This window comes from Pseudophryne corroboree, chromosome 10 (assembly GCF_028390025.1).
Source record: "Pseudophryne corroboree isolate aPseCor3 chromosome 10, aPseCor3.hap2, whole genome shotgun sequence".
Lineage (NCBI taxonomy): Eukaryota > Metazoa > Chordata > Amphibia > Anura > Myobatrachidae > Pseudophryne > Pseudophryne corroboree.
Window position 1 is genome coordinate 51,191,375 of NC_086453.1, and position 288,358 is coordinate 51,479,732.

A 288,358-nucleotide genomic window follows, 5' to 3' on the forward strand; every position below is an offset into this window, starting at 1 on the left:
TCTTGTGCTGCATCAGTCCAGTGGTGGTGTCCTGTGCTGCCATTAGTCCAATGGTGGTGTCCTTTGCTGCCATAAGTCCAGTCGTGCTGCCGTATAAGTCCAGTACTGTGGTACTGCCGTATAAGGCCAGACCAGCGGTACTGCCGTATAAGTCTAGCGGTACTGCCGTATAAGTCTAGCGGTACTGCCGTATAAGTCCAGCGGTACAGCCGTATAAGTCCAGCGGTACAGCCGTATAAGTCCAGCGGTACAGCCGTATAAGTCCAGCGGTACAGCCGTATAAGTCCAGCGGTACAGCCGTATAAGTCCAGCGGTACTGCCGTATAAGTCCAGTGGTGCTGTCCTGTGCTGTATATTATTTACGCCAAATAAAGGGGTTATTAATATTTAATCCAAATAATTTTTACAGGGTTTGCCCTGTGTGGAGTAGGGGTACGCTCTCCTGTGCTGCATATTATTATAATAACTGCAAATAAAAGGGTTATTATCCAAATAATCTTTCCAGGCTTTGCCATGTTTGGTGTAGGGGTACGCTATCCTGTGCCGCATATTGTTATATAACTCCAGAAAAATAATGGAGAACCAAAATTTGGAGGATAAAATAGGGAAAGATCAAGAACCACTTCCTTGTAGTGCTGAAGCTGCTGCCACTAGTCATGATATAGACGATGAAATGCCATCAACGTCCTCTGCCAAGGCCGATGCCCAATGTGATAGTAGAGGGCATGTAAAATCCAAAAAGCCAAGTTCAATAAAATAACCCAAAAAATTAATTTAAATCTTCTGAGGAGAACCGTAAACTTGCCAATATGCCATTTACGACACAGAGTGGCAAGGAACGGCTAAGACCCTGGCCTATGTTCATGACTAGTGGTTCAGCTTCACATGACGATGGAAGCCCTCATCCTCCCGCTAAAAAAATGAAAAAAGTTAGGCTGGCAAAAGCAAATAACTGTGCATTCTAAGATGGTATCACAAATCCCCAAGGAGAGTCCAAGTGTGTCGGCGGTTGCGATGCCTGAACTTCTCAACACTGGACGGAAAGAGGTGGCTCCTTCCACCATTTGCACGCCCTCTGCATGTGCTGGAAGGAGCACTCACAGTCCAGTTTCTGATATTTAAATTGAAGATGTCACTGTTGAAGTACACCAGGATGAGGATATGGTTTTGCTGGCGCTGCGGAGGAAGTTGACGAGGAGGATTCTGATGGTGATGTGGTTTGTTTAAATCAGGACCCGGGGAGACAGTTGTTGTCCGTGGGATGAATAAGCCCAATGTCATGCCTGCTAAGAAATTGGGTCCAGCCAATTGCCTGGGCCTAAAAAGGGGGACTCGTCAGTGTCAATCTCTCCCTCTAAGTAAGGCTCCATACCACTGTGATCTACAGTATCTCCCACAAACATGTTTCATTTTACAGACCAGCTGAGCTAATCAGTAAGCCCAGCACTGTGCTAGAGTAGGCTTCTTCTTGTTTACAGTCTGTGTGAAGCTCAGGGGTGGGAACTGAGCTCTGAGATTCGGACTGTCCCAGAAAGCAACAGTAAGTCTGAATAAGAAGATCTCCACTTAAAATTAAATGTCCTGCATTAGGAAGTATCCCCCTCAAGTAGGAGCTGGTTGTTCCTCGCCCCCTGCGTGGCATAATGTGTACTGCTAGCACTACAATGTGGCATATTGTGAACTCTGGAGAATACAGTATGGCATTATATGAACTGGTGGTACTGTGTGGTATATTATGAATTAGGTCACTTCTACGGGGGATTAAATGAACTACGTAGTTCACTACTATGGGCCATAAAATTAACTAGGTCACTACTATATGGTATAAAATTAACTAGGGCCCTATTACTGTAGCATACCTCCCAACTGTCCCGATTTTGGCAGGATAGTCCCATTTTTTTGGGACTGTCCTGCTGTCCAACCCGCAGTTTGCAGTGGGGAGATCCTCTCACCCCTACAGTGGTAAATAGTCGCATGCCCCCTCCCCCCAACGGTGGTGAAAATGGGGCGTGGCCCAAGATTGCTACACTTTCCACGAAGCTACCCCACCTACTGCATGGCCACAACCCCTAATTTTGGGTGCGCACCTTCAGGGTACACTTGTGTTCCTCCTCCCAACTCTAGAAAGTTGGGAGGTATGCATATATATGTTGCATAAAATGAACTAAAGGCAATACTATGGGGTACAAAATGAGCAACCACTGTGAAGAGAGGTCTTTCTAGAGGCTTTAGAGAGGGGCCCCCTTCAAAATGTTGCTATGGGGCGAACCAAGTTCTGGTTACGCCCCTGCCCAGAATGTCTGCATATGACTCTGGAAGATAGGGTAATAAAACAGATTTGTCCATTATAAAAAAACAAACAAACATTATTTAGATTTATATAATACTATTTACCAGCCTGTCAAAACGACGGAACAACATAACAGTAATGTCAGCTGCAGTGTGCGCCTGAACGGAGCAACACTCACCGCCGGCGCACAAAACTCTTGAATTCCACCCATAGAGGTGAGAACCAGCGTTAGCCTTTTATTATATAAGATTCATGTTGACTAAGATTACTAAGCATAGAGGTGGTCATTCCGAGTTGATCGCACATAGCAACTTTTTGCTGCTCATGTGATCAACTAGACGCCGCCTATGGGGGAGTGTATTTTAGCTTAGCAGGGCTGCGATCGCTTGTGCAGCCCTGCTATGCTAAAAAAGTTTCCTGCAAAACAAGACCAGGGTCAGACCTACTTACACACAAGTCACATGCCCCTCCCCCCCCCCCCCCCAACGGTGGTGAAAATGGGGCATGGCCCAAGATTGCTACACTTCCGCGAAGCCACCCCTCCTACTGCCAAAGGACAAAGCTGCCCCTTGTGACAGCGAAACGCGTCAGAATTTAAACCTTGGACCCCAAAAGGACTTCCATTGCGACATCCAGAAAATTGGACAGTGGACCTATAGAGCCTGGGACTTTTTGGTGTGACATCCTTGTTAAATATCCACTTCTACACTCCCTCAATTGTGCACTGGAGCCTGTGCCATCTGAACCACTGCTAAAGGAATAATCCATCTTGAAGAGTGGTAACTATTGTGGAAAATATAGTCCCATCTATAAAAGGCAAAACATCTTTCAGGTCCACCTACCACTGGATAATATTGCTACTGTCCTCATATGTCCAAGCTTACCAGAGACTGTTTTTTTCTTCTTTTTTAAAATAGCTCCATTTTTTAATGTCTCAGTTGTTTTATAACCTATTGAGAAATACTGAGTATTATTAAATGCATAAATAAACTTTATACGATTTCATCACATACACCTGTCTGCTCATACCATTTTTAGCGCTGTATATTTTCTTTGTGCGTATCTATTGTTTGGATTGACTATCCAATTGTCTGCAGCTGCTGAGAGAACCTACTCGTATTAAGCGCGTGGTAACCCACTTTTTAAGTGAGGTTAGTTTCCATTTTTTTCTCAGACCTACTTACCCTGTGCGACGGATCCAGCGATGAAGGTCCCGGTATTGACGTCAGACATCCGCCCTCCAAACGCCTGGACACGCCTACGTTTGCCTCACTACGCCTGGAATACGGTGAGTAGACAACCCGGAACGCCTTCCCGCCGTCAATCTTCTAGTGATCGGCGCTGCGATCACTTTCAGCGCTGGCGGCGTCGCTGCCCGGCGATGACCGGCGCCAGGCAACAACGCGCATGCGCATTGCAGGCGCCGCACAGCCACAGTCCCGACCTGTTCGCACCACAGTGAAGAGCCGCTGCATGCGAACGGGTCGGAATGATCCCCAGAGTCTCTAGGGGTAAGCAAACTCTAGCTATCTAATTGTTGTTGAAGTAGAAACGCAAGTATGATGGGGCTTCCTGGAACTTGTAGTTTGTATAGCGGTTGGATAACCTCTAATTTAAAAAACCTAGAAACTAATGAACAGTTACAGAGAAACCCAAAGCTGCTGACATTTTACTTGCAAATCAGTTTATTTCTATAATCCTTTGTTAAATACTTTCCGCACATTCAGAAGCCTGTAATTTATTGGCCTGTACGTGTCCTTCTGAAAGTCTCACTCCGTTTATAGCTTCCTATTATTTTTCAGCCATTTATTTGTATAATTAAACTCAGTTTTTATGTTTGCTGTCCTGGCTGGGATCAAGCTGCTGTCCAGACAATGCCGTATTCAATTTCTAACCAGAGGGTACTTTGAACTAACAAAGCAAGGAGTTTGATGTATTATACAGAATACTCTGTAATATTGCCTGATTTGAATTGAAAAAGACAACACTATATTTTGCAAAGCGATTGGTATTACACAAAACAATGCACATAAAAGAGAGTGATTTGTATTATAAAGAGCACTTTTGTTTCTGTGACTTTCATTTTAGAGATTGTTACATATATCACAGAGAAATTGTACATAATATAGGGAATGGTATATCTATTACCACGAACCAGATGGTATAAACTACAGATAAAGGTACTGATACTAAGTTGGAAGTAAACCAAAAGTATATATGCACCTTGGTAAAACCATGCATGACACTGCAGAGGAGGGGGGTGGGGGGAGAGCAGATGTAGCGTGCACAGAGAGTTATGGGGGGTACACACCTAGAGATGTCTGCTGAGCGATCTATCACAGACCGCTCAGCACACATCTCTCCCCCCGTTCAGCACTCAGCGTGATGTGTGCTGAGGAGGGGGGGCAGGGGGCCGCTCACTTCACATAGTGCTGAAGTGAGCGACCTGCTAGATTGAGCCTGCATGCAGGCTCAATTTAGCGCCGGCAATATCGACGCACGGGGCCGCGCATCGCTATCGCTATGGGGCATACACACAAGAGATCTGTGCTTAATTTCTAAGCAATCTAGTCAGATTGCTTAGATTTTAAGCACGGATCTCTCCATGTGAGATGTGAGAGAGGCTTGTCCAATGCTGGATTTTGCCTATGGGCTGCAGCCTGCAGCCAACCCCCCTCTCCTCACCCAGTAAACTCTGCCACCCCTCTCAGTGTCACTGAAGCCAGAGGCAGTCCGTGACTCCACTGGCTTCACAGTGACTTCCTGGAAGTCCTACCTGCCAGTCACAGACACACAAGGCGATCCCATTAGGAGGTGTTTCCTTCCTCCAGGACTGGCAGAACGGGCTGCGATAGGCAGGGAGCTGGCTTTCTATAGGAGGCCACTTCCTGCTTTTCACACAGCCCAATACGGCCTCTATGTGCTGCAGCTGATGCAGTCCATTGAAGTCAGGGGTTTGTGCATTCACCTGTCCCGGCACCTGCTGGATCCATTATACAGGTGCAGGGACCCAGGGCTCCATGTCTAATCTCCTCTCTGGGCTGGGGGTAATGGCAGCCCCCTACTTAAAGTAGGAGCCACCGCTGGGCAAGTTCAAACTAAAACTTAGATTGCAGTATAATAATAAAGCTGCTTAGCATTTGTGGGTTACATGCAAAAGCAGCCAGTATTTACCCTGCATGCAAACACAATAATGTATTTGCCCCCTTGCATTGCACCATATTTTGTCCAGGTGCAAAGTTACTGCTTTTTTTGCTTTGCTCTCAAAGGGTGTATTTCACATATAAATGGTATGCATTACATAAAAATGCTATGTATAGAGAGAATTTGTATCAAATACAGAGATGGTATCAGTTGGAGAGAATGTGTGGAGGTGTAACCGACACTCACTGGTATAAGGAGGCTTGGCAGAGAGTGGAGATAGAGAGGAGTAGACGCTGACTTGGGGTGGTTTTACGTAGCCTACTACTGTACATCCCTCTTGATGTTCAGAAATATAAAAGCAATCTGCTAACTAAGAGCGATTTGGTATACATGAGGATGTGTACAGAAGTGTGGCCAAGAAAGTAAATGCAGCAATTACTGTGAGGACAGCAGAGATAGAAGGTGCTTCCATTGTCTAGAGAGCCACTTTAGAATGAGAAGGTAAGCCAGATCAGGGGACATGAGTAGGCTTTCCATACTTTCCTTTTAAACCGGGACACTCATGAATGACACAGGTTCTGTGGCTGGCTGACTTCAAGCCTGCATTTCACCTGGTTTTAATCAGCCACGGAACCTGTGTAATTCATGAGTATCCTGGTTTAAAGGGATAGTATGGTAAGCCTAGACATGAGCCTACTACAGTGGAGAGTGAGTACAGAGACAGAACATTGGGAGGAATAAATGTGTTTGGTAGTGAACAAGCTGCCATTATGAAATGGAGAGCTGCCATCACAATAAAGAGAGCTGTCAGAGAGAGAGAAAGATCTGTCACCCTGCTAGGGAGAGGTGCTAGAGCAGAGGTTCCCAAACTGTGTGCCGTGGCTCCCTGGGGTGCCTCGGGACACTTGCAGGGGGGTTGGTGGTCCAGGACCAATTAAAATTATTCATGGTCAATATAATAGGCAAAACCAGTGCTGGTGGCTGCCAGTCATAAATTATGTGGACAAACAGAAGCAAATCTTGTCCCTCACCACATAACTGACCCTAAGGATGACATATAATTATAAACGCAATCTACTTAATGTAATATTTCTTTCTAAATTTCTCAATAAGAAATTTTTGGCCTAGGGGTGCCGTGAAAAAAATTCTGATATTCTATTTCTAGGGCGCCGTGATTCAAAAAAGTTTGGAAACCACTGTGCTAGAGAGAACCCACCTGCAGTACACATGGTTTTGCCCATTAGGGGAAAATTTTATTTTGCAATCAACCTTGAATTAGGTCCATTGTGTAGGACATTGTTATTAAACTGGAGTTACGGGACTGCCCATTGTATCTACTTATAGAGACGCCCAGCCAATGCTGAGCCTCCTAATTTACAGTTAACTTTTGCCCCCACCTTTGTGTGCACTGACGCAAGAGCTGGCCAGTGAAGAACATAAGGCAAACCTGTTCTATACCAGGACCTGCTAGATATTCTTACGGGACCTGCACTTGCAGATTTATTGTATATTTTGTTTGCCTTCCAGTGCATTATTTTCTGTGAACGTTAATTATGATATTTTGCAAATGTTTTTGAATTATTGCACTCTCAGCTATTTAAGGCCTCTTATTTAAGGCCTACAGAAATGACCAAGGTTCAGAGTGCTACATTGTATTAGTAATTGTTTCCAACACTGATTTCAGCAGTTGAAAACTAATTTTATATTATATGTGTTACTGATCCTTTTACATTTGAAAAGATTAATTAATTCAAATGTCCCTTTGCTTTTTGGTGTCATCTTTGTATTGAGGATTTGGGGGTTCTCTGTTCCTCTGCCGTGCCATGACAGGAAGAAGATCCTTCAAGTACGATCCAGACTACACATGAATACCCATCATTAGGGGTGTCACAAAATAAGTCCTGTATATTCCCTACTATAAACGATAGTAAAATAAATAATTTAGAAATAATCTGTCGTTATCGAGACATTCTTCAAAAGCACAATATAAGGCAACTGGTTTATCACCTTGGGGCATATATACTTGGAAAAGCAACAATTGTCGGCGGATTTGCAAGCAGGATTCAAAGGTCAATAATATTAACTGCAAAATCAGGCGTGTTGTGTATTTAATATTATTGTCATATTACATTTTGCGGGCAAACAGTTGAAGTCAGCAGCTTTGAGTCGCCGCCATTCAGAAAATGCGCCTTTGAGTTTATTCCTAAATTCCAAAGTTCTCTATAGCGATTTTAATATAGTTGTGTGATGTGTCTGGAAAAGTTTTCATTCTAAAGAGTCAATAGTTTTTGAAAACTACATAATAAACTGCACTTGGGGGGTCATTCCGAGTTGTTCGCTCGTTGCCGATTTTTGCAACGGAGCGATTCAGGCTAAAATGCGCATGCGCATGGTACACAGTGCGCATGTGCTAAGTATTTTAACTCAAAACTTAGTAGATTTACTCACGTCCGAATGAAGATTTTTCATCGTTGAAGTGATCGGAGTGTGATTGACAGGAAGTGGGTGTTTCTGGGTGGAAACTGACCGTTTTCTGGGAGTGTGCGAAAAAACGCAGGCGTGTCAGGGAAAAACGCGGGAGTGTCTGGAGAAACGGGGGAGTGGCTGGCCGAACGCAGGGCGTGTTTGTGACGTCAAACCAGGGACGAAACGGCCTGAGCTGATCGCAATCTGTGAGTAGGTCTGGAGCTACTCAGAAACTGCTAAGAATTTTCTATTCGCAATTCTGCTAATCTTTCGTTTGTTATTCTGCTAAGCTAAGATTCACTCCCAGAGGGCGGCAGCCTAGCGTGTGCAATGCTGCTAAAATCTGCTAGCGAGCGAACAACTCGGAATCACCCCCCTGGTGCAGAATTAAGACTGGGGCGCTGGAGTGATTTATTTTACTGCATAGACATTGTTCTCTGTGGCACCTGGTGAGTATTTGAAAAGTGTACGTACAGTATATGCTGATCACAGCTGTTTGGTTGTCACAGAAGGTGTCCCAAGAAGAGTACTGGCTGACATCTGATTACTGGCACCTGAGGGAACACGTGAAATCAGGTCACTCTGCTGGGGAAAGAGGCTCTACAGCCATCTGTTAAACATGGAACGCTCTACAAAATATGGAACCTACAGTCCCTGATGCTCATTAAAATAATTTTTTGCATGAATATACAGCCAGGGCACACCTTCAGCAGATATGACCTGATCCATTCATCTCCTCCATTCAAATAAAGCAGCAGTATACACTCCCGCAGCTGCAGTTGTGCAGAATTTATTGTGTCATAGACAGTGCAGTGTATTGTAGCGCAAGGAGTTACAGATGTTACACTGAGTTAAGTGCAGTGTACGTCATTTATTGTGTTACATAGGGAAATGCTGTATTTATCACAATTTTAATGCAGATGTGATAAATATTTATTGCCTAAATTTACAATGTGAAAATTAATAAAATTAATAATACACACATTGGCATCCACAGGAAAAAAGCTAAACACATTGGCCCCCACAGTAGAAAAATAAACATAGCACTAAACACATTTTCTCCTGTACATAACCCCCCCCCAAAAAAAAAAAAAAAAAAATGCCCCAACTCCTTTCTGCTCTCACCAGTCATGTAGGCTCACACAGTGGCACAGGAGTTTCACCCCCCCCGCCCTTTCAAAAAAACATCAAGTCCCATACAGTGGTGGCACAGTTCAACCCTCCCTTTCCCCTCCCCTCTCCTTTTCTTTCAAAATGAAGAAGCGACTATCTGGCCCACAGTGGCAGATGACAGTCCCAGAATTAGATGATAAACCTCACCTGGCTGCTGTTTCCTTATACTCACACTCACAGTGGCATCTGGCATGGCAGGCGCTGACTTAGTCACCCAGCTGGCCCAATCAGGTAGTGGCACACTGCTGGCTGGCACAGTAGGACTCAGAGCCAGAAGGAGATGGTTAATCGCCTGCAGACAGGCCCGGTCTGTGACTAAAGTCAAAGTGCTGCCTGCCTTCTTCCCCAAAATGCCAGCATCACCCTTCAGTTCCCACCTTACCCCTCAAAGATGGCACCCACTCCTCATTAGCGTCCCAGTGGACCTTCAATACCGCGTGGCTCCATAACGTGACATCATTATGGCCCGACGCAGCTGTGTCATTCTGGGCAACTCCGCCCACTGACTGTAGCACTGGGAGGTGGTTCTGTATGCGGTTGCACAGCCCATTTAGTGAGGTCTGCGTGATTGCACAGCTCACCCATCCCTAGAAACGCCCCTGGGTAAGAGCCTGTCCTGCGCTGGGAGCAGTGTGGCAGCTTCCAGGTTCAGGTCCTCAGTGCATGCATCACTGGTGGGTGAGAGAAATCGGAGCAGGAGACTCCCTCTCTTAGTAGCCCATAGGCTACTATAGGGTAATGCTATCTGGAGATGGCAGATTCCTATTAGGGCCAGGCTCCAGAATGTGAAGGTAAATCCGGCAGCACAGCAGCCCCCATAGGTTTCTATGGGGACTGTATTTGCAGATGAAAATGGAGGATCACAGTACTTTCTTGCGCGTGAAAAATGTATAGGGGCGTGGCTTCACGGGGAAGGGGTGTGGCCACAAAATAATAGCAATTCATACTACGGTGCACAGTAGTCTACATTATTCAAATTACGCTGCACAGTAGCGCCACTACACCAGGTAGAGCCCCTTTTATACATTACAGCAGACAGCGTCCCCCTTTTTACACATTACAGCAGACAGTCTCCCTTTTAACACATTGCGGCAGCCAGTCCCCCTTTTTACACATTGCGGCAGACAGCGTCCCCTTTTTTACACATTACAGCAGACAGCGTCCCCTTTTTTAACATTACGGCAGACAGCGTCTCCTTTTTACACATTACAGCAGACAGCGTCCCCGTTTTTACACATTACGGCAGACGGTGTCCCCCTTTATACACATTGCGGCAGCCAGTCCCCCTTTTTACACATTACGGCAGCCAGTCCCCCTTTTTACACATTGCGGCAGCCAGTCCCCCTTTTTACACATTGTGGCAGCCAGTCCCCCTTTTTACACATTGCGGCAGACGGTGTCCCCCTGAGAGAGAGAGAGAGAAAGAGAAAGAGAGATATACTTACCATCTCCCCGTTGGCAGTCAGGCTCCTCGTGCAGCTCCCTCGGTGCAGGCAGGTGAGAAGGAGGAGGAGGGAGGGGGAGCAGGGAACCGCAGCAGCGCTATGTCATTGGTAGTAAGCGCCGCTGCAGCATCCCCCTCTCCTTCCGTATTGGCTGCCCGGCGCTGCTGTGGATGCTGGGATGGAGGAACCGCATCCCAGCATCCACAGCAGCGCCGGGCAGCCAATACGGAAGGAGAGGGGGATGCTGCAGCGGCGCTTACTACCAATGAAATAGCGCTGCTGCGGCTCCCTGCTCCCCCTCCCTCCTCCTCCTTCTCCGCTGCCCGGCGCTGCAGACTTCTCCCTCCACACAGCGCGGCGCACGGCGTACACAGCAGAGGCGGCATGTAATGAGTCAATTTGACTCATTACATGCCGCTGGCCTTGCGCCCTCAGGGCAACTGCGCTGTGTGCCAAGCCCACTTGGCACACACGTAGTTACGGCCCTGGGTCTGATTACAAGCTGAGAAAAGAACTTTCAGACAATTTATCCATTTATCAAATGGATAACACTTGAGAAATCAGGTGAAATGCATTGATCCCTGCAGAGTGAAACTACAGTACTATGCCCAGTGTCGGACTGGGGCAAGAAGGGGCCACCGGGGTAATGCAGTGGTATGGGCCCGTGCTTAAGGGTGAGGCCAGGCAATAGTGGAGGTGTGGCCAACCACAACAGAGGCCTCGCTAACTGTAAGAGAGTGCATGGTCTGGGCCCATAGTCCTGTACAGTATAAGGTAACATATGTATAATGTATAATTAAAGTGCACTAGGATACAGTTTGGAACCTAATACCTAGAGGAGGAGGTGGGCCCACAGGCAGTGGGGCCCACCAGTGGTTTCCCCTGTGGGCCAGTCCATCCCTGACTATGCCATGCATGTGCAATGTGTTGTGACCCTTCACCACCAGGAGCAGGGATTTTGCCTGGGCTTCAAAGTAGCTCTAGAGTCATAAATTGCTGACTCGTGTGTACAGGCTGGAAACGTGTGTACAGGCTTAAGGATGTGGCAGAGTGTCTGTGCACACCAGCGGATGGATTACATCTGCCAACAGCCCAGTTGTACTCACTGTTATACACACTGGTAGATGGAGCGGAGCTTGAATGGAGCATGGTGCCATACAGCTCACCAGCCGCTGAGTGTATATACAGTAGGTACCAGGTAGCAGTACAGGGTGCCGGAACAGTGGTTACATCAGCAGGGAATCACAGGTCTAATTAGTACTAAGTGGAAGACTCCACTGTGATACTCTCACACAGGGCGGGATGTATTAACATACATCGCCGCCCCTCGCCACCCATCGCAGCGATGTTGATTGCATATGTACTTACATATGCGATCAACATCGCAATGCGGTGACGGGCCCTCCCCCCCCGCGATACCTGTAAGGTGGTCTCCATCACCTCCCTGTGCTCTCCTTCACCTCAGCTGCCGGGAACAAGGCACGAAGGCAGCAGGCTGTCCCCGGCGCCTTCTCCTCCCCCCTGCAGCCAGAAGGACCTCCAGCTGCATTGCTAGAGGGAGGAGGAGATTTCCTTCCGGGACCAGGGCTGCCTGGAGGAAGGTATGCCGGGAGGGGGGTCAGCGTCTACAGCAGAGGCGGCGGGTTGCGGCGGCCGGCGATAAGAAGCCCATAGACTTCTATAGGGTATCGCCATCCAGAGATGGCGATAGTCTGGGTGGTGAAAAACCGGCGGTGGGGTCTGGTTGCAGTATATTCCCAATTGTTCCCCTGTGATTAAAGAAGCGTTACGTAAATGTTTCCAATTTACTACATGGTATAACTTAGAGGTTACTGATAATGGTGCCCCATTTTAACTTGTATCCATGTTTTCATGCGCTTATAGGGTCTTGCATAGTCTATACTTCTCCAAGTCACTAGTCCCGACTACTTTTCCTCTATTCATTGCTTCCATTTTGAAGCTTTGGTAGAGTGAAACATAATGCTTCAACTTACTCTTCTTAGTGGATTTTAACAATTGGAGGAGAATTTGAGGAATATGTAATGTTCCACGGTGGACGCTAGACTGGAATGTTTTTACTTCATATGTGACTGTGACTTTTGTTATGCTGTACTTTCTGTTTTTCTTGTGTGCATTGTGTATATATGTATACTGGCTGCTTTAATAAAAATTATATTGAAAAGAAAAATGAATGTGGTATAAAAAGGATGGTCTACAAATGTGTGTGTAATAAATAAATATATATATATATATATATATATATATATATATATATATATATACACTGCTCAAAAAAATAAAGGGAACACTAAAATAACACATCCTAGATCTGAATGAATGAAATATTCTTATTAAATACTTTGTTCTTTACATAGTTGAATGTGCTGACAACAAAATCACACAAAAATGATCAATGGAAATCAAATGTATTAACCCATGGAGGTCTGGATTTGGAGTCACACTCAAAATTAAAGTGGAAAAACACACTACAGGCTGATCCAACTCTGATGTAATGTCCTTAAAACAAGGCTCAGTAGTGTGTGTGGACTCCACGTGCCTGTATGACCTCCCTACAACGCCTGGGCATGCTCCTGATGAGGTGGCGGATGTTCTCCTGAGGGATCTCCTCCCAGATCTGGACTAAAGCATCCGCCAACTCCTGGACAGTCTGTGGTGCAATGTGGTGTTGGTGGATGGAGCGAGACATGATGTCCCAGATGTGCTCAATTGGATTCAGGTCTGGGGAACGGGCGGGCCAGTCCATAGCATCAATGCCTTCGTCTTGCAGGAACTGCTGACACACTCCATCCACATGAGGTCTAGCATTGTCTTGAATTAGGAGGAACCAAGGGCCAACTGCACCAGCATATGGTCTCACAAGGGGTCTGAGGATCTCATCTCGGTACCTAATGGCAGTCAGGCTACCTCTGGCGAGCACATGGAGGGCTGTGCGGCCCCCCAAAGAAATGCCACCCCACACCATTACTGACCAACTGCCAAACCGGTCATGCTGGAGGATGTTGCAGGCAGCAGAACATTCTCCGTGGCGTCTCCAGACTCTGTCACGTCTCTCACATGTGCTCAGTGAGAACCTGCTTTCATCTGTGAAGAGCACAGGGCGCCAGTGGCGAATTTGCCAATCTTGGTGTTCTCTGGCAAATGCCAAACGTCCTGCACGGTGTTGGGCTGTTAGCACAACCCCCACCTGTGGACGTCGGGCCCTCATACCACCCTCATGGAGTCTGTTTCTGATAGTTTGAGTAGAAACATGCACATTTGTGGCTTGCTGGAGGTCATTTTGCAGGGCTCGGGCAGTGCTCCTCCTGTTCCTCCTTGCACAAAGGCGGAGGTAGCGGTCCTACTGCTGGGTTGTTGCCCTCCTACGGCCTCCTCCACGTCTCCTGATGTACTGGCCTGTCTCCTGGTAGCGCCTCCATGCTCTGGACACTACGCTGACAGACACAGCAAACCTTCTTGCCACAGTTCGCATTGATGTGCCATCCTGGATGAGCTGCACTACCTGAGCCACTTGTGTGGGTTGTAGACTCTGTCTCATGCTACCACTAGAGTGAAAGCACTGCCAGCTTTCAAAAGTGACCAAAACATCAGCCAGAAAGCATAGGAGCTGAGAAGTGGTCTGTGGTCTCCACCTGCAGAACAACTCCTTTATTGGGGGTGTCTTGCTAATTGCCTATAATTTCCACCTGTTGTCTATTCCATTTGCACGACAGCATGTGAAATTGATTGTCAATCAGTGTTGCTTCCTAAGTGGACAGTTTATTTCACAGAAGTGTGATTGACTTGGAGTTACATTGTGTTGTTTAAGTGTTCCCTTTATTTTTTTGAGCAGTATATCCTATATAATAGCCCAGATCTGTGACTTTGTGACTCATTTGCTAACGCTGGGCGGAGTCACAACACTGGGCGGAGTTAGTCAAATGAGTCACAGATCTGGGCAAATCTATAGGAGACTAGGTGCAGAAGCAGATAGTATGGGCATGGCACAGGCAGGGGTGCATACCTCCCAGCTTTCTTCGGGCAGACAGGGGTGCATACCTCCCAGCTTTCTTTGGGCAGACAGGGGTGCATACCTCCCAGCTTTCTTCAGGCAGAAGGAGGGACACACGCTCGGCAAAAAGGGGGCGTGGCTCTGTGAGCTGCTGGCATGCCTCCAGGGGCGGATTATGAGTCCGGGGGGCCCAGGGCACTTGAGACAGGGGAGCCCTATCTCATTGCTGTGCCTGCTGTGGAGGCCTAATCGCGCCCGTGTGGCCACGCCCCCTTATGCAAATTCCTATTATTATTTTTTTATATGGAATTTTGGCCCCTCAGCTAGGGCTAAATCCAGAGGAGGTGGTCGCTCCCCCCTACACACCCGCACAGGCAGAAGAAAGCAGGGAGACTGCTGCCTCCCTGCAACACCACAGACCTGCCAACACGCAGCAGCGTGTGCTGACTGTAGCACAATGCTGCCGCTGTTGCTGGCAGGACGGGGGAGCTTCTGAGCTGGGACAGAGCTACTCCAGCCGGGGGCCCCCTAAAACTGTGGGGCCCACGGTACGTACCCCCTGGCCCCCCCCATTAATCCAGCTCTGCTGCCGGAACCCCGGGACAGTTGGGAGGTATGGGGGTGTGTGAGGGGGTATGCCATACAGACAGACGGGCACCGGCTCACTGTGTGCTTGACCCCCACATCAGCATACTCAGCAGGGTCTCTCTGGCGCGGAGGAGCGTCACTTTCTAGCACACTCCACGCTTCTTAGCTGCAGTTTTGTGGGGCACCTGCTGCTGTGCAGGTTCCGTACTGCCTCTGTTATCTCCAGCCCCGGCAACCCCACCGCTAGCTGCAGCGCTGCCGCCCGCAGTGAGGTGCGCCCAGCTCCTTCACACACTTTAGCCAGCGGGTAGCGCTGCAGAAGTCTGAGCTGCTTGCAGGCTCCGACCCCCTCCTTCCTCCAGCCGCAGCGTCTCCTGGAAGCTAACCAGTCACTCCCAGTCTCCCCTTACCACAGTGCCCAGCAGCCGCGAGGTCCGCGCCGTGTGCATGCTATGATCCCCTCTTCCCTCCAGTCGCAGCGTCTCCTGGGGGCTAACCAGTCACTCCCAGTCTCCCCTTACCACAGTGCCCGGCAGCCGCGCGAGGTCCGCGGTGTGTGACTGAGGAGTGGGGGGGGGGGGCGAGATGCAGACGGGCAGAGGAAGCAGGACTCCGGCCTGACAGAGTCAGCCATGCCAAGTCTCCACCAGCAGCAGATCCCAACAGGTTGGAGTGGAACAGCAGCAGCCAGCATCAGTGACTACGGTAAGACACATCTGTCTGTCACCACTGTTTTGTCCCTAATACCAATCTCTCCCGTGCCCTCTGTTCTGTCATGTCCCTGTCACCCCTGGCCTTGCCCTGTCACCCTTATCCTGGCCCTTTCACCCTTATGCTGGCCCTGTTACCCCTATCCTGGCCCTGTCACCCCTGTGCTTGCCCTGTCAACCCTATACTGGCCCTGTCACCCCTGTCCTGGTCCTGCCGCCCCTACCCTGGCCCTGTCACCCCTATCCTGTCCCTGTCATTTCTGTCCTAGCCCCGTCGCCCCTGCCCTGGCCCCGTCACCCCTGTCCTTGCCCCCTCACCCCTGTCCTGGCCCCATCACCCCTGTCCTGGCCCCGTCACCCCTGTTCTGACCCTGTCACCCCTGTCCTGGCCCCGTCACCCCTGTTCTGACCCTGTCACTCCTGTCCTGGCCCTGTTACTGCATGCCCTCCAACTACCTTTTTGGCAGGTACAGTACCCGCAGCGCCTCCAGACCCCTCCTCAATGCACCACACCTCCGCACCTTCCCCTCCACCACATGCGGCACTCCACCTCTCCCCCACACGCTGTGCCTCCAGACCCCCTACACCACCCGTGGCTCCCACTCCTCCGCCCCTCCACCACCCACAGCACCTCCAGACCCCCTCCACCATCCACCCCCCATATATGTCTTCCCCGACACCTGCCCCCCTCCACACGCAGCATCTGCAGACACCCTCCTCCATCTGCGGTCCCCCCCGCACCCGCTACATTCTGTACATCGTGCCCTGCAGATGCTGTTCACGCCGTCGCAAGGTGCTGCGCCTCCTTCACCATCGCACACCCTTTCATTGTGCAATATTTAACCACTAACAAAGGAATGCAGGTAATACTCCATATAATACAAATATTGAACCCCAGAAAGGCATGCAAGGGTTAAGGGGGCATAGCCCCTTGCGACGGTGTGAAGAGCGCCCGTAGGGCGTGATGAAGCACCTAGTATATATATATATATATATATATATATAGTCGCAATACACCCTTTTGTTTTGAAAACTGTGCAGGAAATGGGAAGACTGAATACTCCAGTAAGGTATGGGTGAGGTGAGCTATCTTTTAGGGTATGTACCGAACATGGGCGCCATCTTGATATGTGTGTGTGTGCGTGTGTGTGCGTGTGTGTGTGTGTGTGTGCGTGTGTGTGTGCGTGTGTGTGTGTGTGTGTGTGTGGGAAGGGGCATCATAGCATGACTTTCTTTGGTGGAATCAATCTTGTCATGCCCCTTCCCCACAAGGCGTGTGCCTTATGTCCCTATTAGAAAAAATGGTGGGGACGGGGGGGGGCAGTTCTCTCTCTGGCCCAGGGCACCAAAAAGTCTAGTTATGGCTCTGCTACCAGCACAATACTACTCTCAGTGTAATACAAAATTATCCCAGCACAATACTGTCCTCTCTGTAATACTAGATATTTACAACACAACACTGCCCCCTCCGGAGGCGTCACCAGGTCTGGTGACACTCGGTGAGTACTCTGTTACCTCCCTCGCTTGCCTCTGGTGTGGCCTTGGTGGGAGTCCCAATATATCCGCAATCAATTGGGGCAATTTGGCTTTTTGAAGATTATTATGCAAATAAATCTGCAATGTATGGCGTTCACAGATTGCAGATTCAGACAAAAAAAAATCGATTGGGATTGTTAAATCAGGTTGTCCACCATGTTTGATTTCACAGAGCAATTGGGGCTGTAGATTGCTAGTGTATCGTAACAGTCAGCAGATTTGCAGACCGTTTCTGCTAAACTAAGGAGCCTTTCAAGGTTGGCAGATCTGTATTTGCGAAAATGATCTGTAAATCACTGAAACATATCTGTAGTGTATGGGTGCAGATTGGTGGATTGGAAAAATAAGATTTTAAACCTACCGGTAAATCTATTTCTCCTAGTCCGTAGAGGATGCTGGGGACTCCGTAAGGACCATGGGGTATAGATGGGCTCCGCAGGAAATAGGGCACCTAAAAAGAACTTTTACTATGGGTGTGCACTGGCTCCTCCCTCTATGCCCCTCCTCCAGACCTGAGTTAGAGAACTGTGCCCAGAGGAGATGGACAATACAAGGCAGGATTTAGCAATCCAAGGGCAAGATTCATACCAGCCCACACCAATCATACCATGTAACCTGGAACATACATAACCAGTTAACAGTATGAACAAAACAACAGTAACGGTCCAAGACCGATTCCAACTGTAACATAACCCTTATGTAAGCAACAACTATATACAAGTCTTGCAGAGTTTCCGCACTGGGACGGGCGCCCAGCATCCTCTACGGACTAGGAGAAATAGATTTACCGGTAGGTTTAAAATCTTATTTTCTCTTACGTCCTAGAGGATGCTGGGGACTCCGTAAGGACCATGGGGTTTATACCAAAGCATCCAATCGGGCGGGAGAGTGCGTACGACTCTGCAGCACCGACTGAGCAAACGCTAGGTCCTCATCAGCCAGGGTATCAAACTTGTAGAATTTAGCAAAAGTGTTTGACCCCGACCAAGTCGCCGCTCGGCAAAGCTGTAATGCCGAGACGCCTTGGGCAGCCGCCCAAGAAGATCCCACCTTCCTAGTGGAATGGGCTTTAACCGAATTTGGTACCGGCAATCCAGCCGTAGAATGAGCCTGCTGAATCGTATTACAGATCCAGCGAGCAATAGTCTGCTTCGAAGCAGGTGCGCCAATCTTATTTGCAGCATACAGGACAAACAGAGCCTCTGTTTTCCTAATTTTAGCCGTTCTGGCTACATAAATTTTTAAGGCCCTGACTACATCCAGGGATCTGGAATCCTCCAGGTCACTTGTAGCCACAGGCACCACAATAGGTTGATTCATATGGAATGAAGAAACCACTTTAGGCAAAAATTGCGGACGTGTCCTCAATTCAGCTCGATCCACATGAAAAATCAAGTAGGGGCTCTTGTGTGACAAAGCCGCCAATTCAGACAGTCGCCTTGCTGATGCCAAGGCCAACAGCATGACCACCTTCCAGGTAAAAAATTTCAACTCAACCTTGTTAAGCGGTTCAAACCAGTGTGATTTTAGGAACTGCAACACCACGTTCAGGTCCCATGGTGCCACTGGAGGCACAAAAGGGGGCTGGGTATGCAGCACTCCCTTTACAAACGTCTGGACTTCTGGAAGAGAAGCCAATTCCTTCTGAAAGAAAATCGAGAGGGCCGAAATCTGTACCTTAACAGAGCCTAATTTCAGGCCCATATCCACTCCTGTCTGTAGGAAGTGGAGAAAACGACCCAGATGAAAATCTTCCGTAGGTGCATTCTTGGTCTCACACCAAGACACATACTTTCGCCAGATACGGTGATAATGCTTAAATGTCACCTCCTTCCTAGCCTTTATTAAAGTAGGGATGACCTCTTCCGGAATCCCCTTTTTCGCTAGGATTCGGCGTTCAACCGCCATGCCGTCAACGTAACCGCGGTAAGTCTTGAAATACACAGGGCCCCTGTTGCAACAGGTCTTCCCTCAGAGGAAGAGGCCAGGGATCTCCTGTGAGCATCTCTTGTAGATCTGAGTACCAGGCCCTTCGAGGCCAGTCTGGGACAATGAGTATTGTCTGTACATTTCTTTGCCTTATGATCCTCAACACTTTTGTGATGAGAGGAAGAGGAGGAAACACGTAGACCGATTTGAACAGCCACGGTGTTATCAGAGCATCTACTGCCACTGCCTGAGGTTCAGAGACCTGGCACAATACCTCCGAAGCTTTTTGTTGAGGCGTGACGCCATCATGTCTATATTTGAGGAGTTCCCCAAAGACATGTTATGTCTGCAAAGACTTCTTGATGAAGTCCCCACTCTCCTGGATGGAGATCGTGTCTGCTGAGCAAGTCTGCTTCCCAGTTGTCCACTCCCGGAATGAAGACAGCCGACAGAGAGCTTACATGATTTTCCGCCCAGCGAAGAATCCTTGTGGCTTCCGCCATCGCGACTCTGCTTCTTGTCCCCTCTTGGTGGTTCACATGAGCCACTGCTGTGACATTGTCTGATTGAATCAGAACCGGTAGTTTTCGAAGAAGACTCTCCGCTTGTCGAAGGCCGTTGTAAATGGCCCTGAGTTCCAACACATTGATGTGTAGACAGGACTCCTGGTCTGACCAAAGACCCTGAAAATGTTTTCCCTGTGTGACCGCTCCCCATCCTCGGAGGCTCGCGTCCGTGGTAACGAGGATCCAATCCTGAATTTCGAACCTGCGACCCTCCAGCAGGTGAGCACTTTGTAACCACCACAGGAGAGACACTCTGGCCCCTGGGGACAGAGTTATTTTCCGATGTAAGTGCAGATGGGACCCGGACCACTTGTCCAGAAGGTCCCATTGAAAAGTCCTTGCATGGAACCTTCCAAAGGGAATGGCCTCGTAGGCCGCCACCATTTTTCCCAGAACTCGAGTGCATTGGTGAACTGACACCCTTTTCGGTTTTAGCAGGTCTCTGACCATGTTCTGAATGTCCTGGGCTTTCTCTATTGGGAGCAAGACCTTCGTTTGTTCCGTATCCAGTATCATACCTAGGAACGGTAGTCGAGTTGTCGGAATCAACTGTGACTTCGGTAGATTTAGAATCTAACCGTGTTGCTGAAGCACTCTCAGAGAGAGCGCCACACTGCTCAGCAATTTCTCCCTTGATCTCGCTTTTATCAGGAGATCGTCCGAGTATGGGATAATTACCTTCAAACACCAGGTGTGCTACAGGGAGGCTCCTTTGAGCTGCCCGTGAGAGGACAGTCCAGCCGTTCCCGGTAAGAGCGCAGTTACATCGTGCCGCACAGGTTACATCCAGCCTCCTGGGACTCACAGCCATCTCACAGCCGGTGCACGCCTGCATTCCATCTCAGCCCGGCGGCGGGTGCGTCCCCGGCGTGGGAGTGAGCGGCTGGTAACTTCTACATCACTCCGGGCTCTCCCTGTCAGAATCATTTAATCTTTCTGGCTTCTCAACACCTAGTTCTTCCGATACTACTGTGTCCATTTGAGGAGTATAATTTATCCTAAAGACTCCATCCACACCAGGATTATCGGAATTGATACGGGTTTATATGGAATAAGGACAATTTGGGACTTTCATGGACCAAGTGAGTCATTTACTGGCACATAGACTTATCAGTCTATATTAACAGTTCATAATTATTGTTGGTACCTTATTTACAACAACATTTTTGGGACTAGATGCTGTAGAATAATAGGAAGTGTCTAATAAGAATTATATTACCTGGGAATAGGTATTTTATATATCTTTTACATTTTATGCTACATTGATTCAATTTGAATGGCACTCCCGGGAGTATTGTTGTACTAATTTTATAAATAAATGTTTGTTCATTTTGATTGTTGAGCGCAACTTGGTTTTTTATTTCCTTTAGAGTCTCTTATAGACATTGCTCCAGGTAGAGCATATATATATATATATATATATATATATATATATATAATAGAGAGAGAGAGAGAGAGAGAGAGAGATGCTCTATATATAGTTGTGCTCTACCTGGAACAATGTGTATATATATATATAGTATATACACGTATATAATTATATATATATAGAGTTTATGTATGTATGTATATGTGTGTGTGTCTGCATGTGCCGTCCGCTCTGTTGCCTATGTCCCTGTAACTAACCATTTGGCTGCAGCAGTAGGTCCCCCGGCTCCCGCTCTCTTACCCACACACTAGACGGAAGGAGGCAGCCAGCACGGTGCGGGCAGCATGTGCACACAATTCAGATGGCGATGGCGAGGTAACTGCAGCCACACACTCAGGCAGCAGCACCCCGGGGTCCCCTTCCTGCTAGCCCGGACCTAACACCACCTTTATGCATCTATTAGAAGTCTGTACAGGGTAGGTTAGAACTCTGTACACATCAGTAAGTCGGCCCTCCAGTGGCCAGGCTGCTATATTATTATATTTAGATCTTGAGTCATTTGCATCCAGAATATTCCTGGGCAGCTTTGCCCTTTTACATTGCTGAATTATTACAAAGCAAGCCTCTCAATGATACCTACCTCACACCACTGCAATCTGCCCCCACCATCCCAGGAAGCAAGCCAACCCGAGAACAGCCTCCCTCAACTCTCACATCATCCACACCCTCCTCTTTCCTGTGGCTGGATGCTAACGATGCAGAGGCGTTTTAACAGAGAAGGAGGGCCCATGTGCAGACTCTGGGTGGGCCCCCTGCTCTTCACGGCATAGTAGACTCTGGTATTGTGTGCCAATGCGGTGATAGATACATGGATGGCGCAGCAGCTCAGCAGCCAGTGCTGCATGAAAAGAGACTGAGCATTGGAGCAGAGGTCAGCAGTGCTGCGTAAGGGGAAGGTCCAGTCAGGCAGCGGAAGGAAAATGTCCCACTTCGTGGAGGTAGAAGATAGGTGCTATACACTCAGTGGCGTCCAGAGAGCGGGGGAGAGGGTACAAATTACCTGGGCCCAGATCCTCACCTCCTTTGATTAGGCCATGCCCCCTAAAAAGTATCTGGGCCCATCCAGGCTCTCTTCTGCCCTGGCTGGGAGGCATGCCATGCTTCTGTGAGTGGGTGCTTCTGATGTGCTAGACAAGCCCCCAAAGTGAAGTGGCCATGCCCTCAGCATGCTGAGGTCACACCCCTTCCTGCGGGGGCAGGGGGGCCGAGGAAGTTGTTGTAGCGGGGCCCAGATTTTCTCTTGGCAGCCCTGCATACACTATCGCAATAGCGGCATGGCCCCTGCTGTGAAAACAGCAACTGGATGATGAAAAGGAGGGATTAAGCTGGCACCTTGATCACTCCCGGCATTTAAATTAGGACCAGCTCACGGGCATGTACCCACCCACCCCCATCCCTCCTCCCCAACAAAGCCTTCCCCTCTCTGTAATACTATATAACTTATCAGGGGCGTAAGGTCATATCAGGCACCTGGAGGCAATATAGATGATGGGGCCTGTAGATGTGTAACAAAATCAGGATGTCACTTGCAACATCAGTGTAATACAGGTCTTTTTTCAGCATGAGCCAGACACCAAGTAGAAGTAACAGGAGACAAACAGGAAGTGATATCATCTCCCATGATGCACAGCATGCATTTACATCACCCCCTTTCAAACTGGAAGGATGCAGAACATAGATGAAACAAATGCAACAATGTGACAATGTTAGGTGTGAACAGAAAAGACATTATATATTAAAGTCTTGGAACTTTGGGTTGGGTTCGGACACACGGCCTGATCTGGTAATTGGTACACTGGGAACCTATAGGCATGTCCGCTGTGACACCATCGGGCTCTATTACTTCAGAAGTGGTCTCTGAGGAAGGACTGTCCATGCAATGCGAATCATCACTGACATTGGTTGCAGCTGTGGTAGAAACTGATGAGTCAGGCTGTCTAGAGCTTTTTCAGGTACACTTAACAGATGGCGGCGGTTGCGTTCATAGAGGACATTATCAGACTGTACCACATAGCTATTTGGGCGACCTGCAGGATGCTGAACCACTGCCATTCTGTCAAATCCTTGCTCGGTTTGCATGCGGACAGGCTGGCCTGGAGACAGTGGTGGCAGGCAGTATGCTGATCTGTCATAAGGAGCTTTGGCAGCCATTCTGTGCTTGCTGATGTTCTTCCGTACCTGTGGCTCTACTCTGGGTTGCAGGAGCAGCCTTGCCATTGGGATGCCTGTGCGGGTGCGCCGTGCTAATAGGCACTGTGCAGGGGATGGAAGTCCATCTCGGCGTGTTTCTCAAGTTTAACAGTGCCAAGTATAGGTCCTATCCATCTTGTGCACACTTCTCCATTAGGTGCTTTGCAGGGCGGACTGCACGCTCTGCCAATCCATTTGACTGTGGGTAGTGTGGACTACTAGTGATGTGCTGAAAGTCCCATATATTCGCAAAGTCCTCTCTACTCTTGAATTGCATGGCATTATCAGTGATCAGCTGCTGTGGGGTGCCATGTGCTGCAAAGTGTCTCTTCAGCTTTGCAATGACCATGTGACTTGTGGTGCTGGGCAAGTAGTTTATCTCGAACCATCCTGAATAGGAGTCAACTAGTACCAGGTACTCCTTCCCCCTCCATTCGAATAGATCAGCTGCAAGAATGGACCACGGAAGATCAGGTATGTCATGGAGCAGCATGGGCTCCCGTGGCAGGTGTGGACGCAAGGCATTGCAGGGTGCACAAAACGAGACAGCACGGTCAATGTCAACATGGAGGGCAAGAACATGGTTTCACATGCCCTACGCTTGGTAGCCTCCAGGCCGGGATGACCCTGGTGCATCTGCTGGGTGTAGAGCGTCTGAAGGGCAACCGGAGTCACGAAGTGATTACCCCGCAGGATGACACCATCAGACACGGTGAGTTCATCTCTCATACAGTAGAAGGAGCGAAGGCAGTGCGGCAGTTCCTTGGAAGAGGATGGCCAGCTGTTGAGAATTAAAGCAGAGAGACGCTGGCAAAGATCATCTGCAAGTGTAGTAGCACGCAGCTCTTCCAGCCGCTTGGTAGGGAGCACCTCCACAGCCATGACCTCATAGTCATCCTCAGCAGTGTTCATGTCCGCAGTCGAAAGGAAGGCTCGAGACAGAGCATCAGCAACATACATTTCTTTGCCTCGCTTAAATATGACATCCAGGTTGTACCGCTGCAGCTTGAGCATCATGCCCTGAATACAGGAAGAAGCAGAGTGGATGGGCTTCTTTAGTATGGTGATGAGAGGCTGATGGTCGATTTCCACCGTGACAGGATGGCCATAGATGAAGTCATGGAAACAGTTGCAGGTGAACACCAGTGCCAACAGTTCTTTCTCAATTTGTGCATACCTGGTTTCAGTGTCAGTGAGAGCCCTGGAAGCAAAAGCGACCAGTCTGCGGTGTTGGAAGCACACGGACCCTAGACCACTCTGTGAAACGTTGGAAGAGAGGACTACCGGATCATGCACGTTGAAGTATTGCAGGACCGGTGGATTTGTCAGCATGGTCTTCAATCGATCAACAGCAGCCGTGTGTGCGTCCAGCCAGCCCCATTCTGAGTCCTGGTGGAGTAGCTGCCGCAAAGGTGCCGTGGTTTCACTGTATTGCGGAACAAATTTAGACAGGTAGTTGGTCATCCCCAGGAAGCGCTGCAGTGCCTGTTGGTCAGCCGGAAGCGGCATTTGCTGGATGGCAGTGATTTTATTCGGATCCGGTTTGACGCCTTGACTAGTGAGCACCTGGCCCACGTACGCCACTTCTGTAATTCTAAACTTGCATTTGTCCGGGTTGAGCTTGAGGTTCAAAGCACGGACCCGTTCAAGTACCTGACAGTAGGTACAATGGAGTCATCCAGCCTCATATGGTACACAACAGGAAGCTTGCCAAGTGTACCTCAGGCCCCAATTTGAGAAGGCCTAGCTTCATTCTGTCAGGGAGGCCTAGCAGTGGTTTAACCTTTTGATCCACAATGTGGAATAGCAAATCAGCACGGGTAAACCTTAGCTTTGTGGTACCCAGTGTGGTGATAATCTGGCCGCCATAAACTATCAAGTTGATCTTGTCTCGTGGGTTTATCTGTGCAGTTGGATCTATTTCACGTAGTTGTTTGTAGGATATGACATTGCACTTCGCTCCTGAGTCTATTTTGACTATGACCACCTTGATCGTATGCTTTGTTCTCAGTTAGATAAATATTTTGCCCTTTTCATCCAAGTGGTCTACACTATCTCAAACTGTCATGCGAACCGTTTCACACCCTGGCTCCGTTTCAACCTGGTTAATCCGCCGGGGTGAGCGGCTATAGCGCGACTCAGACTGTCGCTTTATGGAAGTTTGATCTTTGGAGCGGCAGCACCTTGCAAAATGATTCCTTTTGCCACATGCATTACATTGTTTATCATATGCGGGGCAGCTTTGTTTGTCAGGAGGGTGCTGGTGCCGCGCAGTTCCCACATGTGGAGGATCGGCGCGGAATGGCCGCCATGACACACACCTCAGTGTCCTTTCTTAGTTCCCTTGTGCCCTTTTCAGACTGCTCATTTAACATACAGATATTTATGGCAGTTTCTAATGTGAGGCCTTTCTCCAGCAGCAGCTGTGCACGTACCTTGTCGCTGCATATGCTGCATACGATTCTGTCACGGATGAGCTCCTCTGTGAGGATATCAGAATTGCACTTCTTTGCCAGCAGCTTTAGCGTGGAGACGTAGGACTGTATAGTGTCATCACCCTTTTGGTTTGTGCTGTTGAAAACATGCCTGTCTATAATTACATTATTTACTGGCATGCAAATCTCTTCAAACATTGCAATTAGGATGTCAGGATCCTCTTTGTCTTCTCCGTCAGCGTATACAAAAGCATCTGATTTGTCCACAGCATCGGTGCCTGCAAGGTTCAACAGCGTGTATGCCTGGACTTTTTTTGACTTGTCTGAAAGGCCTACTATGGAGTATATGTGCCATTCCCTTTTAAACCTCAGCCAGTTGTCAGCCACGTTTTCATCAAATATCAGTGGATCTATTCTCTTGAGACCTTGTGCCACGGCAACCCAGTTCTGATACAATGTAGATGTGTAACAACAAAATCAGGACGACACTTTCAGCTTCAGTGTAATACAGGTCTTTACTCAGCATGAGCCACACAGTGGAAGTAACAGGAGACAAACAGGAAGTGAGTCACCTCGGCATGACATCACCTCCCATGATGCACAGCATGCATTTACAGTGCCCCCCTATTTTCGCCACAAACACCCCAGCAGCCAGGGCCAAGTTAAAGATCACCTACGCCTTGGGCAGAAAATGATCAAGGGTCTATTGTGTGGCCAGTGCTGTTTTCGTGTAACCAGTGTTGTGTGGGTGTGGCCAGTGCTCTGAGGTGTGACCAGTACTGTGTGAATGTGACCAGTCCTGTGTGAGTGTGGTCATTGCTGTGTAGGTGTGGCCAGTGCTGTTTGGGTGTGGCCAGTGCTGTGTGGGTGTGGTCAGTGCTGTGTAGGTGTGTACTGATTATTGAGGCATAATAACCTCCAGGTATAAATTATTTGAAAAGAGTATTGGTCAGGCAGTAGCTGTAGTAGTTTTCTTAAAGCCAGTGGATAACCATGCTAATGCTGTGTGAGTTGCACCATTTATACTTTGCGCCAGTTTTCAGAAATGTCCCCAATGATGTAATGCCCAGAGGCCCACCTCTGAGGTCCACCCGCCACTGGCTCCTACTACCACCAGCTCCAGTCCTACCACTCGCCACGCCCACCTCTGCTGGCTTCTGCCATTATTGTGCTTTTTTTTTATTGCGTCCTGGCGTGCATTACGATATGGTGTCACACCATGCCGCTGAAAGAGAATGGAGCCACAGCATGTAAGAAGGTGCCAAAAGAAGGTAAGTGGTGCGTCATGTGGTGGCTGGCTGGAGCTGAAGGTGAGAGGCAAAACACGTCTGAAGAAACAAAAGGAAGCTGATGAGACCGAAAGAAAGGATGGAGCTAGAGTAACAAGGGAGAGATAGAAGTGTGTTGGCTGGTGAGGCCCACACAGCACACATTGCACCCATATTTTATTACATCTCTCTGGAGTCCTGCGTTGGGTGCTGCAGCCTCGGCGAAAAGTTCTTCCAAAATGGCCACTGCGCATGCGCAGTAGTGAAATTGGTCTCCGGAACATGGAAGGCACCATGTTTCCAGAGAACCTTGCATGTACAGTAGACTCTGGCACAATGCTGGCGACAACTGCGCCGGGCAGAGGAGGGGGCCCATCTAGAGTCTGCACTGGGGTCTCCTCCTCTGTTAAAACACCCCTGAGAAGAGAGTCTGGCAGGAGAGACAGACGGGGCTGGCTGAAGAGACAGAAGGGGTGGCTGGCTGGAGAGACAGAAAGGATGCTGGCTGAAGCTGGAGAGACACTAGGGATGACTGATACATTACTAACTCATTTGCCCTCCCTAGCTGTGCTACTGCGCATGCGCCATCGGGGGAGTGGGATAGGGGGAGCACCAAAGTCTATTTCGCTTGAGGGGAGTGGTGATGCCTCTTCAGTCCTGGGCCCCACAATTTCTGATGTCAGCTCTGAGTCCATGGGTAATACTAGGCTACATGAATTTTGTCTTACAGGAATGTCTTGGGAGTATCTAGTTTTGCAAAGTAAGTTTAATTTTCCTTGAAGTATCTTATATTACAAAAAAGGAAAGCCATAATATACTAGGAGAATTGCATATTAAAGACAGGACATTGCTGTGCTGGGAATATATTTATTATTATGATCCTTTATTTATAGACCCTCAAGGGTTCCGCAGCACCATAGAAAGTACAGTACAAAACATAATAAAAACAATATGTACATAGCAGTCAATAAATGCACATTGATGCAAATACAGTCATTATAACTAGAAAACCCCAGTTGATGGGCACCAGGTTGAGAGCCACTGACAGCAAGAACAAAACCAAGAGAGAGGAGATAATAGCATACGGTAGGTAAGGATAGAAAAAGCACACAAGGCCCATGAGAGCTTACAATTAATAGGAATGGGGCAATCAAACATGGGTGACACAGGGGGATGAGCCAGTGTGAGGGGAGCAAGTGGAGAGTTAAGAGGAGAGCTGTTAGGCTTTGACAAATGACCTTTTCTTCAGAGAAGTGAAGAGTCTGAGAGGCAGAGGGAGTGAGTTCCAGTGATGAGGAGTAGCAAGTCCTGAAGGTCAACTGAGAAGAATGGTGGCAGTCATTTGCAGAAAGTGGTCAGGTGGGAGTATGTAGGGAGGGAGATTATTTAAGAGATGTAGGGGAGAGGTTTGGGTGAAGACTTCATAGGTAAGTCTCAGGAGCTGGAATTGGACTCTGACTGGAAAGAAAAATTAGCTGAGCAGCAACATTTTGGATAGAATGGAATGGAGAGAGGCAGATGTAGCAAAAGGCCAGTTCGAAGGAGGTTGCAATAGACCAGTCAAGAGATAACCAGTGAGAGGCTGGGAGCCTTAGTTGCTGTCAAGTTATTGCAAAAATAGAAGCATGGAAGAGGGCGTGAAGGTGATGGTGGTGAGAGGGAAGGTGGGTGGGTGTCGGGGGTCGATAGAGAGAAAGAGAGAGAGTAGTTGAGAATATCTCATAGGCAGCATTCTTGTGAGACAGAAGAGGGTGGCATTGTCAGAACATAGTGACAAGGTGGGAGATGAGGGGACATTTTTAGTTTTAGAAAGCAATGGGACATCCAGGAGGTAAAAGCAGAAAGTGAGCAGGAGACACAAGATGAGAGGTCAGGGTGAAAGGTAGATTTGAGTATCACCAGCATAAAGACTGTTTTTATGAAGAGCTGATGAGTTATATTACAAAGGGGGCAGTTGAACGTATTCCAGAAAAGGTAGTGTTTGCTGGGAGTATCTTCATTTATTGACAGTGCTTGCGGTATTGTACTGGGAGTAGGGAGTATCTGTTATCACAGAGCGTGCAGGCAGTATTGTGCTGGGGTTATCTTTTATTACAGATACTGCAGTATTGTGCAGGGAGTAACTTTTATTACATATACTGCAGTATTGTGCAGGGAGCAACATTTATTACAGATACTGCAGTATTGTGCAGGGAGTAACTTTTATTACGGATACTGCAGTATTGTGCAGGGAGTAACTTTTATTATGGATACTGCAGTATTGTGCAGAGAGTAACTTTTATTACGGATACTGCAGTATTGTGCAGGGAGTAACCTTTATTACAGACACTGCAGTATTGTGCAGGGAGTAACTTTTATTAAGGATGCTGCAGTATTGTGCAGGGAGTAACTTTTATTAAGGATACTGCAGTATTGTGCAGGGAGTAACTTTTATTAAGGGTACTACAGTATCGTGCAGGGAGTAACTTTTATTAAGGATACTGCAGTATTGTGCAGGGAGTAACCTTTATTACAGACACTGCAGTATTGTGCTGGGAATGTTTTATTACAATCACTGCAGTATTGTACAGGGATTATCATTTATTACAGATACTGCAGTATTGTATATCTTTTTATTACAAAAAGTGCAGTTATTGTGCTAGGAGTATCTTTTAGTACAGAAAGTGCAGTATTGTGCAGGGAGTATCTTTTAATACAGAAAGTGCAGTACTTTGCAGGCAGAGGCGTAACTAGGGTTTTTGGAGCCCAGGGCAAGATGTAAAATGGTGCGCCCCCCCCCCCCCAAAAAAAAATAAATAAATAAATAAAACCATAGCAAAAGAAAAATGGGCGTGGCCACACACCAGAAGGGGTGTGGCCATGCTCCAGAAGGGGTGTGGCCATTGAAAATGGCCCACAGTGCCAGTTACATTGCCCCACAGTGCCAGATACAATGCCCCACAGTGCCAGATACAATGCCCCACAGTGCCAGTTACATTGCCCCACAGTGCCAGATACAATGCCCCACAGTGCCAGTTACATTGCCCCCCAGTGCCAGATACAATGCCCCACAGTGCCGGATACAATGCCCCACAGTGCCAGATACATGCCCCACAGTGCCAGTTACATTGCCCCACAGTGCCAGTTACATTGCCCCACAGTGCCAGATACAATGCCCCACAGTGCCAGTTACATGCCCCACAGTGCCAGATACATTGCCCCACAGTGCCAGATACAATGCCCCACAGTGCCAGATACATGCCCCACAGTGCCAGTTACATTGCCCCACAGTGCCAGTTACATTGCCCCACAGTGCCGGATACATGCCCCACAGTGCCAATTGCATTGCCCTCCAGTGCCAGATACAATGCCCCACAGTGCCGGATACATGCCCCACAGTGCCAGTTACATTGCCCCACAGTGCCAGATACAATGCCCCACGGTGCCAGTTACATTGCCCCACAGTGCCAGTTACATTGCCCCACAGTGCCAGATACAGGCCCCACAGTGCCAGATACATGCCCCACAGTGCCAGTTACATGCCACACAGTGCCAGTTACATGCCCCACAATGCCAGTTACATTGCCCCACAGTGCCAGTTACATGCCCCACGGTGCCAGTTACATGCCTCACAATGCCAGTTACATTGCCCCACAGTGCCAGTTACATGCCCCACAGTGCCAGTCCCCACTCAGTGCCAGTTACATATGCCCCATTTGGTGCCAGATACATGCCCCACTGTGCCGCCAAGCCCGCCGCCCCCCCGCCCCCTCCCCCGTCACTCTACGCTTGCTCTATGTGAGGGGAGGAGAGCGCAGCGCCTCTCCTTCCCCTCACCGCTCCAGGTCTCCGGCGGCTGTCTGGCGCCGGTTCACTAGCCAATCAGAGCTCGCGGACCGGCAGCCAATCAGGAGCCGGTCCGCAAGCTCTGATTGGCTAGCGCCAGAGACCGGACACAGCAGCGCGTGGCTATGTCGGGCAGCGGCGGCGTGTAGGATCTCAAAACCAGCCGCCGGTTTGTGAGCCGTTCTGTGAGCTCTGATTGGCTGATTTGAGGTCCTACCCGCCGCTGCCGCCGGACATATAGCTGCACTCTCCTCCCTTCCCTGACAGCTGAGACACGCCGCCACCGGACTGAGCGGCGGCGTGTCTCGCTGACACACAAGCGGGTGATCTGGAACAAACGGCTTTGCGGGCCTTATACGGCCTGCGGGCCAGAGGTTCCCCACCCCTGTCATATATAAACAGCCATTTAGGAGATTTCAGTACAAATCATCCTCTGAGGAATAATCCTATCCATTAATAGCTGAAACGCCACAGTTACCTACCAATGCATTCAGTATAGAACCAAAAGCTCCCTGGGTTCCTTGTAATGTGTTATCCAGGGCCCTTCTTGTCTCCTGTCTGCTTGTTCCTATTCCTCCTAACGGATCCCATCATGCCTTTCTCCTTTTCATCTGACCATTCTTGTTTTCCCCCTTGTTACCTGAAACCCTCTTGCATTTTCCCTTTGGTTATCTAGCTTGCTCTTATGTTTCCCTTCTTGCATGTCTCCTCTTGTTATGTGACCTTATTTTTCCTGTCCCCTCTTGTTTGTCTCTTTTTTCTGTCTACAATTTACCAGTACCCACCGCCACCGGGTATGTTGCAGTTCTTGCCTATTCCCACATATCTGGAACCTTAGGTTTCTAGCCGTGCCTCTGCAAATCTCCCTTTGTCCTCTACTTTCACTAAACCCCACCCCATTACCTGACCATCCTGTTCTCCTTGCCATCAGCTCCTATGCCCTGCTGAAGTTTAACTGCTCCTGTGCAATAAAATCATCATTGCACATTGCCCTAACTTTATTGCACAGGTCTCAGTGGTGTTCTGACTGTCACCATCCCATGGAAGGAAAAAGAAAGATAAAGGATATAGGGTTCTATTTACTAAGCTTTGGATGGAGATAAAGTGGACAGAGATAAAGTACCAGCCAATCAGCATCTAACTGCCATGCACAGGCTGGGTTTGAAAAAGGAAGTTAGAAGCTGATTGGTTGGTACTTTATCTCCCTCCACTTTATCTCCATCCAAAGCTTAGTAAATAGACCCCCTTAGTATTTTGAGGCTTGGTCCCATATAGTCTGTATTGGCCATAGCGTGTGTCCCCCCCATTATCTTCCCACTGTTCCTTTTTTAATATGATCAAATGTTTCCTCTTTTGGTTATTTGACTTTTGCATATTTTCCTTTTTTATGGAACCTGCAGCTTCCAGCCTTGTTTGGTTATCTACCACCTATGCCCCTTGTGATGTAATCCCCCTTGCATGTTCCTTCTGATGTCTTTTATCTCATGATTGATGCTTCCCCTTAGTATGTTCATGCTTGTCTCCATCTTCATATAATGACTGTGCCTCCCTATTTGTCAGTCCATCATTTCTACCCCATCTCCAGCTTGTATGTCTGGCTGATAATCCAGTAGCCTTCCTTCCTTTGGAGCCTGGACCAGACCTTCAAGTCCATCAATGCAGTTTATGAAACAATGATCAGAGTTTTAATTGCATATTACCCCTATCGCAGTCTTCTATATCTGTCACATTGTTGCTCCTGCAGTCACCACCCCAAGTAAAGAAGACAGTTGACTGAAACTACTATTTGAACCATGATCCCACATACCATATAGAAGTCATAGCTGTTTCTTCATGACCTCTGGAACCCTTGCTCGATTGAGTCTGTTGTGGACCGCATCATCATGCCACTGATTGCATCCCTTCATATAGTTATAAAACTAAGTGATGCTACTGTATCATGGGACATTTACTCTCTTGCCACTTGTTCAAAATGTGCCAGCTTTACTCTATGAATTAGATCAGGGAACAGGGTTCAATTCGGATACTCATGTAGGTGACTAAATTAGATGAGGTTTGTGGTTGGGCGGTTGAATTGTAGAGCTTGCTTAACTCATTGAGGCTTGTAAGTGTAGTCATATCAAGGTTCAGCGACGGACTGGGCCTCCATTTCAGCCAGGGCATTTGTGGGCGCGCGTGCCTTCACGTCACGGGGAAGGGGCGCGTACGTCACTGTGGGTGCGCTTCCACGATGTACAGGAGCATGCTGTGAGTCAAGGGGGCGTGGACTCATGGCACCCCCCCATTTCTATGACGACGCTTGCTGGGGGGGGGGCATGGACTCACTGAATGCCTCCATTTTCATTAAGACCGGGGCGGGGACCGGGGGGGGGCTAAACTAGAGAGCCGGAGGCTGCGCTGTGCATGGCCTTCCCGGCTCTCTGGGGGACCAGGTGGCCAGTCCGGCCCTGCCAAGGTATCACCCACAGGCTCAGAGCATTCATTACAACAGGATTCATGGGTAATGATTCATGGTATTAGATCATTGTGCTCTATTCTTGCCTTTACGTGAAAAGATATAAGCTAAAACAGCAATATATTGCAGCATTTGTGGCACCTTACGCAACATTCTCCACTTTATCCACCTCCTATTAAATTAAAATGCAGACAAACCACTGTTAATATAAGATAACCATATAGGACCTCATCCATAACTTGAGGCAGTTGCACCTAAGCACAAGTGTAGAATACGTCAGCCTCAAATGTAAGATTCGGCTAACTCTGCATATGCGCCTCTCTTCCTGTGGAAGTATATGGAGCAGATGTGCCAGGAATACCAAACAAGGTATGGCATCACCGTAAGCACAAAAGATGATTTATAAACAAAGTACACAATTCACAGACAGCACAGTAATTGGCCGGAAAGTGTAGCTAAAAAGTGCCCAAGTCACATGGACGCCGTTAAGTGCAAATCGAACTAGATGTAAATATAAAATGATACGTTTTTTAAAGTCCGCACATATCACTAGCCTTCCCCTTCCCAAACAGAGTAGAAAACATACTTTGATTTGTTTTTAAAGAGTATTCAGTACTCTGTAATCCTGCAATTAGGTTGCAGCCTCATCAGATATATAATATATTTGCATAACTGGGTGTGCCTTAAACTGGCCGTACACCTAAAGATTGATTGTCCAATCTGGCTGGTTGGAATGAAAACCTGGTAATGTATGGGCTCAAATGACAATTGCCAATCTGCTCCAAAATGCCATAAAACTGACAAATATGGTCATTCAGACACATTGGTTAAATCAAATGGATTTAACCAATTTGTCTAATGGGCCATTTTTGTCTGCTTTTCAGTGTTTGGCAGCAAATGGGCAATTGTCAATTGCTTCCATACATTTACAGATTTTCGTTCCAAAGAGCCAGATTGGACAATAAATCTTTAGGACCCCTTTAGATGCATTCAGTGACTCACACATACAGCGACTTTCATCATCGGCGGCAGTGTGCACCTTGCACTAGAGTTTGAGAAACCACCATACAGGTGCATTTGCGCCTTTTAGGTGGCCCACTTGAGTGAACTGTGCTTCAACATGTCCTAACTTTACTTTGGCCATGTCTACGAGACCCATCCAACACCCATCCAGGTCACCCTGGTGTAGGCAGACGTAAGACATAAGTGCAACTTGCGGCTGGGTTACCAGGGAAAGAAGACACACAGCACAAAAAGACAAGCTAGTACTGGACACTAAAAAAAAAGAGCAAGCTGTGGCCAAAAAAGCCACAACTTGCATTTACGTCCAATTGTGAGGGAACTCTACAATGTGTCACTAGGAATAAAGTCCTGATGCCTTAAAGTCACCAGTTATTAAAAAATGTATGGAATGAATACTCTGATGATAAGAGCAAAAATATAATAATTAAGGGAGAGGTCTTCTTGTAAAAACACCTTAAAGGGGGAGGCTTAATTTAGCTTATATGCACTCTCTTCTTACAGATAAAGAAAAATGCAGACAGGGAAATTAAAGCGGAATGAAGATAATAGGGCCTAATTCTGACCCGATCGCTGGTACAATAGCAATCGCAGTCCTAAGCCCTTGCTGAGACCCCAGTGAGATGCAAAAGCATCTTAGGGCTGCGATCGCCTCTGCCTGATTGACAGGCAGAGGCGGTTACTTGGTGGGAGGAGGCGTGCCAACGTCGTTAGAACGCCGTTGGTGGGGCGCGGTCCGGACAATGCAGGCGTGTCCGGACCGTTCCAGGGGCGGGCCGTGGCGGCTGCATGACGTCACAAGCAGCTGCTGCGACCCTTAACGGGGCGTCCTGTGCTGGGCGTCCCCCCCCATGTCAGAGAAACTGATAGTCTACGGTCAGGTCTGAATCACCCCCATGGTCCAATATATGTGTGTAGCGGGCAAAAGCTGTGCTGTTCCTCTGCTGCTTTTCAGTTTTTAGATGAGCCTTTTGTCATTTACATTGTTTCATGTACAGGTCTATGCATACTGCAGTATACTTTCAACTAAACATACAGTATATAATATGATTATACTTCAAGCTGGTTATTTTGTTATTTGCAAACTTTTTTTTCTGCAATCTATGGATGGTAAACTTTTTGCTGGATTTCTGCAGCCTTAAGGGTTAACTCTAGTGCAGAGTGCAGTAATATACAGTAAAATGAATGAATTAGTATTTCTGTCTGACAAGTTCAAGTTGAACTGAATCTGTTAAGGAATAGGTTATGACGAGTTCTGAATATATTCTTTTAACATCGAATTGATATATGACAACTACAATCTGAAGTTCTCTGGAAGGCTGCTTAGAAAACACTATAATAAATGCATAGAAGGCAGCAAAGTTGATATGCTATGTTAGCAGTCACCATGTTGATATACATAATGTTGACAGCATAATGTCATACTTGCCTACCCTCCCCGAATGGCCGGGAGGCTCCCAAAAATCGGGTTGCCCTCCCGCAGGGCCGAAACTAGGGTTTCTGTCACCCGGGCCAAGACAGTCCAACACACGTACACACAGGGTTACACTGCACTGCTCCAACACACATACACACAGGGTTACACTGAACTGCTCCAGCACACATACCCACAGGGTTACACTGAACTGCTCCAACACACATACACACAGGGTTACACTGCACTGCTTCAACATACACACACAGGGTTACACTGCACTGCTCCAACACATGCACACACACACACACACACACACACACACACACACACAGGGTTACACTGCACTGCTCCAACACACAGGGTTACACTGAACTGCTCCAGCACACACGCACACACACAGGGTTACACTTCACTGTTCCAACACACATACACACAGGGTTACACTGAACTGCTCCAACACACATACACACAGGGTTACACTGCACTGCTCCAACACACATACACACAGGCAGAGTCGGCCTTAGGCATAGGCAAACTAGGCAAATGCCTAGGGCATTTGGTATGCTTAGGGGCACCAGCAGCTTCTGCTGATTAAAACGATATGCGGCATGCCTATATTCTGTGTGTATTCCTGGAAATCACTGTAATGTAGCATTTCGTACACAGATACAGCTGCATTTTCACACAGAATATAAGCATGCTGCATATCATTTTAATCAGCAGAAGCTGCTTGTGCATCCTAGCCACATAGTAAAGCACATAAGATGCATTTTCATAAACAAAAGGCGCCCAATGTTAGCAGAGCTGCCAGCTGACTCATGCCAGGCATCTCTAGCAGAATTAGCGGCGGTGCTAGGGGGCACCAGACAAAATCTTGCCTAGGGCATCAAATTGGTTAGGGCCGGCTCTGCACACAGGGTTACACTGCACTGCTTCAACACACACACACACACACACACACACACACACACACACACACTCAGGGTTACACTGCACTGCTCACACACACTAGGTTAAAGTACACTGCACACACACATATTGTACATATATAGCTGCCCGCCTCTCCCTACCTACTTTTAGTGCTGATCTGCTGTGTCAGTCAGGGCCCCCTCCTCTCCATTTCTGAAGTGCGCTGTCACAGTGACAGTCACACACACAGCGCTGGCAGAAGCGACGGCTGTGTTTCCGGGAAGCAGCTGTAGCCTCTACGGAAGCGTCCTGGCGCAGCGGAGCGGGACGGCGTCTCTTCAACCCTGCGCCATCCTGCACTGGTTGTTCCCGCTTACTGCCTCGCGCCGAAGCGTCCTGTCGCAGCGGAGCGGGACGGCGCATCATCAACCCTGCGCCATCCTGCACTGGTCGTTCCCGCTTACTGCCTCGCGCCGGTGCCCTCTACTTTTCCGCGCCCAGGCCGCGTGCCCCCCTAGCCCCCCCCTAGTTGCGGCCCTGCCTCCCGGTTCCCAAGGAGAGGTGGGCAAGCCTCCTGCTTACCCTACAGCCCCTCCACACCCCTCCTCGGCCGCCCACAGCAGAAAACAAGTGGGCGGTCCAAGGGGATCTGATAACGCAATTTGCGCTGAATCGCGTCATCATAGCTCCGCCTCCCACTATACGGCAAATATTTTCTTGGCACTGCATAGCAGGGGCAGAGCCATGATGACACCATCCTGATGCCACGCCTCCGGACTGCCTACTTTCCGGTCGGTCATGCCCCCGGACAGCAGACATTGCCTCTTGTCACGCCCCCGGACCACCCATCTTGCTGCCAGCCACGCCCCCATGCACCTACAAAGCTGCCTCCTCCCGAAGGAGGGGGCAGCAAAGTATGTAAGTGCATAATGTTCAGATAGTCAGCATGTCAACATGCACAAGATCAACTTGCAGCAGTTGGACACTGACAAAATATCGATATGGTGACATGCCGACTTGTAATTTTGGTCCTAATGCTAACCCTAACATTTCTATTATCTGCATTTGCATTTTGACATTTTCACCATGTCAACTGTCCAAAAATGTCAACATGTTAGATGTCGACAACATAATCCACATTCTAGTGTCGATCTCATCAATGTCGACATACTGTACTGAATGTCAACTTGGTGACCGCATACCAGTCAATCATAATAGTGTACAAATCATGGTATAATAAATAGGATTTTAATTACCTACTGGTAAATCCTTTTCTCGTAGTCCGTAGGGGATACTGGGAATCCATTTAGTACCATGGGGTATAGATGGGTCCACTAGGAGCCATGGGCACTTTAAGAAATGTATAGTGTGTGCTGGCTCCTCCCTCTATGCCTGGAGGAGACGGACATACTTTGAGAGAAGGAAACAGATAAGAACAGTGGTGAGATTTCGAACCAGCAAACCCATAACAAGAGGATAGCCATGTTAACCAGAACGTGAAAACAAGAACAGCAACAGCTGAACCAAACGACAGTTAACAGTTAACTTAGCAGGGAAAATGAAGCACAGGGCAGGCGCCCAGTATCCCCTACGGACTACGAGAAAAGGATTTACCGTGATGTAATTAAAATCCTATTTTCTCTTACGTCCTAGGGGATACTGGGAATCCATTTAGTACCAAAGCTCCCAAAAACAGGTGGGAGAGTGCTGAGGTTCCTGTAAAACTGATTGACCAAACTGAAGGTCCTCAGAGGCCAAGGTATCGAACTTGCAAAACTTTGCAAACGTGTTCGAACCAGACCAAGTAGCTGCTCGGCATATCTGTAATGCCGAAACCCCCCGGGTAGCCGCACAGGAGGCACCCACTGACCTAGTAGAGTGGGCCTGAATAGATTTTGGAATCACCAAACCTGCCGTGGAATAAGCATGTTGGATAGTAAGCCTGTTCCATCTTCCAACTGACTACTTTGAAGCAGGACACCCAATCTTGTTGGCATCACAGAGAACGAACAGTGAATCCGATTTCCTGGTACAAGCCGTTCTCTTCGCATATATCTTCAAAGCCCGAACCACATCCAAGGACTTTGAAACAGTGGAGGTGTCAGTAACAACTGGAACCACAATCGACTGGTTGATGTGAAATGCCGACACCACCTTAGGAAGGAATTGCTGATGAGTCATGAGTTCAGCTCTGTCCACGTGGAAAATCAAGTAGGGACTCTTGTGCAACAATGCCCCCAGTTCCGAGATGCGCCTTGCCGAGTCCAAGGCCAAAAGTGTGACAGTCTTCCACGTAAGATGTTTTTCTTCCACTTCCTTTAACGGTTTGAACCAGTCCGATTGGAGGAACCGCAGAACCAACTGGAGATCCCAATGTGCCGTGGGAGGCACAAAGGGAGGTTGGATATGAAGGACGCCCTTCAAGAATGTCTGTACTTCTGGTAGAGAAGCCAATTGTTTCTGAAAGAAAATCGACAAGGCTGAAATCTGAACCTTTAAGGAGCCTAGGCGTAGGCTCACATCCACACCCAACTGCAGGAACAGCAGGAAACGTCCCAGATGAAATTCCACCGTAGAATATCATCTACTTTCACACCAAGAGACATATTTCTTCCAGATATGATAGTAATGTTTCAACGTTACCCCCTTCCTGGCTTGGATCATAGTCTGGATGACCTTGTCGAGAATCCCTTTCTGGGCTAGAATCAGCCGCTCAACTTCCATGCCGTCAAACATAGCCATGGTAAATCTTGATAGACGAATGGGCCCTGTTGCAGAAGATCCTCTCGAAGAGGCAGAGGCCACGAATCTTCGCTTAGCATCTTTAGAAGGTCCGCATACCAGGCCCTTCTCGGCCAGTCCAGAGCAATCAGGATTGCATGAACCCTTTTCTTTCTTATTCTTTTGAGAACCCTTGGAATCAGAGGAATTGGAGGAAACAAGTATACTGCCTGTGGGTTCCTCGACCCGGAACAATACCGCTTGAGCTTCTTGTTCAGGCAAGAGGCCATCGTGTCGATTTGTGGACAACCCCACCGACATGTCAGGTGCTGGAGCACCTACGGGTGGAGGCCCCATTCTCCCTGGTGCAGGTCGTTTCTGCTGAGAAAATCTGCTTCCCAGTTGTCTGCTCCCAGAATGAAGATTGCTGACAATGCCACTGCTAAGCTCAATTAGCACATGTGAGAGAGGTAGAGCTGTATTACACATGTGCTAATTGAGCTGGACAACTATGAAATAATTAATTCCGGTACGGAGTTATTAATATGTTTTTAGATTAAATTGATACTGGCCAGTATCGTAGTGTGATATCTATGTTGTGATATTTGTGCATATAGGTGAATCGGTATATGTATTTTTTATGATATATAATGAAAAAAGTTTTTATACAAAGTGAAAAGCGCTGTCTTAGTTTCTGTTTGGTAATGCCACCGCGTGTCTTTCCGCCCAGAGGAGAATTCTTGACACCTCTGACATTGCGGCTCTGCTTTTCATTCCGCCTTGTTGGTTTATGTACGTCACTGCCATCACATTGTCCGACTGAACCTGAATGGCCTGATTCTGAAGAAGAGAAGAGGCCTACAGAAGGGCATTGTAGATTGCCCTGAGTTCCAGGATGTTTATGGGAAGTGTGGCTTCCAGACTTGACCATCCTCCTTGGAATTGTACCCCTTGGGTGACTGCTCCCCAACCTCTGAGGCTTGCATCGGTGGTTTACAGAATCCAATTTTGAATCCCGAACCATCGACCCTTCACTAGGTGAGAAGTCTGTAACCACCACAGGAGGGAAATCCTGGTCTTCGGCGACAGACAAATCCTCTGATGCATGCGATTGTGTAGATGTGATCCGGACCATTTGTCCAACAGATCCAGCTGGAAGGGCCTTGCATGAAACCTTATGTACTGAATTGCCTCGTAAGAGTGTCAAAGTCGAAAAATATCCTGATACATATGCCTTGTACTAACCCCTCATGCACATGCCCGCTGCACGTGCGCACGCTCTGCTGTGCGTGCACATATCCGCAATTTGCGTAAGATCGCTCCGGCGATCACGCGTGGCGTATGCGCATTTACGGTAGAGTTTGTAAGCATCTAGCGTGCGACTCGATCATAACATATTTAATCCACATAGTGTGTTCTATACACAAAGTATATTTAATCCACATAGTGTGTTTTATACACAAAGTATGTTTAGTTTAAAACGGTTCTTGGACAGAGAAATTCCTCTTTGCATGATGGGAAGGGTCAGATAAAGGTTGAATGGTGGTGTCTAGTATCCAGCTGTAGAGTATTTTAATAGTAACATTTCGGTGTTGGTTTGGAAGAGAATGCTCGCTCCTGCTCATAGTTATGTACAAAAGTAGTTTATAGACATTTACTATATTTGCTGTTCATTATCCATGCGGGGGGAATCCAGAGGATACCACCCACTACAGCAGTTGGGGAGAGACACAGCCCACCTGTTCGAACCCACCTATGACCTTTTGTTATAATGCAGAGACACATTCCTGTGTGCAATGAACCATGAGATTATAGGGATCATTGTATTGTTACTGTATGCTGTGTATATAAGGACCACCATTGCTGGGCCAGTCACTCACTCTCTCTGCAAGGTTTTCACATTGAAGGCTGAGGGCTGGAATCCAGGACGCGCTTGCGAATCATCCCCATGTATGTAAGTTTCTCTGTAGCCATTTTGTTATCCCCTGTGTTTGCCATTTGTTCTCATTGTGTACTCATTCTGTTTGCTTGTGTTTGCGATCGTTCGCTATTGTTCATATTATTCCTTGTTATTCTGTTTAGATTTTGATGTTAGTTTGTAGTGTATGATATGTATTGTTTAACCTTTTATTAGAATCTATCCACAGTGGCCTTAGAACCATGTGGTTTTCAAATATAAATCAGTGCTGTGTTGTCACTTTCCTGCCAGGGCTTTCAAAGTGGTTTAATCTGTTTAAGCATTGTTAAGGTGTATAAGCATTGTTAAGGTGTATGCACTGCTGATACTTTGTATCTCCAGCGCTACTTAAAGTTTAAAGGTATAGTGCTTTGCTGCTAAGGTTTAAAGTATAAGCATATCCTTACACTGTTTCATTACTTAAGGTTTACTGTATATCATTCTGTGAGCGTCTGTGCCGCTCGTGTCTCGCGCCCACGGCCTAGCGTCTGCTACGCTAGGTGCGTACCCTTACGGTACTCAGTGCGCCAATAGCGTACTTAGTCCGTAATAGAATATAGCTTAATGTTTAAAGGTAATAACTGACTTTATCAATTGGGGGACTCATCCGGGCCTCCTCATATCCGCAACCTAGCGGAACCAGGCAGACTTTATCCATCAGCAAAGGGCGGGAAGGTAGTATCCCCTGTTAGCCGTTTGGTGGTTGGGGATACAGTAGTGCTGATCAGATAAGCGTCTGCTCTGCTTGGTTTGTAGGGATGCTGGTGGGATCCGGAAACCAAAAGGTAAGAACGTTAAGCTATTGTCTTTTAAATCTGTTTTAATTTCTGTTTAGTGCCAACTGCACACGCAACACATGTAACACACGCACACGCCTGTACTCTGCATATCTGACCATATTGTTGCAAAACAAGGTTCAAATGAGTCATATTGTGTTTGATTCAGATTGGATTGCTTATCTGTTTAAGTAGGTTTAAAAGTATATTTAAAAGTTGCTGCAAAAGCCTTGATACAGTGTTGTTTTTTTTAACTCAGGCCTAAAATAACTTCAGGGGCTTGCATGGTGATTTTTTTTGTGACAAAGGAAGCCGCATGGTCTGTCCTCCATTTTGTGTAACCCTCATGGATGTGGAAGGGGGAGGAGCAGTGGCCATTTTTGGAAGGTCAATTTTTTTTTCTAAATAGCTGATTTTCAGTCTGCTCAGGAATAATCAGCCGTCCTTGGTCAAAAAGAAATCACCATTTATGAGTTACCAATGCATTTATTTAACCCATGCCATAGACAATTACAAATAGATTCAGATGGGGTTTAATAAAAGTTAATAGATGAATATTTGATGTAAGAACGACACACAGATATAAAACAAAGTTGTTGTTTTTCTTTCTTCTTCTTTACCTCCACGATTCTGTTAAACTCTGCTTGTTGTAAGATAAGCCATTGAAATGCAAATTAACCTGTGCAACAGCTTTTTTTCCTGGCAGTGAAAGGCCACCTTTACAGACAGTCAAAGGCACATTCATATGCAAATTAGAGGAGTGAATGGGTCTCGGGAGACCAGTGAATAGAACATAGATATAATATTATAATTATGTGTGTGTGTTTATATCAATGTATGTTCTGCAAGATAGCTATCCAATATGAATCATACTATTGGAAGCATTGATTAGTAGATTAATTTAGACCTGCATTTTGTGTATTTTCACATATCTACCTTTCTGTTTGCCATTAGCATTGATCACGTGCTGAGAAAATTTGTTGCTATTTAGTTAAAAGTAAAAGTAATACTTAAGGGAGTAATTGTAAAACACGCACGCAGCCTGACCCAGTTATAAAGGTTTATACAGGAGATACTGTGTGGTGCTTGGTAAACGATTATAGTTAAATATCGTTTGCATTTATAGAAGCGTGTTATTTGTGTTACTGCGGACGTATCCGGCCTGTGTGCACGTGTCTCTGACCAAGTGCGAGACAGCGTACGCAATGCAAAGGCCTACACACGTGGCGTAAATTACGCAACGTGCGTACAGATACGCCCACTAAATACAAATCACACGATAGCATTGTTTTAATAGAAAATACGGAAGCCACGAGATAATAGCACAAATTTGTTCAGTTTCCAAAATTTAGTTTAAAAAGATCCTCCTCTCGTTGCATTACCTCTGGGATTAGCCTGTGTTACCTGAATGAAAGAAATTTTCTGTACAGAAAAATCAAAGCATATATGAAGTGAAAGAGCGTGTGTATGCAAGTAAAGTTTTTTTTGGTGTGAACCCTGGAATTCGAGATCTCGTAGAAGGATACCTGTGAAGTGAACACGTGGTGGCGTGGGAGAAGGCCATCTCACGTTTAAAGTGAATAAGGTAAGAGGAGCAATTAGTGTTACAGCACACCAAAAGGTCCGCGAAAGTCAGAAAGCCGTTAAAAGTACCTATACGAAGTTTCTGAAGACCCTGACTTAAGAAAGGTCATAGGTAGAGAGCGCAACCCCGGGGGTTGGCGCAGTACCCATATAGGCCCGTTTTGAGAATATGCTCCGGCTGAAGGTTTCGCAGCCTAAACAACCGATTCCGCTGGTCGTTCTGCGGATAAGTAATAGTTACTTATACGCATTGCGACTGTACCGCATGTAATTGTGTGCATTAGTTGGTTACCTTGATACCCATTACGCAATTTGCGTACGCTTTGCGGGATCATAAACACTATTTGTACATTCTAACGTGATTTGTGTAGGTTTTTTTTATTTTAAGGGAGGTTCGCTGTTCACTCAGGAATTCTCCAGCAACTGATACTTACTGGGGAGGGTAGCATACTCCCACACGCCCCAGTAAATAGAGGTCACATAGGGGCCCTGGGTTGAGTACGCCAGCGCTGAAGCAGTGTGTGGGCATATTGGTCGACGTGGGCGAGAGTGGGTGAAGGCACTCGTTGGACTTTCACCGTCGCCTTACCTCTGGGAACGTGGTTTTTGTAGGAAATCGCTGAGAAGGCAATACCTGCAAAGAATGGGGGCCAGTTGCTCAAGTAAGGGACGATCAACCAAGGTTCAGGTTGATATTATTCCGCGGCAAGCCGGGTCGGCGAGGTACATAATGTGTGAAAAATATGGATCACACGCAGAGGTTTTATGCAATGAGTGGGAACGTATGACTGTGAACGATGGGGAGAAGTTTCCCAGGGTAGGCAGTTTTAATTCTGAGGTTTTGCAAAATTTAAGGAGAAGGATATGTCTGATAAAATCTCAAAAACAGAGGATCAGACACACAATCTGTTTACATTTATGGCAACAGGAAGGGGAGATACAAAGGGGATTAGCTCAAGCAGCTGGTTCCCATCTTAGCAGGAAACTGATGGCACAGGAGATAAAGTGGCTACAGAGAATGGCATACTGGTATATGATAATAGTGCACTTAATAAATGTATTAGTGATGATAATAGTAAGCGTAATAAATGTGTTAATAACGATAGAAGTAAAACTGATAAATGTACAAATTCTAACCCGTGCAAGTTGCACCCCATGTTAAACTTCCCTCAGGATTACAAGCAAGAAAGTGAGCCCAGCACGATGTCGGCACTTTTTCCAGCAGCCATCCTATGAGACACCCAGGTGGGCACGGCCCAATCGGTAAAGGCAGTAGTCAAGCCCCCTTACAGAGGGTCAGGTGAGGTCGTGTCCACAGGTAAGTACGGTATTGTATATTATGCACAGACAATTGCACCTCACATTGTAGAGTATAGAGAGGTAGCGGTTTCTGTATTAATGGATGGTTTAAAGGAAGTGTTGAGAACAAGGGTACAGACCACTCAACCTAATTGGAAAGGTATGTCGATGGCTGCTTTGAGAGAGACCGCTATTGAGCATGATCGGAACATCGTAAGACACAGGGAGTCACAGGGCGGTAAGCAAATGACAATAAGTAGACAGGCCCTGACAACGAAGCCACATCAGCTTAAGCCCCAGACCCCTGTGGGTAAGTCAAATGTGATAAAATGTTATAACTGCCAGAGGGAAGGTCATTATGCACGGAATTGTATGTTTAGAGACCCACATAAGGCATATAAACCCCCTAGACAACGACATAACGCACGTAATTGTAATCAGGGATCATATAGGAAAAATTTTGGGCCGCACCTGTAATTTGCAGCCAGTGAAGTTGATTATTAGCCTTGATAGTAAGCTTGAGGTTACAGTCAATGTAATTGGTAGGTCATTCCTTGTAGACACAAGGGCGGCCAGGTAAACTCTGTGATTTATCTTTAAATATTTCCTTTTCATCTCTGACGTTCACCAGACAGCTCAAACGTCACATGACTACTTGGTCTTTTCAGAGGTCTACCCAACCCCAGTATGTCTTACCAGCATCGTTGTGTCTGGCCAAACGCAAAGGGTGGAGAGTGGAAATACTGGTGGGGAAGACTGTGCAGAGATACCGATGGACATGTTGGTGTGACAGCCTGATGGTGAACGGAAATCTGACAATGTTTTTTTTTTTTCTATTGTTCTCTCTCTTTGTTCTTTCATGTTTTACGGATGGTATGTCACACAACAGTTAGACAAATGGTAATGCAAGATTTATGCTCCTTACAGAAAGATCGCTGAGTCGGAAAGAATATCGTATCACTGGAGTGTTCGTTTTGGGAAGACTGAGAGACAGCACTGTTGAGACGACATCTGAGCAAGAAGAACAACAAGACTATAGGACAATTATCGTAACATTTTTCTTTCCCTTCAATTATTTTCGGTACCCCCATTACAACTTTCTCTTTCTCCTCCTGTAAGATGGACTCGCCCCAAGAGACTGTAGTCCGTGTTTTCCTGTTGACCCTGTTGTTGACCAGAGCAGTCTGTTTCGGTGAGAGTACCAGTGAGGTCGAGAAAGGATCTGGAATGGGTTCTGATGATCAGGATGGATTCGTAGAATTCCAAGAGCAACACAATCACCGAGCAAAGGCGAGTATCAGAAAACGATCTGGTAGCCATGACACATACAGACATTGTGAAGGATTGTTAGCTGAAGAGAATTGTATATGTGGGAATTGTGACAACATAGTTGAGGACGGGTGCATCCAGAGATGTCAGTCCAGCATTAATATCAATATGGACCGTCATCCATTGAGTGACTATCACTCATTAGTGGGTAAGGTTTTAAACCAAACGGAATGCTGGGTGTGCTCACAAGTACCTCAAGGTCATAGAAAGTCAGGACTAGTGCCATACTCTTTAACGATAGATGAGGTACTTGAATTAAGGGGTGGGAGACCGGTGGACAAGAAATTTAATATTTCTAGGCCTCCTAGTTTGAAGCTCCACCAATACCATGTGGATAGGTCCCTAATATGTTTTAACATTTCCAATCCCCGAAAGCCGGGAAATTGGGAGGTGACATGGAACAACCAAACCATGACATTCTCACACAGAGCCGATAGAATGCCTGTAGACTCAGAGCTTATACGCCAAATAGCCAACAGTGGAAGATATTTCCAATATAGGTACACTCTAGGAAGTAGGCCCATGCGAGTTGGAGAAGTATCACCAGGATACTGTGCGCATATCATACAACCTGATAAGTGTACTAGTCAGATGAGAGAGTTAGGGATAGGATTTTTCACCTGGAAGGTTTGTAATATGGTGATGTCATATTCTGTCCCATATGTCCTCCCCGATGATGCATATTTCATATGTGGGAGGAAGGCGTATAAGTGGCTTGCCCCAAACTCAGAGGGATTGTGTTACATTGGAAGAGTGTTACCGGAAGTAATGACCATTACCCATAATAGAATGAAAGACGTTCACCGCAATGCTCAAGCTCCTTACACTCACACCCATTACGAACACATTGTAAAGAGACACCTTATAGATAGGACAGAGCATGCAGCCTCTGATTTGATCCACGAATCCACCGGGAATTCAACTCCTGCTCGCGCTAGATATCACCCGTACCGCCAGAGGAGTTATAAATTTTAGGTATATTACCGCGCTAGCGAACCTGATAGACAATATCACCGAGATGTATGATGACACCTTCAGGTATACTGGGAGAGAATTGCAAGCTTACAAAACGGAACTGATCCAGCACAGGATGGTTCTAAATTACATCACAGCGGTGACAGGCGGGTATTGTGTCACCCTAGCAACTCAGTATGGTGTAAAGTGTTGTACGTATATCACAAACAGCACTGAGAACCAAACCGAGGTCATAGATCAAAAGATGGACGATATCTTGCAATTGAAGTGGGAGTTCCGAAGTAGACACAACCTTACCCTTGCTTCTGTGGGTAATGAACTGACCGGCTGGGTATCATGGTTGAACCCACGCAATTGGTTCTCAGGTTTAGGAGAATGGGCTCAAAATGTTATCGTTGCTGTAGGGAAATTTCTCTTATGTATCCTAGGAGTTGTCATAATGATTGGTTTGATATTCAGATGTGTTCGAATTTTAATGAATTGCAAGCGTAGTACCAAATTGATGAGTTTGAGGAGCGAGGGCATTGTAACAACAACTAGTTTAATTTATGACCCAGCAATCGAGACAATGTAGTGATAAAACGTGATTCCACGGTCCGTCTCTTTCACCCGTTTCTCCTTTGTTTTTCTCCAAGGTAAAAAGACACCGACTCGGAAGAAGATTTTGATGACCCATTATACAGACCATTGATGAACTTTGTCACAGCCATTTGATGAACTGTTAGAGACTTTAATTTTTATGGACACTTGAAGAGCTTTGCTTGCCACTCAGCAAAGATACAGCAATCCGGACAAGACTTCAACAAGACATCAACAAGACTCCAACAGACGCCCAAGGACGACCACATATATATATATTCATACGAATGCATTTATAACGCATGTTTCTTATTTTCATCTCTTCTATCTTCAGGTAGTGGCACACATAGTCGACAGGTAATATAGACACATATATTAGCACTCACATATTTTCCCCCTTCATGTATCATCAACTAATGTGCACCCCATTTGTTGGAACTAAAAGCCGAAAAGAGCTCGGTAGAGTTTGTTAGCCCACTTACAGACCCTTAATACGGGATAAGAAGGATTCAATGTATACTTCGCAATACCTCGAAGCTTATTTTTAGAACATGTACGGCACGATGATACATGACCCCTCAGACATGGATTTCATACATACATGCTTTTTACTATCTCACTAGGTCATACATTTCCCACCTTCTCCTCTCCTCCCTACTCCCAATCATAATAAGGTATTTCATGGTAATATATATTTTTCTGCTTAATTGTTTAGATAGTGGCAGTTATTGTTGACTGCCAAAGCGTGGACTGTCAAAGTCGAAAAAAATATCCTGATACATATGCCTTGTACTAACCCCTCATGCACATGCCCGCTGCATGTGCGCACGCTCTGCTGTGCGTGCACATATCCGCAATTTGCGTAAGATCGCTCCGGCGATCACGCGCGGTGTATGCGCATTTATGGTAGAGTTTGTAAGCGTCTAGCGTGCGACTCGATCATAACATATTTAATCCACATAGTGTGTTTTATAGTGAATATTTCCCTTAACAATGTCAGAAAGTATGTTTAGTTTAAAACGGTTCTTGGACAGAGAAATTCCTCTTTGCATGATGGGAAGGGTCAGATAAAGGTTGAATGGTGGTGTCTAGTATCCAGCTGTAGAGTATTTTAATAGTAACATTTCGGTGTTGGTTTGGAAGAGAATGCTCGCTCCTGCTCATAGTTATGTACAAAAGTAGTTTATAGACATTTACTATATTTGCTGTTCATTATCCATGCGGGGGGAATCCAGAGGATACCACCCACTACAGCAGTTGGGGAGAGACACAGCCCACCTGTTCGAACCCACCTATGACCTTTTGTTATAATGCAGAGACACATTCCTGTGTGCAATGAACCATGAGATTATAGGGATCATTGTATTGTTACTGTATGCTGTGTATATAAGGACCACCATTGCTGGGCCAGTCACTCACTCTCTCTGCAAGGTTTTCACATTGAAGGCTGAGGGCTGGAATCCAGGACGCGCTTGCGAATCATCCCCATGTATGTAAGTTTCTCTGTAGCCATTTTGTTATCCCCTGTGTTTGCCATTTGTTCTCATTGTGTACTCATTCTGTTTGCTTGTGTTTGCGATCGTTCGCTATTGTTCATATTATTCCTTGTTATTCTGTTTAGATTTTGATGTTAGTTTGTAGTGTATGATATGTATTGTTTAACCTTTTATTAGAATCTATCCACAGTGGCCTTAGAACCATGTGGTTTTCAAATATAAATCAGTGCTGTGTTGTCACTTTCCTGCCAGGGCTTTCAAAGTGGTTTAATCTGTTTAAGCATTGTTAAGGTGTATAAGCATTGTTAAGGTGTATGCACTGCTGATACTTTGTATCTCCAGCGCTACTTAAAGTTTAAAGGTATAGTGCTTTGCTGCTAAGGTTTAAAGTATAAGCATATCCTTACACTGTTTCATTACTTAAGGTTTACTGTTTATCATTCTGTGAGCGTCTGTGCCGCTCGTGTCTCGCGCCCACGGCCTAGCGTCTGCTACGCCGGGTGCGTACCCTTACGGTACTCAGTGCGCCAATAGCGTACTTAGTCCGTAATAGAATATAGCTTAATGTTTAAAGGTAATAACTGACTTTATCATGAGGACACCATTTTTCCCAGAAGACGGATGCACTGGTGTACTGAGATCTCGGTTGGCTTCAAGACAGCCGCACCATCGACTGGATTACTGTTGCCTTTTCCAAGGGAAGGAACACTTTCTGAGACTCTGTGTCCAAGATCATTCCCAGGAAATGAAGCTTCTGCGTTGGTTCTAGGTGAGATTTTGGCATGTTCAGAATCCACCTATGATCCAGGAGCAATCTGGTTGTGAAACCAATGTTCACAAACAGCTGTTTCCTGGATGCAGCCTTTATCAGAAGATGATCCAGGTAAGGAATAATGTTCATTCCTTGTTTTCGGAGTAACATCATCATCTCTGCCATCACTTTGGTGAACACCCTCGGTGCCGTGGAGAGACCAAAAGGTAGGGCCTGAAACTGGTAGTGACAGTCCTGCAGTGCAAACCACAGGTAAGCCTGATGAGGCGGCCAGATCGGAATGTGAAGGTACGCATCCTTGATAACCAGAGATACCATGAATTGTACCTCTTCCAGACCTGAGATCACCGCTCTCAGAGACTCCATCTTGAACTTGAACACTCGTAAGTATGGGTTCAATGACTAGAGATTTAGAATCGGTCTGACAAAACCGTCCCGTTTCGGAACTACAAACAAGCTGGAATAGTATCCCCTGTTTTGTAGATGAGGTGGAACTGAAACAATGACCTGAGTCAGTAACAGTTTTTGAATAGCTTCTTGTAAGGTTATTCTTGCTTCCTGTAAAGCTGGTAAGCCTGCTTTGAAGAATCTGTGAGGTGTGAGATCCTGGAACTCTAGCCTGTAGTCCTAGGAAATAAGGTCTATGACCCAGGGGTCCTGGCAAGACCTCATCCAGGCGTGACTGAAGAACTTTAGCTGGGTTCCCACCTGCCTTTCTTCCTGCCATTTTGCCCCATCCCCCCCCCCCCCCCCATCTTGCGGAAGGCTTTGAGGCAACAGAGCTGGAACTCTGTTCCTGAGAACCAACAGAGGTTGGCTTGCGTGATTTTTCTCTAGTACCTCTAGCGGCGGTAGAGGAACCTCTGGCTCTGCCCCGAAATGTCGCGGTCCGAAAGGACTGTAAGTTGGGACTGAGTAGGTCTTCCTAGCAGGTGGAGCTGCAGAAGGCAGATAGGTGCATTTACCCGCAGTAGCTCTTGAAATCCACTTATCCATTTCATTGCCAAATATGGCCTCACCTGAGAAAGAAAGGCCTTCCACACCTTTCTTGGAGTCCGCGTTGGCAGTCCACTGGCGTAACCAGAAACCCCTGCATGCTGACACCGCCATAGCTGTCGTGCGCGCATTTAGCATTTAGGTGTCAAAACCCTCTATGACAGGCATGTCCAAACTGCAGCCCTCCAGCTGTTGTGAAACTACATATCCCAGCATGCCCTGACAGTTTTGCTATCAGAGAATGCTAAAGCTGTGTCAGGGCATGCTGGAATGTGTAGTTTCTCAACAGCTGGAGGGCCGCAGTTTGGACATGCCTCCTCTATGACATTACCAGACCACTTTGCAATGGCTTTTGTAATCCATCCACATGCTATAGTGGGTCTCTGAGCCACCCCTGCAGCTGTATACGAAGATGTGAGGGTAGTCTCAATCTTACGATCAGCTGTGTCCTTTAGGAAGGCTGCACCAGGAGACTGATGTATCCCATGCTTTCCTATCCTCAGGGGGCAAGGGAAAAGTTGACAGTAACCGCTTAGGGATCTGAAACTTTTTTCTGGATTAACCCATGGTTGTTTAAACGGGGTATTTAGTTCTTTTGACACAGGAAAAGCGGCTGAGGATTTTTTCTGTACATTAAAGTAAGATTCCTCACTCTCCTCTGTCACCTTGTCAGGAATATTGAGGACTTCCCTGATAGCATCTATGAGCACCTGCGACAGATTACCCTCCCCTACCATGTCCACCTCACCTTTCTCCACTTCTGACCCTTCTTGATCACAGTCAGAATGCAGGATCTGGACTAAAGTACGTTTTTGTGAACAAACGGCAGAGGACAGAGACGCTGGTCTGAGTACTGGGTCCTTTTGCATAAACTCAGTCATAGACTTTCTTAAGGATTGCGTCTCTTTCTCATTTCGAGATAATTTAGTAGAGATGGTGGAGATCATCCCCCTAATGAAGTCTAGCCATGCTGGCTCTGCTTCTTTTGTTTGAGAAGGGACACTACACTGAGTACACACTGGTGAACCCCCAGGAGAAGAGGAACACTGGCCCTCATTCCGAGTCGTTCGCTCTGTATTTTTCTTCGCATCGCAGTGAAATTCCGCATAGTGCGCATGCGCAATATTCGCACTGCGACTGCGCCAAGTATCTTTGCTATGAAGATAGTATTTTTACTCACGGCTTTTTCCTCGCTCCGGCGATCGTAATGTGATTGACAGGAAATGGGTGTTACTGGGCGGAAACACGGCGTTTTATGGGCGTGTGGCTGAAAACGCTACCGTTTCCGGAAAAAACGCAGGAGTGGCCGGAGAAACGGGGGAGTGGTTGGGCGAACGCTGGGTGTGTTTGTGACGTCAAACCAGGAACGACAAGCACTGAACTGATCGCACAGGCAGAGTAAGTGTGGAGCTACTCTAAAACTGCTAAGTAGTTTGTGATCGCAATATTGCGAATACATCGGTCGCAATTTTAAGATGCTAAGATACACTCCCAGTAGGCGTAGGCTTAGCGTGTGTAACTCTGCTAAATTCGCCTTGCGACCGATCAACTCGGAATGAGGGCCACTGTGCCTTAGATGTAACACACTCCTAGCTTTCTGACATCCTTGCAGCAGAATGGCATACACATAGGAAATAGTTAACAGCACAATTAACCCACAAAGAGCCCTTCAGGAGAGACACAAATGTAAAGAAACCAGCACACGGCGCTCTTATCGCTAAAGTAAGCTTAGCCGGGTCGCAGACTAAGTGCCCTAATTGGGGACTTAGTATACTATGTATCGCTCCCTCCCTACTAACCCCCTGGTACCGCTGAGGTAAACTGTATGCTGTTCGAGGAGCTGTGCGTCCCTTTAGTCCGCGTATGTGTTGATGCAGTGTATAAAATGGCGCCAGGGAGCTGCTGGATCCGCTCATAGTGAAGCCTCTGCAATAGCACGCAGTCTTCCCGCTTATTTTTATACTGGCTGAGGTGATTTTGTGCCTAAAATGGAGTCAGCCCCCTTTTAAGTCTGTAATGTCAAGCTGGGTACTGTGTACACATATAGGTGGTCATTCTGAGTAGTTCACTCGCTAGCAGTTTTTAGCAGCCGTGCAAACGCTATGCTGCCGCCCACTGGGAGTGTATTTTAGCTTAGCAGAAGTGCGAACGAAAGGATCTCAGAGCGGCTACAAAATGATTTTGTGCAGTTTCAGAGTAGCTTTAGACCTACTCAGCGCTTGCGATCACTTCAGACTAATCAGTTCCTATTTTGACGTCACGAACACGCCCTGCGTTCGCCCAGCCACGCCTGCATTTTTCCTGGCACGCCTGCATTTTTCCTGGCACGCCTGCGTTGTTACGAACACTCCCTTAAAACGGTCAGTTGACACCCAGAAATGCCGACTTCATGTCAATCACTCTGCGGCCAGCAGTGCGACTGAAAAGCTTAGCTAGACCTTGTGTGAAACTACATCGTATCGTGCCGATATTTGGCCAGATCGCTGCGCAGTGAACGAAAGCTGCCAGCGATCAACTCGGAATGACCCCCATAGTGTACTGAGACTCAGTTTGCCCCCTCAGAAGCCGTGCATCCGCACTGTGTACTAAGTCTCGAGACTCAGTCGCCCCATGTAAAAGCCATGCGTCTCCATACCTCAGCCCACCATAAGGGCCGGCAACCCGCTAGTCGGGACGCCGGCTTAGTACTCACCACTCTTCATTCTTCTGGCTCTGTTAGGGGTGGCGGCGTGCTGTGGGAAAGTATGCTCGCCGTGGTGGGGTTTGTGAACAGTTCCCTCAGGAGCTAAAGTCCTGTCAGCGTGGAACGGGACCATTAACCCTTTGGGAGGTTGGGCCGTTCCCCCCCCCCCTTCCCCCAGTCCCATGAAGCCATCCAGTCCTGCCTGAAAATAACAAACATTAAAATTAAATGCAAAAATCTCTTCAGGAGCTTCCAGAAAGATGACCGGCTCCTCCAGGCACATTTTCTAAACTGAGTCTGGTGGGAGGGGTATAGAGGGAGGAGCCAGCACACACTATAATTTTTTTAAAGTGCCCATGGCTCAGAGTGAACCCGTCTATACCCCATGGTACTAAATGGGTTCCCAGTATCCCTTAGGACGTAAGAGAAAAGTCATTTACAAGGCATCAGCATTGAGTTCTCTGGTATGGCTATAATGGCATACTGTGCATTACACCAATAATTCTGGAAAATGTTACAATGTTGGTTGGGGGTTGATTGTTCAAACTGAAGCATCCACTACAAAGTTGTACTATATCTACTTGTTTTAGATCATTTGTCTTGGTTAGCCATATTCTATATTATTTAGCACACATCAACACATCCAGTTACTTACACACACGCAATATCCTTACATTGTTGCACAAACACATACTTTGCAGTTGACAAAATCCATGCAGTAATTGTGCAGAGCAATACAGAATGCACTAAACTTCCTTATACACCTACAATGACACACACAGACAAAATCCCGTTCGGGTAACACTGTCACACCTGCAGGCACAGGAACTGACTTGCAGTCTCGCCTCCACACCCTCCTAACACTTGCCCACACAATCTCTTACTTGCTCACACAGAGCCCAGTCTGCCCACACACACATTCCGTCAATTGTGCACAGAGATAACTCACTTGTCCACCTGCCCTGTGCACTCACTACCACACTTCCACTCACCTTCAAGAAAGTAACAGCTGCAATAAAAGGGGAGGGAGCAGGAGGGTGAGAAGTGGGGAGGATGGAATGCAGGCTGTGATTGGCTGAGAGGCTCCGAAGGGTGGGGCCTATGTGACTGCAGCATATGAGGGACCAACTGTGTGAGAGGGGGAGAGATAGAGAGCAGGAGGGATGTGAGAGAGCAGCAGCCTCCCTGAGCACAGAGCTGAGTCCGCTTCATCCTCAGCTGCCTCTACCTCTCCTCTCTCTCTTTCTCTCTTTCTCTCTCTCTCTTCCCCTCTTTCTTTTCTCTCTGTCTCCTTCCCTCCTCTCTGGAGCTCAGGTCTCTGTCCCCCCTTCCCTGTGTTGGATTCCGGCCACAACTGCTCCCCACCTGAGATAAGGACATGGGGGTGAGTATAGATCCTTTGGGTCACTTATATAAGCCTATACGTTAATTGGGATCATGGGTGTTAGACCTGTATTGCTCTGAATATCTCTGATGAGGCTGACAATAGCTGTCCTTGCTTCTGAACTTCTACATGCGTCCCATACAGTATAATGTTCGGCACTCACCTTGTTCACATAAAAAGTAGAAAGAGTATAGGAGCTGTCCATAGTGCTGAGCAGGTCTATCCCTTTGTCAGCCAACATTACTGCTATTCAAGGCATCGATCAGACCGATGCCATTGTCATTCAGTGTTACTGCTGTCCAAGGTGCTGATCAGGAACACTCCATTGTCTGTCAGTGTTGCTGCTGTCCAAGGTGCTGATCAGGTACACTCCATTGTCTGTCAGTGTTGCTGCTGTCCAAGGTTCTGCAAAATATATTTCCACACCCTGTCTAATGGTCTGTAGTTCTCAAACGCCCTGAATGAATTCACCATCCCTTGTTTGTCCCTTAACTCCTTGTGGCTTTGAATAGATTCCCCCCTTCAGTATCTTTCGAATGTACTTGACACAATTTTGCAGGGCTCTGATCTGTGTAATTATGTGTAGTCCTGGCTGCCTTCAGATTGATTCATGAGTGATGTCATTGTGGTCTGACTGGCAGCAGAAGGGTTAATGCCCGGCACACTGTGCACTGGGTTGTAGATAATTGTGTGCACAGCGCAATGCGGTGTCTGTCTGTCTGTCAGCACTCAAGAGAAGGAGGGAAGGAAAGTGAGAGAGAGAGAGAGAAAGAGGGAGAGAGAAGCCTTGGGAAATGAGATGAGGTAATTTGCCATAGAGAGGAAAAAGATGGAGAAGGTGGTGGAGGGAGTAGAGAGAGAAGGAAGGTGAGAGATAGGAGGGGACAGAGATAAGGCAGGTGGGAGAATAGTGAAGGTAGGCACAATGGTGTATATATAAAAAAGAATTGGGTGCTGCATAAGGCTATTGAAAATGAAATCCCTTGACTCAAGCATAGAGAGGAAATAAAAAAAGCTGGTTTTATAGATATGAATGGGTTAAGAAGATCAGGCTATAAATTAGGATCCTGAAGGAGAACCCACATGCCAAAGACATAACAGTACTGGGATGTTATCCATTTATAATGTGAGAAGGGCACTTGAAGGTCAGAGAGGAGCTTGGTGCATTGAAAATGTACATGCAATCATACTGATTTCTAAACTCTACAACATTAGTCCTCTATCCTCACCTCCTTAAGTATCATCTGTATATCATATCATTTGTTTAATTGCATTCAGCTGGTTTTATTTTTTAAGGTGACGCAAAGGCCTACATTTTATCATTCTGATGCCAATGGCAATAAAGAGGCTCACTTTTTCTAGGGACATATCTAGATATTATTCTTTTCAATCAATCAATCAATCAATCATATTATAATGGTAGATGATAACTGGGAATGCACAACTGATCTTTGAATGCCAGAGGCCTGTTACCTTTTGCATAATAACTTACCTGCAGGCCACACTGTTATTTATTGGGTTAAAATGATCAGTGAAAGGGAAATTGAGAAGATGTGGCAGTCGAGAATGGATAAAACCTTTTATTGTCAGGTGCTTTGCATAGTAAAACAAGAAAATCTGTGGGCTAGATGACGTTACTTCAGTAGGCCATTTTTGCTTGGTATGTTCTGTGGAAAAGCTGCCTGTTCATGCTGCATTGTATAAGAAACGGTAACGACAATACAGCATAGCTGGTTGTAAGCATTTTAAGATGAGTTGACAGTACGTCTGTATTGAACAGTGATTACCTGTAAAGACTATACATTTCTAAATGAGTTGCATAAGGCCATGGCGTGCTGTATGTCATTGATCAAGGTCATAGTGCCTAGACACTCATTCTCCTACAAGTTTATCACACACACATGCATGACACGGTACATGGTTGACATGCTATGCACACATGGCACACACACATTCACGTATAAAATAAATGTACAACAATTCACATAACCATAACACATCCTATGTGAACACAGATATTTGGAAGCATACACACAATGACATAGTTTAGCATATAGCAAGTGACCCATCTGTGATTGTGGTACGTGGAGGTTTTATGTAAGGCTTTGACATGTTCTGTTCATGGTGTTATATCCCTATGCTTTCCTCCCAGGAGACAGCGCTTGGGGGCTGGGTGGAGTGACATATGGCATGGAAGTGAGTGCGGATAATCCCCCACTAGAGTGGATTGGGGAGGGGTACAATTCTGTGTTTCCTATATAAAATGAAAGAGGGATATGGCAGCTATAACCTTGATATCAGAGGCTGATATATACACAGAACCATAAGAGAAGAATAACATATGTGAAGAGGGAGGTAGTAAAGCAGTGATTTATAGTAATGAAGGGGCCATGGGTGTGTTGTAATTTGATCATGAATAGGAAAAGCTGCTAGAACAGCAGAGCATGTTAAATACAGGGTGAAATTATGGAAAGATACAGTAGCTTTCAGTTCTGACCTTAAATTACACAAGGTGGCTATAGATAACAGGTCACTGATAACAGTGAAGCTGATATGTATATTGCACAGCTATAAAAAAATATGTCTTGTCACGGGATGCAGAATACTGACAATTATGAGAGGAAATTTGACTAAATATGTGAAGCATCGTAAACCTCACAGGAATCAAAATGGAGGTTTAAAGATGAAGAATGGTATTGTAAAAATATATGAAAATCCATTGATCGATGTGAACATTTAATTACAGCTAGATCAGGATAGAGGTTTGTAAGTTAAGTGAAAGAGCAGAAGCTGTTGTCTAAAGAGACTTGATTATTAAATATCAATTTGAATGAGAAAATCCCAAGATGGCCGCTCGTCACCTGAACAAGGCTCTGTTGCGTTTGTATAACTGGGATTTAGGCTTAACCCCTCTGTGGCTAAATTTGACATTAATGCTAAGCAGAGATGTACACTAGAGGTCCCTCTTCCTGCAGGAAGGCAATGTATCACACAAATGTTGCACTGTGGCATATGGGAAGCTCAGAACACTATATCATCCAGTTTGCTTGCTCAGCAGATTGCCTATCTCATTTCATACAGTGCATCCATCCGATTCAGCAGAATAAATGGATATGTTAGTTATTAAACCACTGTATTTGTTTTCTATGTATTAAAGAGACAAAGAGCAGCAGTGACATAGAGGTACTGGTTTTAAATCCAGATAAAAAGAGATAAAAATAGCACATGAAAAAATATAAAAATATTTTTTAGCCTTCAATTGTAACATTATGTTATCTACCTGGGGTGGTCAAGTGTTTTCTCTGCACCCCTCGTCACTGCTGGGCAGGTTCCGCCACTGAGTTTTCTTGCAACATGGCTTCCTATCTGAGTGTCTGGTCATACAGGTTATGTCAACCTTTGTGCTTACACGTTTGGGAATGTTCTGTGTTATAAGTAGGAGATGCCATTTTTGGTATAGTAGTTACACTTTTATTTCTCTTACGTCCTAGGGGATACTGGGAATCCATTTAGTACCATGGGGTATAGACGGGTCCACTAGGAGCCATGGGCACTTTAAAAAGTTTAACTACGTGTGCTGGCTCCTCCCTCTATGCACCTCCTACCAGACTCAGTTTAGAAAATGTCCCCGGAGGAGCCGGTCATGTCTCTGGAAGCTCCTGAAGAGTTTTCTGCATTTATTTTTAAAAGTTTATTATGTTCAGGCAGGACTGGATGACACCAGCCTGCCTGCTTCGTGGGACTTAGGTGGGCGGGGCAACCTCACCAAGGTTTGATGGTCCCGTTCCCCGCTGACAGGACATTAGCTCTTGAGGGAACTATTCGCAAGCCCCACCACGGCGAGCGTACATTCCCGCAGCACGCCGCAACCCCTAACAGAAGAATGAAGAGCGGTGAGTACTAAGCCGGCGTCCTGACTAGCGGGTCGCCGGCCATTATGGTGGCATGAGGTACGGAGACGCACGGTTTCTACATGGGGTGGCTGAGTCTTGAGACTTAGTACACAGTGCGGACGCACGGCTTCTGAGGGGGCAAACTGAGTCTCAGTACACTATATGTGTACCCAGTACCCAGACTGGTATTACAGACTTAAAAGGGGGCTGACTCCATTTTAGGCACAAAATCACCTCAGCCAGTATAAAAATAAGCTGGAAGACCGCGCGGCATTGCAGGGGCGGGGCTTCACTATGAGCAGATCCAGAAGCTCACTGGCCCCATTTTATACACTGCTTCAATACATAAGCTGACTAAAGGGACGCGCAGCTCCTCCGGACAGCCTCCAGTTTACTTCAGCGGTACCAGAGGGTTATAGCAGGGAGGAAGCGATATATAGTATACTAAGTCCCCAATCTGGGTACTTAGTCTGCGACCTGGCTAAGCTTGCTTTAGCAATAAGGGCGCATGTGCTGGTTTATCTATATCTCATGAAGGACTCTGTGTGGGTTAATTGTGTTGTTAACCATTTCATGTGTGTATGCCATTCTGCTGCAAGGATGTCAGACAAAGAATGTGTTACATGTAAGGCACAGTGTTCCTCCTCTCCAGGGGGGTTCACTAGTATGTACTCAGTGTAGTGTCCCTTCTCAGACAAATGGCGCGGAGCCAGCATGGCTGGACTCCATCAGGGGGATGATCTCCATCATCTCTACTAAAATATCTTGGAACGAGAAAGAGACACAATACTTAAGAAAGTCTATGGCTGAGTTTACGTAAAAGGACTCAGTGCTCAGACCAGCATCTCAGTCCTGTGCCATTTGTCCGCAAGTACGTACTTTGGCCCAGATCCTGCATTCTGACTCTGATAATGCTGGCTCAGAAGTGGAGGAAGGTGAAGTGGACATAGACGCAGGGGAGGGTATTCTGTCCCAAGGTATTGAGGCGATCATAGACACCATCAGGGAAGTCCTAAATATTCCTGATAAGGTGACAGAGTATGTGAGGAATCTTACTTTAATGTACAGCAAAAATCCTCAGCCACTTTTCCTGTGTAGAAGGAATGAAATACCCTGTTTGAACAAACATGGGTTAATCCAGAAAAAAAAATGTCAAATTCCCAAGCGGTTATTGTCATCTCTCCCTCTGAGGATAGGAAAAAAATGGGAAAATCCACCAATAGTGGATACATCAGTCTCCAGGCTCTCACGTAAAATTGTTTTACCTGTTCCTGGTGCAGCCTCCCTAAAGGACACTGCTGATCATAAGATTGAGGCTACACTCAAATCTTTATATCCAGCTACAGTGGCTCAGAGACCCACTATAGCCTGTGGGTGGATTACACGAGTCATTGCAAAATGGTCTGGTAATTTAATGGAGGGTTTAGACACCTTACCTCGAGAGGAAATGATTTTACTCCTGCAACACATACAAGACTCTGCGAACTTTATGGTTGAAGCCATTAAGGAGATAGGTTTGCTGAAAGCAAGTACAACGGCTATGGCAGTGTCAGCACGCAGGGGCTTATGGCTACGTCTGTGGACTACTGACGTGGCCTTAAAAAAAAAAAGGTGTGGAAGGCCTGCCTTTATCAGGTGAGGCCTTATTTGGCGATGAACTGGATAAGTGAATTTCCAAGGCTACTGCAGGTAAATCTACCTATCTTCCTTCTGCACCATCGCAGCCTAGAAAGGCCTACTCAAGACCCAATTTACAATCCTTTCGGATTGCAAAGTTTTGGGCCAGGGCCAGAGGTTCCTCTTACGTTGCCAGAGGTGCTGGAGGAAAACCACGCATACCAACCTCTGTTGGTTCTCAAGTACATAGCTCCAGCTCTGTTGCCTCAAAGTCTTCCGCATGATTGGGGACCAACATGCCTGGAAGAAAGGCATGTGGGAGCCCGGCTAAAATTCTTAAGTCACGTCTGGATGAGATCCTGCCAGGACTCCGGGGTCCTAGACCTTATATCCCAGGGCTACATGCTGGAGTTCCAGGATCTCCTACCTCACAGATTCTTCAAATCAGGCTTACCAGCTTCACAGGACGCAAGTCTAACTTTACAAGAAGCTATTCAGAAACTGTTACTGACTCAGGTCATTGTTCCAGTTCCACCTCATCTACAAAACAGGGGATACTATTCCAGCCTGTTTGTAGTTCCGAAACCAGATGGTTCGGTAAGACCGATTCTAAATCTCAAGTCTTTGAACCCGTACTTACGAGTGTTCAAGTTCAAGATGGAGTCTCTGAGAGCGGTGATCTCAGGTCTCGAAGAGGGAGAATTCATGGTATCTCTGGATATCAAGGATGCGTACCTTCACATTCCAGTCTGGCCGCCTCATCAGGCTTACCTACGGTTTGCGCTGCAGGACTGTCACTACCAGTTTCAGGCCCTTCCTTTTGATCTCTCCATGGCACCGAGGGTATTCACCAAGGTGATGGCAGAAATGATGATGCGACTCCGCAAACAAGGAGTGAACATTATTCCTTACCTGGACGATCTTCTGATAAAGGCTCGTCCAGGGAGCAGTTGTTGTAGAACATTGGTCTTACATCCAGATTGCTCCTGGATCATGGGTGGATTCTGAACCTGCCAAAATCTCACCTAGATCTAATGCAGAAGCTCCATTTCCTGGGAATAATCCTGGACGCAGAGTCTCAGAAAGTGTTCCTTCCCTTGGAAAAGGCAACGGAAATCCAGTCGATGGTTCGGGCTGTCTTGAAACCGACCGGAATCTCAGTACATCAGTGCATCCGTCTTCTGAGAAAAATGGTGGCCTCTTACGAGGAAATTCAGTACAGAAGGTTTCATGCGAGGTCAGCTGGATCTATTTGACAAATGGTCCGGATCGCATCAGGATCGCATCAACACATGCATCAGAGGATTCGTCTGTCGCCAAAGGCCAGGATCTCCCTCCTATGGTGGTTGCAAACTTCTCACCTGGTGAAGGATCAAAGGTTCGGGATTCAGAATTGGATTCTGTTAACCACCAACGCAAGCCTCAGAAGTTGGGGAGCAGTCACCCAAGTGGTGCAGTTTCAGGGAAGGTAGTCAAGTCAGGAAGTAGTCCTTACCATAAACATCCTGGTGGTCAGGGCAATCTACAATGCCTTCTACAGGCCTCTTTTTCAGAATCAGGCCATGCAGGTTCAGTCGGACAATGTGTCGGCGGTGACATACATAAACCGACAAGGTGGAACTTAAAGCAGTGCGGCAATGTCAGAAGTGTCAAGAATCCTCGTCTGGGTGGAAAAACACGCTGTGGCATTGTCAGCAATCTTCATTCTGGGAGTAGACAACTGGGAAGCAGATTTCCACAGCAGACACGACCTGCACCCGGGGGAATGGGGCCTTTACCCGGAGGTGTTCCAGGACCTGACACATCGGTGAGGTTATCCACAAATCGACATGATTGCCTCTCATCTAAACAAGAAGCTGAGGTGGTATTATTCCTGGTCGAGAGATCCACCGGCTGTGGCGGTCGACGCCATGACAACTCCGTGAGTATACCAACTGGTATACTTATTTCCTCCAATTCCTCTGTTCCCAAGAGTACTCAAAAGAATAGAAAGGGAAAGAGTTCAAGCAATCCTGATTGCTCCGGACTGGCCAAGAAGGGCTTGGTATGCGGATCTTCTAAAGATGCTAAGCGAAGATCCGTGGCCTCTACCTCTTCGAGGGGACCTTCTGCAACAGGGCCCGTTCGTTTATCAAGACTTACCATGGCTGCGTTTGACGGCATGGGAGTTGAGTGGCTGATTCTAGCCCAGAAAGGGATTCCCAACAAGGTCATCCTGACTATGATTCAAGCCAGGAAGGGGGTAATGTCAAAACATTACCATTGTATCTGGAAGAAATATGTCTCCTGGTGTGAAAGCAGACGATATTCTATGGTGGAATTTCATCTGGGACGTTTCCTGCTGTTCCTGCAGTTGGGTGTGGATGTGGGCCTACGCCTAGGCTCCATAAAAGTTCAGATTTCGGCTTTGTCTATTTTCTTTCAGAAACAATTGACTTCTCTACCAGAAGTACAGATGTTCTTGAAGGGTGTCCTTCTGTCCTTCATATCCAACCTCCCTTTGTGCCTCCTACGGCACCTTAGGATCTCCAGTTGGTTCTGCGGTTTCTTCTATCGAACTGGTTTGAACCGTTACTGGAGGTAGAAGAAAAGTATCTTACGTGGAAGACCGTCACGCTTTTGGCCTTGGCCTCGGCAATGTACGTCTCTGTACTGGGGGCGTTGTCTCACAAGAGTCCCTACTTGATTTTCCATAAGGACAGAGCTGAGCTCAGGACTTGTCAGCAATTCCTTCCTAAGATGGTGTCCGCGTTTCACATCAACCAGCCAATTGTAGTTCCGGTTGTTACCGACACACCTACTGTTTCAAAGTTCTTGGATGTGGTACGAACTTTGAAGATATATGTGAAGAAAACGGCTCGTACCAGGAAATCTGATTCACTGTTCGTTCTCTATTATGCCAACAAGATTGAGCGTCTTGCTTCTCAGCAGTCAATTGCAAGATGGATCAGGCTTACTATCCAACATGCTTATTCCACGGCAGGTTTGGCGATTCCAAAATCTGTTCAGGCCCACTCTACTAGGTCAGTGGGTTCCTCCTGGGCGGCTGCCCGGGGGGGGGGGGGGTGTCTCGGCTTTACAGCTTTGCTGAGCTGCTACTTGGTTGGGTTCGAACACGTTTGCAAAGTTCTGCAAGTTCGATACCTTGGCCTCTGAGGACCTTCAGTTTGATCAATCAGTTCTGCAGCACTCTCCCACCCAGTTAGGGAGCCTTGGTACTTCCCCATAGTACTAAATGGATTCCCCTAGGACGTAAGAGAAAATAGGATTTTAAATACCTACCAGTAAATACTTTTCTCATAGTCCGTATGGGATACTGGGCACCAGAGGCGGAATGGCCATAGGGCTCATATGGAAGATTCCCGGTGGGCCGACGCACCTGTGGGGCCTGTTTTGTTTGAGGACATGTGGTCCTATTTATAGACATAATGAATAAGATGCAAAATAATTTGCATATATGAAAATTACTTTGCCACTTAGCCTGTGATTGCAGATGATCTAGTATATGCTCTGTCTGCCTGCTTGGCTGACATATAAGATTGAGTGAATAGTGATTGGGATACGGTTGGTGTAATGAGCAAGACAAAATATATCTTTCTAAAGAATTATACAGTTTCCTAAATTCTAAAGGTGTATCATATAATGTGCTCATAACTTTTAATTTTATTTCCTTTTAACTTACCCCTTGATGCTAGACATGCCCACTATCTGGAAAGTCTTGGGGGGAGGGTGCTGCTGCCATGGCCCATGGCTAGGGGTGTGGTATGGTATGCCGGCGGCCGGGCTCCCGGCGACCAGCATACCGGCGCCGGAATAATAAATAGAAAGTGCATTTAATTTACTATAAAGATATATTTGATGATAATATTAATAATTTAGTTTTGTCTGGAAAATTGTTGTCTATATTTTTATTCCTTATAAATTTAATGTTGTTATTTTCAAAGAAATGGGTGTAATTCAATTTCTACATTCAGGCCCTTTGGAGTCATGGTTTTTAGATCAAAGATCCATTTTGTTTCTGCCATTTTTAGTTCTTCCGAAATGTTGCCACCTCTCCAGTTAGGTTGAATTTTTTTGATCACCATGAATTTTGTTCCAGTAGGATTTTTATTGTGGACTTCTGAGTAATGTTTTGAAACGTTATGTGTAATCAGTCCTTTTTTGATATTGTTGATATGTTCTGCAAATCTGACCTTTGCTTTTCTTTTTGTTTGTCTGACATATTGAAGGTTGCACGGACATTGTAGGAGGTAGATAACTCCTTCTGTATCGCAGCTTAGCACTTGATTGATATGATTTTCCAGTTGCTGTGGATGAGAAGTTGGTGATATTTTTCGTTGTTCTATTACTTATTCCGCATGCTTTACAATTTAGACATTGTCTGTATCCTTTGTTAGTGAGATCATGATCTTTTTTTCCCTGTTGATGTAAATGGCTTTTTACAATTGTCTGTTTGATGGATTTAGCTCGACGGTAAATGATCTTCGGTTGTTCTGGTATTATATGTTTGAGTGTCTCATCTAATTGTAGGATGTGCCAATGTTTGCGTATCATCTTCTCCACTGCTGTTGTGTTGCTGCTGTATTGGGTGATGAATGGCAGTTCAAGTGAATTTTCTTTTTTATCTTTATATTTGATCAGTTCTTTTCTGTCCATTTGTTTCAACCTATCGATGTGTTTTTGAATTTCAAAGTCAGAATATCCTTTTTCTACGAAGTTCTTTTTCATAAGTTCACTTTGTTCTAGAAAGGTGTTGTCATCCGTGCAGTTTCTTCGTAGTCTTTGTAATTGGCCTCCAGGACTGTTTTTGATTCATTGTCTATGATGGTTACTATGAGTGAGTAGTGTGTTGTTACCGTTAACCTCTTTAAAATGTGTCTTAGTTTTTATTTTTTGATGTTCAATGAAAATTTCGAGATCTAGAAAAATGACTTGTTCTTTACTGATTGTTGTAGTGAATTCCAAATTTATTGAATTGCTATTGATATACATAATGAATTGTGTACAGCAAGAAACATCAGAGCCGCAGCGGCTCAGGAACATCAAAGCACAGGGAAAGGTAGGGCAATCACCTGCAAACCAGGACTAATCAAACGTAGTGTTGCTGGCTACTCCATAACATATTCACTCACAGGAGTGTAAACATTTCCTATTAACCAAATATCTTTTTTACAGGTACCGCATTTTTTAAATAACATTTATATTTACTCATACGCCCATATATATTCATATAGCTTACATAGCGATTTCTATTTATTATTACAAATACTATTCTTTAAGAAAGCAGCTTTTCATCCAATAAGCGCAGTAAATTAATTTTTATTATTGATACCGGCGCCGGAAGCCCGACCGCCGGCATACTGACAGTTTGGCGAGCGCAAATTAGCCCCTTGCGGGCTGGCTGTGCTCGCCGCGCTGCGGGCACAGTGGCGCGCTACACGCGCCACGCTATTTATTCTCCCTCCAGGGGGGTCGTGGACCCCCACAAGGGAGAAAACTGTCGGTATGCCGGCTGTCGGGATTCCGGCGCCGGTATACTGTGCGCCAGGATCCAGACAGTCGGCAACCTGAAGACCAGCCATGGCTAGACCTTACACCTCTGGTGCTGCCCATGTGGGGCCACTAGTACAAATTTTTCCATGGCCGCTTTTTGTTCCCAATCCACCCCTGCTGGGCACCTGCCCGGTGCTGCGTTTTTCCTGCAAAGTTCTTTGTTAACTGTTGTTTGGATCAGCTGTTGCCGTTCCTGTTTCAAGTTGTAGTTAGCATGGCTATCCTCTTGTTATGGGTGTGCTGGTTCGAAATCTCACCACTTTGCTATTCTATTTTCCTTCTCTCGAAGTATGTCCGTCTCCACCGGGCACAGTTTCCTAGACTGAGTCTGGTGAGAGGGGCATAGAGGGAGGAGCCAGCACACATAGTTAAACTTCTTAAAGTGCCCATGGCTCCTAGTGGACCCATCTATACCCCATGGTACTAAATGGATTCCCAGTATCCCCTACAGACTATGAGAAAAGGATTTACCGGTAGGTATTTAAAATCCTATTTCCCTAATTTCACAGCCATTAAAATACGTTTTATGATTTCTGATTTTTTTCAGGGATTTTTTTTTTTTATTAAATATAAAAGTTCTTGAAATAGTTATCAATTTTTCTCTGTCATTTAACTGATGTGAAGTGATTTCTTTGACAGTTTCTTGTGACAGGTGAAAACTAAACAGCATAATATTCATGTGCATATACACTGCAATTTAGATTACAGCTTGAACACACCACACCCAAATCTAACTCTCTCTGCACATGTTACATCTGCTCCACCTACAGTGCAGCATGGTTTTAGTGTGCTTTTTTTGTTTGTTAACAAACATGTATTGGGGGTATACCGCACTGGAAAGTAGTAACGTATCTGATGGATAAATATTTAGACCAAAATGTAATAAGTAAAAGGAAAAAACTAAGTCTTCTAATTAATCTTATATTTGGTGGTGCACCCTGAGTCAGTAATGAAACATGCAACAAGAAAAGAGAAAAGAAGACTCTTTTGTGGGCGCACTCTTGTATGTATATGTATAGACGTCTCAGAAGAAACAATTTACACTGTCAATATTTGTTCTGTGTTTCCCCACCCTCTTTCTCCTTTTTCCTCCCACCCTCTTGCAATATTTTGACAAGATATCCTACTACTATTTTATCGAATTGTGTCAATAAAATATATATATTTTTATCATTGTTTCTTCTGAGACGTCTATACATATACATACAAGAGTGCGCCCACAAAAGAGTCTTCTTTTCTCTTTTCTTGTTTGTTAACAAACCTGAATAAGGCCTATGGGGGTCATTCTGACCCGATCGCACACTGCAGTTTATCGCAGCAGTGCGGTCGGGTCAGTACTGCGTATGCGTCGGCGCCGCAGTGCACCGGCGCATGACAGACGGCCGAAGGCCGTCATTGCCTAGCGCTCGCCTCTGCCTGACTGACAGGCAGAGGTGGTCGCTGGGCGGGAGGGGGCTGAACGGCGGCGTTAAGCCGCCATTTAGGGGGTGCGGTCCAGCCAATGCAAGTGTTGCCGGACCACACAGCCACTGCGACCCGGGCAGCATAGAGGTTCTCCCGGCCCGCCACAGAAGCTGCGCTGGCCGGGAGTTACTCCTCAAATGCTAAAGCATCACCGCTGTGCGATGCTTTTGCATTTCTGCAGGAGGGGGGGGCAACACTGACATGCGGGGCGGACTAGCCCTGTGCTGGGCGTCCCCCCACATGTCTGAGTGCCTGATCGTAGCTGTGCTAAATTTAGCACAGCTACGATCAACTCGGAATGACCCCCTTATATTCATGTGATTCTGTCCATTTGTATAGAAAACAGAGGAAACGCCCATGTGTCATATGACTTATCTTTGACTATGATATTGACATCCTAGAAAAGCATAAAGGGTCACAGGAAACATGAATCTCTTTCTAGTTTTATGTTTAACTAGCGAAAGGTCCTTCATATTAGTCATAGTCACTCAATCATTTCCCAGAGGTAGGTGAGAGGTTTCCTGCAAAGACTTAATTAAATAATTGTGATTATAATTGTTAATATTATTGCTGTTCTTTTTTTTTTCATCAGGAGCTTAGCTATGAAATGCTACAATAAAGCATTAAACCGTATTGCAACCACATGTGTAAAAAACACTTCACATGTAATACTGGTTAATAAAATGTAATACAAGTACAAAACACATAGCATGAGGGTGTGGTCAGAATATAAACCAAACTGTATAATAAAAACTTCATTTCGGAATTCAGGTAGCCAGAAAATAATCATATGATACATACCTTTAAGCATTGATGATTTGGTACGGGGTATGGATCTAGAAAGGGCAGCTTTTACCAATAATTTGGTCAAAATAAAGGAAGTGGGAAGTTCTAGAGGACACAACGGTGTAAGAATAACAGTTATACTAGTACTGACATACTATTGATGCATTCAGTGGAACTTTATCTATCCAAAGGATTATATGTAGACTAGATATATCCCTCCCAAACTTAACCCTATTTATCTCTTGCAAACTCTGTTGGGTGTCATAGTTTTTTAATAGTGTATGTCCCAAGAGCACTATGAATGTTATGGTAGTTATTTAGAGGTAGGTCTATCATTTCACCAGCACTACCCCCTTCCTTAAGTAACCTGTTACAGACTTAGGGGGACATCTACTAAGCAGTGATAAGCGCAGAGAAGTGAGCCAGTGGAGAAGTGCCCATGGTAACCAATCAGCAGTGAAGTAACATCTACAATTTGCATGCTATAAAATGATACAGAGCTGCTGATTGGTTGATGGGGTAATATCTCCACTGGCTCACTTTTCCGCTCTTATCACTGCTTAGTAAATGTCCCCCTTAATCTTACCCACAATTTGTGACATGGATTGTTGAGCACATGAAATACTGACACAATTAGGCCCTATAGCAATGCCATGATGTTGGTTTATGGACAATACTACAGTATAGTGTACATAAGTGTGTTTTTATAGTAGTAGTAGTAGTAGTAGTAGTAGGTGTAGTAGTAGTAGTAGTAGTAGTAGTAGTAGTAGTAGTAGTGGTTAAGTGCCGTCACATCGATTCCAACTTATGGCGCTCCTGTGGATAGCTGTCATGAACAAATCTTTTTTTTTTTAATTCAAACTGTTTTTATTGATTTTTTCATGGTCAAACTTGTACATATTATTACAATAAATTGTTACATGTTACAAGAATAAAGCGTATTAGAGCCTTTATTGAGCAAGTATAAGCGATATCTTCAAAGAGGTGACAGAAAGTCTAACCGGTGACAACTTCCTCATTAAATAAAGTGTGCAAACACAGAGTACAGTATATGACGCTTACCATGAACAAATCTTGATCTGTTATTATTTTGGCAGAATATGTATTTTGTAATCATGTGATATATTTGTCCTGGCGTGTGTACAATAGATAGATTTCTGCACATGTGTTGAACACCAGCAAAATAGCATTTTCTATAAATGTTTTGTAGGGCACAACAGTAAGTAATCTTATATATGTCAATTTCCATTGCTGGATAGAATCTCTCCATGTACAATAATAGCTCAAGGCTCGTAAACACTTTTATCATCATTCTAATTAAACTATCCGTATATAATACTGTCACTTACTGTATATACACTTCTATCGTCTAATTAATTTGATGGATAAGTGAAAAATGTCATCATGGCAGTTTAACCAGTCTGTATGACTGAGCCATTATAAAGATCCTACAATGTACTAATTCATATGTAAAATAATGCTTGTGTTACATTTATGGGATAGTTACCTTGCTATCTGATACTCTTGTAGCGCCCCCATGTGTGCCAAGTAGTGTGCCTATGTAGTATCTCAAGATGGCTGCCTCGCCTGGTACTCTCACGGGCAGGATGAATACTTGGAATTTTGGCCCAAAATAGCTGCATCGACTGTGTATTATATAATGGTTTTCTGTATTTTCTGGAGAGCTAAACCGCTGTTTTATGTTCATGAATTCTGTAAAAAGTTTTGAGTACATGTGGAGAAAGCACTATATAAATACTATTATTATTATTACTAGGTGCTTCATCGCGCCCTACGGGCGCTCTTCACACCGTCGCAAGGGGCTACGCCCCCTTAACCCTTGCATGCCTTTCTGGGGTTTAATATTTGTATTATATGGAGTATTACCTGCATTCCTTTGTTAGTGGTTAAATATTGCACAATGAAAGGGCGTGCGATGGTGAAGGAGGCGCAGCCCCTTGCGACGGTGTGAACAGCACCTGCAGGGCACGATGTACAGAATGTAGCGGGTGCGGGGGGGACTGCGGATGGTGTCTGTAGATGCTGCGGGTGGAGGGGAGGCAGAAGTGGGGGTGGGGCCCGGATGGGGAAGGTTCGGGAGGTGCTGCGCGTGGGGGAGGGGCAGAGGAGTGGGGGATGCAGATGGGGGAGGGGTCCGGAGGCACCGCAGGTGGGGGAGGGGCAGGGGTGCCACGGGTGGGAGAGGGGCAGGTGTGGGGATGTTGTGGATGGGTGAAGGGTTCCGGAGGTGCTGTGGGATGTGAAGGGACGGGTGTGCCGGGGGTTGGGTAGGGGACCGCAGGCACCATGGGTAGGGTAGGGGCAGGTACGGGTGTTGCGGCGGATGGGAAAGGAGGTCCGGAGGTGCTGCAGGTGGTGGAGGGGCAGGTGCAGGGGTGCCATTGGTGGGGGAGGGGTGGGTGAGGGGGGGACCGCTGATGGAGGAGGGTGTCTGCAGATGCTGCGGGTGGAGGGGGGCAGGTGTGGGGGGAGACGTATAAGGGGGGTGAATGGTGGAAGGGGCCTGGAGGTGCTGTGGGTGGTGAAGGGGTGCAGGAGTGGGAGCCACGGGTGGTGTAGGGGGTCTGGAGGCACAGCATGTGGGGGAGGGGTGGAGTGCCGCATGTGGTGGAGGGGAAGGTGCGGAGGTGTGGTGCATTGGGGAGAGGTCTGGAGGCGCTGCGGGTACTGTACATGCCATCAAAGGTAGTTGGAGGGTATGCAGTAACAGGGCCAGGACAGGGGTGACAGGGTCAGTACAGGGTTGACGGGGCCAGGACAGGGGTGACGGTGCCAGGATAGGGGTGACGGGGCCAGGACAGGGGTGACGGGGCCAGGACAGGGGTGACGGGGCCAGGACAGGGGTGACAGGGCCAGGACAGAAATGATAGGGACAGGATAGGGGTGACAGGGCCAGGGTAGGGGCGGCAGGACCAGGACAGGGGTGACGGGGCCAGTATAGGGTTCACAGGGCAAGCACAGGGGTGACAGGGCCAGGATAGAGGTAACAGGGCCAGCATAAGGGTGACAGGGCCAGGATAAGGGTGAAAGGGCCAGAATAAGGGTGGCAGGGCAAGGCCAGGGACATGACAGAACACAGGGCACGGGAGAGATTGGTATTAGGGACAAAACAGTGGTGACAGACAGATGTGTCTTACCGGAGTCACTGCTGCTGGCTGCTGCTGTTCCATTCCAACCTGTTGGGATCTGCTGCTGCTGGAGACTTGGCATGGCTGACTCTCTCAGGCTGGAGTCCTGCTTTCTCTGCCAGTCCGCATCCCTCCCCCCCCTCCTCAGTCACACACCGCAGACCTCGCGCAGCTGCCGGGCACTGTGGTAAGGTGAGACTGGAAATTACTGGTTAGCCCCCAGGAGATGCTGCGGCTGGAGGGAGGAGGGGGTCATAGCATGCACGTGGCGCGGACCTCACGGCTTCCGGGCACTGTGGTAAGGGGAGACTGGGAGTGACTGGTTAGCTCCCAGGAGACGCTGCGGCTGGAGGGAGGAGTGGGTCAGAGCCTGCAAGCAGCTCGGATTTCTGCAGCGCTACCCGCCAGCTAAAGTGTGTGAATGAGCTGGGCGCACTCCACTGCGGGCGGCAGCGCTACAGCTAGCGGTGGGGTTGCCGGGGCTGGAGATAACAGAGGCAGTATGGAACCTGCACAGCGGCAGGTGCCCCACTAAACTGCAGCTAAGAAGCGTGGAGTGTGTCAGAAAGTGACGCTCCTCCGCACCAGAGAGACCCTGCTGAGTATGCCGATGTGAGGGGTCAAGCACACAGTGAGCCGGTGCCCGTCTGTCTGTATGACATACCCCTCACACACCCCCATACCTCCCAAATGTCCCGATTTTCGCGGGACAGTCCCATTTTTTGGGGTCTGTCCCGCTGTCCCACCCGCGGGTCGCAGTGTCCTGCGGTGGGGGGGGGGGCAGTTGGAAAGCTCCTGTACTCGCTGTTCTGCTTAGCAGAGCAGCGGTGAATAGTGGAGACAGAGGGAGAGGGGGCATCAGGGGGTACGGATTAATGGGGGGGTTCCAGCAGCAGAGCCGGATTAAGGGGGGGGGGGGGGGGGATACGTACCGTTGGCCCCACAGTTTTAGAGGCCCCCCCCGGCTGGAGTAGCTCTGTCCCAGCTCAGAAGCTCCCCCCCCCCCGTCCTGCCAGCAACAGTGGCAGCATTGTGCTACAGTCAGCACACGCTGCTGCATATTGGCAGGTCTGTGGTGTTGCAGGGAGGCAGCAGTCTCCCTGCTTTCTTCTCCCTGTGCGGGTGTGTAGGGGGGAGCGACCACCTCCTCTGGATTTAGCCCTAGCTGAGGGGCCAAAATCCCATAAAAAAAATAAAAACAAAAATCGAAATTTGCATAAGGGGGCGTGGTCACGCGGGCCGCGATTAGGCCACGCCCCCAACCCCCAGCAGGCACAGCAATGAGATAGGGCTCCCCTGTCTCAAGTGCCCTGGGCCCCCCGGACTCATAATCAGCCCCTGGGGGCATGCCAGCAGCTCACAGAGCGCTGGGCATGCCCCCTCACTGACGAAAACGGGGACCCTCCCGTGAAGCCACGCCCCTTTTTCGCCGAGTGTTTCCCTCCTTCTGGCTGGAGAAAGCTCCTGCAGAAAGCTGGGAGGTATGCAGCCCTGTCTGTGACATGCCCAATGTCCATGCTATCTGCTTCTGCTCCTAGTCTCCTGTAGATTTGGCCAGATCTCTGTGACTCATTTGAATAACTCCGCCCACTGTTGTGACTCCGCCCAGCGTTAGCAAATGAATCACAAGGTCACAGAATAGGGCTATTATATAGGAGATTATTAATAATGTAATATATAAGGATACTAACAGTGAGGGGTCCAATAGTAACCACATAATAGCAGGAGATTGCCTGGTGCATTATTTCATACAGTATCTTTCCTTATAATATATAATTGCCATAAATATGAATTAAGTGATACTATTTGTGACGTTTTATCATCACAAGGCGCCCATTACAGTACAGATTGAGTCTCCCTTATCCAAAATGCTTGGGACCAGAAGTATTTTATATTTTGTATTTATCCGTATGTTGGAATAATTGCATACCCTAATGAGATATCTTGGGGATGGGACCCAAGTCTAACACAGAATGCATTTATGTTTCATATACACCTTATACCAGAGGTTCTCAAACTCGGTCCTCGGGGGCACACACAGTGCATGTTTTGCAGGTAACCCAGCAGGTGCACAGGTGTATTAATTACTCACTGACACATTTTAAAAGGTCCACAGGTGGAGCTAATTATTTCACTTGCGATTCTGTAAAAAGACCTGCAAAACATGCACTGTGTGTGCCCCCGAGGACCGAGTTTGAGAACCTCTGCCTTATACACATAGAATGAAAAGGTAATTTTATACAACAGTTTTGTGCATGAAACAAACTTTGTGTCCATTTAACCATCAGAAAGCAAAGGTGCCACATCTCAGTTGCACTGATTACCTGGTCATGGGCCTGTTGGAAGAGCCCGATGGGGACCGGACCAGACGGGAGCTTGGGCCAGCTGCTGAGGGGGACAAATGTCGCCCTATGGAGCGCACTGTGCTGCGAGAGGACATGGCCACGCTTCCCAGAGTTGGCCATCCACCCCGGTACCCGAGTCCAATGACTCTCTCAACAGCCCTAGTTATGGGTCAGGCACTGAGGATTTGCAGAGTAATATACAGTAGACAAGAGATTCATAGTAATGTAAGGTGGGCAGAGTTGAACATAAACTGGCTAAAATAGAAAATATGTAGAGTTTTGTTATACTTCCAGAGACTCAACGTGCACAGAAGCAAAGCGGGGGGGGGGGGGGGGGGGGGGGGTTCGATGCCAGGTTTCATAGCAATGCACACTTTTATTCTCATTCAGCAATGAAGAAATGTTCTGGGGTAATAATATATGGGGTTTAGTCATCCATATCATTATTTGTATTACAGAAATGTCACCTAGGGAGAACCATTTGGCATACTAGTCTCCAAAGCTTATGGTGCTAGACCAGCAATAGAAGGGAGTAACTGTTCCAAGTACTTTTACAATAATGAAAGCGGATAAACCTTGAAAAACTCAATGGTAGAAAGAAATTTGGGGAAGAATATAATGTGCGTCATTGAATATGAGCAGAATGCTAGTTCAGAGATTATGGGGTACATTTACTAAGCAATGATAAGAGTGGAGAAGTGAGCCAGTGGAGAAGTTGTCCATGGCAACCAATCAGCACTGAAGTAACATCTATAATTTGCATACTATAAAATGATACAGAGCTGCCGATTGGTTACTATAAAATGATACAGAGCTGCCGATTGGTTACTATAAAATGATACAGAGCTGCCGATTGGTTGATGGGAAAATGTCTCCACTGGCTCACTTCTCCATTCTTATCACTGCTTAGTAAATGTACCCCTATGTTGGATGTGAAAGGGAAATCAATATTCAGATTAAGTCTAATAATAAGTACTTTTGTAAAGTTGACTTTTCTCTCAACGGGGTCTATGTACTAAACCTTGGAAAGAGATAAAGTGGGGAGAGATAAAGTACCAGCTAGTCAGCTCCCAACTGCCATGTTACAGGCTGTGTTTGAAAAATGGGAGATAGGAGCTGGTTTGGTTAGTGGTTTATCTCTCTTCACTTTAGCTTTCTCCAAGGCTTAGAACACAGACTCCATGCGCTGATGTGATGCATCTTTGCGTATATCTGTACTATTCTGAGATGGATAAATTGGTAGTTTCAGGGTGCCTATGGAGCGACAACAATGTGATCACACAGAACTGCTCTGACTTGTGGCATGGGAGTGCGTGGGTGTGTATCTTAAGCTCCATGCGATTCTGAGTCGTGCGTGTGTGGAAGGGAGGGGGGGGGGGGGGTTCTGATGGATCAAATACACCTAGAATGGGATGATGCACGTGCTGATATAAAATGACGACAGTTGCAGGGGTTGGAGTAAAACCAGTGGGCGGAGTTGTTTCCCATTTGCAGACGCTCAGATCCTCACAGCAACTGAGTGGAATCTCGCATTACCAGAAGGTAGTAAATCTAGCTTCCGCGGCCTCTCCTAAACACCCATTCATGATAAGTGGGAACTAATTACAAAAATTCATAACATGCCCTAAGCAGTCCTTGCCCTCCCTCTACATGCTTTTGTACAGTGAATGGCTGTCAGGACTGTGATAGGTGGATAGCACCAGTCATCCACCAATCAGCATGCTGCCAGTCACTCACTGTCTGGCTGCAGGCTGGGAGGCAGGTAGAGAATGCTAGCTGGCCACTCTGATTGTTTGACCACCAACCACCCGTGCTCGAAGACTTCTAAAATTGTGCAGCCCCAGGCAGCTGCCCAGTGTGCTTGTTCATTAAGATGGCCCTTCCCACAGTCTGCATCTGGTTATTGCCTGACGTTACAGGGTTAAGGTATCGTTGTGCCATTTTCTGGGGAGTTATATAAAACAGTTCTGAAGTGCGGTTGTGTTCGTCATACCCTGCATCACACATTGTTTGGCCTTGAGATACGTGCAGTTTCTGAGAACAGAACATTTTGTTTTTCCTGACTAATTATAATCTCTCACCTTCCTTACTTGTGTTATCGATCATCCAAGCCAATGCATCATTGACACAAGCTCCACTTTAAAATTAAAGGGCCAAGTCCCCTTTTCTCTCTTGGTTCCTTGATTTGCAATCGCTGAGGTTCTGGTTAGAGTTATGAGTCTACCTTGGTGAAACCATGCTGCACCGCAGATGGGGGAGATGTAACATGTGATATGACAGGGGCATGTCCTAGCACAATTCTAAAATTGCAGTGTAAAAAAAAAAGCTGCCCAGCATATTTGGGCTACATGCAAAAGCAGTCAGTATTTACCCTGCATGCAAAAATAATACATGTATTTGTACCCCTTACAATTGCAACATGGCTTGTTCCAAATGCAAAGTTACAGTACTTGGAGTTTTTTTTTCTCCCAACTCTGAATGAGCCCCTGATTGTGTAGGCCCATTGTGTCTCTACAAGAGTCTTGCACAGCAGTAAGGTCTCACTTGGTGATAGCTCTTCTTGCAGCACTCACTCTTTGTCCTGGGTTTAAATACCTCTCAACTTTTTGGATCAGCATGGGGATATGGCAACCTTGCAGTTGGGGTGTGCTTGTGTCATAATGGGCATGGCCTTATTAAGATGAGGGGTGACATTTAATGGCCTGGTTTTGCCGTGTAAATGATTGTCACTTTAAATTAAATACGGGCAGTCTTGCACAAAGTCCAGCACAGCCTGCAACTCGCAGGCTATTCAATTTCACACCAGATGCTATTTCCCACCGTTCCTTTCCTTCCCTATAAAATACCCAAACACCCCATAATTGTCCTACACACCAGAACGAGATGCATAAGGCACTGCCCGGCATGGCCAGGGCACTAAAGAGACTTGGAGGTAAATTTACTAAGATGGGAGTTCTATTTAAGATGGGATGTTGCCCATAGCAACCAATCAGATTCTACTTTTCATTTATCTAGCACCTTCTAGAAGATAATACCTAGAACCTGATTGGTTGCTATGGGCAACATCCCATCTCAAACATAACTCACATCTTAGTAAATTTACCCCCTGGTATGGCCCTGGTTGGACGGTCCCCCAAATCAGGGCTGTCTAGCTTAAATTGGTACAGTTGGGAGGTATCGTATGGGCAGTACTGTCATCTAATTACTCCTAATAAAACGATTTTTTTTTAGCAGCAAAGTGGTAAATGAGAAATAATTGACAAGTCAGGAAGAAATCTACAATGTATATGAGCTCCATATGGAAATAGTGTGTCTGTGCGCGCATGTGTGAGGTGGGGGAATATTGTAGAATAGAGGATGATTTAGTATGAAGATCACACTTCTGACTTATTCCTGAGTTTAATAGTAAAGTGGATGGACACACCCCTGGTCGTATTGCAAGTAGGATTGGTGGGGCTGCTCTGCAGCAGAGGGGTGTGTCTGGCCGAAGTGGGTGTCCTAGGATTACGTGATGGGCACACACCTTAACCTGGGATGCCCTCTTCTATGCTACTGCTATTGCCCATTTACAATAAGCACAGCAATGTGGTCTGGGGGTCTACATACTAGTGTACAGGAGTAATGTTGTTGTGAGTCATTCTTTATTTATTATTACCAGTTATTTATTTAGCGCACACATATTCCGCAGCGCTTTACAGAGAATATTTGGCCATTCACATCAGTCCCTGCCCCAGTGGAGCTTACAATCTATGGCCCTCATTCCGAGTTGTTCGCTCGTTCTTTTTCATCGCATCGCAGTGAAAATCCGCTTAGTACGCATGCGCAAAGTTCGCACTGCGACTGCGCCAAGTAACTTTACTATGAAGAAAGTATTTTTACTCACGGCTTTTTCTTCGCTCCGGCGATCGTAATGTGATTGACAGGAAATGGGTGTTACTGGGCGGAAACACGGCGTTTCAGGGGCGTGTGGCTGAAAACGCTACCGTTTCCGGAAAAAACGCAGGAGTGGCCGGAGAAACGGTGGGAGTGCCTGGGCGAACGCTGGGTGTGTTTGTGACGTCAACCAGGAACGACAAGCACTGAAATGATCGCACAGGCAGAGTAAGTCTGGAGCTACTCAGAAACTGCTAAGTAGTTAGTAATCGCAATATTGCGAATACATCGGTCGCAATTTTAAGAAGCTAAGATTCACTCCCAGTAGGCGGCGGCTTAGCGTGTGTAACTCTGCTAAATTCGCCTTGCGACCGATCAACTCGGAATGAGGGCCCATATTCGCTACCACATGTACATGCACACATTCACGATAGGGTTAATTTTGTTGGGAGCCAAATAACCTACCAGTATATTTTTGGATCGTGGGAGGAAACCGGAGTACCCAGAGAAAATCCACGCAAGTACGGGGAGAATATACAAACTGCATACCATTAGGAAGCTTAGCATAAGCCCATCAATTAGAGTATACTAGGTATATTATTTAGCTATTATTATTATTATTACTAGGCTGTATACAGGGGGCCTGATTCAGGGGTGAATGCAGCTGTTGGTATTGTGGGTGCGATAATATGCATATACTAATGTCCGCCTTCCCCTAGTACTAGTGCGCGCCGGAAGGTGCAAGCACTAAGGCGCCCATTTTCTGTGTCCCTGTACACAGAAACACCGCTAGTGGTTCCAGGCAGTCATCACTTTCACCATTGAAACTTGCACCTGTCTATGGCAGGCAAAGGGCCTCCTTCTGATCATGGGTTCTAGAAGCAGCGATGCGTTTGAGAACATATCCCACTTGTAATGCCATGCCCAATGCACGCCCATGGCACTCCCATTACACGCCCATGAGATGGTCTATTTTTGCACTCCCTACACGGCACCTCCCAGACACCGCCCAGGAACGCCCATTGTATGATATTAGCGACCCGATGGTTTGCAGTCCCCCGTCAGCTGCAGCATGATTGACATGCAGCGGTGTTTGGGGGGGCGGCACCCGGCACCATTCTTCAAAACAGAGGCATGTCGCCACCATTTTGAAAGCGTGATGGGACCAGAGTTTTCATCATTGGACTTCCTGTACCCAGGCGGCCAGCTTACACAGGCTTGCCGGTGCCTAAAACCATTGGGAATCGCAATCGATGGTGATCCTCAGATGCAGCACTCGGATCTTCGCTAATGCAAACAGGAAGCGTCTATCTCCGACAGGCACCTCCTGCTGCATTAGAATTTTAATCAGACAGAATTGCGCAGCCGCTTTCTTGCACTTCCTTCCGGCTGTGCAGTTCCTACCAAACATGAATCAGACCCTCTGTACGCCACAGTGCCTATGTCAGAGTGACTCATGTGCCATAAGTATTTTCAGAATAATTTGTGCATGTCAGAGCCGGCCCTAACCAATATGATGCCCTAGGCAAGATTTTGGCTGGTGCCCCCTAGCACCACCGCTAGTTCTGCAGGAGATGCCTGGCATGAGTCAGCTGGCAGCTCTGCTAACGTCGGGCACCTTTTGTTTATGAAAATGCATATTATTTGCATTACTATATGGCTAGAAAGCACAATCAGCTTCTGCTGATTAAAATTATATGCAGCATGCATGTGCAACTGCGGCTGTATCTGCATACGAAATGCTACATTACAGTGATTTCCAGGGATACATGCAACGTAGCATTTCGTATCCAGATACAGCCGCAGTTACACACAGAATATAGGCATGCCGCATATCATTTTAATCAGCAGGAGCTGCTGGTGCCCCTAAGCATACCAAATGCCCTAGGCACTTGCCTAGTTTGCCTATGCCTAAGGCCGGCTCTGGTGCATGTGCAGTAGCAAATAGCATTCAAATGTGCAATATCGACATTGCACCCAGAATCTCATACTCTTAAACAAGAACAGCATTTGTAGATGCTCTTAGGAAATTACCATTGCTGCACTGGGTGTTCCCACCAGGGGGTAAATTTACTAAGATGGTAGTTCTATTTAATATGGGATGTTGCCCATAGCAACCAATCAGATTCCAGGTATTATCTTCTAGAAGGTGCTAGATAAATGAGAAGTAGAATCTGATTGGTTGCTATGGGCAACATCCCATCTTAGTAAATTTACCCCCAGGACTTGTACTGCAGCAGGTTTGTGTTTTTATTTGAATATCATCCCATTTACCACTTACCTATTACCAGTTGTTAACTTAAATGACTGGAAATATCTCCCCAATGAAAAGCCTAATATTTTGCAGAAAAATAGATTGTATGTTTCTTTTGGAGGCTTTTGCAGATTATTACTATTAAGGTAAATTTACAAATCTTGTCCTCTGTGTGAACAGTGAAGGAATATGTCCTGGAAATTGAGCAGTATTTATCATGCGACTGTAGGCCTGGTACTTTGTGGCTGTGGATGTAACATTTCACATAGTCCTGCTTTATATTTCCCATCTGATATGTTTTAGGCTTAGAAACAACTAGGGTGTCTACTTATTTCAATTGTCATGCTAGAACTGCAGTGTGTTTTTGCAGCACACGTCTACTGGGGTTAGGTCAGGTATCGGCAACCTTCTGCTTATCAGTGTGCTGGCTGAAATCTAGGTAAGCTCAATATGCCAGTCCTATGTATATATAGATATATACCTTAGCCATTTCTCAAGGTTCATATCTGAATGTGTAGAGAGAAGAAAACAGGTGGGTGCACAATGGTGGAGCGTGTAAGGTTCAAACTTTTACTCAAAGATCATAAAACAAAAGAACAATATCAAACTGGCACATTGGATAAACAAGCCTGGTAATGGCATGCCCTGCAGTCTATCGTTCTCTATGAACTAAGCCACTATTAGCATGGATCGGTGAATGACATCCGGGTCTCTGTGAACAAAATGTGCTTCATAACCACTGACGAAGTCACTCTGGTGACAAAACGTGTTTGGACAGTTCACAGAGATGTGGAGGTAGCCATTGTGTGTTTTCTTCTCTCTTTCTCTCTGATCTGTACTTCTTACCATTACTGGATGGTTAAAGCTCCTATACTTAGGCCATACTTGCCTACTCTCCCGGAATGGCCGGGAGGCTCCCGAAAATGGGGTGACCCTCCCGGCCCCACGGAAGAGCAGGCAAGTCTCCCGGAACGAGCTGTCACCCTACCCGTCAGCCCACTTACTGTGTAAAGTGGGCGGTCCGGGCAGTTGATGACGCGATTCTTGCTGAATCGCGTCATCATAGCCACGCCCCCTGCAGTGTAATGCCGGGGATCGCGGCATTACAGAGCGGGGGTGTGGCTTAAGCGATGTGCCGTTCAACTCCGCCCCTGGCCTGCCCCTGCTCCGCCTCCGCCCCGCCTCCGGTCCACCTCCTCCCCACGTCAGAGCCTGCCCCTGCCCCCCTGCTGAGCCGACCTGGCTGCTCTCTCCCGCAGAGAGCAGCCAGAATATCGGCAAGTATGACTTAGGCCAAGCATGATTTTCCTGCAATGGCCCTCATGACGGGGGCTGCAGATCATATGGGTCCTGAAATGATCTATTATGCATTAATGGGCCCTACACACCCGGCGATGTGCCGCCGAGGTGCCCAGACAGCTCTTCGTTCATCGTTGGTGCCTACATGCTGAACTATATGAATGAGTTCTCGTTCATTAATGAACGAGAACGCTCATATCGTTCAGTTAGATCTTTAAGTGTGTAGGGCCTACTAGTGTATGTTTCCTGGCAGAGTTTTGTTTTTTTGTTACATCAGACCATACTTGCCTACCTTTGAAAAAAACATTTCAGGGAGATTGTGAAAGTAACACCCATCAGCGCGGACATGTACCGCTACATCTGAGAGGCGTGTCATGAAAATTGCTTACATCCAAACGTAAATGAGCCCCAAAGTTAGTATACTGTATACACATATACTGCAAGTGGCCATGAAAAAAATTATTTTAAATGCATGTAGCCATAGGGTTCATTGTGCCTTATAACCAATACAGGAATATGCCACTGATGATCCCATTTCAATGGATATATCTCTGATTTATTGCCCCCCACCTCCCCCCCAAGAATGTAACAGCTACATCAGGCTTTTTCAACCAGTGTGCCGTGGCACAACCAGTTGCAAGGTGTGCCGCGGAGCCAGAACAGCTTCCTGCACCTTCAGAGTGAACTGTTGTCCCGGGCTCTTCTTAGAGGATCAGTCGTGCTCCGGCCGTGACCTATGCCTTGAAGACGCGGCGGTGTGATATCATAGGTCACATCCGCCGCGTCTCACCACCCAGCCAGCCCACCCACCTGCATACACATCTTCCAGTTCCCTCATGCATTTTCCCTCATGCATACATAGCTTTCCTTGCCCACCCACATCCACCTGCCTGACCGCCCGCTGCTCAGTATTCGCAGCACTCCACTATAAACAACTCCCGCCACTGAGGGACAGGGAGGAGGACAGCTGACCGGTAGGGGCTAATATTTGTTATTTTATTTCTCCTGTGGGGAAAAATAGGATTTCAATAGGATTTATGTGGGGAGAATAAGGATTTACATGGATTTATGGAGGGAACAATGTGAATAATTAATGTGGGGAGCAATGTGATTGATTTATGTGGGGAGGAACATGATTTATGTGGGGAGCAATGTGATTGTTTTTTCTGTGTAGGCCAATGTATGTGTGGATTTTTTTTTTACTGTGAGGGCCAATGTGTGTTTTTTATTTTTTGTTTTTTTTTTGCTGTGGGGAACTGATGGTGTGCCTTGGGAACTTTAAAATATCGTTTGGTATGCCGCAAGTAAAAAAAGGTTGATAATCACTGAGCTACATAATGGGGGTAAGATACAATGAGGGAGATTGCTGGACTATTCAGGGAGATAGGGAGATTGCTGCTATTTCAGGGAGTCTCCTGCAGAATGAGGGAGGGTAGGCAACTGTGCATCAGACATTACACAGAACTGCACTGTGGCTAAAACCTTAACCAAATGGAGCTGCTCTACGCTGTGAGAAGTAAACAACTCTGCCAGGATAATATAAAGGCCCAAGTGCAAAGCATAGCAAACAGACAGGTACAATATTTAAAGCAAGGACTTTTAGGCCTGATTCCTTGTTGGATGCTGTCAGCCCTGCTGCAGTTTCTTTGGATTCGGCAGGAGGCATCTATGTACTGGGTAACTAGGTGCCTCCTGGCTGCTCCTGTGATCTGCTGTTACGTCCGAGGATGCAGCATCGGATGGCTCTGCGGGACCATCGTTCATCTGAGTGACCTTCAGGTTACTGACAATAACTGCCGCAGCGGAGGACAGGAAATCTGGCATCAGCACTCCCACAAAACGGATGCGGCACGTCTCCATTTTGTGAAACTGAGCCCATCTCCCAGCCATCAAACAGCTGCAGACTATCACTAACCCATAGTTACCGACATTCTGGCTGCTCTCTGCGGGAGAGAGCAGCCAGCTCAGAGGGCGGGCAGGGGAGGCTGTGACGAAGAGGAGGGGGTGGGCCGGAGGCTGGACGGGAGCGGAGCAAGGGCGGGCGGGGGCGGAGCAAGGGTGGGGTCACGATGACACCTCCTTTAAGCCACGCCCCCGCTCTGTAATGCCTCGATCGCCGCCATTACACTGCAGGGGGCGTGGCTATGATGACGCGATTCTGCAAGAATCGCATCATCGACTGCCTGGACCGCCCACTTTACACACTAAGTGGGCGGACGGGCAGGGGGGACCCCGCGAATCGGGAGACTTGCCTGCTCTTCCGTGGCGCCGGGAGGGTCAACCAATTTTCGGGAGCCTCCCGGCCATTCCGGGAGAGTAGGCAAGTATGCACTAACCTGATGTCTGCAGATGCAATGCCTTCGAGGACCGGGCACCTGATATGCACATGCACAGTATGGGTCCTGTGCAAAAAAAATTATACTGCGTCCAGCCCCTAGAAATAGGTGCTGGAAAGTATAAGCAAACAATAAATTTTAATTGTTAGAAGGCAAACAACCCTGTATATAGAGAATAATAAGGATTGCAGCGTTGATAAGTGTAACTACAGTCACTGATGAGCATTCACCTGTAAGCAGCACGCTGCCAGACTTACTGATCTGCCGTGACAGTAACCCTGAAACAGTTCTACGTGACATCATGCACCCTCCCTATTCTATCACCCATAGGCCCTCATTCCGAGTTGTTCGCTCGTTGCCGAATTTCGCTATATTGCGATTAGTCGCTTACTGCGCATGCGCAATGTTCGCAGAACGCATGCGCTTAGTTATTTTACTCAAAAGTTAGGTATTTTACTCACGGCACAACGAGGATTTTTCTTCGTTCTGGTGATCGGAGTGTGATTGACAGGAAGTGGGTGTGGCTGTGCTGCGCGGCCGACGCGATACGTCTGTGAACGACGGAGTTCACAGACGTATCGGCCGTACACACTGGCCGACGGTCCCGCGATATATCGGCCGTTCAAGAGAACGGCCGATATATCGACCAGTGTGTATGGGCCTTTAGATTTGTGTGGGGTGTGTTAAAACCAAATTGCAGTGTAAAAATAAAGCAGCCAGTATTTACCCTGCACAGAAACAATATAACCCACCCAAATCTAACTCTGTCTGCACATGTTATATCTGCCCCACCTGCAGTGCACATGGTTTTGCCCAACTGCTAACAAATTTGCTGCTACGATCAGGTCAGTGTTAGGCCCCTAAATAAATGGTATTCGTTCAGATGGTCAACAATGTTAAGGTCGACAGTCATTAGATCGACCACTATTGGTCGACATTGACATGGTCGACATGGACTAATAGCATGGACATATTAGCATGCAGTGCTATGGAGCTGGGTGACAGGGGGAGTGAAGAGACTTCACTTCCCCCATCACCACCCCTCCGCCGCCGGGTCGCCAGTCTGCCGTATCGTAGGACCCATTACCTGCCACCCAGCCTTCAGCCAGACAGTGAGCTATCCATCAGTCAGGGTGCTGACCGGCATTCCCTGTATGGAAGCATGTGGAGAGACGGCACAGGACTGCAGGAGGGGCATGTTAGGATCTATTATAATTGGTCCCCGTGAATGGCTGTGTGGGGGCCCTAGTGCATTGCTATACCCAGCGCCTACTATGCTGTCAGTATGGCCCTGCTTGGTACATACTGTAGGTTAGACTGCAGTCTGTATTGATAAAATGTGGACTGCGGTCTACAGCGCTAATTTGCCTTTTGCAGAATTGTATGATGGCTCCTGCATTAGACTTTTGCACATGCTCTTATACATAAAATCATGTATAAAAGGGGTGTAGTATGAGTGGCCGGCGGCCGGGATCCTGACCGCCAGCATACCGACAGCTGGGTGAGCGCTAATGAGCCCCTTACGAGCTTGCTGCGCTCACCACGCTGCGGGCATGGTGGCGCACTACGTGCTATTTATTCTCCCTCCAGGGGGGTCATGGACCCCCAAGAGGGAGAATATGTGTCGGCATGCCGGCAGTCGGGATCCTGGCGCCAGTATGCTGGTCGCTGGGATCCCGGCCGGCGGCATACTGTATAAAAGGGATGTAGTTATGTGACCGGCAGTCACAACACCTCCACCTTACATCCGCCCCCTGAGAATCCCGACTTTCAGCATGCTGACTAGCAGGGGCTATTCCAACGCGTGGGTGTCCACGACACCCAAAGAGCGGGAATAGAACCTGTGGCGAGCGCAGATCGCCACCTAGCCCACAGCATGGTGACCGCAGCAAGCCCGCAAGGGACTTTTTGCACTTGCGACCCTGCCGGCATTCCGCTGCCAAGATACCGGTGGAGGTTTGCTGGAGACCGCTGGTCACGTATAAACAGCAGAAATTCAGTCTCCTAATGATTTAAGTAAAAAGTATATTGTTAAAAAGCCCTAAAGGTCATCAACAAATAATCACGCATGCCATCTGTGCCCAGTTGCAAACCCAGGATTTCTGCAGGGGGGGGGGGGGGGGGGGGGGGTTCCCAAATGTTTGATTTTAGGGCGATTGTCGCCAGTCCATGATGGATGCATAATTAGCATGTAACAAGCAATAGTCTCCCCCAATGTGCAGTTTAAGTAATACAATACTTCAGAATTATGCAGGCCCAATGATCTGGGTAAGGCACTTACTAGATTCTCTCTCTGGTGACTGATCACTCAGATCCACAGACACACACGGACATCAGACTCATACTTGCCAATACTGCTGCCCCCTCTTCCGGGAGGGGGCAGCCTGGTCGGTGAACAGGGGGACGTGTCCGGTAGTGAGGGGGCGTGCCGGCATAAAACATGTCATTGTGCTCCACCCGCCCCCCCCCCCCCCGCTATCCAGTGGCGAGGAAACAGGCGCTGGGGAGAGTGGGGGGTGGAGCTATGATGACGCTATTGTGCGCAAATCCCGTCATTGTCGCATCATCAGGTCCCCCTCGGACTGCCCACTGGTGCTCCATGGTGGGCGGCCAAGGGGGGGGTGCAGGAGCTGGTGGCAGATGCGGGTCACTTGCCTACCTTTCCGGGGGGCCGGGAGCGCCACCCGATTTCGGGAGCCTCCCGGCCGTCCCGGGATGGTAGGCAAGTATGGTCAGACTTATAGGAAAATCTGCCGCCACTCGCATGTGCAGCCAACTGCATTTCACCCTTTATAATGCATGTAGTGGCCTCTGGACAGGCTGGGGGGAAGGGAGGTTTCCATGCAACTGGAAACCCCCCACACCCTGCATTTGTCTGTGGTGCCAATGCTTCTTGTAAAATGGAATCAGCGTATGCATCTTGGCACCCAGTAGCCTAATTTGCTCCCAAATGATGCCTGGCATGTTCACGCCTTAAAAAGTGATAAAGTGGAGAGTGATAAAGTACCAAAACAAATAAGCTCCTAACTGTCATTTTTCTATCACATCCTGTAATATGGCAGTTAGGAAACTGATTGGCTGGTACTTTATCACTCTTTATCATTCTCCACTCTCCATAAAAGACCCCATGGGGCCCTAGACTATACACTGATTGGGTCTTTTCCTTCCCATCTCTTTGTATAAGAAAAACAACAACACTTAATAACAGGCTGAGAGATCTGGGCAACTCAGTGTCCACTGGTCCATAGGAGCCTAGGTTGCCTTATGGAGGACCCGTCTCCTGTAAGGATGTTTGAAAAAAAGCAGCGCCACGCCTAAAATTCAGGGACAGATGGCAACTGCGGAAAAATCCTGTCACTGTGAGTCCATTTAAGGCCGGTCACGTAGAATTATTTTGTGGGGAGTCCTGGTCAGAGTATCTGTCTGACCCAGTGATCACCACAACGCACAGATGATGATGCTGCAATTGCTGCAGTGTTGGCGCCGAGCCAGTAGGACTTTCCTCTACTATCTCTCCCTGTGACTTCAGTCAGCAGCGGCTTCTCCCGCAGTGCTGCATAGACAAGGTCATCGAGGGATTATAATGAGCAAGGTTATATACAATATATGTGTGAGCGTGCTGCAGCGGGGGGACAAGCACACACACACACACACACACACACACACACACACACACACACACACACACACACACACACACACACACACACACACACACACACACACACACACACACACACACACACACACACACACACACTGGCAGAAAAAGAAAGAAGGTTGCTTTTCTCATTATCATGACATTAGACATGATGTATTCTGGGAAGGGTTAAGTAAAGGGGTAATTGCTTGGCAAACAGGGATGGAGGGAAGCTCTCAGTCTGAATAGACAGATAAAGGCTGAGGGATGATGACACTGTAATTGGTGCACTGGATGAGAGGCAGATGCATTCTGGGAGATGTAAGATGGGGTAGGATGAAAGGAGAGGGGGGCTGCCACTGCGTCTCTGCTGTCCAGCCATCCGTGGCTGGGATTTTCTTGCAGCGCCATTTTAGCAGGTTTGATTTTACTGCCATATTCTGGGCTATTATTAACCTATTTAAGCCTGATCACTGTTATGCATCACATTAGACAAGTAAGACTGTAATCATTCATGATCTGAGAATGAGTCATTGTTGCTGCAGGAACATACCACATATATAGCGGGGTGCTTTGCTACAGAGACGCCTCAGGGATGTTAATGTGCCTGCCCGGATACTCTATATAAAGCTGGATTATGCAACATACTGTAGCATAAAATGTCCACTGCATGCATCTCCCCGGTTTAGCACCTGTTGCGTGTAAATTAGCTAAAAAGGGTGCTTATGTTCAAGGGATGGCTAAAAAACTGGCACCCTTATTATAGATTTGTATAAAAAAAATTGTACAAACCAATTAACCACTTGCCTGGCTTGGTCGCATGTGGGGGGTAATTCTGAGTTGATCGCAGCAGAAACTTTGTTAGCAGTTGGGCAAAACCATGTGCACTGCAGGGGAGGCAGATATAACATGTGCAGAGAGAGTTAGATTTGGGTGTGGTATGTTCAATCTGCAATCTAAATTACATAGTAACATAGTAACATAGGGGGTCATTCCGAGTTGTTCGCTCGCAAGGTGCTTTTAGCAGCTTTGCACACGCTAAGCCGCCGCCTACTGGGAGTGAATCTTAGCATATCAAAATTGCGAACGAAAGATTAGCAGAATTGCGAATAGACACTTCTTAGCAGTTTCTGAGTAGCTCCAGACTTACTCGGCATCTGCGATCAGTTCAGTCAGTGTCGTTCCTGGTTTGACGTCACAAACACACCCAGCGTTCGCCCAGACTCTCCTCCGTTTCTCCAGCCACTCCCGCGTTTTTCCCAGAAACGGTAGCGTTTTTTCGCACACACCCATAAAACGTCCAGTTTCCGCCCAGAAACACCCACTTCTTGTCAATCACATTACAATCACCAGAACGAAGAAAAAACCTCGTAATGCCGTGAGTAACATTCCTAACTGCATAGCAAATTTACTTGGCGCAGTCGCACTGCGGACATTGCGCATGCGCATTAGCGACTAATCGCTCCGTTGCGAGAAAAAAATAACGAGCGAACAACTCGGAATGACCCCCATAGTATCTGAGGTTGAAAAAAGACAATTGTCCATCGAGTTCAACCTATTTGTGGTCTCCTATGCATGATGATTTGACTAAAATTTTTGACTGATGCTGCTGTCAGCCGTTGCATTTTATCCCTATTTATAGTAACTATAATGCATGACTATGCACCATACCCCTGGATATCCTTATCCATTAGGAATTTATCTAACCCATTCTTAAAGGTGTTGACAGATTCCGCCATTACAACTCCCTCGGGCAGGGAATTCCAAACACGTATTGTCCTTACCGTGAAAAAGCCTTTACGCCGTATTGTGCGGAATCTCCTCTCCTCTAACCTGAGCGAGTGTCCACGAGTCCTCTGTGTTGATCTAACCAAAAACAGGTCCCGCGCAAGCTCTGTGTATTGTCCCCTTATATATTTGTAGATGTTGATCATATCCCCTCTTAGTCTCTGCTTTTCCAATGTAAACATGCCTAGTCTTTCAAGCCTTTCCTTGTATTCCATCGTCTCCATGCCCTTAATGAGTTTGGTCGCCCTCCTCTGTACCTTTTCTAGCTCCAGGATATCCTTTTTGTAGTACGGTGCCCAGAATTGTACACAGTATTCAAGGTGTGGCCTCACTAGTGATTTATATAACGGGAGTATAATACTCTCGTCCTTAGCATCACTACCCCGTTTTATGCATGCTAATATCTTATTAGCCTTCTTTGCCTTCTTTGCTGCAGTCCTACTTTGGGTACTACTGCTTAGCTTGCTATCTATGAGGACACCTAAGTCCTTTTCCAGTACAGAATAAATTGCAGTGTAAAAATAAAGCAGCCAGTATTTACTCTGCACAGAAACAAAATAACCCACCCAAATCTAACTCTCTCTGCACATGTTATATCTGCCTCCCCTGCAGTGCACATGGTTTTGCCCAACTGCTAACAAAGTTCCTGCTGCAATCAACTCAGAATTACCCCCCTAATGCGGCCGGAGCCAGGTGTACCTTACCTGGCCAGGTCGCATTACATGCGACGCGCAGTTCCCGATGTGCGCTGCCCCCACTGTCAGGAGTCCGTATTGTGCGTTGCCCCCCTCTAGTGCCTCGGAACCAGTGGTGACGTGGAAGTCTCTGACCGTTGACATCACTGCCGTAAATAATCACGCCACAGAATGCCCTGCGGCCGGCATTCTTGAGCACATGCACCGGGGAATCTCAGTTGCGGGGAGGGGAACCTCACACATCTGCGTGTGCAGAGATCAGCTGCAGCAGGGGGGACTGATTATCAGCCCCTCCGACACGCACTGCGCTCTGCATGTGGGTAGAGTTGGGGGTGGAGTATGCCTATGGGGATGGGAAATACAAAAAATTCTGGGTGGTTTTGTGTGGGGGGGGGGGGGGATTATCAATTTAGTGGTTAAAAGTTAAAAAAAACAAAAACATAGGGGGTAATTCCAAGTTGATCGCAGCAGGAAATTTTTTAGCAGTTAGGCAAAACCATGTGCACTGCAGGGGAGGCAGATATAACATGTGCAGAGAGAGATAGATTTGGGTTTGGTGAGTTCAATCTGCAATCTAAATTGCATCGTAAAAATAAAGCAGCCAGTATTTACCCTGCACAGAAACAAAATAACCCACCCAAATCTAACTCTCTCTGCAAATGTTATATCTGCCCCCCCTGCAGTGCACATGGTTTTGCCCAACTGCTAAAAAATATCCTGCTGCGATCAACTTGGAATTACCCCCATAGTATGTTAATCCTCACTTCCATTATGGTTACACTTATTCTATATACTGTATAAATTACTATTTAAACTACCTTTTACTGTTTTCTTAAGTACCTAAAAAAGTCTTTAACAAGAATTTAACACTACTATTTACAATATAAACACATGTTTGGGGCTGATGTAGTGTTGGGAGTAATGTGGGGTATACACTTGAACGATGTATCTGTCAACCAATCGACGTGACAAACGAGATCGCTCATACACCATACCTCACAAGTGCCGTGGCCCACCGAGTCTCTGCTCCAGGTTTCTCCCAGAGTGGAGAAATTAATAGTAGGTAAGTATGGTGCATATCCAGCAAAACTTTACACAAACCATGTGGTACTGTAGGTGGTGCAGATGTAACATGTGCAGAGAGAGATGTGAGAGGGGCGTGTCCTACCTCAAATCTAAATTGCAGTGTAAAAAAAAAGCTATGCAACATTTGTGGGCTATACGCAGCATCAGCCAGTATTTACCCTGCACGCAAATCTATTAAATGTATTTACACCCCTTGCATTGAACATGGTTTGTCCAGGTACACCGTTACCTGCAGTTTTCCCCTTTGCTTCCAACTCTGAATCAGACCTTTATTTTTAATCTATATTTGTATGCAGACATAAGATTTAAGACAAAATTGGATTGGTTTTGTCTTTAAACTGTTTTCTGCTTTCCATTTATCAGCCTGAGTCAGAGATGGTCACAGTGCTGAGGATGCTTAGAGCAGCTGCACAGGTCTTACAGCTCCTCACATGGCACTGTGGGAGCCGTCAGGCTGTCTCTCTGCACACAGTGCAGTGCAGGAGTCTGGAGGCGGAGGAGGGCAGGTTACGGTGGTTAGTGAATATGGGGGGTCATTCCGGGTTTTTCGCTCGCTAGCAGATTTTAGCAGCATTGCACACACTAGGCCGCCGCCCTCTGGGAGTGTATCTTAGCTTAGCAGAATAGCCAACGAAAGATTAGCAGAGTTGCAAATAGAAATTTCTTAGCAAATTCTGAGTAGCTCCAGACCTACTCACAGATTGCGAGCAGCTCAGGCCGTTTCGTTCCTGGTTTGACTTCACAAACACGCCCTGCGTTCGACCAGCCACTCCCCCGTTTCTCCAGACACTCCCGCGTTTTTTCCTGGCACGCCTGCGTTTTTCCGCACACTCCCAGAAAACGGTCAGTTACCACCCAGAAACACCCACTTCCTGTCAATCACACTCCGATCACTTCAACGATTAAATTTCTTCGTTCGGACGTGAGTAAATTTACTAAGTTTTGTGCTAAAATACTTACTGCGTACCTTGCGCATGCGCATTTTTGCCTAAATCGCTCCGTTGCGAAAATCGGCAACGAGCGAACAACTCGGAATGACCCCCATGATGGATGTCTCCCCTAGGGCCTTCCCGCCCTGTGCAATGGCACCGGATGCCCCACCCTCTTTATGGTTCTGCAGCGATGACAGCTCGTATGTATTTAAAGTCTTTTAAACCTGTCTTCACAACAATAGTCTAAAAAAAAAACTAGTCAACTTTTCCTGACAACTGTTTGCTTCTTAAGCCGTGTACACACTAGCTGATGTGTGTACCCAGTGATATTAGCTGCGGGGTGCCGGCATACACACTAGCTGATGTGTGTACCCAGTGATATTAGCTGCGGGGTGCCGGCATACACACTTGCTGATGCCTGCGTGAAGGGAGCGATGAGGGGAGCGGGGGCCATGCTGCAGTTGCAGCATGGCCCTCGTTAACGATGTTCTCCCTCGCCTGGACTGTTTACACGTGGGAGGGGGTCATTAACGATGCACGGGAGTGCGCATCGTTAACGATATTGAGTGTACACACTAGACGACTGGCCCTTCTGAGCGATATCTTTAACTTTCTCTCTCTGGGCAGGATGTATTAAGATACATCGCCGCCCCTCGCCACTTACCGCAGTGATGTTGATCGCATATGTACTAACATATGCGATCAATATCGCGATACGGTGACGGAAGCCCTCCCGCGATACCTGTTAGGTGATCTGCGGGGGGTCTCCATCACCTCCCAGGGGTCTCCACATTGCCTACACGCCGGGAAGCAGCAGCAGGCTGCCCCCGGCGCCTCCTCCTCCCCCCTGCAGCCGGAAGGACCTCCGTCTGCGTTGCTAGGGGGAGGAGGAGATTACCTTCCGATACCAGGGCTGCCTGGAGGAAGGTATGGGATGCAGCGGGTTGCGGCGATCGGCGATAAGCCCATAGGCTTCTATAGGGTATCGTCATCCAGAATGGCGATACCCTGGACGGCGAAAAACCGGCGGTAGAGTTTTAGTACATTTGAAAATGCGTTTTTGGGGGTTTTACCACATTTTTCCTTTAGTACATCCCGCCCCTAGTGTGTATTGGGCTTTAGTTTTGATGTTGCTGCGGCACTCATGACTGTAAGTACTGGGTCATGAGACACTACGGAAGCCCTTATTAAGTGCATAGTGCAACCACGTTGAAGGGAAGCTTTGAAAACATACTTTGGAAGCACTCTTAGAAGGAAAATGTCCACGGTATGGTGTATGTCTATAACAAGCGTTGTACTGCAATACCATACCTCCCAACACTGTGCAGTCAGCAATCAGGACTCTGCACGTGGTCTAGCGAGAAGGGGGAATAGCCTAGCGGCACACCTCCGTGTTGTCACCCTGGGGGCGTTCCCAGCACTCCCGAAGATGCTGGGCTTGCGTTAGGCTCTCCTACACTTTCACTAAATGGCGTGCGCATCTATTCAGCACCGTGATTGTGTGCTCCCACCGTCACCTGTGGGACACTGCTTTGTGTCCGAAAAATGGGCTGAAATCTGGAAATAGGGAGGTATGAAATACCCATGTCTACAGCTTCATGAAATCGGGTGATGTATCTACACCCCAGTAATATTTATAGAGTAACTCCCATTGAGTCTGTTGTGACTACTTACTATATTGGCTAATATATAAAAATAGAGTAGTGATACAATAGAGGAAAATTGTGATTTTTCAAAGATAAATTCTACTGGATAATTCTTTATTAAATAACAGTTTACACGTATGAACAGTGGGGGTCATTCTGACCCGTTCGCTCGCTGCTTTTTAGCGCAGGAGAGCGAACGGGTCCCTACTGTGCATGCGCCAGCGGCGTAGTGCGCCGGCGGATGCCAGACGGCCGAAGGCCGTAGCAGGCATGCGATTGCCTCTGCCTGATTGACAGGCAGAGGTGATCGCTGGGCGGGAGGGGGCGGAACAGCGGAGTTTGACCGCCGTTTCGTGGGTGCGGTCTGGCCAACGCAGGCGTGGCCGGACCGAACGGGGGCGGGCCGCAGCGGCTGCGTGACGTCACATGCAGCCGCTGCGGGCCGGGGAGCGATGAGTAACTCCCGGCCAGCACGCTAAAGCTGCGCTGGCCGGGAGCTACTCTTGAAGTGCAAAGGCATCGCCGCTGTGCGATGCCTTTGCACTTCTGCGGGGGGGATGACGACAACACACATGCTGGGCGTCCCCCGCATGTCAGGGAAGATGATCGTAGCTGTGCTAAATTTAGCACAGCTACGATCAACTCGGAATGACGCTCTATGTGCGGTATGGTATGTAATTTTTGTGTCAACATTCTGAATATGAACAGTCTGGATGTCGACATGGACATAATGTTGACACTACACATTGTCGGCATTACAGGGATAGGTTTAGAGTTAGGCTGCAGTTAGGTTTAGGGTTAAGGTAGGGTTAGGACTCTAACATTAACATTATGTCATATATTATGAACGTGTCAGTATTGTGCATATTGACATGTCACATGCCGACATAACATCCATGTTGACATCCTGAATGCCGGCTTTCTGAATATCGACAGCTTCATCATTTCCATGCTATTTGAAACGTATATGAACATAGGGGGTGAGTCAGACCTGATCGCTGCTGTGGGTTTATGCACAGCGGGCGATCAGGTCCAAACTGCGCATGAGTATTCACCGCAATGCGCAGGCACATGGCACGGGTACAGTGGATCGCCACTCAGCGATGGGTTTGTGCAACGGATCCATTCGCACGGGCGATCGCAAGGGGATTGACGGGAAGAGGGTGTTTGTGGGTAGCAACTGACCGTTTTCTGGGAGTGGTTGAAAAAAAGGCAGGCGTGTCCATGCGTTTGCAGGGAGGGTTCCTGACGTCAATTCCGGTCCCGGACAGGCTGATGTGATCGCAGCGGCTGAGTAAGTCCTGGGCTGCGTAGAGACTGCACAACATCTGTTTGTACAGCTCTGCTACACATGCGTTCACACACTTGCACAGCTAAAATACACTACATAGAGGCCCTCATTCCGAGTTGTTCGCTCGCAAGCGGATTTTAGCAGATTCGCTCATGCTAAGCCGCCGCCTACTGGGAGTGAATCTTAGCATCTTAAAATTGCGAACGATGTATTCGCAATATTGCGATTACACACCTCGTAGCAGTTTCTGAGTAGCTCCAGACTTACTCGGCATCTGCGATCAGTTCAGTGCTTGTCGTTCCTGGTTTGATGTCACAAACACACCCAGCGTTCGCCCAGACACTCCCCCGTTTCTCCGGCCACTCCTGCGTTTTTTCCGGAAACGGTAGCGTTTTTTCCCACACGCCCATAAAACGGCCAGTTTCCGCCCAGTAACACCCACTTCCTGTCAATCACATTACGATCGCCAGAACGATGAAAAAGCCGTGAGTAAAATTACTAAGTGCATAGCAAATTTACTTGGCGCAGTCGCAGTGCGAACATTGCGCATGCGCATTAAGCGGAAAATCGCTGCGATGCGAAGATTTTTACTGAGCGAACAACTCGGAATGACCCCCAGAGTGTTCTGTATTACTTTTGTTACGCGGCCCAGTGGTGCCCGTTGACACTACGGGGCTGATTCTGAGTTACACGGAATTGTGCTCACGAATGCAAATGGCGAGTGTTTGCGCACAGCGCAGGCTCAGATGGGAATTTTATGTATATGTGCATATCTCCGGGTTGGGCTGGATCTGTCTTTCTGTGACGTATCTGGGCTTGAACTGGGCGAAGGCAAAGCAATCGTCTGGTACCACCTTAGCTTTTGGGAGTGTCATAGGATTATCAGGTGAATGTCATGGGCCTACATTAGTGAACTGTATGCTGGCATTAGCATAAGGTAGTAAATCCACAGCTGCAGGGCTATCTTAACATATAGGTACACTGGGTAGCTGCCTAGGGCCCACAATTCTATGGGCCTCTGAGCAGGGGTGGGTGGTGGTCACACAATCAGAGCAGTAAAACAGCATTTTCTACCTGCCTCCCAGCCTGCAGCTACACAGTGGATGGCTGTCAGCATGCTGATTGGTAGATGTCTGGAGCTATCCACCAATTAGAGTGCAGCATTCTCTACCTGCCTCCAAGCCTGCAGCCAGACAGTGAATGGCTGTCAGCATGATGATTGGTGGATGGCTTGAGCTATTCACCAATCAGAGTGCAGCATTATCTACCTGCTTCCAAGCCTGCAGCCAGACAATGAATGGCTGTCAGCGTGATGATTGGTGGATGGCTGGAGCTATCCACCAATTATTGCTAAAAGCCATTCACTGTATAGAAGCTTGTGGAGAGACTGCACCAGACCGCAGGAGAGGTACAGTATGTTATAATTCTTATTGGTTTCTGTGAATGGGTGGTCTTCTGTATGCCGGCGGTCGGGCTCCCGGCGCTCAGTATACAGGCGCCGGGAGCCCGACAGCCGGCATACCAACACTTATTTTCCCTCGTGGGGGTCCACGACCCCAATAGAGGGAGAATAAAATAGTGTGGCGCGCGTAGCGCGCCACCGTGCCCGTAGCGTGGCAAGCGCAGCGAGCCCACAAGGGGCTCATTTGCGCTCGCCACGCTGTCGGTAAGCCGGCGGTCGGGCTCCCGGTGCCGGGATGCTGGTCGCCGGGAGCCCGACCGCCGGCCAGCCGTAGTGAACCCCTGTGAATGGGTGTACTACAGTCACTTTGCCTGTTACTCAGAATCAGCCCCTAAATATGCACAATATGCTCCTTTCCAGTATTACAGATTGCCGAGTACTTAAATCGTGTATTACTATACAGTTATGCTTACAGTCTCTGTTAATATAACACACAATGCTGAAAAATACTTTTCTCTATCATATTCACATATAAAATTATTTAAAAAAAATGAACAATAGCATAAAAGATTAAAGACTCTGTTTTTATTTCCATGACTTAATAATACAGCGGTTCCCAAGCTTTTTTCAATCACAACACGCTAGAGCAGGCATGTCCAAGCTGCGGCCCTCCAGCTGTTGTGAAACTACATATCCCAGCATGCCCTGACACAGTTTTGCTGTCAGAGAATGCTAAAGCTGTGTCAGGGCATGCTGGGATGTGTAGTTTCTCAACAGCTGGAGGGCCGCAGTTTGGACAAGCCTGCCCTAGAGTATTAGAATTGTTTTCACGGCACCCATAGGCCAGACATTTCTTATTGAAAAATTCAGAAACAAATATTAAAGTAAGTAGTGTTAGTGGTGTGTAGAGTGACAGGAGTCACTTCTGTTTGTCCGCTGGGTATGGGTCATAAGGTCGACATGCATTAGGTCGACAGTCATTAGGTCGACAGTCATTAGGTCGACTACTATTGGTCAACAGTGAATAGGTCGACACCTGAAATAGGTCGACACAGTTGTTAGGTCTCCATGAACAAGATCGACATGGGAAAAAGGTCGACATGAGTTTTTTAACTCTTTTGGTGTCGTTTTCATCGTAAAGTGACGGGGAATCCCAATTAGTACACTGTGTCCCCTCGCATGGCGAGCGAAGGCAAGGTGCCTTGCTCTGCTGCGCTTGGCACAGGTTACTATTCCCAATCGTAGTTCACGTGGATCGGAAAGTATGAAAAAGTAAAAAAAAATGGTGGAAAAATGTGAAAAACGCATGTCAACCTTTTCCCATGTCGACATAGTACATGTCGACTTAGTGACCGTGTCGACCTAATGACTGTTGACCTAAGTGTTGTCGACCTAATGACTGTATCCCGTCCACATATTCTGTGATTGGAAGCCACAAGCACTGGTCACGCCTATTACACTGACCATAAATAATTTGAGTTATTTGACCACCAATCCAGGGCATCTCGGTTTGGGAACCACTGCCATAATGTATTTTTATTAGAACACAGACAATATATATTTATAACTCCGCAAAAAAACCAAAACCTAAATACGTTGTAGTGTAGAATGAACCATATAGTCCGGCTTGTCCTGACATTCTAAAACCGCTTTGGTTATCAAAGAGTGAATCAGAAGTTGCTCATGGCATGCTGCTGAGTGCTGACATGTTTTTACACATATGACTATATGCATGCAAGATCATTAATAACACAGGTTTTCAGTATTTCACATAAAAAAGACAGAACTTCCTGGAAGCTTGAAGATCAGGGCTCAAGGTCAGGATTTAGGACAGCGGCCTTTAAATTTAAAGGAATAGCAGGATTAGCAATATTATAGGGACATATGAATGCCACATGACGATATATGATATGCATAGCATACATAAGCAGACAAGTATGGCATAATGACTCTCGCTCAGGTGTGGTCTTCAGTATAACAAATATAAATTTGGAAGAAATTACTCTATTTTGTGAACTGGCACTCATGGTACTGCAGAAGGTATGATCAGGGTCTTCTCTACCATCCGGCAACATAGGGGGTGATTCAGATCTGATAGCTGCTGTGCGTTTTTGCACAGCGGGCGAACAACGATAGACTACGCATGCATATGCACCGCAATGTGCACGTGCGTCGGCAAACAACAACAGGCATCGCCGGACAACCACAGGATGGTGCAAAATTTTCAGTCGCACAGCTATTTGCATGCTGATTGACAGGAAGAGGCCATTTGTGGGTGGTAACTGACCGTTTTCTGGGAGTGTCAGGGAAAATGCAGGCGTTCCCAAGCGTTTTCTGGGCGGGTGTATGGCATCACCTCCGGCCCCGATCAGCCTGTTCTCATCGCACTGTAGGAGTAAGTCCTGGGCTGCGCACAGAGGGGGTAATTCCAAGTTGATCGCAGCAGGACATTTTTTAGCAGTTGGGCAAAACCATGTGGACCGCAGGGGAGGCAGATATAACATGTGCAGAGAGAGATAGATTTGGGTGGGGTGAGTTCAATCTGCATTCTAAATTGCAGTGTAAAAATAAAGCAGCCAGTATTTACCCTGCATAGAAACAAAATAACCCACCCAAATCTAACTCTCTCTGCACATGTTACATCTGCCCCCCCTGCAGTGCACATGGTTTTGCCCAACTGCTAAAAAATTTCCTGCTGCGATCAACTTGGAATTACCCCCAGAATGCACACAGTGGTAAAATCATTTGAAGCTGAGTGAGGTGTGAACGGATCTGTCCGCTGACTGAGGGATTTTTAGCAGCTCGGCGTACACATGCGATCGCACACTTGCACGGCGAATATACACTCCCATTGGGCGGCGACTAAATGCAGCACTACAAATCTAGCAGCACAGCGATCAGGTCTGCATCACCCCCTTAGTACCATAATTTTGAGGCACCCAGGGTTGCCGATGGGGGGACGGACTGGATACCAATTACCCGGGCCCAAGCTTGTTGGAAGGGCCTGGCGGGGGCCTGGGTCAACTATAGAGTGGGAATAGAACCCGTGGCGACTGCAGGTCGCCACTGAGCCCGTAGCGTGGCGAGCGCAGCGAGCCTGCAAGGGGCTTGCTGCACTGGCCGCTCCCCGCCGGTATGCTGACCTCCGGTCAGCCATACTACACCCCTAAATAGAATATATCTCCTTTCCTCATTCACTGAAAATATAACCATGTGTATAACAATGTCAGTTAAATGGAGCAACCTGCGTATTTCTTGCCTGTAGTGTTGCTGCCTGCACCTCTGTGTCATTTACTGAGTGTTCCCTCACCTCAGCCTGCAGGAAGAAACGGTAGGGGTGGGAGCACAGCATCTCAGGGGGAGGGACATTTGTCTTTGGGGATGCCAGGCTCCGCCCACCCAGCAGGTGCCATGGCTTTCTGCTATCAGTGGTTCCCTGGGTATAGGTCATTGTTCATTCTTGGTGATATCATCAGTACAGTATGTTACATAGAGATATTAAGGGGCTGATGAAACATGTACACCCATTTGTGGCGCATATCTTGCAGGAATTCACACTGCGCTGTGCGCACGCAAGAATTGGTGGTGCAGAGTTGAACTCCTTATGATCACACATCTACACTTACAAGCAAAGAGGCAGAACTAGGTTGTTGGTGGACAGTCTCACATGGGGAAAGGTCAGAGCGGGTGTGTTCACACAGATGATCACCCAGAAATGAGAATACTCCAGGCAGGAGGTATCTTTTGCAGCTAGTATATGAGAGGTGCAAGTCTGCACTGATGAAGATGATGAAATGTTGGGGAATGCATGACCTGCCAGGATAGATAAACAGATGTGTAGAATGGTAATGATCAGCAATTTTTGAAACAGTGTATCTCACATCGTCATACAGAGGAGTGGTGGTGACAGCCTGCCAAGTGCTACATAATTTATTTATGCCCAGACATGAGATACAACAAGATGTGTTTGTTCTGGGTGCTTAATCTGGAGATCGACTCACTTTCCCCAACTGTAGCAGAAGCGCTTGTATTGGGTGCCATAAAGCATATATGAATAAATATATACAATATACACATAGGCGGCACTCTGGACGACTTGAAAGCATACATAACAAGTCCAGTATATTTTAGCAACATTTCAGAACCTTTAATGTTCTTTCATCAGGTACCCTGACAACAGAACATTAAAGGTTCTGAAATGTTGATCAAATATACCGAACCTGTATTGTATGCTTTCAAGTTGGCCAGAGTGCCGCCCGTGAGTATATTATGTGTTATTATCCAGAATTCAGCTGAGTAGTCCATTAGGAAGGCACAAGGACGCATGAGACTTATTGAAACATTGGAGTGCCAGCTTCACACGCTGTATAGATACTGCATATATTAAAATGATTTCTTTTCATTTGTATAGATGTATATTTTTATATCTGTTGGTGTCATTATCCGCTGTCTGCTCTGATGGGATTTCTCTCTGGTCATGCTGAGAAATAGGTTACGGTATCAATAGAAATGATTGATCGGGGAGCACTGGGACTGCTAGAGCTAAAATAACTGGTCTGACAGAACACATGACATGGATCCTAGACTGGGATTTACTTATACTCTAGTAAACAGGCCATTCTCTTACTATAGATAGTATGTCATTCAAATTATGTTAAGATGGCAGAAATCCAAACCAATTAAAAATATAATTATCTAATGAAGACAATTGTCAGGTCAGGCTGTAATGTAGTAATGGGCTTGAGCGGAAGTGGCAGAGACCACTGACGGCAGAAGATGTGGAGGCCGGATATAGTTTCTTCTCATATACTCCCAGGGTAGAAGGATTAGCTCACTGTGACTACTGGATATAAGATAACTGGGAATGTGGCAACTGTGACTAGAAGATAGTAATTGCGAAGACTGGTAACTTGATAACTGTGACATGGAGATAATAATTGCGAAGACTGAGAATTTGTTAACTGTGGCTTGAAGACAATAACTGTAAAGACTGGGAATTGGATAACTGCGACTTCAAGACAATTACTATGAACACTGGGAATCTAATAGCTGCGACTCGAAGACAAAAACTGTGAAGACTGGATACTTGATAACTGTGACTTGGTTGGAGATAATAACTGTGAAGACTGGGAATTGGATAACTGACTTGAAGACAATAACTGTGAAGACTAGGAATTGGATAACTGCAACTTGGAGACAATAACTGTGAAGACTGGGAATTGGATAACTGCGACTTGGAGACAATAACGGTGAAGACTGGGAATTGGATAACTGTGACTTGAAGACAATTACTGTGAAGACTGGGAATTGGATAACTGCTACTTGGAGACAATAACTGTGAAGACTGGGAATTGGATATCTGCAACTTGGAGACAATAACTGTGAAGACTGGGAATTTGATAACTGCGACTTGGAGACAATAACGGTGAAGACTGGGAATTGGATAACTGCGACTTGAAGACAATTACTGTGAAGACTGGGAATTGGATAACTGCGACTTGGAGACAATAACTGTGAAGACTGGGAATTGGATAACTGCGACTTGGAGACAATAACTGTGAAGACTGGGAATTGGATAACTGCTACTTGGAGACAATAACTGTGAAGACTGGGAATTGGATATCTGCAACTTGAAGACAATAACTGTGAAGACTGGGAATTGGATAAATGTGACTTTAAGACAATAACTGTGAAGACTGAGAACTTGATAGCTGCGGCTCAAAGACAATAACTGTGAAGACTTTTTTACTTTTTTCTCTTTTCTTTCTCATCCGATACACTGTCTCTCTCATGCCAATGTGCTTTCTTACACCTCCTCTGTTTGTCCCTCTCTCATTTTCCCTGTTTCTCGCGTCCCGTCCCCCCCCCCCCTCTCTTTTTTTAGACTTCAGTACCCCCTCCTCCTCCACAGGCCCAAATATACAGTCATAATTTGCAGGTGCGTGCACCCTCTGTGATAGTGCGGAGTCTGACGGATTTATCTTTCTGGATTGACCTGTACCAAAGAATTCACTTCTTCCGGAGAATATTCATAATAATCACTAATCCACTTCTTTCCCTCCAAAAGAATAAAGATGGAGGGATGTATATAGTGAAGTACTTTTTTATTTCATACATAAAAACACTACAATAAAAATTCACCAAATTATTGGGGCAAGTGTGCCTGTAATGTGGACTAAATATAGACGTGGGTGAGACCACTCCAGCAGATGCTGCAGCACCATTGATATGGAGTGCTGGCTTGATAATTCTTTTTATTTCATAGGCCCAAATATAGTCCTTCCACTAGCTGTAGTGCTGACCAGACACTGGTCAGCACTAACACAGAGGTACAGGGGAAAGCCTGGCAGGCCCCATTGCTTGACGGCCTATCCCCTCCTCTGGGGATTAGGTTCCAGACTGTGTTCTTGAATTATACACATTATACATATGTTACATTATACTGCACAGGACTATGGTGTATTTTAAGCTTGGGTAAATTTCTGATTGGTCAGGATTGTTAGGAGTGGCTATGTGTATGCTTTATAAGGCTTGTGGTCAGCTTGGCATCTATCTTGCGCTTCCCATTTTCTCTCTTTGTTTATGTTTTACTAAACTCTTAGTTTATAGAGTGCTGTTGGGTGTGAAGGTGCTACAAACCAGCACCCACGTAGTTTAGAATCATATGACTGGAGCTGAGTGTTTGTAGTGTAGCTCCCCAAAAAGTAAGTAAAAGCTCAGGGTGCAGTACGCCCCCATTTTGAAGAACGGTGCTGGGTGCCGCCCCTGCTCAACTCCCCAAATGTCGCAGCATCTCAATCATGCTGCAACTGACAAAAGGTTGCAAGAGACATTGCAAGGCGCATTCTGCACATGCACAGACACCCACACTATCGGATCTGCTTGCAAATATAAATTAGGGGTGTAGTATGGTATGCCGGCGGCCGGGCTCCCGGCGACCAGAATACCGGCGCCGGAAGCCCGACCGCCGGCATACCGACAGCGTGGCGAGCGCAAATGAGCCCCTTGCGGGCTTGCTGCGCTCGCCACGCTGCGAACACGGTGGCGCAATTTATTCTCCCTCCGGGGAGGTCGTGGACCCCCACAAGGGAGAAAAAGTGTCGGTATTTCGGCTGCCGGTATGCCGGCGCCAGTATATTGTGCGCCGGGATCCGGACAGCCGGCAACATGAAGACCACCCATAAATTAGGCCCTTAGTCCGGGGTTCTGATTAGCACTCCCAGAGCATGTGAACGTGCATCTGAATTGCATATGTGCTGCTAATAATAATTGACATCCTTTTTACGTTCCTTTTTGTGTTCAGCCAGTATACATTATAAGACCTGCTGAACATATATAAATGCAGACACTGGTCTTAATTCAGGTTGGATCGCAACTAGCGATCCAACCACAAACATTACTAAAATAATGCGGGCACATGCCCTCCATTTCCTAGGCGAAGACGGGGCGTTGCAGGGGGCAGCGGCAGTGAAACGGGTGGCGTGAACGTGATTGGGGTTGCTGTGTGACATCACATGCAGCCGCTCTGATCAGAAAGATGGCGGTGCGACCGCAATTTCAGCATGGTCACCGGGGAAGGGGGTGGTGGGTAGCATGCTGGGCGACCTTGCCCTGCGATGGGCGGCTCCCAGCATGCGATCAAAAAGATTGCAAATTCTGCTAAAAAGCAGAGTTTGCAATCCTTACTGAATAGAGGGGGTCATTCTGACCTGATCGCTCGCTGCAGTTTATTGCAGCACAGCAATCGGGTTGGAAATGCGCCGGTGCTGCAGTGCACGGCGCATGCCAGACGGCCGAAGGCCGTCATTGCCTAGCGATCGCCTCTGCCTGATTGACAGGCAGAGGCGATCGCTGGGCGGGAGGGGGCTGTACGGTGGCGCAGTCCGGCCAACGCAGGCGTGGCCGGACCGCTGGGGGTGTGGTGGGCCGCGGCGGCTGCGTGATGTCACATGCAACCGCTGCAACCCGAGCAGTGAAGATGTTCTCCCGGCCAGCTGCAGGAGCTGCGCTGGCCGGGAGTTACTCCTTAAATGCAAAAGCATCGCCGCTGTGCGATGCTTTTGCGTTTCTGCAGGGGGGATGGGGGGCCGACACTGACATGCGGGGTGGACTAACCCTGTGCTGGGCGTCCCCCCACATGTCTGAGTGCCTGATCGTAGCTGTGCTAAATTTAGCACAGCTACGATCAACTCGGAATGACCCCCTGGGTCCACTGACATATGTGCACATTTACATTTGATGTTTATTTAATGCATTTTAGATGTGCTGCTCTGGACTCCATTATTTGAATTAGAGGGAGGTCTGTGCCCACCTCACTTACTTTAAATTAGAGGCAGGTTTCTATATGAAATAATAGTCATAGCTTTTTATTATTATTATTATTATTATTATTCTTATTATTTAGATTTTTTATTTACAAGGTGTCATAAAGTGTCCTCAGTGCCATATAGGGGCCTAAATATAAAACTAATGTACAGTAACAGAGCATAGGTACAATACGTACCAGCAGGTGACTTTCACAAAGTAAAAAAATCTCTGGGAAAATGGCCAGCGTGCATGCGCACTATACTCTGGGACAGCGCTAGGGTCCCCTAGTGACCCTAGTTCCCAGAGTCTACAGTGCTGCCGGCAAGAGGGGGCCCAAGAGAGATACCTCACACTGGCCTCCTCCTCTCGTGATATGCCCCTGATTATAACCCCACAGGGCAGGTGAGTGACAGCGCTGTACAAGATGACAAAATGACATACAGTTAGGTCCATATATATCTGGACACTGACATTTTTGTATTTGCTTCCAATTGGAGAAAGGGTTTAGAAATTACAGCTGTTTAATATGTAGTCCCCTCTTTTCAAGGGACCAAAAGTAAGTGGACAGTTGACCTAAAAAACTGTTTCATGGACATGTATTTTCTATTCCTTTGTTATTTCTTCATCAATTATTTCTTCATGAATTAAGCCGGCAAAAGGTCTGGAGTTGATTCTAAGTGTGGCATGTGCATTTGGAAGCTGTTGCTCTAAACCCACAACGTGCGGTTACAGGAGCTCTCATTGCAATTAAACCAGGCTATCATTAAGCTGCAAAAACAAAAAAATCCATCAGGGAGGTATATGGACCGGTACATTATAATTACAAGTATGAATGGATACAATATCAATCAACTCACATTGCAGAAAGAAGACATGGAAGACAGGCGTGACAGGCATGAACATATCAGTCATGAAGAATAAGACGAAAAGATGCAGACTGAACAAAACACATACAGAATCAATTCAGCTTAAGGCATGACAGAGCCACGAAAGGGAGAGTGGACACACGTGAGATGTGAGATAGAGGGCACTGCCTGTGAGAGCTTACATTTCATGCTTACCGACAAACTGAGGTCTGCAGGACGCTGCTATAATGGCGCTGAGGCTAGGCTGGGCAGTTGTCTGGGTGATGCTGAGGCTTGGATGATGCTGAAATCTGAGATGTGCAGGTAGCTGGGTGATGCTGAATACTGGGAGGTGCAGGGAGCCGGGTGAAGCTGAATCCTGGGAGGTGCAGGGAGACGGGTGATGCTGAATCCTGGGAGGTGCAGGGAACCGGGTGATGCTGAATCCTGGGAGGTGTAGAGATCTGATGGATGCTGAATCCTGGGAGGTGCAGGGAGCCGGGTGATGCTGAATCCTTAGAGGTGCAGTGAGACGGGTGATGCTGAATCCTGGGAGGTGCAGGGAGCCGGGTGATGCTGAATCCTGGGAGGTGCAGGGAGCCGGGTGATGCTGAATCCTGGGAGGTGCAGAGATCTGATGAATGCTGAATCCTGGGAGATGCAGGGAGCCAGGTGATGCTGACTCCTGGGAGGTGCAGGGAGCTGGGTGATGCTGAATCCTGGGAGCAGGGAGCCGGGTGGTGCTGAATCCTGGGAGGTGCAGGGAGCCGGGTGAGGCTGAATCCTGGGAGGTGCAGGGCGCCGGGTGATGCTGAAGCCTGGGAGGTGCAGGGAGCCGGGTGATGCTGAATCCTGGGAGGTGCAGAGATCTGATGGATGCTGAATCCTGGGAGGTGCAGGGAGCCGGGTGATGCTGAATCCTGGGAGGTGCAGAGATCTGATGGATGCTGAATCCTGGGAGGTGCAGGGAGCTGGGTGATGCTGAAGCCTGGGAGGTGCAAGGAGCCGGGTGATGCTGAATCCTGGGAGGTGCGGGGAGCCGGGTGATGCTGAATCCTGGGAGGTGCAGAGATCTGATGAATGCTGAATCCTGGGAGGTGCAGGGAGCTGGGTGATGCTGAAGCCTGGGAGGTGCAGTGAGCCGGGTGATGCTGAATCCTGGGAGGTGCAGGGAGCCGGGTGATGCTGAATCCTGGGAGGTGCAGGGAGCCGGCTGATGCGGAATCCTGGGAGGTGCAGAGATCTGATGGATGCTGAATCATGGGAGGTGCAGGGAGCTGGGTGATGCTGAAGCCTGGGAGGTGCAAGGAGCCGGGTGATGCTGAATCCTGCAAGGTGCAGTGAGCCGGGTGATGCTGAATCCTGGGAGCAGGGAGCCAGGTGGTGCTGAATCCTGGGAGGTGCAGGGAGCCGGGTGAGGCTGAATCCTGGGAGGTGCAGGGAGCCGGGTGATGCTGAAGCCTGGGAGGTGCAGGGAGCCGGGTGATGCTGAATCCTGGGAGGTGCAGAGATCTGATGGATGCTGAATCCTGGGAGATGCAGGGAGCCGGGTGATGCTGAATCCTGGGAGGTGCAGAGATCTGATGGATGCTGAATCCTGGGAGGTGCAGAAAGCTGGGTGATGCTGAAGCATGGGAGGTGCAAGGAGCCGGGTGATGCTGAATCCTGGGAGGTGCAGGGAGCCGGGTGATGCTGAATCCTGGGAGGTGCAGAGATCTGATGAATGCTGAATCCTGGGAGGTGCAGGGAGCTGGGTGATGCTGAAGCCTGGGAGGTGCAGTGAGCCGGGTGATGCTGAATCCTGGGAGGTGCAGGGAGGCGGGTGATGCTGAATCCTGGGTGGTGCAGGGAGCCGGGTGATGCTGAATCCTGGCAGGTGCAGAGATCTGATGGATGCTGAATCCTGGGAGGTGCAGGGAGCTGGGTGATGCTGAAGCCTGGGAGGTGCAAGGAGCCGAGTGATGCTGAATCCTGCAAGGTGCAGTGAGCCAGGTGATGCTGAATCCTGGGAGGTGCAGGGAGCCGGGTGATGCTGAATCCTGGGAGGTGCAGGGAGCCGGGTGATGCTAAATCCTGGGAGGTGCAGAGATCTGATGAATGCTGAGTCCTGGGAGATGCAGGGAGCCAGGTGATGCTGACTCCTGGGAGGTGCAGGGAGCCGGGTGGTGCTGAATTTTGGGAGGTGCAGGGAGCCGGGTGATGCTGAATCCTGGGAGGTGCAGGGAGCCGGGTGATGCTGAAGCCTGGGAGGTGCAGGGAGCCGGGTGATGCTGAATCCTTGGAGATGCAGTGAGCCGGGTGATGCTGAATCCTGGGAGGTGCAGAGATCTGATGGATGCTGAATCCTGGGAGGTGCAGAGATCTGATGGATGCTGAATCCTGGGAGGTGCAGGGAGCCGGGTGATGCTGAATCCTGGGAGGTGCAGAGATCTGATGGATGCTGAATCCTGGGAGGTGCAGGGAGCCGGGTGATGCTGAATCCTGGGAGGTGCAGGGAGCCGGGTGATGCTGAAGCCTGGGAGGTGCAGGGAGCCGGGTGATGCTGAATCCTTGGAGATGCAGGGAGCCGGGTGATGCTGAATCCTGGGAGGTGCAGAGATCTGATGGATGCTGAATCCTGGGAGGTGCAGAGATCTGATGGATGCTGAATCCTGGGAGGTGCAGGGAGCCGGGTGATGCTGAATCCTGGGAGGTGCAGAGATCTGATGGATGCTGAATCCTGGGAGGTGCAGGGAGCCGGGTGATGCTCTATCCTGGGAGGTGCAGGGAGCCGGGTGATGCTGAATCCTGGGAGGTGCAGAGATCTGATGAATGCTGAATCCTGGGAGATGCAGGGAGCCAGGTGATGCTGACTCCTGGGAGGTGCAGGGAGCTTGGTGGTGCTGAATCCTGGGAGGTGCAGGGAGCCGGGTGATGCTGAATCCTGGGAGGTGCAGGGAGCCGGGTGATGCTGAAGCCTGGGAGGTGCAGGGAGCCGGGTGATGCTGAATCCTTGGAGATGCAGTGAGCCGGGTGATGCTGAATCCTGGGAGGTGCAGGGAGCCGGGTGATGCTGAATCCTGGGAGCAGGGAGCCGGGTGATGCTGAATCCTGGGAGCAGGGAGCCGGGTGATGCTGAATCCTGGGAGGTGCAGGGAGCCGGGTGGTGCTGAATCCTGGGAGGTGCAGGGAGCCGGGTGATGCTGAATCCTGGGAGGTGCAGGGAGCCGGGTGATGCTGAATCCTGGGAGGTGCAGTGAGCCGGGTGATGCTGAATCCTGGGAGGTGCAGGGAGCCGGGTGATGCTGAATCCTGGGAGGTGCAGGGAGCCGGCTGATGCTGAATCCTGGGAGGTGCAGAGATCTGATGGATGCTGAATCATGGGAGGTGCAGGGAGCTGGGTGATGCTGAAGCCTGGGAGGTGCAAGGAGCCGGGTGATGCTGAATCCTGGGAGGTGCAGTGAGCCGGGTGATGCTGAATCCTGGGAGGTGCAGGGAGCCGGGTGATGCTGAATCCTGGGAGCAGGGAGCCGGGTGATGCTGAATCCTGGGAGGTGCAGGGAGCCGGGTGATGCTGAATCCTGGGAGGTGCAGGGAGCCGAGTGATGCTGAATCCTGGGAGGTGCAGGGAGCCGGGTGATGCTGAATCCTGGGAGGTGCAGGGAGCCGGGTGATGCTGAAGCCTGGGAGGTGCAGGGAGCCGGGTGATGCTGAATCCTTGGAGATGCAGTGAGCCGGGTGATGCTGAATCCTGGGAGGTGCAGAGATCTGATGGATGCTGAATCCTGGGAGGTGCAGAGATCTGATGGATGCTGAATCCTGGGAGGTGCAGGGAGCCGGGTGATGCTGAATCCTGGGAGGTGCAGAGATCTGATGGATGCTGAATCCTGGGAGGTGCAGGGAGCCGGGTGATGCTGAATCCTGGGAGGTGCAGGGAGCCGGGTGATGCTGAAGCCTGGGAGGTGCAGGGAGCCGGGTGATGCTGAATCCTTGGAGATGCAGGGAGCCGGGTGATGCTGAATCCTGGGAGGTGCAGAGATCTGATGGATGCTGAATCCTGGGAGGTGCAGAGATCTGATGGATGCTGAATCCTGGGAGGTGCAGGGAGCCGGGTGATGCTGAATCCTGGGAGGTGCAGAGATCTGATGGATGCTGAATCCTGGGAGGTGCAGGGAGCCGGGTGATGCTCTATCCTGGGAGGTGCAGGGAGCCGGGTGATGCTGAATCCTGGGAGGTGCAGAGATCTGATGAATGCTGAATCCTGGGAGATGCAGGGAGCCAGGTGATGCTGACTCCTGGGAGGTGCAGGGAGCTTGGTGGTGCTGAATCCTGGGAGGTGCAGGGAGCCGGGTGATGCTGAATCCTGGGAGGTGCAGGGAGCCGGGTGATGCTGAAGCCTGGGAGGTGCAGGGAGCCGGGTGATGCTGAATCCTTGGAGATGCAGTGAGCCGGGTGATGCTGAATCCTGGGAGGTGCAGGGAGCCGGGTGATGCTGAATCCTGGGAGCAGGGAGCCGGGTGATGCTGAATCCTGGGAGCAGGGAGCCGGGTGATGCTGAATCCTGGGAGGTGCAGGGAGCCGGGTGGTGCTGAATCCTGGGAGGTGCAGGGAGCCGGGTGATGCTGAATCCTGGGAGGTGCAGGGAGCCGGGTGATGCTGAATCCTGGGAGGTGCAGTGAGCCGGGTGATGCTGAATCCTGGGAGGTGCAGGGAGCCGGGTGATGCTGAATCCTGGGAGGTGCAGGGAGCCGGCTGATGCTGAATCCTGGGAGGTGCAGAGATCTGATGGATGCTGAATCATGGGAGGTGCAGGGAGCTGGGTGATGCTGAAGCCTGGGAGGTGCAAGGAGCCGGGTGATGCTGAATCCTGGGAGGTGCAGTGAGCCGGGTGATGCTGAATCCTGGGAGGTGCAGGGAGCCGGGTGATGCTGAATCCTGGGAGCAGGGAGCCGGGTGATGCTGAATCCTGGGAGGTGCAGGGAGCCGGGTGATGCTGAATCCTGGGAGGTGCAGGGAGCCGAGTGATGCTGAATCCTGGGAGGTGCAGGGAGCCGGGTGATGCTGAATCCTGGGAGCAGGGAGTCGGGTGATGCTGAATCCTGGGAGGTGCAGTGAGCCGGGTGATGCTGAATCCTGGGAGGTGCAGGGAGCCGGGTGATGCTGAATCCTGGGAGGTGCAGTGAGCCGCGTGATGCTGAATCCTGAGAGGTGCAGGGAGCCGGGTGATGCTGAATCCTGGGAGGTGCAGGGAGCCGGGTGATGCTGAATCCTGGGAGGTGCAGGGAGCCGGGTGATGCTGAATCCTGGGAGGTGCAGGGAGCCGGGTGATGCTGAAGCCTGGGAGGTGCAGGGAGCCGGGTGATGCTGAATCCTGGGAGGTGCAGGGAGCCGGGTGATGCTGAATCCTGGGAGTTGCAGGGAGCTCGAAACATCTGGTATTCTGCAGAAATTACAGTTTACAGTTCACTTTTTCTACTACTTTTTAGTAGGATAATGGAATACATTACAGATATTCTTATTTTCCTTATGTGATTCTGGCTCTTTACAAACTAGCCCAAAGGTAGGAGCCACTTCCTGTGGACATAAATCTAACATTCCATGGCCCTCATTCCGAGTTGATCGCTCGGTATTTTTCATCGCATCGCAGTGAAATTCCGCTTAGTATGCATGCGCAATATTCGCACTGCGACTGCGCCAAGTAATTTTACAATGGAGATAGTATTTTTACTCACGGCATTTTCATCGCTCCGGCGATCGTAATGTGATTGACAGGAAATGGGTGTTACTGGGCGGAAACAGGCCGTTTTATGGGCGTGCGGGAAAAAACGCTACAGTTTCCGGAAAAAACGCAGGAGTGGCCGGGGAAACGGGGGAGTGTCTGGGCGAACGCTGGGTGTGTTTGTGACGTCAAAACAGGAACGACAAGCACTGAACTGATCGCACAGGCAGAGTAAGTCTGAAGCTACTCTGAAACTGCTAAGTAGTTAGTAATCGCAATATTGCGAATACATCGGTCGCAATTTTAAGAAGCTAAGATTCACTCCCAGTAGGCGGCGGCTTAGCGTGTGTAACTCTGCTAAAATCGCCTTGCGAGCGATCAACTCGGAATGAGGGCCCATATTCCAAAAGTTACTACCTTGACCACATGTGATGAATATAGGAGATGAGTATCTCTTCTTTATCTCACAAGCACGCTATCTAAAATATCTCTATATCTATATTTCAAACAATTGAAAATTATCTATTTCAGTTATGATTTCTTCCTACACATCTCGCCCCAGTTATAAATAATAATCGTTATCTTGGTGCAATCAAGCTGTGGACTTTACACAGAGAACAGACGACAAAAGGACAAACAGATGTACTTGACTTACATGCTTTAGAACGGCTATCTACATAGGTTGGAAAAGGAGCAAGAAGGCAATTGTGCCCTGATTGATGAAGGGCAACCATGATTTCACTGCAGAAAGACTGCCAGCTTACTATGTCTACATTTTTCCCCATAATTCCTTGTTTATGGAAACGTGTGTAAAGTGGTTTGTGTGCAAATCGGCGCAGGATTCTGAAGAGCCGCAAAGGCATAATTGAAAACCAATTGAATCTATGTATTGGAAACCTTGTGCATCACAGCGAGGCTTCCTACACCATGTAAAGTCGTCTGTGTGCAAATCATCAAAGGATTCTGGAGAGCTGTAGAAGTGTGTCTTTACTAGCTGCAGTCATGCTGAATAATGGCTCTAGATGTACTTCCTGTATAGCAAACACTTCCTGTATAATAAGAGGATGACAATGATGCAACTTCCACCTACAGCATACATCTACATCCCCATATTCAACATAAAGAACAATAAACAGGTGTGTGGGTGAAACAGAGTGTAACAGGTGGTGTTTGTGGGGAAAGTGTGCAACAAAGAACAAACATAAACTAAAAAATGGGAGGTTAAGTAACGTAGTCCTGGAATTTTGGATTAGGAAAGGATATTCTCCCAGTCCTGCTGACAAAGGGGGCTTATGGTGTGCCTGCTGTCTGAATAGGCTCACTTAAGCGCTTTGAGTCCTATTGGAGAAAGAGCAATAAATAAATAAAAGTATTATTATTACTGTTGGTCAAGGGCACAGAACTGTGCTGCACCCCAAATGGAGCTTCTTTAGTGGAGTCATTGTCCATGATGAGGGGTGAGGAGAGGTATTAACCCCAGTCTTATGCTAACTGGAAAACCTATGAGCGGTTCAACATTACCGTCCAATATATAAAACTGCAAAGGGAAATTTGTGGATTGGAGCATGGTCACGCCCATGGTCACCCTTGGTACTAGTGTGAATTATTATTTTGATGGCATTATTTATCTCCTTATCTATTATGGTAGTAAATATTTCACTCTTTTCAGCCCTGAGGTCAATACTTTTGCACCGGAGACTTGTGTCTGGGGTGTTTTATGGCCGACTGTTCACAATGTGAAGTCGGTGCAGTGGGCTGCTGTAACGTGGAGTGTAAGGTTAGCTGTGATCAGCTTTAGGCTTGGACCTGCACAAGTGTGCTAAATTATTTTGTTTCCACAAAACTTGTAGTGTTTATTGAAAACAGGACATTTGTGGCATTCATAAGACAGCCACATTTCACACATGTAAAGTTGTCTGTGTGCAAATCATCAAAGGATTCTGGAGAGCTGTAGAAGTGTGTCTTTACTAGCTGCAGTCATGTTGAACAGTGGCTGCAGAGACACTTCCTGCATAACAAACACTTCCTGTATAACAAGTGGATAGCAATAATGCAACGTCCACCCTGCACATACAGCATACATCTACAAGATGCTTTGTTGTGTTGTTGTACCATTGCTAGTCCTGTAACTAAGGGGGAGATAAAGTTGAGATGATGCATATAGTAACCAATCAGATTCTAGCTATCAGTTATCTAGCACAGCAGGTTGCAATGAGCAACTTCTCCACTTTATCTCTCTTGAAGATTTGATACATCTCCTCCTCAATATTGTCATTCCTCCACTGTCAGCTGAACATCAGGGCATCTAGCTGATGATGTGCAAACTCCATGAGCATTTGGAGTAGAATTTCAGCAGCTATTGGCTGTAATTCAGCTGACATACAGTACCTGGCAATGCATCTCTTTTACACGTAAAGATTCCGAATTCAGAACATTACCAATGCAAGATGTATAATAGAATTTTGGCCTTTTGTTCTGCTGTTGACCTATTAAAAAAAAACAAATTAAACTAAATAATGTTTAATGAGAAATGAATGAGCAGCCACCTCGATGACAAATGACTTTTGATGAAGATCAGAGATTTTTGACTGAAACAGAACGTGCCTGCTGCCTAGTCCATTTAAAGTTGCAGGCAATATTCCAGTTTATCCCCCCTGAAGTCATTATAATAGGTTATTCCTTCATCCTCTATCTCCGAGGTTTGTCTTTCTTCACTTTCACCCCACGTCTTTGTATCATTTTGCCACGCTTCCCCTGATTTGTGTTGTGTGAACTGAGATCTACTGTATGTATGTAATCGCCATTTCTATAATCGCCACTGATTATTATTAAATTACCTTAATTTATATTTTAAGCAATTAGCAAATAGTTTTTGGAATATTATTAAATTAATCTGTTTTATGGCCCTCATTCCGAGTTGATCGGTCGCAAGGCGAATTTAGCAGAGTTACACACGCTAAGCCGCCGCCTACTGGGAGTGAATCTTAGCTTCTTAAAATTGCGAACGATGTATTCGCAATATTGCGATTACTAACTACTTAGCAGTTTCAGAGTAGCTCCAGACTTACTCTGCCTGTGCGATCAGTTCAGTGCTTGTCGTTCCTGGTTGACGTCAAAAACACACCCAGCGTTCGCCCAGGCACTCCCACCGTTTCTCCGGCCACTCCTGCGTTTTTTCCGGAAACGGTAGCGTTTTCAGCCACACGCCCCTGAAACGCCGTGTTTCCGCCCACTAACACCCATTTCCTGTCAATCACATTACGATCGCCGGAGCGAAGAAAAAGCCGTGAGTAAAAATACTTTCTTCATAGTAAAGTTACTTGGCGCAGTCGCAGTGCGAACATTGCGCATGCGTACTAAGCGGATTTTCACTGCGATGCGATGAAAAATACCGAGCGAACAACTCGGAATGAGGGCCTATGTTTCTTACATAGGGGTCTATTTACTAAGCCTTGGGTGGAGATAAAATGGACGGAGATAAAGTACCAGCCAATCAGCTTCTAACTGTCATTTTTCAAACCCAGCCTGTGACATGGCAGTTAGGAGCTGATTGGCTAGTCATTTAACTCCGTCCACTTTATCTCCATCCAAGGCTTAGTAAATAAACCCCATAGTCTGATAAATCTATATAAAAACTAGACACTCCACTCTCTATACAACTCCAAGCGAGCTCTCTAGACCCACTCCTTCTTTAAACCCAGCCATCTGTCATCCTAACCCTCTGTTCCAGATTTACTACCCAGTCTGTGTCACCCATGTCTGTCTGCCCCTCTCTTTAATAGGCCCATTTATTAACATTATTTTTACTAAAATAATGTGAAAAAGCGTTTTTTCACACCCTTTTCACATTATTTTAGTATCACGCCAATGTATTAAAGGGCATTTGGAGCAGTTTTCATGAAATCACTTTTTTTTAGTAATCCACATCACATTCCCCATACTTATAATGGGAAATGCGATATGGGCAAATTTACTAAAAACTTTTTTTTGAATAAAACACATCTCAGATAATCTCAATGTCCTGTGATAAAGCTCAGGCTGGCGAGATCACAGGATAGCACTGCGATAGGCAGGCATTTGCCCAGCTTTCTCTGCCCCTGGCAGAGAAAGCTGAACGGAGACCTAGCTCCAGTGATCAGCTATGTGTGTCCGATGAACACACAAGCTGATCAAAGTGTAAAAAGAAGAGAGAAAAAAGAAAAAAGACCCCACCATACTTACCAGTCCAGGGAGCCGTTGTCCGCTGCTCCGGTGAGCGCTGCTGGGCGCCAAGTCCCCCATATGCTGTGCTGTGATCCCGGTGCGGTAAAGTGATGCTGCAAAGCAGCAGCGCACTTTACAGCATCGGGGGTTACCGCAGCACACAGGATCTGGCGCCCGGTGGCCCAGCAAGAGCAGCGTGGACTGGCAAGTATATTATCATGTGGGGGGTCCACGGTGTGGGGGGTAGTCGCGACATGGGGGAGTCAACCGGACGGCGGCGGGGGCGGCACATGCTCTCTCCCTGCATGCGATAATTGATACATCCCTGCAAGTTTGGGCGATGTTATCACACCATCCAAGGATGCGGATGGTGATAAATAGGCCCCTTAGAATGAAAGTTCTCACAAACAGGGCCCTCTCCCCTCATGTGCTTTTCCTTCTCTTAAACTGGGAATACACTATACGGTTATATGGCAGATCATCTGCTGTATTGTAACTTGACACATGCGCAGTGCACACATGCTCAGATTACTGTTAATTGCTCAACTGCTAAATCATCGGCATAGCGTACAGCGCTGAACCAGGCACATAGTACAGTCACAGTTTTCCCACTTTCACAGAACTTTGTGACCTGTGGCACTGTCCATCAATGAGATTACAGACGGAAAAACCTGTATTTTAGGCGGTATCCGGTCTTTAGATTGACAGCACTTAGGTCGATACTCATTAGGTCGACCACTATTGGTCAACATGCATTAGATCGACATGGTCACTAGGTCAATATGGCAAAGGTCGACACGTGAAAAGGTCAACATGAGTTTTTCACTTTTTTTTCTTCATTTTTTGAACTTTTTCATACTTTACGGACCACTTAGATGATGACTGGGAAAGGTAACCTTTGCCGAGCGCAGCAGTAGTGGAGCGAGGCACCTTGCCCGAAGCATGGCGAGCACAGTGAGCCATGTGAGGGGACACGGTGCACTAATTGGGGTTCACGGTCACTCTACGAAGAAAACGACACCAAAAAAATATTAAAAAACTCATGTCAACCTTTTTCCTTGTCGACCTTTTCCATGTCAACCTATCTGATGTGTCGACCTAGTCACTCTTGACCAATAGTGGTCGACCTAGTGACTGTGGACCTAGTTACTGTCAACCCAATGATCCACACCCATTTTAGGCAGTTATTTGATTCCAGGGGTGACCCAACCTCTATGTTTTTGTAGGGCATTACCAAATTTAGGGTTCCCAAATCCCTGATTACCTGGTTCAGAAGGACATATCTCATTTTACTTGAAAGCAATGCCTGCTTTTACTGTTACTCTTGTCTGTTTTATGTCATTCTTTATGATTGCTGGGTAATCCTGTTGCTTTTGGAGTCACCTTATTCAACGTTATCTTCTACATTTATAATGGTGTCTTGTGCCCAGGAATCGTGTATAATTTAGTTGTGCTGGAAGTTATTATATTTCCTAAAGAAGAAAGATTAAATAATAAGTAAAGCAGCTCTAGGAAGAAAAACTTGACTTCCAGCAAGAAAAGGGTGTTGCCCAATCCTCCAAAAGAGAAGGAAATTGAAATATTGTAATATATATTGGTAAATTGTTTAATGATAATTTCTTGTTTGCTTCTTACAGTACGGCCGGTCAGACAGTTATCGTGTGGCCACCACGCAGGACAATAAAGATGACGAATCCCCTCACAAGGGGAAAGGGCCAACCAAGAAAGAAATGGATGAACTCAAGAAAGAGGTGGCCATGGTGAGTCAGGGGTCCGAGATGGTCATGGAGGAGAGATGATAGTAGAGGGAAGCTGGTCATCTATGCTCGTACTGTACATGCCACACCAAGGTTTAGCACTTCCTGGCTTACACTGACTGAGTTTTGGACCCCTGTATTCTCTAAGAGTGCTGTGTGGCTTCACGTGAGCATAATATGATCACTTTATGGTGTACCTCATATTTCAGTGATGTCACTGGTTCCTAGTGATTCCATAGGCCGCATTCTCAGGAATATGGCTGCTTCCACTGTGTGTGGGCAACGGGTAAGTTTTAAGCCAGCAATTTGTTTTAAACAAAGCCACTGCCAGCTATGGGAGAACCCTTATTTTATATACCCCCCGGTTTATAAAATAATAGCAGATCAAATCCAGTCTCCCCCACAATAACAAATTCACCCCGTATATTTATACTTTGATATGCAGCATGGTGGAGAGATAACATTAGGGGGCACAAACCAATTTCCACTCCTGTACACCCGTCCCCAGCCTCTCTTAGTTTTAGACTTAGGTTTTTTGACAAACAGAACTGGAGGGTTGTGGGGACCTGTGGGGAGGGGGGCAGGGCAAACCATTATGTTTCCTAGGGTTTTCGATGTGAGAATATTGTGTGAGCTGCCTACTGGGTTTTACTAACTTGGTTTTGTTTCCTCTGCCCATAGACAGAGCACAAGATGTCAATAGAAGAAGTGTGCCGGAAATACAACACAGACTGCGTGCAGGTCAGTGGTATTGCCACACATCCTTGCAGGCTGGCCATTGATTTTAAAGTGTAACCGAACATGGGGCTAAATGTAATACTGTAGCTGTGAGCTGCCGGAGGGGCGGGACTTTGTGCGAATCTGCCCGTATTTTTAAAGTGCCAATCAATTACAAAGTTAATTTATCAAAATAAATTACAAAAGTTAATGACTTTACGCCATTTATTACCAGGATTTTTGTCCATTTCTAAAAACGGTAAGAATATGGTATGAGTTTGATCACCCCCTTCTTTTTGTGATCTATTATTTCAGGAAATGAGTTAATTAAAAAGACAAAAAAAAATTATATTTACGGATTCTTTATCTTTTGTGTCAAGTAATTTCAAATTACTTTAACTTGATTTTCTGTATGTAACCCCATGCAGCTTTTACTATCCACTTTGCTTTATCATTTGGTCTTTATCCTGTGCTAGCCAGAGCCAAGCTTTGTGCCGTAACCACAAGCAACAAAAATAACGCTGCCTAAGTATAGAATGTGTTTCATAAAAGTTGCACCAGGGTGCACATAGGTCAGCAAATTAAAGTTGGTGGAAAACGCCAATATATAGCTGATTTGTGATAGGAAAGTAACACCGATTTCTCTCTCTCTCCTCTAAGTGTTCTGGCTTATAATGTTTGTCTTCTGTCTCTACAGGGGTTGACGCTTAGTAAAGCAGCAGAGATTTTGGCCCGGGATGGCCCCAATGCCCTCACTCCCCCACCCACCACACCCGAGTGGATAAAGTTTTGCCGCCAGCTGTTCGGTGGATTCTCTATCCTGCTCTGGCTTGGAGCCATTCTCTGCTTTTTGGCATATGGGATCCAAGCGGGTATGGAGGATGATCCCGCAGGTGACAATGTGAGCAGACCAGTTCAAAGCTATCTCTCTGTATCTCTATGTTGTATCTCTGCCCGGCTCTGATACTCTCTGTGGTTTATGTGTGCCCGGCTCTGATACTCTCTCTGTGGTTTGTGTGTGCCCGGCTCTGATATTCTCTGTGGTTTGTGTGTGCCCGGCTCTGATGCTATCTCTGGTTTGTGTGTGCCCGGCTCTGATGCTATCTCTGTGGTTTGTGTGTGCCCGGCTCTGATGCTATCTCTGTGGTTTCTGTGTGCCCGACTTTGAGGGTATCTCTCTGTGGTTTGTGTGTGTCCAGCTCTGTGGGCATCTCTCTGTGGTTTGTGTGTGCCCAGCTCTGAGGGTATTTCTGTGGTTTGTGTGTGCCCGACTCTGAGGGTATCTCTGTGGTTTGTGTGTGCCCAACTCTGAGGGTATCTATGTGGTTTGTGTGTGCCCAGCTCTGAGGGTATTTCTGTGGTTTGTGTGTGCTCGGCTCTGAGGGTATCTCTGGGGTTTGTGTGTGCCCGAATCTGATGCTATCTCTGTGGTTTATGTGTGCCCGGCTCTGATGCCATCTCTGTGGTTTGTGTGTGCCCGGCTCTGATGCCAGAGTCTACGCGGGACATGAGCCAATGAGAGAGGACGGGGGACCGACACGTAGACTGCACACGGGCATCCTGCTCTATTAAATTGAACCTGCAAGTACTGGAAGTAGCAGGAGTGCAATTTAGAGAAAATGGGGGGAATTCAATTGTTTCTCCCCCTGGCTGCCACTAGATGGCGTCCAATGGATCAATTCAATTGTTGCTCCGTTCAGGAGCTCTGAGCCGCAGGGAGACACATTTCAGCCCCCCTGTGCTAGAGAGATGAAATGTGTGAAAAGTGACCCACACTTTTCACGATGACGCCCATTAGTTTAGTTGGGTTTAGCTGCTTTATGCGGCTAAGGGGTCTATTCAATTCTTGTCGGAATGGCCGACAAGTCGGAAAAACAGCATTTTCCGACTTTTTTAGGTCGAAAGTCCAGTGCCGTTTTTCCGACGGAAAACATGTGGATCGGCAGATTAGCAGCGGATCCACGTCTTTTGTCGAATTTGCTGGTGTTTCCAACAGGGTTTTGGCCCATTTTCGACAATGCCGATTTGACTTAAAAAAAAAAAAAAATCGGATCGGCAGTGTCGCAAATTGAATTTTCGGAACTGTCGGATCCTGTCCGTCGGAGAGCATCCGACAAGAATTAAATAGACCCCTAAACCCGACACTAACAGGCACGATCGGTCTGATAACGGGCATCAATTGAATATCCCCTGAAATCTCCCATCACTTTAGATGAGAGATAGGGCGGCGATATCAATTGCTTACATTTATGTGAAATTGAGATGGCCAAACATGGAGCATGCCACCCTGGAGATGGTTGATGGCGCGACCGATTGTTGCGATGGTGATTCGATGCTGTATCTTTGAATGGAGAACATAAATCTGCAATGCTGGCATCTTTTGTCCTCAGACAACTCCTGCGGTATTAACATATTTTCACCAGGAACGCAGCAAATAGTGTGCACGTCTGAATCGGGCCCAATGTTTGCTACATGCAAACACAGCCAGTATTTTACCTGCATGCAAAAAATAAATGCATTTGCACTCCTTGCATGGCAGAATGGTTAGTCTCAGGAGCAAATTGCTCCTTCTTGACTCCTTTTTATTTGCTCCTATCTCTGTGGCGATTCCTAATGGTTTTTGGCACCGGCCAACCTGCATAAACTGAAGGTTACTCAGGCTGGACCGCCAGATTAGGACATCCGGGTTCAGGAAGTCTGCATTCGGCAACACACCCACAGAACAAGACCTCTTCTGCACATGTACAGACCTCCAAACATCGTATTTGTACTCAGACCAAAGGGTTTGCAAATAAATATGAATTAGGCCCTAATTACAACATTCTGTAAAGATAAAACAAGAACATAGATTACAGATATGTAAAAAAATACATTTTCGACTCAGATTTTATTGCCTTTACAGTATTTGCAGCCATATTTCATAATTACAATGTAAGTGATGTCGCTTTTTATTAGTAGTATATGTTGTCAATACAATACAAAATATAGTACGGTGTCAAATATTGAATGTGTATAAATAAATGTGGGTAAATTTCATATACAGAAATGTATGCAAGTTTTGTTATTTGAATCCTGTCCCAGCTGTGCCCCGGCCTGTCCTTGCCGCCAACCGTAGTTACGCCTCTGATGACATCACTGTGCATGATCAAAGTATAAAATATCAACAATGACAGGGATTAGAATTCTCATCCTCTCTCTGCCTTTTTTCCTTTTAGCTGTACCTCGGTATCGTTTTGGCTGCAGTAGTCATCATCACCGGCTGCTTCTCTTACTACCAGGAGGCCAAAAGCTCTAAAATCATGGAGTCCTTCAAGAACATGGTGCCCCAGGTGCGTAAGGGAAACTCTGTGTGGTTACACCCCATTCCCAGCTCTCCGCTTCCCTCAAGTAGATGTTGTATAACTCATATAATATGAGCGGTGTAACCAGGGCTGGCAACAGAAATCTTGGGGCCCGGTACAGTGATATCTCTGGGGCCCCCCTCACATTTTTATATATTTCCCAGCTCCCCCATCCTAAAGCCCTGTATCCCCTCACCAATCCACTCTTACTCCAGGGAGTGACTCACCTGCACTGCACTCCCCAGTATCCAGACCCAAACATCACATGGCAGGTACCATGCGGCCCTCATACCCCACCAGAAGAGGCCAGCTCCTGTCACTCTGAGGCTGTGCCCACACCGCCTACTTCTCGCTGCCCTATTTGGACAAGACTGCTCACATCCCTGCCAGGCAGGAAGTGGCATATTCTTGGGGCCCCTTTGACCCTTGAGGCCCGGTACAAGTGTCCCCTTTGACCCCCCATGTCGCCGGCCCTGGGTGTAACCAGCTTGATGGTGAGCAAAGAAGAATATAAACATCTAAATACATTACTGTAGCACCCTGGAGGAAAAGAGTTCTACGATGCCAGGACTTCCTTTTCTTCAACGCTATGCTTCCTTCTTCCTCGCAATTTAGATTCGGGTTGGTATGAGAATATGGGTGACAGAGGGGCAATGGTAATGGCAAGGCTTACTCACCTACAGCTCAATAAACAATAGAACCTTTAACATTTTATTTTCTGGATTGAGAGGTTAAGGTAAGAAAAGGTAACTCAGAAATAATGCATTTGATCAGAGGCGACACCAGGTGTGGGTACACCCGGTGCGCACTCTGCATTACTACCCAACGTGCACCGTGTCCCCTCGCATGGCTCGCTTTGCTCATTACCGTTCCCAATTGTAGTCCACGTGGATCGTAAAGTATGAAAAAGTAAAAAAAAAAAAATAATAATAATTAAAACTCATGTCGACTTTTTTCCATGTCGACCTAGTGCATGCCAACCTATTGACCATGTCGACCTATTGACCATGTCGACCTACTGCATGTCGACCAATAGTGGTCGACCTAATGACTGTCGACCTAATGACCATAACCCCGTCACTGTGGTGTAGCCTTCCACACAGTAGTAATATAGTTCCTCATAGTATTTCAGTATTTTACATGACATTAAAGTGAAGTGGTGTCAGACGGGATGTAGTTATGTGACCGGCGGTCAGGAGACTGCCGTTCACAATACCGACGCCTACATCCTGCCGCCTCAAAATCCCAACAGTCGGCATGCCGACTAATAGGGACTATTCCCAGAGTGGGAATAGAACCTGTGGTGAGCGCAGCTCGCCACCGAGCCCCCAAAGGGCTTCATTGCGCTCGCATCCCCCCCTGCCGGCATTCTAATCCCCAGGATCCTGGTGTCGGTATGGTGACCGGTGGGATCCCATGCGCCGGTCGCCCATACCCAACCTGGGTCAGACAATGGTTCCTTTAAAAAATGGGCGGGGGAAAAGCAGATTCCGTAAAAACTTATTGTTTCCAGAAATTATGCTCCTTTATTAGCACAATAGTTGCCCAGACTAATACGTGCCGGCAATAGCGGTGTAGCTTCATACTCTTGTGTTATTTAAAATAACATTCCAGGGCTGGCTGGGATCTGTGGTTCCACAGAACAGTATCTAATAGTCTCAAAGTTTCCTTAATAGATTTATTGTTTGGGTAGGAAACAGGGCTCTCCTTTGTTCGGGGACAGGCTGTATACTGTATATGCACACTCTGCTGCTTTGTGGAAACATGGTAATGCAGGCTGAGTTCTGCAATTCCACACATCACAATAAGATTCTGACACACTCTTCAATTCCTGCATCAAACAAAATGGCTGATTCTTGGTGCATTCACTTGTCTCAAAATGGTTGTGTCTAACAAAACAATTCATTTAACTGTTGGCAGCTCTGGAACAATTCTTTCTTCTAGTGTGGTTGTTTCTTTTGTAATATGTACAACCTTTAATCACTATGTGCTTCTATGTCTTGACACTGGCTGGGGCTTGTAGTGCCATGCTGTTGCACAGTCTCAAACATCTTTTAGTATATTGGAGAAAGACTCACTCCCAATACCACTGTGCTGCTTATGCCTCTCTTTCTGCCTTTTTACCAAGGGAAATCTTGCCAGCTCACTGCTCTTAAAACTCCAATTAGCCTCCTGCTTGTCTATTCCTCAGCGGTAGCTTCTAGTTTCCCTTTGTGGAAAGGACCTTCCCGTAATCTACTGCGTCCAAGTCACCAACTATTTGGAATAGTAACCTGTGGCGGGCGAAGCGAGACACCGAGCCCGAAGCGTTGCAAGCGAAGCAAGCTTGCGAGGGTACAATGGTGCATAGACAAAACTAAATACCCTAAAACAAACTAAGAATGTATAAAACAGTAACGTGCTGTAAGGGCAATAGAGAACTTCCGCCCTCTCCTGCTGTCACTTCCTGGTTCTTGCCACGAAGCTAAAATAGACACAACCATTCCTCTTCTACTATTTCTGCAAACACCTCCTCCTAGGGTTAGCCATCAACCATGAATGATTCCAAATCATCAATGGTTTATGGCCGATGTAGAATTCTTTTGCCATTGATGGGGTAGACCCAGATGGTTTCCCTCCATTGATGGCAAGGTATGACCGAATATATATATATATATATATATATATTTATTTTTTAAGAGGTGGCGGCACACTGAGTATAGCACCGCCCCCTGACACACATGAAGCCCCACCCTGTGTTCTGATTGGGCCACGGGCCAGTCAATGAAAGAACAGGGATGACCATCGGTTGTGGAAACCATTGACGGCAACCACACTGATGGCCATCTCTACCTCCTACCCAAACTTTCCTTGCGCTCCGGCCAGCAATACTGTTTGGGGAGTGTCCTCCAGATCTCACAAGATTTGGTCTGAGATGTCTCTCTCAGTCTGGCCTTCTTTGACTGACAGCTGCATGAACCAATGACCAAACAGGAGCTGGAAAACCCCTGTGTACAATGCTTCCTGAACATGCATGATCTTTTAAAGGGGCCCATAGAGCCAGAACTCAGTAATCGCCATACAGTAAACAGAGCATCCCAGGGACCGCCATAAAGTTAACACAGCCTCCAGTGACCACCATACAGTACACACAGCATCACAGTGACCATCATAGAGAACGTTTTGTGACTACAAAGCACATCTGTATTTTTATATTGTTCTATCTCTGACATGTTTGTAACATGCTCTCAACCATGCTAATGGTTGCAACTATGGTGGTCATTCCGAGTTGTTCGCTCGCAAGCTGCTTTTAGCAGCTTTGCACACGCTAAGCCGCTGCCTACTGGGAGTGAATCTTAGCTTATCAAAATTGCGAACGAAAGTTTCGCAATATTGCGAAAAGACTTCTCTGTGCAGTTTCTGAGTAGCTCGAAACTTACTCTGCCAGTGCGATCAGTTCAGTGCTTGTCGTTCCTGGTTTGACGTCACAAACACACCCAGCGTTCGGCCAGACACTCCTCCGTTTCTCCAGCCACTCCCGCGTTTTTCCCAGAAACGGTAGCGTTTTTTCGCACACACCCATAAAACGGCCAGTTTCCGCCCAGAAACACCCACTTCCTGTCAATCACATTACGAACACCAGAACGAAGAAAAAACCTCATAATGCCGTGAGTAAAATTCCTAACTGCATAGCAAATTTACTTGGCGCAGTCGCACTGCGGACATTGCGCATGCGCATTAGCGACTGATCGCTCCGTTGCAAGAAAAAAATAACGAACGAACAACTCAGAATGACCCCCAATGTTTCTTGGGAATCGGATCTTGATTTGCTTTGTAAAATAATAATAATAATTATCTATACTATGTCTCAAATACATTAAAACATTGTAAGTTTGTTTTACCCATTTTATTCTATGTTCTTTATTTTCTCAGCAAGCTTTAGTAATCCGGGAAGGTGAGAAGATGCAGCTGAATGCTGAGGAAGTTGTGGTTGGAGATCTGGTGGAGGTTAAAGGTGGAGACAGAGTCCCAGCTGACCTTAGGATCATTTCCGCCCATGGCTGCAAAGTGAGTTCAGTTACATTAAGGAGCACAATTGCAATATCATGCCTGCCAGGAAAAAGATTGAAACCCCAAAATCAAATGTCCTCCTTAACTACTTTTAATCTGTGTTTAGGGGCAAGTGAGACAAGTTAAGCCAAGCGGATCAAATTGGACATAGTTAATAACAGCTGTTAGGTGGTGTTGCCAGCGCCAACCAATGAATTATTTGCTTTCATTTTTTAAGATGTTTTTGAAAATATGAGAAATCAAAATCTCATTGCTTGTTTTGTGAAACAACTCTTGTCCTAAACAGTTACAGTTTCCAATTTCCATAAACGTTCCTCAATATTAGAGTTCATTAAAGTCGCTTTGAATTTTTGCTTGAGTTTCAATGATACAGCCTTTGAGTTCCGCTTTTGCTCTGCGTTTTGCAGTATTTATAGCGTACAGATACAGTATGCCCGGTTTTGTGGTTTTGGTATAATAAGGTAGAAGCAGGGATAGAACAAAAGTAACTTGTCAATTCTGAATTCAACACTTAATACCAAGGGGGTAATTCAGAGTTGACTGCAGCAGCAAATTTGTTTGCAGTTGGCCAAAACCATGTGCACTGCAGGGAGGCAGATATAACATGTGCAGAGAGAATTAGATTTGAATGGGGTGTGTTCAAATTGTGTGTTCAAATTGTAATCTAAATTGCAGTGTAAAAATAAAGCAGCCAGTATTTACCCTGCACAGAAACAATATAACCCACCCAAATCTAATTCTCTCTGCAAATGTTATATCGGCTCCACCTGCAGTGCACATGGGTGGTCATTCCGAGTTGTTCGCTCGGTAAAAATCTTCGCATCGCAGCGATTTTCCGCTTACTGCGCATGCGCAATGTTCGCACTGCGACTGCGCCAAGTAAATTTGCTATGCAATTAGGAATTTTACTCACGGCTTTTTCATCGTTCTGGAGATCATAATGTGATTGACAGGAAATGGGTGTTACTGGGCGGAAACAGGCCGTTTTATGGGCGTGTGGGAAAAAACGCTACCGTTTCCGGAAAAAACGCAGGAGTGGCCGGAGAAACGGGGGAGTGTCTGGGCGAACGCTGTGTGTGTTTGTGACGTCAACCCAGGAACGACAAGCACTGAAATGATCGCAGATGCCGAGTAAGTCTGGAGCTACTCAGAAACTGCTACGAGGTGTGTAATCGCAATTTTGAGAATCTTTCGTTCGCAAATTTAAGATGCTAAGATTCACTCCCAGTAGGCGGCGGCTTAGCGTGAGCAAATCTGCTAAAATCAGCTTGCGAGCGAACAACTCGGAATGACCCCCATGGTTTTGCCCAACTGCTAACAAATTTGCTGCTGCGATCAACTCTGAATTACCCCTCAAATTCCATGGAGAAATGTGCAACATTCCGCAACCACCTGTTGAAAGAGGCAAATGGTTAATATATCATGTCATTTATGGTCGTCTTTGTTTTCTCTCTAGACTTCCATTGCTTCTGCAAATCTCCTTGTTCATACCTTCCCGTTTCTCTTATTTCTCCTCTTCCTTCCACCTCTATACTCTTACAGGTAGATAACTCCTCCCTGACAGGTGAATCAGAACCACAGACCAGGTCACCTGACTGTACGCATGACAACCCCCTCGAGACACGAAACATCACTTTCTTCTCCACCAACTGTGTAGAAGGTAACATTGCACTGTTCTTCAGACTTCATATGATCATTGAACCGTGGGTGGGTAATACATGTAACACTACTACTTATGGGGAGGAATTCAGAGTCAGCCACTCAAGCTATGCGCTGATAGTCTGTTATCGAGGAATGTTTATATGTGTACCATGTATGGTATATCTATAATAGGTGCAGCCAAGGCCGGACTGGCCCACAGTGGTGCAGGGAAAATCCCTGGTGGGTCAATCTGTCTGAGAGCCCCACAACTTCCTCTAATGTCAGGTTTCATAGAGTGAACTCAAATTCTACATTGTTACTCTACTAGAGGGTCAGCAACAGTACATAGTCTCTAATGGCTGGCCACACCTCTGTGCGGGCTGGTCTCACCCCATGGTAATTGGCCACACCCCTTTAAGCGTGGGCCCCTACCACTGCATTCCCCCGGTGGGCCCTTCATGCCCTACCCCAATACTGAGTGCACTCATTAAATTCACTTACCTTGCAGGCGCCACCATATTTACTAAAGAAATCACTGGGAAAATGGCACCAGCCGAGATACAGTATTGCGTTTAAGGGGACTGCGCAGCGATTGCAGACAGGCCCCCTCCTCTGATAAAGTGCCCTTGTGCACTGTGGACACTTTGTGCGGCCTCATCAATAAAACTTAATAGTAATATGGGATAGTAATGACACGTATGTCCTTTAGAGCCAGTTGTATGCAGTAGACAACACACACAAATATAGGTTCTGATATTACAGACTATCCACTGCTGAAAGGACCCCAATCATCAAAGCTTTAGAGCAGGACTGGCCAACCTGTGGCTCTCCAGCTGTTGTGAAACTACAAGTCCCAGCATGCCCTTTTCACAGTTTTGCTATTAGGGAATGCTATAACTGTGGCAGGGCATGCTAGGTTGTGTAGTTTCATAACAGCTGGAGATCTGCAGGTTGGCCAGGCCTGCAGTAGAGCATCCTCTCAGTATTGATAAGGTGGAGTAACATAAGAGGCACACCTCCCAGAACTGCTGTTAACCACTATCAAAAACAAAATGAATATACCATTGAGGTACAGTGCCATCACCACATCTGTGGACGTATATAATGTATATACAGTTCTAGGCCTGCACACCCTGCGCACTACACGTTATGATGAAATACAGCACTGGATGCCTCCAGCCACTTTCTGCTACTATCCATGCAGCAGGATGCCTCTGCAGGGTGCCGTTGGGGTAGCATTCATGTCACCCACTAGGCCCTGCTTCCCTGCTTACAGTACCAGACGCTCACCTTTTGTTATGGCTCTGTGTGCCGCTTTCTGCCTATGGGCTTGTACCTGGGCGTAGCTACACAATATCTTGATAAAAGCAGTAGCCTGGAGCGCACAGTGGAAAGTGCACTCTTTATGCTGCTGCGCTATGCATATTAGCAGACTGGGTTTACCTAAAGAGTGTCTGAGATTGGCAACAAAGTTGTAGTTAGACTATTGACAATGTTAATGCAAAATTTACAGGGACTGCCCGTGGAGTGGTAGTGGCCACAGGAGACAGAACAGTGATGGGCCGCATTGCCACCCTGGCTTCTGGTCTGGAAGTTGGGAAGACTCCAATTGCCAAGGAAATTGAGCACTTTATCCATCTTATCACTGGTGTGGCCGTGTTCCTGGGAGTCTCCTTCTTCGTCCTCTCACTCATTTTGGGGTACTCCTGGCTGGAAGCCGTCATCTTCCTCATCGGAATCATTGTGGCCAATGTACCAGAGGGGCTTCTGGCCACCGTCACTGTAAGTACTGGAGAAGTGTTCCATCTACCATATAGTGCAAGTGTATTTGTATCTCAAAATAAGCAAGTCTATTCTAGTGGGTCCATATTATGAAACATTCCAGTAACTGTCCTTATAAGTACGTTCATTATGTGTTATCTCAAAATAACAGTATATCATCTCATACCATTGTAAGCATGTGGCATTTTAGAGATGCTCTATACATGGTAACCTTTGTAGTATGCCCAAAATGGCTGTCTCACCTGGTACGCCTTTAGATGGGATGAAAAATACATGTGTCCAATGGTTTTGTGAGGGCCCTGGTGTCTAGTCTTAGTACACTGCAACTTCCCCATTTTGTGTCATCTCTTCCCTGGCTGTCTATTCCACCCAGGGCAACCTATGAAGCGCGCCCAAAATGGCTGCCTCATCTGTTAACTTTTGGTGGAGGAATATATAATCTGTGTAAGTTATTACCCAATGTTTGCTTAGATCTTCTCAGACCTCTTACTTGTATGGATTATTGATTTTGGAAGAAAAGTATTATAGTCTGTGTCTGTTTGGTGTTGAATTTAGATTGTAAGCACCACTGGGTCCGTGGCTGATGTAAACGGTGAACAGTCTCTAAAAAGTGATATCATATTGGCACTACACAAATAAATGTTAAGTTAATGACAATAATTCCGAGTTGCACCTACATCTTTTTTTGGCCAAAAACAGTCGTTATGTTTAAAAAAAATCTGCAGGAAGCACAGACAACACTCAACATGTTCAGGGTTATCTGAAAACTTTACCTCTAAAGAAAGGACATAAAATGCATCAGTGTAGATGGCGCGTCCTACAGCTGTTCTACGCGCAATTTGGCGTTACAGTAATTACACGCATATTGCGTACACTGAACTAAATGTGGATATTCGCCTGTATGCAAGTTGTATGCGTCTTCACATAGGCTTTGTGTAATAACCATAATTATTACACAGCCCAACAAAAATAAAAAATAGTTTAGTTGCCATATAGTTTAGTTGGATATTTGAACGCATTTAGGGTATTTTGGGGTTGTTGAATTAAAAAATGAAAGTAGTTTTTTTCGACTTGGCTCTAGTTCTTGAGATAACGGCTACCCTCAATTAATAGGGAATTTAGGTATAACACAGGAATATGGAAATCTACCGGAACATTCTAGGCGGTGAGACACGTGAATATTCTAGGTGTTCACTGCGATCAATATTCCTCCTGCGTATATGAGTTGACGGTTGAGCGGTTCACGTTGTCTATTGTGTTTGCTTGTTTCTCATCCATGTATTTAAAAAATTAGATCCAATCTAGAAAATCTGATGTCATATTCGGAATCACCACAAATTTACACTAAAATCGCTTTAATATGATGGCCAATAAAATGAGTGTTATCAAAGTGCACTTCTATCGGGATCCGGTCTCTAGGTCGACACTATCTAGGTCGATCACTATTGGTTGACAGTAAATAGGTCGACAGGGTTTCTAGGTCGACAGGGTCTCTAGGTCGACATGTTCTAGGTTGACAGGTCAAAAGGTCGACACGAGTTTTTCACAATTTTTTTCTTTTTTTGAACCTTTTCATACTTAACGATCCACGTGGACTACGATTGGAACGGAAATCTGTGCCGAGCGAAGCGGTAGCGGAGTGAGGCACCTTGCCCGAAGCATGGCGAGTGAAGCGAGCCATGCGAGGGGACGCGGTGCACTAACTGAGGTTCCCGGTCACTCTATGAAGAAAATGACACCAAAAAAACATAAAAAACTCATGTTGACCTGTCGACCTAGAACATGTCGACCTAAAGACCCTGTTGAAATGGAGACCCTGTCGACCTAGTTACTGTCGACCAATAGTGATCGACCTAGACACTGTCGACCTAGTTACTATCTACCTTCCATACCACACCCCTTCTATCAGCCCTGCCCTTGGTGCAAGATCTGAGCCTGGAATTAGACGTCTTTCATGTCAAAGTTCATTATTTCAGATTATTTTGAAACGACTGCATATGGTGCAGAAGTGGTATATCAAATGCAGGATTAACTCACATGTCACTATGTATAAACATCTCTTTAAACAGAGTGATTTTTAATTTGTATACATTTTTATCATGCATAAATTTTGATATTCACCGTTTCAAGGTGAGAAACAAATTTCCCACCTTTCCAGTTTCCCAAGGACACACAGTATATGAGTATAATCATGCTTGAGGATAATGCATAGATTCCTTTAATGTACTGTAACTCTTAGTAAATCTGCCAACTTATCCTAACTTGTATCTTTTCTCCATACGGCGCAGAAATTTGTGGCACCTTATAAATAGATGCTCCTACTATTAATAATGAGAATTTGTATGGATTTTACATATATATATATATATATATATATATATATATATATGTGGCAATGGTGCACGGCACTCCTGGTCCTGCAGCTTTAAGTTGCCTGGGTGCCCTCCGAGCTGGCTTGAATACGCATTCAGAAAAAAACGGCGTCACTCCAGGTCTCAGGGTGTTAATGGTGTATTTCAAATTTTTATCACGGAAACCAACGTTTCGGGGCTACGGGCCCCGAAACGTTGGTTTCCGTGATGAAAATTTGAAATACACCATTAACACCCTAAGACCTGGAGTGATGCCGTTTTTTTCTGAATGTATATATATATATATATATATATATACTGGTTTTAATATAAAAGTACAAAAATTACAAAATCTATAAATTTGAGTATACATATTTTGCTTATTGAGTTACTATTTTTGCCAATAAACTTCATAGTAAGTGCACCAATAATCAACAGACTTCCTTTTCTTCGTGCTGTATGTATCTAGGGGGAAATGTATAAAATCCCAGAGAAAGATATATGGAGAGAGATAAAGCACCAACCAATCAGCTTCTAGCTGTCATATTACATGCTTGCTAGAAAAAGTGACAGGAGCTGATTGGTTTGTGCTTTATCTCTTTACACTTTATCTCTCTCTCCACGCCTTAATAACTTTGCCAAGTTCTCAGAGGAGACAGCGCTGTAGCCGGGCTCAGAGGCACCCTGTCTTGGCACATGTGATGTCATGATGTCGCACAGTAAGTGCCAGGGTAGCAGAAAGATGGGCACTTTCTATGTAACTATGTACCTCTCATGATACACCACATTCTGCAAACAGATGCCATCTGGACAGCGACTATACCACCACCCCCCTCGGTCTTTGTGCCCTGGACAACCCTTGCTACAGCCATGAGAATAGACTACGGAGATTATATAATAACTTTTGTGTTGTCATGTGTGTATGTGTGTTTTCATTTCGTATGTCATATGTGTATAATGCTAAATGATAACTAGTAGGAAGTCAGCTACAGAATATTAATAAAACCATATTAATAGTTTCATAATTAACCTTTAGTATAAAACCAAAGTCTTGTGATTGCACTATAAACAGCATGTTGGCTTCATGGCTTATTTTATGCATATATATATATATATATAACAGAAAAAACTTAAGACCCCTTAATTGCGCTATAGTCTAATAGCTCAAACCACTGAGAGGTACCCCCTGTCAGAAGGAGTACTGCACATAGAATGGACAAAAACAAAAGTTCTCTTGGGGAGCTTTACCACCACAGATATACTTATATAATTATAAAATCATTTATTAAAAAACATGTATACTTTTATAACATGAATCACAAGATCACATATGTCATATGAGCAATACATTCATTTCTGATTGTCTGTTATACATGATGTTTTCAATCATTAGATGAAATACTTATTCCTCAGCATGAGAAAGTATGAATGATCAGTTCACTGTTTTTACGGAAAACGCACAATCGTTGAAACCCAACGCGTTTCGTCCCTTAGGACTTCATCAGGGGTGCAAATCAAAGAATGGGTTCACCAAAGGGAATACAAACAGAGCATGAATTCACTGAGAGTGTATTCCTGTGGAAACTTAACAAACCATCAAATTATGGGTGTTGGCTGAAGTACATCAATAGTACATCCATGTATTTCCAGAAACTTCTATTTAGATTTCACAAACTGGCAATTCGGATGAGATCAGGAGATATTATCCGATCAGACCCTGGCGTGTTGTCTCAAGGTCCACCTCACAGCTATGATAGCTGTGAGGTGGACCTTGAGACAACACGCCAGGGTCTGATCGGATAATATCTCCTGATCTCATCCGAATTGCCAGTTTGTGAAATCTAAATAGAAGTTTCTGGAAATACATGGATGTACTATTGATGTACTTCAGCCAACACCCATAATTTGATGGTTTGTTAAGTTTCCACAGGAATACACTCTCAGTGAATTCATGCTCTGTTTGTATTCCCTTTGGTGAACCCATTCTTTGATTTGCACCCCTGATGAAGTCCTAAGGGACGAAACGCGTTGGGTTTCAACGATTGTGCGTTTTCCGTAAAAACAGTGAACTGATCATTCATACTTTCTCATGCTGAGGAATAAGTATTTCATCTAATGATTGAAAACATCATGTATAACAGACAATCAGAAATGAATGTATTGCTCATATGACATATGTGATCTTGTGATTCATGTTATAAAAGTATACATGTTTTTTAATAAATGATTTTATAATTATATAAGTATATCTGTGGTGGTAAAGCTCCCCAAGAGAACTTTTGTTTTTGTCCATATATATATATATATATATATATATATATATATATAGACAAGAATAAATAAAGTAGGTAGCAGCACTCGGGGTCTTTACGGCAGGCAAAATGTATTAGAAGAAATCACAGCATAAAGTCCAATGTTTTGGGACTAACACGTCCCTTTGTCAAGGTGAATTCACCTTGACAAAGGGACGTGTCAGTCCCAAAACGTTGGAACTTATGCTGTGATTTTTTCTAATACACTTTGCCTGCCGTAAAGACCCCGAGTGCTGCTACCTACTTTATTTATTCTAGTCTATCCTATCTACATCAAAGGGCACCGGGGCCCATAAGTCTTTATATGTAGGAGTGCCGTCCATGTAATCTCCTTTTATATATATATATATATATATATATATACATATGTTACAGACATGCCTAGTTTGTAAATTAGATACACAAGATATTTCATCACCTTCATTCTGTGACCTTGTTTTGCAGGTTTGTCTGACTCTGACTGCCAAACGTATGGCTCGAAAGAATTGCCTGGTGAAGAACTTGGAAGCTGTAGAAACTCTGGGGTCTACATCTACCATCTGCTCAGACAAGACCGGGACCCTCACACAGAACCGCATGACTGTAGCGCATATGTGGTTTGATAACCAGATCCATGAGGCTGACACCACAGAGGACCAGTCAGGTGTGGGAGTAACGCACAGCGCACAACTAGAGATTTCTCCGGCATGTCCTCTCACCATCATCTCATCCGCTCCCTCTCTTGTCTCCTCCTGTTTGTGCTTCCTCAGGTGCATCATTTGATAAGAGTTCTCCTACCTGGGTGGCCTTGGCCCGGATCGCTGCCTTGTGCAACCGCGCTGTCTTCAAAGCTTTCAATGACAACATTCCTGTACTGAAGGTGTGTGACGTTAGCGACTCGGATGGAGCTGTGTATCATTGTGTCACTGTGTGTGGATGCTCATCTTTGCGTATGTCACGCTAACTGTGTATGTGTCACTGTATATCAGCCTCACCCTCTGTTACTGTATGAGGGGATGCTGGTTCTGGCCAGTAACATGGTGATTGTCTTCTTCTCAGAGGGACGTGGCAGGTGATGCCTCTGAATCTGCCCTCCTGAAGTGTATTGAGCTGTCCTGTGGGTCCGTGAAGCTGATGAGGGAGAAGAACAAGAAGGTAGCAGAGATTCCATTCAACTCCACCAACAAGTACCAGGTGAGTTGCTGGTGGACGTCACCCTGCGTGCACCAAAAACAATGACTCTCTAAGCACCGTAGTATTGGACTTCTCAGTTGTTCTCACTGTAGGTTTGTTTCTCCCAGTATGCAGTCATCAATGTTGACAATCTGGTGTCAACATTGTATGAATGTCAACATGGTCAAAAAGACGACACAGACACAATGTCAATAGTACGTGTTAGGTTTAGAGTTAGGTTGCAGTTAGAATTAGGGGTAAACTGCAATTAGGGTTAGGATTAGACTGAGGTTATGGTTGAGGTTAGGCTGCAGGTAGGGTTAGGATTGGACTGCAGGTAGGGTTAGGGTTAGGATTAGACTGAGGATATTGTTAGGCTGTAGTTAGGGTTAGGGTTAGGCTGCAGTTATGATTAGGACTCGAATTAGATTTAGTCAGCAGTTAGGTTTAGAATTAGACTGTGGTTAGGGTTAGGCTGCAGTTAGGATTAGGGTTAGGATTAATGGGGGTACACATGTGGAGATTTCTCCCAGAGATGTGTGCTAAGCGATCTAGCACAGATCGCTCAGCACAAATCTCGGGACTCGCAGCACACAGCGCAATGTGTGCTGAGCAAGGACGGGGGGTAATGGTCAGCGGTGACATGAGCGATCTACCTAGATTTGGCATGCATGCATGCAAAATGGTGAGCTGGCGATAACGACGCGTGGGACCGCGCATCGCTGTCGCTGGCACCGTACACACGGAGTGATGTGTGCTTAATTTCTAAGCAATCTAGTCAGATTGCTTAGAAATTAAGCACACATTGCTACATGTGTCCCCCCCTTTAGTTTGCAGTTAGGGTTAGACTGTGGTTAGGGTTAGGATTAAACTGCGGTTAGTATTAGGCTGCAGTTAGGGTTAGAGTTAGACTTGAGTTAGGGATACGATTAGGCTTTGGGTAGAGTTAGGCTGCGGTTAGGGTTAGGATTAGACTGCGGTGAGGGTTAGGCTGCAGTTACGGTTAGGATAAGACTGCGGTGAGGGTTAGGGTTAGTCTGCAGTTAGGGTTAGATTGCAGTTAGAATTAGACTGTGGTTAGGGTTAGGCTGCAGTTACGGTTAGGATTAGAATTAGACTGTGATGAGGGTTAGGCTGCAGTTACGGTTAGGATAAGACTGCGGTGAGGGTTAGGGTTAGTCTGCAGTTAGGGTTAGATTGCAGTTAGGATTAGACTGCGGTGAGGGTTAGGCTGCAGTTACGGTTAGGATTAGAATTAGACTGTGATGAGGGTTAGGCTGCAGTTACGGTTAGGATAAGACTGCGGTGAGGGTTAGGGTTAGTCTGCAGTTAGGGTTAGATTGCAGTTAGGATTAGACTGCGGTGAGGGTTAGGCTGCAGTTAGGGTTAGGGTTAGACTGCGGTGAGGGTTAGGCTGCAGTTACGGTTAGGATAAGACTGCGGTGAGGGTTAGGGTTAGTCTGCAGTTAGGGTTAGATTGCAGTTAGGATTAGACTGCGGTGAGGGTTAGGCTGCAGTTAGGGTTAGGATTAGAATTAGACTGTGATGAGGGTTAGTCTGCAGTTAGGGTTAGATTGCAGTTAGGATTAGACTGCGGTGAGGGTTAGGCTGCAGTTAGGGTTAGAATTAGAATTAGACTGTGGTTAGGGTTAGGCTGCAGTTAGGGTTAGGATTAGAATTAGACTGTGATGAGGGTTAGGCTGCAGTTAGGGTTAGGATAAGACTGCGGTTAGAGTTAGGAGTAGGTTGCAATTAGGATTAGAGTTAGACTTGAGTTAGGGATATGATTAGGCTTCATTTAAGATTAGGCTGCGGTTAGGTTTAAGGTAAGGTTAGGGCTCAAATACCCTAAAAACACTATGTCGACATGCACAATGTCAACATTATGGCCATGTCAACATTAAGACTGTGTTGAAATTGGGAATGTTGACAAATCACATATCATTCGGAATGAAGCGTAAAGTCACAGACATGCGCTACGGCAAGAAATGCTGACGCAGTTGCAGCAGAATACGGCTGGATATGTGCTGTTGCAACAGGCATAAAATCATAGCATTAGCTGTCACTTTATTTCTCTTTCTAAACAAAGCTCATATGGTGACTGCTGAATAACATTCCACATCACTGCAATATGCCCCAATAAAGAATTTTCATCTTCAGAGCTCCACCATCAATTTTGATCGATAGGGGGGTAATCTCTCCCCTAGGGGGAGATGTACTAAGCCTTGAAAAGTTATAAATTTCACGGTGATAAAGTACCAGCTAATCAGCTCCTAACTGCCATGTTACAGGCTGGGTTTGAAAAATGACAGGAGATGATTGTTTGGTACTTTATCATCGTGCAATTTATCACTTGTCAATGCTTAGTACATCTGGCTCCTTGTTTATAAATGAGATCATTACAGACCTTAGTGGCTCAGTGCACAAACTCAGTTACTCTCAGGATTATGTACTCAGAGGCAGAACTCTGGGAGGCAACGGAGTCATCTGCCGCCGGGCTCCTGCTCTGAAGGGGGCACCTCTCCTCCCATTCTGTCACACCACTGAATTACGTTAATTGATAGCTGTCGCTGTCTTTTCAGTGGCCGACTTCCTCATTGGTCCCTGCACCTTACAAATCACACCCTCTTTATTATACTGAATATACACCTTTTACAAGTATCACACCGAGGATAAGAAACCGCAACCTATTACACTGGAAGCAGACACCTTACTGATGAAGCTGTATAGGAAATATGAGAATTTTAACTATATGAAGCTACTTCTCTGACAATTACACGTAACTTCATATAGTTAGCATTCTCATGCTTCCTCTACAGGAGCAAATAGCTCAATCAGTAAAGTGTCTGCTGTTAGTGTAACAGGTCATGGGTTCTAATGCTGGGTATGACTGCTGAGAAATGTGTGATTTAAAATAAAAGATAAATACAGTATATACATTTTTTTCAGAACACTCCATACACACACGCACACACACACACGCACACACACATGCATACATATATTTATCTTAATATAGGAAATAGGGGGGCACCAATATTTATCTTGCCTCCGGGCAACTGTGACGAACTTACGCCACTTATGTACTGTATGTGCGCATCCCTCCTTATAACACGCCAGCATTATATAGATAACATAGAATGTTTTAAATGCTGTGCCTAGGATGTGTAATTGTCTCTCTCTAATACTTTCATTTAATACATACGTTTCATTGCATGGGTCTCTGAAGACCTATATTTTCATGTAATGCTGGATCACAGTACGGGTCCAGAGCTAGCGCCATTGTATGTATGCCTGCAGTACTTGCTGCCTCTGACCTCCTCCCCCGCATCTGTCATTCTCTTTCTCTCTCTCTCTCTCCCTCCCCCCCCCCCTCTCTCTCTCTCCCTCACCCCCACCCTCTCTCTCTCTCTCCCTCACCCCCACCCTCTCTCTCTCTCTCTCTCTCTCTCTCTCTCTCCCTCACCCCACCCCCCTCTCTCTCTCTCTCTCTCTCTCTCTCTCACTCTCACTCTCTCTTTCACCCACCCCCTCTCTCTCTCTCTCTCACCCCCCCCCCCTCTCTCTCTCACTCTCACTCTCTCTCTCCTTCTCCCTCTCCCCCTCTCTCCCTCTTTCTACAACGATTAGTCCCAGCTGCTACAGGATCCCAGTCTGATCCTTCTTAACATTCAATTCATATTAGTGTAAAAGCTTTTAAACTCTACTTCTCTGCACTGCTCCCTCCGCATTACTGCACATTGCCTAGTGACGTTGGCCCTCATTCCGAGTTGATCGCTAGCTGCCGTTGTTCGCTGTGTAGCGATCATTAAAAAAAAACAGCAAAACTGCACATGCGTATGCACCGCAATGCGCACGTGTGGCGAACGGGTACAAAGAGCATCGTGGTTTTGCACAGGTTCTAGCGACGCTTTCAGTCGCGCAGCCGATCGCAAGGAGATTGACAGGAAGTGGGAGTTTCTGGGTGGCAACTGACTGTTTTTTGGGAGTGTTTGGAAAAACGCAGGCGTGGCCGGGCGTTTGCTGGGCGGGTATCTGACGTCATTACCGCGTCATTCGTCGCAGCAATCATCGCACAGAATAAGTAACTACAGGGCTGGTCTTATTCTGAACATAATGTGTTTGTAGCCGCTCTGCTGCACAGGCGTTCGCACTCTTGCAAAGCGAAAATACATTCGACCGTGGGCGGCGACTATGCGTTTGCACGGCTGCTAAAAGTAGCTAGCGAGCGATCAACTCAGAATGAGGGCCATTGTCCTTGTTAGACTGTGCAGCACAAAGGGTCTTCTTCAGTTGCCAGCTTCAGTTGCAGTTTTGCTATTTTAGCAAAACTGCAACTGCTTGCGATCGCATCTCACTGTGTGCGCACCCGTGGTACAGCTCCTGCGCATGGGCACTGAGCATAAATTTGTTTGCGATCTATACTGAATAAGGCCCAAAGAGCGAGATGCGTGTTCCCTCGCACCCAATTTCTGGATGTACTTACCAGATAGTCAAACAATGTTTATTTTTATTATTTTTGAAATAAAAAGGTTGATAAATGTTTCTAGGATAATTGGTTAATATACATATATATATAGTCATACCTATACATTTACTTATTTATTGCACCTGATAAATGACTCTTAATTGACGACTGTCGGCGTGATTCCGCCGACTGGTATCCCGTACGCAGAAAACATGGCGTCAGCATCTCAGTTCCTGTTCTACTGTGCGCAACCATAGGTTTACTCAAATTATCGAAGCACCTATGAACAACACTGAGGGGCTGATGTATTAAGCCTGGAGACAGCATAAGGAAATGATAAACCAGTGATAAGTGCAAGGTGATAAACGCACCAGCCAATCAGCTCCTAACTGTTCATTTACATATTGCAGCTGATTGGCTGGTGCATTATCACCTTGCACTTATCACTTCCTTATGCCTTCTCCAGGTTAATACATCTACCCGAGTCTCAATTATACAACTACCGACATTTGCACACTTTTGCGCAGTAGCTGTGTACAAAGCGCATCTACGGCAGCATTAGGGCACATCTCTGCATCAGGCTCATAGTTAATACACTTTGTCCAGTGGATTCATTCAGCGCAGGCAGTTGTCATGTGGGATTAAGTGGGAGTCAGAGCTGAATGTAATTGTTCCAGCATTGGCACTTTTGACAACTAGCACGCTATAGCAGTGGCCCTTTATGTAAAATGTTACATATTCTATTGGCTACAACATTTAAGGGGGAATTCAGTTGCCAATGAATGCCTTCACTTAGCCAAATATGCATGGCAGCCACCGCACTTTATAGCAGTGAGAACTCGCACATAAGGGGTGGCTACCCCTCCATAGGATAGCCAACATTTTTGTGTGAATCGTGCTGCAAATCGTCCAGGGGGAGTGCCAGCGTTTAAACACCACGGCAGCCGCAATTCTCACCATTCGCCGGCAATTGAATTCCCCCCTTATACTGGTTTATTGCAGAATAATAACCAGCACAACTTTCTGGAACAAGTTCTCTCTTTGTGGGATCATTCCATATATTAGGCCAGATGTAGAGGTGCCTGGGAAAAATCAGTATATTTACCGATATGCAGACATTGCTACCAGTCCTAATCACCAGCGCACTCATACCAGCTTGTCTGTGGTGCAGAAAATCCATTTGGAGATAGGTGTATTTAGGCTTCCGGCCTACTCTAGGTAGCCAGCAGTACCATTGAGTAACAGCAGTATCTGAGACCATCGCCCATGTACAGGCCAGTTACACCCCTTCAGTCACACATGCATTGTGCAATACTTGCCTATGCTTGCATAGGCAAACGCAGGGGGGGTTTCTGGTTGACTGGAACCCCCCCTCCTCTTGGCAAGTGGCTCAAATTATGACAATTGCAATGGTATATAATACAATTACTAGAGCTGCGCCACATCATGAGGTTTAAGCTGCTGCACATGCCTAGGGATAGAAACTTCTTCTGCTTCTGAGGCATCAATCAGTGCACTGGACCAGAGCTACCAAGAAGAAGAGACAGGAGCCTTACAATGAGGTGGGAGAATGTGTGCTTAGAAAGTGCAGTACTGGTTCTATTATATTTGTGTATTTATTTATTATGGTATGTTTAACCTTTTCCTGACCACTTACATTATCTTAATTATATAAAATATGTTTGATACAGCCAATACTATAGACCTTCTATAGTGTTAAATATTAATATTGTATTCCATGCTCCGCAGAGTGGGATATTGTGTATTGTATATGGAAACCCCCCTCTAGAAATCCTGCGTTTGCCACTGGCTTGGTTCTAGATCACACAAACAGGGAGCATCGGCTCCACAAACTGGCGTTCAACTCTGCATCTTCCTTTAGCTTCAATTTAACTTTAACTTCTGTGAATATAGTGTAATACAGGTTTTTTTTACTTGTCAGCTGAAGCCTATAAGGTCTGTTTATCATAAATCACATACTCAATGCATCTGGGTGTGATAGTAGTACCCGGGATCGTATTGCAGTATGGGCCTAATTCAGACCCGATTGCTGCTGTGCGTTTTCGCACAGCGGGCGATCAGGTCTGAACTGCGCATGCGCCGACGCACTGCGGCACCGGCTCATGCCAAAGATACGATCAGCATCTCTGCAGAGCGATCGCCTGATTGACAGGCAGAGGCGGTCGCTGGGCGGGCTGGCGGTGTTGGGCCGCCGTTTTGGGGGCGCGGTCCGGGCAACGCAGGCGTGCCCGGACCGTGTGGGGGGTAGGCTGCAGCGGCTGCATGAAGTCACACGCAGCCGCTGTGACTTGGAGAGCGACGGGTAGCTCCCTGCCAGCGTGCAGGAGCTGCGCAGGTAGGGAGCTACTCTTCAGGTACAAAAGCATCGCCGCCGTGCGATGCTTTTATACCTGTGCGGGGGGTAGTGGGGGGGTTAGACATGCGGGGTGGACTAGCCCTGTGCTGGGCGTCCCCCCGCATGTCAGGGTGGCTGATCGTAGCCATGCAAAAGTTTGCGCGGCTACGATCAGGTCTGAATTAGGCCCTAAGTCATTATATCAGGTAAATGTATGAAAAAGAATGGCGCCCATTGCCGGGGAGTATTCCGGGGGAACCCTCTGCTTGCTAAATCTGCAGTGTGTAGCCCATAGGTGTTAGCTCCGGGAGCCAGTCTCTGCAATGCTTTGCATTCCGGATATTGGTAAATCTTACAGCATTGCATCCCCCATAGAAACCTATAGAGCTGCTGTCGGGAATGGAGGAATCACAACCGATATTGGAGATATATCTGCTGCGGTCCCTCCTACTTACAAACCGGAGATACTAAATATTTGCAGCTAACCCCCGAAAACACCTAGCTGCAAATAATTTTTGATAAATGATCTCTGATAAGTGAATAGAAAAGTGAATCAAGTTCACTTTGTAGAGAGGAGAGTTTTAAACAGATAGGGTAATACAAGCTTGCTATCTCAGACACCACTGGAAGGTATTCACATGACTGAGGAGCTCCCTCTAGTGACTGACACTGCTACAAAGTGTATGATATGTCTTCAAGGATGTGCATATTTTAAACTGCGTTAAAAAACCAAACTTGTTAAGGAAACGTTAATTGTGCTAATACTATACATGGAAATCTGCATACTTTCCCAGAACATTGTGGGGATCCTGGAATTTTTGGGGCATGCCATTGACATCCTTGAAGAGTAGGTCACCCTCCCACATCCAATGGACTTCTTACTGAACTGTGTCTTCTTGTCCATGCCCTGTTTATGGATCTACTATTAGCAGCAGTATGCATTGAGAGTATGGGGCCTAATGATGAGAAGCTCCTAGCCTCAACGCTCTACAGTGACCCGCTGCTTCTCCCCTGTGGGAGAGTAACGGAGGAGAGAAGTGTGGCAAGTGTGGCACTATGTAATATGGCGGTGTTATGCAATTAAACAATAATAATAATGATGAAGAGAAATTCCTGCAGTATGCCAGGTACAGTATGGGATACACCTACAATATTACAGTAAGAACATGGGCCCTCATTCCGAGTTGTTCGCTCGGTATTTTTCATCGCATCGCAGTGAAAATCCGCTTAGTACGCATGCGCAATGTTCGCACTGCGACTGCGCCAAGTAACTTTACTATGATGAAAGTAATTTTACTCACGGCTTTTTCTTCGCTCCGGCGATCGTAATGTGATTGACAGGAAATGGGTGTTACTGGGCGGAAACACGGCGTTTCAGGGGCGTGTGGCTGAAAACGCTACCGTTTCCGGAAAAAACGCAGGAGTGGCCGGGGAAACGGTGGGAGTGCCTGGGCGAACGCTGGGTGTGTTTGTGACGTCAACCAGGAACGACAAGCACTGAAATGATCGCACAGGCAGAGTAAGTCTGGAGCTACTCTGAAACTGCTAAGTAGTTAGTAATCGCAATATTGCGAATACATCGGTCGCAATTTTAAGAAGCTAAGATTCACTCCCAGTAGGCGGCGGCTTAGCGTGTGTAACTCTGCTAAAATCGCCTTGCGACCGATCAACTCGGAATGAGGGCCATGGTGAGCAGGTCAGATTAGAAAGAGCCACCTGTTTAACTCAGTATATATTGTTACAATATAATGATCTGTTGGTTTTAACTGAGCACCTGAATTGCTTCCCATCTTCTCTCTTTTTCCCAGCTGTCCATCCACGAGACAGAAGACCCCAATGACAACCGCTTCATGCTTGTAATGAAAGGAGCACCAGAGAGGATTCTGGATGTCTGTTCCACCATCCTAATCCAGGGCAAGGAGCAACCACTGGATGAGGAGTTAAAAGAATCTTTCCAGAATGCATATCTGGAGCTGGGAGGACTGGGAGAGAGAGTACTGGGTGAGCCGAGAGAAAATGCTGGAAGAGAGTGGGAGAGGATAACACTTGGAGCTGGGAGGACTCAGAAAGAGAGTTCTGGGAGAGTAGGGAGAAAATGCTGGGAAGACAGTGGGAGAGAGACAACACCTGGAGCTGGGAGGACTCAGAAAGAGAGTACTGGGAGAGTAGGGAGAAAATGCTGGGAAGAGAGTGGGAGAGGATAACACCTGTTGCTGGGAGGACTCAGAAAGAGAGTACTGGGGAAGAGAGTACTGGGAGAGTAGGGAGAAAATGCTGGGAAGAGAGTGGGAAAGGATAACACCTGTTGCTGGGAGGACTCAGAAAGAGAGTACTGGGAGAGTGGGGAGAAAATGCTGGGAAGAGAGTGGGAGAGTATAACACCTGTTGCTGGGAGGACTCAGAAAGAGAGTACTGGGAGAGTGGGGAGAAAATGCTGGGAAGAGAGTGGGAGAGTATAACACCTGTTGCTGGGAGGACTCAGAAAGAGAGTACTGGGAGAGTAGAGAGAAAATGCTGGGAAGAGTGTGGGAGAGGGACATCTGGAGCTGGGAGGACACATAAAGAGGGTACAGGGAGAGTGGGGGAACAATGATGAGAAGAGAGTGGGAGAGAGACAACACCTGGAGCTGGGAGAACATGGAGAGAGAGTACTGGGTGAGCATAGAGAAAATGCTGGGAAGTGTGTTGGGAGAGGGGCAACCGCTGGAGCTAGGAAGACACGGAAAGAGGGTAGTGGGAGAGTAGGGGGACAAAGATGAGAAGAGAGTGGGAGAGGGACAACATCTGGAGCTGGGAGGATCGGGGAGAGAGAGTACTGTTTGTGCAGAAACAAATTACTCTACAATGAAACATCAGGGGATATCTATGAGCTAAGATCGTGCTTATGATGTATGCAGGATTTTTTTCCAGTATCTTTTATCTGTAATGCTAATGGATGTAGTTTATTGAAGGGTCAGGCTTTACCAAATTAAGGTCTCCAGGCTTGGCAAGGATTGACCATGCATTGCTTGATGTATAATTTTTGTGTTGTTTTCTTATAGCTGTGGGTAGGGTTGTATTCACATTATAAATGCCTATTGGTAATCCCCGGTTAGCAGCCTGTTAATTTCCAAACACGCACTCTGGGTGGGTCTAGATAGAAAGGTTATTGTTGTAGGCAGGTGTAATATTTAGGTAAGGTATAAATGGGTGGAGCTTATAATGAAGCAGGTTAGGTTGTAGTTGAGACACCATTGTCCTACAACTGATCATACACATGTCCTAATGTAACACTCACCAGTGGCTTTAGGTCTCTTAGAAGAGATAGTAGCAGAGTGTGTATAAATTATATGGGAAGAAAAGCGACAGTGTAATGGTTGTATGGATCCCATGAAGTGTATTAGCCTTAGTAGCTGTCAACTGTAGATATAGATTAGAATGGTTCTTAGTAATATTTTCCAGGGTGTCTATGCCTCATGGCAAATATGGAACAAAGACTGGCACATTACCACTATGTCTACTGCTCAGTGGTCCATCTGGGGCCGTGGCTAGAGAAAGGTCAGGGTGGAGTGAGGGCTGTCATGCATAGTAATAATACTAATTATAACCATGTGTCCTCCCTTCTGAGGTGTGAGGTTAGCTGTGCTCTGATTTGTAGCTGCTATATGTGTTGTGTTGTGTTATATAAGATGGGCAGAGTAATGCGAGTGGGGAATCTCTTTCTCACAATGTTTCCTCTCTCTATCTCCCACATCTCTCCAGGATTCTGCCACTATTACTTCCCAGAGGAACTGCACCCTAAGGGCTTTGCTTTTGATACTGAGGACCTTAATTTCAGTTGTGAGAACCTGTGCTTTGTAGGACTGATGTCCATGATTGATCCACCCAGGGCAGCTGTTCCAGATGCTGTGGGCAAATGCAGAAGTGCAGGTATCAAGGTGAGAGAGACCAGTTCATATATCTATACCTGGTATGAAATGCCGGCAGTCACTATACCGACGGTCAGGATGCCGACAGCAGCATCCTGATTGCAAAAATCCAGACTTATCCCTGTAAGTAACCATATTCCTTCCTCTAACCCACCCCTCCCACAGCCTAACCCTAAGCCACACCCCTCCCCCGAAACCTAACCCTAACTATGTCTCCCTGCAGCCTAACCCTAACCTCCCCCCTAGTTTCTTAGCTTCTAACCCTAACCCCTGTACTTACCTTTGGGATACGTCCACATTTAACTCCAAATAATGGCTTCATAATTGAGGCCACATTTAAACAGAGATGGATATGTTTGCAGATGACTGTTGTAGATGATAACACAAAGTTGAGAAACCCTGATCTATGGCAGTAACACGCTGACTAGACATCCCTTATTGTGTCCTACAGGTCATCATGGTGACTGGTGATCATCCAATCACAGCCAAGGCCATCGCCAAGGGTGTAGGCATCATCTCTGAGGGGAATGAGACTGTGGAGGACATTGCGGCCAGACTCAACATCCCTGTCTCCCAGGTTAATCCCAGGTATGGATAGTACGTTATAACCAGCGACAGTGAAAAGGGGGAATTGTGCGGGGAAAATGGCGGAATGTGGGGGACAAAAATTATATTTAAGAGAAACAGAAATGAAGAAACATACGGCTATATACAGGTGAGGACCAGGATTTAGGAATATGAATGCCATTATTAGCCATATTACCTAACTACAGTGCGGTCATTGCACTACAATCTTAATCAATCATTCAGTATATAATCTTCCTTATTGCTGTCTCACTCACTTTTAAGGAACTACAGGGAACACTGATTAATTTGCACTCTCCTGTTTGCTACATCTGTTATTAGCTATTAGTATATTGGGCACAGACGCTGGGTTGAGGGGTCTCTCTTCTCCCTCTCCCTCACCACATCCCACCCTTACCCAGGCCAAGGTCTCCGATTCCCTTCTATCTCTCCCCTGAAGTGGGAGCTGTTAGCAGGTGTTACAGTAATCTCGAATTCTGTAGTAGATGGACCCCACAACTGCATGAATAAGGTCCCAAATTTGACAACTGGTTTCTCATCCAACTGATCTCCAGGTACCACAATTCACCCTCTGTTTTATGCCTCCAACAAATAAGAATACTTCAGTCGCAGCATCTGCTAGTCCAGCAAGGAAATTGTTTTAATTCCCAGTTTATGTTCTCAAGTTATGGTCTCTAAGACACCTCCGTGGCACTGCTCTATTTTGCCAATCACTATCGCCTCTACAATCACTGTATTCCATCAGTAATGAAACGGTATGAATCATTAAGTCAACTGAAATTAGGTAGACAGTCAATAGGTCAACCCCATATGGTCAACCGGGTCATTTAGTCGATAGGTAAAAGGTGGATGCTGGAAAAGGTCAACAGATGCTAAAGGTCAACATGAAAAATGGTTGACACAAAAAAAGTAGTGACAAAGCCAAATATTTGTCTTATATAAAACCCTTTGTGAGGTCTAAGAACACTGTACGCTATTTACGTATGTAGTACCGTAAGGGTACGCTCGATGCGTAACGATCGCTTAGCCGTGGTCGAGACGCTCAAGCGTCACGTTCGCTCACGGCCGAGAGATCACAGGCAGGCACGCTATTGGCTGCCGACTAACGTAATGATTCGCTATAGCGTAACGGACGCTGTATCGGGAGCGGGCTGCTCGAGCGATACAGACGCTCACGAGAATACGCTGTTGGTATCGGGCACACTTATAGGTGAGCGACTACCGTAATGCTACGCTATCAGCGTAGCGGACGCTCGAGACCACGAGGAGATCACGAGCGGCGCAGACGCTCACAATGTTAAACCTTTATATCTAAACCATAAACAATGTAATATGCTGTAAAACCTTAGTGTAGAGATAGGGTGTAGATGCAACACAGTGTAACCTTATTAACTTAAAAGCTGTTTGAGCGTCACCGACGCTCTGAGAATACTTAACACTATAAGAAATACACAGATACCTGGGCTTAGGGTCCAACGCCTAATATATATATATTATGAATGATATACTTGCAAAAGAAATTAACACAATACAAGTCATACACTACAATATAACATAGACTACCTAACCAGATAACTACACGGGAAATACAATACAATACAATTACGTTTTAAGGGAAAATAAGAGAGAAAGAGGAGAAGAGAGAGAGAGAGAAATGGAGAGAAATGGTCCACAATAACAGTAAGAACAATATAGTTGCGGAGAAACACTTACGCACAAGGGGAACGATCGCATGCGCCTCTGGACATCCAGCTCCCGATTTTCAGCAATGATAACCGTTGAAGAGTGAGCTGGATGTGATCGGCTTGTCTATTTATGCCCCACACACAATACAATTCAATGGTCCCTACAATCTCATTGTTCATTGGACACAGGAATTCGGCCCTGCACTATAACAAAAGGTCATAGGTTGATTCATACAGGTGGGCTGTGACGATTTCCAACAGCTCAGGTGGGTGGGATACTGGGTTTCCCGCCGCATAGCTAAGTAAGGGTAAATAATAGTAAATGGACATAAACTTCTTATGTCCATAACTATTCGCACGAGCGATTAATCCGCTCCAAACCAACACCGGAATATTGCTAATTAAATACTCTTCCGATGGGTACTAAACACCACTGTATGACTCCTGTTAGACCCTTCGTACAATACAAAGAGCGATCCCTCTGTCCAGGAACATGCTATATTAACTAAACTTTCAGAATCTATCAAAGGGACCATGATCTACAAAATACATTATATAGTGAAAATATGTAACGATTGAGTCGCACGCTACGATCACATAAACTCTACCGTAAATACGCATACCGTGCGCCTGCGGGTGCCCGCGACTGTGAGTATGCGCACGCACGGGAGAGCGTACGCATGCGCAGCGCGGACCTGTATGAGGTGCAAATATGGCAGTGTGTATAGAGATATTTTTCTGACTTTGACAGTCCACCCTTTGGCAGTCAATAATAACTGCCACCTTCTAAAACATTTCAAAAAGAGAAAAATATATGTCAGGGGTTAATACATTTACATGGTTGGGTAGGGGAGGAGAGGAGAAGGTAGGAAAAGGGTATGACCTAGTGAGATAGCAGAAGCATGTGTGTATGAATCCGTGCTTGGGGGTCATGTATCATCGTGCCGTACGTGTTTTAAATCAAGCTTCGAGGTATTGCGAAGTATACATTTGAATTCCTTCTTATCCCGTGGTATGGGTCTGTGGATGGGCTGTCAAACTTTACCGAGCTCTTTTCGGCTTTTGGTTGTAACAAAAATGGGGGAGCACATTTTAGTTGATGATACATGAATGGGGGAATATGTGATTGCTGATATCTGTGCCTGTATTCCCTATACTATGTGTGTAATTACCTGAAGGTTGTAGAGATGAAGAAAAGACATAATTACGGTAAATGCAGTGGTATTCTATGTCAGGTAAATGAACATGTGTCGGTTGAAGTCTTGTTCGGTGTCTGTTGAATGCAGTCTTCTTTGTGCTTTTGCCCATAAGGTGCGAGCAAAAGCTTTGTCAATGTCCATAGATTTACAAAAGTGTTGGGCTAGCGTAATTTTAAAATTTCTAGGGAAACTGGGGATCTATGGCAAAGTTCATCAAAATCTGTGTATCAGGTTGTCAAAACTTCTTCTGTAATCCATCTGTTGTCTGTATATCGGCTCATCAAATTCCTCGTCCACGTGGGTCTTTTTACCTTGGGGAAATGGAAAAACAGGTGAAAGAAACGGACCGTAGAAATCGCATTTTCATCACATCATTGTTTCTATATTTGAGTCATAGATCAAATCCATTGGAATTACAGTTTCCTCACTCCTCAGACTCATTACCCTAGTACGACGATTGCACTTCATTAAAGCCTGACCGTATCTAAATATCAAACCAATTGATATGATAACACCTAAGATACATAGGAGAAACTTCCCAACATCCATTATGACTCCTTGAGCCCAGTCTCCTAAACCAGAGAACCAATTTCGCGGGTTCAACCATGACACCCAACCAGTCAGCTCATTACCTACAGCAGCAAGAGTGAGATTGTGTCTCCTGCGAAATTCCCACTTCAGTTGGAGAATATCGTCCATCTTTTGGTCTATGACCTCGACCGGGTCCTCGGTGCTATTCGTAATATATGTGCAACATTTCACGCCGTATTGTGTTGCCAGTGTGACACAATATCCGCCCGTCACTGCTGTGAGGTAATTAAGAACCATTCTATGCTGTACCAGTTCTGTTTTATAAGCTTGAAGTTCTCTTCCAGTATACCTAAACGTGTCATCATACATTTCAGTGATATTATCTATCAAATTTGCGAGCGCAGATATGTATTTATAATTCAACACTCCTCTGGCGGTGCGAGTGAAATCTAACGCGATTAGAAACTGAATCCCGGTGGATTCATGGATCATGTCAGAGGCCGGATGCTCTGTTCTTTCTATCAGGTGCCGTTTAACTACGTGCTCGTAATGGGTGTGAGTATAAGGAGCTTGGGCAACACGGTGTATGTCTTTCATTTTGTCATGTGATACAGTCATTACTTCAGGCAGTACTTTTCCAATATAACACAATCCTTCAGAGTTTGGGGCAAGCCACTTATACGCCTTTCTCCCGCATATGAAATATGCATCATCGGGGAGAACATATGGGATGGAGTAGGACATAACCATATTACACACCTTCCATGTGAAATCTCCTAACCCTAATTCTTCCATCTGCTTAGTACACGTATCAGGTTGTACGATATGTGCACAGTATCCTGGTGATACCTCTCCAACTCTCGTAATCCTATTTCCTAAGGTATACCTATACCGGAAAGATTTTCCTCTACTGGCTATGTGGCGTATAAGCTCTGTATCTGTAGGCATTCTATCTGCTCTATGCGAAAAGGTCATGGTTTGGTTACTCCATGACACTTCCCAATTTCCTGGCTTTCGGGGATTGGAGATGTTAAAACATAACAGGGACCTATCCACATGGTATTGGTGGAGCTTCAAACTAGGAGGGCTGGAGATATTAAACCTCCTGTCCACCGGTCTCCCACCACTTAACTCAAGTACCTCCCCTAACGTTAAAGGAAATGGTACTAGCCCTGATTTGCTATGACCTTGAGGTACTTGAGAGCATACCCAACAATCTGTTTTATTTAACACACTACCCACTAAGGAGTGATAGTCACTCAATGGATGCCGGTCCATATGGATATTAAAACTGGATTGGCATTTCTTAATGCACCCATCCTCCACTACGTTGTCACAGAGCCTGCAGATACAGTTTTCTTCAGCTAACAATCCTTGAAAGAAAAATGTTTACAAATAACATGGCCAGATCGTTTCTGGTACTCGCCTTTTGCTTGGTGGTTGTATTGCTATTGGAAATTTACACCTCCGTCTCTCAGTCATCGGAACCTTTCTGGATCCTTTCTCGACCTCACTGGTACTCTCGCCGGAACAGACTGCTCTGGTCAACATCATGGTCAACAGGAAAATCCATATCACAGTCTCTTGGGGCAAGTCCATCTTACAGGAGGAGAAAAGAAGAAATTTGTAATGGGGGTACAGAAAAACAGTTTGAGGGGGAGAGAAACTTGCTACGATAATTAAGTTCTCTAGTCTTGTTGTTCTTCTTGTTCTGTCGTCATCTCAAAGGTGCTGTCTCTCAGTCTTCCAAACGAACATTCCGGTGATGCAATATTTCTTCCAAACCAGCGATCTTTCTGTAAGGAGCAAAAATCTTGCATTACCATTTGTCTAACTGATGTGTGACATACCATCTTTAAACCATGAAAACATGCGTGAGAAGAGAGAAAAAAAAAAAAAAAACAACAGAGAGAGAGAACACTTCATATGTATATGTATATTACTTAAATCAACAATAACCAACAATAGGAAAAGAGAAAAAAACATTTTTCAAACATTTTAAAACATTGTCAGATCATCAGGCTGTCATATCTACATGTCCAATGGTTTCCTTGCGCAGTCCCTCCCCCCAGCACTTCCATATTCCATTGTCTGTATCTGGCCAGAATACATTGGTGCGGATAGGTCATGCTGGGGTTTGGTAGACTTCTGCAAAGACCAAGTATATATGCAATGTTTGAATCCTACCAATAATCGTCAGAGGTGGGGAGAGAGAAAAAGAAAACATTTTTCCACAAATACATTTTACAACGTTTCACCTTGTCATTCCTGTGTCTTCAGTGAATGACCTCCCAATTTATTAACCGTTACCTCAGGCTTACCATCAGTCCTAATGATCACCTTTCCTGACTGCACCTTATGGGTGTGGGCCAAAAATTTTTTCTATATGATCCCTGATTATAATTGTGTGTGTTATAATTTTGCTCATATCTTTGTCTAGGGGGTTTATGTGGGTTATTACAGTTGCTGGCATAATGCCCTTCTCTTCTACAATGATAACAAACCCTGGGCTTCCTCCAAGTGTCAGTGAACTGGGGTCTTGGCTGATTTGATGCCTCCTCAAACGCTTGGATGCTCATCACCATCAACCGCTTTCCCTGTACTTCCCTGCTTCCTTGGATATCATGGTTATGTTGTTGTCTAGGGGGTGTATATACCTTGTGTGTGCTTCTAGACCTGCAATCTCTTGCATAATGGCCTTCCTTCAGGCAATTATAACAAACTTCCACATTTGAATTTTTCGCAATGGTGTGGGGCTTTTGTTGGGGTGGTCTTGTGGTTAGGGCCTGTATACTTGTTGCCATCAACTTGTTACTCAGTGACTCTCTGTATCTGGTGATATTCTGATCATGATTAATGACGGCCTCTCTTAATGCGGCCACCGAGATATCTCTCCAGTCTGGGTTGGTGATCTGTACCCTTGTACTTAATTCATCCTTTAAACCATTCATTAGCACAAATACTGCTACTTCTCTGTGCGGTGCACTGGTTTTGATGTCTGTGATCCCAGTGTTCCTAGCCATTACTTGCAGTGCTCGATTGAAATAATTGGAAATACTTTCCCCTTCGTTTTGTCTTATGGAGAAGATTTTGTTCCACTCGACAATGGCTGGGAAATATATTTCTAACTGTCGGTTGATCTGCTTAATACATTCCTGATTGTGTTCCTCCGTACAAGGTGCCTCCGTGTCTAATTTACAATCAGCAATGAACTTTTCAGGGTCAACACTGGAGGGCAAACATGTCCCCAGCACTGCTCGCCACTCTTTGTTGGTGAGTTCTGTTGAGTTTCCTAGTTCTTTAACAAACCTTTGACATGCTACTAGATTTTTCCTAGGATCAGGAAATTCAGACATAATTGATCTCAATTCGGTCCGGGACCAGAGACAGCGCATTGCACTGTCCTTGACGGGAATGATTCCCTGATCGTCAGTCTTCCCATTGGGGACTGCGATCACCCTGACCGGATCAAACTCAACTACATCATTTTGTGTTGATCTTACAATATGGGGTACATCTGTTTGTGCGTGATAGAAAACATTGTACGTACCTGTGGACACGACCTCACCTGACCCTCCGTTAGGGGGTTTGATTATTGCCTTTACCGATTTGGTCGCGTCCACCTGGATGTCTTGTAGGATGGCTTCTGGAAGAGGTGCCGACATTGTTCTGGGCTCACTTTCTTGTTTGTATTCCTGAGGGAAGTTTGACATGGGGTGCAACTTGCATAGGTTAATAGTTGTACATTTAACAGTATTACAATTATCATTGTTACATTTATTACACTTATTCTTATCATCTATACTACAGTTGCTAAGAGCGTTTTTATTGTTCAACCTTGTGCTTTTCTCCGCAACCATAATCCTCTCCATTGCCATGTCTCTCCTCTCAAGATAAGAGTCAGATAAGTCAATTAAATCTCTTTGCAATTCACTTTCCTGTTGCCATAACTGCAAATAATCATAATGTTTGATTCGTCTCTTTGCTGGTTCAATGAGACCTATCCTTCTCCTTAGATTCAGTAACACTTCTGTGCTGAAGCTACCTACTCTTGGGAATTTCTCCCCGTCATGTACTGTCATTCTCTCCCATTCATCACATAAAATTTCTGTGTGACTTCCGTACTTTTCACACATTACGTACCTTGCCGACCCGACTGGCCGGTTTATAGAATCAACCCGAACCGAGGTTGATCGCCCCCTTCCTGAACAACTGGCCCCCATAATCTGCAGGTGTTACGGAACCTTACAAAAAACCAAGATATTCACGATAGGTTGGCGGTGAAGTGTACCGAGCACCTCACTCACTCGCCCACGCCGACCAATACGACCTGATCACACTGACATAGTGCTGGCGTACTCGACCCAGGGCCCCTATTAACCTCTGTTTACTGGAAAATGCGAGTGTGATCCGAAGAGCATTAACCCTTTCCAGTAAAGGTGTGGTCGTTAGATAGTTCCTGAGTGACCAGCGAACTTCCCTTTTTAAAAATAAAAAATTACACAAATCACGTTAGAATGTACAAATAGCGTTTATGACCTTCGTACACAAATAGTACCGGTCAGGTTTACTAATGCACACAATTACGTGCGGTACAATCGTTCAGCACATAAGCAACTAATCTTATGTACGGAGCGACCAGTGGAATCGAAAATTGCGGCTGCGAATTCCTTCAGCGAGCTTGTATGGCCTATATGGGTGTGTGCACCAACCTTTTTTTCGGTGTAGTGCCTGTGGACTCTATAGCGGACTTCCTTGTCTGCTGTACCTAGACCTCCTGGTCTGCTACAGTATGACCTCCTGGTCTGCTATACTCTAAATGCTCAAATTTTATGTTTAACCAAGGATGCCTCCCTAGCCACCGTGCATGTCACTTACACGTATGTACCTCACGAGAACTCGGTGATTTCTTTTGGTTCAATCCTCAAAATTGTAAAAACACACTCACTCACCACATATACACTTTTGTTTCTATTTCTATTTCTGCGCAGAAATTTCTCTTTAGACCAGATGTGTTACAAATTAGGAGAAGGATCTGTTAATTTAAATTTCGAATTTAAAAATAGATTTGCGCTACTTATCGCCTGTTGCGTTACTTATCGCTTGTTGCGCTATTTATCGCTTGTTGCGCTATTTATCGCTTGTTGCGCTATTTAAAAAAACAACACTATCATGTGGCCTGAGTTACGTGGGCATACCCAGACGCTCCGTTGCGTAATTTACGCTGCGTGCGTCGGCCTTTGCGTACGCGAGTCTCTCCCTTTGTTAGAGACACGTGTACACCAAACCACTGTCCACCGCAACACAACTAACACGTTTTATCAATGTAGATGATCCTTTATCATCTACCGCGCACCACACTGACTTCGCCTTGTCTCTCAGGCAGAGCTGTGTGTTTGTCTATACTTTAACTATATTACCTTTACTCTTAAACTATGAAATAGCGGCAAATCTCTCAGTACGTTTCTCAATTTATACAATGGCAAACAGGAGAGTGATATATGAAAATACACGAATGAAAAGAAATGCAGATATGCGTGCGTGTGTACGCAAGACAGAAATAAACAGTTTTAAAAAGACACTATTGTTTTGTTCTTACCTCCGGTCCCGGATTCCTTCAGCACCCTTTACTAAGTGAAGCAGACGCTTATCCAAACAGCACTACAAGGAATATGACCTCCCGCCTTTTGCTGCTGGATAATGTCTGCTGAAATTACCTAGTGCAGATATGTGAAGGACGGGCGAGCCGCCAATTGACAAAGCCAAATATTTGTCTTATATAAAACCCTTTGTGAGGTCTAAGAACACTGTACGCTATTTACGTATGTAGTACCGTAAGGGTACGCTCGATGCGTAACGATCACTTAGCCGTGGTCGAGACGCTCAAGCGTCACGTTCGCTCACGGCCGAGAGATCACAGGCAGGCACGCTATTGGCTGCCGACTAACGTAATGATTCGCTATAGCGTAACGGACGCTGTATCGGGAGCGGGCTGCTCGAGCGATACAGATGCTCACGAGAATACGCTGTTGGTATCGGGCACACTTATAGGTGAGCGACTACCGTAATGCTACGCTATCAGCGTAGCGGACGCTCGAGACCACGAGGAGATCACGAGCGGCGCAGACGCTCACAATGTTAAACCTTTATATCTAAACCATAAACAATGTAATATGCTGTAAAACCTTAGTGTAGAGATAGGGTGTAGATGCAACACAGTGTAACCTTATTAACTTAAAAGCTGTTTGAGCGTCACCGACGCTCTGAGAATACTTAACACTATAAGAAATACACAGATACCTGGGCTTAGGGTCCAACGCCTAATATATATATATTATGAATGATATACTTGCAAAAGAAATTAACACAATACAAGTCATACACTACAATATAACATAGACTACCTAACCAGATAACTACACGGGAAATACAATACAATACAATTACGTTTTAAGGGAAAATAAGAGAGAAAGAGGAGAAGAGAGAGAGAGAGAAATGGAGAGAAATGGTCCACAATAACAGTAAGAACAATATAGTTGCGGAGAAACACTTACGCACAAGGGGAACGATCGCATGCGCCTCTGGACATCCAGCTCCCGATTTTCAGCAATGATAACCGTTGAAGAGTGAGCTGGATGTGATCGGCTTGTCTATTTATGCCCCACACACAATACAATTCAATGGTCCCTACAATCTCATTGTTCATTGGACACAGGAATTCGGCCCTGCACTATAACAAAAGGTCATAGGTTGATTCATACAGGTGGGCTGTGACGATTTCCAACAGCTCAGGTGGGTGGGATACTGGGTTTCCCGCCGCATAGCTAAGTAAGGGTAAATAATAGTAAATGGACATAAACTTCTTATGTCCATAACTATTCGCACGAGCGATTAATCCGCTCCAAACCAACACCGGAATATTGCTAATTAAATACTCTTCCGATGGGTACTAAACACCACTGTATGACTCCTGTTAGACCCTTCGTACAATACAAAGAGCGATCCCTCTGTCCAGGAACATGCTATATTAACTAAACTTTCAGAATCTATCAAAGGGACCATGATCTACAAAATACATTATATAGTGAAAATATGTCACGATTGAGTCGCACGCTACGATCACATAAACTCTACCGTAAATACGCATACCGTGCGCCTGCGGGTGCCCGCGACTGTGAGTATGCGCACGCACGGGAGAGCGTACGCATGCGCAGCGCGGACCTGTATGAGGTGCAAATATGGCAGTGTGTATAGAGATATTTTTCTGACTTTGACAGTAGACACAAGTTACTATTCCCAATTGTAGTCCCCATGGATGGTAATGTATGAAAAAGTTGAAAAAAATGAAACAATAAACGCAAAAAAACTTGTGTCGACCTTTGTCATGTCGATCTTTTGAACCTGTCCACCTTTCGTACCTGCGACCATAAGCACTGTTGACCTTTTGACCATGTCGACCTAATGCCTGTCGACCGTATGGGGACAACCTATTGACTGTCAACTAGGGATGTGCACTTGAAATTTTTCGGGTTTTGTGTTTTGGTTTTGTGTGCGGTTCCGCGGCCGTGTTTTGGGTTCGAACGCGTTTTGGCAAAACCTCACCGAATTTTTTTTGTCGGATTCGGGTGTGTTTTGGATTCGGGTGTTTTTTTCAAAAAACCCTAAAAAACAGCTTAAATCATAGAATTTGGGGGTCATTTTGATCCCAAAGTATTATTAACCTCAAAAACCATAATTTCCACTCATTTTCAGTCTATTCTGAACACGTCACACCTCACAATATTATTTTTAGTCCTAAAATTTGCACAGAGGTCGCTGGATGACTAAGCTCAGCGACCCAAGTGGCCGACACAAACACCTGGCCCATCTAGGAGTGGCACTGCAGTGTCACGCAGGATGGCCCTTCCAAAAAACACTCCCCAAACAGCACATGACGCAAAGAAAAAAAGAGGCGCAATGAGGTAGCTGTGTGACTAAGCTCAACGACCCAAGTGGCCGACACAAACACCTGGCCCATCTAGGAGTGGCACTGCAGTGTCACGCAGGATGGCCCTTCCAAAAAACACTCCCCAAACAGGACATGACGCAAAGAAAAAAAGAGGCGCAATGAGGTAGCTGTGTGACTAAGCTCAACGACCCAAGTGGCCGACACAAACACCTGGCCCATCTAGGAGTGGCACTGCAGTGTCACGCAGGATGGCCCTTCCAAAAAACACTCCCCAAACAGCACATGACGCAAAGAAAAAAAGAGGCGCAATGAGGTAGCTGTGTGACTAAGCTCAGCGACCCAAGTGGCCGACACAAACACCTGGCCCATCTAGGAGTGGCACTGCAGTGTCACGCAGGATGGCCCTTCCAAAAAACACTCCCCAAACAGCACATGATGCAAAGAAAAAAAGAGGCGCAATGAGGTAGCTGTGTGACTAAGCTCAACGACCCAAGTGGCCGACACAAACACCTGGCCCATCTAGGAGTGGCACTGCAGTGTCACGCAGGATGGCCCTTCCAAAAAACACCCCCCAAACAGCACATGACGCAAAGAAAAAAAGAGGCGCAATGAGGTAGCTGTGTGAGTAAGCTAAGCGACCCTAGTGGCCGACACAAACACCTGGCCCATCTAGGAGTGGCACTGCAGTGTCACGCAGGCTGGCCCTTCAAAAAACTACTCCCCAAACAGCACATGACGCAAAGAAAAAAAGAGGCGCAATGAGGTAGCTGTGTGAGTAAGCTAAGCGACCCTAGTGGCCGACACAAACACCTGGCCCATCTTGGAGTGGCACTGCAGTGTCACGCAGGATGGCCCTTCAAAAAACACTCCCCAAACAGCACATGACGCAAAGAAGAAAAAAAAGAGGCGCAATGAGGTAGCTGTGTGAGTAAGCTAAGCGACCCTAGTGGCCGACACAAACACCTGGCCCATCTAGGAGTGGCACTGCAGTGTCACGCAGGATGGCCCTTCAAAAAAATACTCTCCAAACAGCACATGACGCAAAGAAAAATTAAAGAAAAAAGAGGTGCAAGATGGAATTGTCCTTGGGCCCTCCCACCCACCCTTATGTTGTATAAACAGGACATGCACACTTTAACCAACCCATCATTTCAGTGACAGGGTCTGCCACACGACTGTGACTGAAATGACGGGTTGGTTTGGACCCCCAACAAAAAAGAAGCAATCAATCTCTCCTTGCACAAACTGGCTCTACAGAGGCAAGATGTCCACCTCATCATCATCCTCCGATATATCACCGTGTACATCCCCCTCCTCACAGATTATCAATTCGTCCCCACTGGAATCCACCATCTCAGCTCCCTGTGTACTTTGTGGAGGCAATTGCTGCTGGTCAATGTCTCCACGGAGGAATTGATTATAATTCATTTTAATGAACATCATCTTCTCCACATTTTCTGGATGTAACCTCGTACGCCGATTGCTGACAAGGTGAGCGGCGGCACTAAACACTCTTTCGGAGTACACACTTGTGGGAGGGCAACTTAGGTAGAATAAAGCCAGTTTGTGCAAGGGCCTCCAAATTGCCTCTTTTTCCTGCCAGTATAAGTACGGACTGTCTGACGTGCCTACTTGGATGCGGTCACTCATATAATCCTCCACCATTCTTTCAATGTTGAGAGAATCATATGCAGTGCCAGTAGACGACATGTCCGTAATCGTTGGCAGGTCCTTCAGTCCGGACCAGATGTCAGCATCAGCAGTCGCTCCAGACTGCCCTGCATCACCGCCAGCGGGTGGGCTCGGAATTCTGAGCCTTTTCCTCGCACCCCCAGTTGCGGGAGAATGTGAAGGAGGAGATGTTGACAGGTCGCGTTCCGCTTGACTTGACAATTTTGTCACCAGCAGGTCTTTGCACCCCAGCAGACTTGTGTCTGCCGGAAAGAGAGATCCAAGGTAGGTTTTAAATCTAGGATCGAGCACGGTGGCCAAAATGTAGTGCTCTGATTTCAACAGATTGACCACCCGTGAATCCTTGTTAAGCGAATTAAGGGCTCCATCCACAAGTCCCACATGCCTAGCGGAATCGCTCTGTGTTAGCTCCTCCTTCAATGTCTCCAGCTTCTTCTGCAAAAGCCTGATGAGGGGAATGACCTGACTCAGGCTGGCAGTGTCTGAACTGACTTCACGTGTGGCAAGTTCAAAAAGTTGCAGAACCTTGCACAACGTTGAAATCATTCTCCACTGCGCTTGAGACAGGTGCATTCCACCTCCTATATCGTGCTCAGTTGTATAGGCTTGAATGGCCTTTTGCTGCTCCTCCAACCTCTGAAGCATATAGAGGGTTGAATTCCACCTCGTTACCACTTCTTGCTTCAGATGATGGCAGGGCAGGTTCAGGCGTTTTTGGTGTTGCTCCAGTCTTCTGTACGTGGTGCCTGTACGCCGAAAGTGTCCCGCAATTCTTCTGGCCACCGACAGCATCTCTTGCACGCCCCTCTCGTTTTTTAAATAATTCTGCACCACCAAATTCAAGGTATGTGCAAAACATGGGACGTGCTGGAATTTGCCCAGATTTAATGCACACACAATATTGCTGGCGTTGTCCGATGCCACAAATCCACAGGAGAGTCCAATTGGGGTAAGCCATTCCGCGATGATCTTCCTCAGTTGCCGTAAGAGGTTTTCAGCTGTGTGCGTATTCTGGAAACCGGTGATACAAAGTGTAGCCTGCCTAGGAAAGAGTTGGCGTTTGCGAGATGCTGCTACTGGTGCTGCCGCTGCTGTTCTTGCGGCGGGAGTCCAGTGGGCTGTCACAGTCATATAGTCCTGACCCTGCCCTGCTCCACTTGTCCACATGTCCGTGGTTAATTGGACATTGGGTACAACTGCATTTTTTAGGACACTGGTGAGTCTTTTTCTGAGGTCTGTGTACATTTTCGGTATCGCCTGCCTAGAGAAATGGAACCTAGATGGTATTTGGTACCGGGGACACAGTACCTCCAACAAGTCTCTAGTTGCCTCTGCAGTAATGATGGATACCGGAACCACATTTCTCACCGCCCAGGATGCAAAGGCCTCAGTTATCCGCTTTGCAGCAGGATGACTGCTGTGATATTTCATCTTCCTCGCAAAGGACTGTTGGACAGTCAATTGCTTGGTGGAAGTAGTAAAAGTGGTCTTACGAGTACGACTTCCCCTCTGGGATGACCATCGACTCCCAGCAGCAACAACAGCAGCGCCAGCAGCAGTAGGCGTTACACGCAAGGATGCATCGGAGGAATCCCAGGCAGGAGAGGACTCGTCATAATTGCCAGTGACATGGCCTGCAGGACTATTGGCATTCCTGGGGAAGGAGGAAATTGACACTGAGGGAGTTGGTGGGGTGGTTTGCGTGAGCTTGGTTACAAGAGGAAGGGATTTACTGGTCAGTGGACTGCTTCCGCTGTCGCCCAAAGTTTTTGAACTTGTCACTGACTTATTATGAATGCGCTGCAGGTGACGTATAAGGGAGGATGTTCCGAGGTGGTTAACGTCCTTACCCCTACTTATTACAGCTTGACAAAGGCAACACACTGTAGGTGGTATACAATTATGGATGGACGAGCGACTGCCGACACAGAGGTAGCTACAGCCGTGGACTACCGTACTGTGTCTGCTGCTAATATAGACTGGATGATAATGAGATAAAATTAAAATATATATATATATATCACACTAGTACTGCAGCCGGACAGGTATATATTATGTAATGACGGACCTGCTGGACACTGTCTGTCAGCACTGCAGACTCCTAAAGTAAGCTACTAGTATCAAGAAGATAGAAAAAAAAAAACCACGGGTAGGTGGTATACAATTATGGATGGACGAGCGACTGCCGACACAGACGTAGCTACAGCCGTGGACTACCGTACTGTGTCTGCTGCTAATATAGACTGGATGATAATGAGACAATCACAATATACTGGTGGTCAGCAGACAATCACAATATACTGGTGGTCAGTGGTCACTGGTCAGTCACACTGGCAGTGGCACTCTGGCAGCAAAAGTGTGCACTGTACTTAAAATATGTACTCCTGCTATAACTGCTCCCCAGTCTCCCCCACAATTAAGCTGTGTGAGCAGTGAGAACTCAGCACAGTCAGATAATGATATACAGTATTACATATGATGCAGCACACTGGGCTGAGCACAGATATGGTATGTGACTGTGTCACACTGTGTATCGTTTTTTTTTCAGGCAGAGAACGGATTAATTAAACTGGTGGTGGTCACTGGTCACTGGTCACACTATCAGCAAGTAGTACTCCGTCCTAAGCAGACAATCACGTATAAGGGAGGATGTTCCGAGGTGGTTAACGTCCTTACCCCTACTTATTACAGCTTGACAAAGGCAACACACGGCTTGACAAATGTTGTCCGCATTTCTGTTGAAATACTTCCACACCGAAGAGCTGATTTTTTTGGTATTTTCACCAGGCATGTCAATGGCCATATTCCTCCCACGGACAACAGGTGTCTCCCCGGGTGCCTGACTTAAACAAACCACCTCACCATCAGAATCCTCCTTGTCAATTTCCTCCCCAGCGCCAGCAACACCCATATCCTCCTCATCCTGGTGTACTTCAACACTGACATCTTCAATCTGACTATCAGGAACTGGACTGCGGGTGCTCCTTCCAGCACTTGCAGGGGGCGTGCAAATGGTGGAAGGCGCATGCTCTTCACGTCCAGTGTTGGGAAGGTCAGGCATCGCAACCGACACAATTGGACTCTCCTTGTGGATTTGGGATTTCGAAGAACGCACAGTTCTTTGCTGTGCTTTTGCCAGCTTGAGTCTTTTCATTTTTCTAGCGAGAGGCTGAGTGCTTCCATCCTCATGTGAAGCTGAACCACTAGCCATGAACATAGGCCAGGGCCTCAGCCGTTCCTTGCCACTCCGTGTGGTAAATGGCATATTGGCAAGTTTACGCTTCTCCTCCGACAATTTTATTTTAGATTTTTGAGTCCTTTTTTTACTGATATTTGGTGTTTTGGATTTTACATGCTCTGTACTATGACATTGGGCATCGGCCTTGGCAGACGACGTTGATGGAATTTCATCGTCTCGGCCATGACTAGTGGCAGCAGCTTCAGCACGAGGTGGAAGTGGATCTTGATCTTTCCCTATTTTTGGAACCTCAACATTTTTGTTCTCCATATTTTAATAGGCACAACTAAAAGGCACCTCAGGTAAACAATGGAGATGGATGGATACTAGTATACTTATGGATGACGAGCGACTGCCGACACAGAGGTAGCTACAGCCGTGGACTACCGTACTGTGTCTGCTGCTAATATAGACTGGATGATAATGAGATAAAATTAAAATATATATATATATATCACACTAGTACTGCAGCCGGACAGGTATATATTATGTAATGACGGACCTGCTGGACACTGTCTGTCAGCACTGCAGACTCCTAAAGTAAGCTACTAGTATCAAGAAGATAGAAAAAAAAAAAAAACACGGGTAGGTGGTATACAATTATGGATGGACGAGCGACTGCCGACACAGAGGTAGCTACAGCCGTGGACTACCGTACTGTGTCTGCTGCTAATATAGACTGGATGATAATGAGATAAAATTTAAATATATATATATATATCACACTAGTACTGCAGCCGGACAGGTATATATTATGTAATGACGGACCTGCTGGACACTGTCTGTCAGCACTGCAGACTCCTAAAGTAAGCTACTAGTATCAAGAAGATAGAAAAAAAAAACCCACGGGTAGGTGGTATACAATTATGGATGGACGAGCGACTGCCGACACAGACGTAGCTACAGCCGTGGACTACCGTACTGTGTCTGCTGCTAATATAGACTGGATGATAATGAGATAAAATTAAAATATATATATATCACACTAGTACTGCAGCCGGACAGGTATATATTATGTAATGACGGACCTGCTGGACACTGTCTGCAGAATGCGTTTATAAAAACACCACACGACGAGTGTTTAACTTTTTCAGGCAGACAATCACAATATACTGGTGGTCAGCAGACAATCACAATATACTGGTGGTCAGTGGTCACTGGTCAGTCACACTGGCAGTGGCACTCTGGCAGCAAAAGTGTGCACTGTACTTAAAATATGTACTCCTGCTATAACTGCTCCCCAGTCTCCCCCACAATTAAGCTGTGTGAGCAGTGAGCACTCAGCACAGTCAGATAATGATATACAGTATTACATATGATGCAGCACACTGGGCTGAGCACAGATATGGTATGTGACTGTGTCACACTGTGTATCGTTTTTTTTTCAGGCAGAGAACGGATTAATTAAACTGGTGGTGGTCACTGGTCACTGGTCACACTATCAGCAAGTAGTACTCCGTCCTAAGCAGACAATCACAATATACTGGTGGTCAGTGTGGTCACTGGTCAGTCACACTGGCAGTGTGGCACTCTGGCAGCAAAAGTGTGCACTGTACTTAAAATATATTATTTATGTACTCCTGCTCTAACTGCTCCCCAGTCTCCCCCACAATTAAGCTGTGTGAGCAGTGAACACTCAGCACAGTCAGATATACAGTATTACATATGATGATGCAGCACACTGAGGCTGAGCACAGATATGGTATGTGACTGTGTCACACTGTGTATCGTTTTTTTTCAGGCAGAGAACGGATTAATTAAACTGGTGGTCAATGGTCACTGGTCACACTATCAGCAAGTAGTAGTACTCCAGTCCTAATATGCTCCCCAAAATTAGTAAATAGTGTCTCTAACTCTCTACTCTCTTCTCTATAAACGGAGAGGACGCCAGCCACGTCCTCTCCCTATCAATCTCAATGCACGTGTGAAAAATGGCGGCGACGCGCGGCTCCTTATATAGAATCCGAGTCTCGCGATAGAATCCGAGCCTCGCGAGAATCCGACAGCGGGATGATGACGTTCGGGCGCGCTCGGGTTAACCGAGCAAGGCGGGAGGATCCGAGCCTGCTCGGCCCCGTGTAAAAAAAGCTGAAGTTCGGCGGGTTCGGATTCCGAGAAACCGAACCCGTTCATCACTACTGTCAACCTAATTAGGGGTGACCTATCATCCGGATACAGTAATTAAAAATTATAATTGAGACAGCCTGTTTCCTCTGAAAGTCTGACGTCATTGGACCAAGCTAGCGTGGCCTCTGCGCAAAACTACGCCTGAAAGTATTTTAAATTCTCAAATGAACATGTTCTATGGCTAATCAATATTTCAAAACAAGTTTAGAATTGTTCCTACCATAGATACCGTGTGTAAGCACAATCCCAGCCATCATCTTCAATAGGATGTCACCTTTATCTCCTTCTAACCTTTCTTTATCATGTTCCTCTAGGTTTATGGGTAGGTAGCTTCATCTTCCCTTTTGGTTGTAGGACTACAAGACTTGTAGGTCCACTTGTATTTCCCCAATAGCTGGAGAACCTCAGCTTGTTTAAGCTTGCTTGCGGCTGACAGCTGTTAAGCTTCTTCCTAATGTGTGTGCTCCTTTAACACGTGGGTATTACTGCTGGAACAGATGCACATCATTTGTAAGACAAATTCTGGTTACATGACGTAATAAAATGACAATACGATGGAATGAAACTGTGGAATTGGTTGTCTTCATGTACAGTAGCTCATGTGTGTTTGTTGTTTCACTAGGGATGCTAAGGCCTGTGTAATCCATGGGACAGACCTGAAAGACTTTAGCAGTGAGCAAATAGACGAGATCCTGGAGAACCATACAGAGATTGTCTTTGCCCGCACATCGCCCCAGCAGAAACTCATCATTGTGGAAGGCTGCCAGCGCCAGGTGAGTGTGCTACTACTCAAATCTAATAGGCACATTCAGTCGTAGCTCAAGCGAAACGCGTGAAGGATATATGTGGAGGTGCTAACCAAACTGGATACAGACCTATATGGCAAATACCTTACTATATTGGAATGCCAGTGAATTGTATTCTCTATTGTATTATATTTTGTATGCTTTATTAAGGTACTTATGTGAAGAAGACAATTAAAAACAATAACATCTCATAATGGACAAATAACAATGATATTTGCCCAGACCTGATGTGCTCTGTGTAAACCAGAATTTTTGTACCCACCATGTAAACTGGTCTCTGAATAACTAAGGGTTCCCAAGATGAGCATATACACACAATTATTTATACACAGAATTATTCCATATACACACACTTATTTATACACAGAATTATTCCATATACACACACTTATTTATACACAGAATTATTCCATATACACACACTTATTTATACACAGAATTATTCCATATACACGCAATTATTTATACACATATTCCATATACACACAATTATTTATACACATAATTATTCCATATACACACAATTATTTATACACCTGTTTATTCCATATACACACTTATTTATACACATAATTATTCCATATACACACAATTATTTATAAACAGAATTATTCCATATACACGCAATTATTTGTACACATATTCCATATACACACATTTATTTATACACATAATTATTTATACACAATTATTCCATATACACACTTATTTATACACATAATTATTTATACACAATTATTCCATATACACACTTATTTATACACATAATTATTTATACACAGAATGATTCCATATACACGCAATTATTTATACACATATTCCATATACACACAATTATTTATAAACAGAATTATTCCATATACACACACTTATTTATACACAGAATTATTTATACACAGAATTATTCCATATACACGCAATTATTTATACACATATTCCATATACACACAATTATTTATACACAGAATTATTCCATATACACACACTTATTTATACACATAATTATTCCATATATGCACACTTATTTATACACAGATTAGTTCCATATACACGCAATTATTTATACACATATTCCATATACACACAATTATTTATACACATTGGCCCTCATAACGAGTTGTTTGCTCGCTAGCTGCTTTTAGCAGCATTGCACACGCTAGGCCGCCGCCCTCTGGGAGTGTATCTTAGCTTAGCAGAATTGCGAACGAAAGATTAGCAGAATTGCTACTAAAAATTTTCATGCAGTTTCTGAGTAGCTCCAGACCTACTCCTAGATTGCGATCACCTCAGTCTGTTTAGTTCCTGGTTTGACGTCACAAACAAGCCCTGCGTTCGGCCAGCCACTCCCCCGTTTCTCCAGACACTCCCGCGTTTATCCCTGACACGCCTGCGTTTTTTAGCACACTCCCAGAAAACGCTCAGTTACCACCCAGAAACGCCCCTTTCCTGTCAATCACTCACCAATCAGCAGTGCGACTGAAAAGCGCCGCAGGATCAACAGCAAAACTGCTAAGTTTTTAGTAAAATAACTAAGCGCATGCGCGCTGCGTACAATGCGCATGCGCATTTAGCAACAAATCGCAGCATAGCGAAAATCGGCAACAAGCGAACAACTCGAATGACCCCCCATAATTATTCCATATACACACAATTATTTATAACCACGGCTACTCTAACCCTTTTAGGAAATCCCTATTGTTTTCATCAGAATGTTTCCCCAAAAAAACAAATTCCTATAATGTTCCCTAATCTTTATAATGTGCACTAGGTATTCAAAATGGGGGACGATATTATCTTGCCACAGTATTTTTAGTGCCATAATGTAGCTAACTAAATATAGCGCAAGAATACCTCTCATTGCTCACACCTAACTTGCATGGGATTAAATGCGTATATTCCCCCATATGCAGCACTATACATCCCTATGTGAGTGCACAGCCTCTGCAGATCCTATGCCAGGAAACTTGTCCAGTTCTACATAGCAGCTACAGCAACACGCACTCTCTGAAGTCTGTCTGTGTGAGAGCTCCCTGTTACTGCTCAGTTGTGCCCCTTCAATCGCAAGTGGAGATCATGCGACTAATCTATGCCTTGTACGACTCAGCATCGTTCATACTTTCGTGTGCTTGGTTCCGGAGCACGAGCAGTACAGAAACACACAAAATGCACTCCACAAACAGGCGTACATTATAACTACATTTCCTTCTCTAGTCTGCAGACGCTATACCCCGTAAGAAAACCCCAGCAACTGGTACACTTATTACTACCAGTCTCACTCGTGCACTTCTCTCTCTCCAGGGTGCCATTGTAGCTGTCACAGGTGATGGTGTGAATGACTCCCCTGCTCTGAAGAAGGCTGATATTGGTGTGGCGATGGGTATTGCGGGATCAGATGTTTCTAAACAGGCAGCTGATATGATTCTGCTGGATGATAATTTTGCCTCCATCGTCACTGGTGTGGAAGAAGGTGAGAAGAGACTGCAATGTATCACACAATAGTTTGAGCAGGTATAGTAAGGTGCTGCATCCATACCTATGAATAACGCTGTCTGTTCACAGGTCGCCTTATCTTTGACAACCTAAAGAAGTCCATCGCCTACACCCTGACCAGTAACATCCCAGAGATCACCCCCTTCCTGCTCTTCATTATGGCCAATATCCCTCTGCCCTTGGGCACCATCACCATTCTGTGCATTGATCTGGGTACCGACATGGTGAGTAGGAAAGAGGATGGTCCCATGTGTTACGAGGTTAGAACCCCTTGGAGAAGAGAATGTTGAAACGGCCAATCATAGCTCAGAGCTATAAATCCTTATTGTGTTCAACTTTAAAAGGACCAGAGTGATTAATTAAAATTTCTGCAAATGATTTGATCATCAATTGGATGATATGATTGTAAACATTATTGTTTCATGTATGAGAATTGATCGGCTATTCATGGACTGATGGAATGTACTACAAACATTATATAAGGTTTATATCAAGAATATCATTTCTTTCTAGGTTCCTGCCATCTCCCTTGCATACGAAGCAGCCGAAAGTGACATCATGAAGCGTCAACCAAGAAACCCCCGTACAGACAAACTGGTGAATGAGAGATTGATCAGCATGGCATACGGGCAGATTGGTGAGCGGAGTCATTGTATAAGGAGTTACTACCGACATATATTTACAGTGCATCCGGAAAGCATTTACAGCGCTTCACTTTTTTCCACATTTTGTTATGTTACAACCTTATTCCAAAATGGAATAAATTCATTTTTTTCCCTCAAAATTCTACACACAATACCCCATAATGACAACCAGGGGCGCTTTAAGAGAGTAGAAGACCTGTGTGCTGCCTCCTTCGTATGGGCCTCCTCCTCTCTGCAGAAGCACTGTAGAGTCTAAGCACTAGAGGGCTCAGACTCTACTGCGCATGCGCAGATCTCTAGGAAAATGGCGCGGCGGCCATTATCACTGAGATTTCTCTAGTGCGCATGCGCAGAACTCCGTGAAAATGGCCCTGCGCCATTTTCACTGGGTTTTAACAGCGTCGGCGCGGGACTCCGGAGGGGCATACTTGCCTACCTGACCCTCTCCATGAGGGAGAAAATGCTCTGTTCCTGGACTTTCCTGGTAATGTATGATGGCCATCACCTGTGGTGAGCTAGTTAATTGATAAGAAAGGCGTTTCACCACAGATGATGGCAATCATACATTACCAGGAAGGTCCAGGAGCAGAGCATTTTCTCCCTCATGGAGAGGGTCAGGTAGGCAAGTATGCGGAGGGGTGAGTATTAAAAAAAATGGGTGCAGTGGGTCCGGTGTGGGCCCCCTCTGGACTCAGGGGCCCATGTGTACTGCACACACTGCACCCACTATAGAAACGCCACTGATGACAACGTGAAAAAAGTTTTTTTTAGATTTTTGCAAATTCATTAAAAATAAAAAACTCACATGTACTTAAGTATTCACAGCCTTTGCCATGAAGCTCAAAATTGAGCTCAGGGGCATCCTGTTTCCACTGATCATCCTTGAGATGTTCCTACAGCTTAACTGGAGTCCACCTGTAGTAAATTCAGTTGATTGGACATGATTTGGAAAGGCACACACCTGTCTATATAAGGTCCCACACTTGGCAGTGCATGTCTGAGCACAAACCAAGCATTAAGTTAAAGGAATTGTCTGTAGACCTCCGAGACAGGATTGTCTCGAGGCACAAATCTGGGGGAGGGTACAGAAAAATATCTGCTGCTTTGAAGGTCCCAGTGAGCGCAGTGGCCTCCATCATCCATAAATGGAAGAAGTTCGCAACCACCAGGACTCTTCCTTTATTTTTAATAAACTTGCAAAAAAACTATTTTCATGTTGTCATTATGGGGTATTGTGTGTAGAACATTGAGGAAAAAAATTAATTTATTTAATTTTGGAACAAGGCTGTAGCATAACAAAATGTGGAAAAAGTGAAGCGCTGTGAATACTTTCCAGACGCACTGTATATAACAATGATGAAGCATCTCAGTGATCACCATTGGTATCTTTGTACCTATCTCTTACTTTAGGTATGATCCAGGCTCTCGGTGGCTTCTTCTCGTACTTTGTCATTCTGGCAGAAAATGGTTTCTTGCCATCTCACTTGGTTGGCATTCGGCTACATTGGGATGACAGAACTACGAATGACCTGGAAGACAGCTACGGCCAACAGTGGGTGAGTTACCATCCTTCTCTGTCCGCCGGAAGTGTGTTCTGGGGATCTGTAGGAGACTGCATAGGAAAAGATGTGGACAATAAGATGCTCTCCACCTTCAAGTCTCTGATCTTTCTCTCCTTGTACTTTAGACCTATGAGCAGCGCAAGATTGTGGAGTTCACATGTCACACAGCCTTTTTCGTCAGTATTGTGGTTGTACAGTGGGCTGATGTTATCATCTGCAAAACCAGGAGAAACTCTGTGTTCCAGCAGGGCATGAAGTAAGATATAGAACTCCCGAGGAGAAAGGACAGAAGTGTCCTCATACAGCTAGCCCTTCCTGTGCCTTGTGAAGCAGCGTCCGAGGCCGATGCGCATCCCCCCCCCCCTTCCCCATTTTCTGTGACGCTGGCCCCAGTCACCAGCATCAGGGCCAATGATGCTGCAGAGTTGGGGCACTGCAAGCTACATCACAGCCCCGGATCTGCACACTCGCAGTGCAAATCCTGCACAGATACAAATATACATCAGCTTTTTTGTTGTAAAGAAATCGTTATGAAGTCGCAGATTAAGATGCATAGTTTAAGAAAAAGTTGCACAATGCGTGAAGTCACAAAGTCAATGATGCGCTAAATGGGGTCTAATTGGTGCAGGGTAAGGACAGGTGTATGTGGACACAGGTTATGTCCAGAGACAACTACTATCATGACAATTACATGTGGTAGCAGCAAATAAACATTTACCATCAGGGTACAACCTTTCTAAACTATACAGGATATTTATTATTACTAATAGGCGTCATAAGGGTTCTGTAGCGCCCGTACAAGGGTACAAAACTGATAATTACAGACTAATTCAGTAGATACATTCACATAGGCACATAGGGTGCAGTTCACAGTCTGTAGGGATTATGGGTAGACACCGTGGGAGGCGAGGGCACAGCAGGGACCTGCAGAGTTAGGTAGATAGATAGAAGTTCATATATCATTATTATCGGTTATTATATAGTGACACCATGTTACACAGTGCTGTACAGAGAATGTTGATCATTGACATCAGCCTCTGTCTCATTGGTGCTTATGCTCTAAATTCCCTGACACACAAGCACAGGCACTCACTAGAGTATGGGGGGTCATTCTGAGTTTGTCACTCGCTAGCTACTTTTAGCAGCCGGGCAAACGCATAGTCGCCGCCCACAGGGGAGTGTATTTTCGCTTTGCAGGAGTGCGAACGCCTGTGCAGCTTAGTGGTACAAAAACATTTTGTGCAAAACAAGACCGGCCCTGTAGTTACATATTCTGTGCGATGATTGCAGCGACCAAGGTCCCGGAATTGATGTCAGACACCCGCCCTGCAAACGCTTGGACACGCCTGCGTTTTCCCAAACACTCCCAGAAAACGGTCAGTTGACACCCATAAATGCCCTCTTCCTGTCAATCTCCTTGCGAACGGCTGTGCGAATGGAATCTTCGCTAGATCCAGTGCACAGCAGCGATGCTCTTTGTGCCCGTACGACGCGCGTGCGCATTGCGGCGCATACGTATGCGCAGTTTTGCCGTGTTTTGCCATTTTTTACCTGGTCGCTGCGCTGCGAACATCGGCAGTGAGCGATCAACTCGGAATGACCCCCTATATTTGAAGTCAGCAGACATTTTTTGGAGTGTGGAAGGAAGCTAGAGTGCCCAGAAGAAAGAAACAGACACAAAAACAGACGGATAGGGTCCTGTTTGGGAATTGAACTCATGACCTCAGCATTGTGAAGCAGTATTGCGGAACCACTGTGCAGCCATGCTGCCCCAGTGGGTTAATGGTTAATATTCAATAAACCAAAGGCAATCTGCATAAAAGTGAAAATGAGCATCCACTTCACTATCTGGCTGGAAAGCAACAGTCCGCACATGGCCACATGGGAATATACTATATCCTGTAAATAACAGGCCAGAAGTATTTAGTGAAGTATATAAATTGAATGTTTACATAGAGATTTACTAAAAATTCTAAAAATGGAAATGTAGAGGTGTTGCCTATAGCAACCAAACAGATTGTAGCTTGAATTTATGTAGAATATTTTTAGGAAAGGATAAGCTAGAATCTTTAGAAGTGTTAGTAAAAGACGTCAGACCGTCCAATCACAATGTTTCTGTGAGTACTGGTCATTTAGCGGCACTGAATCACGTAATGTCTTCACATCCGTTCCGTATATGAATACCAGAAGAGTTCTAGGAATGCTACACACGTCCTAAATATAAGTATACCGCCTAATGTTATCCTCTTTGTTCCTTCTTTCTTGTGCCTGTCACATTTCAGGAATAAGATCCTTATTTTTGGTCTGTTTGAAGAAACGGCTCTGGCAGCATTCTTATCGTACTGCCCTGGAATGGACATTGCACTGAGAATGTACCCATTGAAGTAAGTATGGGAGAGCGCCCTATGCAAGGGAACAGGAGGGGGGGGGGGAGAGGTTCCTTGCTGGACCACTCCTGCCCTGGTGCTGCTAGTGACACTGGATAGGTTAGAAGAGGGGTGTTCAACATGCGGCAATCTAGCTGCTGTGGAACTACATATCCCAGCATGCTCTGACACAGTTTTGCTATTAAAGCATACTAAAACTGTGGCAGGGTATGGTGGAATGTGTAGTTCTACAGCAGCTGGGTAGCCGCAGGTTGACTACTCCTGGATTTAAGCATAAAATCTGTGGAACAGTGATTTCTAAACCATCACTCTGGGGGTAATTCCAAGTTGATCGCAGCAGGAAATTTTTTAGCAGTTGGGCAAAACCATGTGCACTGCAGGGGATGCAGATATAACATGTGCAGAGAGAGTTAGATTTGGATGGGTTATTTTGTTTCTGTGCAGGGTAAATACTGGCTGCTTTATATTTACACTGCAAATTAGATTGCAGATTGAACACACCCCACCCAAATCTAACTCTCTCTGCACATGTTATATCTGCCTCCCCTGCAGTGCACATGGTTTTGCCCAATTGCTAACAGAATTCCTGCTGCGATCAACTTGGAATTACCCCCTCTGTCCGATGGGACTGTCGTAGTGTCTTGTACATGTCTGAACTTTGGGCATAATTCAGACCTGATCGCAGCAGCAAATTTGTTAGCAAATGGGCAAAATCATGTGCAGTGCAGGTGGGGGAGATATAACATTTGCAGAGAGAGTTAGATTTGGGTGGTTTATTTTGTTTCTGTGCAGGGTAAATACTGGCTGCTTTATTTTTATACTGCAATTTAGATTCAATTTAAACACACTCCACCCAAATCTAACTCTCTCTGCACATGTTATATCTGCCCCCCGTCAGTGCACATGGTTTTGCCCATCTGCTAACAAGTTTGCTGCTACAACCAGATCTGAATTAGGCCCCTTAGTGTAACAAAAGAACCCATTCAAAATAAGAATTTACTTACCGATAATTCTATTTCTCGGAGTCCGTAGTGGATGCTGGGGATCCTGAAAGGACCATGGGGAACAGCGGCTCCGCAGGAGACAGGGCACAAAAGTAAAGCTTTTACAGGTCAGGTGGTGTGTACTGGCTCCTCCCCCTATGACCCTCCTCCAGACTCCAGTTAGGTACTGTGCCCGGACGAGCGTACACAATAAGGGAGGATTTTGAATCCCGGGTAAGACTCATACCAGCCACACCAATCACACCGTACAACTTGTGATCTAAACCCAGTTAACAGTATGATAACAGAGGAGCCTCTGAAAGATGGCTTCCTAAACAATAACCCGAATTAGTTAACAATAACTATGTACAAGTATTGCAGATAATCCGCACTTGGGATGGGCGCCCAGCATCCACTACGGACTCCGAGAAATAGAATTATCGGTAAGTAAATTCTTATTTTCTCTATCGTCCTAAGTGGATGCTGGGGATCCTGAAAGGACCATGGGGATTATACCAAAGCTCCCAAACGGGCGGGAGAGTGCGGATGACTCTGCAGCACCGAATGAGAGAACTCCAGGTCCTCCTTTGCCAGGGTATCAAATTTGTAAAAATTTACAAACGTGTTCTCCCCTGACCACGTAGCTGCTCGGCAGAGTTGTAATGCCGAGACCCCTCGGGCAGCCGCCCAAGATGAGCCCACCTTCCTTGCGGAATGGGCCTTAACAGATTTAGGCTGTGGCAGGCCTGCCACAGAATGTACAAGTTGAATTTTGTTACAAAACCAACGAGCAATCGACTGCTTAGAAGCAGGTGCACCCAACTTGTTGGGTGCATACAGTATAAACAGCGAGTCAGATTTTCTGACTCCAGCCGTCCTTTAAATGTATATTTTTAAGGCTCTGACAACGTCCAACAACTTGGAGTCCTTCAAGTCGTCTGTAGCCGCAGGCACTACAATAGGCTGGTTCAGGTGAAACGCTGATACCACCTTAGGGAGAAAATGCGGACGCGTCCGCAGCTCTGCCCTATGTCGAATGGAAAATTAAATAAGGGCTTTTATAAGACAAAGCCGCCAGTTCAGATACTCTCCCGGCCGAAGCCAGGGCCAGTAACATAGTCACTTTCCATGTGAGATATTTCAAATCCACATTCTTTAGTGGTTCAAACCAATTGGATTTGAGGAAATCTAAAACTACATTTAGATCCCACGGTGCCACCTTAGGCACCACAGGAGGCTGTATATGCAGTACTCCTTTGATAAAAATCTGGACCTCAGGGACTGAGGCCAATTCTTTGTGGAAGAATATTGATAGGGCCGAAATTTGAACCTTAATAGATCCCAATTTGAGACCCATAGACAATCCTGATTGCAGGAAATGTAGGAAAACGACCCAGTTGAAATTCCTCCATCGGAGCACTCCGCTGCTCGCACCACGCAACATATTTTCGCCAAATACGGCGATAATGCTTCGCGGTGACTTCCTTCCTTGCCTTTATCAAGGTAGGAATGACTTCTTCTGGAATGCCTTTTCCTTTTAGGATCTGGCATTCAACGCCATGCCGTCAAACGCAGCCGCGGTAAGTCTTGAAAAAGACAAGGACCCTGCTGAAGCAGGTCCCTTCTCAGAAGTAGAGGCCACGGATCGTCCGTGACCATCTCTTGAAGTTCCGGGTACCAAGTCCTTCTTGGCCAATCCGGAGCCACTAGTCTTACTCCTCTTTGCCGTATAATCCTCAATACCTTTGGTATGAGAGGCAGAGGAGGAAACACATATACCGACTGGTACACCCAAGGTGTTACCAGCGCGTCCACAGCTATTGCCTGCGGATCTCTTGACCTGGCGCAATACCTGTCCAGTGTTTTGTTGAGGCGAGACGCCATCATGTCCACCATTGGTTTTACCCAACGGTTTAATAGCATGTGGAAAACTTCTGGATGAAGTCCCCACTCTCCCGGGTGAAGGTCGTGTCTGCTGAGGAAGTCTGCTTCCCAGTTGTCCACGCCCGGGATGAATACTGCTGACAGTGCTATCACGTGATTCTCCGCCCAGCGAAGGATCCTGGCAGCTTCTGCCATTGCCCTCCTGCTTCTTGTGCCGCCCTGTCTGTTTACATGGGCGACTGCCGTGATGTTGTCCGACTGGATCAACACCGGTCTTCCTTGAAGCAGAGGTTCCGCCTGGCTTAGAGCATTGTAGATTGCTCTTAGTTCCAGAATGCTTATGTGAAGAGACTTTTTCAGGCTCGACCACACTCCCTGGAAATTTCTTCCCTGTGTGACTGCTCCCCAGCCTCTCAGGCTGGCATCCGTGGTCACCAGGATCCAATCCTGTATGCCGAATCTGCGGCCCTCCAATAGATGAGCCTCCTGCAACCACCACAGAAGGGATACCCTTGTCCTCGGCGACAGGGTTATCCGCAGGTGCATCTGAAGATGCGACCCTGACCATTTGTCCAACAGATCCCTTTGCATGGAATCTGCCGAAAGGGATTGCTTCGTAAGAAGCTACCATTTTTTTTTTTTTTTTTTTTTTTTTTTTTCCCAGGACTCTTGTGCATTGATGTACAGACACCTTTCCTGGTTTTAGGAGGTTCCTGACCAGGTCAGATAACTCCTTGGCTTTTTCTTCGGGAAGAAAAACCTTTTTCTGAACTGTGTCCAGAATCATCCCCAGGAACAGCAGACGAGTTGTCGGCATTAATTGGGATTTTGGAATATTCAGAATCCATCCGTGCTGCTTTAGCACCTCTTGAGATAGTGCTAAACCCATCTCTAGCTGTTCTCTGGACCTTGCCCTTATTAGGAGATCGTCCAAGTATGGGATAATTAATACGCCTTTTCTTCGAAGAAGAAATATTATCTCGGCCATTACCTTTGTAAAGACCCGAGGTGCCGTGGACAAACCAAACGGCAGCGTCTGAAACTGATAGTGACAGTTTTGTACAACGAACCTGAGGTACCCCTGGTGTGAGGGGTAATTGGAACGTGGAGATACGCATCCTTGATGTCCAAGGATACCATAAAGTCCCCTTCTTCCAGGTTCGCTATCACTGCTCTGAGTGACTCCATCTTGAACTTGAACTTCTTTATGTATAGGTTCAAGGACTTCAGATTTAGAATAGGCCTTACCGAGCCATCCGGCTTCGGTACCACAAATAGAGTGGAATAATACCCCTTCCCTTGTTGTAGAAGAGGTACCTTGACTATCACCTGCTGAGAATACAGCTTGTGAATGGCTTCCAAAACCGTCTCCCTTTCTGAGGGGGACGTTGGTAAAGCAGACTTCAGGAAACGGCGAGGTGGCTCTGTCTCTAATTTCAACCTGTACCCCTGAGATATTATCTGCAGGATCCAGGGATTTACCTGCGAGTGAGCCCACTGCGCGCTGTAATTTTTGAGACGACCGCCTACCGCCCCCGAGTCCGCTTGCGAAGCCCCAGCGTCATGCTGAGGCTTTTGTAGAAGCCGGGGAGGGCTTCTGTTCCTGGGAAGGAGCTGCCTGTTGCTGTTTCTTCCCTCGTCCTCTGCCTCGTGGCAGATATGAATAGCCCTTTGCTCTCTTATTTTTAAAGGAACGAAAGGGCTGCGGTTGAAAGGTCGGTGCCTTTTTCTGTTGGGGAGTGACTTGAGGTAGAAAGGTGGATTTCCCGGCCGTAGCCGTGGCCACCAAATCCGATAGACCGACCTCAAATAACTCCTCTACGCATCGCCTGTCCACTGTCGTGTCCATAAAGCTCTTCTGGCCGAAATGGACATAGCACTTACCCGTGATGCCAGTGTGCAGATATCTCTCTGTGCATCACGCATATAAAGAAATGCATCCTTTATTTGTTCTAACGACAGTAAAATATTGTCCCTGTCCAGGGTATCAATATTTTCGATCAGGGACTCTGACCAAACTACCCCAGCACTGCACATCCAGGCAGTCGCAATAGCTGGTCGTAGTATAACACCTGCATGTGTGTATATACCTTTTTGGATATTTTCCATCCTCCTATCTGATGGATCTTTAAGTGCGTCCGTCTCAGGAGAGGGTAACGCCACTTGTTTTGATAAGCGTGTTAGCGCTTTGTCCACCCTAGGAGGTGTTTCCCAGCGCTCCCTAACCTCTGGCGGGAAAGGGTATAAAGCCAATAACTTCTTTGAAATTAGCAGTTTTTTATCGGGGCACCCCACGCTTCATCACACACGTCATTTAATTCTTCTGATTCGGTAAAAACTACTGGTAGTTTTTTCACACCCCACATAATACCCTGTTTAGTGGTACCTGTAGTATCAGCTAAATGTAACATCTCCTTTATTGCCAAAATCATATAACGTGTGGCCCTACTGGAAAATACGGTTGATTCGTCACCTTCACCACCGGAATCAGTGCCTGTGTCTGGGTCTGTGTCGACCGACTGAGGCAAGGGACGTTTTACAGCCCCTGACGGTGTTTGAGGCGCCTGGACAGACACTAATTGAGTGTCCGGCCGCCTCATGTCGGCAAACGACTGCTTAAGCGAGTTGACGCTATCCCGTAATTCCACAAATAAAGGCATCCATTCTGGTGTCGACCCCCTAGGAGGTGACATCCTCATATTTGGCAATTGCTCCGCCTCCACACCAATAACGTCCTCATACATGTCGACACACACGTACCGACACACAGCAGACACACAGGGAATGCTCTATACGAAGACAGGACCCACCAGCCCTTTGGGGAGACAGAGGGAGAGTCTGCCAGCACACACCAAAAAGCGCTATATATGACAGGGATAGCCTTATGATTAAGTGCTCCCTTATAGCTGCTTTTATATTAATATATTGCCATTTATTCTGCCCCCCCTCTCTGTTATACCCTGTTTCTGTAGTGCAGTGCAGGGGAGAGACCTGGGAGCCTTCCTGACCAGCGGAGCTGTGACAGAAAATGGCGCCGTGTGCTGAGGAGATAGGCCCCGCCCCTTTTTCGGCGGGCTCGTCTCCCGCTATTTAGTACATTTAGGCAGGGGTAAATATCTCCATATAGCCTCTGGGGCTATATGTGAGGTATTTTTAGCCTTTTTAAAGGTTTTCATTTGCCTCCCAGGGCGCCCCCCCCCAGCGCCCTGCACCCTCAGTGACTGCCGTGTGAAGTGTGCTGAGAGGAAAATGGCGCACAGCTGCAGTGCTGTGCGCTACCTTAAGAAGACTGCAGGAGTCTTCAGCCGCCGATTCTGGACCTCTTCTTGCTTCAGCATCTGTGAGGGGGCCGGCGGCGTGGCTCCGGTGACCATCCAGGCTGTACCTGTGATCGTCCCTCTGGAGCTTCATGTCCAGTAGCCAAGAAGCCAATCCATCCTGCACGCAGGTGAGTTCACTTCTTCTCCCCTCTGTCCCTCGTTGCAGTGATCCTGTTGCCAGCAGGAATCACTGTAAAATAAAAAACCTAAGCTAAACTCTCTAAGCAGCTCTTTATGAGAGCCACCTAGAATTGCACCCTTCTCGGCCGGGCACAAAAATCTAACTGGAGTCTGGAGGAGGGTCATAGGGGGAGGAGCCAGTACACACCACCTGACCTGTAAAAGCTTTACTTTTGTGCCCTGTCTCCTGCGGAGCCGCTGTTCCCCATGGTCCTTTCAGGATCCCCAGCATCCACTTAGGACGATAGAGAAAAGATTTTAATAGAAAAACAAGAATCACATTTGAAATTACAGTTAAATATTTTCAATATATGAGGATGGTTCAATAAGTAAGGTAACTGGACCTCTCATTGTGTAAATGTATTCAACTCGCACATATATGTATAATCAATAGCATGGGCTTGGTACAGATTATATTTCCACGTAGTCCCCATACTTGTGTAAGCATTTGTTCCAATGGTACACCAAGGCATCTATACCAGATAGAGGGGAAATCAGTGTCAAGCGCCTGAAGCCAGGACATGACGGCTTGCTGAACTTCACCGCAGGTTGCGAATCGCCTTCCACCCAGGCGCTACTACAACTCAAATACATCTGTCCTCCTGTATGAGGCCTTCAATGCAGCACATATTGTCACTCGTAGTGGACATGTTTGGCCGGCGAGATCGCTGCTCACCTTGAATGTCTGTCCTGCCGGAATCAAAGGCCGCGCACCAAACCCAAACCTGTTTCCGTGACATGACGTAATCACCGTACACCTCAATGAATTCAAGCTGCTCATTTGATCTTTAGACGCAAAAATCTGATCACACTACGCACCTCAATGTGTGACCATGTTTTTGCCAGCCCCGCCATCGTGCACCTGATGCTGGTACAGTATGACTGATATGAGGCGCAGTCTATGAGGCGCTGAGGGGAAGCAGCGGTCTACCTGCACTGGCCTTGCGGGATATTATTATGTAACATGTAATACAGAACATTACACACGTGAGAGCTCTTGCTACCGCACGGGGGCGCGCATTTACCCGTGTTTGTTTCTAGTGGAAACGCCCCCCCCCCGGCAAATTCCCGGATCATGTGATCCAGGAATCCTACCCGGGTAGCTTACTGGGTTGAACACGAGTTCAACCCGGTAAGCTGTGCAGTGTAAACGGAAGCCGTGTCGATGCGACACGGCTCCCGTTCACAGTGTATGGAAGGGCGGCGCTGGGAGATCATGTGATCTCCCAGCGTCACCAGCAGCGTCACCAACCTGGCAATATGCCGGGTTGGTGTGCGCAGTGTCGCGTCCGTGTCGCGTCGCAGCCGTGTCAGGCTCCCAGGTGTGACCCGTGCTAGCTAGTGGAAAAGGGGTATTATTGAACCACCTTTTTAGAGGCAAACAAGACTTATCTGTTTACCATCCACAAATACCCAGACAGAGATGAGCTTTCTACTGCTATAATGTGTGTATAAGTAACTGGTGTGAGCTGGTCACTGATTTTCTGTGCTGTAAACTGCAGGTACGGTAGGTCTATTAACAGGAATTAGCTGACTGGGTTATCTATTACTCAGATATAATTAATCAGACGCAGGCCGGGAGCATGACTGTTGTGTAGAGAGATGTCAGATTAATCAGGCATATAGAAAAACATTAGTTTCACATTTTATTTTTGCAACTTTTTGAAACTTGCTGGGTTTTTTTTTCTGCCAACACCCTATTTAAATATACAGGAAAAACAAAAAGACACACTGACCACGGAAATTCTGATTGTATATCACTAATCGGCCCAGTGAACTGATAAATATTTGCTTTTACTCTCTACATAGGCCCAGTTGGTGGTTCTGTGCCTTCCCATACAGCTTCCTCATCTTTATATATGATGAGATCCGGAAACTAATCCTTAGAAGACACCCAGGAGGTAAGTGGGGGTACAGTGCACATATAGGCCTGCAGCCCAGGTTAGCGGCTCTGTAAGTGAGAGGGGTAGAGGCTGGGGTGTGTTTCCAGGATTGATGACTTCACAATGAAGCCATACCAAAGAAAGGTTAAATGTAGGGATGTCCTGACATACTGTATGCGTTATGAGAGATCCAAGTCTCCATCGTCATTGTAGCAAAAGATACAGTATAGGACAAAATGTGATAGGGTGCTTTTTGACAAAAGTGGCAATTCTTCCAGACAAAAACCACTAAAAGGCCATGTTAGTTGAAAGAGGGGCATCTGCTCTTTAAAAAAAGGGTTTACTGTAAATGTACGTAGGGGATCCGGTCTGAAGATCGACAGTGTCTAGGTCGACAATGTTTAGGTCGACCACTATAGGTCGACATGGATGGAAGGTCGACAGGGTTTCTAGGTCGACATGTGCTAGGTCGACAGGTCTAAAGGTCGACATGAGTTTTTCACATTTTTTTTCTTTTTTTGAATTTTTTCATACTTAACGATCCACGTGGACTACGATTGGAACGGTAAAGTGTGCCGAGCGAAGTGGTAGCGGAGCGAAGGCACCATGCCCGAAGCATGGCGAGCGAAGCGAGCCATGCGAGGGGACGCGGTGCACTAATTTGGGATCCCGGTCACTCTACGAAGAAAACGACACACACAAAAAAAATCCTCATGTCGACCTTTAGACCTGTCGACCTAGCACATGTCGACCTAGAAACCCTGTCGACCTTCCATCCATGTCGACCTAGTGACTGTCGGCCTATAGTGGTCGACCTAAACATTGTCGACCTAGACACTGTCGATTTGATGAACCACACCCTGTACGTAGTGTAGTGCAGTTCCTGCAGGGGGTGGGTCTCAATGACACAATTGCATCCTGGTATGATGTCACCAAGTCCTGCTCTCTCTGAAACAATTGCATCCTGGTATGACGTCACTAAGACATTAACTATTGAGAGGACCTTTATGTAATTTGCCTCTCCTCCATACGAACACACCTGCAATGCTCAGGACGAGCCCTGTCTATAGTGGCAATAAGCATTTGCCTTTGTTTTCTTACATTTCACAAATGTGTCTTAAATTTTGCTTGTTTTTGAAAATATACAGATATGCCATTATTAATATACGCATATGCTTTATTTTACAGGTTGGGTAGAAAAGGAATCATATTATTAAATTCCCAGAGACACATCTCCCAGACCTGGACCCTCTCCAACCTCCGAATCCCCCACCCTCGAAAACAAACAACCAACCCAAGAAAAAATAAATAAAAAAATAAAACAACATTAAAACCAACCCCTAAAAACATAAAACAGGATTTCAAGAAACGTAACGCCCGCTGTGAAAGCAACCCGCCCGGCCTTCTGTTCCAGATTCCACTTTGGTTCTTTATCAACTCATTTCTCTCCCCCTCCCCCCCTTTTTTTCTGTAAAATTATAAATATATATATATTATATATAAATATAAATAGAGCCAGGATTTTTGTTCTCTTTTTTTCTTTTCCATTTTATGATTTACTTTTAATGTTCTTAAAGGAGGGGGAGAGAGAAGGTGAATGAGGGGGAGATACAAAAACCACACACAGTGGGGGAAGATACGGGAGAGTGAACCCTTCACTGCCGGCAATTCTGGTATTGAAGGAGAGCGAAGGCAGTGGGAGTGGGAAGGAAAGGCGGAGAGACGAGATATATAGGGGGGCTGCAATAGAACTCACTTCCTATTACACTCGATGCTGCCAAACGCTTGTGAACACAGCTCTGCGTACACTAGTAATGAGCCGTTTCATCGGCTATAGGGTTAATTTGGGGATTTGTGAGGGCACCAGTACTGTGGTCACATGACTCTTCATGAACAATGTGTCTGGTGAACAGCTTAGGGTCTTCAGGGGCATTAATAGAGCCCTGTTAACCCCTTGACTTCCAGGGAGACCTGCAGAGCATCTCTCATATCGAAGTCTTATATGTGTAATAACCCCCCTTCACCCAACCACCTGCTTACTATTTCTCCATTTCTGATGTACTCGGTCTATATGAGAATGAGAGGTACATGTATATCTGTGTATTAGGAGGGGGTGAGAGGTATGTGTCCAACTGTCTGTGTATTAGAAGGGGGTGCTAGGTACATGTCCTGATGTCTGTATATTAGGAGGGAACGCAGAGTGTGTGTGTCTGGAAGCTTTGTAAATCGGAGGAAGAGAGAGGTACAATGTCCCTGTTTAATACGGCAAAGCCTGCGGAAGAGAGAACCGAGATTGGTTATGAAGTATGATGTAATCCATGCAGTGGCACAACAGTGGTTCCGGGCTTGGAAATATATTTGGAAAAGCACTGGTAGGGGAGATAGGAACGTAGGAAACGGGTGGTCGGTATAAATCAGCTGTAGATGTTGACAAACCCGAGAACAGAGCAGCAGCTTTATTCTGGCAAGATGTCAGACACAGAACATGGTTGTCTGGCCAGAAGTGAGCACCGGCGAGTTTGAATGGTGAAGGGGCAGTAGCCGTCCGCAGTATGGGGTAAGAGGTCAGCATAGCCTATGTAACAGGAAATGTGTGGGTTTAGCCAAAGATGGGCAAAGTTTCTCTAGGGAAAGGAAGTGACCCTGGTGTCTCTAACGGGGAGTGTTGTTTGCGGTTTGTGTCTGTTATGTGTCTCCACCCCCCTCTCGCATTAGTTTTTTGTCAGGTTGTCAGATTTTTTATTTTATTTTATGATCTTGTGTTTTCCTGCCATTTTCTGTGATTTACAAAAATAAATAATAATTAAAAAAAAATACCCCAAAAAACTGCACAAGGACTGGTTTCTGGTGTATTCACTGAAGGAATGAAAGTACCAATGTGAGAACATGCTTTCATGCAATAGGAACGCGTGACAAATACATAGGAGTGTGATTGCACGTTTTTCTTTTGTATTTTCAATCTGGTGGAAATGTAAAATGTTGTAGTGACTTAGAGAAGAGTAACGTTGGATATTTCAGAGAAGAGTGAGCGCTTCATTCTGCATAGATGTATGCCCTATGTTAATGTCTCTTCCAGCCAGGCTCAGGAAATGAGGAGTGCAGAAGAAAATTGCTTCCTGCAGAAACCACGAAATCCAGTACTTTTCTATTCGTAAATTGTGTCAAGTGCTTGTTCATACTTTATATTGAATTTTAGCTTTTTTTTGTCCATTTAAAAATGGACCTAGTGCCGTCACTAGACATTTTAGTGCTGTGTGCAAGAAACGACATTGGCGCCCCCCCCCCCCCCTTATGTAAAATAGGGGCAGTGCGCGCCGTAGGCACGCGCAAAAAATATAGGGGCGTGCCCACAAAATAAATAATACCAATTCATATTACAGTGCACAGTAGTCTCTATTATTCAAATTACGCCGCACGGTAGCGCCACTACACCAGGTAGAGCCTCTTTTACACCTTACGGCGGACAGATTCCCCTTTTCTGCAGCGGGGTACACTGGGGTTCCACAGGGATAACATCAGGGTGTAGAGTAGGATCTTAATCCGAGGCACCAACAGGCTAAAAGCTTTAACTGTTCCCAGGATGCACAGCGCCGCTTCCTCTATAACACCGCCTCCGTGCACAGGAGCTCAGTTTGTAAGTTGGTGCCCTGCAGGCAGGTCAGTAACAGGGGGGCTGCTCCAGCATCCCTGAAAAGAGCTTTTATAAGAATAGAAGACTTCAAGGGCTGCAGCAGAGGCACTCACAGTGCTAGATGTCATTCTGACATCTCATGCTTAAGCTCCATCACCTCCCCCGGTGGCGCTGTATACTCCCGCACTCTGGTTGCCGGGTACTTACAGCGGAGGGCTCCGATGCTGCCTAGCACACACACACCTGCCGCTGCTCTCCGGGTTCGCGTGGCCACACCAAGGGAGGAGGTAAGAGGGTCCCCCAGGCGGGACCCGCTGCAAACCGCGATCCGGCGCGGCCTTTGGGAGACGGGCCACGCGCGCTGGCATGGACACTGTGGTAGTACAGGGACACCACTAGACCACCAGGGCAAGGGCACAGGTCGGATTACTTTATTAATCCATTTTACAAGGCCTGCAGTACCCGGTGGTGAGGTCCAGCAAGGGGATAAGGCTCTGACCTGTAGCCCCTCGCCCAGGCGCCATCTAGAGCAAATGTTCCCGCCCTGGAGCTGCATCTCTCTGTCTCCCTCACTCCCTGTCAGCGTTTGGGCACCATTACACACATGCTGAGCTGACTTTGGGACTGCTGGGCACTGTCTCCTCTGAAAAGCCACCTGCATCATCAGCGCTGTGCATTTACAGGACACTTAAGTATTCTACATGTCTTTAGACAGTGTTAGTTTAGAAACAGTGCATTACTGCAGGGTTATTTAGTGCAAGTACCCTGTGATATACATCCAGTCTTTACTGTGCATTGATATATCTAGAAGCTTATATAGCTTTACTTGGTGTTACTTAGTATTGCTAGTCCAGTGCAGTTTTATGGTTTGTCATAATTTCTGCATTGTACATGTGACTGTGTGTGCATATAGCTGCTGTGTGATATCTACTCCGTGTATCTCACTCATACTGCTATCCCTATATTCTGTACCCTGAGGGGGGCTAAGTGCATCAGGGTTTTTGTTTGATATAGGTAGTTCACAGGATATACTTATTTTGTATTTTTCGCTGTGATTTTCAGTCACCATATACCTCTTGAATCCTCTGTTTGTGCTGTCTCACTGCACAGGGGGTTCTTGGTCAGGTATTTTATCTGCTGATATTGTACTGTGTTGCCCGTGGTTTACGCTTTCATATCATGTCAGTTGCAAGGGGCGATAGTTCCGTGGCTGATCTCGCAATACGCGGTGATGATGCCGCGGACTTATTGGAGGATAACATAGCAGCTGAGGGTTCAGGTTGCGGCAACGGGGGCACATCAAGACCCGTCTTGGGCTGCTTTCTTTACTTTACTGACTACGCTGGTAACTAGACTCGCGCCCCCTATGGGACCTCCCGTGCCTTTACAGCCACATATTGTCCCTGCGGTTAATCCGCCATGGGCAGATCTCCTGTCCACTCAGTTACAGCAATTGAATAACTCATTGGCTAAACAGAAACCTAACCCTCGCCCACCTAAGACCAAGGGGTCCTCTAAGCAGGCCATTACTTCCTCACAATCCACTCATGTTTCGGATACTTCTTCCGATGAAGATGGCGAATATACTGACCCCTCAGACACTGATGCAGATGCTTCTGATGGGGAATCTATTTCACAGGTGGATGTTCCTGACCTCCTGGAGGCTATCAGGCTGATTCTTCAAACTGATGATGAAACAGAACCTGCAGATACCTCTAAGAAACCTGATAGGTTCAAACGTCAGAAGGTTACTAAATTAGTTTTGCCTCATTCTGACCACTTGGTTGACATACGTCAGGTATCCTGGGAGAATCCAGGAAAGAAAGTCACACCTTATAAAGAAGAATCTAGCTCGCTATCCCCTCGCTGCGTAGTTAAGTAAAAATTGGGAAACGCCACCGCTGGTGGACTCAAAAGTCGCTCGGCTGGTGGTGTCATCCACTCTACCTGTCACTACCGTCACCTCTCTGAAGGAACCGACGGATAAGCGTGTGGAGGGTTGCTTAAAGTCTATTTACACACTTGCAGGAGCTGTGCATAGGCCCACTATTGCGGCTTCTTGGGCTGCAGAAGCTATTGCAGCCTGCGTTTAGGAGGCGGAAGCGGAGCTGTCGTCTAATTTTCCCGATAATGCTAGACAATGTCTTTCATATATTGTTACAGCCTCTCATTACATTCAGGAGGCGGCTTCTGATGCCGGTGTTCTGGCGGCCAAAGCGTCTACTACGTCCATTCTGGCTTGCCGGATTCTCTGATTGCGGTCCTGGACTGTAGATCTGGACTCTAAAAAAAAAAACTTTGGAGGTGCTCCCTTTTAAGAGGAACATCCTTTTTGGAGAGGATCTCAACAAGACTGTTGCTAACTTAGCTTCTGCTAAGACTACATGTCTACCTAGTACTGCTCCTTCGTTCCTTTCCACCTCCAGGTAAAGCAAAGGGTCAGGCGTACCCGAAACAGTCTCGCACTTCCAAAACCAATAAGCCCAAACCTAAGCGTGCCTGGGCTGCTCGTCAGCCTGCTTCCAAAACAGACAATACTGCTGCATGACGGGGCGGGCTTCCCCCTGGGGGTACCCAGGGTGGGAGGTAGACTTTTACGGTTTACCCAGGTATGGTTGAGGACCACTTCGGACACCTGGGTAAGGCAAGTAGTCACTCATGGATACGCCATATCCTTCAAGAAATGTCCCCCTCATCAATTTTGCCTGACAAACATCCTTTCGGATCAGGTAAAGGCAAAAACTCTTCGTCTGGTGGTACAATCCCTCCTGGACACAGGAGTGGTAGTGCCAGTGCCTCTGGCTCAGAGAGGCAGGGGGTACTATTCAACGCTGTTCCTAGTCCCGAAACCGAATGGTTCCTCCCGGACCATTCTCAACCTCAAGTCTTGGAACAAGTTTGTGAGGGTATCCAAGTTTCGTATGGAAACTCTTCGCTCTATTGCTCTGTCTTTGGAGCCAGGGAACTATATGGTATCCCTGGACATACAGGATGCTTACCTACATATTCCTATTGCCATGTCGCATCAGCAATACCTGCGGTTTGCTTTTGGAAACTTCCATTATCAATTCCGGGCCGGACCTTTTGGATGGACCACGGCTTCGCGAATCTTCACCAAGGTCATGACGGTGATGACGGCCCTGCTCCGCTGTCACGGTATCAGGATCCTGCCGTATCTGGACGACTTGCTGATCCTGGCGAATTCCCCAGAAGTTCTCCTCCGTCATCTGGATCTGGCGGTCAAGCTTTTGCAAACCCACGGGTGGCTCATCGACTGGAAGTAATCATCCCTGGTTCCTGCCCAAAGCATGGTGCACCTGGGGGCTTTGTTGGACACACACAACCAGCGGTTGTTCTTGTCACAGGAGAAGGTCCTGAACCTTCCGGACAAGATATGATGCTTCCTCTCTCACCCGCAAGTGTCGATACACTCAGCGATGCAAGTACTAGGCCTCATGGTGTTGGCTTTCGACATGGTAGAGTACGCTCAATTTCATTCCCACCCTCTTCAGAAGCTGATTCTTGCCAAGTGGGACGGCTTGCCTCACCGGATCAGGTCTCACATGATCTCCTTGTCTCCGGAGATTCGTCTGTCACTGAGCTGGTGGCTACAGGACCAGCAATTGAGCAGGGGTCGTCCCTTCTGGATCTCCAACTGGGATGCCAGTCTGAGGGGTTGGGGTGCGGTGTTGGAGCAACACTTTCTTCAGGGTCAGTGGACCAGGGAGCAGTCTCTCCTCCCGATAAACATTCTGGAATTGGGGGCGGTGTTCAATCCTCTGAAACTGGCCCAGCATCTGATACAGAACAGGCCTGTTCAAGTACAGTCGGGACAACGCCACCACGGTGGCGTACATAAATCATCAAGGCGGCACTCAAAGCCGCATGGCAATGATGGAAGTGTCAAGGATTCTTCAATGGGCGGAACGCCATCTGCCAGCCATATCGTCAGTGTTCATTCCGGGGGTCCTCAACTGGGAAGCGGACTTCCTCAGTTGTCAGGACGTACACGCCGGTGAGTGGAGCCCTCATCCAGTAGTATTTCAACTCCTAGTGGACAAGTGGGGCCTACCAGACATAGACCTGATGACGTCTCGACACAATCACAAGGTTCTGGTCTTCGGAGCAAGGAATCCTCAAGCAGCGTTCGCGGACGCACCGGCAATTCCATGGAACTTTCGGCTGCCGTACGTGTTCCCTCTGGTGTCACTCCTGCCCAAGGTGAAAAGGAAGTTCAAGCAAGAAGGAGGAATCCTACTTCTGATCGCTCCACCATGGCCCAGACGGCATTGGTTCTCAGACCTAAAAGGTCTCTTGTTAGAGCGTCCTCTTCTGCTTCCGCAACGCCCAGACCTCCTCGTTCAGGGCACTTGTGTCTACCAGGATTTGGCCCGGCTGGCTTTGACGGCATGGCTCTTGAACTTCAGTTCTGAGGAACAAAGGATTTTCTGAGGCGGTCATTCAAACTATGTTGAAGGCCCGTAAACCGGCTTCTGCTCGGATTTATCATTGGGTCTGGAATTCTTACTTTGCTTGGTGCGCGTCTAACAATCATGACGTATACAAGTTTAGTACGGCCAAACTTTTGGCTTTCCTGCAACAGGGCCTGGACTTGGGCCTTCGCCTGGCCTCCCTCCAAGTTCATATTTCTGCCTTGTTGGTATGGTTTCAAAGAAAAATTGCGCCTGCCTGATGTTCATACATTCACTCAGGGTGTTTTACGGATTCAACCTCCCTATGTCCCGCCTGTGGCTCCTTGGGATTTGTCGGTTGTTCTGGAAGCATTACAAGAGTCTCAGTTTGAACCTCTTGAATTTGTGGACCTTAAGTGGCTTACTCTTAAGGTCTTGTTTCTGCCGGCTATTGCCTCTGCTAGACAGGTTTCAGACTTGGGTACCTTGTCCTGTCGGTCACCCTTTCTGATTTTTCACCATGATCAGGCAGTTCTCCAAACTCGTCCTGGTTATTTGCCTAAGGTGGTGTCGGCTTTCCACCTTAACCAAGAGATTGTGGTTCCGGCCTTTACCTCTCCAGGTTTATCCTCCAAACAGCGGTCTTTGGATGTGGTACGGGCTCTCTGTATTTATGTGAAGAGAACGGCTTCGTTCAGGAGATCTGATTCTCTCTTTTTCCTTTTTGGTTTTCACAAACGTGGCACACCTGCAAACAAGCAGACCTTGGCCAGATGGATTAGAATGGTGATTGCACATGTTTATGTACAGGCTGACCTTCCAGCTCCTGATACCACATCAAAGCCCATTCTACTCAGTCTGTTGGACCTTCTTGGGCGGCCCGCCGTGGTGCAACTCTTGAACAATTGTGCAAGGCGGCTACATGGTCCTCAGTGAACACCTTCATAAGGTTCTATGCCTTCGATACTTCCGCCTCCTAGGATGCCTCCTTTGGACGCCGAGTTCTTGTGCCCTACTACAGTGCGTACCCTCCCATGAGGAACTGCTTTAGGACATCCCCGATGTTATCCCTGTGGAACCCCAGTATACCCCGCTGCAGAAAAAGATTTATGGTAAGAACTTACCATTGTTAAATCTCTATCTGCGAGGTACATTGGGCTCCACAGGGCGCCCACCCTGACGCACTTAGCTTATTTGGGTTTGTGTGGCATTAGCCGCTGACCCCTCCTGTCGTGAGAATGTGGTGTATGTGGCTACTAACGGTTGTCGTCTCTTTTACCTGCTACTGCATTGGACTGGTTAACAAAACTGAGCTCCTGTGCACGGAGGCGGGGTTATAGAGGCGGCGGCGCTGTGCTTCCTGGTAACAGTCAAAGCTTTTAGCCTGTTGGTGCCTCGGCTCAAGATCCTACTCTACACCCCGATGTTATCCCTTTGGAACCCAGTGTCCCTCGCAGAGATTTAACAAAAGGTAAGTTCCTACCATAAATCTCCTTTTTACACATTACAGCAGACAGCGTCCCCTTTCTACACATTACGGCAGACAGCGTCCCCCTTTTTACGCAGTACGGCAGACAGCGTCCCCCTTTTTACACAGTATGGATAGACAGACAAACAATAGATGATACTTAACATATCTCCGCTGGCTGAGGCAGTCAAGCTCCTCGGTGCTGGCAGCTCCGGAGGGAGGGGCACTCGGGAGCCGCAGCAGCCCAGTGTAATTGCTGGCGGCGCCGCATGCAACTGTCCCTCTCCTTCCGCACTGGCTGGCCGCCGCCGCTGTGAATGCTGGGATGAGGGAAGCGCATCCTAGCATTCACAGCAGCGCCGGCCAGCAAATGCTGAAGGGGAGGGACAGCTGCAGCGGCGCCGCTACCAATTACATAGCGCTGCTGCGGCTCCGGAGTCCTCCTCCCCTGCCCCCGGAGCGGCTCCTCTCCTCCTCCGGCGCACACAGCTCAGGCGGCTTGTAGTGAGTCAATTTGACTCATTACAAGCCTCTGACATGGAATGCTGGCAGTTGCGCCCTCAGGGCGACTGCGCTGTGTGCCAGGCACACACGTAGTTACGGCTCTGAATGGACCCATAACCTATGCATAATGGAGACAGCTATATTTACAAAATTTAGTATCTTAACATGCACGGTATCCTATAAGCAGCGGTACTTTACCGCCACTAATATGACCGCCAGGGGCTATCCTATTAGCCTCAATGCCGGCATTTATCGTGGATCAGGCTTTGGGTGATTTAGGCACCGGAAGCATAATCCGCCCTAACAGGCCGCCAGAGCCGCAAAAACTAGAGATGAGCGGATTCGGTTTTACTCGGTTCTCAAAACCGAATCTTATTGGCTCACGGATGTCACGTGTTTTGGATAGCCAATAAGATTCGGTTTTGAGAACCGAGTAAAACCGAATCCGCTCATCACTAGCAAAAACACATGGGATCGAGGTCTTATACCCACAATATCCAACCGTTTTTACCAATTTAGAGCATCGGGGCTAATAAGATACCACCCAATGAAGTTACTCAATCATCAACAAATACATTCTATTGCGCAACAAAGAGACACCCTTGTCCTAAGGCACTTTTTGCAGTGTACTTCATAGAACATGTGCAAGATGATTCGAATAAAGTACAGCTTTATAGACACAACTATAATACAGTATACTGCACAACCTGGAATACCAAATAAGAGGCAGATGACTGTCCTGAGCAAATAAAGGTCCAAGATATCAGGGAGGGGAGCTGTCTCAGTGCCTGTAGTCAGGAACAGACAGACAGCGCTTCCTCAGGAATCAGTATAGAGATAGATTATTAAAGGGCTTCTCAGGAAACATCACAGAAAACTATTCTATTACATGAAACCAGTAAAATAAAGAGATTAAATATAGAACATGGAATATAATAGGTTATTCAGGAAGCTTTATTTGGACGCAAATATAGAAGTTCGAGAGGATGACGGATGTTGGCGGCCTTTCTAATGCCAATGCACCACTAGAAATCGGACGTTGTACACCAAACACGGAGGAGCAGATGATGAGAAAAAACGTTTTCTAGATGTGTTGGATCTTGATCAGTCAGAGACTTTCATTGTGTTTTATTAGAGCCTCGATGCTGCGAATTACACAGTGTGATATCGCCGTGGTCTTTAAAGCCAGGTTTTATTGTAATAATACTTCTCCCGTGCTTGTTTATACCCCAGGGAATACCAGATCCCTCCCGTGTCTGCCAGATGGCGAACACACGATTTCACCATTGGAAGAGCCAGAGCACTGTGCATCTTCTGTTTAGTCAGTTTATTTATTACCAGTTATTTATATAGCGCACACATATTCCGCAGCGCTTTACAGAGAATACTTGGCCATTCACATCAATCCCTGCCCGAGTGGAGCTTACAATCTATATTCCCTATCACATGTACACACACACACATTCACGCTAGGGTTAATTCTGTTGAGATCCAATTAACCTACCAGTATATTTTTGGATTGTGGGAGGAAACCGGAGTACCCAGAGGAAACCCACGCAAGTACGGGGAGAACATACAAACTCCACACAGTTAGGGCCATGGTGGGAATCGAACCCATGACCTCAGTGCTGTGCAGCAGTAATGCTAATCATTACACCATCCGTGCTGCAGTTTTACAGTTTTGTATTTGTGATTAGAACAGGTACAACACTGTAGTATTGGGATGCATCATTTAAAGGTTTAGATATATTTTAAAGCATCACAGCTTTAAGTGGTGTATAAAAGGCTTTCAAAAGCCATCCACCCCAAAGTGTCGCCCTAGCTCCCACGATCTGGATAGGAAGGTTGGTTCAGTACACAAATGGCCACGCTGCATGTCCTGCCCTTTCAGTGAAGCAGAATACTATTCAGAAGCACAGTTCCTTAAATACAAGTTTATTACATAATAAGTTTATTACATAGTAGGTTTAAATATCACCAAAAAAAAAAAAAAAAAAAACACAACCTCATATATAGTTTCAGGAGGACACATCAGCTCCTGCAGGAATGATTGGCTCGCTAGTTGCTTATTTAATGTCTCAATCTCCAATAAAGAACATTTCACCCATCCACCACTTCGTCATCGGGTGTTTTTTGGTTTGTCCCTCTGGGCTGACGAATCCAAACCTATATTCTATATAGGTTATGCCACATTATACTGGCAGTTTTCATGTGGTTACCTGCCGGCAGTCATCCTGATATTGTGCAAAGGCTGCTGCAAAAGTGCGCATTGAGAAAGGAAGGGTTATAATGAGGGAAGGAAGGTTTAATATAATATGGCAAACATAATACAACAAGGGTCCACACCCGTGCTGCCAAGAGGGACCGGGTGAGAAAATCCCAGAAGGCAGCTTGTTACACAGATTCCATCTGCAGTTCCTCTACATCCCCCTCTACCTCGTGGAAAGATGCATGGGAGCCAATCACGACGAGTGTAGCACCTGCAAGGCAGAAGGGAACATGTAAGAGGCTGGGTAAGGGCCAGGGAGAATGGGCTAGAGGCTGGCACACACTCATGTGGGATAAGAGGGAGAAGATATAATGTACAACGCCAACATATCTAACAGATTGCTCAAGAGGAGATACATTAATAATTAGCAGCCAATCTATGGAGACAGATTTCACTGCATCTTAGTTCACGTCTCTGAACTACAACTCCCATAATCCTCTGTGAAACAGTGGGGCCTGAATTATGCAGCCTGTCGACAGTAACTATGGAAAATTAAAAATCGTAACAAACAGTTGAATATTGAATGGTGAACTCAGTATTACAGTATGTCATTTATAAGATGATTGCTTAAGTCGTGCAATAATATTACACTTTCCTAATCTATAAATACTGACCAGAGACCACAATGTCAGCTCACAGTATACAATACATTACAATAAAATAGACAATCTTACCGAGAACCCAGAACACAGCAGATCCGGCTCCTGCAAGCCAGAAGAACGGGAAGGAGACCGCTCCTGCCAAGCCATACTGATTGGCCATAGTCAGCTCCCGGCCTGTAATGACAGAGCAGTTATTGCTAAACATCACATATGGAAACGTCTCATTACCACCACATGTAGTAAAACATTTCCCTGCTCCGTTGATTGACAGTGAAATGCAGAAATATTAGCAGTTCTGATTACCTGCTATAGGGTCCCGGGACCAGGTACCCAGCCGTGCACCGAGTACTGGCCCCTATTTCCCGTTGTCCCCTAAAATACCATGACCAACCAACTCCTAGTCCAACTAATCTACTGGGTGTCTGCTAAAGTCATCTACAGACACATCTTGTGTCTCTTAAACATGCCAAACCGCCTGCCCCACATATCTGAGTGTCCACCGGCTCGTATAATGCACTGGATTCTGATAAAGAGGCAGACTGACGTATACTGCTGACCTGGAGAAATGAGAAACCAATTCTGCTGAACTAATTAAAAAAAGGATCTGTTCATAATAAGATGTCATGGACCAGCACAGGTCACTACGCCATTATCCCATCTATTAGTCATCCCTGCCAGATTACAGTCCCTGATGTAATATGCTCTAGTACAATGCCCTAAAAATAAAGAAGTAAATTGCATTATAGATGGTTATTCAGGGGAGACATCTCCAGGTAGTGAGTTAGACCTGCTGAAGGCCTATCAGCGTAACAAGGCTGTATCTACAGGGACAGTGACTTACCGAACAGAACCAGCTTAGACTGCAGGGTCTTCAGATAAATGATGTAACACCCACCAAAAAACACGGCCAGGGCTATAAGCAGCATGGGACTGGTGATGCTGAGAAGGAGAAATGGATGAAACACGCATTAATATATTATATATAATATATCTCTCTCTCTCATATATATATATATATATATATATATATATATATATATATATATATATATATATTACATGCTATTAGATTGACAGTGTATGTACATACACTCACTTGCCAGTGCTTCTCTGGAATTCCTTCCCTTTACCCATCATGCACTGCTCCCCCCTTACACCCAATCATTTCCCCCTAGCTAGCAATTACACCAGAATAATATTCAGCTGCATTTTACATGTTACCTTAATTAATGTATCCCTACGGAGTATATTACACAACATGAAGTATTAATAGGGGAGCGGAGAATAAGAAAGGATATAATGGTGGAGGGCAGACAGAAGTAATTGCTTTAGAAAGGGGTTATGAGACTAGGGAATAAGATCACACACTGCAGCCTCACCCTACATCAGGGATATGGATTAGAACTTTGAGCGCCGGACTGCTATGTATATGAACATAGGGGGTAATTCAGAGCCCATCGTAGCAGCAAATTTGTTAGCAGTTGGGCAAAACCATGTGCACTGCAGGGGGGGGCAGATATAACATGTGCAGAGAGAGTTAGATTTGGGTGGGGTGTGTTCCATCTGAAATCTAAATTGTAGTGTAAAAAATAAAGCAGCCAGTATTTACCCTGCACAGAAACAAAATAACCCACCCAAATCTAACTCTCTCTGCACATGTTACATCTGCCCCACCTGCAGTGCACATGGTTTTGCCCAACTGCTAACATATTTGCTGCTACGATCAGGTCTGAATTACCCCCCTGGTGCGGTGCAGGGAGAGCCACACAGGCAACTATTTCACTGTAACCAAGGCAATATATAAAGTCTACTGCTCTAACATAAATGGCTGGTTTAAAAAAGAAAATCTGTGGTTTGCAAAGCCATTAATATTTTAATACTAGCGTTTGCCTGCGGCTTGGCTAGTGTGGATGTCTATTATTGCTCAGCGGAATTAATTTTACAAAGACAGCAGTGCCATCTAATATTGGCAAGTATATTTCATACTGTACACACTGATCACAACATTTCTTTGTAAACAGTATTTGCCGATTTTCCTTCAGGGATTAACACAAAAAGATGCTTGGGACTACTAACCCGTGAGCAAAAGGCGCGTAAAGCTGCCCATGGGAGAAGCAGCTGGTCCTGAGATCTACGCCTGCAGCCATCACTGTTTTTTGGGGTGTGCAATATATGTATATAGTGTTCCCACTAGGATGCAGGCAGGGCACAAAGGAGTGGGTGCAAGTATAGTCGAAAAGGGGGTGCCGGATAGAGGGACACGGCCCCACCAGCATCGCTATTGGGTGCGGTGTGGCCCCCTCAGTGTCACAAATGGAGGTGTGCCCAGCTGTCGGCATCACTAATGGGGGCGTGGCCAGCACTTATGGAGGTGCTGGGCTTCCCCCAAGCTCTACCTTTAATGTGAATAGATGCTGTGTGGTGGCAGCACAACAAGGGGCAGGCTGCTTTAGTTGGGAGCCAGTAAAAGGGCAGGGCATATTTTGCCCTTTAAAAAATTGGGCAGGGCACGAAATTTACATTAATTTTGGACTCAAGAAGCCTGCATATTACGCATGCGTAGAGTGTCAGCATCTGGTTTTCCCTCTCCTTGATGTCACATTGAGATAATACACACCTCAGTTTCTTTCTAGGTCACTAATCTATACAACAATGAAAACGCAATCCAAATTCATTCAGCAGCATTTGCGTGAAGCCGGAACGAGCAGACATACAAAAATTCTGAATTTTTTTTTTCCGTCTCCATAGCTCTTATTTACATAGTTTATTTATAAAAAAAAAAAAATTTGGGGACATTTTTGGTAAAAATAAGCCTGTTAAGTGGTTAATAAACTTAATTATATGTCAAAAAGCATCTAAAAAGAAAAAAATGCTCTCTCTCTCTATGTAGTTACAGAGGTTTTGACCCTACAAAGACAGTTGGAAATAGAACTCCGGATAAAGGGGGTCATTCCGAGTTGATCGTAGCTGTGCTAAACTTAGCACAGCTATGATCATTCACACTGACATACGGGGGGACGCCCAGCACAGGGCTATCCCGCCCCGCATGTCAGTCCGCCCCCTCCGCAGAAATGCATAGGCATCGCGCAGCAGCGATGCCTTTGCACTTCAATGTCAACATGTTGTATGTCATCATTGCTATTGTCTACATCCCACCTCCAGTACATAGTCTGCTTCTGGCATAGGGGATCCGGTCTGAAGATCGACAGTGTCTAGCTCGACAATGTTTAGGTCGACCACTATAGGTCGACAGTCACTAGGTTGACATGGATGGAAGGTCGACAGGGTTTCTAGGTCGACATGTGCTAGGTCGACAGATCTAAAGGTCGACATGAGTTTTTCACATTTTTTTTCTTTTTATGAATATTTTCATACTTAACGATCCACGTGGACTACGATTGGAACGGTAAAGTGTGCCAAGCGAAGCGGTAGCGGAGCGAAGGCACCATGCCCGAAGCATGGCGAGCGAAGCGAGCCATACGAGGGGACGCGGTGCACTAATTTGGGATCCCGGTCACTCTACGAAGAAAACGACACCAAAAAATAAGATTTTACTTACCGATAAATCTATTTCTCATAGTCCGTAGTGGTTGCTGGGGACTCCGTCAGGACCATGGGGAATAGCGGCTCCGCAGGAGACAGGGCACAAAAGCAAGCTTTTAGGATCACATGGTGTGTACTGGCTCCTCCCCCTATGACCCTCCTCCAAGCCTCAGTTAGGTACTGTGCCCGGACGAGCGTACACAATAAGGAAGGATCTTGAATCCCGGGTAAGACTCATACCAGCCACACCAATCACACCGTACAACTTGTGATTTGAACCCAGTTAACAGTATGATAACAATGAAGTAGCCTCTAAAAAAGATGGCTCACAACAATAATAACCGATTTTTTGTAACAATAACTATGTACAAGTAATGCAGACAATCCGCACTTGGGATGGGCGCCCAGCATCCACTACGGACTATGAGAAATAGAACTATCGGTAAGTAAAATCTTATTTTCTCTAACGTCCTAGTGGATGCTGGGGACTCCGTCAGGACCATGGGGATTATACCAAAGCTCCCAAACGGGCGGGAGAGTGCGGATGACTCTGCAGCACCGAATGAAAGAACTCCAGGTCCTCCTCAGCCAGGGTATCAAATTTGTAGAATTTTGCAAACGTGTTTGCCCCTGACCAAGTAGCTGCTCGGCAAAGTTGTAAAGCCGAGACCCCTCGGGCAGCCGCCCAAGATGAGCCCACCTTCCTTGTGGAATGGGCATTTACAGATTTTGGCTGTGGCAGGCCTGCCACAGAATGTGCAAGCTGAATTGTACTACAAATCCAACGAGCAATAGTCTGCTTAGAAGCAGGAGCACCCAGCTTTTTGGGTGCCTACAATATAAACAGCAAGTCAGACTTTCTGACTCCAGCCGTCCTAGAATTATATATATATATATATATATATTATATATATATATATATATATATATATATATATATATATATATATATATATATATATATATATATATATATTTTCAGGGCCCTGACAACGTCTAGCAACTTGGAGTCCTCCAAGTCCCTAGTAGCCGCAGGCACCACAATAGGTTGTTTCAGGTGAAACGCTGACACCACCTTAGGAAGAAACTGGGGACGAGTCCGCAGTTCTGCCCTGTCCGAATGGAAAATCAAATATGGGCTTTTGTAAGACAAAGCCGCCAATTTTGACAATCGCCTGGCCGAGGCCAGGGCCAACAGCATGGTCACTTTCCATGTGAGATATTTCAAATCCACAGATTTGAGTGGTTCAAACCAATATGATTTGAGGAATCCCAACACTACGTTGAGATCCCACGGTGCCACTGGAGGCACACAAGGGCTGTATATGCAATACTCCCTTGACAAACGTCTGGACTTCAGGAACTGAAGCCAATTCTTTCTGGAAGAAAATCTATAGGGCCGAAACTTGAACCTTAATGGACCCCAATTTGAGGCTCATAGACACTCCTGTTTGCAGGAAGTGCAGAAATCGACCTAGTTGAAATTTTTTCGTGGGGCCTTCCTGGCCTCACCCACGCAACATATTTTTACCACATGTGGTGATAACGTTGTGCGGTCACCTCCTTCCTGGCTTTGACCAGGGTAGGTATGACCTCTTCCGGAATGCCTTTTCCCTTAGGATCCGGCGTTCAAACCGCCATGCCGTCAAACGCAGACGCGGTAAGTCTTGGAACAGACAAGGTCCCTGCTGGAGCAGGTCCTTTCTTAAAGGCCGATGCCACGGTTCCTCTTGGAACAGACATGGTACTTGCTGAAAGCAAATCCCTTCTTAGCTCCCGAGGCCATTAGTCCTCTGTGAGCATCTCTTGAAGTTCCGGGTACCAAGTCCCTCTTGGCCAATCCGGAGCCACGAGTATAGTTCTTACTCCTCTATGTCTTATAATTCTCAATACCTTGGTTATGAGAAGCAGAGGAGGGAACACATACACCGACTGTTACACCCACGGTGTTACCAGGACGTCCACAGCTATCGCCTGAAGGTCTCGTGACCTGGCGCAATACCTGTCCCATTTTTTGTTCGGGCGGGACGCCATCATGTCCACCTTTGGTCTTTCCCAACGGTTCACAATCATGCGGAAAACTTCCCGATGAAGTTCCCACTCTCCCGGGTGGAGGTCGTGCCTGCTGAGGAAGTCTGCTTCCCAGTCGTCCACTCCCGGAATGAACACTGCTGACAGTGCTATCACATGATTTTCCGCCTAGCGAAAAATCCTTGCAGTTTTGCCACTGCCCTCCTGCTTCTTGTGCCGCCCTTTCTGTTTACGTGGGCGACTGCCGTGATGTTATCCCACTGGATCAATACCGGCTGACCTTGAAGCAGAGGTCTTGCTAAGCTTAGAGCATTATAAATTTGCTCTTAGCTCCAGTATATTTATGTGGAGAGAATTCTCCAGACTTGATCACACTCCTTGTGTGACTGCTCCCCAGCCTCTCAGGCTGGCCTCCGTGGTCACCAGCATCCAATCCTGAATGCCGAATCTGCTGCCCTCTAGAAGATGAGCACTCTGTAATCACCACAGGAGAGACACCCTTGTCCTTGGATATAGGGTTATCCGCTGATGCATCTGAAGATGCGATCCGGACCATTTGTCCAGCAGATCCCACTGAAGAGTTCTTGCGTGAAATCTGCCGAATGGAAGCGCTTCGTAATAAGCCACCATTTTTACCAGGACTCTTGTGCAATGATGCACTGACACTTTTCCTGGTTTTAGGAGGATCCCGATTAGCTCGGATAACTCCCTGGCTTTCTCCTCTGGGAGAAACACCTTTTCCTGGACTGTGTCCAGAATCATCCCTAGGACCAGCAGACGTGTCGTCGGAACAACTGCGGTTTTGGAATATTTAGAATCCACCCGTGCTGTCGTAGAACTACTTGAGATAGTGCTACTCCGACCTCCAACTGTTCTCTGGACCTTGTTCTTATCAGGAGGTCGTCCATTTTCTTTGAAGACGAATCCTCCTTTCGGTCATTACCTTGGTAAGGACCCGGGGTGCCTTGGACAATCCAACGGCATCGTTTTGAAACTGATAGTGACAGTTCTGTACCACGAACCTGAGGTACCCTTGGTGAGAAAAGGCAAATTTTGGGACATGGAGGTAAGCATCCCTGATGTCCCGGGACACCATATAGTCCCCTTGTTCTTTGCTATCACTGCTCTGAGTGACTCCATCCGGATTTGAACCCTTGCAAGTGTTCAAATTTTTCAGATTTAGAATAGGTCTCACCTAGCCTTCAGTACCACCATATAGTGTGGAGTAATACCCCTTTCCTTGTTGTCGGAGGGGTAATTTTATTATCACCTGCTGGGAATACAGCTTGTGAATTGTTTTCAATACTGCCTCCCTGTCGGAGGGAGACATTGGTACAGCAGACTACAGGAACCTGCGAGGGGGGAAACCTCTCGACATTCCAATCTGTACCCCTTGGATACTACTTGTAGGATCCAGGGGTCCTGTACGGTCCCAGCGTCATGCTGAGAACTTGGTAGAAGCGGTGGAGGGCTTCTGTTCCTGGGAATGGGCTGCCTGCTGCAGTCTTCTTCCCTTTCCTCTATCCCTGGGCAGATATGACTCTTATAGGGACGAAAGGACTGAGGCTGAAAAGACGGTGTCTTTTTCTGCAGAGATGTGACTTAGGGTAAAAAACGGTGGATTTTCCAGCAGTTGCCCTGGCCACCAGGTCCCATGGACCGACCCCAAATAACTCCTCCCCTTTATACGGCAATACATCTTTGTGCCGTTTGGAATCTGCATCACCTGACCACTGTCGTGTCCATAAACATCTTCTTGCAGATATGGACATCGCATTTACTCTTGATGCCAGAGTGCAAATATCCCTCTGCGCATCTCGCATATATAGAAATGCATCCTTTAAATGCTCTATAGTCAATAAAATACTGTCCCTGTCAAAGGTATCAATATTTTTAGTCAGGGAATCCGACCAAGCCACCTCAGCTCTGCACATCCAGGCTGAGGCGATCGCTGGTCGCAGTATAACACCAGCATGTGTGTGTATACTTTTTAGGATATTTTTCAGCCTCCTATCAGCTGGCTCCTTAAGTACGGCCCTATCCGTAGATGGTACCGCCACTTGTTCTGATAAGCGTGTGAGCGCCTTATCCACCCTGAGGGGTGTTTCCCACCGCGCCTTAACTTCTGGCGGGAAAGGGTATACCGCCAATAATTTTCTATCGGGGGAAACCCACGCATCATCACACACTTCATTTAATTTATCTGATTCAGGAAAAACTACAGGTAGTTTTTTCACCTCACACATAATACCCTTTTTTGTGGTACTTGGCGTATCAGAAATATGTAACACCTCCTTCATTGCCCTTAACGTGTGGCCCTAAAAGAAAATACGTTTGTTTCTTCACCGTCGACACTGAAATCAGTGTCCGTGTCTGGGTCTGTGTCGACCGACTGAGGTAAATGGGCATTTTACAGCCCCTGACGGTGTTTGAGACACCTGGACAGATACTAATTTGTTCGCCGGCCCTCTCATGTCGTCAACCGGCTTGCAGCGTGTTGACATTGTCACGTAATTTCCATAAATAAGCCATCCATTCCGGTGTCGACTCCCTAGAGAGTGACATCACCATTAGAGGCAATTTGCTCCGCCTCCTCACCAATATTTTCCTCATACATGTCGACACACACGTACCGACATACAGCACACACATAGGGAATGCTCTGATAGAGGACAGGACCCACTAGCCCTTTGGGGAGACAGAGGGAGAGTTTGCCAGCACACACCAAAACGCTATAATTATCCAGGGACAACCTTTATATAAGTGTTCCTTTTATAGCATTTTAATATATATACATATCGCCAAATCAGTGCCCCCCCTCTCTGTTTTAACCCTGTTTCTGTAGTGCAGTGCAGGGGAGATCATGGGAGCCTTCCCACCAGCCTTTCTGTGAGGGAAAATGGCGCTGTGTGCTGAGGAGAATAGGCCCCGCCCCCTTTTCGGCGGGCTTCTTCTCCGGAGTTTTAGATATCTGGCAGGGGTTAAATACATCCATATAGCCTCAAGGGCTATATGTGATGTATTTTTCGCCATACAGGTATTATACATTGCTGCCCAGGGCGCCCCCCCCCAGCGCCCTGCACCCTCCGTGACCGCTGTGTGAAGTGTGCTGACAACAATGGCGCACAGCTGCAGTGCTGTGCGCTACCTGATGAAGACTGAGAGTCTTCTGCCGCCTGGTTCCGGACCTCTTCATCTTCAGCATCTGCAAGGGGGGTCGGCGGCGCGGCTCCGGGACGAACCCCAGGGCGAGCCCTGTGTTCCGACTCCCTCTGGAGCTATGTCCAGTAGCCTAAGAATCCAATCCATCCTGCACGCAGGTGAGTTGAAAATCTCTCCCCTAAGTCCCTCGATGCAGTGAGCCTGTTGCCAGCAGGACTCACTGAAAATAAAGAACCTAAAAACTTTTTCTAAGCAACTCTTTAAGAGAGCCACCTAGATTGCACCCTTCTCGGCCGGGCACAAAAACCTAACTGAGGCTTGGAGGAGGGTCATAGGGGGAGGAGCCAGTACACACCATGTGATCCTAAAAGCTTGCTTTTGTGCCCTGTCTCCTGCGGAGCCGCTATTCCCCATGGTCCTGACGGAGTCCCCAGCATCCACTAGGACGTTAGAGAAAAAAAAAAAAAATCCTCATGTCGACCTTTAGACCTGTCGACCTAGCACATGTCGACATTCCATCCATGTCGACCTAGTGACTGTTGACCTATAGTGGTTGACCTAAACATTGCCGACCTAGACACTGTCGATTTGATGAACCACACCCCTGGCATAGTGGTGGAGAATATGCCCAAGTGACTAGGTAGAGCAGTCCCAGCACTCTCCACAAACCACCCTCCGCAGTTCCCACAGACAACAGTCAGTATTCCCTCCATTAGACATCAAATACAGACAACAGACAGAAGAACTCACATGCAGTACACGATGAGCCCCAGGAAAACGAAGATGTAGTTGCTCTGAAAATGTTCCACATTCCGCGTCACGCGCTTACACAGATCCCCAAAGTTCTGTGGGCGGGAGAAGCGTCTCTGATCGATAAAGTTATTCCATGGGCGGATGTGGGCCCTGCGCCGGTCAAACCAATCCTTCGCTGTGCTTGGAGAGATCATCTTGGGAAATATCCTGAGGAAAGGAAAGAAGAGGGGTAATGAATTTGTGCCCGGCAGAGGAATAGATACGATGGATTCTAGGGAACCATGAACAGAAACGATTCAGAGAAACATGGAGGCACAATGGGCCTGATACAGGATTGTAATTAAAGCAAATCATCAAGCAACTGGGCAAAACCATGCTGCACTGCAGGTGGGGCAGACGTAACATGTGCAGAGAGAGTTAGATTTGGGTGGGGTGTGTTCAAAGTGAAATCTTTATTGCAGGGTAAAAAATAAAGCCGTATATATTTGTGGGCTACATGCAAAAGCAGACAGTATTTACACTGCACAGGAAAAATATAGCCCACCAAAATCTACATCTCTATCTGCATGTCACAACCACACACACTTGCAACATGGTTTTGCCCAGTTGCTTGATAATTTGCTTTACTTACAAAGATGAATGAGACCCAATGTATTTATACACAGAAATTATCCTGCAGAAAAGGAACATTATGCCAATGTAAGGTGGACGTGACAAATAATGCACAATCTGTCACAATCATTTATCTGGGCTCGCTTGCCTCACTTTGTAGCAGTATGAGACCAATGATGATCTGTGGATTTCCAGAAAACATTTAATGCATGGGACAAAGCTAAGATTGGATGTGTTGGGTGTAACACAGACATCACAGAGCACACATTATATCTGGGGGATCGGTATGAAATACCTCCAATCAAAATGCCGACACCAAGTGACCGATGGTCAAAATCCTGACATGGACAAAATACCGGCATTTAAAATACCGACATGGTCAAAATGCCGACATGGTCAAAATGCCGACATGCGGTTTTTGTTGTGTTTTTTTGTGTGTATGTCGACATAAGTCAACATGGACACCATATAAAGTGTACCGCTGCGCTCGCCATGCTTCGGGCACGGTGCCTCGCTCGGCACACTATTATATTCCCCCTCCAGGTCCACTGGGATGGTAAAGTATGAACAAGTCGGTTCCAATGAAAAAAAAATCATGAAAAACTCATGTTGGTATTTTGACCTGTCGGCATTTTACATGTCGGTATTTTGACCTTGTTGGTATTTTAAATGTCTGTATTTTGACCATCGGTCAATTGGTGTCGGGATTTTGATTGGAGGTAAACCGACTGCATCCCATATCTGGGACACGTGTGTGTAACGTGTTAGTTTGCTGCACTATTTGTATTTCCTACAGCATTAGAGCACTCTGATTCTCCAACACACAGAGCTTATGCTCTGTGTGATTCTCCAACACACAGAGCAGAGCTTATGGCCGGCGTGATTTATTCCCGAGTTCCAGGTCACAGCCCGCTATCATCAGATGGACATGTTTGTGTTGGACAGGTTGGGTCAGCTTGTCCTTACAGATAATACACATGTAGAACATCAGGGAACATTGCCAAGTGGAAGGGTGACAATAAGCGCTGCATTCAGCAAATAACACATCAATTACAGGTCCTACTTGTTAATAATGCCACTCGGTCCCTCGTCCGCTGCTCCAGTTAACACCTCCCCAGTCTTCCCTGTCATGTTCAGTGTCCTGGGCTTCCTGCGACAGGAATTGAGAGAGACACAGAACTTAGCAGGCCTGACTCATGCTCCCTGCTAATATACATTCCTAGCCTAGATATTAAAGGGGAAGTATGTGCTGACTGCGAACATACATTCTGATTGTAGATATTGGAGAACCCCACATTTTATTACAAGTATATGCTCAATGCTAACACACATTCTGATTGTAGATATTAAGAGAATCCTACCTTCAAATTGTAAAACATATATTGTTAGTTCTAGCGACGAGCAATATATCTGTAGCTCATTGGTGAGGGCGTACACCTGTTATGTCTGTGAATGTCATCACGCCTTACATGTTCTCAGATCTAGATATTGACAAGGATGTCCTGTATAGGCACAATGCAATGGCTTGGCAGTGCCACTCTGTTGGTGTACTACCAAATATCCTGTCTTTCATAATGTACACTGATACCTTTTTCACTAGCTCAAAAAACACGGGTAAATGCACGGGGGCGCGCATTTACCTGTGCTTTTTGCTAGTGGAAAAGGGTCCCCCCGCAAAAACCCAGATCCAGTGATCCGTGAATCCTACCCCGGTAAATACCTGGGTAGGACACGGGAATGATCCGGGTAGGGTTGTAGTGTAAACGGAAGCAATGTGGATGCGACATGGCTCCCTTTGACACTGTATGGAAGGGCGGCGCTGGGAGATCATGTGATCTCCCAGCGCCGCCCCTGTCGCGTCACCAACCTGGCAATATGCCGGGGTGGTGAGCGCAGTGGGAAAGGGGGCTGAGCACGGGCCGCAGCCGGGTAGCACCCGTGTCAGGCTCCCGGCTGCGTCCCGTGCTCACTAGTGGGAAAGGGCTATTAGTGGGGAGAGAGAAAAGGGACACAATGCAGGGGTGGTCATCTGTGTGCATACGGCTAGCCAAATCTATGGTAGGGGGCCCTGTATTACCGGCATTAAGCCTGCTCAGAAACTCACCTAACAATACAGGAGCCCCCGCTCTAGAAGGGACATTTTTACAACACAGTTCAATTATTATTAGCACTCTATTGGGGGTCATTACAATACTCAGACAGACTATTAAAGTATACAAGTATACAACCAGGCACATGTTGGGTGGTGCGGAGGAGGCGATGGGTAGAGCATGACTATAGCAAGGGGGAATATACTGGGAGGGGGTGATTTTATATATATATATATATATATATATATATATATATATATATATACACATACACACACAGGAAAGGAATCTAATACATCTCATGTCACACAGCCATTGTCTGTCCACCAGTTTCTGTGGAACCACAAGTCACAGCAGACCATGAACTGACCGCGCATGCTGGGATGTGTAGCTCCCCGGCAGATGAGGGTAACCCCCCTACCAACCACCACTAGATTACCGCCACCTACCTCCTCCTTCCTCTGGCAGTCGCCGGAAGTGATCTGGCACTGTCCGGAAGCAGCTGCGGTGAAAACACTTCCTCATGCGCGGTTCCCATCGCGACCAGCGCCACGCGGCAGCTCGCTGACGTCACGCCGCAGTGCCTCCTGGGGGGTGTAGTTTCGCGCGCCCCTGCTTGCCCTGCACTCTGTGACTGCTGATAATGAGGCTAATGACTGGGTGGGCGTGCTGCACCCCAATTACTGTGTGCTGGTTATGTAATGGAGAGCCCATGATGAGGGGGGAGAGTGGCAGAAAAGGGCAGCTCAGTTCCAGGATGATGAGCTGGGGGTATAGTCTATTCCGGTGTAAGCCTCTTAACCTCACAGTAATCATGAGGTATATCTCAGGGCAGCGGAGAGAAACGCTGTAATTCCACTCTGTGGACGCTTGGTGTCAGCAGAGCTCACGCTGAGCAGGCAGTCAGGCTGGGCCTTGCAGTACAGTAACCCTGGGTTGGCCAGGATGTCTCAACCAACCGCACATGTGAACCCCTTGGGGGCCAGAGTAATACAATATACAAACATACAGTACCTCCCAACATGACCCTCTCCAGGAGGGATACAATACATACCTCCCAACATGACCCTCTCCAGGAGGGACACAATACATACCTCCCAACATGACCCTCTCCAGGAGGGACACAATACATTTCTCTGACGTCCTAGTGGATGCTGGGGACTCCGTAAGGACCATGGGGAATAGCGGCTCCGCAGGAGACTGGGCACAAAAGTAAAAGCTTTAGGACTACCTGGTGTGCACTGGCTCCTCCCCCTATGACCCTCCTCCAAGCCTCAGTTAGATTTTTGTGCCCGAACGAGAAGGGTGCACACTAGGTGGCTCTCCTGAGCTGCTTAGTGAAAAAGTTTAAGTTAGGTTTTTTATTTTCAGTGAGTCCTGCTGGCAACAGGCTCACTGCATCGAGACTAAGGGGAGAAGAAGCGAACTCACCTGCGTGCAGAGTGGATTGGGCTTCTTAGGCTACTGGACATTAGCTCCAGAGGGACAGATCACAGGCCCAGCCATGGATGGGTCCCAGAGCTGAGCCGCCGGCCCCCTTACAGAGCCAGAAGACAGAAGAGGTCCGGAAAATCGGCGGCAGAAGACGTCCTGTCTTCAACAAGGTAGCGCACAGCACTGCAGCTGTGCGCCATTGCTCTCAGCACACTTCACACTCCGGTCACTGAGGGTGCAGGGCGCTGGGGGGGGGGGCGCCCTGAGACGCAATAGAAACACCTTGGATGGCAAAAAAATGCATCACATATAGCTCCTGGGCTATATGGATGAATTTAACCCCTGCCAGAATATACACAAAAACGGGAGATAAGGCCGCCGAGAAGGGGGAGGAGCCTATCTCCTCAGCACACTGGCGCCATTTTCTCTCACAGCTCAGTTGGAGGGAAGCTCCCTGGCTCTCCCCTGCAGTCACTACACTACAGAAAGGGTTAAAAAAGAGAGGGGGGCACTAATTACGCGCAGTATTAAAAATACAGCAGCTATAAGGGGAAAAACACTTATATAAGGTTATCCCTGTATATATATAGCGCTCTGGTGTGTGCTGGCATACACTCCCTCTGTCTCCCCAAAGGGCTAGTGGGGTCCTGTCCTCTATCAGAGCATTCCCTGTGTGTGTGCTGTGTGTCGGTACGTTTGTGTCGACATGTATGAGGAGAAAAATGATGTGGAGACGGAGCAGATTGCCTGTAATAGTGATGTCACCCCCTAGGGGGTCGACACCTGAGTGGATGAACTGTTGGAAGGAATTACGTGACAGTGTCAGCTCTGTATAAAAGACAGTGGTTGACATGAGACAGCCGGCTACTCAGCTTGTGCCTGTCCAGACGTCTCATAGGCCGTCAGGGGCTCTAAAGCGCCCGTTACCTCAGATGGCAGATATAGACGCCGACACAGATACTGACTACAGTGTCGACGGTGAAGAGACAAATGTGACTTCCAGTAGGGCCACACGTTACATGATTGAGGCAATGAAAAATGTTTTACACATTTCTGATAATACGAGTACCACCAAAAAGGGGTATTATGTTCGGTGAGGAAAAACTACCTGTAGTTTTCCTGAATCTGAGAAATTAAATGAGGTGTGTGATGAAGCGTGGGTTTCCCCCGATAACAACTGATAATTTCTAAAATGTTATTGGCATTATATCCTTTCCCGCCAGAGGTTAGGGTGCGTTGGGAAACACCCCCTAGGGTGGATAAAGCGCTCACACGCTTTTAAGAACAAGGGCTCTACCCTCTCCTGAGATGGCCGCCCTTAAGGATCCTGCTGATAGAAAGCAGGAGGGTATCCTAAAATGTATTTACACACATACTGGTGTTATACTGCGACCAGCAATCGCCTCAGCCTGGATGTGCAGTGCTGGGTTGGCGTGGTCGGATTCCCTGACTGAAAATATTGATACCCTAGATAGGGACAGTATATTATTGCCTATAGAGCATTTAAAAGATGCATTTCTATATATGCGTGATGCACAGCGGAATATTTGCCGACTGGCATCAAGTCTAAGTGCGTTGTCCATTTCTGCCAGTAGAGGGTTATGGACACGACAGTGGTCAGGTGATGCGGATTCCAAACGGCATTTGGAAGTATTACCTTATTAAGGGGAGGAGTTATTTGGGGTCGGTCTTTCAGACCTGGTGGCCACGGCAACAGCTGGGAAATCCACGTTTGTACCCCAGGTCGCCTCTCAACATAAGAAGACGCCGTATTATCAGGCGCAGTCCTTTCGTGGGCAAGCGGGCAAAAAGTTTCCTCTTTTCTGCCCCGTGACAGAGGGAGAGGAAAATAGGCTGCAGAAATCAGCCAGTTCCCAGGAACAGAAGCCCTCTCCCGCCTCTGCCAAGCCCTCAGTATGACGCTGGGGCTTTACAAGCAGAATCAGGCACGGTGGGGGCCCGTCTCAATGAATTTCAGCGCGCAGTGGGCTCACTCGCAAGTAGACCCCTGGATCCTTCAGGTGATATCTCAGGGGTACAAATTGGAATTCGAGACGTCTCCCCCTCGCCGTTTTCCTAAAGTCGGCTTTACCGACGTCTCCCTCTGACAGGGAGGCAGTTTTGGAAGCCATTCACAAGCTGTATTCCCAGCAGGTGATAATCAAGGTACCCCTCCTGCAACAGGGAACGGGGTATTATTCCACACTGTTGTGGTACCGAAGCCGGACGGCTCGGTGAGACCGATTCTAAATCAAAAATCTTTGAACACTTACATACGGAGGTTCAAATTCAAGTTGGAGTCACTCAGAGCAGTGATTGCGAACCTGGAAGAAGGGGACTACATGATGTCTCGGGACATCAAGGATGCTTACCTTCATGTCCCAATTTACCCTTCTCACCAAGGGTACCTCAGGTTTGTGGTACAGAACTGTCACTATCAGTTTCAGACGCTGCCGTTTGGATGGTCCACGGCACCCCGGGTCTTTACCAAGGTAACGGCCGAAATGATGATACTCCTTCGAAGGAAGGGAGTTTTAGTTATCCCTTACTTGGACGATCTCCTGATAAGGGTAAGATCCAGAGAACAGTTGGAGGTCGGTGTAGCACTATCTCAGGTAGTGTTGCGGCAGCACGGTTGGATTCTCAATATTCCAAAATCGCAGCTGGTTCCGACGACTCGTCTTCTGTTCCTAGGGATGATCCTGGACACAGTCCAGAAAAAGGTGTTTCTCCCGGAGGAGAAAGCCAGGGACTTATCCGAGCTAGTCAGGAACCTCCTAAAACCGAGCCAAGTCTCAGTGCATCAATGCACAAGGGTTCTGGGAAAAATGGTGGCTTCCTACGAAGCAATCCCATTCGGTAGATTCCACGCAAGAACTTTCCAGTGGGACCTGCTGGACAAATGGTCCGGGTCGCATCTTCAGATGCATCAGCGGATAACCCTGTCATCAAGGACAAGGGTGTCCCTCCTGTGGTGGTTGCAGAGTGCTCATCTTCTAGAGGGCCGCAGATTCGGCATTCAGAACTGGGTCCTGGTGACCACGGATGCCAGCCTGCGAGGCTGGGGAGCAGTCACACAGGGAAGGAATTTCCAGGGCTTATGGTCAAGCCTGGAGACATCACTTCACATAAATATCCTGAAGCTAAGGGCCATTTACAATGCTCTAAGCTTAGCAAGACCTCTGCTTCAAGGTCAGCCGGTGTTGATCCAGTCGGACAACATCACGGCAGTCACCCACGTAAACAGACAGGGTGGCACAAGAAGCAGGAGGGCAATGGCAGAAGCTGCAAGGATTCTTCGCTGGGCGGAAAATCATGTGATAGCACTGTCAGCAGTGTTCATTCCGGGAATGGACAACTGGGAAGCAGACTTCTTCAGCAGATCAGGCAATAGCTGTAGACGCTCTGGTAACACCGTGGGTGTACCGGTCAGTGTATGTGTTCCATCCTCTGCCTCTCATACACAAGGTACTGAGAATTATAAGATGGAGAGGAGTAAGCACTATATTTGTGACTCCGGATTGGCCAAGAAGGACTTGGTAACCGGTGTCAAAGTCAGAAAAATATCTCTATGCACACTACCATATTTGCACCTCACACAGGTCCGTGCTGCGCATGCGTACGCTCTCCCGTACGTGCGCATACTCACAGTCGCGGGCACCCGCAGGCGCATGGTATGCGTATTTACGGTAGAGTTTATGCGATCGTAGCGTGCGACTCAATCATTACATATTTTCACTAATAATGTATTTTGTAGATCATGGTCCCTTTGATAGATTCTGAAAGTTTGGTTAATATAGAATGTTCATGAACAGAGAAATCCCTCTTTGTTTGATACGAAGGGTCAGACAGGAGTAATACAGTGGTGTTTAGTATCCATCGGAAGAATATTTAATTAGAAATATTCCGGTGTTGGTTTGAAGCAGATCAATCGCTCGTGCGAATAGTTATGGACATAAGAAGTTTATGAACATTTACTTTATTTGCACTTTATTACCCATGCGGCGGGAAACCCAGTTTCCCTCCCACCTGAGCAGTTGGAAATAGTCACAGCCCACCTGTATGAATCAACCTATGACCTTTTGTTATAATGCGAAGCCGAATTCCTGTGTCCAATGAACAATAAGATTGTAGGGACCATTGAATTGTATTGTGTGTGGGGCATAAATAGGCAGGCCGACCGTATCCAGTTCTCTCTCTTCAACGGTTCTCATTGCTGATAATCGGGAGCTGGATATCGAGGCGCATGCGATCGTTTCCCCTTGTGCGTAAGTTTTCTCCGTAATCATATTGTCTTACTGTGAGCCATCTCTCTCTCTCTCTCTCTCTACTCTTTCTCTCGTATTTTCCTTTAATTGTATTGTATTGTATTGTATTTCCTGTGTAGTTTATCTGGTTAGTTGGTTTATGTTATATTGTAGTGTATCATTTGTACTGTGATTCCTTTTGCAAGTATAATAGTTATAATACATATAATAGGTTTTGGACCCTAAGCCCAGGTATCTGTGTATTTCTCATAGTGTTAAGTATTCCCTGAGCGTCGGAGACGCTCAAGCAGCTTTGTAGTTAATCAGGTTACACCAGGTTGCACTTACACTCTATCACCACACTAAGGTTTACTGTGTATTTCATAGTTAAAGGTATAGATATAAAGGTTTAACGTTGGGAGCGTCTGCACCGCTGGTGATCTCCTCGTGGTCCCGAGCGTCCGCTACGCTATAGCGAATCATTACGTTGGTCGGCAGCCAATAGCGTGCCTGCCTGTGATCTCTGGGCCGTAAGCGAACGTGACGCTTGAGCGTCTCGACTACGGTTGAGCGATCGCTACGCAACTTGCGTACCCTTACGGTACTTCTTACGTAGATAGCGTACAGTGTTCTTAGACCTCTTAAAGTGTTTTATATACGATAAATATTCAGCTTTATCAATTGGCGGCTCGCCCGTCCTTCACATATCTGCACTAGGTAGATCAGCAGACATTATCCCTCAGCAAAGGGCGGGAGGTTGTATCCCTCGTAGTGCTGACAGGATAAGCGTCTGCTTCGCTTAGGTAAAGAGTGCTGAAGGAATCCGGGAACCGGAGGTAAGAACAAAACGCTAGTGTCTTTTTAAAAAAAAAAAAAAAACTGTTTATTTTTCTGTCTTGCGTACACACGCATGCACACATATATATATATCTGCATTTCTTTTTCTTTTTCATTTTCGTATATCACTCTCCTGTCTGCCAGTTTTATAGTTGATAGAAGTGCTAAAAGAGATTTGCCGTTATTTCATAGTTTAAGAGTAAAGGTAATATAGTTAAAAGATAGACAAACACACAGTTTTGCCTGGGAGATAAGGCGAAGTCAGTGTGTTGTGTGGTAGATGATCAAGGATCATCTACATTGATAAAAGTATAAATTGTGTTACGGTGGATCTTTGCTTTGCGTATACGTGTCTCTAACAAAGACTTGCGTACGCAATCCAAAGGCCGACGCACGCAGCGTATGTTACGCAACGGAGCGTCCGGTTACGCCCACGTAGCTCAAGTCACGATAAGTTGATTTTTAACGCAAAGCGATAAATAACGCAAAGCGATAAATAACGCGAGGCGAGAAATAACGCAAGTCTATTTTTGGGTGTCCGAAATTTTAATTAACAGATCCTGCTCCTAATTGGTAACACACCTGATCTGAAGAAAAATTTCTGCGCAGAAATAGAAATAGAAACAAAAGTGTACATGTGATGAGTGAGTGTTTTTTACAATTTTTAAAGGTTGAACCACAAGAAAAGTCGAGTACTCGTGAGGTACATGCGTGTAAGTGACGTGCACGGTGGCTAGGGAGGCATCTCTGGTTAAATATACAATTTTGAGCATTAGAGTATAGTAGACCAGGAGGTCATACTGTAACAAGACCAGGAGGTCGTACTGTAACAAGACCAGGAGGTCATAGCAGACCAGGAGGTCCAGATACAGCCGACAAGGAAGTCCGCTATACAGTTCACAGGCACAACACCGAAAAGGGTTGGTGCAACACCCATATAGGCCATATAAGCTCTGGCTGAAGGAATTCGCAGTCGTAAGTTTCGATTCCATTGGTCTTTCCGTACATAAGCTTAGTTGTTTGTGTACTGAACGACTGGACCGCACGTAATTGTGTACAGTAGTTAGTAATCTGACCTAATACCATTAGAGTAAAGGGGTCACAAACGCTATTTGTACACTCTAACGTGATTTGTGTAATTTTTTTTATTTTAAGGGAAGTTTGCTGCTCACTCAGGAACTATCCAGCAACCAATAGTTACTGGAAAGAGTAAGTGTTCTTCGGATAACCCTCGCAGGTTCCAGTAAATAGAGGTTCAGGTCGCAGGGGCCCTAGGTCGAGTACGCCAGCACCATATCGGTGTGATCAGGTCGTATTGGTCGGCGTGGGCGAGTGAGTGGGGTACTCGGTAAACCGCCACCGTCAGCCTATTGTTGACATTTGGTTTTGCGTAAAGGGTTGGCTAAATAAAGCAACACTTTCGAACTATGGGGGCCACTTGTTCAGGTAGGGGGCGATCAACCTCGGTTCGGGTTGATTCAGTGGTCCGACCAATTGGGTCGGCCAGGTATATAATGTGTGAGAAATATGGAAGTCACACAGAAACTTTATGTGATGAATGGGAGAGAATGACTGTACATGACGGGGAGAAATTCCCAAGAGTAGGGAGCTTCAGCTCAGAAGTGTTACAAAATTTAAGGAGGAGGATATGTCTCATAAAATCAACAAAGAGACGAATCCAGCATTATGATTATTTACAGTTGTGGCAACAGGAAGGTGAGATACAGAGAGGTTTGGCTCAGGCGGCGGGATCTGGCTCTAACAGAAAACTGATTGCCACGGCCCCACCGCCACCATACATATCAGGAGAGAAGTTGATTGCGGAGAAAGACGCACTAAGGTGTAACACAAAATCACTTAGTAACTGTGTAAATGTTAATGATAATGTTAACCCATTAACCCATGCAAGTATTAACCCGTGCAAGTTGTACCCTGTTTTGAACTTTCCTCAGGAGTGTGATCAAGAGAACGAATCGGCAACGATTTCAGCGCTCCCTCTAGCAGCCACCATAGCAGAGACCACAGTAGGCACAGCTCCACCCACGAGATTAGTAAAGGCCCCTAGCGGAGGGATAGGTGAGGTCGTATCAACTGGTAAGTACGGCACCATGCATTATGCTGAGACTATTTCACCACAGCCTGTAGAATCTACACAGAATGAGGTTGTTAGAATTACACCTGTTAGAGTAATAGCAGTGCCAAATGGGAAAACAGACGCATCAGGAGCCACTCCCATTAGGAACATTGCCATGTACACTCCATTTTCCCGAATGGAATTAAGGACCATAGTGTCTGAATTTCCCGACCCTAGAAAAGACTTAGTTGCCAGTCAAAAATACATCAGAGACTTAGGTAACACTGTAGAGCCCAACAATAAAGACTGGCAGATATTGCTGAGAGCATGTTTACCCTCAAATGTCGACGCAACTCAATTTCTAGCTGATTGCGGACTAGATCATGATGTACCTCTTACAGATGTGTACAACCGAGATAATGTGAAAAGAATAAACTTGCAGCTAAAAGAGTATTTCCCAGCAGTAGCTAAATGGAATAAGATATTCTCCATTAAACAGAAGGAGTCAGAGACAGCTGCAGAGTATTTTCACAGAGCATTATTAGAAATGGCAAAATACACAGGCATAGAGGACATTAAAACAGACACAAACCATCGGGAAGTAGCAGTATCGGTACTGATGGATGGTTTAAAAGAGTCATTGAAGACTAGGGTACAGACCACACAACCATGTTGGCGAGGTCTGTCTGTGGCTACTTTGAGAGAGGCTGCTATTGATCACGATAGAAACATCACCAGACACAGGGAACAACAAGGTGATAAATTAATGTCAGTAAGTATACAGGCTCTGACCACAAGGCAGCCTTTGTTTGTATCACCAAATCCTGTGGGTAAGTCAAGTATGGTTACTTGTTATTCTTGTCACAAACAGGGACACATGGCACGAGATTGTAGAGTAAAGAATCCACGAAACTCATACCAACCCCCTAGACAACGACACGACACACGACATTGGGAGCAAGGTCCGCAGAAACGGAGTTATGAGCCACATACAGCGGAAACAAAAAGATATCCCCCAAACAGAGACTGGCATGCCTCTGGTAGTTCCCAACTATCTCCCTCACAAGTAGTTGCTGCCAGCGGGATTCAGGGAGGTCACCATACCCAATAGGGGTGTGGCCATACCTGTAATCTGCAGCCAGTAAAATTAATTGCCAACCTTGGAAGTGAACCCGAGATCGCAATTAATGTAGCTGGTAAAACTTTAAACTTTCTTGTAGACACAGGGGCGGCCAAGTCAGTGATAAATTCGACAGTGGGCATGAGAACCACTGGTAGGACAATTCCAGCCATGGGAGTAACAGGAGTAGTCCAGCACTACCCTGTTAGCAAACCAGCCGAGATTACAATAGGGCCTTTGCATACCAAGCATTCCTTTTTGCTGGCTGCATCGGCACCAACTAATCTCCTGGGAAGAGACTTACTGTGTAAAATGGGGTGCGTCATTTATTGTACTCCTGAAGGTGTATTCTTGGACATACCTGAGAAACGCGCTCAGGAAGTGCGAGACATGTTAGACTCCCCATCAAAATTAATGTCACATACCATTATGACAAATAGGAATCCATCCCAAATAGAAGAGATGACATCTCAGATACCAGAGTCACTTTGGACAAAAGACGGACAAGACACTGGATTAATGGCAAACGTAGCTCCAGTAGTTGTACAAGTAAAAGATGGTAGGATAGCTCCAAAAATCCCACAGTACCCTCTGAAGCCAGAGGTGGAGTTAGGAGTTTACCCAGTAATAGAGCGCTTGCTACAACAAGGCATTCTGGTAAGAACGTCCAGCACTGCCAATAGTCCCATCTTCCCTGTTAAAAAGAGTGGGGGGAGGGGTTACAGACTAGTGCAGGATCTAAGGGGGATTAACAAAATAGTTGAGAGTCAGTTCCCCGTAGTGCCAAATCCAGCTGTCATCCTAATGCAAATCCCTCCCACTGCCAAATTTTTCACTGTTATTGACCTCTGCTCCGCTTTCTTTTCGGTACCTCTGCACCCTGACAGCCAATATTTGTTTGCATTTACATACAGAGGAGTCCAATACACGTGGACTCGATTACCCCAAGGTTTCATAGATAGTCCAAGTATATTTTCTCAGGCTTTGCATGATTGTTTACAGTCTTTCCAACCAGACAGTGGATCAGTATTGATACAGTATGTGGACGATTTATTACTGTGTTCAGATTCACTGGAAGCATCTCTGAAGGATACGAAACAGCTCCTGTTTCATCTTTCAGACACAGGACACAAGGTGTCCAAAGACAAGTTACAATTATGCCAAACTAAGGTAAAATATTTGGGACACTGTCTAACACAAGGACTGAGACACCTGACCGCTGATAGAATCCAAGCAATTAGAGACATGACTCTGCCACAAACCCAGCAACAGGTCAGAACGTTTTTAGGAATGTGTGGGTATTGCCGTAATTGGATCCCAGGGTTTTCCATTTTGGCGTTACCTTTGCAGGAAATGGTCTCCTCAAACAAACCTGATAGGATTTCGCATACAGACGAGTCCGAAACAGCATTTGAGAGACTCAAACAGTGCCTAACGCAGGCACCAGCACTAGGTATGCCAGACTATGGGAAACCCTTTGAACTATACGGAACAGAAAGTGCTGGTTGCGCGGCAGGTGTACTAACCCAAAAACACGGTGATGCCAGTAGGCCAGTTGCATACTACAGCGCTCAGCTAGACACGGTAGCGCGATCCCTCCCCACATGCTTGCGAAGCGTTGCTGCGATAGCATTGCTAGTGACAAAAAGCGAAGATGTCGTGCTAGGCCACAACCTCACAATCCATACGCCACATGCAGTATCAGCCTTATTGAATTCTGCCCAAACCAGACACGTCTCATCAGCGAGGTTTACAAGATGGGAATTGGCACTAATGGCCCCCGTAAACATCACCATAAGGAGATGCAGTGCATTAAATCCTGCAACGTATCTCCCAGGTGTGCCTGGTCAGGCACAAAGGGTGGAAGGTGAGAGTGATGGGGAAGGAGGATTTAATACAAAGGAAGATACACATGATTGTATGGAATATTTGACCCAAAATTTTACCGCAAGGCCTGACATCAGTGACAACCCACTGGAAGATGCAGAACTCACGTTCTACACGGACGGTAGTTGTCATAGACAGTCAGACTCGGGAGACTTGTGTACTGGATACGCAGTCGTAGATGACCAAGACACCATAGAAGCGGAACCGCTAGGCCCACCTCACTCAGCCCAGGTTGCTGAACTGGTCGCCCTAACCAGAGCATGTGAATTGGCTAAGGGTAAGTCAGCCAATATCTACACCGATTCTAGATACGCATTCGGGGTAGTCCATGATTTCGGAGCCCTATGGCGCCTCAGAAATTTCATGACGGCAGCTGGTACACCGGTAGCGCATGCAGCTCACATAAAAAGGCTTCTAACAGCGATACAGGAACCCGACAGAGTGGCTGTTATCAAATGTAAAGCACACACATATAGCCAAGACCCGGTATCACTTGGTAACAGCCGAGCGGACGAAGCTGCTAAGTTAGCAGCTGCTACCCCCATACAGACAGACAACACACAATTAATGGTATTTAATACCATTAACACACAGAAGTTGTGTGAAATGCAAAATTTGTGTTCCACACAGGAAAAGGCAGTCTGGAAGGCAAAGGGATGTGGCCAGGAGTCCTCAGGACTCTGGACGGATGGACATGGTAAACCAGTGGCCCCCAGAGCATATCTTCCATGTCTGGCTGAAGCAGCTCACGGGCTGACTCATCTAGGCAAGGAGGGGATGTGCAAATTGGTAAGAGCCTATTGGTGCGCCCCAGTATTCTCCTCTCATGCGAGTAAAAGAGCAATGTCATGCCTTACCTGTTTGAGAAAGAATATTGGAAAGGCAATACCTACAGAACCATCCCATATCCCACCTGCCGGCGGCCCTTTCCAAGTAATACAAATTGACTTTATACAATTACCCCCTTGTCGGAATTTGAAATATGTACTTGTTTGTATAGATGTTTTCTCAAATTGGGTCGAAGCATTTCCTGCGGCTACAAATACCGCTATGTTTACTGCTAAGAAAATTGTGCAGGAATTTGTATGTAGATATGGTATCCCTAGAATAATCGAAAGTGATAGGGGTACCCATTTTACAGGTGATGTCTTTCAAGGAATGTGTAAGTTGATGGGAATTGATAGCAAGCTGCACACTCCGTACCGTCCACAGGCGAGTGCGAAGGTCGAAAGAGTGAACAGCACTATTAAAAATAAATTGAGTAAAGTGATGGCAGAGACAGGATTGACATGGCCAGAAGCTTTACCCATTGTATTGTACAGTATCAGAACCACTCCCAGGTCCCCTCTTAATCTGTCTCCCTTTGAAATCTTGTTTGGTCGACAACCGCATGTCATGATTAACCCTCAGGATGATTTGAAATGTAACAATGAAGTAACTGTAAAGTACTTGATTAACATGAGTAAACAGTTAAGGAATCAAAATGATAGTCTGAAGTTGGTGATTCCTGATCTACCTGATAGTAATTGTCATGACATTGAACCCGGGGATTATGTAATGATACGGAATTTTCTACGCTCAGGTTGCCTTATTGACAGATGGGAAGGACCATACCAGGTCTTATTGACTAGCACTACAGCATTGAAGGTTGCTGAGAGAGAGACTTGGGTCCATTCATCCCACTGCAAGAAGGTTGCTGATCCAGAGAAGGCCCGTGATAAGGAACAGACGGTAGAGGTTGTATCACTGGAGTGTCTGTTCCAGGAGGACTGAGGCGGCACCTGAGCCTTGAAGACCGAGAGCTGTTGTCGACTCCCCACTCCCTTTTATTGTTTTCCTCCACTTCCCATCCCCTCTCCCTCAAATTTATTTTTCCTCCTTCTCATTCTTCTCCGTTTCCTCCTATAAGATGGACTTGCCCCAAGAGACTGTGATCCGGATTTTCCTGTTGACCATGATGTTGACCAGAGCAGTCTGTTCCGGCGAGAGTACCATGGAGGTCGATAGAGGTTCTGGAATGGGTTCTGATGATAAAGATGGAGGCGTAGTTTTCCAAGATCAACCTAACCAACAAGCAAAGGCGAGTATCAGAAAACGATCCGATAGCATTGACCATAGAAGGAATTGTGACGGATTGTTAGCTGAGGAAAACTGTATCTGTAGGCTCTGTAACAATGTCATTGAAGATGGATGCATTAAGAAATGCCAATCCAGTTTTAATATCCATATGGACCGGCATCCATTGAGTGACTATCACTCCTTAGTGGGTAATGTGTTAAACAAAACAGATTGTTGGGTATGCTCTCAAGTACCTCAAGGTCATAGCAAATCAGGGCTAGTACCATTTCCTTTAACGATAGGGGAGGTACTTGAGTTAAATGGTGGGAGACCGGTGGACCGGAGGTTTAATATCTCCAGCCCTCCTAGTTTGAAGCTCCACCAATACCATGTGGATAGGTCCCTATTATGTTTCAACATCTCCAATCCCAGAAAGCCGGGAAATTGGGAAGTGTCATGGAGTAACCACACCATGACCTTTTCGCATAGAGCAGATAGAATGCCTACAGATACAGAGCTTGTACGCCACATAGCCAGTAGAGGAAAATCTTTCCGGTATAGGTACACCTTAGGAAATAGGATTACGAGAGTTGGAGAAGTATCACCAGGATACTGTGCACATATCGTACAACCTGATACGTGTATTAAGCAGATGGAAGAATTAGGGTTAGGAGATTTCACCTGGAAGGTGTGTAATATGGTTATGTCCTTCTCCGTCATATATGTTCTCCCCGATGATGCATATTTCATATGCGGGAGAAAGGCGTACAAGTGGCTTGCCCCAAACTCTGAAGGATTGTGTTATATTGGAAAAGTATTGCCTGAAGTAATGACTGTAACACATGACAAAATGAAAGACATACATCGTGGTGCCCAAGCTCCTTATACTCACACCCATTACGAGCACGTCGTTAAAAGGCACCTGATAGAGAAGACAGAGCATCCGGCCTCTGATCTGATAAGTGAATCCACCGGGATTCAATTCTTAATCGCGTTAGATTTCACCCGCACCGCTAGAGGAGTGCTGAATTATAAATACATATCGGCGCTCGCAAATTTGTTAGATAATATCACGGAAATGTATGATGACACGTTTAGATATACGGGAAGGGAACTTCAAGCTTATAAAACAGAACTGGTGCAGCATAGAATGGTTCTTAATTACCTCACAGCAGTGACAGGTGGATATTGTGTTACATTGGCAACACAGTACGGCGTGAAGTGTTGCACGTATATCACGAATAGCACCGAGGATCCGGTAGAGGTCATAGACCAAAAGATGGACGATATTCTCCAATTGAAGTGGGAATTTCGCCGAAAACACAATCTCACTCTTGCTGCTGTAGGTAATGAGCTGACTGGTTGGGTGTTATGGTTGAACCCGCGAAATTGGTTCTCCGGTTTGGGAGACTGGGCTCAAGGAGTCATAATGGATGTTGGGAAGTTTCTCCTATGTATCTTAGGTGTTGTCATATCAATTGGCTTGATATTTAGATGCGGTCAGGCTTTAATGAAGTGCAAACATCGTACCAGGGTAATGAGTTTGAGGAGTGAGGAAACTGTAATTAACCTGGATTTGATTTATGACCCAATGATAGAAACAATGATGTAATGAAAATGCGATTATACGGTCCATTTCTTTCACCTGTTTTTCTGCTTTTCTCCAAGATACAAAGACCCCCTTGGACGAGGAAGTTGACGAGACGCTATACAGACAACGGATAGACCAAAGAAGAAGTTTTGACCACTTGAGATACGGACATTTGATGAACTTTGCCATGGATCCCCAGTTTCCCTAGAATTCTTAAACTTACGCTAGCCCAACATTTTTTTGTAAATCTAATGGCATTGACAAAGCTTTTTGCTCACACCTAATGGGCAACACAGCGCAAAGAAGACGACTTTCAACTGATACCGAACAAAACTTCAACCGACAAATGTACATTAACCTGACATAGAATACCACCGCATTTACCGTAATTATGTCTTTTCTTCATTTCTACAACCCTCAGGTAATGACACACATAGTATAGGGAATACAGGCACAGATATCAGCAATCACATATCCCCCCATTCATGTATCATCAACTAAAATGTGCTCCCCATTTTGTTCAAAACCCGAAAAGAGCTCGGTAAAGTTTGACAGCCCATCCACAGACCCGTACCACGGGATAAGAAGGAATTCAAATGTATACTTCGCAATACCTCGAAGCTTGATTTACAACACGTACGGCACGATGATACATGACCCCCCAAACATGGACTCATACACACATGCTTCTGTTATCTCACTAGGTCATACCCTCCTCCCACCTACTCCTCTCTCCTCCCTTACCCAACCATGGAAATGAATTAACCCCTGACATATATTTTTCTCCTTTTGAAATGTTTTAGAAGGTGGCAGTTATTATTGACTGCCAAAGGGTGGACTGTCAAAGTCAGAAAAATATCTCTATGCACACTACCATATTTGCACCTCACACAGGTCCGTGCTGCGCATGCGTACGCTCTCCCGTACGTGCGCATACTCACAGTCGCGGGCACCCGCAGGCGCATGGTATGCGTATTTACGGTAGAGTTTATGCGATCGTAGCGTGCGACTCAATCATTACATATTTTCACTAATAATGTATTTTGTAGATCATGGTCCCTTTGATAGATTCTGAAAGTTTGGTTAATATAGAATGTTCATGAACAGAGAAATCCCTCTTTGTTTGATACGAAGGGTCAGACAGGAGTAATACAGTGGTGTTTAGTATCCATCGGAAGAATATTTAATTAGAAATATTCCGGTGTTGGTTTGAAGCAGATCAATCGCTCGTGCGAATAGTTATGGACATAAGAAGTTTATGAACATTTACTTTATTTGCACTTTATTACCCATGCGGCGGGAAACCCAGTTTCCCTCCCACCTGAGCAGTTGGAAATAGTCACAGCCCACCTGTATGAATCAACCTATGACCTTTTGTTATAATGCGAAGCCGAATTCCTGTGTCCAATGAACAATAAGATTGTAGGGACCATTGAATTGTATTGTGTGTGGGGCATAAATAGGCAGGCCGACCGTATCCAGTTCTCTCTCTTCAACGGTTCTCATTGCTGATAATCGGGAGCTGGATATCGAGGCGCATGCGATCGTTTCCCCTTGTGCGTAAGTTTTCTCCGTAATCATATTGTCTTACTGTGAGCCATCTCTCTCTCTCTCTCTCTCTCTACTCTTTCTCTCGTATTTTCCTTTAATTGTATTGTATTGTATTTCCTGTGTAGTTTATCTGGTTAGTTGGTTTATGTTATATTGTAGTGTATCATTTGTACTGTGATTCCTTTTGCAAGTATAATAGTTATAATACATATAATAGGTTTTGGACCCTAAGCCCAGGTATCTGTGTATTTCTCATAGTGTTAAGTATTCCCTGAGCGTCGGAGACGCTCAAGCAGCTTTGTAGTTAATCAGGTTACACCAGGTTGCACTTACACTCTATCACCACACTAAGGTTTACTGTGTATTTCATAGTTAAAGGTATAGATATAAAGGTTTAACGTTGGGAGCGTCTGCACCGCTGGTGATCTCCTCGTGGTCCCGAGCGTCCGCTACGCTATAGCGAATCATTACGTTGGTCGGCAGCCAATAGCGTGCCTGCCTGTGATCTCTGGGCCGTAAGCGAACGTGACGCTTGAGCGTCTCGACTACGGTTGAGCGATCGCTACGCAACTTGCGTACCCTTACGGTACTTCTTACGTAGATAGCGTACAGTGTTCTTAGACCTCTTAAAGTGTTTTATATACGATAAATATTCAGCTTTATCACCGGAACTTCAAGAGATGCTCACGGAGGATCCGTGGCCTCTACCTCTAAGAAGGGACCTGCTCCAGCAAGGACCCTGTCTGTTCCAAGACTTACCGCGGCTGCGTTTGACGGCATGGCGGTTGAACGCCGGATCCTGAAGGAAAAAGGCATTCCGGATGAAGTCATCCCTATCCTGATCAAAGCCAGGAAGGATGTAACCGCAAAACATTATCACCGCATTTGGCGAAAATATGTTGCGTGGTGCGAGGCCAGTAAGGCCGACGGAGGAATTTCAACTGGGTCGATTCCTACATTTCCTGCAAACAGGAGTGTCTATGGGCCTGAAATTGGGGTCCATTAAGGTTCAAATTTCGGCCCTGTCAATTTTCTTCCAAAAAGAACTAGCTTCAGTCCCTGAAGTTCAGACGTTTGTAAAAGGGGTACTGTATATACAGCCTCCTTTTGTGCCTCCAGTGGCACCTTGGGATCTCAATGTAGTTTTTGGGTTCCAAAAGTCACATTGGTTTGAACCACTTAAATCTGTGAAGTTAAAATATCTCACATGGAAGGTGGTCATGCTGTTGGCCCTGGCCTGGGCCAGGCGCGTGTCAGAATTGGCGGCTTTATCCTGTAAAAGCCCTTATCTGATTTTCCATTCGGACAGGGCGGAATTGAGGACTCAGTTTCTCCCTAAGGTGGTTTCAGCGTTTCACCTGAACCAACCTATGGTGGTGCCTGCGGCTACTAGGGACTTGGAGGACTCCAAGTTGCTAGACGTTGTCAGGGCCCTGAAAATATATGTTTCCAGGACGGCTGGAGTCAGAAAATCTGACTCGCTGTTTATCCTGTATGCACCCAACAAGCTGGGTGCTCCTGCTTCTAAGCAGACTATTGCTCGTTGGATTTGTAGTACAATTCAGCTTGCACATTCTGTGGCAGGCCTGCCACAGCCAAAAATCTGTAAATGCCCACTCCACAAGGGAGGTGGGCTCATCTTGGGCGGCTGCCCGAGGGGTCTCGGCTTTACAACTTTGCCGAGCAGCTACTTGGTCAGGAGCAAATACGTTTGTAAAATTCTACAAATTTGATACCCTGGCTGAGGAGGACCAGGAGTTCTCTCATTTGGTGCTGCAGAGTCATCCGCACTCTCCCGCCCGTTTCGGAGCTTTGGTATAATCCCCATGGTCCTTACGGAGTCCCCAGCATCCACTAGGACGTCAGAGAAAATAAGAATTTACTTACCGATAATTCTATTTCTCGTAGTCCCTAGTGGATGCTGGGCGCCCATCCCAAGTGCGGATTGTCTGCAATACTGGTACATAGTTATTGTTACCAAAAAATCGGGTTATTGCTGTAGTGAGCCATCTTTTCTAGAGGCTCCTCTGTTATCATGCTGTTAACTGGGTTTAGATCACAAGTTATATGGTGTGATTGGTGTGACTGGTATGAGTCTTACCCGGGATTCAAAATCCTTCCTTATTGTGTACGCTCGTCCGGGCACAGTATCCTAACTGAGGCTTGGAGGAGGGTCATAGGGGGAGGAGCCAGTGCACACCAGGTAGTCCTAAAGCTTTTACTTTTGTGCCCAGTCTCCTGCGGAGCCGCTATTCCCCATGGTCCTTACGGAGTCCCCAGCATCCACTACGGACTACGAGAAATAGAATTATCGGTAAGTAAATTCTTATTATCTCCCAACATGACCCTCTCCAGGAGGGACACAATACATACCTCCCAACATGACCCTCTCCAGAAGGGACACAATACATACCTCCCAACATGACCCTCTCCAGGAGGGACACAATGCTCTGCTCCTGGACTTTTCTCTTAATGTATGATTGCCATCACCTGTGCTGAACAGGGTAATAGATAAGAAAGGTGTTTCAGCACAGGTGACGGCAATCGTAGATTAAGAGGGAAGTGCAGGAACAGAGCATTGTGTCCCTCCTGGAGAGGGTCATGTTGGGAGGTATGTAAAATAACCCCAGCCGTGCCCTTTGATCCAGTCTGCTGGCTCTGGGCTACATCACCGGGCCTCCACGATGTTGTGGGCCAACAATGGGGGTAATTCCAAGTTGATCGCAGCAGGAATTTTTTTAGCAGTTGGGCAAAACCATGTGCACTGCAGGGGAGGCAGATATAACATGTGCAGAGAGAGTTACACCATCCACTGAGAAGGTGGGAAAGATGGGAACATGCAGAAGGAGAGAGGAAAGATAGATTTGAGTGTTATCAGCATAGAGATGATATTGGAAACCAAAAGAGCTAATGAGCTTACCTACTGAGGATGTATAGAGAGAGAAGAGAAGAGGACCAAGGACAGAACTTTGGGGTACACCTACAGTTAGTGGAAGTGAGGGGGAGGTGGAGTCATGAGAGGAGACAGAGAATGAACGGTCAGAGAGGTAGGAGGACAGCCAGGAGAGGGCAGTATCACGCAGACCAATGGAGTGAAGGATTTGCAGTAGGAGAGAGTGGTCCATAGTGTCAAAAGCAGCAGAGAGATCAAGAAGAATAAGTAGAGAGTAGTGTCCCTTAGATTTGGCTGCATGGAGGTCATTGCAGACTTTTGTAAGGGCAGTTTTAGTGGAGTGGAGAGGACAGAAGTCAGACTGGAATGGGTCAAGCAGTGAGTGTGAGGAATGAAAGGCAGTCAGGCGGTTGTAGACAACACGTTCAAGGAGTTTGGAGGTAAAAGGGAGAAGAGAGATGGGTCGGTAGTTGGAGAGAGTGTTTGGATCAAGGGTAGGTTTTTTAAGAATAGGGGAGACAAGAGCATGCTTGAAGGCAGAGGGGACAGTGCCTGATGAGAGGGACAGATTATTACTATTTATTTATTAACAGTTATTTATATAGCGCACACATATTCCGCAGCGCTTTACAGAGAATATTTGGCCAATCACATCAGTCACTGCCCGAGTGGAGCTTACAATCTATATTCCCTACCACATGCACATGCACAAACATTCACGCCAGGGATAATTTTTGTTGGGATCCAATTAACCTACCAGTATATTTTTGGATTGTGGGAGGAAACCGGAGTACCCGGAGGAAACCCACGCAATTACGGGGAGAATATACAAACTCCACACAGTTAGGGCCATGGTCGGAATCTATCCCATGACCTCAGTGCTGTGAGGCAGTAATGCTAACCATTACACCATCCACTGAGAAGGTGGGAAAGATGGGAACATGCAGAAGGAGAGAGGTAGCGGAGGAGGCGGGAGAGGATAGGGTCAAGTGGGGAGGTGGTGAGGGGACAGGAACGAATGAGGGCCATGACTTCCTCACCAGATGCATGGGAGAAAGATGTCAGAGTTGGTGGGAGGGATGAGGAGGGGTGGTAAGGGATGGGAGGATGCTGGTTGCTGATGGTCTGGTGTGATGTGATGTCCTGACATATGGAGTCAATTTTGGATGTGAAATAAGTGGCAAAGTCAAGAGCAGACAGTGAGAAAGGGAGACGAGGTGGAGGTGGGCAGAGCAATGAGTTGAGAGTGTCAAAGAGGCGCCGGGGGTTGGAAGACTGGGAGGAGATGAGGTTCTTGAAGTGTGACTGTTTAGCAAGAGAAAGAGCAGCACTGAAGGATGAGAGCATAAGTTTGAAATGGAGGAAGTCTGCCTTAGCGTGATTTCCTCCAGTGTCGCTCAGCAGTATGTGAGCATTTTTGCAGATATCTGGTGCATTTGGTGTGCCAGGGTTGAGGTGTTAATTTGTGAGGGTGAATAGTGGTTGGTGGAGCAACCGAGTCAAGAGCAGAATGAGAAGCTTGTTCAGGGAATGAGAGAGATCAATAGGGGAGAGAAGTGAATCAAACAGGGAGGAAAGGAATGTGGTGTCAATATCCTCAATGTTACGCTTAGTGATGGTAGCCTTAGGAGGTAGAGATGGGGAAGCAGAGAGAGATAGGTTAAAGGAGAGTAGGTGGTGGTCAGAGAGGGGAAATGGGGAGTTGGAAAAATCAGAAATATCACAACGGTGAGTGAAGACCAGATCCAGTGAGCTCCCATTCACATGAGAGGGTGAGGAGGTCCACTGAGAGAGACCAAGTGAAGAGGTGAGGTTAAGGAGTTTAGAGGCAGGAGATTTTGTGGGGATATTGATAGGGATGCTGAAATTGCCTAGGATAATGGTGGGAATGTCAGAAGAGAAGGAGTGAGGAAGCCAGGAAGTAAAGTTGTCGAATCTGGAAGCAATGCCGGGGGGGGGGGGGGACGGGACGGTAAATGACAGTTACTCTAAGATGGACTGGTTGGAAGAGGCGTATAGCATGGACCTCAAATATAGGGAATGTTAGGGATGGTTCTGGAGGTATGAGTTGGTAGGAGTAACTAGAAGGTAAAAGGACCCCAACACCACCCCCATGGCGATCCCCAGGTCGGGGTGTGTGTGTGAATGCGAGGCCCCCATCAGAGAGCAGCAGCAGGAGAAGTAGTGTCAGAGGGAGTAATCCAGGTTTCAGTAATGGCTAGTAGATACTAGAGATGAGCGCCGGAAATTTTTCGGGTTTTGTGTTTTGGTTTTGGGTTTGGTTCCGCGGCCGTGTTTTGGGTTCGACCGCGTTTTGGCAAAACCTCACCGAATTTTTTTTGTCGGATTCGGGTGTGTTTTGGATTCGGGTGTTTTTTTCAAAAAACCCTAAAAAACAGCTTAAATCATAGAATTTGGGGGTCATTTTGATCCCAAAGTATTATTAACCTCAAAAACCATAATTTACACTCATTTTCAGTCTATTCTGAATACCTCACACCTCACAATATTATTTTTAGTCCTAAAATTTGCACCTAGGTCGCTGGATGACTAAGCTAAGCGACCCTAGTGGCCGACACAAACACCGGGCCCATCTAGGAGTGTCACTGCAGTGTCACGCAGGATGTCCCTTCCAAAAAACGCTCCCCAAACAGCACATGACGCAAAGAAAAAAAGAGGCGCAATGAGGTAGCTGTGTGAGTAAGATAAGCGACCCTAGTGGCCGACACAAACACCGGGCCCATCTAGGAGTGTCACTGCAGTGTCACGCAGGATGTCCCTTCCAAAAAACCCTCCCCAAACAGCACATGACGCAAAGAAAAAAAGAGGCGCAATGAGGTAGCTGTGTGAGTAAGATAAGTGACCCTAGTGGCCGACACAAACACCGGGCCCATCTAGGAGTGTCACTGCAGTGTCACGCAGGATGTCCCTTCCAAAAAACCCTCCCCAAACAGCACATGACGCAAAGAAAAAAAGAGGCGCAATGAGGTAGCTGTGTGAGTAAGATAAGCGACCCTAGTGGCCGACACAAACACCGGGCCCATCTAGGAGTGTCACTGCAGTGTCACGCAGGATGTCCCTTCCAAAAAACCCTCCCCAAACAGCACATGACGCAAAGAAAAAAAGAGGCGCAATGAGGTAGCTGTGTGAGTAAGATAAGCGACCCTAGTGGCCGACACAAACACCGGGCCCATCTAGGAGTGTCACTGCAGTGTCACGCAGGATGTCCCTTCCAAAAAACCCTCCCCAAACAGCACATGACGCAAAGAAAAAAAGAGGCGCAATGAGGTAGCTGTGTGAGTAAGATAAGCGACCCTAGTGGCCGACACAAACACCGGGCCCATCTAGGAGTGTCACTGCAGTGTCACGCAGGATGTCCCTTCCAAAAAACCCTCCCCAAACAGCACATGATGCAAAGAAAAAAAGAGGCGCAATGAGGTAGCTGTGTGAGTAAGATAAGCGACCCTAGTGGCCGACACAAACACCGGGCCCATCTAGGAGTGGCACTGCAGTGTCACGCAGGATGTCCCTTCCAAAAAACCCTCCCCAAACAGCACATGACGCAAAGAAAAAAAGAGGCGCAATGAGGTAGCTGTGTGAGTAAGATAAGCGACCCTAGTGGCCGACACAAACACCGGGCCCATCTAGGAGTGTCACTGCAGTGTCACGCAGGATGTCCCTTCCAAAAAACCCTCCCCAAACAGCACATGACGCAAAGAAAAAAAGAGGCGCAATGAGGTAGCTGTGTGAGTAAGATAAGCGACCCTAGTGGCCGACACAAACACCGGGCCCATCTAGGAGTGGCACTGCAGTGTCACGCAGGATGTCCCTTCCAAAAAACCCTCCCCAAACAGCACATGACGCAAAGAAAAATTAAAGAAAAAAGAGGTGCAAGATGGAATTGTCCTTGGGCCCTCCCACCCACCCTTATGTTGTATAAACAGGACATGCACACTTTAACCAACCCATCATTTCAGTGACATGGTCTGCCACACGACTGTGACTGAAATGACGGGTTGGTTTGGACCCCCACCAAAAAAGAAGCAATTAATCTCTCCTTGCACAAACTGGCTCTACAGAGGCAAGATGTCCACCTCATCATCATCCTCCGATATATCACCGTGTACATCCCCCTCCTCACAGATTATCAATTCGTCCCCACTGGAATCCACCATCTCAGCTCCCTGTGTACTTTGTGGAGGCAATTGCTGCTGGTCAATGTCTCCACGGAGGAATTGATTATAATTCATTTTAATGAACATCATCTTCTCCACATTTTCTGGATGTAACCTCGTACGCCGATTGCTGACAAGGTGAGCGGCGGCACTAAACACTCTTTCGGAGTACACACTTGTGGGAGGGCACCTTAGGTAGAATAAAGCCAGTTTGTGCAAGGGCCTCCAAATTGCCTCTTTTTCCTGCCAGTATAAGTACGGACTGTGTGACGTGCCTACTTGGATGCGGTCACTCATATAATCCTCCACCATTCTTTCAATGGTGAGAGAATCATATGCAGTGACAGTAGACGACATGTCCGTAATCGTTGTCAGGTCCTTCAGTCCGGACCAGATGTCAGCATCAGCAGTCGCTCCAGACTGCCCTGCATCACCGCCAGCGGGTGGGCTCGGAATTCTGAGCCTTTTCCTCGCACCCCCAGTTGCGGGAGAATGTGAAGGAGGAGATGTTGACAGGTCGCGTTCCGCTTGACTTGACAATTTTCTCACCAGCAGGTCTTTCAACCCCAGCAGACTTGTGTCTGCCGGAAAGAGAGATCCAAGGTAGGCTTTAAATCTAGGATCGAGCACGGTGGCCAAAATGTAGTGCTCTGATTTCAACAGATTGACCACCCGTGAATCCTTGTTAAGCGAATTAAGGGCTCCATCCACAAGTCCCACATGCCTAGCGGAATCGCTCCGTGTTAGCTCCTCCTTCAATGTCTCCAGCTTCTTCTGCAAAAGCCTGATGAGGGGAATGACCTGACTCAGGCTGGCAGTGTCTGAACTGACTTCACGTGTGGCAAGTTCAAAGGGCATCAGAACCTTGCACAACGTTGAAATCATTCTCCACTGCGCTTGAGACAGGTGCATTCCACCTCCTATATCGTGCTCAATTGTATAGGCTTGAATGGCCTTTTGCTGCTCCTCCAACCTCTGAAGCATATAGAGGGTTGAATTCCACCTCGTTACCACTTCTTGCTTCAGATGATGGCAGGGCAGGTTCAGTAGTTTTTGGTGGTGCTCCAGTCTTCTGTACGTGGTGCCTGTACGCCGAAAGTGTCCCGCAATTCTTCTGGCCACCGACAGCATCTCTTGCACGCCTCTGTCGTTTTTTAAAAAATTCTGCACCACCAAATTCAAGGTATGTGCAAAACATGGGACGTGCTGGAATTTGCCCATATTTAATGCACACACAATATTGCTGGCGTTGTCCGATGCCACAAATCCACAGGAGAGTCCAATTGGGGTAAGCCATTCCGCGATGATCTTCCTCAGTTGCCGTAAGAGGTTTTCAGCTGTGTGCGTATTCTGGAAAGCGGTGATACAAAGCGTAGCCTGCCTAGGAAAGAGTTGGCGTTTGCGAGATGCTGCTACTGGTGCCGCCGCTGCTGTTCTTGCGGCGGGAGTCCATACATCTACCCAGTGGGCTGTCACAGTCATATAGTCCTGACCCGTATTTGGTAACGGGGGCACACTACCTCAAGAAATTGTGTAGTTCCCTGTGAACTAACGGCGGATACCGGACGCACGTCTAACACCAACATAGTTGTCAAGGCCTCAGTTATCCGCTTTGCAGCAGGATGACTGCTGTGATATTTCATCTTCCTCGCAAAGGACTGTTGGACAGTCAATTGCTTACTGGAAGTAGTACAAGTGGTCTTCCGACTTCCCCTCTGGGATGACCATCGACTCCCAGCAGCAACAACAGCAGCGCCAGCAGCAGTAGGCGTTACACGCAAGGATGCATCGGAGGAATCCCAGGCAGGAGAGGAATCGTCAGAATTGCCAGTGACATGGCCTGCAGGACTATTGGCATTCCTGGGGAAGGAGGAAATTGACACTGAGGGAGTTGGTGGGGTGGTTTGCGTGAGCTTGGTTACAAGAGGAAGGGATTTACTGGTCAGTGGACTGCTTCCGCTGTCACCCAAAGTTTTTGAACTTGTCACTGACTTATTATGAATGCGCTGCAGGTGACGTATAAGTGAGGATGTTCCGAGGTGGTTAACGTCCTTACCCCTACTTATTACAGCTTGACAAAGGCAACACACGGCTTGACACCTGTTGTCCGCTTTTCTGTTGAAATACCTCCACACTGAAGAGCTGATTTTTTTTGGTATTTTCACCAGGCATGTCAACGGCCATATTCCTCCCACGGACAACAGGTGTCTCCCCGGGTGCCTGACTTAAACAAACCACCTCACCATCAGAATCCTCCTGGTCAATTTCCTCCCCAGCGCCAGCAACACCCATATCCTCCTCATCCTGGTGTACTTCAACACTGACATCTTCAATCTGACTATCAGGAACTGGACTGCGGGTGCTCCTTCCAGCACTTGCAGGGGGCGTGCAAATGGTGGAAGGCGCATGCTCTTCACGTCCAGTGTTGGGAAGGTCAGGCATCGCAACCGACACAATTGGACTCTCCTTGTGGATTTGGGATTTCGAAGAACGCACAGTTCTTTGCGGTGCTTTTGCCAGCTTGAGTCTTTTCAGTTTTCTAGCGAGAGGCTGAGTGCTTCCATCCTCATGTGAAGCTGAACCACTAGCCATGAACATAGGCCAGGGCCTCAGCCGTTCCTTGCCACTCCGTGTGGTAAATGGCATATTGGCAAGTTTACGCTTCTCCTCCGACAATTTTATTTTAGGTTTTGGAGTCCTTTTTTTACTGATATTTGGTGTTTTGGATTTGACATGCTCTGTACTATGACATTGGGCATCGGCCTTGGCAGACGACGTTGCTGGCATTTCATCGTCTCGGCCATGACTAGTGGCAGCAGCTTCAGCACGAGGTGGAAGTGGATCTTGATCTTTCCCTAATTTTGGAACCTCAACATTTTTGTTCTCCATATTTTAATAGGCACAACTAAAAGGCACCTCAGGTAAACAATGGAGATGGATGGATACTAGTATACTTATGGATGGACTGCCGAGTGCCGACACAGAGGTAGCTACAGCCGTGGACTACCGTACTGTGTCTGCTGCTAATATAGACTGGATGATAATGAGATGAAATCAATATATATATATATGTATGTATATATAATATCACTAGTACTGCAGCCGGACAGGTAGATAATATATTTATTAGGTAATGATGACTGATGACGGACCTGCTGGACACTGTCAGCTCAGCAGCACCGCAGACTGCTACAGTAAGCTACTATACTATAGTAGTATGTACAAAGAAGAAAGAAAAAAAAAAAACCACGGGTAGGTGGTATACAATTATGGATGGACTGCCGAGTGCCGACACAGAGGTAGCTACAGCCGTGGACTAACGTACTGTGTCTGCTGCTAATATAGACTGGATGATTGATAATGAGATGAAATCAATATATATATGTATGTATATATAATATCACTAGTACTGCAGCCGGACAGGTAGATAATATATTTATTAGGTAATGATGACTGATGATGGACCTGCTGGACACTGTCAGCTCAGCAGCACCGCAGACTGCTACAGTAAGCTACTATACTCTATAGTAGTATGTACAAAGAAGAAAGAAAAAAAAAAAAACACGGGTAGGTGGTATACAATTATGGATGGACTGCCGAGTGCCGACACAGAGGTAGCTACAGCCGTGGACTAACGTACTGTGTCTGCTGCTAATATAGACTGGATGATTGATAATGAGATGAAATCAATATATATATGTATGTATATATAATATCACTAGTACTGCAGCCGGACAGGTAGATAATATATTTATTAGGTAATGATGACTGATGACGGACCTGCTGGACACTGTCAGCTCAGCAGCACCGCAGACTGCTACAGTAAGCTACTATACTCTATAGTAGTATGTACAAAGAAGAAAGAAAAAAAAAAAACCACGGGTAGGTGGTATACAATTATGGATGGACTGCCGAGTGCCGACACAGAGGTAGCTACAGCCATGGACTAACGTACTGTGTCTGCTGCTAATATAGACTGGATGATTGATAATGAGATGAAATCAATATATATATGTATGTATATATAATATCACTAGTACTGCAGCCGGACAGGTAGATAATATATTTATTAGGTAATGATGACTGATGACGGACCTGCTGGACACTGTCAGCTCAGCAGCACCGCAGACTGCTACAGTAAGCTACTATACTCTATAGTAGTATGTACAAAGAAGAAAGAAAAAGAAAAACCACGGGTAGGTGGTATACAATTATGGATGGACTGCCGAGTGCCGACACAGAGGTAGCTACAGCCGTGGACTAACGTACTGTGTCTGCTGCTAATATAGAGTCTAGACTGGATGATAAATTATTGATAATGAGATGAAATCAATATAATATCACTAGTACTGCAGCCGGACAGGTACTATATATATTTATTATGTAATGACTGATGACGGACCTGCTGGACACTGTCAGGTCAGCACAGCACCGCAGACTGCTACAGTAAGCTACTATAGTAGTATGTATAAAGAAGAATGAAAAAAAAAAAAACACGGGTAGGTGGTATACAATATTATATATATATATATATTATATACAATTATATATATATATATTAAACTGGTGATGATTGATTATTAAACTGGTGGTCACTTCAGGTCACGTTGCAACTTGCAACTAGTACTCCGAGGCCTAAGCAGACAATCACAAAATATATTATTATACTGGTGGTCAGTGTGGTCACAACAATGGCAGTGTGGCACTGACTCTGGCAGCAAAAGTGTGCACTGTACGTTATATGTACTCCTGAGTCCTGCTCTCAGACTCTAACTGCTCCCCACTGTCAGTGTCTCCCCCACAAGTCAGATAATACACTTACAGTCACACTATCTAATCTATAAATATCACTTCAGCAAGTAGTATAGTAGTATACAGTATAGTAGTACTCCTCCTAATAATGCTCCCCAAAATACTGTGTCTCTCTCTTCTCTAAACGGAGAGGACGCCAGCCACGTCCTCTCCCTATGACTCTCAATGCACGTGTGAAAATGGCGGCGACGCGCGGCTCCTTATATAGAATCCGAGTCTCGCGATAGAATCCGAGCCTCGCGAGAATCCGACAGCGTGATGATGACGTTCGGGCGCGCTCGGGTTAGCCGAGCAAGGCGGGAAGATCCGAGCCTGCTCGGACCCGTGTAAAAAACCTGAAGTTCGGGCGGGTTCGGATTCAGAGGAACCGAACCCGCTCATCTCTAGTAGATACAGGGAGTTGGAAATGAAAAGGTCATGAGTGTAGTCTAGTTTGTTACAAACTGGTATGGTATGGTATTAGCTTAATCAGGGTAACCCTATACTGGTACTTCTCCATACACCATACACATTTTAGGCACTATGCAGAGTTATAGGTTATAAAAATACCTACAGCTCTGCATGTTACATAAATCATGTCATTGTTCTTTTGATGCAATTTGCACCTGTTTTCCTTTGTAATGTAAATAGCATAGGCTCTATATCAGCATCCCCAGTTTAGTATTGTGAAATCCATGTTTTTCGTTGATAAATGTCACCTTTGTTTCTTTTTTCAAAAACAGGTAAAGCTGTACCATGTGCCTAAATATGTGAATGGTCTACTTGAGAGCACAGTGCTCTAGTGCTCTCTGCCTGTTGAATTGGGGGCGTTAAACCCTGATGCTGCAATTGCAATGTGATGGAATGACCACTAGAGGGAACCCACCTCCTATCATCCAGTCAGAAACCATCTTTGCCAAACGCAGGATCGTACGGCCCAGAGAGGTCTCCTGCAAAGGTTTGTGACAAACTTAATAGGAAGAAATTACAGGAGAGCTATGGAGACTTCAAATGAGATTGTGATGTATGCGTAAGAAATATATTGTCCCAACAATGGTTTAATGTGGATGACCTATGACTTTCTCTAAAGTCCTAGAGGATGCTGGGGACTCCGTAAGGACCATGGGAAATAGACGGGTTCCGCAGGAGATAGGGCACTTTAAGAAAGCTTTGGATTCTGGGTGTGCACTGGCTCCTCCCTCTATGTCCCTCCTCCAGACCTCAGTTTTACACTGTGCCCAGAGGATGAAGGGCGCACTGCAGGGAGCTCTCTTGAGTTCTTTGCTACAGAAAGCATTTTTGTTTGGATTTTTACTTTTTCACAGGGAGCACTGCTGGCAACAGGCTCCCTGCATCGAGGGACTGAGGAGAGAGGGGCAGACCTACTTAACTGATAGGATCTGCTTCCTCGGCTACTGGACACCATTAGCTCCAGAGGGGGTGAACACAGGTTCGTCCTGGGCGTCCACCCCCAGAGCCACGCCGCCGTTCTCCTCACAGAGCCAGAAGAACAGAAGCAAGAAGACGTCTCAGGCGGCAGAAGCCTTCAGCTTCACAGAGGTAACGTACAGCACTGCAGCTGTGCGTCATTGCTCCACATCACCTCACACACTCCGGTCACTGTAAGGGTGCAGGGCGCAGGGGGGGCGCCCTGGGCAGCAATAATAACACCTCTTAGATGGCAAATAGGTATATACATGTACAGCTGGGCACTGTACATGTATATAATTGAGCCCCCGCCATTTTAAACGATTTTGAGCGGGACAGAAGCCCGCCGCCGAGGGGGCAGGGCTTCTCCCTCAGCACTCACCAGCGCCATTTCTCTCTCCACAGAACGCTGAGAGGAAGCTCCCCGGACTCTCCCCTGCTTACACACGGTGAAGGGAGTTTAAAAAGAGGGGGGGGGGGGGCACATAATTGGCGGAAAAGTATAATACAGCGCTGCTGGGGAAAAGCATTCTGTGTTGGTCTTCAGGTTGTTGCGCTGTGGTGTGTGCTGGCATACTCTCTCTCTGTCTCTCCAAAGGGCCTTTCAGGGTATACTGTCTTCAGAAAAAGTTTCCCTGGGTGTGTGCAGTGTGTCGGTACGTGTGTGTCGACATGTTTGATGAGGAAGGCTCGCTTAATGTGGAGGGGGAGTGCTTGAATGTCAGGTCGCCGTCGGCAACGCCGACACCGGACTGGGTGGATATGCTGAATATCTTGAATGCAAATGTAAATCTCCTGCATAAAAGATTAGACAAAGCTGAAGCTAGGGATCAGTCAGGTAGCCAGTCCGTGCCTGTCCCTGTGGTGCCAGGACCTTCAGGGTCTCAAAAGCGCCCCATATCCCAGGTCGCTGACACAGATACTGACTCTAGTGTCGACTATGAGGATGCAAAATTACAGCCGAAGGTGGCAAAAGGTATTAGGTACATGATTATTGCCATAAAAGAGGTTTTGCATATCACTGAGGAACCCCCTGTCCCTGACACAAGGGTTCACATGTATAAAGGGAAAAAGCCTGAGGTCACGTTTCCGTCCTCATTTGAGCTAAGCGAATTATGCGAAAAGGCTTGGGAATCTCCGGATAGGAGACTCCATGTTCCCAAAAGGATTCTCATGGCGTATCCTTTTCCACAGAAGGATCGGATACGATGGGAATCTGCGCCTAAAGTAGACAAGGCACTGACACGCTTATCCAAGAAGGTGGCACTGCCTTCTCCGGATACTGCTTCCCTCAAGGATCCTGCTGATCGCAAGCAGGAAATTACCATGAAGCACATTTACACACATTCAGGAACTATAGTTCGGCCGGCCATGGCGTCGGCCTGGATTTGTAGTGCTGTCGTGGCATGGGCAGACTCCTTATCTACGGAGATGGACACCTTAGATAGGGATACCATTCTAATGACCATGGAGCATATCAGAGATGCTGCCTTGTATATGAGGAATGCTCAGAGAGACATTTGTTTACTAAGCTCTAGAATAAACGCTATGTCTATTTCTGCTAGGCGGCTCTTGTGGACCCGACAGTGGACGGGAGACGCCGACTCAAAGCGGCATATGGAGTCATTGCCTTACAAGGGGGAGGAGTTGTTTGGAGAAGGCCTCTCGGACCTAGTCTCTACTGCTACGGCCGGTAAATCTAATTTTTTTACCTTATGTTTCCCCGCAGCATTCTAAGAAGGCACCTCATTATCAAATGCAGTCCTTTCGTTCCAATAAAAGCAAGAAGGTACGGGGATCGTCCTTCGTGGCCAGAGGTAAAGGCAAGGGAAAAAAGCTGCACTCAGCTAGTTCCCAGGAGCAGAAGTCCTCCCCTACTTCCGCAAAGTCCACAGCACGACGCTGGGGCTTTCCGGGGGGGAGTCAGATCAAGTGGGGGCACGTCTTCGTCTTTTCAGCCACGTCTGGGTTCAATCACAGGTGGATCCCTGGGCAATAGAGATTGTTTCCCAGGGATACAGACTGGAATTTGAAGACATGCCCCCTCACCGGTTTTTCAAATCGGCTCTGCCGGCTTCCCCGTCAGAGAGGGAGCTAGTGTTAGCGGCAATTCACAAATTGTACATTCAACAGGTGATAATCAAGGTTCCTCATCTCCAGCAAGGAGAGGGTTATTATTCATCCCTGTTTGTGGTACTGAAACTGGACGGTTCGGGCAGACCCATTCTAAATCTAAAATCCCTGAACCTGTACTTGAAGAGGTTCAAGTACAAAATGGAATCGCTCAGAATGGTCATCGCCAGCCTGGAGGGAGGGGATTGGATGGTGTCCCTGGACATAAAGGATGCGTACCTTCATGTTCCGATTTTCCCCCCTCACCAGGCGTTTCTGAGATTTGCAGTACAGGATTGTCACTACCAATTTCAGACGTTGCCGTTTGGTCTTTCCACGGCCCCGAGAATTTTCACCAAGGTAATCGCGGAAATGATGGTGCTCCTGCGCAAGCAGGGAGTCACAATTATCCTGTACTTGGACGATCTCCTTATAAAGGCGAGATCTCGGGAGAAGTTACTGGACAGCGTGTCTCTGTCCGTGAAGACGTTGCAGATGCACGGCTGGATTCTCAATTTACCGAAATCCCAGCTAGTACCTGCAACGCGTCTGACCTTTTTGGGCCTGATTCTAGACACAGACCAAAAAAGAGTTTTTCTTCCGGTGGAGAAGGCTCAGGAGCTCATAGCCCTGGTCAGGAACCTTTTAAAGCCAAAAAAGGTTTCGGTGCATCATTGCACAAAGGTTCTGGGGAAGATGGTGGCTTCATACGAGGCCATCCCCTTCGGCAGGTTCCATGCAAGGACTTTCCAATGGGACCTATTGGACAAATAGTCCGGGTCCCATCTACAGATGCAGAAACGGATCACCCTGTCTCCCAGGGCCAGGGTATCTCTCCTGTGGTGGCTGCACAGGGCTCACCTCCTAGAGGGTCGCAGGTTCGGCATTCAGGACTGGATCCTGGTGACCACGGACGCGAGCCTCCAAGGTTGGGGGGCTGTCGCACTGGGAAGAAATTTCCAAGGTCTCTGGTCAAGCCTAGAGACTTGTCTCCACATCAATGTCCTGGAGTTAAGGGCCATTTACAACGCCCTACGCCAGGCGGAGGAGTGGCTTCAGAACAAACCGGTTCTGATTCAGTCGGACAATATCACGGCAGTGGCTCATGTAAACCGCCAAGGCGGTACAAGGAGCAAAGTGGCCATGGCAGAGGCGACCAGGATTCTGCGCTGGGCGGAAGGCCATGTAAGCGCACTATCAGCAGTGTTCATCCCGGGGGTGGACAACTGGGAGGCGGACTTCCTCAGCAGGCACGACCTGCATCCGGGAGAGTGGGGACTTCATCAAGAAGTCTTCACACAGATCGTGGATCGGTGGGGACTGCCTCAAATAGACATGATGGCGTCCCATCTCAACAAAAAGCTAAAGAGGTATTGCGCCAGGTCAAGAGGACCCTCAGGCGGTAGCGGTAGACGCTCTGGTGACACCATAGGTGTTCAGATCGGTCTATGTGTTTCCTCCTCTGCCTCTCATACCCAAGGTGTTGAGATTAATAAGACTAAGAAGGGTTAGAACAATTCTCATTGTTCCAGATTGGCCAAGGAGGACTTGGTATCCGGATCTGCAAGAGTTGCTCACAGAATATCCGTGGCCTCTTCCTCTAAGGCAGGACCTGCTGCAGCAGGGGCCCTGTCTGTTCCAAGGCTTACTGCGGCTGCGTTTGACGGCATGGCGGTTGAACGCCGGAACCTAGCTGAAAAAGGGATTCCGGAGGAGGTCATTCCTACCCTGATCAAGGCTAGGAAGGATGTGACATCGAAACATTATCACCGTATATGGCGGAAATATGTTTCTTGGTGTGAGGCCAGAGCAGCTCCTACGGAGGAGTTCCATTTGAGCCGTCTGCTTCACTTCCTTCAAACGGGAGTGAATTTGGGCCTAAAATTAGGGTCCATAAAGGTCCAAATTTCGGCCTTATCCATTTTCTTTCAAAAAGGAATTGGCTTCTCTTCCTGAAGTACAGACTTTTGTGAAGGGAGTGCTGCATATTCAGCCTCCCTTTGTACCTCCGGTGGCGCCTTGGGATCTTAACGTGGTATTAAGTTCCCTCAAGTCACCTTGGTTTGAACCACTCAAAACAGTGGAGTTGAAATTCCTCACTTGGAAAGTGGTCATGTTGTTGGCCTTAGCTTCTGCAAGGCGTGTTTCGGAATTAGCGGCTTTATCATATAAAAGCCCATACCTGATTTTTCACGTGGATAGGGCAGAGTTGAGGACTTGTCCTCAATTTCTGCCCAAGGTGGTCTCATCTTTTCATATGAACCAACCTATTGTCGTGCCTGTGGCTACACGGGACTTGGAGGACTCCGAGTCCCTGGATGTGGTCAGGGCTTTGAAGATTTACGTGACCAGAACAGCTAGGATCAGGAAGACTGAAACTCTGTTTGTTCTGTATGCGGCCAACAAGGTTGGCGCTCCTGCTTCAAAGCAGACAATTGCTCGCTGGATCTGTAACACGATTCAGCAGGCGCATTCTACGGCAGGATTGCCATTGCCTAAATTGGTTAAGGCCCATTCCACTAGGAAGGTGGGCTCTTCTAGGACGTTAGAGAAAATAGGATTTTACTTACCGGTAAATCTTTTTCTCGTAGTCCGTAGAGGATGCTGGGCGCCCGTCCCAAGTGCGGACTTCTTCTGCAAGGCTTGTATATAGTTATTGCTTACATAAGGGTTATGTTATAGTTGGTCGGTCTTGAACCGAGGCTATGTTACTTGTTCATACTGTTAACTGGGTAGTTTATCACAAGTTATACGGTGTGATTGGTGTGGCTGGTATGAATCTCGCCCTTAGGTTACATAAATCCTTTCCTCGTACTGTTCATATCCTCTGGGCACAGTTTCTCTAACTGAGGTCTGGAGGAGGGACATAGAGGGAGGAGCCAGTGCACACCCAGAATCCAAAGCTTTCTTAAAGTGCCCTATCTCCTGCGGAGCCCGTCTATTCCCCATGGTCCTTACGGAGTCCCCAGCATCCTCTACGGACTACGAGAAATAGATTTACCGGTAAGTAAAATCATATTTTTACAATGGTCCATGTAACCTTGTTCAACCTGTTTATTTTAAACAGTGTCAATAGAAAAGAGCTAAAGCAGACTTTAATGTATGGACATACATACCCTCCAACATTTTACACATGAAAACAGGTACAAATTACGAAAGGGGGCGTGACCTATACGTTCAATGTTAATTTGGAGAGTCAAAAATCGGTACAAAGGCCTTTTTGGCAGCTACAGCCCATAAAAAAGGTACTGTACCTACCAAAAAGGTATAGTTGGAGGGTATGGGACATAGCTACAGTGGGTGCAAGGGCCGCCATTGCTAAGGGGCACAGAGCCTTAAGGGGTCCTAGACACCGGTTATACAGTTGCAGCCAATTTCCCAGATTTGCCTGCTAAGCAATTGGGTCTGATCCATAGTCCAGCTTGAATCAGACTTGCCTACCCTCCCGGAATGGCCGGGAGGCTCCCTAAAATCGGGTGACCCTCCCGGCCCCCCGTAAAGGACGGCAAGTGTCCCGGATTTAGATGCACCCCCGAAATGCATCATCGTGGCCCCGCCCCCCGTGCTACAGTGCCTGTTTCCTACTCGCCATAGAGCAAGGGCAAGGCCACGATTACGCATCCTTAAGGCTCCGTCCCCTTCATCCCACCACCCTGTCGGCCACGCCCCCTATACGCCTACCAGGATGCCCCCTCCCGGTAGAGTGGGCATCCACGTCGACAAGTATGGCCTGAATTGTGTGAGATTACATTGTCAGTGAGATGAGTGTGTAGTGGGTGTTGTAATGCTAAGGGGGCACTGTAATGTGGCACAGTATGAACAGGGGGCACTGTAATGTGGCACAGTATGAACAGGGGGCACTGTAATGTGGCATATGAGCTGGGGACACTGTATGGCATAATGTGAATTGGGATTACTGTGTGGCATAATGTGTACTGGCAGCTCTACAATGTGACTTCATGTAAACTAGGCAACTACGATGGCTCATAAAATAAACTAGGGAACTATTATGGGACAAAATGATAAATAGGATTTTAATTACCTACCGGTAAATCCTTTTCTCATAGTCCGTAGGGGATACTGGGAATCCATTTAGTACCATGGGGTATAGACGGGTCAACTAGGAGCCATGGGCACTTTAAGAATTTGATTGTGTGCGCTGGCTCCTCCCTCTATGCCCCTCCTACCAGACTCAGTCTGGAAAACTGTTCCCGAGGAGACGGACATACTTTGAGAGAAGGATATAAAAGGATAGTGGTGAGATTCCGAACCAGCACACACAAACAAGAGGAAAGCCATGCTAGCCAAACTTGAAACAGGAACAGCAACTGCTGAACCAAACAATACTTAACCAAGTAACAGTGCAGGAAAAATTAAGCATTGGGCGGGCGCCCAATATCCTCTACGGACTATGAGAAAAGGATTTACCAGTAGGTAATTAAAATCCTATTTTCTCTTACGTCCTAGAGGATACTGGGGATCCATTTGATGAAGAAGACGAGGGGGCTGGATATAGTTCCTTCTCATGAGACAAAGGCCAATGGAAGATGTAGTCTGAGCTAGGAGTCAATGAGAGTCGCTGAAGAAAAGAGCTGCGGGCTTGTGACTGCGGTTAGAAAGACGAGGCTGAAGAGAAAGAATTGCGGAGTTATAAACTGTGGCTTGAAAGACGTGGCTGGAGTGAATGAGCTGCAGAATGATGAACTGTGGCTTGAAAGACGTGGCTGGAGTGAACGAGCTGCGGAATGATGACCTGTGGTTTGAAAGACGAGGCTGGATTGAACGAGCTGCGGAATGATGAACTGTGGCTTGAAAGACGAGGCTGGATTGAACGAGCTGCGGAATGATGAACTGTGGCTAGAAAGACGAGGCTGGATTGAACGAGTTGCGGAATGATGAACTGTGGCTTGAAAGACGAGGCCGAAGAACTCTGCCTCAAGGAGTTGAAAACGGCGGAGATTCCGTAGCGACCGGGATTCCTCTGCGGCCTAGAGTCCCAGTGAACACTCTACGAGAGGAGGCGGGCTGGAGGCAATAGGATTGCTGCAGCGAAAGATAGTAGCTGGAACCAGGGCACCTGGAACTACCTGAAGCAACCTGGGAGCACAGAGCTAGAGCACCTTACACAAGTAAGCAACTTGAAGCACTGGCACTCTACTCTGGGCTAGCCCCCTTTTGTAAGGGAAGCCAGCTCTGGATTTGTTGGATGCAGGATGGGCTAATTGGCTTCCTTGGTCTCCAATATGGCAGCCCCCAGCAGAGAGGACACACACACCATTACAGGGAGTCAGTATGCAGACTGAACTCCCTGCCTCCCGGAAGCCAGAGCCCTCCGCCGCAGCAACTCCCCGCACGGCGCCCTAGGTCCCCGGCGCTCGGCCGCCGGCCCCCAGGCGTCGGACAGACGCGCCAGAGGCCTGCGCCACAGCATCATCCCGGCGCTACAGCCCCACTACCAGTTGGAGCGGCGAGACCCGGGACCCATGGCAGGTGAGAATCCGTACACTGACACCTTTCAAGAACGTCTGGACCTCAGGTAGAGAAGCCAATTGTTTCTGAAAGAAAAGGCCGAAATCTGGACTTTTATGGAGCCTAGACGTAGGCCCACATGCACACCCGACTGCAGAAAAAGCAGGAAACGTCCCAGATGAAAATCCACTGCAGAATATTGTCTGCTCTCACACCAAGACACATATTTCTTCCAAATACGGTGGTAATGTTTAGCCGTTACCCCCTTCCTGGCCTGGATCATAGTCGGGATGACCTTGTCAGGAATCTTTCTTTTGGCTAGAATCAACCATTCAACTTCCATGCTGGCTACCGTGGTAAGTCTTGATAGACAAACAGACCCTGTTGCAGAAGATCCTCTCAAAGAGGCAGAGGCCACGGATCTTCGAGCAGCATCTCAAGAAGATCTGCATACCAGGCCCTCCGTGGCCAGTCCAGAGCAATGAGGATTGCTTGAACCTTTTTCCTTTTTATTCTTTTTGGGATCAGAGAAAGTGGAGGAAACACATACACCATCTAGTAGACCCATAGCGTCGTCAGAGCGTCTATCGCCACTGCCTGTGGGTCTCTCGGCCTGGAACAATACTGCTTGAGCTTCTTGCTGAGACGAGAGGCCATCATGACGATTTGTGGATATCCCCACCGACGCGTTAACCACCTGAACACCTCCGGGTGAAGGCCCTACTCCCCCGGGTGCAGGTTGTGTCTGCTGAGGAAGTCTGCTTCAAAGTTGTCTACTCCCGGAATGAAGACCACCAACAACACCACGGCGTGTTTTTCTGCCCAGAGGAGAATTCTTGACACCTCTGACATTGCAGCTCTGCTTTTCGTTCCGCCCTGTCGGTTTATGTACATTACTGCTGTCACATTGTTCGACTGAACCTGAATGGCCTGATTCTGAAGAAGAGATGAGGCCTGCAGAAGGGTGTTGTATATAGCCCTGAGTTCCAGGATGTTGATTGGAAGGACGACTTCCTGACTTGACCATTTTCCCTGAAACTGCACCCGCTGGGTGATTGCTCCCCAATCTCTGAGGCTTGCATCTGTGGTTAGCAGAATCCAATTCTGAATCCCGAACTGTCAACCCTCGACTAGGTGAGAAGTCTTTAGCCACCACAGAAGGGAGATCCTGGCTTTTGGCGACAGACGGATCCTCTGGTGCATATGAAGATGCGATCAGGACCATTTGTCCAACTGATCGAGCTGGAAGGGCCTTGCATGAAACCTTCCGTACTGACTTGCCTCGTAAGAGGCCACCATTTTCCCCAGAAGGTAAATGCACAGATGCACCGAGATCCGGGTTGGCTTCAGGACAGCCCGAACCATCGACTGGATTACCGTTGCCTTTTCCAAGAGAAGGAACACTCTCTGAGACTCTGTGTCGAGTATCATTCCCAGGAAAAGAAGGCTCCGCGTCAGTTCCAGGTGAGATTTTGGAAAGTTCAGAATCCGCCCATGATCCAGGAGTAGTTTGGCTGAGAGGCCAATGCTGTCCAACAACCGCTCCCTGGACGGTGCCTTTATCAGAAGATCATCCAGGTACGGAATTATGTTCACTCACTGTTTGCAGAGTAGAAACATCATCTCTGCCATCACTTTGGTGAACACTCACAGTGCTGTGGAGAGACCAAATGGCAGGGCCTGGAACTGGTAGAGACAGTCCTACAATGCAAACCGTAGATAAGTCTGATGAGGCGGCCGGATCGGAATGTGAAGGTACGCATCCTTGATATCCAGAGACACTAGGAATTCCCCCTCCTCCAGACCTGAGATCACCGCTCTCAGAGACTCCATCTTGAATTTGAACACTCGTAAGTACGGGTTCAACGACTTGAGGTTCAAAATTGGTCTTACCGAACCATCCGGTTTCGGTACTACAAACAAGTTGAAATAATACCCCTTGTTTTGCAGATGAGGTGCAACTGGAACAATGACCTGAGTCTGTACCAGTTTTTGAATGGCGTCCTGTAAAGTTATACTTGCCTCTTGCAAAACTGGTAAGCCTGATTTGAAGAATCTGTGAGGTGGGAGCTCCTGGAACTCTGTAGCCCTGGGAAATAAGATCTATGACCCAGGGATCCTGGCACAAACTTGTCCATATGTGACTGAAGAATTTTAGCCGGGCTAGCACCCGCCAGTCTTCCAGGCATCGCGGTCCACCATCATGCTGAAGGTTTTGAGGAAGCAGAGCTTGAGTTCTGTTCCCGAGAACCGGCAGTTGCTGGTTTGCGTGGTTTACCTCTAGCGCCTCTGGTGGCTGTAGAAGAACCTCTGGCATTGCCCCTAAACATGGCAGTCCGAAAGGACTGTAATTTGGAACCTGAGTAAGCCTTCCTGGCTGGGGGAGCTGCAGAAGGAAGATATGTGGACTTACCTGCAGTAGCTTTGGAGATCTAGTCTAGTTCAACTCCAAATAAGGCCTCTCCTGTGAAGGATAGACCTTCCAAACCTTTCCTGGAGTCCGCGTCAGCAGTCCACTGGCGTAGCCATAAGCCCCTGCGTGCTGACACTGCCATAGCAGTGGTGCGTGCATTATTCAAGCCTATTTCTTTTATGGCTTCCACCATAAAGTTCGCAGAGTCCTGTATATGTTGCAGGAGTAAAATAATCTCCCCGTGAGATAAGGTATCTAACTCCTCAATTAGGTTACCCGACCATTTGGCAATGGCTTTAGTAATCCACCCACATGCTATAGTGGGTCTCTGAGCCACCCCAGCAGCTGTATACAAGGATTCGAGTGTGGTCTCAATTCTACGATCAGCCGTGTCTTTTTTGTGATAGCCTGGATACTGATGCATCCACTATTGGTGGATTTTCCTATTTTTTCCTATCATCAGGAGGAAAAGGGAAGGATGAAAGCTACCTCTTAGGGATTTTAAATTTCCTATCAGGATTAACCCACGGTTCTTCAAACAGGGTATTGAGTTCCTTTGACACAGGAAAAGTGACTGAGAATTTATTTTTTACATTAAAATAAGATTCCTCACTCTCCTCTGTCCCCTTATCAGGGATCTGCAGAACGTCTCTGATAGCCTCTATGAGAGTCTCTATTACCTGTGACAGAGTAGCCTTCCCCACCTCTGAATCCACCTCCCCTTCCTCCTCCTCCATGTCTGACCCGTCATCTTCATAGTCAGACAGCAGGATATGGGCCGATGTACGTTTTTGGGGACAAATACCAGGGGACTGAGACACTGGTTTGGGTACTAAGAGGGTAATTCAGAGTTGATCGCAGCAGCAAATTTGTTAGCAGTTGGGCAAAATCTTGGGGGTCATTCCGAGTTGTTCGCTCGTTGCCGATTTTTGCTATACTGCGATTAGTCGCTTACTGCGCATGCGCTTAGTTATTTTACACAAAAGTTAGGTATTTTACTCACGGCATAACAAAGCTTTTTCATCGCTGTGCTGATCGTAGTGTGATTGACAGGAAGTGGGTGTTTTTGGGCGGAAACTGGCCATTTTATGGGAGTGTGCTGAAAAACGCAGGCGTTCGAGTTGCAAAACGCAGGAGTGGCTGGGGAAACGGGGGAGTGGTTGGGCAACGCTGGGTGTGTTTGTGACGTCAAACCAGGAACGAAAAGGACTGAGCTGGTCGCAATGGCTGAGTAAGTCTGGAGCTACTCAGAAACTGCTAAGAAATTTCTATTCGCAATTCTGCTAATCTTTCGTTCGCAATTCTGCTAAGCTAAGATACACTCCCAGAGGGCGGCGGCTTAGCGTGTGCAATGCTGCTAAAAGCAGCTACCGAGCGAACAACTCGGAATCACCCCCCATGTGCACTGCTGGGGCGGCAGATATAACATGTGAAGAGAGAGTTAGATTTGGGTGGGGTGTGTTCAAACTGAAATCTAAATTGCAGTGTAAAAATAAAGCAGCCAGTATTTACCCTGCACAGAAACAAAATAACCAACCCAAATCTAACTCTCTCTGCAAAAATGTTATATCTGCCACATCTGCAGGAGACTCCGCCGCACCATGTAGAAGCTGTGCGTCTCCGTACCCTCAGGCCGCCATAATGGCCGGCGACCTGCTAACCGGGACACCGGCTTAATACTCACCACTCTTCATTCTTCTGGCTCTGTTAGAGGTAACGGCGTGCTGCGGGAATGTACGCTCGCCGTGGTGGGGCTTGCAAATAGTTCCCTCAGGAGCTAGTGTCCTGTCAGCGGGGAACGGGACCAAGAGGTTGGGCCGTTCCTCCCCTAAGTTCATGAAGCAGACAGGCTGGTGCCATCCAGTCCTGCCTGAAAATAACACAGATAAAACAAATGCAGAAAACTCTTCAGGAGCTTCCAGAAACGTGACCGGCTCCTCCGGGCACATTTTCTAAACTGAGATTGGTAGGAGGGACATAGAGGGAGGAGCCAGCACACACTATCAAATTCTTAAAGTGCCCATGGCTCCTAGTGGACCCGTCTATACCCCATGGTACTAAATGGATTCCCAGTATCCCCTAGGACGTAAGAGAAAAACTAATAATAGGTGTCGCTCAGGAATCACTGGGACAGGGGCCCTTTCTTTATGTTGCTATGGCCCACAAAGTTTTGGTTACACGCACCCCTGCCTTAAAGGGCATATTTGTCCTGTCATCAAGATCCCAAAATGAGAACTGTAGTTTCCATTGGTAATTGTGTGGATGGTTGCACAGTGGACGATATATATAATATTTGGCATGCAGATATTGTGTATTTCTGACCATGGGGGTCATTCCGAGTTGATCGCTCATTACGGATTTTCGCAGCGCAGTGATTATGGCAGATCGGGGCTAATCTGCGCATGCATATGCACCGCAATGCGCAGTCGCGTCGTACAAGTACAAAGAGCTTTGTGGTTTTGCACAGGTTCTAGCGACGCATCCAGTCGCACTGGCGGACGCAAGGAGATTGACAGGAAGTGGGAGTTTCTGGGTGTCAACTGACCGTTTTCTGGGAGTGTTTGGGAAAACGCAGGCGTGGCCGGGCGTTTGCTGGGCGGGTGTCTGATGTCAATACCGGGACCTTCGTTGCAGCAATCATCACACAGGATAAGTAACTACAGGGCTGGTCTTGTTTTGCACAAAATGTGTTTGCTGCCGCTCAGCTGCACAGGCGTTCGCACTCCTGCAAAGCGAAAATACATTCCCCCGTGGGCGGCGACTATGCGTTTGAACGGCTGCTAAAAACTGCTAGCAAGCGATCAACTCGGAATGAGGGCCCATAAGCAGATGCGTCCATCTCTGTAGCGCCAGCGCATGCACCTAGTTTACACCAGGTCATCTTCGTCAACATGTCTTTGCAGCCACCCTATAGTAGGTGGAGATGTTACCCATCCTAACGGGATCGGTATGAAAAGTCGGTGGCCGGGATCCCGGCCGTCAGTATACCGACAGCAGGATCCCGGCCACTGGCATGCCGGCAGCGGGCACGGTGGCTCGCTGCGCTCCCCACAGGTTATATTCTCCATTTCTGGGTGTCGTGGACACCCATAGAAGGAGAAAAGTCTGTGGCAACGGGATTCCGGCGTCGATATTTCACCGCTAGTTGGGATTCCGACATCAGCATTGTGAAGTCTGGGATCCCGACTAGCGGCATTGTACCCCCTTTCCCCTGTTCCATTCTCCAAGCTCCAGATATGCACAAATCATTGCGTTATAGCATGATTAGTACACAATCAATGCTGCATCAGGCTCTCACGGTATTGCAGCTACGTTATGTGTCAGGCCATATATAGAGCTTCAGTGCAACATAGTCTAGCGAGATAGGGTTGTCAGCGGTGCTAGAATAGAACTAGACAGCTGCAACAAGAGCAGAGGCCAGTGACAGTACTATAATAAGTGTATACAGGCAAGTACAGTGCAGTGACAGGGAAAGGGCCGGCCATGCCAGGACCATCTAGGCATCACCCCGGACCTTTATCACTGCAGTCATCCACTAATAATACAGGGCAGGCACCGCAGATATATGCTCTGTAGGTGCAGCGTGTATAGGCGATGCAGCATCATACGTATTACACTGTTCGCTGTCTATAATGTGATTAGATTTAATGCTAAGGGGGTATTCAGTTAGCTCCGGTTGTTTAAATACTGGGGAAAAAATTGGACAGGGGTTCCCTGTATTTAGACAACCAGCACCGGGCTCTTAGTCCGGTCCTGGTTCCAAAAATACGGGGGACAAAAGATGTAGGGGTCCCCCATACCCCCATATTTTTAAAACCAGCACCGGGCTCCACTAGCCAGGGACATAATGCCACAGCCAGAGGACACATTTATGAAGGTCCCTGCGGCCGTGGCATTACCCCCCCCAACTAGTCACCCCTGGCCGGGGTTCCCTGGAGAAGTGGGGACCCTTTAAATCAAGGGGTCTTCCCCTCCAGGCACCCGAGGGCCAGGGGTGAAGCCCGAGGTGAGGCTGTCCCCAGCACCCCTGGGCGGTGGGTGCCGGGCTGATAGTCATAAATGTGCAAAAAAAAGAATATTGTTTTTTGTTGTGGAACTAAAAGGCCCAGCAAGCTTCCCCCGCTTGCTGGTACTTGGACTTACCTCAAGTACCAGCATGCAGAGAAATAACGGGCCCGCTGGTACCTGTAGTTCTGCAACAAAAAAATACCCAAATAAAAACACAACACACACACCTTGAAAGTAAAAATTTATTAAAACACACACACTCACACATACTTATCTACAGCCCACGCCGATCACGTCCACTTGTCCATGTAGAATCCAATAGGGGTACCTGTAAAAATGAAAATTAAACTTACAAACGAAGTAATCCACAGGAGGGGGGAGGGGGGGGGGAGAGACAGCGAGAGAAAGCATACCTCCCAACATGACCCTCTCCAGGAGGGACAGAATGCTCTGCTTCTGGACTTCTCTCTTGATGTAGGATTGCCATCACCTGTGCTGAAACACAGGTGCCGGCAGTCATAAATTAAAAGAACAGACCAGCAGCAGAGCAGTCTGTCCCTCTTGGAGAGAGGCCATAGAGAGAGAGAGAGAGAGAGAGATATTATGCACTCACCGTGGTTCTTGGGAGCGGGAGGAGCACAGACAATGGAGAGTGCTGCTGCTTATGAGGACAGAGCTGGCGCCGGAGGAGGAACGAGGGGGGAGGGGGGGGGGAGGATTCCGGCCCGGACACAGCACTCAGGCGCAGCGCCGGAGGAGGAACGAGGGGGGGATTCCTACCCGACCACCGCACGCACACAGGCGCCGCCACTTCCGCCTCCACCTGTGGGTGATTGGACAGCGGATCCAGCACTGGATCCGCTGGACCAATCACAACTGGGGGACTGAGAGGGGCGTGCATTCATCGGGGCTGAATGCACGCCCCTGTCATTGAGGCACCAGTATAGGTGCCGCTTCCCCATGCTTTTTCAATGGGCTTTCACAGTTCATTGCTTCGCCCTGCCCCCTGCCCGCTGCCCGGACTTTTAGTTTTATTAGCGGGAGGCACCTCTCCCGCTGCCTCCCACCCTCAGATGCAGCCACATACACAGGGGGGAAATAATTAGAATAATAAAAGAAGATATTTATTACAGAATCTGTGCTATAAATATCTTCTTTTTAATATTTGAATCATTATTACACGTCCCTGACTCTCCTGCCTCCCCTGACTGCACGTCCCTGCCTCCCCTGACTGCACGTCCCTGCCTCCCCTGACTGCACGTCCCTGCCTCTCCAGCCTCCCCTGACTGCGCGTCCCTGCCTCTCCAGTCTCCCCTGACTGCACGTCCCTGCCTCTCCTGCCTCCCCTGACTGCACGTCCCTGCCTCTCCTGCCTCCCCTGACTGCACGTCCCTGCCTCCCCTGACTGCACGTCCCTGCCTCTCCTGCCTCCCCTGACTGCACGTCCCTGCCTCTCCTGCCTCCCCTGACTGCACGTCCCTGCCTCCCCTGACTGCACGTCCCTGCCTCCCCTGACTGCACGTCCCTGCCTCTCCTGCCTCCCCTGACTGCACGTCCCTGTCTCTCCTGCCTCCCCTGACTGCACGTCCCTGCCTCTCCTGCCTCCCCTGACTGCACGTCCCTGCCTCTCCTGCCTCCCCTGACTGCACGTCCCTGCCTCTCCTGCCTCCCCTGACTGCACGTCCCTGCCTCTCCTGCCTCCCCTGACTGCACGTCCCTGCCTCCCCTGACTGCACGTCCCTGCCTCCCCTGACTGCACGTCCCTGCCTCTCCTGCCTCCCCTGACTGCACGTCCCTGTCTCTCCTGCCTCCCCTGACTGCACGTCCCTGCTTCTCCTGCCTCCCCTGACTGCATGTCCCTGCCATAAACACAGCCATATCGGTAAATCTTGCAATGCTATACAATTACATGCGACTCTCATTAGAATACTCTTGTATTATGCACGTATTTAGGGGTCTATTTACAAACTGAATTGTGTAAAACGTGTTGATACATCTGTTTCGGCATGGTTAGGACAGAGTTAAGTATCCCTCTATGTAGATACACTAGATAGAAAGCAGGGAGATAGCAGTTTGGCCAATGTTTTAAAGTGGCTATCATTTTCACCCTGGTATTACCTATTAAAAGATTGCCCCTTTAAAACATCGTCCAGACTTGCTGGGATATTGCTGATGCCTGCGTGGTGCAGACAAGTACATTTTACATTTATGTCAGGTTCTCGAACGCGGTCCTCAAGGCCCCCCAACAGTCCAGGTTTTAAGTATATCCATGACTCAGCACAGATGGTTAAATCAAATTGACTGAGGTGCTAATTAAGGACCTACTTCAGCCTGGATCGCTAATCTGAGAAATTGTAGTTGTCTGTGAGTAGAAACGCGCCGCCCCGACAGGAAGAAAAAAATACCCGTGCAACTATGTGAATGCATCGCAGATCGCTAACCACTCGCAGATGCATACGCAGTTCCCGTGACATCGAATAATCTTTGCCGTCTGAGCAAATGTGAGTAGGTCGGAGGTTACCACTAATCTGCGACTGAGACGGCCTGGAAGTGGTCTGCGCCGACGTCAGAGACCCTCCCCAAAAACGCCTGGGCACGCCTGCGTTTTTTCTGACACACCCAGAAAACTTCAAATTTCCGCCCAGTAACACCGGCTTCCTGTCAGTCAATTAGCGGCTACATTGCAATTACGATCTGTACGCAATTTCTGTGTAGCTATTACCCCTCATGCGTGTGCAATGCAAACGCTACATGTGCGCAGTCATTTGATAATTGCTCAATCTGTGATTTCTCAGAATAGCGATCCATGCTGAATTAGACCCCAAGTCACCTGTGGCCAAGCATGGATATACTTTAACACCTGGACCATTGGCATACCTTGGGCTAGAGCTGATAGCGTATCCCAGCTCATATAAGAGATTCCACATTTCCACGTTATGTGTCGATGAGGACTTTTCTGAGCTGCAATGTGATTTTTTAATAAATAGGGGCCTTTATTTTGAATATCGAGGAATATTCCCTGGGCCGGCAGCTGGCTGCGCCAGAATCTGTGGTTCCGTGTTGTATGATTTTTCTCTCCTCTGACACCGCTACACAATCTCTCCAATTAAGGTGTAATTGATTAATTAAGCAGCTTAGGGAAAAGAAAGGTTAATTGCTGGATATGGGTCAGCATTTCATATTAGACCCAAATAAAATGAAGGTAATATACATAACTGACTCTGTAATCCTCATTACAAAATTAATAGAAAGGTTTATATGGCCAGAAATGGAAATATTACACATTACACTTTTTCTAAGGCCAGGCTGGGATATATAGAGGGGTCACCAAAATATGTCAGGGTCTTCCAGCGGGCGATTATCAAACTATTGCGCATGTGTATGCACCGCAATGCACACGCGCGTCGCCAGAGACAGGATGGTGCGAAAATTTTGATTGCATGGGCGTTCGCGAGGTAATTGACAGGAAAAGGATGTTTGTGGGTGGTAACTGCCCATTTTCTGGGAGTATCTGGAAAAACGCAGGCGTTCCCAAGCGTTTTCAGGGCGGGTGTGTGACGTCAGCTCTGACCCCGATCAGCCTGATTACTTCGCACTGGAGGAGTAAGTATTGAGCTACACACACACTGCACACACTGCACAGAATGGGAAAAACATTCGATGGTGAGTGTGATGCGAATGGTTTTGCAGCTGTCCGCTGAATGAGGGGAATTTTTGCACGGCGTACACATGTAATCACACACTTGCACAGGGCGATTTTTCACTTCCCATGGGCAGCGACTGTCTGATCGCAGGACAGTGTGATTTGCAGCACAACGATCAGGTCTGAATTAGGCCCAAACTTAAGTCGGGTGCACATTATCCAATTATCGGGTCGATCAGCCAATAATTGGGTGTGGTGCACCCGCTATCCCATTCCTGATCTCGTAGAAAACATCTCAGGAAAGTACATACTGAAGTAGAAATTGCTCAGTGTATACGGGTACACACCGATCTGATAATCGGTCTGTCAGATAAGATTGAATTTATTGCATGGTGTGTACCAATACCCAGCATTAATGTGCTCTTTGTACAGTAGGTAATAATTAGTGCATTAGAATATCACCAATGATTTCCAGTGGTTTAGATCACACCAATGGGTTGTCTATCATCTGCGCTGACGAATGTGACGTGTTCTATTTTCCATGCACTAACATGAGCGGTACCAGTCATTGTGCAGGAAGTGCCTATGACCGCAGGAAAATAGTGTAGTGACATGCTCATGTATGTGTCATATGTTACAACACAGGTTCTCAAACTCAGTCCTCAGGACCCCACACGGTGTATGTTTTGCAGGTCTCCTCACAGAATCACAAGTGATATAATTAACTCCACCTGCGGACCTTTTAAAATGTGTCAGTGAGTAATTATTAATACACCTGTGCACCTGCTGGGTTACCTGCAAAACATGCACTGTGTGGGGTAATGAGGACAGAGTTTGAGAACCTGTGTGTTACAGGAAAACGCCACCTTAATTTGACCCAGATAACCCATCTGTAAAATGCTGCGGAGTGTGGAGGTGCCATAGAAATATATATTAATAGTACTTATGTTTTATTTATTTATTAACATTTTCTTACAGTGCAGCATATTCCATTGTGTTTAAAAATGGAAACAACAGTAATAGAACAAATAACAGGGTTGTGGGGGCCCAAGGGCAACAAAGTTGTGGGGGCCCCCACTACTATGCGAAAATAACAAGGGATGGAGGACTGCGCTAATATGCCTCACCTGATAGGTTTAAGCTGCTATGGAGGAGAAATGAGGATTTCCACTATCAATGTCTCCCAGCGCTAACGTTGGCAGGTGTATGCTCTATAATTTATAGTAGTGTTTACTCATAGAGATAGTACATATACAAATAACTCTAACAACAATATATTTTCAAATTAAGAATAATGGGGGTAATTCCAAGTTGATCGCAGCAGGAACTTTTTTAGCAGTTGGGCAAAACCATGTGCACTGCAGGGGAGGCAGATATAATATGTGCAGAGAGAGTTAGATTTGGGTGGGTTATTTTGTTTCTATGCAGGGTAAATACTGGCTGCTTTATTTTTACACTGCAAATTAGATTGCAGATTGAACACACCACACCAAAATCTAACTCTCTTTGCACATGTTATATCTGTCTCCCCTGCAGTGCACATGGTTTTGCCCAATTGCTATCAAAATTCCTGCTGCCATCAACTTGGAATTACCCCTAATATTTTATTTCCCTAGCACAAAACAAAAATATTAAAAGATGGACCATATAAGAGAGACCCTCACTGGTTCCAATAAAATCAGGTGTTCAGAATAAAACAATTACTAGTGAATCCTAATACCGGTATACTACATACAAACAAAACAATCACATACAACATGTGCTGGGGAAATAAAATATTATTCTTAATTTGAAAATATATTGTTGTTAGAGTTATTTGTATATGTACTATCTCTATGAGTAAACACTACTATAAATTATAGAGCATACACCTGCCAACGTTAGCGCTGGGAGACATTCTTTTCTTTTGCCCCCACTACTATGCCTGAGAGCACCCCCCCATACACACACACCCCAACAAACACACAGCCCTCCTCCTTCCATCTATCCTGTACCAAGTCCATCTAGCCTAAACTACTTCTTTCTACCCCCTACCATCTTCTGTTTACACCTACAATCCTCTATTTACCGCTTCCTGTCTGTACCCACCCCCTTCTGCACTTACCCCACAGTCCTCTCTCTATCCCCTCCTGTACTTACCCCCACAGTCTTCTCTCTGCCCCCTCCTGTACTTTACCCTAGTCTCCTCTATCTACCTCCATCATCTCCCCCTTCCTCCATACACCCCCCCACCAGTGCCCTGACCTGCAGCTCTGCCTCCTTCCCCGGTGCCCCGGATGCTTACTGCTTTAAAAAAACGGGCAGTCTCACACAAAGTCCCGCACCACGGCAACTCGGAGCCTATTACATTTAGCCCCATAGGAGAGTCTTATTGTGCATGGGAGGGCATTCCACAGCGGTTGACCTCCCACGTATAGCAAATAGAAGGGACTCCAACCAAAATAAAGTTGATATCTCATAACTTGTTTAGCTGAGCAGGTTGTGGCTTGCTGTGCTTACCTTGGATTGGACCGTCAGCCATCAATGGGCCGATGTTTGTTCGTTCAGCAGTTAAGCTGAACCCGTCCACCACTGGTTAGTCTCATGCTCCGCTGTGTGGGCCAGATTCCAGTGATGTTCCTGCTGTATATTCTGGGGATACAAATAATGTATAGTTTAGCATTCAGGCCCAAATACCTTTCACAAATAAATTGGCAGGATATAATCCACATTTAGTCTCAGATTTGCATGTTCCAGATAATACTCTTCTCTGTAATCTTAGAACTGTACATGCATTGCAGTAAAACAAGCATGGAAACCAGAATGGTGAGTCTTGCTTATATTATAGCGATCCTTTCTTCTGGGATTCCCTTCTACGCTATTAGGGTCCATGATGAATTTGGTCAGACCAGCTGCTTTTCATGTACTGAGTGGTATGCTGGCCTTTTTGCTCCATCATCATATTCATTCAGGTCACCAACTTTCAAAGTCCCAACACCAATGATTATTGCACTGGGACCTAAGAGAACTGCAGATGCGGACAGAAGTGGTTTTATCAGTCTACGAATGAGTCGCCCGATCGCTTTGACGTTGCTTATAATGAAGACCTTTGAGCGACAGGTGCTGGATCATGTTAAATCTACTTGGCTGCTTTGGAACCATGTCACTTTGCTTATAGTCAGGCTCGGACTGGTCCACAGAGGTACAGGGGAAACCCCCGGTAGGCCCCACTGCCTGGGGGGCCCTCCTCCTCTAGGGATCAGGTTCTAGACTGTGCACTTGATTTATATATTATACACATGTTACCTTATACTGCACAGGATTATGATGTATTCTCTACAGTACATTGCTGTCATTAATCTGGCACATTATCATGCATGCACTAGCATTAATTACTATATAAATAATCAAGGAGTCCAGACCAGGTACTCTATAACGGTTAGCCAAACCTCTGTGGTGGCTGGCCGCACCCCCTTTGGAGGCTGGCCACACCTCTAATCATGAGCCCCTACCACTGCATAGCCCCGGTGGGCCCTTCATGCCCCAGTCCGACACTGCTTATAGAGCAAACAGATCTATAGATGACACAGACCTTGTGTTATTACGTCAGGCGCTGACTCACTTGGAGACCAAATATTCTATTTGTAGACTATAGTTCAGCTTTAAACACTGTTATACCAGCGACCTTAGCAAGATTATGGTGAGCCCAGGATGTCTCCTAAGCCCCCTCTTGTACACTCATGACGGTGCTTTTGTTTCAGATTTGGGGCCTAATTCAGACCTGATCACTCGCTAGTGTGTTTTGCACCGCTGCGATCAGGTCAGAACTGCGCATGCGTATGCACCGCAATGCGCAGGCGCGTCGCTCTGTTACAGAGCGGTTCGTAGCTCTGCCATGGGTTTGTGCGAAGTATCCATTCGCACGGGCGATCGCAAGGAGATTGACAGGAGGAAGGCGTTTGTGGGTGTCAACTGGGAGTGGTTGGAAAAACGCAGGCGTGTCCAAGCGTTTGCAGGGTGGGTGTCTGACGTCAATTCCGGGACCTGACAGGCTGAAGTGATCGCAGCGGCTGAATAAGTCCTGGGCAACTCAGAGACTGCACAAGATCTGTTCACACAGCTCTGCTACACATTGCACAGCTAAAATACACTCCCCTATGGGAGGCGACTGTGTGAACGCAGGACTGCAAAAAAAGCCTAGCGAGCGAACAGGTCTGAATTAGGCCTTTGGTTCAATTCAAATTTGCAGATGATATCGCTACAGTAGGTCGGCTCAGGAAAGGTGAATAGAGGGGTTGGGATCGGGGTGACTGGCGTTCAGGATACTGGCGGTCAGCATATCGACACCGGGATCCCGGCCACCAGCTTGCTGGCGGGGGGACGAGCGCAATGAAGACCCTTCCACGAGTGAGAATAGTCCTTGTTAGTTGGCATGCCGACTGTCGGGATTTCCAGTGGTCGGGATTCCAGTGTCGGTATATTGACAGGTGGGATCCCGGCCGGCGGTAACACGATTACACCCGGAATAGAGTGCATATAGGGCTAAGGTCTTAGGTTGGAAAAACGGAGTTGTGAAAATCAATTAATTTTAAAGGTGAAAGAAATGAGGCGCTATTGGAGGCGGTCTTTTCCCCCAGGAGCGCCGGCTGGCCTGGGTCTTGAGCTTGTGAAGTCTTTTCATTTGGGGATAAATCATTTGAATGACTTGTCATGGTCCGTCCACACTCAGCCGGGGGGTGAAACAGGCCCAGCGTTACCTATATTTTTGAAGGACAACACGTGCATCAGGAATGTGTAGGGATATTTACTAAACCCTGATGTTACATCATAGAAAGTGCAGTGGCTGACAGCAGTGTTATATGGAACTGTACAGCAGCTGCCGGTAAACCTCTGGAGAAAGTGGTTAGGGCAGGGGGTTGTGTGATTGGTTTAGAATTCAGAAGGTTTATGAAAAGAGGATTTTAAGGAAGGAATACTTTCTGATAGGTCACATCCAGTCTATGGCTTATTTAATATGTGGCCCCTTTATAGATGGTATAGGTCGTTATGTCATACCAGCCGATTACAAAATAGATTGTTTTCCAACCGCTATACTCAGGGTAAATACTAAATAGTGCATTACTGGGGGTTTTATGTAAGATGTCCTTGCTTTTTATGATTGTAATGACTTGCATATGTGTTTCGTTAACAGTTCATGCTTTGGATATGTTAATGACAATAAAGCTATGATTGAATGATTGGCTGTGGGTGGGGCCAACACAGCGCTGTGCTCGGGCCATTCACAGATCACACCCTCTGGAGATTTAAATCAGAGTATGTCTGGCTCGGCAGTACTGCTGCACATGCGTGAACTTGTGTTCACACATGTGTGACTTCCGGTGGACGGGGGTTAGAGGGATCTGAAAGGATCCCTCTTTGCAACCCCGGGACTCCTTCCCCTAAGGAAGGAGCGGGGTCAGGGTATCAGTGCCATCTAAAGATGGCAAAGGTTCCCGCTGTCAAGCTCAGAAAACTTGCTATATATAATGTATGGGTACAGCAGGCCAGTTTGGGACTGATAGGTAATCAGAAGATATCTATGAATAGCAAAATGTACATTTTTATCTACTTTTGTAGAAATTAAGGAAAAGACCTCCATAAACACACCACCAAATTCTAAAATGCTATAAGTAACTATGATTTTTACGTTCCATGTGCATTATTACTAGTGCCAATAAAACATGTGAATGCCAGTGGTTACGTAGCTGTAAAACAAGACTATTTTTGCAAATAATTTTTGGAATCTCTAAAAATCTCTGGACATGTTTTCCTGCCTCACCTATCTTATGCCAAAGGATCACACAGCTCTTTCTATTAAAGGGACATAAACAGTTCAAGGTTGTCAGGGAAACTATGCCCAGACAACGTCTCACACTTTCCCTAACAGCACAATTTCATTACAGTTGCAAAGTTGTGTTACCGCTGCAGATTCTGTAGTGCAATATGTCAGGCTTGCAAATCTCACTGCCTGAATCTGACTTGGACGCAGCGGCAATGTCGGAAGCAGGGAAGCGATGTTTATCATATCCGGATGCGTCGCAGTATAGATTTGTACACATGGTAGCAGACATGTGAGGAGCGTTTCTGGATGGTGACTGGGAGATAACGGGGGTGGCTAAACCGATGCACTGAGATGTTGTGTCTTATGAGAGTGTTGCAGGCGTGCCGCTGGAAGCGGTTGCATACAGTGATGCTGAGCCGCACACACTGAAGGCAATTTTCAGATGGCGAAGCTGCACCTACCATGGTGCGACCGCTGGTGGGTCTAAACCGGTAATTCGGCGTCTACGGGCGCTGGCGGTGAGCGTCTCAGTCCTTGCTCATTCAGACGTAGTGATGTACACTTGGGAAGTCCTTGAATCAGGCCTTTAGTGGAAACAGTGAAAATGTTACGTAAAATTCCGACTCCTTATGGCGTCTGCATTTTCTCAGCAGGAAAGCAGTAAGACCCAGATTCTCAAAGGGACTTCTAAGTTCCAGTATGTATGGAAATGGGGTGTATGAGCTGGGCATGACCACTATGCCCACCAAGTAAATAATAAAAATGCAGTTTGGGCTGGAATTTTAAAGGTTTTGCCCCATCCCAAAAATTTACGTACATGAGAGTTCATGGGTCTTGGGGCACCCGCTTTGCTAGCGGGTGTTTTCCTATGCGAAATACCAGGGATCCTTCATATTTGCTGATACCTGTTTGCAGGGAATATCCCACAAATATTGTTTAATAAATATGCCCCATAAAAATCCTGTTCTGCCAAATGAAATGATGTATCTGCGTTTTAGTGCTCATATGTGCCTAATCCGTCCTTAGCAAAACCCCAACCCACCCAACTCTCCAGCGGCTGTTACAGACTCTGGTGCTTTCCCCCCAAAATAGGAACTCTTATGCAAAAGGCGTTATGTGGTATCACAGAGCAACATGCACACAGGGATCATTCCCACTGGAGCTAGTTTACACCTTAGTTTTGTAACAGTCCATCTCAATAGTCCGCCAGTGCTCATCTGCTGTACATACCCCCTCCAGAGCGGCCTACGCAAACTGTACTGTCAAGTTTTTATTTCATTGCTTAAACTACACCAAGCAGTGCGCTTTCCCACCAGAGGCCTACACCTTTAATGTGACCCATCTGGCCAAGCAGAGTATTTGCAGGCTCACCCATCTGTAATAACACAGTCCCTATGTTTAAAATGAAAAATGAAATAAAACGCAGGCAGACCATTAATATTTACATTGACCTGAATAAAAGCCAAGTGATTAGAGCAGCAGAACGGCTCCTGCCTAAGGGTGCTCATGTATTCCCTCGCATTCCTGGCCTTTACGTCCCTTTCACCAAGGCTGCGGGAAGGGGTGGTTAGGGTTAGGCACCACTGGGAAGGGTTAGTGTTAGGCTGCGGGGAGGGATGTTAGGGTTAGGCACCACTGGGGAGGGTTAGGCTGCGAGGAGGGAGGTTTAGGCTGCGGGAAGGGGTGGTTAGGGTTAGGCACCACCGGGGACGGTTAGGCTGAGGGGGAGGGAGGGTTAGGTTTAGGCTGCGGGAAGGGGTGGTTAGGGTTAGGCACCACTGGGGAGGGTTAGGCTGCGGGGCAGGAAGGGTTAGGTTTAGAATGCGGGAAGGGGTGGTAAGGGTTAGGCACCACTGGGGAGGGTTAGGCTGCGGGGGAGGGAGGGTTAGGTTTAGGCTGCGGGAAGGGGTGGTTAGGGTTAGGCACCACCGGGAAGGGTTAGTGTTTGGCTGCGGGGAGGGATGTTAGGGTTAGACACCACTGGGGAGGGTTAGGCTGCGAGGAGGGAGGTTTAGGCTGCGGGAAGGGGTGGTTAGGGTTAGGCACCGCCGGGGACGGTTAGGCTGCGGGGGAGGGAGGGTTAGGTTTAGGCTGCGGGAAGGGGTGGTTAGGGTTAGGCACCACTGGGGAGGGTTAGGCTGCGGGGCAGGGAGGGTTAGGTTTAGGCTGCGGGAAGGTGTGCTTAGGGTTAGGCACCACTGGGGAGGGTTAGGCTGCAGGGGAGGGAGGGTTAGGTTTAGGCTGCGGGAAGGGGTGCTTAGGGTTAGGCACCACTGGGAAGGGTTAGTGTTTGGCTGCGGGAAGGGGTGGTTAGGGTTAGGCACCACTGGGGAGGGTTAGGCTGCGGGGGAGGGAGGGTTAGGTTTAGGCTGCGGGAAGGGGTGGTTAGGGTTAGGCACCACTGGGGAGGGTTAGGCTGTGGGGCAGGGAGGGTTAGGTTTAGGCTGCGGGAAGGGATGGTTAGGATTAGGCACCACTGGGGAGGGTTAGGCTGCGGGGGAGGGAGGGTTAGGTTTAGGCTGCGGGAAGGGGTGGTTAGGGTTAGGCACCACCGGGGAGGGTTAGGTGTAGGCTGCGGGAAGGAGTGGTTAAGGTTAGGCACCACCGGGAAGGGTTAGTATTTGGCTGCGGGGAGGGGGGGGGGTTAGGGTTAGGCACCACCGGGAAGGGTTAGTGTTTGGCTGCGGGGAGGGGGGGGGGGTTAGGGTTAGGCACCACTGGGGAGGGTAAGGCTGCGGGGGAGGGAGGGTTAGGTTTAGGCTGCGGGAAGGGGTGGTTAGGGTTAGGCACCACCGGGGAGGGTTAGGTGTAGGCTGCGGGAAGGAGTGGTTAAGGTTAGGCACCACCGGGAAGGGTTAGTGTTTGGCTGCGGGAGGGTTAGGCACCACCGGGAAGGGTTAGTGTTTGGCTGCGGGGAGGGGGGGGGGGGTTTAGGGTTAGGCACCACTGGGGAGGGTTAGGCTGCGGGGGAGGGAGGTTTAGGTTTAGGCTGCGCGAAGGGGTGGTTAAGGTTAGGCACCACCGGAGAGGGTTAGTGTTTGGCTGTGGGGAGGGGGTGGTTAGGGTTAGGCACCACCGGGGAGGGTTAGCGGTAGGCTGTGAGATGGGGAGAGGGTAAGGGTCAGGCTGCGGAAAAGGAGGCTTAGGGAGATAAGGGATTAGGGATAGAATACTTACCTACTAGGCATCGGGATCCTGAGTGTTGGGATGCTGCTGTCGGTATTATGACTGCCGGCATCCCAAGTGCCAATGCCATCCCCTCCAAGCAGTTACAATCTGCACTTTCCAGCAGTGTCCTTCAGGACACTTTGGATAAGTAAGATATTGGGCGCTTGTGTTCGGGTCTGAATCAGGTTCAGTGGCAGCAACAAACGGTATATGGTCATTGTATAACTGAAAGCTGACCTGGTGGGGCTTTCTTACTGGCCATAAACTTCTGACAGACATCCGGCTTCAAGGCCAGAACACCATCACCCTGTATGTGAATAACGCCAGATCCGCCTAGTACCGTGGTGTGTACCATGGGTTAGCAATGCTCTCCTCTCTTCTACCAGCAGCCTTTGGTCAATAAAACAAAGGAGGAGATGTATCAAACTTTCAAAAAAACCAACAAGGGGAGAAGTTGACCATAGCAAAAAATTATCTACCTATTTTATAGAATGTACTAGATCAATAATAGCTAGATGCTGACCGTTTGCTATGGACAACTTCTCCACTCATTGATACATCTCGCCCATACTGCTTATATGGAAAACCTACGCTTGGTGGAACGGAAGACTCCCACAGGACAACAAAAATGGGGTGAACCACCGTATTGGGTGACACACCGAACGGGGCAAATAATATATTGGATTGATCTTTCATTCATGGAATTCCACCATGGTGTTAAGTGGAAGTAGTCATTAAGTAGAACCTCCTGATTCTATATTATTATTTAAAAGGTTTCTGGAAGCTATTATATATTGTAGATCATTAATGCATTGACTGTGACAAGTAATCATCTACATGAAGGGAAAAATAACAGATAAGTAATAAGAATCAATTTTCTGCATTTCGTCGGGACAAAGTGTTAACGTACCTGTCATATAGCATATTCCACACAATTCCCAATTATGTAAATGTCCTCGCTCATGATACGCTGGCTGGACTCACTTTAGTGCTTCACCGTATTTCTATAGCATTCTACCAACACATAGTACATATATAATATTACATGTATAATATTGTATTGTAGTGTTGCAGCACACTGGCAAATGGAACAAGGCTTGCCTTTTACTCAATTCATGGGTACAGCAAATAGGCTGCACGATAATGGCACCATATGACAGAGAAAACATAACATTTATTGTAATAGCAAATAAAGCCAGATTAATAGTTTTTCTCTTAATTCCAAAATACATCTTTATGTTTGCTTGGTTTTTTAGGACAGTCCATCCTATATTCCATACATCCAACAATGTACCATTTGAGGTCATATTTTATGCTAATAACCCTTTGTTGTTATGGTGTGATTGCCTGTTTATAGACACGATTTTCCGGTCGTTTTGGTGGCGCTGCCCTGTCTGGCAGAGGAAGGGTTAAGAGGCCACCCAGGGTCAGCTAGAAAGCAGTTACCAACGTCTCTTGCAGGGAATGGGAGGGAGGGGGCGTCCTCAGGGGATTGAGGAATACAAAGTGACAGATTTAATCCTTAAACCAGCAGAGGGGTGAGGAGGGGGGGCACTCACAAATGATGAGAAAAAATGGTAAAAGAAATGAGTTTGGAAAGATGTGATTCTCCGAGTGCCTGAGAACAAACTCTCTACTGCTGTCCCTGTGTCTCATATCTATCTATCTATCTATCTATCTATCTATCTATCTATCTATCTATCTATCTATCTATCTATCTATCTATCTACCTATCTATCTATCTATCTATCTTTCCCATATCTGTCTGACTCTCTCTCTCATATCTATCTTTCTTTCTCATATCTGTCTATCTATCTTTCTATAGATTTAATATCTATCTATCTCATATATCTCTAGTAGCTAATATCTATCTATCTATCTATCTATCTATCTATCTATCTATCTATCTCATATATGTCTGTCTATCTTTCTATATATTTAATATCTATCTATCCTCTCTCATAACTCTATTTATCTAATTTTTATTTTCATATCTCTCCATTTAAAATCATGTCTATCTATCTATCTATCTATCTATCTATCTATCTATCTATCTATCTATCTCATATCTATCTTTCTCATATCTGTCTGTCTATCTATCATTCTATAGATTGAATATCTATCTATCTATCTATCTATCTATCTATCTATCTATCTATCTATCTATCTATCTATCTCATATCTCTAGTAGCTAATATCTATCTATCTATCTATCTATCTATCTATCTCATATCTGTCTATCTATCTATCTATCTATCTATCTATCTATCTATCTATCTATCTATCTATCTATCTCATATCTGTCTGTCTATCTTTCTATAGATTTAATATCTATTTATCTCATATAGCTCTAGTAGCTAATATCTATCTATCTATCTATCTATCTATCTATCTATCTATCTATCTATCTATCTATCTATCTATCTATCTATCTATCTATCCTCTCTCATATAACTTTATTTATCTAATATTTATTTTTAGATCTCTCAATTTAAAATCATGTCTCTCTCTCTCTCTATCCAGGGCTTAAAGTGGTCCTGGAGAAGTGGTGGAACTAATTCCCCCCCTCACCCCCCCTCACATTAAGCAGAGCCAGGGCCAGTGCTAGTGTTTTTGGCACCCCCCTACAAACTATAGTGCCCTACCTCCCATACTTTATAAAGGGACATTGATCTCACAAAGAAGCAGCATGGTCACATAATAGTACTTTCAATACAAATTGCACAACACAGTAGCACAATTTTATTCACATTACACCGCATAGTAATGCTCCTTATTCAGGTTACATCACTCAGTAGTGCCCTTTATGCACACTGCACTACACAGTGGTACCCTCTAAACATGTTATGCTACACAGTAGTGCCCCTTATATACAGTACCCACAGTAGTGCCCCTTATACACAATTCCCACAGTAGTGCCCCTTATACACAATTCCCACAGTAGTAGTGCCCCTTACACATAATGACCACAGTAGTGCCACTTATACAGATAATGGCCACAGAAGTGCCGTTTATACACAAAATGCCCATAGTAGTAGTGCCACTTATATACAGAATGCCCACAGTTGTAGTGCCCCTGACACATAATGCCTACAGTAGTAGTGTCGCTTATATACAGAATGCCCACAGGAGTAGTGCCTCTTACACATAATAGTAGTGCCCCTTATACACATCTCTGCCTCTGTCACTCCAGCAGCTCACCGCCTGTGTCCCACCAGCAGCTCCATACCCTGTATCCCTCCTGCAGCTTCCCCACTTCTATTGTCACTCAACCGCCCCCTCTCATCTTGTCTTCAAGATGCACAGAGCCTGCTCCTCTTCAAGGCTCCTCTTCACTTCAGCAGTGGTGACAGCAGGACCTCACATACGCCATGACAGAAAAGGAAGGTACTGGGCCCTGAGGAGTGGATGAATGCTGTCCAACAGACACAGCATGCGTGAGTACCAGGAGGGGTGGGCTGTAGATGGAGGAGGACCATGGACCACCAGGACCTGAGGAAGGGGGAGGTGGCTGCAGCTCATCAGTAACACATCTATGGATATAGGTGTTGGGGCAGTTTTTTTTGTTGGAATTACTGTGCAGGAAAATGGAGGTGGTGGAACTCAGTTCCACCTCATTCCCCCTCACTTTAACCCCTGTATCTATCTATCTATCTATCTATCTATCTATCTATCTATCTATCTATCTATCTATCAGGGCCGGTTCTAGCCCTTATGGCGCCCCGGGCGAAAATAGGGTCATGGCTTCATAGAGGGGCATGGTCAGTTATGCCCCCTGTAGAGTTGTGCCCCCGTTTGTGCCCCTTGTAGAGTTGTGCCCCCTAGTTTGTGCCGCTCACAAAAAAAATAAATAATAATAATAATAATACTCACCATCCCCACTCCTGATTCCCGACCGCTGCTGACCACCGTCTCCGGCCGCCGGTGCCGCTCCTCTGATCTATAGGAGAGACATCATCACGTCTCTTCCATAGCACAGCATAGACACTAGAGGTCAATTATGACCCCTAGCGTCTATGTGCCGGTTCCACAATGCTGTGCGGTGCGCGATGATGTCATCTATCTATCTATCTAATACAGGGCCGTAACTAGGTGTGTGCCGATGGTGCCTTGCCCACAGCGCAACTGCAGTGGAGGCACACAATCTGGCAGCACACCGCCACGTCTGGCCGTCGTATTGCGTGAGGTAGTAGTGACAGTTCTGCTGTCGCCTGTGTACCGCTGTCACCTCTGTAAGGTCTGGGGAGCGGCAGTTGGTGTGACACAGTCTTGTGCGGTAATTCCGCCTGTGAGAGCCGCCGCCGCCGCTCTAATGGAGCATATCCCTTCCTCCTCCCTCAGCTCAGCCTATCTATTCCCCCGACGGCCGCCTAAGATTGCTGGGCTACAGAGTTCACCAGAGCCACTGCACATACTGTACCAGGGCACCTGGCAGGAAAGATGATGTGACCTTTCCCCGTTTTCCAGGTAACTGCTCTCCTGGGTATATAACCAATTTCTGCTGCTGATGGTAACTTCTGCCTTTCATGTCTCTCCCAGCCTCCTCTCTCTCCCCATGACCCCCCTCTCCCTCCATGCCCCCTCTCCCTCCCCAAGCCCATACTCTCCTTGCGCCTCTCCTGCCCCATGTCTCCCTAGGTTCTGTGTACATACATACGGTAACAGTGTGTGTATATATATATATATATATATATATATATATATATACTGATATACTGTGTAACAGTACTCGGAGATTATAATCAAAAATTAAATTGACACAGTGTCACAGCATACCAACGTTTTGGGGCCCGAACCCCCTTTATAAAGCCCATTCAACCGTGCTAGAGGGGCTACGCCCACCAAAACATTGGTATGTTGTCACACTGTATTAATATAAATTTTGATAATAATCTCTGAGTGCTACTGGTTGTTTACTGGTATATATATATATATATATACATCCTGCATTTGCCCCTGCGAGGTGTGAATGGTCATGACGCCTGTGAGAGCCGCTGTAGCTGGATGGCAGAGTGACCCTACAGGTGAGAAAACACACACACACACACACACCTCTCCCTGACTCTGCTGCCTAATGTGTAAAAAAGGGGGACTCTGCCTGCCGTACTGTGTAAAAGGGGTACTCTAGCTGCCGTACTGTGTAAAAGGGAGCTATGTGGCCACGCCCCTTCCCCATGGAGCCACACCCCTTAATTTTTTGCATGCGCCCCAGGCGCGCATTGGCCCATTCCATGTTTAGTGGTGGTATTGATTGTAGGGGGGGGGGCGCCGATACTGTTTCTTGCACACATCGCTAAAATGTCTCGTTATGGCACGGAATATCTATCTATCTATCTATCTATCTATCTATCTATCTATCTTTTCTATAGATTTTATATCTTTTTCATATATTTTTGGAAGCTAATCTCTCTCTCTCTCTCTCTCTCATATCTATCTATCTGTCTAACTATCTAATAATAATAATAATAATAATAATAATAATATCTCTAGTAGCTAATATCTATCAACAGTATCGATCTCATATCTCTAATAGCTAATATCTATCTCATATCTATCTATCTATATCATATTTATCTATCTCATATCTATCTATCTCATAATTTTATCTAATATTTATTTTCAGATCTCTCAATCTATCTATCTATCTATCTATCTATCTATCTATCTATCTATCTGTCTGTCTGTCTATCTATCTATCTCATATAACTTTATTTATCTAATATGTATTTTCAGATCTCTCAATTTAAAATCATATCTGTCTATCTCATTTCTATCTATCTATCTATCTATCTATCTATCTATCTATCTATCTATCTGTCTCTATCTAATATCTAGCTTATATCTATCTTTCTATAGATTTAATATCTATCTATCTATCTATCTATCTATCTATCTATCTATCTATCTATCTATCTATCTCGTATACCTGTCCTATATTGTCTTGAACTGTAAGTGCTGTTTTCTTGTTTGCTCATTTGATCATGTACTGTGTAATGGGCGCTGTGGATCCCTTGTGGCGCCATATAAATAAAGGGTAATAATGATGATAATAATAATAATAATATCTCTAGTAGCTAATATCTATCTATCTATCTATCAACAGTATCGATCTAATATCTCTAATAGCTAATATCTATCTCATATCTATCTATATCATATTTATCTTTCTATTTCATAATTTTATCTAATATTTATTTTCAGATCTCTCAATATAAAATCATGTCTGTTTATCTATTGTTACAGCTACTATCTATCTATCATATATAACTATATTTAGCCAATATTTATCTTCATTTCTCTCAATATAAATCATGTCTGTTTATCTAATATCTATCTATCTATCTATCTATCTATCTATCTATCTATCTATCTATCTATCTATCTATCTATCTATCTATCTCTTTCTCTCTCTCATATAACTCTATCTAATATTTATTTGCATATCTCAATTTTAAAATCATGTCTGTTTAATATCTAACTATCTTTCTTTCAATCTATTGCTATATAACTAATATCTTTCTGTAGCTCTATTTATCAATCACATCTATCTATCTATCTATCTATCTATCTATCTATCTATCTATCAATCACTTTCTTTTTCCCCCTTTCTCTTCCTCTTCCAGTCATGTCCCTTCCTGCTCTCCCTCCTACTCCATGTCCCCTTTCTCCTCTCCCTCCCCCCCTTTCTCCGGGGGGGCAGCCATGCATGGAAAGTCCCTTATTTAATTTAGACGCAATGAAAATCGATCCTGCCATTCGATACAAAATAAGAATCAAGCAGATTAAGGGACGGAAATTAACTCTGAAAATATTTTTGATGGAGTGCCTTGTACTCTCCCCAGCAAATGGACTGCAAAGTGGAACAAATGACGGGAGGCAAGTGTCTCAGACAGGGGCTCTCCATCTTTCTATTAGTGGGTAATGGGAAAGGTCCAGCACAGAGCCTGGGACCCGCCATTAATCACAAACCGCCTTTATGAAGATTTATTTCCTCCTGCATGCAGCCTGCGCTGGGAATGAAGTCATAACGCAGCAGGGAAGGAGGGGGGGAGAGGGGTGACAGAGAGGGACAGCACCGCCAGCCACTCGGGACACCAAAACTAACAGTCCGAACATGGCTGGGAACAGAGAGGAAAACGTCAGCTCAGCTGGAAGTGGCTGTGTAAGAATGTCCAGCACCTGCCCAGAAGCTGCGCCTGGTCCCTCCGGGGGACAGGAAAATGAATGCCATTAGTATATCAATGGTCAGCGACTAGGAGAGTCACAACTTCTTGTAGCTGTCTACATAAACCGCAGCCTACTACTACACTCGCTGTTGTCATGTTTCCTGCACTAGGGGCAGAATTCAAGATGTACATAAACCCAAGCTTTGCACAAACCTCCAATGTTTTTGTTCTGCACACAAGCTCGTAGTGCCCCAAATGTCGCGGCGTGATTGACCTGCTGCTGGCATTTGGGGATGGTGATCGGCAGCGTTCCTGTAAACGTTGGCCCCATTTTCTGCGTGTTCTGAAGCCTTAGACACAGCTTTGCGGGGCCCCGACAGCGAGATTTCACTGGACTTCCTGAGTAACCAGGGGATTACTCAGATGTCCAATGTTCACGCAGAGGGATCCGATGATATGTCCTCGGACGCAGCAGCTGATCTTAGAAGCCAATAGATGGCGTCTATTCAAGACGCCTCCTGCGGCTGCTGCGTATTTTAGCGCAGCCGCCACGTACAAAGTCACAGGGGCTGTGCTACAGCGTCCACCTCTGAATTAGAGAAGCCGGGATCGGGATTGGTGGGATCCCGGGATGTTGGCCAAAAAACGGATGGGATTCAATCCCGGGATTGGAAACTCCAATCCCGGGGATTGCGGGATTTACCGGTCCCATTGTTTATTTTTAATGCCGGGCAGCATTGAGCGTCTTCAGGAGGCTCAGACGTTGCCCTCATCCCCTTGCCCCCGGCATTGTGTATCGCACAGCATGACATGATGTCAGGGGTCACGATGCGCAGTCTGATGCCAGCTGTCCGGACCGCACCTCGCCGCCCGTGAGCCCTCCCACCCACGATTGTGAATCTGACGCCAGCTGCCCGCGCCGCCCGGACCGCACCTCGCCGCCCGTGAGCCCTCCCACCCACGATTGTGAATCTGACGCCAGATGCCTGCGCCGCCCAGACCGCACCTTGCTGCTTGCGAGCCACCCACGATGGTAAGTATTTGTGTGGGGTGGGCGGGTCTTCATCCCAATCCCGGGTACCCTGGGAAGCCCGGGATTGACCTTTTTTCAATCCCTATACCCGGGATTGAAAAGCATTGGCTTCCCTACTCTGAATCAACACCTAAATGACACTGTTATTGTTTGGCATTTAAATGGTCTTCATTAATCAATAAAGCTTTTAAACCCAGAGTATATGAAGGTATAAGGGGCTATTTATCATTGAGGACCACATGATGACCATAAAGCTTCTTTCTTAGAAGAAGTTTAGTGATCAACTTGTCGCTGCAAATTAACAAAAAAAATATCACCAAGGCAGAAATATTGAATATTATTGACATTTTTGTAAATCCGCCCCCCCCCCCCCCGGAGAATAAAGCATTTGTTAGTGCAAAATGGTGATAATGGAGCAGGTAGTGTGGTCATACAATTATAGTACCTCGATGATACTTAGCAATATCCATACTCATGCTATAACAATGCAATCGCCAGCGGTAAGCCTTTTCATATATTGGGCGATGAGACAATAAGACCCAGCGCAGTAGGGCTTTGTGCTCGTTTATGAATATGCATCATTATCAGCATTGCACTGTGTAACTGGTCAGTAGGACAGTGATAAGGACATCTCCCGGTTAGCTTGGAAAATGAGCTGTACACTGAGGGGCAGATGTATTAACCTGGAGAAGGCATAAGGAAGTGATAAACCAGTGATATGTGCAAGGTGATAAAGGCAGCAGCCAATCAGCTCCTAACTGTTGATTTACATATTGGGGCTGATTGGCTGGTACGTTTATCACCTTGCACATATCACTGGTTTATCGCTTCCGTATGCCTTCTCCAGGTTAATACATCTGCCCCAGAGCCCTGTAACTGACCTGCCTGTTGTTTCCTGCAAACCTGTACCCGAGACTGGTGCCAAAGGGTTACCATGACTACCTGTCCCAGATTGGCAGTATTTACAGACTCTTTCCATCACCTGTGATGTCTGGCGCAGTGTAGCATTACGCTATTATTTTTATACCCCTGAATCAGACAACGTTCACACCAGTGACATAGCTGCTCTCAGTTATTTCCACTGTCATAGCATGCTGTCTCTTTCCCCAACCTGCCATTTGTCATCATAGTACAGATTCCAGTGATTGTCCAGCATGGCAGTAAGTCGGATGAGTGTAATGCAAGCAGTGGCAGAAGCTATGGAGCCTGGCAGTGAGGGGGCAGCAATGTGTTCACAATAAATGACCTATCTCTGGTCTAGTGAGCAGGCACAGTGAATCCCCAATTGGGTTTTTAGTTCCACTGAGAAGGGACTGAACGCTGGGAATATATACACCTGAGGACAGGTGTGAGCAGTTGGATTCAACAGCTTAATATACCGAGTACTAAAATCCAGACAATCTGCACCTGTGCCCTCACTGGTTAGATGGCCTTACTGCAGGATCTCTACATTAAAATGCTGCCACCTAGAGGCAGACTCAAGAACAAAGCATCCTGTCTGCATAGACTTTTATAGAAAGTCTTCTCAATCGTAGTTATGATAGCATCCACCTGGGATATTATCAGGTGTTCTTTCTTTTCTTTCTTGCTTGTAGCTGTGCGTAATTAAATGCCAAAGTGCATTAACTCACATTTTACACGCTAAATTAGGTTTCTTTAACAGCCAGCTCCTGAATGTATGGCCCTGCTGACCAGCAGAGGTTGATGCTTACTACAAACATTGTAACTGTGATGAACAATGGAGAACCTATTAGAGGGGGGTACCATCTTTGATCTGTAGTACCATCATTAGTCTACATTCCTAATCATTAGTCCCTAGTCAGTGGCTAAACTACAGAGGGTGTGGTCGCTATGAGGCCCCAAAGCTGAGGAGGGTCCTCAAAAGAGCAGAGCAGTGGCCTCTCCTGAGCAGTGCTTGGGCAGAGCGTCCATACGTCGGACCACACATGTTCAGTACAGGCCCGCTTTACTTGCTCAGGAGCATAATGGGAAGGGGGCAGTAAGATAAAACAGCAGCGCCTGCTCCTACCCAAATTTTGGTATGGGACCCAGTGATGCATTGTTCCGCCCCTGTCTCTTGTCCAGTCATCTGAGGTTAAGGAATCTCTCCCTTTACAAGTAAATGATAGATGGGAGACTGATATAGATGTAATACTTAGTATTTTGCTTTCTAGTCCTCCTGACCACTGACTGGGGTCCTCAGAAGCAGATTTGGGTGGGTTATATTGTTTCTGTGCAGGGTAAATACTGGCTGCTTTATTTTTACGCTGCAATTTAGATTTCAGTTTGAACACACCCCACCCAAATCTAACTCTCTCTGCACATGTTACATCTGCCCCAGCTGCACTGCACATGGTTTTGCCTATTACAGGAACTTGTTGTTTTGCAATCAACTTTGAATTAGGCCCTCAATCCTGTTTGTCAGGGAGTTCAAGGGAAATGGCTAATCTTCCAAATTGTTCATCCTTCAAGTCTTCAAGTGTGTATGGGCCTTTACCGTGGGATAAAGATACATAGTAGGCAGCTGAATTCCAACTCGATTTTTTTGCCCTCATTCTATGAAAAAAAGTTAAAGCATGCTGAAATGGCGTCATCGGGAGTGCTGCTACCAAAAGTGTAGCCAGCTAAATAGAGGGAAGCCCGCCTACCCCCATCCAGCGGCCAGCCGACTCCTGCTGGTGACCGCTGACCATTCACTGCAGTGAATGATGGTGCACCCGCTGCTGCAGAGTAACAGTCAGAGGTTCCCCTTTGTGTCCACTGTAGCGTGTGTGTCGGCTCTCATGCACCTTCGTAGCCGACGTTCACCTCTCACATCAATGGCACGTGGTGCTCCGCAGTTTCCACGTCTGTTATTCGCAATGGTGCCATTTGTCCAGCACGCAAACGTTTCACAAACTGCGCTGTATAAGAAATACTGCCACCCTTGACCCGAAAGCCGATAATCATCCCTTTTTGCAACTCGGATAAATTGCCCCTTTTATCCGTGGCAGCAACGAGTGATATGTGTGCAGACGGCCTATCGCACACTTTATATACCCACCAAACCAGCACACGTCACGTGACGTACTTCATGGGTTACAAGCTGCCAACGTCAAGTGTAGGAGGTGGTCATAATAATTTGACTCGACGGTGTATCTTTAAAGCCTGTGAATTAGGGATAGATAGTCCTCTGATCTGATGTGTGGACTTCTGCAGATAATATCAACTGGTGACTCACAAAATTGACTCAAATCCCCTCTTCACATATATGGCCTGGCTCTGAGTCGTATGCCGCTCCTGCTGTGTATGCTCCTATGTATACCTCTCGTAGTTAGCAGAAGACACATGTGCCGCAAAAACCAGTTGCAGACTGCGCATCTGCTGCACCGTGGCAGAGGCTATGAGAGCAGCCGCTTTGCTCCGCACGTGGCCAGATCTCTCCAGCTGTGAAATGCACGTTTCTGTGTTGCAACTGCGTGGCAACCTTGCAAATGCATGGAAAAGATCTGTGTCTAGTGACAGGAGTGTTGTCCGCACGTGGCAGACTTCTGTGCTACTTTGCAGTGTGTGTACCGAGAAGGGGCGCCTGTTCCTGACGGATCTTTTTGCACCCAGCCTGGGGTAGGTGTAAGTGGCGACACTAATAGTGAGTGGGTGGTGCAACCGTGCGCATGAAACTGTATAGCTACTCGCTTTAGCATCGGCTTGTATGTCTCACATGAGCCTCGGTGGGTACCAATATCTGGGTGTAATGATTTCCTCCTGGAGTTATTTTAGTGGACAGTATTGTATCACAAGAATATCTGTATTATTCCGTGTCATTGTGAGGATCTCTTTTTATTATCTCAGTGCACTGCGTTAGTATATCCGTAGTTAAAGCATTTATCTAAGCTGGGATGATTAGATGGACGTGCCTATGTTACCAGGCTTCCTTGTGTAATGACAGCAGCATCATTGTTTAAAAGGACGAGGAAGGACAGTAATTGTCACAGATTGATGTGGAAACTGACTAAAGGAAGCTGCTAGCAAGATACTTATTCCGCTTAGTGATGGCCCTTGCAGGACCTCTGTGTAGAATCCGTTACCCTGCATACGGCTACCTGTACACCTGTATCATACAGCAAGCACAGATCCGACTCAGGCTCTGGATAAAACAATTCACTGAGGCCCCTACACATCTCCCGTGTCGTCTCTCCAAATGCTTCCGTACAGTGAATGGCTGTCAGCACTCTGAATAGCGGATAGCTCCAGCCATCCACCAGGTAGCATACTGACAGCCATTCACTGGGCCTAATTCAGACCTGATCGATAGGGTACCTTTTTTGCATCCCTGCGATCAGGTAGTCGCCGCCTACAGGGGGAGGGGGTAGTCGCTGTGCAGGGGTGCGATCGCTTGTGCAGAGAGCTGCACAGCTCAGGACTTACTCAGCCGCTGCGATGATCTGTCCCGGAGCCGACGTCAGGAACCCTCCCTTCAAACGCCTGGACACGCCTGCATTTTCACGGACTCTCCTTGGAAACGGTCAGTTGACTCCCACAAACAGCCTCCTCCTGTCAATCTTCTTGCGATCGCCGTTGCGATCGCTTTCGTCGTCCATCCCGTCGCAGCCCGGCGCTCCCCGTCACTGGCGGGGCCTCGCGCCTGAGCATTGCTGCGCCGATGCATGCGCAGTTCAGACCTGATCGCTGCTGTGCGAAAACGCACAGCAGCGATCGGGTCTGAATGACCCCCACTGTCTGGGGGTTATTGAGATTTGTTAGCAAATCAAAAAAGTTAGCAATTATGCAAAACCATGGGGATCATTCAGAGTTGATCGCAGCAGCAAATTTGTTAGCAGTTGGGCAAAACCGAGTTGATTGCACGTAGCAACTTTTTGCTGCCCGTGCGATCAACTTGACGCCGCCTATGGGGGAGTGTATTTTAGCGTAGCAGGGCTGCGATCACTTGTGCAGCCTTGCTATGCTAAAAGAGTTTTGTGCAGAACAAGACTAGCCCTGCAGTTACTTACCCTGTGCGATGGTTCCAGCGATGAAGGTCCCGGAATTGACATCAGACAACCATCCTCCAAACGCCTGGACACGCCTGCGTTCGGATCTCCATGCCCGGAAAACGGTGAGTATCCGCCCCGGAACGCCTCCCCGCTGTCAATCTTCTTGCGATCGCGCTAGCGATCACTTTCTTCTTTCTTCTGGCCGTTGCTTGGCGACGGCTGTCGCTGGGCAATGACACTCGTGCGCATTTAGGGCGCCGCGCATGCGCATTTCTGACCCGTTCTCACTGCAGCGATAAACCGCAGTGTGCGAATGGGACGGAATGACCCCCCCATGTGCAGAATGGGACGGAATGACCCCCCCATGTGCACTGCAGGTGGGGCAGATATAACATGTGCAGAAAGAGTTAGATTTGGGTGGGTTATTTTGTTTCTGTGCAGGGTAAATACTGGCTGCTTTATTTTACACTGTAATTTAGATTTCAGTTTGAACACACCCCACCCAAATATAACTCTCTCTGCACATGTTACATCTCCCCCGCCTGCAGTGCACATGGTTTTGCCCAACTGCTAACAAATTTGCTGCTGCGATCAACTCTGAATTACCCCCATGGTTTTGCCCAATTGCTAACTTTTTTGGTTTGCTAACAAACCTGAATAACCCCCAGACAGTGGGGGTCATTCAGACGCGATCGATCGCTGCTGTGCGTTATCGCACAGCAGCGATTGGGTCTGAACTGCGCATGCGACGGTGCCGCAATGTAACATGTGCAGAGAGAGTTAGATTTGGGTGTGGTGTGTTCAAACTGAAATCTAAACTGCAGTGTAGAAATTAAGCAGCCAGTATTTACCCTGCACAGAAACAATGTATCCTTCCCAAATCTACAGGACACATGTACCATGGGCCTGATTCACAGTTAGGAGCAAATAAAAAAATAAAAAAAGGAGCATTTTCACTTTGGTAAAGTCATGTTACATTGCAGGTGGGGCAATTTTAAAATGTACAGACAGATTTAGGGGTATTTACTAAAGGTCAATATTCATTGATTTAAAATCGATCTAAGGGGATCATTCCGAGTTGATCGCTCGCTGGCTAGTTTTAGCAGCCATGTAAACGCTATGCCGCCGCCCACTGGGAGTGTATTTTAGCTTAGCAGAAGTGAGAACGCTTGTGCAGCCGAGTTTTGCAAAAACAGTTTGTGCAGTTTCTGAGTAGCTCTGAACCTACTCAGCGCTTGCGATCACTTCATCCTATTCGTGTCCGGATTTGACGTCATACACCCGCCCAGCGAACGCCCAGCCATGCCTGCGTTTTTTCAGACACACCTGCGTTTTTGCAAACACTCCCTGAAAACGGTCAGTTGACACCCAGAAACGCCCCCCTCCTGTCAATCTTCTTGCGGCCGTCAGTGCGAAGAAAAACTTCGCTAGAACCTGTGCACAACCACAACGGGCTTTGTACCCATACGACGCACGTGCACATTGCGGCCCATACGTATGCGCATAAAATCGTCAGCGAGCGATCGACTCGGAATGACCCCCTAAATCTGACCATTAGTAAATATAACCCTCAGAGTGGGAAGGGCGAGTCCTAGCTCAGTTTTAAATTGCACTGTAAAGTAAAGCTGCTCGATATTTGTTCTCTACATGAGAAAGCAGCCAGTATTTTCCCTGCATGCAAAAACTAAAGAAACAAATGCATCTGCACCACCTCGTATGGCAGCACTGCCTGTTCCAGGAGCAAATTGTTCCTTTTTATTTGTTTGCTACATACTCTGAAATCAGGCCCAGGGTTTGTACATTGTGTATTACATATATCGGAAGGTCGGATATATTGCCAATGTAAAAGCCAAGGATCTGCCCATCTCGTTTGTGGCATCTACATGGGATCAGTATGTGAGCTCGGCGGACGGGATGCCGGCAGTCACAATACCGATGCCGACATCCCAATGGTCATGATCCCGACAGGGGTGAGGTAAGTATTTAAACTCCCTCCCCCCGTACCCTATGCCTCTCTTACCGCAGCCTAAGGGTGTGGTTCATCAAATCGACAGTGTCTAGGTCGACAATGTTTAGGTCGACCACTATAGGTCGACAGTCACTAGGTCGACATGGATGGAAGGTCGACAGGGTTTCTAGGTCGACATGTGCTAGGTCGACAGGACTAAAGGTCGACATGAGGGGTTTTTTTGTGTGTCGTTTTCTTCGTAGAGTGATCGGGATCCCAAATTAGTGCACCGCGTCCCCTCACATGGCTCGCTTCGCTCGCCATGAATTAGTGCACCGCGTCCCCTCGCATGGCATGGTGCCTTCGCTCCGCTACCGCTTCGCTCGGCACACTTTACCGTTCCAATCGTAGTCCACGTGGATCGTTAAGTATGAAAAAATTCAAAAAAAGAAAAAAAATGTTGAAAAACTCATGTCGACCTTTAGACCTGTCGACCTAGCACATGTTGACCTAAAACCCTGTCGACCTTCCATCCATGTCGACCTAGTGACTGTCGACCTATAGTGGTCGACCTAAACATTGTCGACCTAGACACTGTCGATCTTCAGACCGGATCCCCAGCCTAACCCTCCCCTCCCCCCTAACAGGCCTAGCAGCCGCCCACAAGTGAATAGAGATGCCCACCAAAGCCATTGCAACATGCTCAGCAACTGCATACTCCAAAGCATCCACCACACAGATGCAAGGAACATCGACTCCCTGAGTACCTCCATGCCCAAGCAGAATAGCCGCGGGAGCTGCAAAGCTGGTGCCATGTTTTATACATACGGGATCGCAGTAGCACTCCTAGAAAATGGTTACAACACCTCTGTATTTTTGCAGACACTACCCATTACCTCCCCAAACGGCCTCTTCCTGTCACTCACTCTGCGACTGATTACTCAGTGCGAGCGACCTCAGGGCGCGTGTACACACTGCCGCCATGATGCATGCGCAGTCTGCCAATAATCGCTTATTTGTGACATCATCAAAGTTGGGACCACATCTGAATGAGGCCCCAAGTGCGTTATTCATTAGTAGTGTTCTACTAGAGGTTCAGAGAATCGCACTACCTTTTCCCTGCTCAGGGGAGTGCGCACAAACAAACCTCAGCGTCCTCCAGAAAATGCCAGGTGAGATTAGAATTGGATTGCAAATGATATTTGTAGTGCGATTTCGTCAGGAGACCAGTTTGCAGGACCAACATCCGAATTTTGGGGGTGATTCAGACCCGGTCGTAGACGTGCGAAAAAATGCACATCTACAAGAGCCTCCCGCCCCCTCCCCCGCAGACATGCAAAAGCATTGCACGGCAGCGATACCGTCGCATGTTTCAAGTAACCCTGTTATGGGCCGCAGCCCATCACGCAGCTGCGCGACCCACCCCAGCAACGGTCCGGACACGCCTCTATTGTCTGGACCGTGCCCCTTAGATGGAGCATAGATGCATCGACGCCCCGTTCCTGTTTCCCCTCCCCCCAGATCTTAAACTGTTTTCTGAAGAGAACGCAGTTTAGGACCTTGCACATGCGCGTACCAGCGTATGCGCAGATGTACAAAAACCCTTATAGCGATTTTTGCACATCGGTGACAGGGTCTGAATTAGTTACTTTATCACTGATCTTGGCTGAATATGTGTAATAAATATTAATTATGGGAATAAGGCTGGGTACACATCAGCACAATGTGTGTCTCGGTATCCGGTCTCTAGGTCGACCACTATTGGTTGACATGCATTAGGTCAACGTGGTTTCTGGAACGTCATGGTTACCAAGTCGACATGTTCTAGGTCGACATGACAAAAGGTCGACATTAGTTTTTCACATTTTTTTTCCTTTTTTTAACTTTTTCATACTTTACGATCCACGTGGACTACAATAACGGTAACCTTGCCCGAAGCATGGCGAGCGAAAGTGAAAAAACTCATGTCGACCTTCTGTCATGTCGACCTAGTAAAGGTCGACCTAATGTTTGTGTCGACCTATTTTAGGTATCGACCTAGTTACTGTCGACCAATAGTGGTGATCGACCCTATGATCCACTCCCGTGTGTCTCAGCCTTTCCTGGGGACTGATGGAATGCTATATCGCATGGCAGTACACACTGTAAGATCCGGTGTACGACCGCGCAGTATATCGTTCCCCGCTGCATTCTTCTGCATGCTGCTATCAGTGGGTTTGGCCCATACGACTTATAGCACATCATATGGGTGACCCCGCTAACGTCCAATGGGAGCGTACAATTGTGGGTACACACTAAGCTATACGGACGATATATCGCTACGATCTGTGCCAGAACAATATATCATCCAGTATATAGCCTAATGTATACCTGGCCTAAGAGTTAATACTGTCATTTGCAGTCAGGGTATAGAAGGATAGGAATTGTACTGCTCACAATCAGTACATTTTCAGGGACCAACATTTCCGGTGAATAATCTTTAAAACATCGTAAAGCGCAGCAGAATATGTTGGCGCTATATATGTAAATGGTAATAAATGTCTATGTCGATAAGATAACTAATGAATATCCATAGAAATGAAGTAAAGAGTGTAAACAGTAGATCAGTCCGCTTTGTGTGTGCTCGGGAAAAGTCTGCGTGATATTGTACTGTGCGTCTTTTTCCTATTACACTGAGTGTAGTTACTGTTTTCTGCTTATTGCATAAATAATAGCTCGTTTAACTCCTTTCATGCAGGACGGTAAGGAGAGTAACGAGGTGCGGTATGCAAGGCCTTTCTGGTAATCATTATGTTGGAATTAATTGAGCCTCCGCTAGCCTCCAGAATGCATTTCATGATTCCGAGTGGAGTAGGTAATCCCCACACTGCGGGGAGTAATGGAGGGTACACACGGAGCTTGTCCGATCTGCTAAAACTTCCTTTTAATTGCTAATGTAAAATCTCAATCGGGGAGCTGCGATTCATCACCCGTCACCCTGGCTGCTTTCTCTGCTTGGCACTGGCTGCTGACACCGAATGCTGTGAGAGATTCCCTCCACCATTGTACAATAACAATATAGGGGGTAATTCAGAATTGATCGTAGAGGTGCTAAATTTACGATCTACGATCACTTTCACAGACATGCGGGCGACGCCCAGCACAGGGCTAGTCCGCCCCGCATGTCTGGCTCTGTCCCCCCCGCACAAGTACAAAAGCATTGCACAGCGGCGATGCTTTTGTACCTGAAGAGCAGCACCCTACCAGCACAGCTCCTGCGCGTTGGCAGGGAGCTACCCATCACTCTCCGGCTTGCATCGGCTGCTTATGACGTCACCCAGCTGCTGCGGGCCACCCCACCTCCCCCCATCCGCACGGTCCGGGCACGCCTGCGTTGCCCGGACCGCGCCCCCAAAACAGCGGACCAACGCCGCCGGCCCGCCCCCTCCCACCCAGCGACCGCCTCTGCCTGTCAATCAGGCAGAGGTGATCGTTGGGCTGAGATGCCAATCGCATCTCTGGCATGTGCCGGTGCACTGCGGCACCTGCACATGCACAGTTCAGACCTGAACGCCCGCTGTGCGAAAACGCACAGCCACGATCAGGTCTGAATTAGCCCCAGTGTGAGACCTTTTAATTTTTTGCCTCCTGTTAATCTAACTGCGATCAGATCGCAGATCACACACAAAATAAGGGTGGCTCACTGCCTGCACAGCCTAACTACAAGGCAGGTGCACCACCGCCATCTTACCCATCGCAGCGACTGCATGCGAAGTCACGCGGCCGCCCTGAAAATGGCCTGGATCCCATTTTCAGCGCCACGCCCCCGTAACGGTGTGTCGCCGCCCTGAGCACCCCACAAATGTCTCTGCCTGTCAATCAGGCAGAGGCGTTCGCATACCTGCGATCGAATGGCCCGTGCACATGCAGAACGGGCCCTGAGCGGGCACATTGGGAGGAAATCTGCATGTGTGATCGTATCGTGATGTGATCAGTGCTGAATAAGACCTAGGTGGTCATTCCGAGTTGATCGCTAGCTGTTTTCGGTCGTTACACAGCGATCAGGCAATAAAAACGGCACTTCTGCGCATGCGTATGCAGCGCAATGCGCACGAGCGACGTACTTTCACAACAGCCGAAGTAGTTTCACACAAGGTCTAGCGACGCTTTTCAGTCGCACTGTTCGCCGCAGAGTGATTGACAGGAAGTGGGTGTTTCTGGGAGGTAACTGACCGTTTTCGGGGAGTGTGTGGAAAAACGCAGGCGTGTCAGATACAAACGCAGGCGTGACGGGGAAACGCAGGCGTGGCTGGCCGAACGCAGGGCGTGTTCGTGATGTCAAAACAGGAACTCAATTTTCTGAAGTGATCGCAAGCTAGGAGTAGGTCTGGAGCTGCTCAGAAACTACACAATCTTGTTTTTGTAGCTGCGCTGCGATCCTTTCGTTCGCACTTCTGCTAAGCTAAGATACACTCCCAGAGGGCGGCGGCTGAGCGTGTGCAATGCTGCTAAAAACTGCTAGCGAGCGAACAACTCGGAATGAGGGCCATAGTGTACAAAGGCCCTCATTCCGAGTTGTTCGCTCGGTATTTTTCATCGCATCGCAGTGAAAATCCGCTTAGTACGCATGCGCAATGTTCGCACTGCGACTGCGCCAAGTAACTTTACTATGAAGAAAGTATTTTTACTCACGGCTTTTTCTTCGCTCCGGCGATCGTAATGTGATTGACAGGAAATGGGTGTTACTGGGCGAAAACACGGCGTTTCAGGGGCGTGTGGCTGAAAACGCTACCGTTTCCGGAAAAAACGCAGGAGTGGCCGGAGAAACGGTGGGAGTGCCTGGGCGAACGCTGGGTGTGTTTGTGACGTCAACCAGGAACGACAAGCACTGAACTGATCGCACAGGCAGAGTAAGTCTGGAGCTACTCTGAAACTGCTAAGTAGTTAGTAATCGCAATATTGCGAATACATCGGTCGCAATTTTAAGAAGCTAAGATTCACTCCCAGTAGGCGGCGGCTTAGCGTGTGTAACTCTGCTAAATTCGCCTTGCGACCGATCAACTCGGAATGAGGGCCAAAGTTGCAAAAATTACAAAGTTCACACAAAAGCAAGATTACATACAGTAGATACACATATGCAAGAGATACTAGGTACATATATGCAAGAGAGTGCTCCCTAAAATAAATTCATCTTGTCCACCCCTTTTTCTGATGTAGGTAATCTGAACTAAGAAAATCTGTGTTTTATGTGGGTGTAACTAACTATAACTACAGTATCACTTGATCCGTACTCCAAATATCTGAGAGACTCACATATTTTGGAAAAGTCCCGGACTCCCAGAAGAACAAGCCGTCCTCCCTTAGGGCCAAATCTGATGATGCGATTTGCTGCAGATTACACTGTTCTGGCTGCGACTCCACTGCATGTGTTATGCAAATCGCCGCAATGCGCAACAGGGGAGGAGCTTGATGACGTGAATCATGTTTTCTTTCCTCAACCTAAATTTGAAAAACATGGTTCAATGGTGGTCATTCCGAGTTGTTCGCTCGTTATTTTTTTTCCCGCAATGGAGCGATTAGTCGCTAATGCGCATGCGCAATGTCCGCAGTGCGACTGCGCCAAGTAAATTTGCTATGCAGATAGGAATTTTACTCACGGCATTACGAGGTTTTTTCGTCGTTCTGGTGATCGTAATGTGATTGACAGGAAGTGGGTGTTTCTGGGCGGAAACTGGCCGTTTTATGGGTGTGTGCGAAAAAACGCTACAGTTTCTTGGAAAAACGTGGGAGTGTCTGAAGAAACGGGGGAGTGTCTGGAGAAACAGGGGAGTGTCTGAAGAAACGGGGGAGTGTCTGGGCGAACGCTGGGAGTGTTTGTGACGTCAAACTAGGAACGAAACTGACTGAACTGATCGCAGTTGCCAAGTAAGTGTGGAGCTACTCAGAAACTGCTAAGAAGTGTCTATTCGCAATTGTGCTAATCTTTTGTTCGCAATTTTACTATGCTAAGATTCACTCCCAGTAGGCGGCGGCTTAGCATGTGCAAAGCTGCTAAAAGCAGCTAGCGAGCGAACAACTCGGAATGAGGGCCAATGTACCAAACTGCTTCCACTGGACAGAGAGAACATTGGGGGTAATTCCAAGTTGATCGCAGCAGGAAATTTTTTAGCAGTTGGGCAAAACCATGGAGGTCATTCCGAGTTGTTCGCTCGCAAGGCGATTTTAGCAGAGTTGCTCACGCTAAGCCGCCGCCTACTGGGAGTGAATCTTAGCATCTTAAAATTGCGAACGAAGTAATCGCAATATTGCGATTACACACCTCGTAGCAGTTTCTGAGTAGCTTCAGACTTACTCGGCATCTGCGATCAGTTCAGTGCTTGTCCTTCCTGGTTTGACGTCACAAACACACCCAGCGTTCGCCCAGACACTCCTCTGTTTCTCCGGCCACTCCTGCGTTTTTTCCGGAAACGGTAGCGTTTTTTCCCACACGCCCATAAAACGGCCTGTTTCCGCCCAGTAACACCCATTTCCTGTCAATCACATTACGATCGCCAGACCGATGAAAAAGCCGTGAGTAAAATTACTAAGTGCATAGCAAATTTACTTGGCGCAGTCGCAGTGCGGACATTGCGCATGCGCATTAAGCGGAAAATCGCTGCGATGCGAAGATTTTTACCGAGCGAACAACTCGGAATGAGGGCCCATGTGCAGTGCAGGGGGGGGGCAGATATAACATGTGCAGAGAGAGTTAGATTTGGGTGTGGTGTTCAATCTGCAATCTAAATTGCAGTGTAAAAATAAAGCAGCCAGTATTTAACCTGCACAGAAACAGAATAACCCACCCAAATCTAACTCTCTCTGCAAATGTTATATCTGCAGTGCACATGGTTTTGGCCAACTGCTAAAAAATTTCTTGCTGCGGTCAACTTGGAATTACCCCATTGTACCCTCATTAATGACCCACAAATTCTCACATTCCCATAAACCCAGGTGCATTTGTGCATTAGAAGGTGCTGATGTCAGAAAACAGCATTGCAGGAGTGGATTTGCACTGTCGGATGTTAGCTTATCAGGCATACTCCTTGTATGTCAAACGGAACCCAGGCCTGTCTGAAAATTGTAAGACGTGTACTTGCATGCATTTGTCCAGCGCTGGAAATTAGGGAAATTGTCTACAGGGAAGAAAGAGTCCATGGAAAAATCTTTAAATCCTCTTTAGCATTCTTGTTGCCATAATTTCTAATTGTATATTGTAGTCCCTGATTAGGACATCACAGTATATAAGACAGGAACCAGCACTGTGTGAGCCTGTCCTGACTGCTGGCAGTCCCGGATTAGGACATCACGGTGCATCAGACAGAAGCCAGCACTGTGTGAGCCTGTCCTGACTGCTGGTAGTCCCGGATTAGGACATCACGGTGCATCAGACTGGAACCAGCACTGTGTGAGCCTGTCCTGACTGCTAGTAGTCCCTGATTAGGACATCACAGTATAAAAGACAGGAACCAGCACTGTGTGAGCCTTTCCTGACTGCTAGTAGTCCCTGATTAGGACATCACAGTACATCAGAAAGGAACCAGCACTGTATGAGCTTGTCCTGACTGTGGTAGTCCCTGATTAGGACATCATAGTACATCAGATAGGAATCAGCACTGTGTGAGCCTATCCTATCTGTGGTAGTCCCTGATTAGGACATCACAGTACATCAGAAAGGAGCCAGCACTGTGTGAGCTTGTCCTGACTGTGGTAGTCCCTGATTAGGACATCATAGTACATCAGATAGGAATCAGCACTGTGTGAGCCTGTCCTGACTGCTGGTAGTCCCTGATTAGGACATCACAGTACATCAGATAGGAATCAGCACTGTGTGAGCCTGTCCTGACTGCTGGCAGTCCCTGATTAGGACATCACTGTATATCAGACAGGAACCAGCACTGTGTGAGCCTGTCCTGACTGCTCGTAGTCCCTGATTAGGACATCACTGTATATCAGACAGGAACCAGCACTGTGTGAGCCTGTCCTGACTGCTGGTAGTCCTTGATTAGGACATCACAGTACATCCGACAGAAACTAGCACTGTGTGAGCCTGTCCTGACTGCTGGTAGTCCCTGATTAGGACATCACTGTATATCAGACAGGAACCAGCACTGTGTGAGCCTGTCCTGACTGCTGGTAGTCCTTGATTAGGACACCACAGTGTATCAGACAGGAACCAGCACTGTGTGAGCCTGTCCTGACTGCTGATAGTCCCTGATTAGGACATCACACAGAATCTAGCACTGTGTGAGCCTGTCCTGACTGCTGGTAGTCCTTGATTAGGACATCACAGTACATCACACAGAATCCAGCACTGTGTGAGCCTGTCCTGACTGCTAGTAGTCCCTGATTAGGACATCACAGTACATCACACAGAATCCAGCACTGTGTGAGTCTGTCCTGACTGCTGGTAGTCCTTGATTAGGACATCACAGTGTATCAGACAGGAACCAGCACTGTGTGAGCCTGTCCTGACTGCTGGTAGTCCTTGATTAGGACATCACAGTATATCACACAGAATCCAGCACTGTGTGAGCCTGTCCTGACTGCTGGTAGTCCCTGATTAGGACATCACAGTACATCACACAGAATCTAGCACTGTGTGAGCCTGTCCTGACTGCTGGTAGTCCCTGATTAGGACATCACAGTACATCACACAGAATCCAGCACTGTGTGAGCCTGTCCTGACTGCTGGTAGTCCCTGATTAGGACATCACAGTGTATCAGACAGAATCCAGCACTGTGTGAGCCTGTCCTGACTGCTGGTAGTCCTTGATTAGGGCATCACAGTACATCCGACAGAAACTAGCACTGTGTGAGCCTGTCCTGACTGCTGGTAGTACTTGATTAGGACATCACAGTACATCAGACAGGAACCAGCACTGTGTGAGCCTGTCCTGACTGCTGGTAGTCCCTGATTAGGACATCACTGTATATCAGACAGGAACCAGCACTGTGTGAGTCTGTCCTGACTGCTGGTAGTCCTTGATTAGGACACCACAGTGTATCAGACAGGAACCAGCACTGTGTGAGCCTGTCCTGACTGCTGGTAGTCCCTGATTAGGACATCACAGTACATCACACAGAATCCAGCACTGTGTGAGCCTGTCCTGACTGCTAGTAGTCCCTGATTAGGACATCACAGTACATCACACAGAATCTAGCACTGTGTGAGCCTGTCCTGACTGCTGGTAGTCCCTGATTAGGACATCACTGTATATCAGACAGGAACCAGCACTGTGTGAGCCTGTCCTGACTGCTGGTAGTCCTTGATTAGGACACCACAGTGTATCAGACAGGAACCAGCACTTTGTGAGCCTGTCCTGACTGCTAGTAGTCCCTGATTAGGACATCACAGTACATCACACAGAATCCAGCACTGTGTGAGCCTGTCCTGACTGCTGGTAGTCCCTGATTAGGACATCACAGGACATCACACAGAATCCAGCACTGTGTGAGCCTGTCCTGACTGCTGGTAGTCCCTGATTAGGACATCACAGGACATCACACAGAATCCAGCACTGTGTGAGCCTGTCCTGACTGCTGGTAGTCCCTGATTAGGACATCACAGTGTATCAGACAGGAACCAGCACTGTGTGAGCCTGTCCTGACTGCTGGTAGTCCCTGATTAGGACATCACAGTACATTACACAGAATCCAGCACTGTGTGAGCCTGTCCTGACTGCTGGTAGTCCCTGATTAGGACATCACAGTGTATCAGACAGGAACCAGCACTGTGTGAGCCTGTCCTGACTGCTGGTAGTCCCTGATTAGGACATCACAGTACATCACACAGAATCCAGCACTGTGTGAGTCTGTCCTGACTGCTGGTAGTCCCTGATTAGGACATCACAGTGTATCAGACAGGAACCAGCACTGTGTGAGCCTGTCCTGACTACTGGTAGTCCCTGATTAGGACATCACAGTACATCACACAGAATCCAGCACTGTGTGAGCCTGTCCTGACTGCTGGTAGTCCTTGATTAGGACATCACAGTACATCACACAGAATCCAGCACTGTGTGAGCCTGTCCTGACTGCTGGTAGTCCCTGATTAGGACATCACAGTAATTCAGACAGAATCCAGCACTGTGTGAGCCTGTCCTGACTGCTGGTAGTCCCTGATTAGGACATCACAGTAATTCAGACAGAATCCAGCACTGTGTGAGCCTGTCCTGACTGCTGGTAGTCCCTGATTAGGACATCACAGTAATTCAGACAGAATCCAGCACTGTGTGAGCCTGTCCTGACTGCTGGTAGTCCCTGATTAGGACATCACAGTAATTCAGACAGAAACCAGTTGTGTCTGAACCTGTTCATTTGGGGTCACCGTCATTTGATTTTACCATGTCTTTATGAACAATGCATTGTGTTTATTTGCAGCTTGTTAAGGGGGGGGCTGTTTGTTTAGGGCCGTCAGTGGGGATTGATGGGGTATCGCAGTGAATTTGTCCCCCGACGCGTCTCTATGAGCGCCTGATGGATTTAGGTTTATTATCTATTAGGAACAGCGGGAGACGCAGCCACCCGCACCCATTCATCAAAGAGGGGGGGCACATGCAGATTCCTAATCAAAACATTTTACTCTAAATGGTCTCGAACTAATTAAGTAACTGTTAATTAAAGTTCAGCAGACAGGGGATTGTTCTGAGACTCGTCACGCCTTATCCATCTACTAGTTATTGATAACATCCTTTCAAACTGGGGGTGGGAGGGAGAGGAGATAGGAGCAGCAGAGGGACAGGAATATAGTGAGGGAGAGAGGATTAAGTGATGGAGAAAGGGTAGAAGGGAGAGTATGGGGTGTAATAGAGGGAAGCAGACAGGGGACCAGGAGAACAGAGGGCTGAGGAGGCATTACGTTTGGGCCCAACCACCGTACTACCAGAATATCTGTAGACAATGGGATAGTCACTCATTCTAATGTGATATTTCAGCTTCCTCTGACTCCTGAATATTGTTGAATAATATGAAGACAAGATAATGAGAGGAAAATATCACACTTATAAAT

The 288,358-nt window shown here is 46.8% G+C and overlaps 2 protein-coding genes across 6 annotated transcripts; one reads left to right on the forward strand and one right to left on the reverse strand.

Moving 5' to 3' along the window:
• The first annotated feature begins 55,106 nt into the window (after positions 1-55,106).
• On the forward strand, positions 55,107-183,262 carry ATP1A3 (ATPase Na+/K+ transporting subunit alpha 3). Of its 2 annotated transcripts, XM_063942367.1 has the most exons (23): positions 55,107-55,355; positions 117,095-117,217; positions 117,896-117,955; positions 118,629-118,832; positions 121,147-121,260; positions 125,185-125,319; positions 126,865-126,982; positions 128,477-128,745; positions 133,853-134,051; positions 134,158-134,267; positions 134,447-134,581; positions 143,193-143,385; positions 145,126-145,301; positions 145,744-145,880; positions 164,920-165,070; positions 167,402-167,570; positions 167,663-167,817; positions 168,107-168,230; positions 169,648-169,793; positions 169,925-170,055; positions 172,082-172,183; positions 180,363-180,454; positions 181,625-183,262. In XM_063942367.1, exons 1-23 carry the CDS (start codon positions 55,350-55,352, stop codon positions 181,651-181,653), a joined length of 3,078 nt encoding a protein of 1,025 aa, XP_063798437.1. In that variant the 5' UTR covers positions 55,107-55,349; the 3' UTR covers positions 181,654-183,262. The 2 variants fall into 2 exon arrangements, with proteins under 2 accessions (XP_063798437.1, XP_063798438.1); XM_063942368.1 differs by lacking the exons at positions 55,107-55,355; positions 117,095-117,217; positions 117,896-117,955; ... (7 more) ...; positions 134,447-134,581; positions 143,193-143,385 and adding an exon at positions 144,029-144,039.
• Positions 183,263-192,370: 9,108 nt separating this feature from the next.
• RABAC1 (Rab acceptor 1) lies at positions 192,371-206,660 on the reverse strand. 4 transcript variants are annotated; one of them, XM_063942370.1, is made up of 6 exons: positions 206,608-206,660; positions 204,487-204,573; positions 202,809-203,018; positions 194,164-194,261; positions 193,395-193,496; positions 192,371-192,931 (listed from the first exon to the last, which is right to left on the reverse strand). In XM_063942370.1, exons 1-6 carry the CDS (start codon positions 206,643-206,645, stop codon positions 192,846-192,848), a joined length of 621 nt encoding a protein of 206 aa, XP_063798440.1. In that variant the 5' UTR covers positions 206,646-206,660; the 3' UTR covers positions 192,371-192,845. The 4 variants fall into 4 exon arrangements, with proteins under 4 accessions (XP_063798440.1, XP_063798439.1, XP_063798442.1 ...); XM_063942369.1 differs by lacking the exon at positions 206,608-206,660 and adding an exon at positions 205,963-206,082; XM_063942372.1 differs by lacking the exon at positions 206,608-206,660 and adding an exon at positions 205,884-205,951.
• Between the last annotated feature and the right edge of the window lie 81,698 nt (positions 206,661-288,358).

What these genes read in the sequence shown, in the direction of transcription:
- RABAC1 (XM_063942369.1), bottom strand. Translation starts at nt 206,051, where the DNA reads ATGGGAACCGCGCATGAGGAAGTGTTTTCACCGCAGCTGCTTCCGGAC. An exon ending in CCGAGTGGCATTATTAACAA is followed by an intron (nt 203,019 to 204,486) that starts GTAGGACCTGTA and finishes TCCTTTCCTCAG; the next exon opens with GATATTTCCCAAGATGATCT. An exon ending in TGCTGTGTTCTGGGTTCTCG is followed by an intron (nt 192,932 to 193,394) that starts GTAAGATTGTCT and finishes TCTGCCTTGCAG; the next exon opens with GTGCTACACTCGTCGTGATT.
- ATP1A3 (XM_063942367.1), top strand. An exon ending in ACAGCTACGGCCAACAGTGG is followed by an intron (nt 169,794 to 169,924) that starts GTGAGTTACCAT and finishes CTTGTACTTTAG; the next exon opens with ACCTATGAGCAGCGCAAGAT. An exon ending in CCTTAGAAGACACCCAGGAG is followed by an intron (nt 180,455 to 181,624) that starts GTAAGTGGGGGT and finishes TTTATTTTACAG; the next exon opens with GTTGGGTAGAAAAGGAATCA.